Source organism: Lineus longissimus, chromosome 12 (genome assembly GCF_910592395.1).
Source record: "Lineus longissimus chromosome 12, tnLinLong1.2, whole genome shotgun sequence".
NCBI classification, from domain to species: Eukaryota; Metazoa; Nemertea; class Pilidiophora; order Heteronemertea; family Lineidae; genus Lineus; species Lineus longissimus.
Window position 1 is genome coordinate 3,900,821 of NC_088319.1, and position 288,358 is coordinate 4,189,178.

Below are 288,358 nucleotides of genomic sequence, written 5' to 3' on the forward strand. Positions count from 1 at the left end.
TGTTCATTCGTGATTTGGTTCCTTGTAAAATAATTGTCATAATATCAGTATGACAATAATGACTTGTGCTGTCCCTGGCCTGACCAGTATGGGTCCTGACAGATTTACAGTAGTCCTTCAGTTGTTGAGTGCAAAAAGAGGTACTATTATGACCCAGATTATGAAAAATCTAAGGAAGCACACAGGTCAAATGAATCACTGTCAGAATGAATATGAATAAAAGTTTCATCTTAAGCGGAATTTAATGATGTTCATTTCACATTTTCATATTAAAATGTATTTTAATGTGGACTCTGATCTCACTTTGACAGAAGATCCACCATCTTGGATCAACAAATTGGGTGAGAGAGGCCCAACTAGTTTGACCTTAAACTCGATGATACTTTCATTGTCATTCAAATAAATGTTATTTTTTGAAAAAAGATGAGTTAGACTTGTCAGAAATATCAAATTTTGAAAAATACGCTGATAATCTGTAAGTACTAGGACCCATCAACAGAATCTAAAAGCCGATCGGTGCGTCTCGAAAACCTAAATGGCCTCCACTCTTTGATCAAAATTACCCATTCATATGAAATATTTTCTATTTTCCTTTTTATCACCTCACTAAATGAATCTTAAGTATAACATAGCGCAATTTGATTGAAAAACATTAAAAAACAAACAAATGTCAAGCCATCAAATTTAGAGAATGCCCATCAACATTTTCATCAGCAGTTTTATCAACAGTTTACACCTTCCCAACGAAAGTAAACATAATTTATACCGGCATGAGAAGATCCTCAATAGACCCTGCCGTAGCTCGATCCAGCGGTCACCCGCCAATCGGTCTGTGTCAATGTTCATTGCCCCACAGATGAGACTGTTGAGCAGTAAGGATAGCGACAATTTGTAATCAATGTAGAGTCCCTGGGCGTCAACCGAATTGGGTCTGGTTAGGGTCCCGGTAACGAACAAGGTCGGTCCACTGCGTCCGGAGTGTAAATCAATGACGCTGACATTCACTAAAAACATAATGTATATTTTTGATAAAATGCTAGCTCATTGTGTCCTCACCAACTGAATTTGATCAATTACATAGGCCTACTGGCCATGTTTCGCTCCGTTTTAGGAGGAGATGACACAACTAATACCCGTGACGCAACTTATTCCTAAACTCCGAATGCTGTGAACCGGCCTCGTTACCCAATTAGGATGGCGCAATATGCTGCTCAGGGAGTCTCCCAACCGCTACCCGGAACAAACACCCCTCTGAAAAATGGAATCGCCCACAGCTGAGTATGTCAATGCAATGCATGGTGTACCATGTGGCTTTGCTACACAATGGACAAGAGAATTTGCCAACTTTTTTTCTGAATACGGGTGTCAAATGAATAATTCTTGAGGGGTGAGGAATGATTTTGTGTTCTTTTCCAATTTTCTTGCATCTGATGCCGTAAATCATTTAAGAACTCCACACAGAATGGAGGAAATTTTACCATAGCGATGTGTTCAATCCTTCCACGGAGCTGACGAGAGACGATACATTGTTGTCATATACTATAGAATGGGTAAAAAAATATGTAATTCGCGAAATGTGTATTCATTTAAATTACATTGATTATGTTTAATTTAATTGCGCTGCTTCCTTCTAAGTGTTATTTATTTATTTTTTCTGATGCAGATTTGTTATTCATTAGAGACCGTTCTTATTTTCTTATATGTTTGGCCCTCCGCCAAATCGCAGCGTTCCTGTTCCGAGGGAGCTGCCCTTGCCCGCACTGTGGAGCTGAAACTGGTAGAATGTTTCTGCTAGTCTCTGCATCCCATAGGCACACAAAAATTACAATGCCGCCCTGTCTACAGAAATCATCATGACTGTCAGTGGAGTTCAACCTTAATTTAACACTTTCACTTCCAGCGTGTTGATATATATTGCGTCAATCGTACTGCCAGAAAACAAGTATTTTGTTTTTGTTACTGCGCAGGGGCGGATCCACGATATTTCGAAAGGTGGGGTGCACTTTGAGGGCGAAGCCCGAATTGTGAGCGCCGCAGGCGCGAAGCGACGGCAGGGGTCTGGTGGGCCTCCCCCAGAAAAATGTTTAAGATAAGACTCCATATATGCGATTTCCTGGCATCTGATCTTCAAATATTAAGCACCACTTTAATTTGGGCTACAATTTTTTTACACCGTGCCGGAATTAGGGGGGGCGTGCGCCGGGTGCGCCGTGGATCCGCGCCTGCTGCATTAAAATATGCGGAGAGAAACTCTAATAGAGATAATACAATCCGGCCATGATCTTTATTCTGTCCGCAATTTCTTTATCGGCCAAAAAATGGAATAAGAAATAATTGGTGTAGATCTGAATGAAATAATATTCTGCAGTGTTCTCCATGAGAGAAACTTTTTGCCGTCCAGTTCAATTCCAGTTTTGCCACCAGGTGGCTAAAACTGAAAACACAAAGTGCTATATCTCCCTATCTGAGGGCTCAATCATCACCAAATTTTTATCAAAGGTACATATAATGACGATACATGACATTTTACTCAGGGTTTTGATTTGACCTACTTTAAAAGGTCACAGAGGTCAAATAGCGTAAATTAGCCGATGTTTCGTAACAACTGGAGTTATTGACTTGAATCTCGGTACATTATGTAGCCATGAAACCTTGCAGACATTAAATTTCGGGTGGTTCGATTCCTGGTTTGGCCACCAGATGGCCAAAATTGAAAACACTAAAACGGCTTGATTATTGACTTAAATTTGGTACCTGTGTAGTCCCATGTTATGAAACCTTGTAGACTAAATTTTGGTCCAGTTCAATGGTTTGGCCACCAGGTGGCTAAAAATAAAAACAACATGTCTATGAGGGATGTGAACACATTATGGCCATGGCAATTTCATCTTGGGAGAGTCCTTGCTGTTATCAAATCTATGGCCTGATCTTGACAGCTTACCCTCGCAAAGGTGGTGTTAGATATCATCGACCCTCACAAAAGGTGTTGAGTTCTGCAGATGCCATGGCCTGGGTACGCTTTTGTTTTATAATATTATGTCATGATTTCGTAACAATTAAATCGTCATTGTTATTCAGCTTTCCCTTCGGTATTGCAGAGGCACAGTAAGCCATGGTGACAGTACACCCAGTTTTAAAGCCATCACAAGGAACTGGTAAAACAATGCGACCTGACGGTGGTCTCTATCTCGACACAGAGAACCTTAATCAGGAGACATGCCGGGATTCACCTGCCCAGGTAGCACCGTCAGGACAGCGTCCGAACTCAAGAAGGGGGCAATGGTTACGTGCTGGCACAATCCCAAGTTTCACTTCACAATCGGGGGTGATCTATAAACCTGGAGGTGAGTGTGTTACCCTTTTCTCCTTCTCAGTTTTACTCACAAATAAGTTGTTCTTGTAGGTTCCTGATGCTTCCAACAGGGAGTGAAATTGTCAATATTGGCTGCCATTTCATTTTTGGGGTGATTTTGGAACAAGAAATTCCTGTGTGTCCCAGTCGGTCAGATGATCGTTGTGTATGTTTTGATGTTGGTGCTTTCATACATTGCTTGTGAAAATTGTCGTTGTTGGAATTATATTGACGCTTATCTCCCCATCAGAAGGGCCAGGAACTATGGCCTCATTGCAGCCATATGGCTCATCCGTTTTTGGTGCACTGAGGCCATCCCATTGGTCTCGCTTTTAAAACTGTTGTCATCATCATCAGTTGGCACTGCGCATTCCGGTACTGGGCATGAGGCAACTCCAGGTACTGGGCATGAGGCAACTCCAGGTACTGGGCATGAAGCAACTCCAGGTACTGGGCATGAAGCAACTCCAGGTACTGGGCATGAGGCAACTCCAGGTACTGGGCATGAGGCAACTCAAGGTACTGGGCATGAAGCAACTCCAGGTACTGGGCATGAGGCAACTCCAGGTACTGGGCATGAGGCAACTCCAAGTACTGGGCATGAGGCAACTCCAGGTACTGGGCATGAGGCAACTCCACGTACTTGGCATGAGGCAACTCCAGTTACTGGGCATGAGGCAACTCCAGGTACTTGGCATGAGGCAACTCCAGTTACTGGGCATGAGGTAACTCCAGGTACTTGGCATGAGGCAACTCCAGGTACTTGGCATGAGGCAACTCCAGGTACTGGGCATGAGGCAACTCCAGGTACTGGGCATGAGGCATTTTAATGGTTTTTGGTTTGACATACTTTATAAGGTCACTGAGGTCAAAGGGGGTGAGTTTGCCATTTAGCTGTGATACTGATCTATATTTCCGTACGCCTAGTACATTTGTTGTAAATGAATTGGTTTTAGCATTGCCGAATGGCTTGCAAAACAATGGCGGGTACCCTTCTGCAGTTCCACCTCTCAATGACAGACGTCAGCACTAGCATTTTACTGAAATCTTCACTTTCCTCCATTTGTGGTATGGGTTAACGATAGATATCCTCGAGGGATAGTGTTGGTTCTTATAATTACAGCCAGGTGGCAGCATTGCAAAATTGCTTGTGGGAGCAATTGTGTTCTCTCAGTCTGAGTACTGGTAACAAAGTTGCCATGCAATATACATCAGTTGACAATAACAGCGTGGAAGATTTATGAGAAAGGGTGCGACAGTGCAACTTGAGAGGTTACGGCACATCTTACTGACAATGAACATCGTGGCTGACAGTGACACCTCTCGTCCCTTCTGACCCTGGGCACCTCACTTAACTTCAGTTGCCACATTCTTTGAATGAGACATAAAACCGAGATTCCTTGTCCCTGGTGCCTATACCATGGCAAGCAAAGTACCTTATCCACTTTGACAGAACATGAAGCTTTGTGAGAGGACAACATGGTCACCAGGCCAAAAACATACAAAATAAACCTACTTGGCTTGCAACAATGAGCAAAGGCAGAGGAAGAGGTTAAAACTGCACCGCACACAAGTGATTTAAATTGCCAGATCATATGAGTGACAATAATTGCTCATTTTACGTGGTCATCGCAGGTGCCTGTGTGTGACAAAGAATTGCTGATCGCTGAAATCAATATGAATCGAAGTGATGACCGTTTTTTTGTCACATGTAGCAGCAATCATAATTGAAGGTCACAGTGATTTAAATTCTTCGTTTGCGCGGTGCTTTAGTCCAGAGTCTTGCACAACCCTTTGTGTTTTCTAGTTCTCTACTTTTCTTTTTTCCTTCAGATTTTGTGTTTGTAGCGAGCAAGCATGCTGACCAGCCATACCATGTGTGCACGGTTCAAGAGTTGAGGATGGTAAGTCAACATGGATGATCATTCTGGGACAATCATGGGAGACAGCGGTATCAGTGGTGTAGTGGTGAGGGGTTGAGCTCATGACCTGATGGTCCTGGATTCAACACCTGTTAGAACTGATTGCATTAGACATTGAGTCACCCTAGAGAATCAATTTCGCAGCTTGGTGAGAATCAGGCAGGCTTTCCTGTTTGCCCAGCTGGACTGTCCAGGTTCCCCCAGGGGCAGACAGGCAGCCTGTTTTTGACTCCCCAATGAGTATAAAAAAGTATATTTCAGCCTTGAATTCTTCCTTATTTGGGCTAAATAATGCATACAATTCTAAAATCCCAAAAAGTTAGTTTGGGGTCATCGCACATTTTTCGCGGCATTCTCTCCCATCTACATCAGAGACCATCAGCAACGACCGGCTCTGAGGAGAAGTTGGAAAACCCTGCTACTGTCATTACTGTCACTGAGATTTATGGAAGGAATAGTTTGATCCTCCTCCTGAAATGTTCAGAAGCATATACACTTTCAAAAAATGAAGAACTACAATGTATTGCCAAGTGTGCTCGAGTCAAAATGTATTAACGGACCATTATTATTGGAAGAGGCTAGAGAAGCAGGTCCAGGACAGATTGCCGCGAAAATTTATAAATAGTTTGGGAAGCTGGCTTGACATCCTGACAAATCCGGCCATCGATTACTCGATATGTGGCCTCGATATGTTTACTCCCTCAATCAGAAAGATGCGTAAGGAGTAGGCCCTGTTTGCAGGAGGATGCTGCAAGAGGATGTTATAAGTTTCCCGAACTATTTATAAATTTTCGCGGCAATCTGTCCTGGACCTGCTTCTCTAGTCTCTTCCATTATTATTTAAACACTATTTAATTTCAGACGCGGAGAGATTTCATGGTGATAATTGTGAAGTGTTTTTATCGGCCATCAGAAGTTCCAGACAGTGTTTATCAGCCATTGGTGCAGGATCGACATCATGAAAATTCCAGTAAGTGATATTTCCATACTCCTCTCAGGTGATCTTCTTCTTCTTCTTCCGTTAAGTTAACTTCCTTCATCATATTGAAGATAAATGTAACTGGTAATGTGTGTGCGCAGCGGGTAAATGGCCCAGATGTTGGTGGCCACTTATGAGCCCAGAGCTCAAGATGTTACAGAGCTCTGGGTCAGTTATTATTTAACGATGGATTTTCAGTCCAGTCTTGAATTGCTCAAGACTGGAGCTGGTCACGACCACCTCGGGCAAACTGTTCCACAACCTTATAGACGAGGGGAAGAACGAGTTCTTATAGATGTCTTTGTTTGCCCTTGGTATATGGTAGCTGCATGGATTGTTATGCCGCCCTTTGCTTGTGAGTGGTATTAGGCCGTGGTCTCTTTCGTTCATAGCTGCAAGACCGTTCCTGATTTTGTAGATCATAGCTAGCTTCTGATCCGAGCGTCTCTGTTTTAAGGTGGTCCAGTTGAGTTCCTGGAGTATCTCGCTCACGCTCGCTCTTCTTTCAAAGCGGCCTGTATCATATCTTGCCGCACGGCGCTGTACCATCTCGATATTTCTTGTGGCCTGTTGGTCATGTGATATTCAATTGGTGGCAAGAGCTCTGCACACTATCCCCGTCCTCCTTTGATATCTCCCTATCCTCCTTTGGTAGTATGGCCTCTGGACACTTTCATCATCCTCCATTGGTGGCCAGGGCTCTTTACACTTTCTCCATCCTTCTTGAGTGGGAAGGACCAAGCGACATCTTCAATATCGAATGGTTGCATAAGAGTGATGTTTCATGTTGTCTGAATTTCTAGTTATTGATAACATCTTTTATCTGAAACAAGGAAGGAAAGCTATTGAAATTGCTCTTCCAGTTACAAAAACTGTGGTGTATTAGCCCTGCAGGCAAGTGGACCATGATTGTAATGAGAAAGCCATTTCCCGGGTCAATGATCATTGACTATTTGTGACTCGCTCTACCAAAACTAGGCGCTTGTCGCATCTGAACTTGACTGGTTGATACGGACTTGTTGTTCATTTCCCTATTGCAGACCTTTTGTGAAATCTATTACAAACTGATCTGGTTACATTTCACCAAAGGTCTACAATAGGGAAATGAACAACAAGTCCGTATCAACCTGTCAAGTTCAGATGCGACAAGCGCCTAGTTTTGGTAGAGCGGGTCACATTTCATCCCTTGATCACTCTACATGGGGAAATAGCACCAAAAATGTTGGTTTATTAGTCCTTAATTCGATTTTGATGAGTTTTAGGGAGAAAATCAACAAAACACAATTTTAATAGAAAATCCACTGGAAGTGTACCTTTTAGTATTGGTGCTGCCATCTGGATTTTTAGTTGTGCAGGTTCCTCATTGAATTGGAGCTGCTGTTAGATGACTGTAATTTTCTTTTAAATTAGAAGTCAGATTGGGAGTCAGAAGAAACATGACTTTTGTAATGTTAGTTTATAAATCTCTATACTTTATCAACTATCAATTAAGTCAGTATGGCCTGATAGACATCAATCAAATAGCTCTTCTTTCATATAATCAACACCCCTTTGTAATAAGGATTAATTCACCGTCATTGTTTGTACCGGTATTCTCTTTTGAAAGGTGACTTATAATTTTTCAACAGAAATTACACACATCTTTTATGTATGAGATTCTCTTATTGATATCTATTAAATCAATTAACCCACCAAAGATGGCTATTCCATCAATTAGCTATCATCCCATTAAGAATCCCGAAGCAATTCCCAATATTTACTAATGAACCATATCAAAAGAATTCAGGTTATGTTTCAACGGATTTTTATCCGTTATAATGAAAGAAGACAAATTAATGATCAATATAAACGATAAATTTGATGTACAATGTATCAGAGGCTGTTCCATTAATGGGTTTGCCACCCACTGATATTGATTTTCCCATATCACCCTGTAGTGATTAATCTTGCTCTTTACAGTGTGTGTGGAGCAGGAAATAATCTCTCTTCATGAATAAATTACTTTCTGGGATGGTGCTGGTTTTGTTGCTGTTTAATTGAAGAAGCATTTAGAGAAAACTTAACAAGCAGTTCAATATCGGTTATTGATTTGACTTCATTTGCAGTAACTTAAACTAGAGGGGGCATTGGTCGTGTTTTTGACCATGATTTCAACTGATAAAAGGCGAAAAGTTATCTTTTACCTTTGTCAACTCCCCCCCCCCACCGCCATCGCCCGACTAGTTTTTGGGAATGAAAACCCATCATTTTGCACCAAATCACAGGTACCAAAAAATAAGGATATCAAGAGGCACCCTGCTTCCCCTCTGGGAGTGTCATGTTTAAGGCTAGCATTGGGGTTGGCCACACATCCTGGGCAGGTGTTCTCCATTATCACCTGTTTAACAGAAAGTGATCAGTGGACCAGAAAATCATACCTAATTTGCTTAGCCTAATAGGATCAGCGAAAATAGGCATCCTTTCTGCATAAAAAGCCTTAGGTCTAAGCCAACACAAAGAGAGGCCAATTATTCTGATAAATGTACAATTTGTTGACACTTGCCCATACAAAGTTTTTATTGGTGTGTACATCCTTTCAATATGTCCCCGTGTCAACATAAATGTGTGGAGGATGTTCCAACATAACTTGGACCAATGTGTTTACACTGTAGATACATGTATGCAGTTATACATGTAATGGCGATTGCTTTTGTTAGCGCAGTAACATCACAAGTTACAGTAGAACCTCTCTGAGGACACCCTTGGGACTGAAAGGTGCTGTTGTGAATAGAGGGGTGTTCTGATTAGAGAGGTCAAATTGAATGGAAACACCCAATTTGGGACCAAAACTAGTGTCCTTAATAGAGAGGTGTCCGCTGAGGGAGGTTCTACTGTGCTAGGAAATAAGAATTGTGCACTGCAGAAAATGTAGGCATGTACAGAGATGTTATCTCGATTTAAGGGACTCATGTATTTCGCACTGTTTTGATAAGCATGTGGTTAAAAATGTGAATAGAAAATTGTAAAGAAATGGTTTCACCCATTATGAGCTGGACTGTGTGTTGCATACAAGAGATAGTGTGCAGGTAGTTAGGTTCAGGTTGGGGTGAAGCAAACAGCAGACCTCTTGATCTTCTGTTGTGGTTATCACCTGCCCACACAACCCTGATCATAATAATAACACCTCTGCCTTTGTCCCAACACTCTCTTGAGCCAACAACCTCGAGGTCAATAAGACACCCGCCACCATTGGATTACCCATTCATTTATTTCTGTCACTCAGCCAATCAGAATAGCTGTTACAACTGTTTGATAGGTTTTCATCATGGCCGCCACTTCAGTAAGTACTCTCCACTGTGTTTATAAACTGTGATTCTTTTTCGTTACCGTTATTTTTCTGGCTGAAAATCGCTCAAGATCGTTAGCCCTCGGCCCCCTCGTTAGCTCCGGCGTTGACGAGCAATGCATATCCAGTCAATCGGCAGAAATTCCAATCATCGATTCCAATGGAATTTCTATGCTTTGTGTTATGTGTCTACAGACATCCATGTACAGTACCCGGTACCCAGTACTGAAGAACCATACTGAGAAATAATGTAGCAAAAATCGTTGATATGTATGATTTTTTCTCTGTGGTTGCTTTCTAAGTCCGTGGTAGGTACCATTGGATATAGTGTGTGATTTTTGTTTCTTAAATGGCCACTTCCCTGTTAGAAATTTATGGTTACTGTATTGTATGTGGCCAGTGTGCTGTAGAAACCCCAATAAGAGGACTGCATAATGGATCGTATCAGGTGCAGTGTATCCATCCTGGTGAATTGCTCTATTGATAGTGAAACGAATATATAGGGGAATGCACTGTAGGTATTTGCTGGCCATGGAAGATAGCTGTGTAAGTTGGTCCAGAGTCAAAACCCTCTTGTCCAGATTAAAAACCTAGGTCCAAATTGAAAAACCTTCCCTCTCCGCAGGAGTTCTAAACTGTTTGTATGATGCTTGTTGACAGCCATCACTCTGTAACTCTGCCGCAAATCCCCCCTTAATGGAGATGTTCGGAAATATACATCGAACATAGAAACACTTTCAATTTCTGCAGGCTGAGAATTCTCAGTATGGTCTCTGCTGTACTGCTGGAATTAGGCCTACATTCCAGTTTACTTTCATATAAACCTCGAGGCTATGTGTCAGCTGGACTTAAGGCCCATTTTGTGGTGTTGGACCAGGTTGTTGGCACGAGAGTGATATTTCTGCACATGAGACAAAGTGTTTTTGCAGATAAATCGAATTGACTTGTCATGTGGGGTGAAGGGTATTAATAAGGTTATCTAAAGATAAATTGTTGATTCATGTATTGTTTGATTATATCAGACATATGTACCAATTGAGTTGGGTAAACACTTGACTTTTCCCAGGAATTGAGAAATGAGAAAAAAGAAACATACTAGGTTAGGCCTCTTTTTCTCTTTGCTGGTTGACAGGGAATTGTACTGTGCTTTTATAACCATGCTTAAATATCTCATCTTGAAATAATTCACACAACATTGATGTGATTAAAAAATCTGAAACACAAACTCCTTTCTATGGTTCTCCTGCTTGGTTAGAAGGGAAACTTGTTTCAAATATACGTTTCTCTATAAGTTGGGAAACTGTGTGGTTCTCCAAAATGACTTCTGGGAACCTCCTTCAAAATTCCTCGATGATGATTTGAATGAGATTCATGTAAATTTAAGTGAAAAGCTAAAAGTAAACAGCAAAAACCTGACTAAGTTTGGCCACCATTTGTTTTGTGCATACAGTCCAAATCACAATTTATTGTCATCCCTAAATTCATGTCAGTGGTGCGTCATTGACGCGCTACGTGGTATGTACATGAAGGTCGTGTGAAAGTTGAGCGCAATTTCCGCAAAACATAGAGAGATAAGCGTGTCACTGCTGCGCAACTTGACGCGTAATTTGCGCGTACGTTGCGCGTCACTGACACGCAGCAGCATGGAGGTCAATTGTGATTAGGACTGTAATAGGTTTTACAAAAACGAGACAGACAGGCCAAGATTGTCTGACAAATGACAATACTGGTCAATTCTTTCAGGCTGAGAAATTAACAAATTTTGATAGGCAGTAGATGAAGTGGTCTCAGTATGATAACGTCTAACTTGTTGACCTTATTCAACGTGACACTGAACTTTCAGTCATGTTTTGATGTGGACAGCGTCCTCGATAAATGATTGATAGGTCACAGATTTATCGAAAGTTTCATATGTATTTGTTATTTCATGCTCCCCTAAAACATTGTAGCGCTCTTTCTCTTTGGATCATGATAAACCAAGTGTATGGTATCCCACTACTTTCATTTACCCTGCATCCGTGACTGTGAAATATTGAATTTAAGTCCCTCTATCATGACAATACCAGCGCCCACCTTTGTGTTACGACAATGTGTTGTGGTGATATTTGCCTGATAGGATTCACTGAGTTAAAAATAGCCGACATTTGTCATGTTTTCTAATGCTTCCTATTGACACATTTGAATGTGTGATGACCCCCTTTATCCTTTGGCATTTTGATATTGGCAGAAGAGTTGGTGATGACCTCTTGATTAAAGATACTGACAGCTTTGGGGGCGTTTTATAATTCATTTGATTTGTATTTCCTGATCAAAAAATTAAATATAGTATGTTTGTTTGAAAGGCGCAACTTTTTTCTGTAAGTAGAAAGTAATACAGTGTACTGTTGATTGCAGTAAGACCCACATCATGTTGACCCACATCATGTTCAAATGATGATACATTGATATTGTTTCTTGCCAGACTTGGGCCAATCACTTGACTAAAAACCTTTTAGATCAGACAGAAATTGCCCATATTTTAGATAGAATCAAAAATCCACTACCATTTACCAGCCTCCTGGAAATAAATTACCAATTCTAGTCGGGGAAAACAACCCTAAAGAATTAGAGTTTTCCTCTCTTAGCCAAATCTGTTGTGATTCAATACTGGTACCAAACTTGACAAATTCAGTGTGAGAGTTGACATTTCTATGATTTTTAGCACACTTTTCATTGGTACTGTGGTGTCCATCATCCATTGTCGTAAGCAGAGCATGATTGTAACCATTGGGGCTAGATTGCTGAAACTTGACATGATGGTAACTAGTATAGCTTTAAACAATACATGTATGCCCGGTAAGATATTTTGTTTCTGCAATTCGACATACTTTCTGGTCTCCAGGTGGCCAAATTGAAAATCCGTTTTTTTCTCATTTTGAAACTATTTAAACGCTTGCAGCTAGAGTGATGAAATTTTCGTGGTGAGTGTATCTTATAAGGAAACACCACTCAGGTTTTTGATTTGACGACTAGTTTTGAAGGCCACAGAGTCTAAACTCTTTCACGAACAGAAGCACGTTTTGTCATTTTGACCTAGACTCTTCAAATTTGATATCTGTTAACACTATCTATTTAACCCGTATTGGTCATCTCTGCATACTTGTAGGTCAATGTGACCTTCTTTTTGGTGTAATAAGGTAAAAGGTAATAAAATCCTGTGTGGGTCATACAACATTCGCTGTGTAATCTTCAAATGTAGGTCACACAGTGGTTGGACGATTTGACCTTGACCTAATTTCCAAGTTCACTGAGGTCAAGTTCTCTGTAAGAATCATTTCGGCAACAACATTTCTGTCGTTGATCACAGGTGAGCACATGGCCTCATGTTCCACCAAGCCAGAAATATTCTGTTGGATGACTCTTCAACTTGACTTCTATCAGTTGATAAGGGAATTGAACTCATCACTTTCAGCCTCGCGCAGCGACCGGAACTAGCAAATCACAGTGCTATGCCACTGATAACCATACTGGAAATAACTGTGTGTTTATCTCCAAGAGCCTGAACCGAATGTCTTCCAATCTACCATCATGGAGTATTGACGTGAATAATACGATAGCATGGTCTCTTTAATTCCCCATCAGTGTCGGAATAATTGCTAATCTATAAGTTATCGTGTGGAAGCCAATCCCGTATGGTTCGCAGCGCTGCTCATTTCTTCACTATACAGGGTGTATCGAGGAGTGTGTTTGTCTTTGAAACCTTAAAATCGATCTCTGAGGCCCTGAGCACTATTCTGAATGCATAACACCTGTGACCTGGAATTGGCCTGGGTTGTAGAACTTCTTTTAAAAATTTTCTTTCAGGTTCTGGTTTGTTTGGTATTAGGTCCCTAGATGCAAAACACCAGGGCTGTATTTACCCTTTTGGTCCTGTGCGGGCACAACACCACTTTTCATCCCAAAAGGGCCCAATTCTGCCCTGCCCTGCCCAAACTCTGCCCTGAACACTAAAGGTTATGCACTGTGATATTACCCCAAAAGTGCTCTTTGAGCTGACCTTTGATATCTCAGTCTCGAATAAAAATAGTTCTTGCTTTACTTGAGTTGAAAGATTCTGCTACATTCTGTCGGTCGTACTGTATTTCATGAGAAAATGGGTGAGGCATGAGAGAAAAAAATCATCAGCATGTGGTATTAATTTGACTCCTTTGCATGAGGGCTTCCTGTCATTGATGAAACTAAAATATATGAAACTGCACAATGCACCCGAGTGGATATTGAATGCATTGAACACAGTGCACTCATGGTGAAATACTGCACTCCATTTGTAATTGGCAGTAAGTGATGATATTTCATCTGCATTTATTCATATTATGGCCTATTGTGTAGGATTTTTATTCTCTCCAGCTGTTAGTTGAAGATGGCTTTTGATCATTGCAGATGTGAATTAATGTTGTGTGCACTTAAACCTATCTCTGCTCGGATCAACTGAATATTTCATGCACGGAAGTACATTGTCTTGTACAAAGCAATACTGGCTGCAAAGAGAAATTTTCATTATACAGTCCTAATCACAAATGACCTCCATCCTGCTTCGCGTCATTGATGCTCAACATACACACAAGTTGCACGTCGCAGTGACACGCTTATCTGTCTATGTTTCGCATATTTTACGCGCAACCTATGCACGGGGTAGCGTGCTAAAGACGCAAATTTAGGGATGGGAATTGTGATTAGGACTGTATAGTGTCATCAAGTATGGTATATGTCTACGGTATAATATTGATACCTTTTAATATTGGTTTCTACATGTAGATGTACAGTGGAGCCTCCCTTAGCGGACACCTCTCTATTAAGGACAACCTCTCTATTAAGGTCACTAGTTTTGGTCCTAAATTGGTCGTTTCCATTCAATTTGACCTCTCTAATCACGACACCTCTCTATTAAGGACAGCAGTAGTCAGTCCCGTGTGTATCCTTAATGTAGAGGTTCTACTGTATATCATATACCAATAATATATATTAATAATAACTACAACACACTAAACCTTTTGACACCAGAAAACATGTTTGGCCTACCAACAACATCCAAAAAACTATCCACATTGGTGAATGCATTACTAATAAATATGCCAACACCTGAACCTCTTGCATTGTATAGTAGTATACATGATAAAAAAGATACATGAAAGCTTACTAACACTACCTCAAAGAATAACATTCCTAAGTCCTGGTTTTTTTCAGGCAAACATGACAATGGGGATATTGTAAAGATGATACCTCACAGCTTGTAAATAATACTTTCACTCCATGGTATGATGCTAAAAGGGAATGTGTCAGCATAATTTCTATAGTATGGATTTTCAGGCTAACTTGTGGCAGAGCTCAAATATGCTTTTCTTTGGGGTGGGTACAGGGAGGGGCCTATTGAAGACAATATATAGAGTGAATCAATAAAAGAGTTGCAGGAGTCAGTGTATCATTTTTATTGATACACTCTGTAGTAGAAATGAGAAAACACGCTTGCAAATAATGATATAAAATTCAAAATGTAGACCTGCATCCTGAGCAATACCGTTGTGACTCATGACATTCTTAGAGATTAGAAAAATCACTGTAAGCATTTAACCCTTCGGGATCCCCAGAAATCAGCTGAGCGCTTGACCCTTGGGCCTCTTGTTTGTTATTTTCATCTCATGATTGTACACAATTGCAAGACGCCCTTTATAAATGCTGTCTGCTTATGTGTTGTCTTTGAAGGTGAAATGAAGACTAAGAATGTGCAAAACTCAAAATTGCCTTGAGTCTTGTTTTTACAAATGATATCAAATAGTTTCAAATTGAGTACATGTATACGATACAACCTCTGGTCTGATATGCATTGACCATGTCATCACGGCAATATCACTTCATGCATTAGCTATTATATTAAAACCTTGTAGGTTAAGATGATGTATAATGGCTACGATTGCTTATCCGCAGTGATCCACACATCAATATCTGGTATCCATTCCTATAATCCATTTTTGTCCGTAAGCTACTGGTAGAGTAGGCTTTTGAGTTATGTGTGCCATCCCTCTGGTTTATCACGAGTACAAGCACAGCATGAAAGACACAGTTTATCTTTCACTGCGAAAAATTCTCTTTGAAATATTTGATCCATGCGTAGTAAAGCGTTCATTGAAATAATAATTGCTGAAGACTTGAAAGGAAATATATTTTCAAACGTACAAAAAATCCTTTGAAATTATGATCTGAAAAATCGGTTGATGCGACGACTGATCCTTATTTGAAAATGCATTGTGGGTTATTCGAAAAGAAAAAAAAAGAAATCCCATTTCACAATAACAATAGAATAATTGTTGAAAAAAAATGAAAACTGGAGGAATTTCATGTTCAAGGTTATAATATTATATTGCAGTATCTACATGTATATGGCTGTAAAACTTAAAGGCCTATGCCGTTCATAAAAAATTTGAATTTGTAATCGAATTTAAAAATGTCCAGTTTGCGGAATACGTACCAACTATATAGATTTCAACATTGTCATTGTGTAGACTAATATACAAATACTATGAATACCAAGTTTAAACAAATTTTTATTCACAATAACTGCACTACAGCATGTGTATTAGTGGATTTCTATTCAACTGGACCATAAGTAATTACCAACAGCATACCCCTTTAATATAACTTTTGCTTTTTGGCTATAGCACAATGAATTTACAATCCCTAGACAAGGAAGTCAGTCATAACATGAGGTGGTACTTCTGACATTTGTCTGAGGTTTTTACCTGACAAATTTGAGACTTGATAGCCCAGTAATCCTCTCGTATCTCTAACATCCCATGAAATCTATATTCTAAATCTGACTTGAAACCCGCAGAGTGTTAACTTCTCATTTCCAGGCTGATCATGATAATAGCACTGTGTGCAGTTTATAGATGAAAAATCATCCATAATTTGTTGCCTGTCATGATGTGTGTATTCCTTCTACCAATGACTCACACAATTTGAAAAGCCCCTTGTGGACCATTAAAACTCTATACCATTCAACTTCTGCTGCATGTCATCTCACAAATATTGTTTGAGCTGTACTTAATGGTACTTCTGAACGCCGCTTTCGATAACAAATGAATAATCTTGTTTTGTGGCTCAAGGTTACAGATAGGTGAAGTTGTGGTGAAGTATTTTCTGAAGGGTACACACTCTAAAGCCCCTTGAACCTTTTGCTCTGCCTTGTGAACTTTATAGACAATTCTATCTTTTTGACCTAGTTTAGACATGTTTGAAATGTACACTAACGTCCTGAAGTCCTTAATCTTGCCTCTCTGGCCTTGAGCATGGCCCCTTTTTAAATGTGAGCGAAATCCTCTTGAAAATGGTGTGGTTAGAATACACGAGTATTGGCAAACAAGTTATGGTACTGGTTGTGGATTGAAGGTCTTAAGGACTAATATCTGTGTGATGTTACAATTGGCTTGGCTCATATTCTTCTAAAGAGTCATCCTGACAATATCAGGCCATTTCACTCGATACATACTTACTCCCTCGGAAACATGCGTAAGGAGAAGTCGTGTTGTAGGCCCTGTTTGCAAGAAGATGAGGGGTACAGTGTCTCTGTGATGCTTGTCCCGTCTACCTATCATATAGAGAAACAATGGGGACACAGGGGTACACATCCTGACAATATCAGGCCATTTCACTCGATACATACTTACTCCCTCAATGCGGAAACATGCGTAAGGAGAAGTCGTGTTGTAGGCCCTGCCCTGTTGGCACGAGGATACTAAAACATTAGGAGTGTTGTGTTTGGCAGACATTTTGTGTGTGCCGGAAGTTATCTGACCAGAAGTGTAGGCCTCCCCCAAGGTGCTGTAGCATGATTATCATGACAGGCCATCATCAGATGCTATCCTCAGTTAACAGTAGTGTAACCTGTCAGGTTCTCCTCTGTTTATTCTTGAGTTCACACAAGAGATACTGTTCAGCATATTCCCTGATTGTGTTTGTTCCACCCTTAGTAACGCGATTGCTTCTGCCTTTTATGTATAACCCCTCCGTTGATTTGCTGTCAACTCTGCATGGTATAAACCCCTACCTGGTAAGGCGATTCTGAGATCTCATCAGGTGAAAATTACCAGTTTCTTTTCCTCAAACAAATTATCTGTTGTAGTTTGCCTTTTCCTCACCAGGAGGACTTGTAGTCATCATATTCTGACATCTGTTCGGTTCTTGTTAGAAGTGCTGAGGTTCTGTGCATTAAAGAGATCCAGTCATGGCACAAAATCCTTATTTAGACCAGCTGAATGTAGTATAACTAAATTAGTGATTACCAGCAGTTCATTGACTGGAGTCCGTGATATTTTGCTGTTTACCCAGATATCCAGCTCACATAATCAACTACCTGAGGGGAACTTGAAACTGCTTAGACTTATCAATGGAAGCTCATTCCCACCTTAGGTTTTAACCAGGCTGTTCAAAACTCCCCCTTTTTATTAAGCGTTTTGTGATAGGTTTCCTTTAATGCCTCTTTATACAATTCTCTGCAGCAGTGGATGGTTTATAGAAGCAAGTGAACCTATTGTATCGATCCGTGTGTACCAAGGCCATTCACATGCTCCTCTCATTTATTGTATGTAAAAGGAAGTAGGAATTCACACGTTCAGGTTGATATTTGAAAATATCAGAGAACTGTAGTCTGATGACCAGTAGATGCCAACACACGATATACTGGGTTACTTTTTGAGTTATTCCTAATCCCAGGAGTCATCAGTCCCTCAACCCAAACCACCCCCCACCCCCACCCCATTTTGGGTTCGTCCAAGTTTTAAGAATAGTACCTGTTCAACTTCCAGTGACAGTTTCTTGAATTTCTTGTTTAAGATTTGCTGATTACGACAATAAATTATAAAATCTTGGATGAGCCTTTGGCTGTAGTGGCGATGGGGTGGAAGTGAGCTTCTGGCATCTGTGGCCACAGAGCGCACTCTTCATTCACCTGAACCGGTGCTGGTTTACTTCTTGGGAACTAAAGGTGTTAAAACAAGCTGCTGGTTTCACCTGTACATGTTGGTAATCGCCAAGTGATCTGGTAAATCCGCTTCTACTATTGCATTTTATGGTGAGACTTCCGTTCTCAAATGCCACACAGGTCGAAGCGAATACTTGACTGGTGCTGCCATCTTTGAGTTTATTGAAGAACTCTTTTCCCGCCCAAAGTTTGATTGATGACTTCCCCTTAAAGGGAACTGGAACCGCCGAGCGATTTATTCAACTTTTCGACTTTCACCGCCCGAGAAAGTAAATTTCCAACTTCCTATTCGAGTTCAGATTTGTAGCTCCGCCCCCAGTGCCCGAGCATGCGCAGTTCAATTTGTTATTATTGAGAATCATGTGAGAATCACGTGAGTCATGCGATCTTTCATTCATGAGTTTTCGTAGTAAATTCCATAGTAGTGACGTCACTCAATGATTGACAGCTAGGCGCCATGTTTCATTCATGCCTCGTTCTGATCACCCGATACGCCGGAAATGAAAACAAGGTCATACGAACTGGCTTGGCGGTTTCAGTTCCCTTTAAACCCTCTGTGAGTCTGGCTGCAGAGTATATTACAATCTTGTGTTGACCTTCATTTCTAATTTTACACTGTACATAGATAATTTGACCATCTCTCTGTTCTGATGTTTTTCACTGCAGCTAGCCTTTGATACTAGTAGATGTAGGAAACTAGTCTTAATTACTTCACCAAGGCTTAAAGGGACAACTTGGGCATGTGATTTACCTGGCCAGGAGGATAATGTGCCAACTTGACACCATGCGCCGCCACTTGTAGTACTACACTGATGCCGTTCTCTGATAACGATTTTCACCAGTGTTGGAGGGCAGTTTGGGGGTCTGGCTTGCGAATTTCAGGCAGACCTTAGGTTACACCCCGTTCTAGTGCATTGTTTATTTCAGCTCAAAGAGTTTTCATTGATCCTGTTTGGAGAAGTTGCGGCCCTGCTGGAAGCCATTTTTGCCAAAAAACAACGTATCTTATGCCCAAGTTGACCCTTTAAGCTCAAATTAACCTGTCCAAATCTTCCCAATTTTTCAGATTCTTCATACGACTTGGAAATCCAAGATCCGCTAATCCGATCGCGAGAGCTCTTCATCTCGCATTCCTGTGATACTTATCCTGCCTCCAGTATAAGGTGAGTCATCATTTGCCACAGATAACGAGTGTCCTAACGGGAAGGGTAAATTTCAGAAATGTCTGTATTTTAAAGTTTCAAATGGTTCTTCCTTTATTAAAGACATTGTCCCAACACTAATAAATTTCAAAATTGCCGTTTATAGGCACAGAATCTGTACTATCCATACCAAGTTTCTACAAAGTTGCATGCATGATAACGCAGCACTAATAGCCAAGCATTGTGTATAACTGCATTTCTATTTTCCTGGACCATCAGTTATTACAAAAGGCATTATGGCAAATTTAGTACAGTAGAACCTCTCTATTAGTATTAAGGACACCCTCGGGACTGACAAGCACTGTCCTTACTAGAGAGGTGCCCTGATTAGAGAGGTCAAATTGAATGGAAATACCCAATTTGGGACCAAAACTAGTGTCCTTAATAGAGAGGGTGTCCTTAATAGAGAGGGTGTCCTTAATAGAGAGGGTGTCCTTAATAGAGAGGGTGTCCTTAATAGAGAGGGTGTCCTTAATAGAGAGGGTGTCCTTAATAGAGAGGGTGTCCTTAATAGAGAGGGTGTCCTTAATAGAGAGGGTGTCCTTAATAGAGAGGGTGTCCTTAATAGAGAGGGTGTCCTTAATAGAGAGGGTGTCCTTAATAGAGAGGGTGTCCTTAATAGAGAGGGTGTCCTTAATAGAGAGGGTGTCCTTAATAGAGAGGTGTCCGATAAGGGAGGTTCTACTGTACCTGTCTAAAATCATTATTGGACATTTGTGCAGATAATTGATGGACACAGTGTTCTTCTCTATCAGATCAAGTTATGAAGCAATTTGGTTGTGTGCTTTATGCTTTAAAAGTGCTCAGACGACTGACTGGTCCTTTAAGGTTTTCACATGGACGGCGCCAAGGAATAAATAATCACCAAGTTTACTGGAGGACTTCAGTGGTTCACCTCATGAATATAAAATAAAGTGGAACCTCCCTTAGCGGACACCTCTCTATTAAGGACAATCTCTCTATTAAGGACAATAGTTGTAGTCTCAAAGTGGTTTCATTCAATTTGACCTCTCTAATCAGGACCCCTCTATTGAGGATAGCACTTGTCAGTCCCCAGGGTGTCCTTACAGAGAGGTTCTACTGTACACAAAATCTCACATAGACTCTTGGTCGATTAGTGTATGCACTTTGCCAGCCCAACTCCCTGAGATACAGACTCCAACCAGCTTACCAGAACATAAAATATGACTAATCAACTCGATGAACCGGCCATATCATGAAAACATGAGGCCATTAATGGCCTCGGAGGCAGTTCAGCGGCCGCTAGAGTATAATGAAGAGGAATTTGTCACAGTTTGTTGATAATATTCGAGTCGGTTGGCAGTTCGGTTGACAGTTTGGCGGAAAGATGCATTATGATGAAAATTGCCACTTGCCATTATCAAGTGCCAATGGTTGCTGTTCTATCCCGGTGTATACTGTCATTTATTATGATTATACATACAGTAGAACCTCTCTAATAAGGACACCGTCCGGACTAAGAAGTGCTGTCCCTAATAGAGAGGTGTCCTGATTAGAGAGGTCAAATTGAATGGTAACAACCAATTTGGGTCCAAAACTTGTGTCCGTTATAGAGAGGTTGTCTTAATAGAGAGGTGTCCGCTAAGGGAGGTTCTGCTGTACTTTGAATTTGAAGCAATTTTGTGATTCCTGACATTGTACATTTACATCCCCCGTAGATTGTTTTAAGTGAAGTGTTTCCTCCAATATATGTATGTTTTCAAAGGTCATTGGAAGAGTAGGAAATGTCTATTTGGCAATAAAAATTAGACTTTTCAACTTTTCAAGTCACTGATTCACAACATGACATATTGGCCAAGTGGATTTACAAGTGTGGTGGTCACATGAATGGCTACAAGGCAGATTTTCCAGGTTCAACCCTTTCCAAATGACTGGAGCTTTGCAGTGGAGATGCTGGTAGATAGTGAGCCTCACCAATAGTTGTCATTATGGCCTAAGTAACGAGCGCTAATGTACATGTATGATAGCGGATATGTTTATCGGAGATATCCGGCTGTGACAGATTGATGATTGCCCCGGTGACTTGGATGTGTTGTCGATATCTTGCAGTCATCACAAACATTGAGAATCCAAGAGGGTAGGGTTTAATTGGTTTGTCTTAAAGGGTAACTCGTGTCAAATTTCACCATATAATGTTTTAGCTGTTTTTGACTAATGACTACGTCACTTTCTCATAAATCGGTAAAGTTTTCGAATCGAAATGCACATTTTCTAGAAATTGATGGTTTTAATCCCGCCCAGACGGCTCGCTTCGATGCCGTTGAAATTGTGCTTCGCCGACGACCTTTTCGTTGATGACGTCACAACATGAACATTTTCGCGGTCGCGGTGACGTTTACATTCGATTAAAACAGCGATTTTATAATAAATCTAATCAAAAATGGAAAATTGGAACTTTACATTTGTGATCGACAATTAAAAACGGACGTATTTCCGCAAAGTTGTAAATCACATCATAGTATCACTGGTTAGGGTTAGGTTGGGTTTGACTGGTTTATTTTAACGGTTGGCTATGGTACCATCATTTTGGCTAGAACCTGAAATCCTAAAGCAATTAGAATTCCTTCAAAATGAAGTGAATGCTGATTCAAAACCTGGGAGGCTGTTCTCTGGAAAACAAAGAACAGACTCCCACCTTTAAAATTGGCATTCACTTTGTTTTGAAGGAGATTTAATTGCTTTTAGATTTCAAGTTCTAGCCAAAATGGTGGTAGCCATACACCTTTCCAGAAATGGGGTGCCGAGTGTCCGAAATAGTGATGTCATAAGGGGAAATAAGGCCTTATGGTGGAGGGTCAAAGGAGATAGTCATGGTTGACCAACACGCTTGAATGCCTTTAATGACGGACAAGGGGGAAAAAGTTAGTTCTAATGCAAGCCACCAATTTCGGGAAGCATGTAAGCCAACCCTTTGAGGGGGTGCAAGAAATGGCTTGGAGCAGACTTCAAAAAGTCTTCTCCCATGCATGAACATGGACCTGGTGGGTTTTGTCGGGACCTCATTGAGCATGTTTTCCCATTTCATTACCTATCATTCTCACTAATAGTTCACAAAGAATGTCAACCAATAGAGCATGTCATGCAGCTATACATATTGATTACGGAAGGGAAAAGCCATTTAATGTGGCTATTTGAACTGGTAATAGTAAACAGTCTTAATTGCACATGTTGGCATTATCTGATAAATGGCTGAGCAGGCTAATTCCTCGAGACCAAGCTGGTAGACCAGGAGCCCGGGAGGGGAGGGGGGGATTCAACCTAGCTGAAAAGTTAACTAATTTCTATGTGTGTCTCCAGGCTCCCTAAGGGTCACTGTCAAAGGATATGAACGTCCGCCGCTCTCGTTTTGGTGGGTGTGGTCTGGAGGAGATAAATAATTGAACCCCAAAATAGGCTCGAGTATCTCGTTTATTAACTGCACAAAACTTGTGGCAAAATGTTCAGCATATTCAGAAGAATGACCAATGGCACACATCACTACATCCACACATCGATTGGCCCAGAAAATGACATTTGCAAGATGAGTATGCTACCTTTAAGAAGGTGTCAACACTACTGAAATATTCATACTCTGTGTTAGATTGTGGCAAGTATCAAAAGCCAATTTAGACAACATGGCGTAGTACACATAAATATTATTTGTGCTTTGTGTGAGCGTAAATTGCTTGCTTATTGCTAATCCTTTTATGTACATACAAAGCCAATCGATATGGTGCATTTCTTTTGCAACGTAACCCTATATGTCTGTTGCTGAGGTTATTGTATGACAAATCTCAAAGGATGGTTGAGTTTTGTGGTGACCCACTACCAACATCATAAGCCTTGTATAATTTGAATATATATACAGCCCAATTCACAATTGACATCCCTAATTTTGCATCATTGACGTGTTACCCAGCGCGTAGGTCGCACATAATTTATGCAAAACATGGAGATAAGCGTGTCACTGGTGCGTCACGGGGATGCAACTTGGCGCGTACGTTGCACGTCACTGACGCGAAGGAGGGCAGAGGTCAATTGTGATCTGGACTGTAATATAATTTTGAAACGAAAAAGTTCAAACTGAAGCTTTTTTTTCAAGAAGCCTTGAATTTAAAAATACAGTCAGTTCCATTGATTACGTGTACCACTGCTATTTACAAATATCTTGTCCTTCATGTTATAATGATTACTGATTACGTGTTCAAATTCATTGTAGACACAATGCCTATGCATACACACCACGAGTTTTATGCTTTTTTGCGGGAAATGAAAAGAACTTGTTGAAAATAGCCTGAAGTGTGGTGCAAACAGGCAATTTAAGTGGCTGCAACCTGTGACACTTGGCAGCCACATTCCATCCAAAATACAGTCCAAATCGCTATTGACCGCCGTCCTTCTTCGCGTCATTCCCGCGCAACGTCCAGCGAATTACGTGCCAAATTGCAGTATGTATTTGGTATGTATTTTCGCAATTGGACATTTTAAAAAATCAATTACAAATTCAAATTTTTTAACACGAACAGCATAGGCCTTTAAATTTCATGCACTCAACTGAAGTGACAGTAATATGAGTTAATGGAATTTTTAAAGCTTAATCCCTGTGACCAATGTTAGGTAAGCCAGAATGCTGTTGTTGATCCGCAAGAAATTGTTGTTAACAATGTTCAACTGTATGATTTGATTATTGATTAACATGGGTACTGGTCTCTCTCTGAACAAATTGTCTGGCTCAGATATATTTTTGGCGGCTGTGAATAGGTTCAGAAAGAAGGATTTGAGCTTATATTGTGTAGTATTTATCTAAAAACAGATTATCATTTCCTTTTATGTGATGGCCAAGCCTGGTCTGGTGACTTTAAGGCCTATTGGGCCTTCATACAGGCTGCTTTAAGCTTAGGTGACATGTTATGCCTTTGGCTTTCAGTCTTGTCACAATGAACTGACCAGGCCTACAACAACTTTTACAGGTCCAGGAAAAACCAAACAATTTCCTTGGTGGCATTTCAGAATGAAACTCAAGGAAATGTCAGAATATCCATTTGATTATATGAGGCCAACAGTTTACCCGAGATTCAGTTTGCGCTGCTGCCTTGGCCATAATTTCGACATGAAACACGAAATGAATAACCTGAGTGAAATCCGGCCTGGCATAGCAATATTTGCATTTCCATGTCAACTCAAACACTGCCTTGGCTGAGCTAAATCTGCCTCAACTGAATTAATACCCCCAAGACTGCCCTTTGCTCACCATTACACAGTGCTTTTTTGTCTGAACTCGGAAAACCCCTGTGTAAATGGGCCTTTTGAACTAGTTTTCAATGTTGCATTTTTCAATCATTTTCCATTGCATTATTGTCTTGTTCAATTCAAGCAGTGAGTACTATGCAATTGCTCATCACTAGAACAAAAACGCAAGTTTTGGAAAAGACGTTTCTGAAAAAAGTAACAAAGTTTTAGATTTGCTCACCCTTATGAGATTAATCTCTGATTACATCTTTGTGCACTATGTTGTTCTGATGTATTTTCAATAGGTTAAACTGTTAATAGTGATTCGTTGATTGTGATTATCTGCCAAATGGGATAAATTAATACTTGGATCAGTGGAAAGAATTAAGCAAATACCTAACATAAGATAGGTATAAAGAAAGTTATTTGTAAGTAAGTTATATGCGGGTTGTAAGTAGGCTAGGCCTTTCGACGCAGACCTTCAAAGAAAGGCCTGGCAGACGTGGCAAGGTTAAGAGAGTGTCGAATTTTTCAGAGCAATAACTTGCATATGTGGCACTTGCATAAGAAAAGCTAGTTTGAAGGTGAGTAATGTCAATTTCTCTTAGAAAAAGCACGGTTTAGTGGGTGTCTGTTTCTTATTCAAGGTCTTTGTTTAGAACAAACTGAAGCTGTCGATCGACCCCTGTTCCCAGAGTGAAGAATAGAGCGCAAAGCTGTAAAAATAATACATGTGACCCGTCACAGCAAAACCAGGTGCATGTCACTCTGAGCTTGGCAGGTTGATAAGGACTGTTTATTCATTTCTCTATTGTCTGCCTTTTGTGAAATATGAGCACATCAATTTCTTCCATTATCTCCTGGTTTCATTTAGGCTCATCTTCTGTGCAACATGTGCTTGGTTTTGCTGTGACTGGTCACATATGGTTATTGGGCTAGAGTACTCCAGAATTATTGGTCACATTTTACAATCCCCGATCGGAAATATTGTAGTTTGATCACATTGAATTATAAAACGTTTAAACTGTGGCACTTATTTTGTCAATTGATGACCTTTTTTGGGGCATGATTGGGGATTGTAAACTCTTTCTGAATTATTTGAATAGCATTGAGTCTCTTTCCAAAAGGTTGAACCAATGACTTCACATCTGTGACTCGCTCTACCAAAACTAGGCGCTTGTCGCATCTGAACTCGACAGGTTGATACGGACTTGTTGTTCATTTCCCTATTGTAGACCTTTTGTGAAATCTATTACAAACTGATTTGGTCACATTTCACAAAAGGTCTACAATAGGGAAATGAACAACAAGTCCGTATCAACCTGTCAAGTTCAGATGCGACAAGCGCCTAGTTTTGGTAGAGCGGGTCACATCTGTGTGTCGTGCACTACACAGACGGAGATTTCATAAAGACATGTCGAGGTGATACATAGAATTAAGTTGAAACTACTCACTCCTCTATGATAAGTAATGATCCAGTCCTCATTTGTAGTTATTGCCTTCACTACTGCGTTGGCAATAATGCAAAACAGGAACTCTGACACATGGCATAGATTTTGTGTGATGATACCACTTCCACCACCGGCTGCCGATTCAATCTTGCCTTCCCTAGTGGTGCAAGTTGGAATATTGTCGACATCGCACATCTTCTGGTACAACTAGTGGGAATGGCTAATATTTATAAAGACTAGTAAATGCTTTTACTACAGTTTTCTACGGAGATGGCTAGTGTAAATGTACATGAAGTTTAAAGGGTAACTCGTGTCAAATTTCACCATATAATGTTTTAGCTGTTTTTGACAAATGACTACGTCACTTTCTCATAAATCGGTAAGGTTTTCGAATCAAAATGCACATTTTCGAGAAATTGATGGTTTAATCCCGCCCGGACGGCTCGCTTCGATGCCGTTTTCGTTGATGACATCACAACATGAACATTTTCGCAGTCGCAGTGGTTTACATTCAGCGATTTTATAATAAATCTAATCAAAAATGGAAAATTTGAGCTTTACATTTGTGATCAACAATTAAAAACGGACATATTTCCGCAAAGTTGTAAATCACATCATAGTATCACTTTAAAGTAAAAGCATTTTACTACAGTTTTCTACAGAGATGGCTAGTGTAAATGTACATGAAGTTTAAAGTAAAAGCATTTAATACTAGTCTTTTATAAATATCAGCCAATATCCTAAGCCAAACGAAGATTCACTTTGTGAGTGGCTTGTCACAAGGCTAAGGTCACATGTAAGGAAAAGAAGCACAAATGCACAGTCTCTAGATATGCAGCCTTTAAGTGAGAAATAGCATAGACATACATAGAGACTACATATCATCGACTTCAAAGCTTTACCAAGATTAATATCATTGGTGATATTCGTTGCTTGCAGGCTGAACTGTTCCAACATGGCATTCCTTTGTGAATTAACATGCTTGGTTTCCACATACTGTTGAATGTAGTGCACATGGCTGTATTGGTAGAGCTTCTAAGGTTGTTAGCCCCATTGGCAATTCATTACAAGTAAACTGCTGTAAAAACAGGTGAAGATTCACATGTTAAAGGAGTAGTTAGGTGAAAGGTGTTGGCAAACAGGTTAAATGAGCTGCAAACTAGATCTTCATCAGATTGGTACAAGGTTTACACTATGTCCCAAAAAAGTAGTAACTATTGCCACCTAATAATCAGTGCTTGAACTAATTAGTGCTCATCAGGAATATTTACATTAACCCTTTAAAGCCTGATCTTGACTTTAGTCGCCAAAGAAACACCTCTCCGTTCACCCGACCTCGACTATAGTCGGTAAAACTCACTCGGCATCCCTTCACATAGAACACCTACTACAGCTTTGTGTAACTGAGGTATTCCGAATGATAACTTTGGTTACGTACTGCGGTAGCTGAGCATGATTTTCATGTAAGGTTTTCTAGGGTGAAAATTAGAGTTCTGTGAGTATTTTGGCATCAAATGTGATGTAAACAACATTTAAGGTTTTCTAGGGTGAAAATTAGAGTTCTGTGAGTATTTTGGCATCAAATGTGATGTAAACAACATTTTCCTCCAGGAATTTGGGCTTCTTGGGGTGGTATTTCTGTGGAGACACGGGCTCCAAAGGGTGAAAGTCATGCTCCCTATGAGATTATTCAGGCCACAGTAATAGAAACAGTAGTGACACACACTGAACTGTTGGGTGGAGCTTGGAGAAAACCTTTCAACAGCATTATGGGTAGAGTGCTTGGAATCTAAAGCATCTCTGCTTAGAATTAGGAATAAGAGACACTTTGTGATGACTATATCGATTGTGGATACAAGTTTGATTACCAGGGGAGGGAGCAGTAAATGGCTTTGCGGATTAGGGGTTCTTAGATTAATGGGACACGCTCCCACAGGTCATTAGCCCTCCGTGAAGTTGTCTGCTGATAACTGATATTTGATCCGATGTGTATACTAGTCAGCATAAGTCCAATACTGTCAGAGAAGGCCTAATAAAAAGTAATGTCATTTTATAGTGTGTGCCCAATTTGGGGTTTCATTTCCTAAAAAGACAAGATATTTTGAAACTCCCAAATTCTGGTAAAAATAAAATGGACTGATGGTCACCAGATACAGCAACCCTTTCAGCAAAGCTCAATGATAATTTAGCTAGGCCATGTTTTGTTGCTACATATTTATTATTTATACCTGTATTTGGTGCTTTAGTTGAAGGACACAAAAATAGTGACATTCTTCGAGATTAGTCAAGAAATAAACCTTCACCAACAGAGCAGAAAATGCCTGTATTGAATACACTGTGCTGTTGTACATAATTTATATATTTATGTACAGACTGTTTTTTCGTAACCATGGTTACTAGCATGAAAAATTGTGTTAATAGGTCATGAAACTAAAGTCCCGGCAAACGGATGATTCTTGTTGCTGCGACCTGGAATCGTGATTGCACGCAAAATCGTCCATTTGCGGTTGTCATGCCTGTGCCAGCGACAAGAATTATAGATGATCACACCAAGTTGCGACCAACAGCATTTCCTAGCTTTGCCAAAAGATACGACATCTTTTTGTCATACATAGAAGTGATCATAATTGCAAGTTGCGGTAGCAAATATCGCTGGTTTGCACAGCGTTTTCGGTCTTTAAAAACCAAATTTCAAAGAAATTTGACCAGTATAGTTTGCAATCCAGCGCCCCAAACTATGCGAACAAAATATTTATGAATGGACTACAGTCCAAATCACAATTGTCATCCCTAAATTTGCATCGCGTGTAAGTCGGACGTAGGTTGCACGAAACATAGGATGGATGTCATTTGTGATTAGGACTGTATACTTGAATTTTTAGGTGCCACTCTCGCTCCTAGGAAATTATTCAAATGTAGCAGCCTCGAAGGGTTAAATTATATAAATGTGTTGAATAATGGCAATAAACTGGGAATTGATACATAATTTCATAATGACTATGAAATAAATGGCAATATGACACCAATCCAGCCATCACACATGTAAACTAATTATTATGGTCATAAAATGACGATGAATTATTCCGAGTTGGCTATTATTCTGTATCATAGCTTAACCCTTCTGCTTTCACGCGACTGTAGTTGATAGCTAGACCAGGAACGTTGTCCAGTCTCCCTTGTCTGAACCCGATGTAGTCAACCTTTCCTAGTCCTCAACCACAAATTCTTTAACTTTAAAGTGATTGTATGGCTCTTTGATGTAATTTGTTAGGGGATGATTTGGGGCTTCAGAGTACTGCCTGGTTGGAGTAAGGCATGGCATGTCAGGGAAAAAAACCAGCCAAAGGTATTTACTCTGACAGTGGGGCCTCATGATAGCCATGGTCAGATACCTGCGCCACGCCACCATGGCTCAGTGTTCTCCACAAGGCTATTTGTCAGGGTGGCCCACCCTACCTTGGCAGCTTAATACCACCCTACCTTGGAAGAGCCACCCTACCTTGCTCTAGAACTTGTAGATGGTTTCTATAGGGCCACCCTACCTCAAATTGCTGGCCACCCTACCTTGTGTTGCACACTGGTAAAACGTTTTGAAAAACAAGAGTATCAGCCTACTTGAGAAAACCCTGTGGAGAACACTGATGGCTGCATCTGGATGTATTAAATTAATTAAAGTTAAAAATTTTGATAAAAGCGTTTCAGGTCACCTTTAATTTTCTTTTCTAAATACCCCTTCTTTTGTGTCGTTTCAGAGGCAAGTGTACTGTTCTCCACTACCAGGATATATTTGCTGTGAAGGACTTCCAGCCCCTGCCTGATACATTCTTCTATATCTTCGGTTATAATTCAGCCACCAAAAGGCTGGCGACCACACAGGGAGAGATTCGGGTCGGGCCGAGCCATCAGGTAAGAAAAAAAATATTGATGATACTGAAAACATGAAGTGAAATGATCCCGTTTGGTACCCACTGCCCGATATTGCTATTGAGATGATAAATGATGATTACAGTGGCTGTCCATACGCTTCTTCAGTGGTCAAGGTCACCAGAGTGTCGTCTGATTGCTAGAGAGAACTGAGGTACTAACACGTTCGCTGCCGAGCCACGAATATACTTGAAACTGGTTCCTGCTCCATTGCCAAGGCACGAGTATATTCGGAGCAGTCTATGCGTTATTCCATGTATTTCAAATGACTGGCAAGGGTGAATACGCTTCCCTTCTGTAAAGCATCATGGCATATACATTGATTTTAGTGTGTTTATTATGCACTAGGTGTGCTCTAGGCTCACGGCCTACACTCGTGGTGTGGCAATGGAGCAAAACGCAAAACCTGGCAAACGCTGCAAATGGCGGTGCGCTCAAAAAATGGGGCAGCAGTGAACGTGTTAACACACCAGTAATTGTCTAAAATTCACAGTTGGGTGATAAGCTGCTGGCCATTAATTTGGCACCTTCCTCTTCAGCATCAGCTCTGTGTTTTTAAAAGCACAGAAGAGGAGTATTGCAATTTTCAATGAGAGTTTTTCGTGCCATAACATGCCAATTTGAGTTGCTGGCGATGACTACCAGCCTCGCCTTTGACCTGAGTCCATCGCAAACTGCTGTCCAATTGGATGGGCCCAAGCATAGACATCAGGTCAGGTGCAAGGAATCTTGATTTTACACCTCGTTCAAAGAATGTGAAAGTCAAAGAATGGGAAAGGATGGCAATCGAACCCACTACACTTCAGTCATGAGGCTAGGTCCTAATTAACCACTAGGCACTCCCCTCAACATGGAACCAAACTTCAGCAACCTGCGATGAGGAGCGGTGCTTACATTAGCAATGCCAATGAGATGCGGTCGCTCTCCCCCAGGCTGATCATTATAATTCCCTGCAGGCCATACCCGTAACACTCCATAACGCAATCACTCCCCAAACCCCAATATGCACAACACCTAAATCATTTTTCCGCCGCGCCCTAACGACTAAATAAGGCCATTAATCCCAGTGTGCAATTAATGACTAATAACCACGACACTGCCATTGGCATCGCAATGAACTGACAATATCAATTTAACTACAGTCGGTGTCAAATGGGGTTTATCAAGTATAACTGCAGATTTTGTATTAAAGAATACAGAAGTGTACAGAACTAATGGGTACTCTTGACCTGGTAGAATTAATGAAATAATCTTTACGGATGGTGTGTTTCCCGTGTCCTATTGACATATTAGGTTTTCGAGAAAAAAAACTTGAGGGGGGGGGCACAAAACGAACCAACGCCAACAATAAGGGTGATGAGCTGACTATTTACTAAAGGATGTACTCTCATCATCATCATCATCATCATCATCGGTTAATTGTCAAAGGTCTACCAGTGAATTTTTCACCTACTCTAAAAGCCCCAATGTGTGTAGTTCGTAGCATCTGCATGAAGAAAGTTATTGGTAAGGCATCATTTAACATTGTTCATGACTTGCTTGGACATTTGAAAATACAATGATTTCCTTTGCTAAAAAATAAATCTTCTGCAGCACTCTATAATGTATTGAGATATGGTGCATTTTAAAGATGGTTTTGGTGGCTACAGTCGGCCCTCTGCATGAGGAAAAGCGGTATCACTAATCTGTTTGATATGTACAAATGTTAGGGTGCCCAGTGATTATCTTTTTGCCCAGAAGAAGTTTGTCAAGGGGTGATGAGAGTGTGTGTAAGTGTTAGATGATCTCATTGTCATCAGTTGTTGATATTATGCTTATGGGATTAACGCCCGGATGCAGAGATGGCCAGTCGAGGTCTTATCCACAGTGCCACACATGAAATTAAAGAATGTGTACATGTAGGTCACGCTAAATCATATGCCATCGTGGTAAAAACGTGCATTTCATCACATCCAAACCAACGCATTACGTTTCCTCATCCCGGAGATACTCAACAAAATGGCCGCCCATTCCTCTGGACCGCAGACAATGATCCCCACACGCCATCCACTCAATAACTCTCCACTTATCCCATATCCTGCTCGAGAATGACCGAGTGAACGCAAGGAACCCGGGCGGGAATAGAGCCGCTCTAATTTCGTGAGATTATAGCTCGAGTCATCGGAATAACATGGAGCGAGCGTCGGCAGATTGCCCCCGCTGTGCACATCAGTGTCGATAATCAGCAACACAATGAGAGGGGAGGAATGAATACGGAAGGACTTGGCCGACTGTGTGTTTGGTCATTAGATTCCTATCAACATCACAGATCCCAGCGCTTACAGTGACTGTGATTATCAATCAACATTGACCGCCAGTTGAAACACATCTACTGAGACTCGGTGAATACAATAAATGATTATTGGTCAACATCGGGTATTATGGTAGGAAAGTGGTCTGCAAATATTAATAATCAGTGCTTTTAGAACATTTCATTTCAAGCTATGGAATGAGCTTCCAAATAGTGTTCGTGGCCAGAGTACCCTGGGTCGTTTTAAAACTGCACTAAAAACTCATATTTTTAGCTCACCTCTTAGCAGAGGTGAGCTTATCCCATACCGTGGCGTCCGTCGTCCGTCGTCGTCGTCGTCGTCGTCGTCGTCGTCGTCGTCGGCGTCGTCGTCGTCGTCGTCGGCGTCGTCGTCGTCGTCGTCGTCGTCCGTCGTCCGTTAGCAGGGCACGTTTCGTAACTGTTAGAGCTATTGAGTTGAAACTTGGTACACATGTACCCTTATGTAATGACACCTGGGAGACCAAGTTTCGGTCCGATTCGTTTCATGGTTTGGCCACCAGGGGGCCAAACGTTAAAAGTGAAAATATGCAATATCTCCCTCAATAGTAGTCGGGAAATTTTGAAAAAAATATGGTAGGTACTTCTAGCAAAGGTGCATCATATATTCTCCGGGTTTTTGATTTGACCTCCTTTTCAAGGTCACAGAGGTCAAATGGTGTAAATTGGCCGTTAGGATGTAACGATGGCACGTTTCTAAACTGCAATGACTATTGATACCAAATTTGGTACACATTTACCCCTTAGTCAGGTGATCTCAGGGACCGAAGTTTGGTCCAATATGATTCACCACTTGACCACCAGGGGGCAAAATCCAAAAACCTTAAAAATGTGATTATTCCTTAACTTCTTGCCCGATTGCCACCAATTTGATATCATGGGTACATCTAACCACCATACAGTATATGTCACACAGGTTTTTAATTTGACCTTCTTGTCAAGGTCACAGAGGTCAAATGGCGTAAATTCGCCGTCAGGCCGTAACAATGGCACGTTTCTTAACTGCAATGACTATTGATCACAAATTAAGTACACATGTACCCCTTGGTCAGGTGATCTCAGGTACCGAAGTTTGGTGCGATCTGATTTGCCGTTTGGCCTCCAGGGAGGGGGCCAAATCCTAAATTCTTCAAAATGCCATTATTCCTAGTAATGACTTGCCCGATTGGCACCAATTTTATATCATAGGTACATCTAATTCTAACAACCATTCAATGTGTCACCCGGGTCTTCTTTGATTTGACCTACTTTTCAAGGTCACAGAGGTCGAATGTACTGTAAATTGGCCATTTTGGGGAAATTGTAATTGCTTGGACCTACATCAAACCTAACACTACATGACACAAGACCATGCTCTTTATCCATCTTTCCTCCACATGAGGTGAGCACAATGGCCCTGGCCATTTCATTAAGAAATTCTTTCGAATCCTTTGCACGTTTTTTTTTTTTTTTTTTAGTAATGACTTTTATTCTATCATGTATTAGTGTTATGTTTTATTATAAATTGTAAAGCGCTTAGAAGTTTTAACAACGTTAAGCGCTATAAAAATGTTTTTAATAATAATAATAATAATAATTTCCATGGAAAGAACACAGAACAGCAGGATTATGTGTTGACACCTAATGATGATTCATTTGGGATCATTGTCATCAAATAACAATCTAGAAAAATACAACCAGTAAAGTGTGATTTGTTGGATGCGTGGGTCCTATTAGGTTTTATCAGGATCAACCTTCTAGGCCTACTTGTAATATTGCTGATCCGAGCCATTTAGTACCTCGGAAGGATTGCTATCAAACAAATTGTGCTCATCAAATATAATTTATTAAATGTGATTTGTGTGTGTGGGTTGTTCTATCAGTTCCAGTTGTCACATTATGACATTCAATCTGTTGACTGGATTCAAATTTACTGAATATTGTCTATACGGCTTCATTATTGTACACAATAGTCTAATCAGGAATTGTTCACATCAATGCCATCAGTCTTCTCAAGGGAAGTTACGAGATCAGAGGTGAACAACATCAGGCCTAAAGAAGCCATGGACAACTGTTGACAATCTCCAGTTAATTTGTAACCAGTGAACAGATTGAATGTCACAGTTTTATATTGAACGTCACAGTGCTATATTGAATGTCATAGTGTTGTATTGAATGTCATAGTGTTGTATTGAACGTCATAGTGTCGTATTGAATGTCATAGTGTTGTATTGAACGTCATAGTGTTGTATTGAACGTCATAGTGTTGTATTGAATGTCATAGTGTTATTTAACGTCATAGTGTTGCATTGAATGTCATAGTGTTGCATTGAACGTCATAGTGTTGCATTGAATATCATAGTGTTGCATTGAACGTCATAGTGTTGCATTGAACGTCATAGTGTTGTATTGAACGTCATAGCGTTATATTGTAAAAATGCCTGGATGGCTGAAAGCATTCACCATGAGCTTATCCTGTTGTCAAGTATTTCTCGCTCAGTCATAGCATGGTGTGTTTGGTGTGCCAGATCTATGGCGATGAATATTATTGACAAGATATATCTCCCTGACGCATGATTGGCAATACCGTGGTGAATGTGATACTATATGGCTGTGGTTTTCCAATTTATGTGAATGAATTTGACTGTGAGGGAGGCTATTATTTTGTATTAGTTGATGAAATATGCTGTACTTGGTTGTTGGTGCCGAGGTGGTCTGGTGATCAGCCATGCATATTCATGGGGGTTGATGAAAAAGTTGGTTTTTTTGAGAGTGGGAGTCAATTTGTAATTTGGCTGCTAAAAAATAGGCAATTGACGTCATCTTTTGCTATATGGAGCATTAATGTTGCATTTAAAAACTGTCCACTGCACACACTCTGCGATTTTAGCCATAAGATAATTATTTCAGCAAAAGTCGCTGCTGATAGTCACACTGGTCCTACGTTAACTTGGTGGATTACGTGGACTTGTCAAGGCCTTTGTCCAGCTACAGTTTGTAGGGGCCTAAAGGGTGTTATCTGTTTCCGTCCCTCATATAAAAATAAGCTGGACAAAGGCCCTGATGTGTCCATGTCAACTATCCAGTTGTTCAGCAAGTGTACATAGAACCAGTCTGATAATGCAGTGTAGTGTGTGCGCGTGGCATGAGAAAGAATCTTTACAGGTTTAATAGTGAAGTGGCTTGCCCATGGTCATCAGCATTCAGGAATACATGTTTTGATTACTAACTCATTGCAGGCTCGGCTCCCCCTGTACCAGCCCAATATCATGCCGGCCAATATGCCTGAGAAGCCGGAGCTCCTCGAGAAGATGCTCTGGCAGCCATCTTGTATCGTGGATGGGGATCTCATGATGTACCTCAGGGCAGCAAGGTAAATATTGTGTGTGCTTTAAAGAAATGTGGTCCTGAGATCATATAGATGGTGATATCTCACACCTTTCATATTTTGTTATTTCGTTGATGATTTCACAAAGTGACCGATCAGCAAATTTTTCATTTTGAGAAAACTCCACTCAAAAATTCCGTATAGTTTGAATGACTCTGTGCATTACATATGAAAGAGTATAATGGCACAAAATGCATGAATAGAGGGTAAAGCGTCATAGAATTGACATCGGCTTTGAATATCACCATGATTCATGTGTAAGTAGACATGGCCAGTACATCTCAAATAGCGCTGTTATCTCAATTTCAGGAAAATTACAGACTGGTCACTTTGTGAAATCATCGACGATTTAGGGGGCATGACCTTGTTCATACGAAAAGAAATTTTGATTGGGACATTAGAATAGCTAAGGAAACCAGTTCTTGTCAAAACATTACACAAATTAATCACACGGTTCTTGTTCAAATAGCAAAGTAACATAAACTGTTGTGTTTTGCATGAGGCGTGACTGGTCCTTTAAATCTTCAAAACATTGTGTTCAGTTGCCTTATCGCGGGCCCATGTGACAATTTTCAGTTGACATTCCAGTATTCAGTGATTCTATACACGGCTAATGGTATGTGTAAACAGAGAAATCCATTTCATGTCAACCGGAAAACAGCCTTAACAAAATCTTCTGAAAGCCCGTCATTCTGATTTGTATCAGCGGATATACCTCGCCCGCCATATGGCTGTCTTCGAGATAACGACGCGTTATAACACGCAATGTCACTTTACGCGTCTTGAGTATGTGATGTGTATCCTACGCTAGATTAAGATAGCTCCTTAATACCCGATATTAAGATGTGTACGTTACACTTTGACACCGTGAAGACGCGCCGAGCCCACTTTGATGGCTCGGTCGATATGTCATATCCGCGACAATATGAAATCAATGCGACGTCGTCTTCGTTAACTCTCGACGGATTGGCCGCATAATGAGAGATTAAATCACGCTCAATCTTGTCGTGGGACACACAATGGAAGATCGGTTGTTTCCGTGTTTAGTGGAGTAAGAGGCTGCGTGCTGGGTTGATATTATGCACAATCGTGGTAAATTAACCGTCAAGTCCATTGTGTGGCTTTGATTGTCCTTCGGTGGGAGAAACGTTATAATAGGATGGTACTGGGGCGCATAAAGACCGACAATCACATCCTATAGCATTGGCTGAGCAGGTCAATAGGCATGTCCGTGTGTTTGGCAAGAAACGATTTGGTTCTTTGATCATTTGGTCATTCTTTCTTCTGGTTACTTTGGGCTCTGTCATTCAAATTTTAAATCTGAACAAACGGGGGGGGGGGGGGGCAACTATTTTAAGATGTGAACAAGCAGGATCATTGATTTGTCTGATGACTATCATGTTCACCTCAATTGGGGACGTTGGGAAAGGCACATCAGTCTTCGCACATCCTTTGGTCTGGCAAGCACATATGACGACACATTCTGTCTTTACAATTGCTTGAAACACACCTGTGAGACAATCATGGAAAATTTAACACTTAAGCCAATTCGAGCCTCTTCACCAGCTTCTGTGTGCTGTTGTGACAAGTGAGTTTCCCAAGCCTGCAAAGATGATCACAGTTGACATGTTTCTCATTCCAGGAGTATGGCAGCATATGCTGGGATGTGCAATGGTGGGTCGACGGAAGAAGGCTTTATCGCAGCATCACTCGATGAAACAACTGCTAATGCCTTGAATACAGTAAGTTCTGAAGTAAACTGTAGACATATGTTACTAATGATGCTGATGTGCTGCTCAATAGTTGAAGCAGCAGTCTACTGCTGGTGCTGATGAGCTGCTCAATAGTTGAAGCAGCGGTCTACTGTTGGTGCTGATTTGCTGCTCAATAGTTGAAGCAGCGGTCTACTGCTGGTGCTGATTTGCTGCTCAATAGTTGAAGCAGCAGTCTGCTTCTGGTGCTGATGTGCTGCAAAATAGTTGAAGTAATTGAATCAGCAGTCTACTGCTGGTGCTGATGAGCTGCCCAATAGTTGAAGTAGCAGTCTACTGATGGCGCTGATGAGCAGCTCAATAGTTGAAGCAGCAGTCTACTGCCGGTGCTGATGAGCTGCTCAATAGTTGAAGCAGTGGTCTACTGCTGGTACTGATGAGCTGCTCTATAGTTGAAGCAGTAGCCTCCTGCCGGAGCTGATGAGCTGCTGTGTGCCTTCTGTGTCGAGGTATAAGATAAGAACTTGTGGTTGTCTACTGCTGAAGGTGAAGGACCTGAGAAAACTTAGCTTCTTGTGTCCACCTCAGCCTGAAGAGTTAAAGTTGTAAGAGAGAGCGATTTAGTGCAAGGACTGTAGCAAAGCGTATTTAATGATGAGTGAAGTGATTTGCCCAATGGTACAAATAAGTTCAATGTGCTTGCCGTCTGCTTCCAGTTACACACGAACTCGTACGACACTGGGAAGAGTCTGCAAGCCCTGGTGAGGTATCCCGTACCAAAGAGCGTTGAGAAGAAATGGAATGAAGAAGAGTCGGTAAGTAGTGATATTTTCCAGTCAATTTGGTGCAGAGGTCTACCGAGAAGGGGTTCCGGCTAAAAGTCGGTGGACCAGCTAGACGATCATTTCTCAATAATATTTTGCTCCCATCATAATCTTGATATATTCATTTTGTGTGATGCATGCAAAAGACCAGTCTACATCTATATGAGGTCATATGACTGGTAGGCTCCTGTCGTTAGGTCATGATTTCTTGATTTTTCGTTGAAAAACCATTCACTTCTTCATTGCTGAAAAGTAAGTTAGTTTAATTGCTACTGTTATCAGATCACCAGTGCATCAGTTTGCTGGAAATGATATTGTCATGCACCAGTCATAAGATATCAGGCTCAGAAAAATGTAAAAGTTTATGGCTATTGACAATAAGTAGTTCTTGGCTCTGGTATCAGATTTTGTGACAATGAACCATGTCTAATGCATTATTTGCTGGCGTAATTTTATGCAAATCACCGAGATCTCCTTTGATCCATGAGGGATCACCGTCCTGTGATCCTATTCACTATCTGTCTGAAGTTAGTGATTGGTGGACCTCAAATTAAGGCTGACTGAATCTTTGCTAATCTCAGTGAGGATTTCGACAACCATACATCTGGAATGGCTGAGAAAGGAGACAGTGTTAACGATGGGGTGTCTGGGATCTGTTGGCTGTCTTGTGATCTGTGAACTGTGTGGGAACTGTGAGCTGTCTTGGAACTGTGGGCTGTCTTGGATCTGTGAGCTGTGTGGGAACTGTGAGCTGTCTTGGAACTGTGGGCTGTCTTGGATCTGTGAGCTGTGTGGGAACTGTGAGCTGTCTTGGAACTGTGGGCTGTCTTGGATCTGTGAGCTGTCTGGAAAACTGTGAGCTGTCTGGGATCTGTGAGCTGTCTTGGATCTGTGGGCTGTCTGGGATCTGTGGCCTGTCTGGTACCTCACTTTGTAATCTAAGAGTCCTGGGTGAGAGTCACTACTATCACCAGGCTGTCTATCAAAGTTTCAAGTGAACATCTGATCTATTATTCCCGTTTGGCTGATAGCTTCGGTTCTGACTGATCAGGGTGTCACTCCCATACCCCCAAACCTCCTTGCTACTGAACATAGATTCAGATGCTGAAAAAGTTGCCAGTATTGATTGACAGATGGCTTTGTTTCTGTTTGACCAATCATTGCCTGTGATCAGGTGCGATCACATAATCTACAATGTCACCAAGGGCACTGGTGTTTGTGGGTGAAGTCACACGCACACACAAACAATATGAGTGGAGTGAAGATCAGCATGTGGTCATGGTGTTCATGATGAACTCATACCAATGTCGCCACCTGATGCTGGAAAGAAGTCCAGTATTGGTGTAGTGATATCGGTGATTGGAATATGAGCAGTACTAACATGTGTATTTTGTGTGCTCTACCCCTGGCCATCCGGAAGCTTTAGCGATTGAAAATTCTGCTCATGACCAGCAGAATTAGAAAATCAATTCCTGAGTGTTAACCCTTGATAGGTCAAGATGAGCCTGGCAGAATTGATTTGAATGCTGGTTTCAGATTTTGTCAATTTCATGTCAAGTTTTTTGTCGCAGGACCATCTTGATGGTAAATGTTGTGTAGTTGTTTCGACAGTCTCACCCTATGAATACAGGATTCTCCGCAGTGAGTTTTCTCAAGGTAGGGTGGTACACTTGATATTCAAGCAGTTTTGCCAGTGTGTAACACAAGCTTTGGTGGCCAGCAATTTAAGGTAGGGTGGCGACATAGAACCTGAAATTCTAGAACAAGGCGAGGTTTCTGCTTCCAGGGTAGGGTGGTAAACTGCCAAATTAGGCCGGGAAGCCCTCACAATTGGCCCTGTGGAGAACGCTGGAATAAATATCCTGAAAGCTATCGTTCTCTGCTGTTTGTCATGGCACACCACATAATCTCAAGTGAATAATGAAACCTTGGTGAAAAGCAATGTTTTCTTTGATGACACGAGGATGAGCGTCTCACATTTATCACTATGTGATTCTCCTATGTTCCTTAAGATCAGGCCAAGCGATTCGTATTTCTGGTTCTTGTCTTCCAGATGGTTTAGTATGTACTATTTGGCTTATTCCTGGTAAACTGTTTTGCTTATGGTATTTGCCACAATGAATTAGATGAAAGTAGCGTACCCTTTCAAAGGCATGATGACATTTGCTCATGAGATCATTTCTGTACCAAACAAGGAGACACTATGACCTTCTTTGCAAGAAGCTCATACTTTCATTTCTTCTTTGAGAGTACTCATCAGGGTTTCCACCAGAGGGGGGATGGGGGGGATTCATCCCCCCTGAAATATTTCAAGGGGGGATATCCCCCGTAACTTTTTGGTCACTAAAGTTTGTTTTACTGTCAAATGAGTAATTTTAATGATTTGATATGTAAAATAAGAGCATTTGGGAGCCAATTGTAGCGGTTTTAGGGCCAAAAAACGTCTCAGGAGGGGTCATATACCCTTTTTAGCTCACCTCTTAGCAGAGGTGAGCTTATCCCATACCGTGGCGTCCGTCGTCGTCGTCGTCGTCGTCGTCGTCGTCGTCCGTCGTCCGTTAGCAGGGCACGTTTCGTAACTGTTAGAGCTATTGAGTTGAAACTTGGTACACATGTACCCTTATGTAATGACACCTTGGAGACCAAGTTTTGGTCCGATTCGTTTTATGGTTTGGCCACCAGGGGGCCAAACGTTAAAAGTGAAAATATGCAATATCTCCCTTAATAGTAGTCGGGAAATTTTGAAAAAAATATGGTAGGTACTTCTAGCAAAGGTGCATCATATATCCTCCGGGTTTTTGATTTGACCTCCTTTTCAAGGTCACAGAGGTCAAATGGTGTAAATTGGCTGTTAGGATGTAACGATGGCACGTTTCTAAACTGCAATGACTATTGATACCAAATTTGGTACACATTTACCCCTTAGTCAGGTGATCTCAGGGACCGAAGTTGGGTCCAATATGATTCACCACTTGACCACCAGGGGGCAAAATCCAAAAACCTTAAAAATGTGATTATTCCTTAACTTCTTGCCCGATTGCCACCAATTTGATATCATGGGTACATCTAACCACCATACAGTAAATGTCACACAGGTTTTTAATTTGACCTTCTTGTCAAGGTCACAGAGGTCAAATGGCGTAAATTCGACGTCAGGCCATAACTATGGCATGTTTCTTAACTGCAATGACTATTGATCACAAATTAAGTACACATGTACCCCTTGGTCAGGTGATCTCAGGTACCGAAGTTTGGTGCGATCTGATTTGCCGTTTGGCCTCCAGGGAGGGGGCCAAATCCTAAATTCTTCAAAATGCCATTATTCCTAGTAATGACTTGCCCGATTGGCACCAATTTTATATCATAGGTACATCTAATTCTAACAACCATTTAATGTGTCACCCGGGTCTTCTTTGATTTGACCTACTTTTCAAGGTCACAGAGGTCGAATGTACTGTAAATTGGCCATTTTGGGGAAATTGTAATTGCTTGGACCTACATCAAACCTAACACTACATGACACAATACCATGCTCTTTATCCATCTTTCCTCCACATGAGGTGAGCACAATGGCCCTGGCCATTTCATTAAGAAAAAAAAACTTTTTTTTAGAAAAATTTATTTTTTTTGCTCCCCTCAAATTTAATTCTGGCGGAAACCCTGCTCATTAATTGCATGGATTTGTCTGGCGGGGGGGGGGAGCCGGCCATGTTCTTTCTTAAACAACATTTGTGAAAATACTGAAATGCTGGATGATAAAAGGAAACAATAGATACAAGACAATGATAAAAACGAAAAGGTTACTTGGTGCAAGAAGTGATTTTTTGTGAAAATATTATTTTGGCCTTAGTTCCTCAAAAATGCTGCAGTCACCTCGTGTGTCAATGCGCCATTACTAAATGATCTAATCTAAAATGATCTCCTGTCAAGAGAGGGCGGCATCAAACGCCCATTGTGCATGAACGGCGATGGAAGACAATGACAGCCGTGACAGACAAAGCATTATGGGATGGATTAGGAGACTTGTGTCGCGTTGATCGACTCGGACTCTTATCCCTGCGGCCAGATGCCAGTGGAAGAAGTTCGGCCTATCTTGACTGGATTTGCTTGTACAGCTGTGCAGTTTAATCTCCGATAAGATGCTTCGATTATTACTGACTTGAGGTGGCACAGACTCCAGTTGGTTTGACCCGACGGTCCAATGGTCACTTGTTATTCAAATTGCACAGCCATCTCTGTTTATTGGTCGCGGACAACTTTCTGAAGTCTCGGGAGGTGAAGGTGTACCCTTTGCAGGCGGTATTCGCCGGACTAATCTTCTGTTCGTTTCACTCCAAGATTGAGAGTTCATCTGTTCATTGGCGTGCAGTTCGTTCTTTGAAATTCACAGCGATTGTATGAATCTGTGTAAGAGAATCTGTGTGACATTGACAGGTCATGGTGATTAGCATACAATAGGATGGTCACATTTTAGTCAAGATTATCTTTGTTAACCCTTTGAAGCCTGACCTCGACTATAGTTGCAAAAACTCGCTCGGCATCCCTTCACAAAGAACACTCACTACAGCTTTGTGCAACTGAGGTATTCCGAATGACAACTTTGGTTACGTACTGCGGTAGCTGAGCATGATTTTCATAATGGTTTTCCAGGGTGAAAATTTGAGTTCTGTGAATATTTTGCCGTCAAATGTGATGTAAACAACATTTCACTCCGGAAACTTGGGCTTTATGGGTTGGACTTGGTATTTCGGTGGAAACTCGGGCTCCAAGGGGTTTAAGTATGGAGGGAACTTTAGAAAAATTGAATCGTTTCATGCTGTCGATTTCTGGAAATATACAGCAGGGGCAAGAGATGATATTTTGTAAAGAATAAAGTTAATGACAATATGGCGCTGAAAACATGCTCCTCGACCACAGCTGTTAATGTTTCCAAGTACATCGCACTTGATCTTGCCCCTCTGAAACATATCGGGAACATCCATATAACAACAGCGTCCACATTGTTATTTCCTGCTCGATCAACTTCGGTGACGTCCAGTTCCTTGCATTGCGAGTAACAGCACACATCGCAAAGTACAAGCATTGTGCTCAATCAAGTTTCTCATTAATTTCGAAATAAAAAAAAAGTATATTGACTTGAGGTGGCCCCTAATAGTCATGATGACACTCTACTCTTTCGATGTACGAGATCATGGCCCATAATGCCCTGCACTCAGTCAATGTATGCAGAATTGTTTCACTTGATTCCTTGGTTCTGGTTGGGTTGGAATAGCCCCCCAAGTAGGTTCCTCCTGCGACATGTTTTCAAACATCCAACTCAAACAGTACGCCATCCTACTCTCTATCTTTTGTCACTGCCGAGCACGTTGAATCAACACCAGCCCATCTGAAGTGAGTGCTTATAAGAAAGCAATGTGTTTCATAGACGGGCCTGGCTTACTGAGCAAACAAGGCAAGCGCTGCTCAAATCTTCTACAAACACTCACCAACTCGTGAGAAACGTTCCCTGCTTCAGGCAGACGGCAACACAATGCACTTTCATTGGATAAAAATCCGCTTTAAGCACCCTGTGATGAATTTCAATGGTGTGATGCGCTTCACAAGAGGTAATGATAAGTCTTGATGCAGATTTGGAAATATTTTTTACCGTTTATTTCATGAATTTGTTGACCAGTTTTTGACGAAGAGGTTTATTGAAGGGCAGAATGGGCTATGCATCTTGATTTGGGCAAAATTCATTAGAGGGTTATTTTGTGCAGTTATTGTTTTTTAACTGATGTTTGCTCAAAGCAGCTAGTATATTCATATTCTTTTTGTGTTTCGAGGAAATGTTCATGAGCATTTTACTGTTGAAAAATAACGGATGATTTGTATGATGCCTGTGATTGCCAGGACAGATGATGACATGATCCCTGTGACTGCCAAGACGGATGCTGACATGATCTTTTGATTGCTGGGACAGAAAGCTTCTCTGATATCGAGGACAGATGATGACTTACCCCTGTCATTGCCAGGACTGATGATAACATGATGTCTGTGATTTACAGGACATAATGTCTACTGCATCTCTGCAGAGTGGAACCACAGCTAATTATTTTTTCATCATTCAACCCTTCTTAAAAATGAAGACTGGTAGACCAAAACCTGATTGTAATGTAATTAAAATCATTGATGGTAATAATCATACTCATGGTCTCAGTGTTCACCACAAGGCTATTTGTCAGGGTGGCCCACCTTACCTTGGTAGCTTACCACCCTACCTTGGAAGAGCCACCCTACCTTGCTCTAGAACTTTGCAGAGGGTTCCTATAGGGCCACCCTGCCTCAGATTGCTGGCCACCCTACCTTGTGTTGCACACTGGTAAAACGTCATGCAAATCTAGGGTATCACCCTACCTTGAGAAAACCCTGTGGAGAACACTGATAGTGTCCTTTTACATCTGCTGTATAAGTGCTTATAAAACAAACTGTGTAGAGACAGTGCTGCAAAAGAATGCTGAACAGGGACAGTCTGTCTCCTCTTTTGAAAAGCTGATTAAAACCTTCTTGGAATATGCTGTACTCTAAATAGAAACAAGACATATGCCACAGTTCCTCCAGCAGCCACTATTGTCCGACCACAAGGGGTGCGTCCACCCTCTGGCAATATCATTATCTCTTGAACAAATTAGATTTGGAGGAAACGGTTGGGGACTGGAGTGCCTTAGTTATCGAGAGATGAAACGGAAGTGAGGCTCAAACTAAGCGATGATAAGCGCTGCCCCGGAACCAATGATTTAGAGGGTGCTATTTGCAGCCTGGTGGAGCCAGATACCAGAGCTTGGGTGTGAAATGGGGCGTTCGGGGCCACTTGGGTGTCAACACTCAAATATCTTGATGTTCAGGAATTGTGTTGTGGAAGTGCAAATTAAAATTGTCTTCATATCATGGGCGTTTCTGTGTGTTGAAGTGACTGTCTGTTTCTTACCAAAACTATTACTTTCTGATTCAATTAAAACTTTGGCTATTTTATTATTGAAGTTGTCCAGAGAATACTTGACACCTGATTTCATTGTAGATAAACACAAAAATTAGTGTTTCTTTGATATGAACAAAGAGCCAGATGTTTGACTGTTAAGCAATTGATATCAGAGAGCTACTGTACTGTCCAGACGTAGCATCCCTTGTCAGGACGAAAATGTAACATCAAATTTCAGAAACTAGCTATAACCCGGCACACACGCACCCTTACTTTCAGAGACATTGTAGTTTTGACTTTCGAGGATGCAATATGTTGTTTCACAATTGAGCTGCGTCTACACACCCATTGGATCTGCTTGAACCAGGGATTTTAACTACACAATTATCTCTTTCTCTAAAAGGGCACAAAACCTTTAAACCACTCCTCTAGAATATTTTAAAGCTTCTTCAGTTTCATCGTGATGCCTATCATTATTTCAGTCACCTGCAGTATTAACCATCAGGGTTTTAATAATTAGATGTTTCTTATTTCTATTTCACTTCAGAAACGATTTGTCAAAGGGCTTCGACAATATGGCAAAAATTTCTTCAAGATCCGTCGAGAACTACTCCAACATAAAGAGACGGTAAGAGCGTGTTGTTTGCCTGTCATCTTCCTGCATTATTTTGGCCGAAACTATCTTTTAGTCCGCAGATGTTGATTAGTACCTGATCTACTCACTAGATGACAGGACAAAGTGAGAAGTTCAGTCATGCCTGCCATTTTGAGCTTCATTCGACCAATCACTGTGCTTCCTTTTTGGCACAGAATATGGAAGAGGTGGCATGCATATCCTGTTTTGAAATAGTGGGCATGACTGATCTGCTCATTAGATTGTGCCATCTTATGAGCTGATCTGTTACCAATCTGGAAAATAAGGGCGTTGTCAAGTAGGCTTGTGTGGATGATGTGGCATTAAGAATTGATAAAGACTAGTGTTTATGATTTTTTGGCAGCATAGATCTAGAGCTTACACGAAGGCTTTAAATTTGTTTTGACGCGTCAAAATATCTTTCAGGAAGAGTTACATGTAGGGTTAGAAGATAACTTTGTATTGATGATAAACTCTGATTCAGGATGTCAATGTATATAAAGAGGATGAGAAAATACTTGTTTAATAGCATCTAACTTGCAACCCTGGCCACATCGATTTTGAAGAAATATGCTACGTGACCCAACCAATCAAATTAAAGGAGGTGTCGTGATGCAACGTCTGTTTAGCGACGCCTCCCAGGTCGATGCGAATAATAATATTTGTTCAAAGCTGATTCACGTAATCACTCGGGGCTATTTGCTGCTACTAAACCTGCAAAATCATTATTGGCAAAGTATATTACAATGTAAATAGCTCCAAGTAGGAAACATCCGTTTGTCGATTTAGAAATTAAATTTGCCACAACATGGCATAGCTTTGGGTGTGACCTCGGGCTATATAATTTTTCCCAATATCATCTATCTAATTTCATCTCTAGTTTGCCATAACTTCCTTTACGATATCTGTACGATCATGCATCACTGTACGTAGTCAAATGTGTCCTCAATTGAAAGGAAAATTAGCAAAAGTGGTAATCCATTTCAGTTTGAGTTGACTAATTGGTTCCCTGTGCATTTAATATATTTTAACATGACATTCATGTATCAGTTGAAACTGATAAAGAAATTAACAAGCAGTTTTTCTGATAACAATACATCATTATTTTGCTATATCGATATGTGTTTTGCATGTTTCCTAGCAAACATTGATCATGTTTTTGCCATGTTCAAGCTTTATGTCCCCGATTGCAGAATTGATGAATGTAGGATTTGTTTGGGTTGTTCATTTGTGTTTGCACAAAGTGTTTACTTGTGTGATGTGGCCTTCATACACTTGTGATATCAATTCTGTGCAACAAGGTTATTTGTACTGATGGCTGCACCTGCTACAGTTGAACCTCTGTTAGCAGACACCTCTCTATTCAAGGGACAATATAGGCAGCAGCTAGGCAGGCAAGATAAAGTTACACAAAGCCATCAATAGGGGTCTCTCACATCTCACAGTACGTTGAAATGATTCACCGTTGTATGAGAAATACATTTAGTGCTGAATCTGACATGACCCAGGGCCCTTACTGTGTATATTAGTCACCTTAAGATGGCTAAATTAGCCCCTCTGCTCCTGCCTATAATCCCCCTTTAAATGCTACAGCATACTCTCCGTTTGTCGCAATATCGAATTCTAAAAGCCGTTTACAAAAACTGATGCGACTTCCGCGAGAGGAGCAACAAAGCCGCATAACTAATCCACTCCATTATTCAAGTCGGAGGATAACACACTCCAAGTGGATGGCGTCTAAGCTTAAAGCCTCTTAAGAAACCATCACAAAAGTGCCTCAGTTGGTTGCCTGGCAACAATATTTTCTACGATCTGTATCTCAGATGATCAGTCGACCTAATCATCGCACAAAAGAGCGAGTTTTTCCGCTGTATCAAATGAAGTCATCACTGATACCGATTGATCTCTTTTAAATGAACCGCCTCCAGCGGTTGCCTGGTGACCTCATCGCCATGGCAACGTCATGATCTGGTGACTAATTTGATTGGTGAGCAGTGGAGGGGATGTCACAGCAATCTGCTCAATCAGTTATTGTACAGATCAAAGGTAACAACGTTACCCTGTTATTATGATTGCTTCCAGCAGTGGTACAAGAGAAGGTCATGTGGTGTACCTCACATCAACCAGGCAAGAAGATCTTGACTACTGGGTGTGTCAAAAACATGTCATGTTTATGTAATGACCATGATTACTTTGAGAGATGGTATGTGACCTAGCTGCCTCACATAAACCGAGGTCAGAAGATCTTGACTACTGGGTGTGTCAAAAACATGTCATGTTTATGTTATGACCATGCTTGCTTGGAGAGATGGTACAGGTAAAGGTCATGTGACCTAGCTACCTCACATGAATCGAGGTCAGAGCAGACTACTGGGTGTGTCAAAAACATGTCATGTTTATGTAATGACCATGATTGCTTGGAGAGATGGTACAGGTAAAGGTCATGTGACCTAGCTACCTCACATAAACGGAGGTCAGAAGATCTTGACTACTGGGTGTGTCAAAAACATGTCATGTTTATGTTATGACCATGATTGCTTGGAGAGGTGGTACAGGTAAAGGTCATGTGACCTAGCTACCTCACATAAATCGAGGTCAGAGCTTGACTACTGGGTGTGTCAAAAACATGTCATGTTTATGTTATGACCATGATTGCTTGGAGAGATGGTACAGGTGAAGGTCAGAAGATCTTGGCTTCTCATACTGTGTGTGTCAGAAACGTGTCTACATGTTATGGCCATGCTTGCTGGAGAGATGGTAGAGGTAAATGCCTTGTGGCCTACCTCACAATCATCAACCAAGGAGGGAAGATCTTGACAACTTTACTTTGTGTGTTCTCCTCCTCGGCGTTTGACGACAGATGTGGTTCTTGCCCTTACGTGTCATATCGGTCGCCTTATCTGATGCCTCTAGGGGCTGGAGGCTTCTGACTTTTGTCTTAGTTTGTGGTTGGATTTTCCTTCTCCTAGATGCATGGCCGTCTGAGGCTGATTGAGCAGCATCTACCAAGGTCTGTGTTCCAGAGCTTTCCGTCTCCGGGAGGAACTGCCTGCCACTGCTGATGATCTCCATCTCCTCAGAACTTGATGTGTCACAAACATTTCCTGTTAATGTCAGGACGATGGTGTCTGGATAAATTATCGAATTCAGTGCACATGGACAATTTCAATTTGAATCGAAGGGTTAAACTTCATCGGCCTTTGGACGATGTCTCTGTGGTTCTTTCTCAGGAAATAGATCAGCACGGTACATCTATAGATCAATCAATGCAAGTTCCCTGATGTGACAGTTTCATTCCGCAGATATTCCCAAGACCCAGTCGACGGTGGGCCACAACCCCTTGACAGCTGTTAAAAATTCATATTTCATTTCCACCGAGCGTCAGACTGAGTGTTGATTTCTCCTACTTTAGTGAGCATCTATCACAAGTTGAATGCTTATTCCTACGAAGCTGTCATTGTGATCAACAAATTAGTTTATATGTTGTGGATCTCCAGGGACGGGAGGCAAGTTTGGCAAATTGATTTGTGACTCATTTCAATCCAAGTCTGCCTAATATTCCAGTATGTCTTTGTATATTTTCCGTCATTGGCTCACCGTAGGGGAGTCTCTACAATACAACACTGCAGTGTCCGTCGTCCGTCATCGTCGGTGTCTGTATCCTGTTTTAAAAACAGCTACGAACTTGAAATTTGGTGCACATGACTCCCTATGTCCTGTAACCTTTGACACCAAATTTCAGTCTGATCCGCTTCTAGATTTGGCCACCAGGAGGCCAAAACTAAAAAAGATCAAAAGTGCAATATCTCGCTTATTAGTGACTTGTTTTCGATGATAATTTTATGGTAGGTACTCCAAGCAAGGATACAATTCATGTCATACCGACTTAACCAGGATGAATTCTTAACCACCAAATATCTATACGCTGAGCGCAATGGCCCCTGTCCATTTCATTTCATTTTACCAGCACTGTATTCGACCCTCATACACTGCCAATTTTACCCATTACGGGTAAGAATCTTTATGCCAGTTGGGGATATACTCGTAGATCAAGTAACTTAAAGAGTATATGTAGTCAGGAGAGTACACTTCAGACAAGCCTAAGAAAAAAACCAAATCATGGCTTTATCTTTTGATAAACTGTGCTAAACCTTTGAATATGGATTTATTTTGACAAATCGGTCGCGATGCATGCAACAGGGTCCAATTTGAGCGACACCCTCGGGGCCCTCTAATTCTTAAACGTCCCGTTTAAGAGCAGGAAGTTGTATGACTTCATATCCCTGTAAGTGCCGTGCAAATGAGCGATTGCCACACAAACAAGCGATTTTTGTCGCTGTGACCGGAAGTTAACTGCTATACTGTGTGACAAAAGATTCTTTTTTCTGCGGGCAAAACCGGTAATCACTCTTTTTGAAATTGATTACAGGTTGCTGTGATTACTGATCCTTGTCTGAAACATCTGCGATGACCACAGTAAACAAGGGTTTTTAGCTCACCTCTTAGCAGAGGTGAGCTTATCCCATACCGTGGCGTCCGTCGTCCGTCGTCGTCGTCGTCGTCGTCGTCGTCGTCGTCGTCCGTCGTCCGTTAGCAGGGCACGTTTCGTAACTGTTAGAGCTATTGAGTTGAAACTTGGTACACATGTACCCTTATGTAATGACACCTTGGAGACCAAGTTTCGGTCCGATTCGTTTCATAGTTTGGCCACCAGGGGGCCAAACGTTAAAAGTGAAAATATGCAATATCTCCCTTAATAGTAGTCGGGAAATTTTGAAAAAAATATGGTAGGTACTTCTAGCAAAGGTGCATCATATATCCTCCGGGTTTTTGATTTGACCTCCTTTTCAAGGTCACAAGAGGTCAAATGGTGTAAATTGGCCGTTAGGATGTAACGATGGCACGTTTCTAAACTGCAATGACTATTGATACCAAATTTGATACACATTCACCCCTTAGTCAGGTGATCTCAGGGACCGAAGTTTGGTCCAATATGATTCACCACTTGACCACCAGGGGGCAAAATCCAAAAACCTTAAAAATGTGATTATTCCTTAACTTCTTGCCCGATTGCCAGCAATTCGATATCATGGGTACATCTAACCACCATACAGTATATGTCACACAGGTTTTTAATTTGACCTTCTTGTCAAGGTCACAGAGGTCTAATGGCGTAAATTCGCCGTCAGGCTGTAACTATGGCACGTTTCTTAACTGCAATGACTATTGATCACAAATTAAGTACACATGTACCCCTTGGTCAGATGATCTCAGGTACTGAAGTTTGGTGCGATCTGATTTGCCGTTTGGCCTCCAGGGAGGGGGCCAAATCCTAAATTCTTCAAAATGCCATTATTCCTAGTAATGACTTGCCCGATTGGCACCAATTTTATATCATAGGTACATCTAATTCTAACAACCATTCAATGTGTCACCCGGGTCTTCTTTGATTTGACCTACTTTTCAAGGTAACAGAGGTCGAATGTACTGTAAATTGGCCATTTTGGGGAAATTGTAATTGCTTGGACCTACATCAAACCTAACACTACATGACACAATACCATGCTCTTTATCCATCTTTCCTCCACGTGAGGTGAGCACAATGGCCCTGGCCATTTCATTTTGTCGCGTGTGATCATTGTCAACTTGGGTTTGCATATATCCACCAAAATTGTACTCTGAATAGCACAAGGCCAAATTTATTAACCGGCAGTCCGTGGAGACTTTGCAGTATTGGAGCCTTGTGTGTCAAGATGCTTTTCTGGCTACTTAAATTGTTATATGGTTTACAAATAAAGTGACTTTGGTCTCATACCACTTCAGGGGTTAATGTCACAGATCCCGAGATTAGTATGCCCTAATCTTTATGTGGTACCACAGGTGATTAGAACACCTTTCTAACCCATGTCTCGAGTAAAGCTCTGTACACACTGACAACATTTTGGGAAACATGTTGGCCAACATGTTGTCCAGGTGCGATGTTATCGAAAATGTTGGCAGTGTGTACAGTTCGGAAACATTCGGAAACATTCGGTAACATGTTGGCCAAATGTTGCTCAAATGTTGTCGAAATAATACAAAATCAATTTTGTTGCCGAGATGCTAATGATGTTGTCGAGTTTTATCCAATCAGAAATAGGCTACAAATCACATGATCTACCTTAAGCCATGTGATGTAGTCAAAATGGCAGCCTCAAGCAAGGAATGGTTACTGAGTGAAGTTGAACAACTTATTGCAGTATGGGAAAGTTGTGCCTGTTTATGGGATGTAACATCCAGGGAATATAAAGACAAGAACAAAAAGAAAGCTGCTATTCTAGAAATAGCTACAAAATTTGCCCCATGCTGGTGTCTCATATAAATCCATGGTCTTGTCCACACTCTTTTCTCATCTTTACGTCTTCTTCGCCGTCTTTCAATCAGGATACGTAAAATTATGGCAGAGCCACCGACAATACATCTTCTTCTCTTGGAATCTTCCATTGTTTATGAATTTCCCTCAAAAATATTCCCTCAAAAATCCTCATTTCTCGGAAACATTCGACAACAAGTTGCCCAACATGTTGTCGAATGTTGTCATGTGTATACAGGGCCAAATTTTCGATAACATCGCACCTGGACAACATGTTGGCCAACATGTTTCCCAAAATGTTGTCAGTGTGTACAGAGCTTTAACCAACTGTTGGCTGATTTAACCTATTTGGGTATTAGCTGCATGGATTCTTGTGTAAATGGCCAATTGAGCAATTGTTAAGCCTGCAGATTATCACAAAAAGCCTGACAGTATTTAAGAATGCATTATGGTATATCCTTCTCTGTGGCAATTCGACCTCCTTAGCTGTTACTTAATGGTAAGCCCACTGTAATGCCGACAGCATCATCTGGTGGTAAAATGATTAACTAGAGCCTGTTCTGTCATTGTGTTCCAGCATGTTCTTGGTGGTGCTGGTTGTCATTTCGTTAAATTTCTTCCCACAACACCTTATGCCATTTCTCGATGTTGTCATGTTGATCTGCACTAATCATGCGATCTTTCCCAAAAGCTTTTTGAGAGAAGGATGATTGGCTTGCTGTCTACCCCATTGGACATATGAGGCAACACAAACCTGTAGACTTTAGAACACTTGGTTCCCCTGCAAAAGTAAAAAGAAGTGAGGTTGATGAATAAAATTACTCCCTCTATCTAAGAAGTCAAGTCCATCTATGAAGGCTGGCGGTCATTATTTGGCAATCGCATTAAAACGTACCACTTACTTCTTTACAGTCACTGTCAAAAGTAATTGCTTGCATCCTTTTGGGCTCTGGTGTGCAGACTGCATTCTTGGCAGATTCTGACTATTAGTGTTTTGAGCAAGACCCAAAAGGGTGTAAACATTTACTTCTGACAGCGATTGTGAACTGTAAGATCCCCGCTCTCTTGGTTTGGTTCTAACTCATAATTCATTATGCACTGCAGAAATGCTTCGATTGAGAGCCAGTGCTCTCTATTAATGGACCTGCCCACTATTGCAAAACTGGGTGATTGCTATATTTCGACACACCCTGTACATGTAAACATTGACACACCCTGTACATGTTAACATTGACACACCCTGTACATGTAAACATCGACACACCCTGTACATGTAAATATTGACACACCCTGTACATGTAAACATTGACACACCCTGTACATGTAAACATTGACACACCCTGTACATGTAAACATTGACACACCCTGTACATGTAAACATTGACACACCCTGTACATGTAAACATCGACACACCCTGTACATGTAAATATTGACACACCCTGTACATGTAAACATCGACACACCCTGTACATGTAAACATTGACACACCCTGTACATGTAAACATTGACACACCCTGTACATGTAAACATTGACACACCCTGTACATGTAAACATCGACACACCCTGTACATGTAAACATCGACACACCCTGTACCTGTAAACATCGACACACCCTGTACATGTAAATATTGACACACCCTGTACATGTAAATATTGACACACCCTGTACATGTAAACATTGACACACCCTGTACATGTAAACATTGACACACCCTGTACATGTAAACATTGACACACCCTGTACATGTAAACATTGACACACCCTGTACATGTAAACATTGACACACCCTGTACATGTAAATATTGACACACCCTGTACATGTCAACATTGACACACCCTGTACATGTCAACATTGACACACCCTGTACATGTAAGCATGCCAGTTCCAAGGATGTCTCTGATGTATCGGGATGTTTCGAGATCAATTATGATTAAAGGGACAATATAGGCAGCAGCTACATGTCGGCAGGCAAGATAAAGTTACACAAAGCCACCAATAGGGGTCTCTCAGTCACATCTCACAGTACGTCGAAAGGATTCACGATTGTACATGGAATATATTTAGTGCTGAGTCTGCATGACTAAGGCCCCTTACTTGATACTCTAGTCACTTGAAGATGGCCAAATTACCCCCTCTCTTGAATGAAATTCAGTTCTGTGTGTTCATTTCAATAAACTGGTAAAAATAATATTAGCTCCAAGTTCAATATAAATTCTGAGGTATTTTATACCGAGAGCTTTAAAGGTCTGATATTCATGGTAAATATTACTTTGGTAGAGTTCTAATAATTCTGATAAATCATGTATGGGAATTTTCTCTGCACAAAATCAATAAATTTGTGAATGATTTATCGATGAACCGAAGCCTAATATGTCACATTGCTATTGGTTAGAATACGATTCAATGAGGATTTTCACTGGATGGCTAACGGCCAGCGTCTGAGAACCTCTTGGTCAAGTATATAATAGCATTCCGCGAAGTTACTATTTATAGCTCACAAGGTCATTTGCATAAGATATTGATGACGTTTTAGTCACGTGACAGTCGGACATCGACACTTATTTCTACGCATTTGAGCTTATTCCAAAGTCAATTATCTTTGACCCTGCATTGTTTTTAGCATGAATGATACCATAGAGTCAGAGAGAGAAATATTCAGAACAATTATGTAGTATTTCCAACACTCGGATATGTGCCAGATTGAATCTAACTGCCTTAGTTCGAAAGCCTGAATCCATTACGAAACCGCATGTTTGTCCGACATTGCCTGTAATTCAGCGATGGGGAAATAGAGGGCAGCAGCTGCAGTGACGTCATTATCGCGGAATGCTATTGCAATGTGACGTCTTGTTGGTGACGTCTGCTGATGTTTTCCACTGAAACAACACTGATACTATGGTGATAACATTAAATAGATCAATTGGTTTCTTGTTGAAACTGAGAAAAACTTTGGTATGCTGTATCATAATCACTTTCGCAAAGGTTACCTAAGTATAGGCCTATTAAAATATATGGCAAGAAGAAACTACTTGAACATCTTGAGGGAGAGGGAGGGAGATTGACTGTACAGACTGCAAGAAGGAAGTGAATTGCCCATCAGCACCAAACCAACTACTTAAATATCTTGAGGGAGATGGGGGGAGATTGACTGTACAGACTGCAAGAAGGAAGTGAATTGCCCATCAGCACCAAACCCTCGTATCTGAATGAATATTCATGCTCCCGATGGGACCTATCAGAAATGTGTACTTCAATATTACAGGGAAGCCTGATAATATACAACTAAATTGCCCCTCAGTGATGACAGGGTGTTTGAACTAATTTGCCTTCTCCTTTAAATGACGCCAGATTGTTGAATAATTTGTCCTCACACAAGTTAAACCCTGTGAAGTGGTTTGTGCCAGCATAACGCACTGTTATTGTTACGCTTGTAACACTGCACACTGAATGTCTGATTGTCGTCCACAGAGCGTCTGCTATCCCCTTCCAATTAGTTCTGTATTCTACCTCTACAGAAATGCACCAATCATGTACAGGCAGACTGGCAATAATAGAATCCATTGGCAGCCATGTTGGATTGCTGTATGCAAACGTGTAGTATATAGCTCCAGTGTCGTGGATTTAGTTCTGGTGCTTTCACTGCACAGCATGTAGGAAGGAAAATTCCAATAGGAAGAGTAAGTTGCTGTAAATCTTGTACATCTGTATATTCCCCCAGTAGGTTTCTACCCAGCCGAGCAGCTGGGGTCTTTCGGCTGGTCCCCTTGTCCTGTACTGTAGACGGCATCGCTCAGATATAAACATTCAAAATGGTGGCTTATTTGGCTTTGTCTGTCATTTCGCTTGTGGGACAGACGCATTGAGTGCACTTATTTTTAGTGCAGAGTAGATTTTCCTACAAAAGTATATCTGCAGTCCCACTCCTATATTGTATTGTGATATATGTGTATCATAAATATTGTGTTCATGGCTGTAAAATCTATGTCCCAGTGTATACACTGTATAAAGTTCATGTGCAGACAGTTTATAGCCATGTATATAAATGGTTGAATGCAAGTGAAGGCAGGCGAGTGTACACAAGTATGCACTTGGGTAGCTGAGTGCTGTGTAAATTGGAATTGTGTTGAGGATCAGTCCTGAAGTAGTATTAGTTGTCAGGCCACTGGATGGTCCCCACTGTCATGGAGGAGGAGTGTAGGCCTGCTTTCCTTGCATCACTCTGAGTGACATTTATAATTGGCTAAAATGCTTTCGCTGATCTAAAAAAAACTGTGCTTTGGGCAAACTAAGTCAAAATTTTGATGAAAAAGATATGTTATGTCTGTCTAGTGTTAGTGCCTGTACAAAAGGCCTATGTTCATGTAACAGGCCTATGAAAACAGACGAGCCAAAGGTTGCTAACTGCTTCTACACAGTAATGGAGTGATACGTACTGCCAGCAGTCATGTTTTTCACAGAAATATGTGACCCACCACTACAAAATGAGTTGCATGTCGCGCCGAGCTTGACAGTTTGAGATGGACTGGTTGTTCATTTCACTGTTGTCTGCCTATTGTGAAATCTGAGAACATCAATTTCTTTTATTATTTCCTGGTGTAATTTTAGGCTCATCTTCTGTGCGACATGCGACTCAGTTTGTCTTGGCGGGTCATATCTTGTCTGATATAAAATGAGACCACATAAACACCAATAAACAGAATTGTTTCAAATGCAATGCTACTGGGACACTCTGTCACCTCTCAAGACAGCAAGACAAGAAAAACCCAATTAAATCTACTGGAGGTGTCCAATACATGTGTCATGAGAGAATGTCATGGCTGAAGTGCTGGGAAGACATGCTTGATGTGTTGTGAAACTAATCACACTGAATTCATTCAAAGTAGCACCTAATGCAATGGGAGGAGCATCAACTTCTAATTTGATGATGAAATTTTGTCATGGATTTGAGTAATATGCCATAAAATGAATCTGTTACATGAGCCAGTTTTGGTATCAGATACCATCCTGTTATACAGTAATGGAACTGATCAGATTCCTTCTAAGCTGTTTAGATAGATTTTCTGCAAACATACTGAGACCTTGCAAAATATTTTGCTTTTGATTGCGATGGAGAAATGATACTGAAAATCTTCTATAAAAAAGAGATATCTCATCTGAATGAGGTGACCTTAAAATAACAGCTGGCTGCAGTGTGAACTTCCTTGAGTGTTGGGGTCACTGCAGTGTGACCTCCCTTGGGTGTTGAGCTGGCTGCAGAGTGGACATTTTTGAGTGTTGGGGTCACTGTAGTGTGACCTCCCTTGGGTGTTGAGCTGGCTGCAGAGTGGACTTTTTTGAGTGTTGGGGTCACTGTAGTGTGACCTCCCTTGGGTGTTGGGCTGGCTGCAGAGTGGACCTCCTTGATTGTTGGGGTCACTGTAGTGTGACATCCCTTGGGTGTTGAGCTGGCTGCAGTGTGAACTTCCTTAAGAGTTGGGGTCACTGTAGTGTGACCTCCCTTGGGTGTTGAGCTGGCTGCAAAGTGGACTTCCTTGAGTGTTGGGGTCACTGTAGTGTGACCTCCCTTGGGTGTTGAGCTGGCTGCAGAGTGAACTTCCTTGAGTGTTGGGGTCACTGTAGTGTGACCTCCCTTGGGTGTTGAGCTGGCTGCAAAGTGGACTTCCTTGAGTGTTGGGGTCACTATAGTGTGACCTCCCTTGGGTGTTGAGCTGGCTGCAGTGTGAACTTCCTTGAGTGTTGGGGGTCACTGTAGTGTGACCTCCCTTTGGTGTTGAGCTGGCTACAGAGTGAACTTCCTTGAGTGTTTGGGTCACTGTAGTGTGACCTCACTTGGGTGTTGAGCTGGCTGCAGTGTGAACTTCTTTGAGTGTTGGGGTCACTGTAGTGTGACCTCCCTTGGGTGTTGAGCTGGCTGCAGAGTGGACTTCCTTGAGTGTTTGGGTCACTGTAGTGTAACCTCCCTTGGGTGTTGAGCTGGCTGCAGAGTGGACTTCCTTGAGTGTTGGGGTCACTGTAGTGTGACCTCCCTTGGGTGTTGAGCTGGCTGCAGAGTGGACTTCCTTGAGTGTTTGGGTCACTGTAGTGTGACCTCCCTTGGGTGTTGATCAATATTGTCATTTCTGGTAAAACTAAAAAGCTGCCTGATATAGGCTACTGGCACACATTGGGTGTATGCTACTGGTACTAGATTTACAACTGGGACGTTTTCCTAATTGATTGTTGCATGATGAAGATGGATTGGGCTAATATTTTACAAGGTGTAGAGCTGGTAATATTAAGTGCATACCAGAGAGCATCTTGTTGGTGACCTTGGGCAAATCACTACACTTTGAGGGAAATGTAAACCCAAATTCTTCGACCTGGGCGCCTGTACCAGGACATTGTAAATGTGTATAACCTGTGGTGATATCTTCCTCCAAGCCGAAGATGAAATAGCTGAGCAGGTATTAAAATTCAAATTCATTTATGAGGCTTTTTTGACAAATACTTGTTGAAAATGTTTCGTCATCCTGGAATTATCCAGAGATTTTAGAAGAAAACGCGGACATGGAAAGCTACTTTGGCTCAGATGCCGCAATCAGCCATTTGTTATGAAACAAAACCACAAGTGCCAGTATGAGTTATGACCGCAGTCTACAATCAGTTTTAGTGCACAGTGCCTCTGATTGCAACCCTGGTCCATCAGGTCAGACTAGTGCAGTTTGCTGGATACTACCCGTGTTCAATTAAATCAAGCTAAATATCGAACCACTCAAGCAGTTCTTTACACCTACCAATACAAACACTCCTTGTTTTTTTAAAAACAACTCGATTATTTATCAGCTGGGTTCTACATAACACTACCGTAAGACGTGTTGTGAGAAAATGGTTTGGGTTTTTCTCTGTATTTGTGGATAGCACTGGAAACAAAGTTTACAGTCATATACACTGCTGGTAAGGGTAGTTGATAAAGCTTGGAATCAGTGAAACCTTGGAACCAGTGATAAACCTTGGAATCAGTCCTAAAAATGCATAAAAACATGAAATAATGCCATTCGAACCTAACGTGGTTACGAATCAACATTTGGAGCTTATTCTTACATGATCAGATCGGAATTTTATGGTAATTTAGAAATCTGTCGCATATCCGATTCAATAGTCTATATTTTAGAACAACCCAGTTGTACCTCGCCTCCAGTGTACAGTACTGATCTCCCAAATATGGGAAGACACGCCCACCACACACCCATAATATGGACCAATAGCGCTCCTCTTATAAATACGCCACCACCACGCGGGGCCTATTTGAACTACGGATCGGTCTGTTCATACAGGGTGATACAGAGAAAATTGGGGGCCTGTCATGCATTATGCATGGATAAGGTTGACGACTATGTCTAGGCCTAATTGTCTATGATTGACTGATATTTTATAACAAACGATGAATAAAAGAAGCCCAGTCATGTATGTTTATTACCGAAGTTTGCGGATGAAAATTTCCTTCGCCGTGAGCGATTTCTTACATCTTCCAGTACGCATCGAGGGATGCAGAGATCTTTGTGACGTCACCAGTTCTAAGGGGTTTTTTTTATTCACGTGTGTGTTTGTCCTATGATCTCGTGCATCTAGTACCGAGCATAATACTTTATCGTCTATGGAATACAAAACAATCATAAAAACTAATTTTTGCTTCCATTGAAGAGAAATAAAATATTTTAACGACCACAGCGCATTGCCAATTGATGACGTCATCCTCCACATTAAAAATGTTGGCTTCTGAACTAACTGGCAAATTGCTATCAATAAAGTCAGCTGGGACGAGACTGTCAGTTGGGAGGGTATAAATCGTGGAAGGAACGCACCCAATTTCCCGCGCTATTTGCACAGTGATTCCATGGTTTACATTGAATATTCCAAGGTTTATCAGTGTTTCCAAGGTTTCACTAATTCCATACTTTATCAACTACCGCTGGTAAGGGGGAATGGGGGATGCGCAGGTAGAGGTGATGGAGGATTTCCTTCCATGATAAAATCTATGATGGAGTCCATGATCGTATCTATAATGGTACCATTTTGGCCCAGTGTATGTAATGGAATCTGTAATGATCTAGAATGGCCCATCATAGGATCTGTGATATGAAATGTGGTGTGTAGAAATCATAGATTCTATAATGGGATTCTATCACAGATCTTATGACAGGAAACGTTACATTCGTTAAACAAATTCTGGCTATGACTTATGAGAAATTGCCTCTTGGCAAATTCTAAGACACATTGTTTACAATGTTACTGCAGTGGATTCGTTTTGATCGCAGAGGTTTTAGTCAGACAACCATGGCCTCTTGGTTTGGCCAAATGTGTCCAAAACGGATTCTCGGTGAATTATGCCTAAAATATTTCCAGTTACAGGTGTTTTAGAACAGAAATTGATGACTATTGGTACTGGTTGTATCACCATGAGACAAGACTACCATAGATTTTCAAAGCCATTTCCAGTTACATGTATTTCGAATGCCCGCCATCAAATACTGCGTGGGGTTATGAATCTGAAATTAGGATATGATATACGGGTTAGTCTTGGTGTGATTTAAACTGGTACACATTGTAGTTCACCAAGGAAATTTTTTTTGGAATTGAGAAGGTTGTCATAAGTGGACAGTTTTACCCATTTCGGCCATTTTGGCTACAAGTTTGAATGATGCCCTCTATGGCCAGGGTGTCAAAATTCAAAATTAATTTTTTCATCAAATATTTTCTTTATATCTGTTGACTTGCCACAGCAAATATTTTTTCAATCCCTCTCCAAATATGCACTTGACCGTTAAAAACGTGCGTCCAATTTATAGGTCTGGAACCTCCAACCTATGAATATTCAGTGGTGGTATTTCCCATAGTGTCTCCCATAGTGCTGCACAGGTGGGGCTGCCACCTTGGTTTTTGCCTTCATTTGAGATCCACCCTTTCAGTATTTGGTGAGACAACCAATGCCTCTCTCATTTGGTATCAATCCCTTAAGCAAACAATATAACTAATGGACTGAGCAGATTTTGCCACACGAATCAAATACTGGTGATCTGACGTGAATCAAGAAATCGCCGGCGAAGCACGACATATTCCGTGCATGGCATCATAATATTCCCCCAAACAATGGACAGTTAATCCAACCGTCGGTGTACATTTCTTCACTACTCTCTATACCTGGCGGTGCTATTTGCGAACCAAGTACATTTCTGTTACAAAGTGCCACTTTTGCTTGTTAGTGGATTTTTGAATACTCTTGAATTATTCATTCTGTAAAGTATGCCTGATCAATAATTTATATGAGTCAAGTTAGTATTGTGCTAGTAGGGATAGACCAGACACACTCTCCCACTGTGTAAATTTGTATTCTGAACACCTAGGTTACAATATGTTACAGTCCATGTCACAATTGACCTGCTTCACATCAGTGATGCGCAAGTTGTGTGCCGAGTTGCGTGTCAATGACACAACAATGATGCGCTCATCTCTCTATGTTTCGTTTAAATTCCGTTCAGCCTACGCGTGACTTGTGTGCTGGCTAGCACATCAATGACGCGAATTTAGGGATCCTATTGTGATTTTGAGTCTATTTTTAAAATAGAATAAGTTTTTGTCTCATCTTGACCACTGAGGTTTTGTTGAGTACAGTGGCCAAATTTTTGAGAAGAAATATTGCCACATGAAGTACGTGAGGGTCCGGTTGTTAGAAAGCATGTTAGCTCATAACATCATGCTGTCATGTTGTTACATGTGCATTGTTGTACATGAAACAACATGTCAACATGATGTTATGAGCTGACATGCTTTCTAACAACCGGGCCCAGGCATTTAAATGGGCCCTTGGGGGACAAACATCTTGGCGCCAAAAAAAGGACGTCGGCCATTTTGTTGAAAATGATGTCATTATATGTAAATGTAAACTAAAGACGGCATGGTTTCGCCGACAGTCAAGCCCCTGCAAAAGTGGTGCACCTCCCCGCAACAGAGATTGTTGTGACGTCATACTATGTCAATGGCAGCGTCCTTGGACCGGTACGGTTTTTTTTCTGGTGGGAACGGCCAGCCGAACATAACTGTGCCCATAGTAGCCATGTGGGACCTGATATCCACTCAGAAGTTTCTGGGTTGTTTTAAATGCTGTGGTTACCATAATGAAGAGACTTGCTCTTTAAGAAAAATCACTGTATGCTAGAGAAACTATGTGATGAATTAAGTTGGGTTGCCAAAGCAACGCAAGCTTTACTCTTCTTATCACAAATGGTGTTGAACACTTTCATACAGTCTTTCTGGTGAGAGTTTCATTCCTATCAGTATTCAATTGGCTACACTCAGCAGTCGGGTTGAATTTGTATCTTACGGGAGAGAGTGCATTGCAGCGTAGAGATGAGGGCTCTTAAATGCTGCATATATTTGTACATGTATTCTCAGCAGGTTTCGTTGTTCGTCACTCGGTACAAGCCACACTGAATTCGTTGTCCATTGGCCAAGAATTGGAAAGATAAGTCTTTTTCATCCCACTGAACCAGGTGGTGCCCTTTTCCATCTGTGCAGGTCCAACAGAGGTAATTACTTGCAAATGGATTTCATATTACAGTTGGATTGGGGTCTTGGGGCTGGTCTGATAGATCCGATATCCAGTATGGCCACCAGGCGGCCATCTTGAGTTAAGTTGAAACCAATATTCAATAGCTTAAGTAGAATCCTATATTCCTCCCTCCCTCCCTCCCTCCCTCCCCCCTCCAAGACACAGCGTAGTAACTTTGTTAAAATCACTCCCTTTAACCCTTTGGAGCCCGTATTTCCACAGAAATACCACCCCAAGAAGCCCGAGTTCCTGGAGCAAAATGTTGTTTACATCACATTTGACGCCAAAATACTCACCGAACTCAAATTCTCACCCTGGGGAAACCTTATATGAAAATCATGCTCAGCTACCACAGTACGTAACCAAGTTGTCATTCGGAATACCTCAGTTGCACAAAGCTGTAGTAAGTGTTCTATGTGGAGGGATGCCGAGTGAGTTTTAATACCGACTATAGTCGAGGTCGGGTGAACGGAGAGGTTTTTTTTTTGCGACTTAAGTCGAGGTCGGCCTTCAAAGGGTTAGATAAACCTTGTTCAGATGAGATGCACATCAAGAGATGATGGGTGATATGAATAAAGACTAGGAAATGCTTTTATCTAAATCTCCATGTACATTTACACTAGGCCTTCCTGTACAAAACCGGAGTAAAAGCATTTGCTAGTCTTTATTCATATCACCCGATGTCTCGTGCTGTTTGTCTCAGACTGGTTCTTTACCATATCTTCCCTATAGTGTTTCATCCCATCAGTATCAGATATTCACCTCAGTCAGGTTGCATTCGTTCACACGTCAGTTTCCTCCTCATTTTTAACCCAGTGAATCATAATGTGAATAGGTTTTTAATTAGTTACCGTTTAGTGTTCCCCTAATTTGTGTTTTTCTTAACGAGTTTGTTGTTCTTTATTTGCGCTGTCAGTCAAAACATAATTAACTCCACTTGAACAGATACGGTAGCTGAGTGGAGATTTCTTTCCACAGGAGCAGGCACATCCAGCATATAAAACTGGAACAATCAGATATCTGAAGTAAAGATCTGAATAAGTGAAGTAAGGTATGACTGTTTCCACCTAATGCCGATCAGGCGAGCTTAAATAAACAGAGGGCAAGGCAGTGACATCTCAATGCTAACTGCGGACCTGTTCCAAGGCTAGTCTGGTGGTGTACATTTAATTGCAGCTAGTTGCACCACAAACAAATGTGACGCACTACAGCAGGTTGAGGCGGACTGGTTGTTCATTTCACTATAGTCTGCCTTTTGTGAAATCTGAGTGTATCCATTTCTTGTAGTATGTCCTGGTGTTATTTTTGGCTCATCTTCTGTGCGACATGCGACCCATTTTGCTGTGGTGGGTGACAAATTTGTATAAAAATGGAATTACATGAAGATGTTATGGAATTTAGAGATTTTTTCATTATTCGGAGCTGACGTATCAAAGACAATCAAGGGGACGTGTCTTTATTGGTCTTACCATACTATCTGTTTGCAGATTTGGATTAAGGATTAATCCAATAAAACATTGTAACCTCAGTGTTTTAGAATGTCTCACTTCTCTATGTACATGTGTGCAGTATTTCATGATATTGTTGTTCTTTGTGATTCTTTGGTTTTGAAGGCCTCCAAACAATGTCTAATAGGTTTTTCCCTGAAGTGAAAACTGCATGATCATCAAATGTATCATGTATTAATTATCTACTTCAAAGGACAATATATTGCCTATCAAATGTAACAGGTGGTATTCACTTTCATAATATGTGATATTGCCATTAGTTATTTGATATTGTATAGAAAATATCATTTGCTAATGGCCTAATACATGTAATAGGCTGCATGTGGTAAGTATATATTCCCACATAACTCCTGGGGCTATGACTGGTTGATAGTGAAGGCAGCTACAAGGTTGGTGGTAGTGAGCAATTGCTTTGCCAATACAATACTCGCGTTTGAACCGACCTGTAGTGGCATTTACACGTTATGACAGTCCTTTTCAAAAGCATTTACTATCTATCTATCTATCTATCTATCTATCTGTCCCACAGCCATGCCACCATTGGGGCGACTCTATGCAGTTGACTGCTTGGCACCATGCCCGTCTATTCTCTGATCTATCTATCTATTGGACCAATTGTACGTACACCACCACATTGCCGCGACAAATTTGTTCGGCAATCCATTGCCGGGTGAATTTGTCCCATCAAGCTTGATGGTCCAAATTCGCCCGGCTTGTTAAAAGCTCGGCTTTGTCATGGTGTACGCGCTAATGGATCGGCTATTAGCTAGTTAGATGGTTCGGCGACAGGTGGCGCTTTCTGCTTATTGTTTGTGCACCATCTGTTGCCGGATTTTGTAACTAGCTGCAGCGCTGGTGTACGCGCTTGGTGGATTTCTGATGGTGCGGCATTGGTTCCGCAGCCATGCGGCCATTGGGGCGACTCTGTGAAGTTGACGACATGGCACCATGCCCGTCTATCCTCTGTGAGGCCGATCAGGTCTCCTGTCCTTTTTCCTGTACATTCTTTGACATTGTCCATCCAAGTCCTCTTTGGTCAGCCGTGTTTTCGATTGCCTTCTACTGTGCCCTGCAGGATGATATTTGCTAGGGTTCCCTTGCATATTGTCATTTACAAAAAAGCATTGACATAAAAAAAAGCATTTACACCAATGAAAATTTAATCCGGGCTTGAAATTGCTGGGCTTACTTAACCTGATGAGGATCAGTGGGTCAGAACGTGGATTAAAAATTAGGCCGGCATCGAGCATATACCTGTAGCCCAGACAGAAATATTTGGGTTATATCATGCGAGTCTGGCTGCAAATGTCGCTGTCTGGTAACTTGGTATCATCTCAAATCGCGTGATATTCCTTCTAAATGTCTTTGGGACAAATCTATAAGTACAGGTGGTTTACGAAAATTTCCAAAAATCAGTGACGGCGTGAGGATGATCAGGTAGGTGGAACAATTAAAATGTAGTTTGAATGTTAAGGTGCAACAGTTGAAATGATAGGTGCAACAATTGAAATGTTCTTTGAATGTTTAAAAACATTTGTGAAAAACGTTTGGGTGGGACTTGAGATTTAACCAAAGCTGGAGACAGAAACTACACACAAGAACTGGGAGATGCTTTTAGTCACGATATTTTTTGAAGTTTTTTTGCACGCAGTGGGCAAGTAAGTATGGAAGGACTATGTTAACACCCGTTGAATTAAAACTTTTGTCAGCCAAAGCACTGGGCATCATGTAAATAAATCAATAAAAAACGTGTATATCGTATAAATTATATGTACATATTGTATGAAAGCATACATTATAATGCAAACTACATCACCCCAAACATTCTGATTATCTGGGAGGTCCCCTTAAGAAAAATAGTGATGGTGCTTATATTATTCCAACTGCCCTGACTATAGATCAACCCAGCATTTGGGGTAGCCTTCCTATACTCAGTGCAAGAGATATACCTTTGCAGGGTTGGTCAAGTGAAGGGGAAGATGCAGATCCTCCGAGGCTGAAGTCAATTCAGGGGTATCCATAAGGAAGCCTAAACCCTTTAGCACTGCGGCGTTTTAATATTTTTTTCCATCTGTTCCTCCAGAAAGATGTCTTGAAATTCCTAAAAATGAGCAATTTTAACATAAAAGTAGTATTACTCGTCGGTACATGGATAACTCATTGACTGAGCTGGGAGTTCGGCTTTGAACATTGGCTCAAGTAGAATGATGTTTTGATTTAGCACTTCCTCGTCTGATGTGACGCGATTGCGAACATCCACGGGCGTTTGACGGAAAAAGCTGGGGGCGACCACAGACGTTTGGAGTGCTAGAGGGTGAACCTTTTAGAAATAGAGGAATATCGCCATACACCCTTATAATAGTTCAATCAAGTTTGTGAAAACCATGATGCTTCTCCTAAACTCGTCAGTTTATCAGCTTACTAGCATCGTGAAACTCATGGTCCTATACTCCCTTTAAATGTAGCCCTGGTAAAAGATGCCTTACAAGGGGAGTGTGATCAAAGCACTTGACAAACTAAAATATCATTGTTACACTGTGTTGTTATTCTGAACTTATCATGTCACAAAGAAGGGGCCACTTGCAGACAATATTGCATCATGTGCAATTATGTCAACAGTAGGGGAGGGCTTTTCCTAGCACAATTTTCTATTGTTGTGTGTTTGATGAAATTGAGGAGCACGGTTCTTTCAGGCTAAGGTGTTACCTAATCATTTCTATTATGTTGTGATGTTTGGCTATTGGAATATCCTTAAATGGACTGAATCTCTTCAAACATTTTTCTATTGGTCTCAAACGCATTTTGAGCATGAGGAGAAATTGTCAGATTTGTTGCCCTCAATACAGTCGTCATCAGTCTTTCTTTAAAGAAGTGTAAAAAGACATCTTTAAACCCTCCTTTGAAAATGTGGTCGGTGCAGAAACTTGCATTGATAATAAAATGCAACCAGGTGTAATTGAAGCCATTGATTCTCTTCAAACACTTTTCTGTTGGTCTCAAAGGCATTTTGAGCATAAGGAGAAATTGTCAGATTTGTTGCCATCAATACTGTGGTCATGAGTCTTTTCTTAAAGAAGTGTAAAAAAAACCTCCTTTGAAAATGTGGTCGGTGCAAAGACTTGCATTGATAATAAAATGCAACCAAATGTAATTGAACCCAACTCCCTCCCCCCCCCCCTGATAAGACCGAAGGCTTTCCAAATTGGTGCCAGTTTGACAACAGCCTCCCATCTTCCACATTCAATCCTGTCACTGCAGGCACAGTTGAGCAGAAATACCCCGCACTCCTCTGTAATGTGACTCTTCCCTCGGGGCCACTCAGCTAGGGAAACTGGCAAACCGCTAGTCTGTCATCCTTGGCAACATCCATCGCCCCTAATACCTGCGAGGGACATCAAAAGATGCTAACTTGTTTTATAAAGCAGCCAGGGTTCTTGCTGTGCCTGTGGCGTTAAGGTGTTGTGAACCGAATGCATCCTGACTTGTGCCAGTATTGTTGCCGTGAACACTCTGAGGCTTGGCGCGTACCAATCAGGCATCGGCGCAACGTGGAGCGCCACCACGTTAAGCTTCGCATATGTGAAGAGAGTCATTGGAATGGTGGGGGTTTTCACGCTTAAATCGCCAGTGAAATTCTTTGCTCGAGTTCGTCATTTTCTCTGTAGTCGAACAGTTGGAGAGAGTATGCCCCTCGGCACTGAAGCTCACCATTTGAATAGAAATGGAAATTATTTCTGCATCACCACCCGTTCTTTTGAGAATCTGTTTTCCATTGATTGTCCGAGGCAGAATTGACCCAATGTGATGATGCCAGGTGCAAGGAGTTGTTTTTCTCAAAAACGAGTTGTCCTGGATTGTGCTTGCGAAATGAGATGTACAGGAAGATAGATTTTGTGAGAGTTGATGATGATGTTCAGAACTCCTGGTCTAAATCTGTCCGCTCTGGAGACAGTTGCTGTGTTGGCCAGTAAATAAATCTCTGTATGATTGTGGTGTCTCTGGTCATCCTGGTTGTCAATATATTCCAGACAGTTTGGAAAGAGGCTTGACAGTTTGGCTTGACAACTTAAGCCGTTTGTTTAAAAATGTTCAGTGTTGTCGAGGGAGTTGCAATTCAGAGAGTTTTGTTGCAACGAGGTGCGATGAGGCGCTTTAGGGTAAAATCGCTGGTCCTATTTGTCCAAGGCTAAATAAAGCCTAATTTGCCTCAGAGACACAACGATGAGAACTATAAGTAAGTCATCCTGTAGTCCATCCATCTATTCATCATGCAGTCCATCCATCTGTCCACAGGGGCAGATTTCATGACTGCTGGGACTGTTTGACTGAAACTTGGTGTGACGATGCCTTTGAGCATTACACCCAGACTTATTGTCGTTTTCACAATTTGACCAACATTCTGTACTCTAGGCGGCCATCTTGAAAACCGGTTTGTGGCATGGCGACCATCTTGAAAATCTGTTTGTGGCATTTTGAAGCCAATGGTTTTAGCTCTTGTGATGAAAGTTTTATGGTTGGTGTGTCTAATTGTTTGATTGCATTATATTGACACCCTTGTTTTTTGATGGGAACTACTTCTCAAGCTCACAAAGTTAAACATTTCAGGTATAGGTGTAAGGTTAGGTGTTAGGTGTAACATGTTACATTTTGCTGTTGTTCGATGTAGGGAGTTCTTACATGTATTTGGGGTCATGACTTCTTGGGCTTATGGTATCAACTAATATTTCTTGATTGATGCCAATTGTCACATAATTGTCTGTTTCATCATTGAATCGAAAGCTTCACTCATCAGTCCAAAGACTTTATTACTAGAAAGCCTTTCAGAAACTGCAAGAAAATGACGAAAGAATTCTCCAGCTGATACCTCAGAAAGCATTAGCCAAAAAACGAATTTTGATACTTTACTTTATTTGATGTAGTGCAACCCTAAGAATTACCAAGGATAAAGGTGTTTTTGTTTTGATATCCTGAACATTACAGGAGAACCTCTATTAAGGACACCCTCGGGACTGACATATGCTGTCCTTATTAATGGGGTGTCCTGATTACAGAGGTCAAGTTAAATGGAAACGACCAATTTGAGACCAAAACTAGTGTCCTTAATTGAGAGGTTGTTCTTAATAGAGAGGTTGTCCTTGATAGAGAGGTTGTCCTTAATAGAGAGGTTGTCCTTGATAGAGAGGTTGTCCTTAATAGAGAGGTTGTCCTTGATAGAGAGGTGTCCGCTTTGGGAGGTTCTATTGTATATCCTCAGATCCATCGAAATACATCTCCACAAATATCATCCATTCAAACATGACTGCAAAACCCACAAATACCCAAGACGGATTTTCCCGACTACAAACATCAACTTGACTATTCACATCCACCTCTATCGTATTAAATTCAGAACTCCATCTCGCCCCTACCATAGCGTGTATACCTCTATTGCAATATCGATAACAGCATGGCGTGATTCACAACAGAGTGCTATTCATCTGCTTGGTCGAGCCCTGAGCGACACAATTGCTTATAGCCCGTCTGCCCCTTTAAGAGATAGCAGTACAGAGTGTGGTTGTCCTCGTGCTTATGTGTGCGCTGTCGAAACCATCGCGATAGACTCGGATTTATAGCATGGCGATTGGCGTGCCTTCTTCGCTTGTATGGCGGCCATCTTGATGTTATCACGCGGCAGTGTTGTCATCAAGAAGTATAATTTCATAAGTATAGCATGAGTGATGTCCGCAGCACTAGAAACATTTTAGTTTAGACCCTAAAAGATACAATTTATGTGATATTTGTGACTCTTATGCAGATTATTTGCTGCCTTTGTCCACTAATAGTGGGTGGTTATGTGGTTGTGTTCACACTATTATCTGGTAGTCACTGTTTATGTTTTTATCAAGTGGTTGAAACTGGTATTAAATGACCATTGCGGCCTTTGGAAGTTGGGGGAATCCAGCATGACCAGGATTATCGAGGGTTGGCATATGCTGGAGGCTGGAGGCTAGAGAATAAAGAGCCTGATGACATTGATACCCAAACAATGGGTTGTGATGGACCGACTGTAATTTCTCTGTGAGCAGTTGCCAACTGTAATTTCTCAGGCCAACTGTAATTTCTCTGTGAGCAGTTGCCAACTGTAATGTCTCTGGCCAACTGTAATTTCTCTGTGAGCAGTTTCCAACTGTAATTTCTCTGTGAGCAGTTGCCAACTGTAATTTCTCTGGCCAACTGTAATTTCTCTGTGAGCAGTTTCCAACTGTAATTTCTCTGTGAACAGTTTCAAACTGTAATTTCTCTGTGAGCAGTTGCCAACTGTAATTTCTCTGTGAGCAGTTTCCAACTGTAATTTCCCTGTGAGCAGTTTCCAACTGTAATTTCTCTGTGAGCAGTTTCCAACTGTAATTGCTCTGTGAGCATTTGCACATTTATAGTAGTTTTTGCTGACACACATCACAACTCTCGAAAGACAAAGTAATTTGTGTGATGATGTGAAATAATGACGTTTAATTCACATTTAGTCCTAAATCTTTTCATGGTAATATTCCAAATATGCAGAAAAATGCTATGTGAATTGACTGATACAATGGAACCTCCCTTAGCAGACACCTCTCTCTTATGGACAACCTCTCTATTAAGAACACTAGTTTTGGTCCCAAATTGGTTGTTTCCCTTCAATTTGACCTCTCTAATCAGGACACCTCTCTATTAAGGACAGCACTTGTCAGTCCTGAGGGTGTCCTTCATAGAGAGGTGTCCTTCATAGAGAGGTTCTACTGTACACGCTTTTGCCACAGTGCTTCCATCTGATTTTCTGATGACAAACTACAAAATGATACAAAGGCTTATGTTTATAGGTAGATATTGTCAACAAATCATAAAAAAAGAAGAATTTGACGACCCATTAATTGCCCCGAATAACATCGATGATTGCTTTCCCTTCAAGCATCAAACTCCAACAGTTATTTTTCAGATTTTTGTCCCTTCATGAAGTCATGCCTTTCAAAGTGTCAGACACTTCTCTTATGGACCCTGTCCTTTCTCTTTGCAGACGGATCTTGTGGAGTACTACTACTACTGGAAGAAGACACCGGCCGCCACCACTGCTCGCCCACACCGGCGCCACCGCAGACAGAGTATCCTCCGTCGACAGACCGCCGCACGATCCACTACAGCGTCAAGGCCTGCTTCGTGTGAGTTCTGTAAGTATTTGGTGGAGATGATCCCATCCAAATATATTGAGGGAAGTGACTACTTGGCAAGCCCGGCTTACCAAACAGCGACTTTTTCTTGTCCTGAATGGAGAGCCGAACTCATTAATATTAAAGTAAAGTCTCCAGCTCGCCAAACAGGGTCGATTTTTTACCTGTTTGGCAAGCCCGGCTGGCCGAACAGGGTGGCTTTTTAGTGCTGTTTGGCAAGCGGCTCTCCAAACAGGACAAAAAAAGATGCCTGTTCGGCGAGCGGCTTGCCAAATAGACCCGGCCTATATTGAAATAGTTGAAATAGTGTTCTGTCAAGGCTATGCCTATTTGGCAGGATTGTCCGAAACTTTTAAGCGATGTGCGTAGCAAAGGAAATCCTAATCCGTTGCCACCAATGGGTAAGGAGGATGAGTAAGGTAGAACCTCTCTATTAAGGACACCCTCGGGACTGATAAGTGCACTGTCCTTTAAAGAGAGGTGTCCTGATTAGAGGTCAAATCGAATGGAAACAACCAATTTTGGATCAAAACTAGTGTCCTTAATAGAGAGGTTGTCCTTTATAGAGAGGTGTCCGCTAAGGGAGGTTCCACTTTAGTGGGATTTATTGCTGAACCCTCTATTTCAAAACAAAAGAAATTGGCCACGCCCCCAAAAGCATCACTGCACAATTGTCATGAACCTTGGGATCATTATGATACAGAGAAATTTTTTTCCTGATGAATAATTTATTTTTGTAACAAAGACGATGTATCTCCATGAAATAAATGGGTGAATTATTATAATTTCTCACTTTTCCTGAATTACGTTTTCATGAGGTGAACAAAATCACCCATTATTGTGTTGATCGAGTCAGTCCATGAAGTAGTCTGACATATTTGTAAAACTTCAATTCATAATTCGATACCGACATACAGTACGACCTCTTTGTTGCGGACACCCATTGGACTAGGCACTGGTGTCCTTAGTAGAGAGGTGTCCTGAATAGGATGGTTGTGCCATTATCAATCAATAGGTGGAGGTCTGTGTATGTTGTCTTTTGCAAAACTCCCTGTTTTTGATTTGGGGCGGTGAATGAAATTCAACCGTTTTAGACACGACAAAGCAAAGATTGCATCACCTCTGATAGTTTGCCCTTGCTTTGAATGAGATGACACCATGATTCATTCTCAAAGCCATGGATAGCTTTATTGTGTGGAATGATGCATACAAACAGACAAACTCGGTCCATGTCCTTTGTGAGATGGCACGTTTCGGGGATGGGGAGACGCACAAGAGATTGTTGAACATGCAATTTGGTGACAATACAACATGTCTGAGTGATATCAAAACGATGATAGAAATATCCAAGGAGTGTGGCCGTTGGGGCAGGGAAATAAAGAGGCACTCTTGACCTGAATGTGGTGGGTTCAGATCTCGTGAAGGCTCGGCTCTGCCAGCTGCAGATACTGTAGAACCTCTCTATTAAGGACACCCTCGGAACTGACAAATATTGTCCTCAATAGAGAGGTGTACTGGTTAGAGAAGTTAAATTTAATGGAAACAACCAATTTGGTACCGAAACTAGTGTCCTTAATTGAGAGGTTGTCCTTAATAGAGAGGTGTCTGCTAAGGGAGGTTCCACTGTATATGAAAGCGATGCTTCCATGGACTGAGTTGTCTGACCAGGAGATGGGTGGCAAGGTCTTATTCATTCAATAGTACATTTGTACCACAAGAGTTTGCCAATAACCTGTTAGATATTCAAAGCACCTTGGGCAAGCTCCTGCAAAAGGCAAGTTCTTTGATGCCACAGAATTCATCGAAATTTTTAACGTGCTTTTTGTGTACAATACTTGCCACAATGTAAGACTAAGATGTGCTTAGCTTTTAATCCTCGAGGTTAATAGAATAATGGAAATATCTGTTAATCGGGTGGAGATTTGTAATACTGGTAAAAACAAGGGATCAACTATCAAATCCTAAAGATACCAAGTTCTTAAGTCAAGAACAAAGATTATTAAAAAAGGTTTAAGGTCTTTAAATTTAAATTGAGCTGATAAGATTGGTCTGTTGGTGTTGGGACTATTGGAAGATATCTGGGGGGGCTGTCCCAGAATGTCGAGAGTGATACACAGCACAGATTATGTGGGGTATCACCGAGGACAGATCATGTCACAACTACATGTATACCTCTACAATCACAAGACAACCTTTCCACCAATATTTCTCCTGCAGTGTGCCAGTGTTGATATTTTTGCTTACATGAACCTGGTGGTTATCTTTCCAAAGACCGGTTTCAACTGGTGAAAATACTGTAAATAATGTGTTTAATCTTGTGAAATGACTATGCAAATCCAATAACAATAAAACTAATTCTACCCTGTAATGTATATATAGGCTAGGTCCTTTAGCATTTCTGTCATTATAGTGTTTATTTTATTTACTGTGAAAGAGACTCACAATAGTGTTAACTGTGTATACTTACAGTATGTGCACTATTTGTATAAGAACACTGTGGTTGTAATACTTGTGAAGATTATTGGTGAAATTTCATTCTCAATGCGTTGGAAGTGGATAATAATATTCATTATTGGACAAAAACTAAGCACTAATTGGATGTTTTTCATAGCAGTAAGTTCCATCGAATTCCTCGTGGTTCTGTCCTGACAATATTGTGTTTTTCTGCCGATTCTGAGTGGTACTACTTCTATATTCCGTATTGACTTGAACTTTTGTTTGATGGGGGTAATTGGTAATAATATGTGACCCGCTCTACCAAAACTAGGCGACCTAAGCACGACTTATGTGCGACCTATGCGCGACCTACGCACTGGGTAGCGCGTCAATGACGCGCCACTGACGCGAGTTAAGGGATGACAATTGTGATTTGGACTGTATGCTTTCAAATCAAAAGCCAGGAAAAACATTGGTGTCAATGTACAATGTAGAGATGCAACTTATGGAAGATTCCTTGTCTTAGAGAGGACTGTTGGTATAGGTGGGTGAGGCCCTTATCCTGATAGCGCCTGTTGTACTCATGTTTCCCATCTTGCTATCTTTTCAGTGGATCTAAGTTCAGCCAGTGAGGTATCTGACGTTGAGTCTGGTGATGACAGCGACTCCAGGGATCTGACGGGTTACGCATGTAGACACTGCTTCACCACAAGTAAGTAGGGTGAAGTGCTTTTAGGCAATAGCTATGGCGGTCAGTATCTTATACTGGCGAAATTGTTGTGACGTGGAGGATATTTTGTGGATGCTGTAGATGAGATATTCATGTTGTCTGAAAGTTGAGAATGTTACCCTCCTTACGGCAAGTTTTCTGTTGCATTTAGATCAACTTGATTGACTGCTATCTATTTTGATCAAAATGAACTGCATGGCCCTGCATATGATATGAAACTCTCTTGTATAGTGGAACCTCCCTTAGCTGACACCTCTCTATTAAGGACAACCTCTATAGAAAGGACACTAGTTTTAGTTTCAAATTGGTTGTTTCCATTCAATTTGACCTCTCTCTGTTCATGACACCTCTCTATTACGGACAACATGTGTCAGTCCGGAGGGTGCCCTCAATAGAGAGGTTCTACTGTAGTTTAGTTTTTCCGACATTTAAAACGTTATTTGAAAATTTTGTATTTCAGCTTCCAAAGATTGGCACCATGCAGGAAAGGACCGTGCATTGCTGTGTACAGAGTGTCGTCTGCACTTCAAGAAGTATGGCGAAGAACGTCCGGTAGACAAGAAAGAGCCGCCACCATTCCTGTTCAAACCGGTCGTAGAAGACGAAGCACTGGCTGGCAAGCATACCATGAGAACACGCCGAAACAGGGACTCGGTATGACATCCTTTCTAGCTAAATATTGTTATGACTAACCTCTCAACCCGACATTCTGTAAACTGTCTGAAGGGTGGTTTGGGCCTACTCTTAAAGTCAACGAAGGCTGCTGGTTGGTATACCAACCAGTGTGGTTACTAATACTACCCTGTGGCTGGTATATAGACCTGCAAGTTTGCCACCCTGCAGACTGGCATAGAGGCCTGTATGGTCGCTACCATACAGGTTCATGTATCACTATCAGCCAGTGTGGTCGCTTCCCTGCCAGCTGGTATATAGACCTGCAAGTTTGCCACCCTGCAGACTGGTATAGAGGCCTGTATTGTCGCTACCCTGCAGGTTCATGTGTCACTATCAGCCAGTGTGGTCGCTTCCCTGTCAGCTGGTATATAGACCTGCAAGTTTGCCACCCTGCAGACTGGTATAGAGGCCTGTATGGTTGCTACCCTGCAGGTTCATGTGTCACTATCAGGTTCATGTGTCACTATCAGCCAGTGTGGTCGCTTCCCTGCCAGCTGGTATATAGACCTGCAAGTTTGCCACCTTGCAGACTGGTATAGAGGCCTGTATGGTTGCTACCCTGCAGGTTCATGTATCACTATCAGCCTGCGTGTTTGCTGCCCTGCAGGCCGGTAGATTGACCTGCATAGTGGCTGCCCTACAGGCTGGTAGATTGACCTGTGTGTTTGCTGCACTGCAGGCTAGTAGATTGACCTGCATAGTGGCTGCCCTACAGGCTGGTAGATTGACCTGCATGTTTGCTGCCCTGCAGGCTGGTAGATTGACCTGTGTGTTTGCTGCCCTTCAGGCTGGTAGATTGACCTGCATAGTGGCGGTCCTTCAGGCTGGTAGATTGACCTGCATAGTGGCTGCCCTACAGGTTGGTAGATTGACCTGCAGGTTTGCTACCATGCAAGGTGTATACCTGCCTGCATGGCGGCTATGATGCAGGCTGGTACAAGGTCTGCCTTTTCACAGAGAGAATCTTAAAAGGCACAGTAAACACTGTACCCTGAAGGATAAAAAGGAGAGCTCAATCCAGTTGGCTAAGATTGTCAGTGATGTAATGGAGAAGACAGTGTTCTGTGAGGTTCCTTGAGGTACCTCGGGTCAAGTGCCAAACTCTTGGTGATCGTAACTTCGCGGCAGCTGCTCCAAAATTGTTGAACCAGCTGCTGTCTAGGCTTCGAAACATTGATACCCTCCAGACTTCCAAGTCCCTCCTTAAGGCCCACCTATTTGCAGCTGCCTTCGGGAAAGAAAGCGTTCTAGAATACCCACCTGCTGAGTAATTAGAGCGCTTTACAAATGCCAATATTGATTGATTGATTGATTGACAATACTTTGTGGCCATTGTGGTTTTTAAAGAAATTTGAGAAGAAAAATAATGAAAAAAGTAGCCGGTCTGTTGACACAAATCAATGCAGTTGACTTGAACAGCTTGATTATGGTATCTAAAGACCTGTCTAACATCTCATATGCATGTTTATAAAGATATTGCCACGACACAGTAATCTGACAATGCGACCATTATTGTTTCCAGAGTAACGGATCTAAAGGTCGAGGGAAAAAGAACTCAACTCAGGAAGAGTCGTCAGAGAATATTGATAGTCCTGCTAATAGCACTGGGTCACAGAAGGTCTCCAGTGGTCACCAGTCACCCAGCACCGTCAGCACCTGTAGTAACAGCAGTACGGAGAAGGAGGACAAGAAAAGTATTAAGGTGAGTGAGGTCACCTCTCTCTGCTCTCTGTAGATTGGTGGAAAATCTTCTAAAGCTCGACTGCAACAAGGAGGACTTCATGCGACATCTCATTCACTCTAGCTTAGAGGGTCAACTGAAAAAAATGTGGAAGGATTGACCGCAGCTTGAACTGTTTGCATTTCAAGCATCGGGTTTGAATTTGAAAATGACTGCCTCTGGAAGTGCCAGCTGAACTATTAGATAAACAATGTGTTGGGTAGTCCTGGGTATTCGTGAGGTGAAACACATCAGTCCATTAAGTTGCCAGCAGTCAGTGCAGATCATGCAGTTAAAGCCTGAACCAGATGCAGAGCTGTGGGGAATAGCCGATTAAAACACTGGATGTCTAAGTAATCCTAATGCATTTTATCCACTTTGGGAGATGCTTTAGAGAGGGTAACTTGTGCCCAGTGGGGCCGTGATGTGAAGGAACTCATGAGCTTGCACATGTGACTTGACAAGGAGTAGATGTTAGATTTCCATGCCTTTCAATTTGTGTTCTAGCAATCTCAGTATCAAACAATCAATTTGATCTTTGCGATGAGGTGGAATTTTTAGTCTATTCTCCAACTAAGTCGCCTTGCTGAACATCAAATATTCCTGTTTATAATGGGTCTGTTTCAACTTTTAGCAGGAGAAGGATGACGATGAGGACAGCCTCCCCCCTGTAGACGTCATAAAGAAACGTCGTCACAGTGATAGCGAATCAGACGATACCCCCAAGAAGAAGAAGGAGCGGTCGGAAAGTCTGTCCGATTCGATATCCGATAGTAGCAGTATATGTAACGATGAGAATCAGGTAGAAGATGGTGAAACAAATCAGGTAATATTTGTCTGCTGAGGAGGGAAGAACTGGCCTCGTTCTTACTACATCACTGCTTTTGCCTGGAGGCGGTGATTAGCCCAGATTCTTGTTGCAATAAACATGACGCACTTGAACCAAAAGGTATCGGTGTCATATCTCTATTATCTAATCAACTTTTGTTCAATTATGTTGAAAAACTAAGTTTATACCTCTCATTGTTCTCACAGATCTATTGAAATATTCGCTGCGCTTTTAAAACAGGCTGTGTTATATTTCAGGATGAGTTAATGTCCTGCTCAAGTCCAAGTCCTCCAGTCGCACCGAGTCTTACACCAGTCTCGATTCTTGCTCAGAATGACAATGCGAATCATGCTCCATGCGAGTCGCCGATTCAGATCAAACAGGAAATAGAGGAGACAGAAAAAGTAGTGCCGTTAAATTCATTGGTTGCCACGTGTGCACCACAGACTACACTGCCAATAGAGACCATACCGTCTCACCCACTAATGCAGATCGGACTGCCATATTCCCAAGCACCCCTTGGGCCAGTGCCACTATCCTCGCAATCTCAAAACGAGGCCAGATCGCCGTCGTCGACGCCCTCGTCTCAACCATCGCCGTCACCGTCTCACACATCATTGCCACCGTCATCGGCGCCTCCTCCACTAGCGCCATCTATGAATCAACCGCCATCGTCATTACCCATGCAGCTACCACCGCCATCTCAACAGCTGCCACCGCCCCCACCTCTGGTACAGCAGCCACTGATGATGCCCACATCACTAATGTCAACACCACCTCCACTTCATCCAGATCACCTCCGGGGAGATCATTTGCGGTTAGATCCACACCGGCCAGAGTATAGTCGTCCGGATTCAATGCGGATAGACCCAATGCGGCACGAACATCTCAGGCCAGACATTAGACCGGAACCAATTCGGCCAGATGCTTTAAGACCCGATCCAGTAAGACCGGATGCACTTAGGCCAGATCCTATGAGGTCAGATTTGTTAAGACCAGAACTTATCAGACCAGATCAGATCAAACAGGAACGGCAAGACACGTTAAGGCCAGGTCCTCTGCGGCCGGATGCTTTACCCATGCGCACAGACTCTTCAAGGCATGATCCTATGAGACCGGAATCTTTCCGGCCAGACTCTTTACGTGGTGATCCAATGCGCACTGATTCTATTAGGCCCGATACGATGAGGCCAGACTTACACAGACCGGATCCGACGCGGTCAGATTCACAGAGGCATGAAACAATGAGGTCAGACACTCATCGGCCTGATCAAATGAGATCGGATTCACACAGATCTGACCCAATTAGGCCGGACACTTTCAGACCAGATCCTATGAGGCTTGACGCTCTAAGATCTGATCCAATGCGAACAGAATCCATGCGCCCAGACCCAATGAGGCCAGAATCCCATAGACCGGATCAAATGCGTGGTGATCTACATAGACCGGACCAAATGCACTCAGACTCTCTGAGAGATCCTTTAAGAGACAATATAAGGCCGGACACTCTGCGACCAGATCCTATGCGACCAGAGTCTTTACGAACTGACCAACGGTCAGAATATCGGCCAGATTCATTGCGGACTGATTCAGTGCGGACGGATCAATTGAGAATGGACTCTATGCGATCGGATTCAATGCGGACTGAACCGCTTCGTGGTGAACCTTTAGGACCGGAACATCGAAATGATTGTACGCCGGATCGGGACCCGTATGAAAGTCCTCCAGTTACGCCGGAACCCTCTCGGACACCTTCACCAGGACCAGACCCCATCATAGTCAATGAGGACCATCATAAAAGTACATCAGCATTGTAAGTATTTTTCCCATAGGCAGCAAATTGATATCATAATGACAAAGGAGTAAAGTCGTGCGTACTGATTTGAATGAATACGAGTCTCTCTGAAGTGATCTTCATCATACATTTGCTCCTTTGACGCAGTGAAGATTGTTTAAAACCTCGTCAATTTGGTCCATAACGATTTCTGCTCTCAATTGGAGGGCTCCAGCAGAGAATTCTTGGCCAACTCTGGTACTGTGTTTTATCATGATGGATAATTCTGCTTAAAGGCTTATGACGTTCATTAAAAATTTTGAATTTGTAATTGAATTTAAAAATGTCCAATTGCGACAATATATACTAGATATAAATGTCAACATTGCAGTTGTGTAGACTGATATACAAATACTATGAATACCAAGTTTAAACAATTTGGTATTCACAATAACTACACTACGGCATTGTGTATTAGTGGATCTCTATTTAACTGGACCACAGGTAATTACGAACGGCGTACCCCTTTAAGTTGATTTTTTTTACCACCCTTTCAAATTTCAGATTTATTAAGATTCTAAGTCGTGGTGAATCGAATTCCTGTTCAAGATGTGATCTCATATTCCGGCCGACGCCGGATTCCAAACTTGCCCGGCGGAGAGAGGAGCGTCAGAAGCGGGCGGCCGATACGCCGGTCAAAGTCAAGGAGGAAGTAAAAGACCGGGATGAAAAATGTGCTGTAAGTAGCATATGGTCTTCTGCTCCCAAACAGTTACCACCTCAGGTGAGCCGCCATCCATCTCAGATTCATGTTATCTTTGAAATTTCTCACCAAGTGCACCGACAGATATCAACCCTGTCGGCATGAATTTGAGAAAATTTATTGATTTCTATGATGAATGCACTTTATTCGTTCAAATGTTTTGTCACAATTTGTCATCTGATGCCAAGCAATAGTTTTGAACAATTGACATTCTCATCGGAATTGCTAAAATGTCCTCATGCCAGCAATGGTGGCATGATATTCATTTACATTGTACCAAACGCAATTCTGAGGCCTTTTGAGAATTTCTTTGAAGACTTTTGTTATTGTTGGTTTTCAATGCAATGCACGATGTTCTGTATGGTTGTGGTATCTATCTCTGTTCTATGTTTCTGTGATTGTTCCTGAAGTGACGACCCAAGGGGTTCAGGCAAAAGCTCCAGCCCCCCCTCCCTCCAGTACTCTCTGCAGCAATTTCAGTGAAACAATCCCCATCTGGTGCTGATTACCGATCCTCCTGTCCCGTCCTCTGAGCTTGCTTTTCGCACAATCACTGCCTTGCCATCCTCTCTGCCGAAGCCTCTCGATGGACCAATGATACTATTGTTTGTTTTCTCGCCATCAATTAGGGAGTCAGACAGTTCCCCTATTACACATCCCCAGTAGTGTAGATAATGTCCTCGAGGGGTCTTGCCTTTCCCGATAGCAAGTCTGCCTGGTAATGAAAGAGTGTCATGGGATATACACCCTAACAAAGTGGCCCTCGATTTCGTGGAACACCAGAATCCATCCCGTTTATTCAAGGCCCGTTTATGTTTTGCTGATAAGGTCAAGGAATCGGTGAGAAGAAATGCTGTGTCTATTGGCAATGTGACCTGGGTCAGCAAGACCGAGGCATCCTTATAGGGCTTTCGCTCAGCCTCTTTGTCCTCCCCTTCCCCTTGGCTATGCCACCGTTCCCCAACCTGTGTGTGCTACTCTGATCCACTCTCTGTTTTTGAAGGAGCTGATCGAACGAAAAGTAAAAGTCACTCTCTCTAATCCATGACCAAGAAAGCAAGAGGCCACTACACCACCACTACACCAGTCGCCCAACTGAATTCGTAATAACTTTGATTTGATTTTTGCAGAGACGGGCAGAGACACCGCCACCAAACCAATCTGCTGATGCACAGATCACCAGTAGCTTTTCCAATCAACCTTCTACACCGTACGGTGACCGGCACACGCCAAGACAGGCCTACCCAGGCCATGATACGCCCGCACTCAGGCAGCTCAGTGAATATGCCAGGCCGCACGCTCTAGGTAAGTAACTGTGGATTCATCTTGGAACATGATTCAATGTACAGTAGAACCTCTCTATTAAGGACACCCATAGGACTGACAAGTGCTGTCCTTAATAGAGAGGTGTCCTGATTAGAGTGGTCAAATTGATTGGAAAGTACCAATTTGGGAACAAAACTAGTGTCCTTAATAGAGAGGTTGTCCCTAATAGAGAGGTGTCCGCTTAGGGTGTTTCCATTGAAATGAACCTGTGTAAGCAGTACACCTCTCAATTAAGGACATGATTTGTCTGTCCCAAGGGTGTCCTTTATAGAGAGGTTTTACTGTACATAGCTTCTGTATAGTGGTTGGTACATGATTAGATCATCTTGGCAGTTGCATTCAAAAAACTAGACATGAGATTCTGTTCAGGTTCATTGGCTGGAATCTGTATCCTGAGGTGCCACCCTGGAACATTTCCTGCTATTGTAAAGCTTAAAGGGTAACTCGTGTCAAATTTCACCATATAATGTTTTAGCTGTTTTAGACAAATGACTACGTCACTTTCTCATAAATTGGTAAGGTTTTCGAATCGAAATGCACATTTTCTAGAAATTGATGGTTTAATTCCGCCCGGACGGCTCGCTTCGATGCCGTTTTCGTTGATGACGTCACAACATGAACATTTTCACGGTCGCGGTGGTTTACATTCAGCGATTTTATAATAAATCTAATCAAAAATGGAAAATTTGAGCTTTACATTTGTGATCAACAATTAAAAATGGACGTATTTCCGCAAAGTTGTAAATCACGTCATAGTATCACTTTAACATTTTCACAAGCGTTTTAGTTCTGCGATTGTCGCAAATGCACCATCAACCGGGAACTCTAGAAGGGTTAAAATTTTAACTCTGGTGCGTTGACGATTAAATTCCAGCAGAAAAAGCAATACTTAGTCTATCACCAAGTGTAAATGTGCAAATTGGCTAAATTCGGGCATTAGAAAATGTCATGGTTTACAATATGAGTCAAAATGCTAAGTTAGTGAGTTGGTGAGATGACACTGTGGATACCCTACAAGAAAGAAGGAAAGCTCAGGAAACTAAGACAAACTACTCAACATGCTCACAATATACTTAGCTTTATACTTCTTCATTTTCCTTCCAGGACAAGAAATTCCACGAACATTGCCATATAGTTTGGCATCGATGCCGCCATCTATGGACCCTATGTTACAGTATCGCATGGCGAGTATGTACCCACCGGGATCCAGAGAGAGGCTGGAACTGGACTTGGAGCGCGAGAAACGGGAGCGTGATGCCAGGGAACGGGAAATTCGGGAACGGGAACTCCGGGAAATGGAGTTACGAGAAAAAATGAAGGCAGAGCTGGAGATGAAGCCCCCAGGTAAATATGGAAATATTCCTGTGGATTATGAAACAACTGATACAATGAGGACAAACAATTTCAGCTTGCTTTGTGATTTTAGGAAAAAAGGAAAAAGTTCATTTCAGAAAGTGCCTGGAAACTATGTCCCTGGATATAGAGACTCTGTAATCCGACTATTATCTGATCTCTCTTACCAGTGTATGTATCCAGAGTGCCTCGAAACTATGTCCCTGGATATAGAGACTCTGTAAGCCGACTATTATCTGATCATTCTTACCAGTGTATGTATCCAAGGACTGGTCAAAAATTATCGCAAAATATAACGAATTGATACAGAACTGAAAGATATTAGTTGTGTCACTGGACCACACGGAGGTGTAACTTCAGAAAGTGTGATTTATTCCTTATTTGAATAATAGATCTAAACGTCCAGATATTTTGATTGATGAATATTTTATCATTGCAGGTTTCGACCGACTACCTCCAACTGGCAATCCTATCGATTCTCATTGGTTAGAGTTACAGCGACGTTATGCCATGGCTGGCCAAGGTGGTCCACTAGGCCCGGGCGGGCATCCAGGTGGGCAACATATCCCCGGTGTTTATCCACCATCGAGTCTTGCCAGCGATCTCTTGGCTCGGGAGAGGGAGCGTTTAGAAAGAATGGGTAGGACAATTTTTGCCATTCACCACTGCTTTCTTTTGAGATATCACCTCAAGAATCGGAGAATCGGAATCCTAATTTCTTAGCATTATGCGGTTCCGAGGATCTTGTGCTGTTCCAGGTACCCCAATATCGTCTCTTGGCGAAAACCTGCTCCCTTGTTTTAAAGGCCCGTTTCAGTTCTCAATTTACTTAGGTATTCAGATCTGGGGCTGCTTGAGAACACATTGGTTGAAGTTTTACATAAAAATTAACATCCAGTTGGCTGAATTAAATTTTTAAAATTTTGGTTATTTTATGGCCTTGCGCTTACATTTGCTATCTCAGCCAAGCTATGGTGCTTAAATGCTATCCACAGCAGGCTGAATATTTCTAGATCCAAATGCAAACATCGGCTTATTACAAGCGTAGGCAGGTATGCAGGGAGAGACATGGGAAGAAATCGCAACTCAATAACACAAGATGCTCAGAACCAAATAATGCCCAGAGTTTGGGATGTAGATTCTCCAGGGAGAAATTGTCGGCCATTTCCAACCTTCTCATATTCTGCTATAAGGTAGAATGGGGTAATTGTAGCCCCGGTTTAATTGTCATCCCGGCCTATGATATTGATTGATATCCCCATGCATCAAACACTGCAGGGGCTACAAATAAACCAGGGCTACAATTGCCCCATTCTACTCTTTATTGATCACAGATGATATCAATGCACCAGCCATAAGTTCTGCCAGCTGGAAATTGCAGTAATATGTTCTAATGTCTGGAGTAGGCATTTGCACCAACACCTCTGTGTGATTATCCGTGGCCACCTTTGTTGAAAAGACAGCTTGAACAAGTCCTGATTAGAAACTCGCCAGAAAAAGAAACTGTGTATTGGAAAAAATATCGAAAAATCTATTGAAAAATATCTATACTGTCTTGTCTGTCTGTACCTGATGTGTGAAGAACATATTCAGACTAAAATGCAGTAATGTTCACAAAAAGAACAGCCTCACTATTTTAGTATTTCTTCACTGCTTTCAGTGAAAAATTATTGTGCATGATAATGAATTACAGTGGAACCTCTCTCTATCAAGGACACCGTTGGGACTGACAAGTGCTGTCCTTGATATAGAGGTGACCTGATTAGAGAGGTCAAATTGAACGGAATCATCCAATTTGGGACCAAAGGTGGTGTCCATAAAAGAGATTGTCCTTTTTAGAGAGGTGTCCATTAAGGGAGATGCTACTGTAGTAGAAAAATCAAGATTTTGGCCAGTTACATCCAAACTTACAAGAGGCACAGATTTTTTTGCTGTTTCTTGTGTATTATTACTAGTTTTTACAAAGTCGTTGCAAAGTGATGCTTAGTAGTTTGAGCGCAACATGGTGGTAAGATCCCACTATGAGGATGATGATGAAGATAACCACTCGGAACTTCAGTTTGCAAAGGTCATTAATGAGGCATGAAATATTAAGAAGCTTGGTCGCCCTGAGCCGCAAGGAATCTGTAATAGTGGCCCACCTCTCCGGGCCCTGGTTAGAGCCTTTGATCTGAGGCTGTTATTAGCCCGACTCGGAGAGGTGGGAAGCCCTCGAAGAGGTGGACAGCCCTCGGAGGGGTGGTTGCCAGTGCGGGAAAGATGTCTCTGGTTAAGCTTTCATCATAGAATTAAATATTTTATACCATCTCGAAGTTTTCCATGTCTGTTTGATGTTATAAGGAGGAAGAGGTTATTGGTGCTTCTTAGCTGAAAATATGTTAGTATGATGTCATTGTTTATTTTGAAATAAGGAAGAAAAGTGTGAATTGTAAAATCCTTGTAAAACTGCAAATCCTGTATTTTCATCCTTATTTGAAAATGACCTTATCATTGATTGCTGCTTGGGTTTTTTAAAGCAGAAGCAATTGACCGTTCCTGATCTTGTGCTGATTGTGTGCATGCTGCATCCTCTTTCAGGCATTCCAATGGGTCACCCTCTCATGCAGGAGAATCCATTCAGCTCTCAGGCGGAGCGCTTGTCAGCGGAGCGCCTCCAAGCCGAGCGGATGGCGCTCGCAACTGACCCCATGCTACGTTTACAGATGGCAGGTATGAGTGCGGCTGCGGCCGCGGCCCAAGCTCAAGCTCATCAACACACACACGCCCATGCTCACACCCATCTCCATCTGCATGGTCAGGACGAGAATGGCCAGCCTCGCCAGGTGGGGCCACAACCACCACCACATGGGGTACCGTTCGCGTTGTCAGGCCCACCGTTCTCCATTCCAGGTAGGTGAACGGGGGATTATTTCAACTTTAAAAGTAATGAATCTTATTGTCGTTGCAGATCCTGCACAATCTGATCAAATCGCAGACATGACAGGGAGAAATATGACTATTTATCAAATTTTTGCACAACGCTACACAAATCATTACCACCAGAACAACAATCCAAATTCTCCGTTTAAAGTGGTTGACGGGCGCCAGCTGGACCCGAGTAGTTTGGTCTACCAGTTTTCCCGTAAGTTGAGACCGTCTACGGCGGTATGTCGAATGTAGTTGTGGAGAGTGGACATCGCCCAGACAGACCCAGCGTGAAACGTGATGCAATGGTTTTGGCTCTCTTTTGGTGGGGTTAAATGACAATGTTGGAAAATCGTTTCTGAAATGGTGGCCCACCTTTATGCGGTTTCAAATCTATGAGGAAGAAATTGAAATAAGTTCCAGTCCCTTTTCATCAATTTCTTTTGGCTTGTTATGCAGCTGATAAAGTACTTTTGCTCAGGTGTGAACTTTGATAGTTCGCCTTACAAAAAATTGATGAACCTAACAGATGAGTTTAAAAGTTGCAGTTTGACTATAGGGGTTAAGGGTCATGTTCTGTTAATCATGTTAATTAGTACTGTAGTCTTATTGATGACAATGTGAAACCTTGTGGAGTTGAAAATATAAAAAAACAATGAAAAGAGTTACTTGAAAATATTTCACACGTTCATTACTGGGACTTGATGGGTAGTGCCATCTTTTGTTGAAAATTTATGTTGCGTTTTCCTTTCTATGTGATTCTTTTCGAACCCCGTTTCAAAATTTATGTGTCATGTGTGTCGTATGTGCCCCTGTCATTCAGCGATTTTTTTATCGAGAAAAAAAACAAGTTGAAAAAAATCTATTTTTTTGCCAATCAACCTGAAGATTTTGTCTGATATCTCCCTGTTGTGGGCTCAAGCAGATGTTGCATGTCAGTGGAGTTTGTTGTAGAACTTTGTGCTAGGATTTTAGATCTGTGTTCATCCAAAAAATTCTGCGCTTTGATCCGCCTGCCAGTTAAAAGTTTTATTTTCTATTAATTCTTGGATTTTGACCTCAATTTTACATGGCCATGAATTCAAATTTGACTGCTTCTGGTATTTACTGCCGCCATACAGTCCCAGTCACAATTGACATCCCTAAATTTTCATACGTTATGCGCAATGTACACAAAACTTATACACAACCTATGTGCAGGTGAATGCTTGCACCCGCTAACATGCAACTTGCGGACAGTAGGAGTACCGTTTGTTTTGCGCATGCGCATCAGGTCTTCACCGGGTATGTGCACAACTTATGCAGCACTAGAGCATAGGTTGCGCACTACTTACGCAAAACAGAGGCATGTCAATTGTGACTGGGACTGTATATTCTTCGGTAACAGTGCAAAAATGGAAGTCTGTCAAGTTGTTTTTCATTGGGCAGTTGTTGGAAATGTCTTAAACAGTTTAGGAATTTGACCAAACCCTGGCCTGGAGATGGAGCAAGTTTGGGAAGGACGACTTGTGGTTGCTTTGCTTGAGACTTGTTTACATGTTTTCCATTCCATTGCTATTTTATGCTTAATGGTATTAACCGTATTATTTAATTACCCATAATTTGGTTTTTATGCCAAGTACGAGAAAAAGAAGTGTGGTGGCAGCTTTAAATGAAATCATTATTTATCACCTTTGGCAAGTCCCAAATGTGATCAGATATTACATTTTCCCGGTTTTTGTTTTCATGTTAAGTCTTGCTTACTTTGTTTACATTGGAAAAAGTATGAAAACAACAACTTCAAAGTTGTGCTCCATTTCCAATCTTGCAAAGTCTTTTGGCAGTTTCTAGCCAGATCTCAAAAGCATTTGGCAGAATATTTTGAAATGTAGGTTTTATGAAAATGATTTTGAAGAAAAAGCCTGCTCAAAAAGCATTCTTTCATGACCGCAGAAACCTTGTTTTTCATAGCACCTCAATTGCCAACCAGAGCGTTAAAGAAACTGTAAATTTCTTATTCGTCCACTGAACAAAATCGTATTAGCAATGTGTGGCCTGGGCGGAAATTGACAAAGGTAACTGATTTATTGACCTGATAACGAGCCTACATTGCCCAACAGGGACTGGCAACGGCGTCATTAGATTAATGGTAATTTACCATCGGAGAGCCGGGTGAATCATCTTCCTTTGTTCCCGGAAGTTTGGTTTGCTTGCGGGAGATACAAGGTGCAGCACTAGTGCTGTGGCTTGAGACAGGGAAACCAGCTCAGCGAGGTTGCTTTACTCACACTCTGTTATTGTTCTGATGACCTGGTCTCTTTTGAATGCAATAATTCTGGTCGCATTATGTATCCAGTAGACATGCATAGTACAGTTTTAATGATTTACAGTCCAACTCACAATTGTCATCCCGTAAATTTGCTTCATTGGGGTGTCATTGATGCGCGTAGGTTTTTTGTAATTTACGCGAAACACGGAGAGATAAGCGCGTCACTGGTGCGTCATTGGCGCGCTACTTGGCGTGTACGTTGCACGTCACTGACGCGAAGCAGGACAGATGTTATTTGTGATTTGGACTCTGTCCATGTTTATTAAATATCAATTGTTATCACAACATTCTGCTGACGAAATGTGTTTTGGTCTTTACTAGGTTTAATCTACTGTATAAGCACCAAATTTTCGCAACTTTTTTTGGTGAAATTTGCAAATAACTGAGATTTGTGAAAATAAAAGTCACAAGCGAAATATCTTTGGATTGGAAAAACTTAATCCCGGCAAAATAAAAAAGTTGAATTTCGCAAATTATGAGGTACAAAAGGCTTGCAGTTTATGGTACCCTTGCCTGCATGAGTAGTAAATTGTGTTTTGCACAATGCAATGCTTGAAAGCATATGTAAGCCAGAGAGCTATTTTGGATCAATGCTTGAATGCATATGTAAGCCAGAGAGCTATTTTGGATCAATGCTTGAATGCATATGTAAGCCAGAGAGCTATTTTGGATCAATGCTTGAATGCATATGTAAGCCAGAGAGCTATTTTGGATCAATGCTTGAATGCATATGTAAGCCAGAGAGCTATTTTGGATCAATGCTTGAATGCATATGTAAGCCAGAGAGCTATTTTGGATCAATGCTTGAATGCATATGTAAGCCAGAGAGCTATTTTGGATCACTGACAAGAGATAATGACAGCTGACATGGCATGCAATAAAAATTGCTAGTCTGCAAGGTGAACGCAGGTTGTTGTGATAAGAACCAGTTACTGCTGTGACGTGTCATATATACAAGCCGGTTATATTTTATTGCACATCGCAGCAGTGAGAAATTTTACCGACGTTAAAGCAGACATTTTGCAGTGATTAATTGTCTCTGCAATAAACATCACTGTCGGGTGTGCTTGGTATTGATTGAGGCTAAAGAACAGTTATTTCATTCACCAAAGTTCATAGCCTCAGTACCAAACAGTGATATTTTAGGTCTCACGCTTAGCCTAATTGTGTTTCAGGAGCAGACCCCCTCGCTGCTGGCTCAGCCCTTGGACAAGCTGCTGCTGCCGCCGCTGCTGCTAACCACCCTCTAGCTCATCATCCGTACGGTCATGCTATATTAGCGAGCAGGGAGAGAGAGATGTTAGCTGCCCAACAACACGAGCTGTTGAGTCGGCAGTATGATCCAGCTTTAGCGCACCAGGTACATTTATAATCGTTAAATATGTATGACCAGTCTTCTTTTGTGTTTGCTCCGGTGATGACGTTGGGTGCCACTACAGTTGGGCACCTAATGTGGTTATTGCCCTAGTGTCTCTGTCTATAGCGGGCAAAGTTCAATAGTAATGTTTGGTTCAGTCAATCACTTTTCATAGTGTCTTTGACCTCATCCACAGCAACTGTCAGTCAATAGTTGAAATAGGCTGGGTTTTTGAAGACAGATTTATACAGTAAACTCGAGGTCAACCTGGGGAGGACTAAGCAGTGCTAGAATTCATATCCACATGTAAGCCTCAAAATAGATGGGTTAAAGAGGACATTTTTGGCCCAAAATTGTACTTCGTCAGCAAGCAGCAAGTTGGTGCCTGACAACTACTTTTTGCTGCAATAACCCATTATAATTATAGTAGAACCTCTCTATTAAGGACACCAACGGGACTGACTAGTGCTGTTCTTAATAGAGAGGTGTCCTGATTAGAGTGGTCAAATTGAATGGAAACATCCTATTTGGAACCTAAAACTAGTGTCCTTAATAGAGTGGTTGTCCTTAATAGAGAGGTTGTCCTCAATAGAGTGGTTGTCCTTAATAGAGAGGTTGTCCTTAATAGAATTGTTGTCCTTAATAGAGTGGTTGTCCTTAATAGAGAGGTGTCGGCTTAGGGAGGTTCAACAGTATAGCATATACAGTCATGTCAGATAAGGAAATCCTGGGTGTCGGGCACAGTGGAATTAATTTTGTTAAATGGTTCCAGCATGTGTGATAAATTCTGTCTTTCTCTCTTTCAGTTATCAGCTCAGGCAGCTCACCACGAGGCTATCCAGCGGCAGTTAGCGATGGAACGAGACAGATTAGCCGGTCATTCGCTGCCGCATTAGACTGGAATCATGGGATACATTAATAGCACATCCGGGAATAGCAAATTGTGGAACATTTTGCAAATGGACAAGAGGAACGATTTAATTTATGATGACTGTACATAGGGATTTTTTATGTATAAACAAACTTGGACCAAAACATTGTGGATACTATGACTCGGTATGGCATTTTGCAAGATTTGTAATTATCTTAAAGTTTTCTAGAATTGATGTCGCGCGATGTATATTCCTAGTGCTATGATCTCCTATTTGGTTTGCATAGGGCGGTGTTGTTTTGTTGAATTCGGTTCCTAAGGTGGTGTAAGTGTTTGTACGTTTCTATGACGGATCATTACGGGAGGTCAGTAATTCTAAACGGGATGGAAGTGAAAATATTCAGCGCTGTTTGTAACTCTGGATGTCAATACAATGATTTAACTCAACAGTGAGGTAATTGCCATCGAGGACAATTTCTATCAATTTTTAAAGGGTCACATTATGGTGGTGTATGGTACTAAAAAGGGGAATGCGTCCTCGGAAATTTATCATAATTTCATGAATAATATGTCTGGACGCATTTGATTTTATGCAATTATTTCCGTGGTTTTTGCCATTACATGTACATGTTACTCGGAGCGATCTAATGCAATGGAAATGTGGAGAAACAGATTCAGTTTGTGTCAGACACTGAATAATCGTACGAAAGGAGATTCTAAGAATCATTGATGAATGTGCAAGCAGGGGCGCTGGCATGATTATTTATTCTTCAAAATCTGTGCTAATTGTGCCAGTTAGCCTTGCTATTCAAGCTCAAAGGAATTGTTAACTTTGGTGATATTCAGAGTTGGCGGTTTGAACTATCATTCCCTTTAAAATTTACAATGTTAAGTGTTTGCTCCAAAAATGCAGCTATTCTTTCAAGGGATGTGAGACAATGGGTGATATGAATAAAGTCTAGCAAATGCTTTTATCTAAAACTCCATGTACATTTACACTAGGCCTTTCTGTACAAAATTGAAGTAAAAGCATTTGCTAGTCTTTATTCATATCACCCAATGTTCAGGCCAGTAATAACCATTTCTTGGCCGTCTGGTTCCAGTCCCTTGCCTATTGTTAAAGGGGAGACTATAGACAGAAGCCAGGTGGGGCAGATTAAGTTTTGTGAGGTTACCGATTGGGGTCTTACTCTCAAATACATCCGCACTATTCATGCTTAAATGAGGAATATTTGTATCTCGGACTCAAATCAGACATCGTTGAGTGGTAAATTCAGACGTAGTGCAAGAGTCATGTACCCCCCTTTTCGTCGGGGTGCAGCAACTTTCAGGACGTCTCCTCCCGAGAAGCAAATAACCACGTGTTGTTTTAACCTGGAGAAGCTGAAATGTATATTCCTTACTTAAATTTGCAAATATTTCAGCGGTGTGGGCCCACAGACCTCCTCTTTTCATTCCAAGATTACACCCTGGGGGACTCCTTTCTCAAATTTGTGGATCCACCACTGCAGTTCCCTACTCTGCATAGTAGTCACATGGATGCCAAAATATTGTACTCCTACAAGTAGCTCCTGCCTTTAGCCCCTCTATGAATATTTCACCCCTAGGTTTTTTTGGGAATACACTGTAGTTCTCATTGTGTTTCTCAATGGTAATTTTTGGATCAACTGCAGTCTTGGTAAGGGCTTTTTCACAGCCCTGGTCAGTCCTGCAAACGATCGGGTCCTGTCTTAAGCTAGAAAAATGGTCATTTCAAATTAGGTTTGTTGTAAGCTGTTGTTCAGCAGCAGGGAGGATGGGCCTGTCATCTTGTGTCGCTGTCATTCTTGGTGAAATTCTGAACCCAGTGAGAATTATGCATTTGTACGATGTTATCTAATTATTGTGCCGTGTGTAAATATTTCAGACTTTTGTATAGAACCAAAGAAAGAATCATTATCACAAGACTTATTAACGGTATTAGTTATTGAAATGAACATAATGTTTTTCTAAATATTTAATAATTACCCAAAATGTTGATGATCATTTAGGTTATGGAAATGTGCTGATTTTATTTGCCCTGATCTGGAGTACTGAGATGTCAGAGTGAGCCATATATTTGCTGTTGGGAAATTCTCTTCATGGTTTTTAGCAGTGGGTTTGATAACATATGTTAATTTTCTTTTTAGAGGGCTTTGAACAAAAATATACAGCACCGGAAGTCTGATTGGTTTAAGGAAGAGACTTGTGAGGTCAAATTGAAGACTGAAACGTGAGACTTTAGTGAAATAAAATGCAAAAAGATATAACCGCGTCATCAGTGAAATATGGGTACATTTGTATTAATGCCAACCATAGGGCACAAGGAATTTGAAAAAGTGGTCTTTTCAGCTGGTGAGGTTCGACTTTGGTCGTTGAAGGTCATCATTTTGGGGCATTATTCTGACTAAAATGTTGAATGCAGAGTGCAGATTCTGCTGCTGTGTGTATTTGAGGGTGATTTAGATCATGTGTGTATGTTATACAGGAGGCAATGGGGTAGGAGGGAAGTTCTCTTTCTGAGGGGTCCTAGAGGAGGCCTTGTCAAGGTGTGTCATCCCACAATCAAGATTACCTCAAGTTATTCTCGCCCTTACTCTGGAGGACCTGAATAGGCCCTTTGCCAGATACGCTGGTACCACCTAGGGACGGCAAAACGAACTACCTTTGCAATAGGCTTTTACGGTCAATGATGCTAGACAATGCCTCTTGAGCCATTGTCTGGCGTCTTTTACCGTGAAAATCTATTGTAAAGATGGTTTGTTTTGCCGACCCTCACAAAGGGCCTATTCGCCCCACGATTATACCAGTAGGATAAGATTTGTGTACATGTTTGTATGAATGTCTAAGATTATTTGGTTGTAGTTGGTGACGAAAAAATTCACCCCAGGTGTGGTCAGAAGTATCTCTTTCTTTCCTTACTAGTTTCATGTATTCTTTAGAAAATTGGGTCGTTTCTTGTCTGGGGAAATTGTTCAAAAGGCATATGAAAGATTGTGGAAGGACTCCTGTCATATTTTTCCTTCTCATCTACATTCTACGCAAGCCTCAGTGTAAGATATATGTAGCGACGAAAGGCAAGGTTTGCCCTTTGTTACAAAGATGGCAGCACTGTGACTTAATGAATATGGATTCGGAAGTAAAAAAGGTGCAAGTACCGCACTGCAAGTCATTGATGCTCTGGGGGTGTCATACATACAACACCCGGTGAAGGCTAAACCCTTTTCCTACTGCAGGGTTTTGGTAGTGTACCATTGCCCTGACCCGCAACCGGTAAAGACCTGCCGGCCTGGCCCCCAAATTGACTTGAGAAAAGTTCATTGTAATATAGCCAGCATTACCCTATCTTAGGGTCGGGGTCTTCATTGATGTGACTCAGTGCTGCTATCTCATTTTTCAGGTGGAACCAACCTAAAACTTACAGTTACTTTAGTGAATGATTGATGTAAATTTAGCAGTACAGAGTACTGCTGGCCACTGGTACACAGTGTATTAAGTACTTGGTACATACCCGGTGTGGTAGCGAAAGAATGGGGAATAATGTCTTGGTTAGTTCAGTGGTTATCCCCATTGGGTCGTGGTGTGTAGGAATCAATTGTGTATTAGATCTGGAAACAATGAAATCCACCTGTTTATTGTCTGCACTTTATCCTGTGTGTGATCCTGGTATAGTTTGGCCAGTTCTCTGCTGGGATTGCCCTAATCAATCCAAATGGCACTTGTTTCCCGTACTTGATCATTCCTCTCAAATACTCTCTGTCTAAATACTCCTCTCTTTCTGACTTCTAATACAAAACTAGTTCTTTAGTTCGTCTGTCTCCTTCTTGTTGACGACATCGACCCGGGGTGATATTTTCAGTAGGTTAAAGTGGCATTCTTCAGTAGATTTTAGCGACATATTTGTAAAAAATGGGATATTTATACTCTTATTCACCGTCATCACATCATGTGTCCACGGAACATCGCAATGGTATGTGCTGCCATCTTTTGTCTAGGAAGGAAAGCATGGTGTCCACCAATTCCTATGTTACCTGTCACTATCGACAGTTTACCCCATTCAATATTTTAGGCCCTCAAAATACAGCTTTCGTTTCAACATTATACTTAACTCATTCATGGTATGGTAAAAATGAAAGATGTTAATCTGAGATTGATCCTGTAATTTTCCCCTGATCCCACAATAAAAATATGATTCCTCTGGACAAAAGTGGTGGCTTTCATTGATCATAAATAAATATTGAGAAGATTAAAGTACTCTTGTCTTATTTTCTAAACTATTCATGTCTAGCATATTGAGCCATCTTGCAGGCCACAGTGGAGCGTAGGCACCGAGACGGCCGTCCAAAGAGAATTTGGATGACGTCACACACTGGCCTGGAAGAAGGACCAGTGACCTGATCCGCCTTGCAGAGGACAGAACCGTGTGGTGCCGCATCATTAACAGCTAAAGGTCGCACCAATGTCCACATGGCTGCGGGACATGATGTTGATGATATTGAGTTGAGACTGACAGCAAGATCTTGCTCTTTGGATAATGTTTTCTGATGTGCTTTTATAGGACCACAATGCAGACACAGATCCACGGCCAGGCATGCCCCAGCCCCATTCATGCAATTTTCTGCTGTCACACGAGCATTTTGACCCAAATTATGGCTGTTTTTGGCTTCTCCCCTCCCCCTTCTCTGACCTGGGTCAATGCCTCGACTCAAAGAAGTTGCACATCTTTACTCGGACTGTCCAACTCGTATAATCTGTAGGCCCTACATCATGGACCATGGACAGATCATTTCTCAATTCTGACCTTGTGCAAGTAACTTCACTTTGATTGCAATCTTTAAACCCCGAACTCTCGAGCCCTGGGTTAGAGTGAGGACTTGTCCAGATAGCCTCTAGTGCATAGTACCATAATGCATGGTATATGCACCATGAGAACCTATCACTGTTGTAGGCTACCAAAGAGCAGATGATAAGGTGACCTGTTTCCCTCGACCTTTTATACCCCAGGTGGGGGTTTAAATGAAACTCACCTGTGGCGTAGGGCCTATGCCAGAACGGATGGGCTCCAGAAAGATGATTGTTAAGCTTGCTACGATGGTCATCTTGATATGATGAGGGGACGGTGCGAAGATGAAAATACATGACGTAACAATTTGTGGATGCTGCCACATTAGAAAAGAAAATGCATTGACCACTCTGTCTTTTCAAAACTGAAGTAAAGAACATTTTTGTCTCTGTTCATTTTCGAACTGTGCAACTTTCAAGTGCAGAGGTCTGAGACCAGCAGTGTACTAACCAGCCACTATATCCGCCACCCTATGTCCACGTATACTGGACACTCAAATAAGCAAATGCAAACAAGATGTGCCTTTGGTTGAAACCGGAGAAATGGACAAAAATAGAGTCACAACGGCATCGGTCGTGTCTTTCCAGACGTTTAGATGAGTCCAGGAACACAAGACGGCGCCACTGACTGGATAATTTCCTGACATGGAATTGGTCCACATGCTGTACTTCCGACCGACAACCACGACGAAAATATTTTATTGCACATGCTCTAAATTCCGCACTTAATCTCCATTTTCACAGTAAAAAGCAATCCTGAAGGGTCCTTGATGTATTGATACGATCACTGAGTTTCCACTCCATATCTTGCAATTATGCTTTCCCTCATTTTCCACCTGAATTCCCTCCGATTCATGCTGCCAGCAGTTGGCATGCTGGGGGTTTCTCCAGCCTTCCTGACTCTCTGGGTGCCCTTCAAAGTGTTGTCAACCATCCTACCCAAGAGATTTTTTGTTCGTGTCGATGACAGCTTTTATTCCTTCTACCAGCGACTGGTTCTGTTCTATTACGAGCATTATACTGGTATTCAGGTACGTCATTTAACTCTCCGCCAGCCAGCCCCACGCGCACATACAATTTTAACTCGCACAACGTAGTGAGTGTTCAGTGTAATGGTTACGTATACACTGTATGTAAAGTGTAAACAAAATGCATATATCCATCATGTCCATCGAATCTGAAAAAATTTGTGCAGACCCATGACAATTCTGGTTCCGGTACAGTTTTGTCGCATTCCATATGGGTCGCACGTTGGCCGATCCTGCATTCATGACGCACCGCACCCACAGTTACGACATCGGACGTGAATCCCATTGTTTCCTTCCTCGTGACGCAATTATTTCATGACGTCATGAGCCATTGACCATTCACACAAGTAGATTTGTTCACTCCGGCGCCACTGAAGTGCGGGTGTGGGACATCATGTACTGTATTTAAAAATCGTCTGCTAGGACATACAGTTGTGTGAGTTCACTAGAGCTTGCTCTTTACATATTAGCCTACATGAATTATTCATTCATTATGAATTATTCATATTGAATAGACAGTATGCGAAAATAAATTTCGGCCATCTTTTCATGGCCAGCGTAAGTTTACCATGACATTAAAAGTCATGTTTTAAATCAAAACATCACGAAAAGCATTCAAAATATCATGAACATTAAAAGGCATGGACAACTTGAAGTAAATTGCTTGAATGAGCTTGTATATTTTTACTTTGATGCCATGGTAAACGAATGTTGCCTGTGAAAAGCGATGAAAAAGGTCGTTTCTGAATGGCGAAGTTTATTTTCGCAGGTTGTCCATTACCGATGGCAGTCACGAGTCACTACAGTCAGGCATCAAACACTGCAGTCCTCGGGCATATAACTTCTGCATTTGAAGACTTATATTTCACGGGATTCCCTTTTTAACATGACTGTTGTTGTTTATTTCAGCTTGTACTGTATGGTGATGCGGAGGAGATTATGAAAAAGAAGGAAAATATTGTCTACATGTCAAATCATCAATGTACAGGTAAGATAACAACTTTGATGTTATCTTGTTTTGAGAACCTGACAGAGGCAGCACCTGACTTTAATAAAGTGGCACAAAGATGAAAATAAATGAAGTGACAATGATGTCAAACCCTCGTGATGTCACTGACGTCACCTCTCGTACACTGTCACCACTGATGGGCGTAAGAATAAAAGGTGATGTCACTTCTGTCATCAGGCATCTGAGGTAGGTTGTCCAGGGTTGATGATGTCACAACTTTTTTTGCGTCGAGCTACTGAATTATAGAGGAAACTCTCTTATTTTGTTGAAGAAACATAAAAATTGGTCTTCAAAGCTGACGGTTACCAGATAAAAAAGTTAATGGGCTAACTTGACGATGTCAGAAAAGAACCGAGTTTGAGACTAGCAGTAGGCCTGGCTTGAGACTTAAATCTGGAGTGGCCGTTTTATTTTCCCCCCCGTCGCTCAGTGGAGCAAAATGGGGACATGAAAATACCGTCCGGTCATTTGTGAGCACGATATCTGGAGAAGTTAGCAATGTATCAATGCCAAATTTGGTGTGTGGGTATATACACATTATAGGCATTAGTAAGTACCCTATCGAAAATTAGGTCAGCGCATCAAAATCCAAGATGGCTGTTGCCTTGCGTCTTAAATCTTGCGAGTGTATTTGTGAACGCGATATCTAAAGAAGTCGATGACGTATTAAAGCCAAATTTGTTGGGTGGGTGTAGGGTAGAATGGGGTAATTGTAGCCCCGGTTTAATTGTAGCCCCTGCCTATGATACTGATTGATATCATAATGCATCAAACACTGCAGGGGCTACAAATAAACCGGGGCTACAAATGCCCCATTCTACCTTATATAGGCACTAGTGCGAACCCTATCGAAAAGTAGGTCACCGTGTCAAAATCTAAGATGGCTGCCACCCCAGTGTAAACACCCTTGAGGGACGGGGGACCTAGGCGTAACGATTGTTAACACCTGTCCTCCAAGTGCTACACATATTCCTGATGGTAAAATAAAAGACTACTCTTGGAATTGGGCTGTCAAGAACTATTTTGCATCTGACTCCGAGAATACTATTAGAATTGGGCTATCTGAAGAATTGTTTTGCATCTGACTCCGAGAATATCATGAACTAAAATACTTCATAAGGTAGAATGGGGCATTTGTAGCCCCCTGCAGCCCCCTGTTTGATGCATGGGGATATCAATCAATATCATGGGCAGGGGCTACAATTAAACCGGGGCTACAATTACCCCATTCTACCCTTTGTTCTCTTGTAATTTCAGTTGATTGGATTGTTGCTGATATGGTATCAGTGCGCCAGGGCAGTTTGGGACATCTCCGATATATCCTCAAAGATGGTCTACGGTATTTCCCGTTGTATGGATATTATTTTGAACAGGTAAGCTTTCGGGATACCATAGTGTTTTGGAATTTTGGATGAGCTCCCAGGGTGCATTGAGTTGTGGTTCTTATTTGCATTTTTTCCGTCCAAGTCATATAAAGTAGACTTTCAGTCTTTGGAATAGAACTTTTTCCTTTTTATCCATCAGAGTGAGGGGGTGTTGTCGAGGCAAGCGCCATCTGGCTGTCGCTCTGTCTGTCCTTCTGAACAAGCTGAACTCGTGATTTCTGTTACATTGACCAGTATTTTTGAGCATTTGACTCTGAGCCCCTTCAAGTGTGGCAACTGTCTGATCCTCTAAAATAACAGTCAAGGTATCAGTTTATATTGAATTCAAACAGTTGTGTGAAAGTGGAGCAAGAGGAACGCAGGACTTATGAACCAAGTTTAGGAAATCATTCAGATAAGTGATTTGAAATGTCTGTTGTCCTTTGCAGCATGGATCAGTGTATATCAAGAGGGCAGGTAAATTCCAAGAGGCGAGGACTGTCAAAAATTTGGAAAGATTAAAAGATATGCCAGTAAGTCAAGGGCCATTTTCCAATGCTTATAATCAAATATGTGACCCGCTCTACCAAAACTAGGCGCTTGTCGCATCTGAACTTGACAGGTTGATACGGACTTGTTGTTCATTTCCCTATTGTAGACCTTTTGTGAAATGTGACCAAATCAGTTTGTAATAGATTTCACAAAAGGTCTACAATAGGGAAATGAACAACAAGTCCGTATCAACCTGTCGAGTTCAGATGCGACAAGCGCCTAGTTTTGGTAGAGCGAGTCACATATGGTCAAAATGTGTGTTGTTGATAAAAATTTCTTAAAAAATGAATTTTAAGTTCTTATCATATAGTGTTTTATACTTTAGGCTACAACAGTCATAAATGACTTGACATTCTTTTCCCAGCCTAAATGCAGAAACCCTTTTGTGGAAACCATGAAGGGCACATAATGCTCGACACTTGGCCATTTCAGACCAGTTAAGAATATCCCAAGTTTTCTGTATGAAAAGTGCCCAGTTGCAAAGTTTTGTCAAAATGGATCAGTTTATTCTGGTGGATTGAAAGGGTCAGTTCCCTCGCAAGTATTTTGGAATACGAAAATATCTTGCACTGATATAGAGAGGGAATGCCCATCCTTAAATCAGCATATTAATAGGGATTACAAATGATTCTGCTTTACTTCAATTTTTCAAAAGACCGGGAGCAAGTGAACAATTGTTGTAGAATGGCCTAACCACAATATTTCCAGTAGCAGTTTTCTTTTATCTGTAGTTCTGGTTGGTAGTCTTCCCAGAGGGGACCAGGTACAACCCAGAAAATCCAAACGTCATCGCAAAAAGCCAAGAATTTGCTCAGAGTAGAGGTAAGATCATATTTCAATTCAAACTGATTGCTTGAGATTTTTATCAATTGGTGCCTCGTACCTAATGTGGTATGATGAATATCAAAAATAAATAAGCAAGCCTTAATATAAATATTTGGTGCAGTGGAACCTCCCTTAGCAGACACCTCTCTATTAAGGATGAACTCTTTATTAAGGACGCTTGTTTTGGTCCCAAATTTGTTGTTTCCATTCAATTTGACCTCTTATCAGGACACCTCTCTATTAAGGACAACACTTGTCAATCCCATGGATGTCCTAAATAGAGAGGCTCTACATGTATTGTGTAATGAATATCACTTTATAGTGTAGCCCACGTTTTGTCTGAATGCATCTGGTAAACTACAATAGAACCTCTATTGCAAAAATCATTTAAATATTAAGATTTCTTTCAGCACAAAGAATACAATTCACAAAACATATCAAATGTTTATACCCGTGGTAAAGATTATACTACCCCGGTATGTCTTGGAAGAGCGCACATAATAAAATCTTTACAACTGACAACAGGGAGAAAAGTTAGATATGTTTTGTGAACTGTATTCTTTATGCCAAAATAAATCTTTTTTATTTAAATAATATAATATAACTCACGGATAACTACATTGTACAATAACTTTGGGACTTGTCATATTTTTCAAGATAAGACACTGACAGTGGTGCCACTGTCGGGGAAAACCGGACAAGTGGATGCTCAAAAGTCATAACTATAGTGTACATGTTTTGTCTGAATGCATCGGGTAAACTATTTCCAATGATATGAATTATTGAAGTATCATCGAAAGTCATCAGTGTTACTGTTAATTTTAGCATGTTGTAGACTGAAAGTTTGCATAATTGAAAACTAAGTGCTTCAGCTTCAACTTGAAGTTCTTGGTATCAAAACTTGATCAAGTTCAATTAACGTCATTCAGGAGTAAATGGGTACCTAGCTGGCAGAGATGGCACACTTACTACATGTATGAATGTTAGTCCTGAGCGCTGTATGGCTGCAGCTTGGACCTGTCATACTCCCAGAGAGTAGAGTTGGAACCAAGAATGCTCAGGCCAATAGCTAGGAGTAATAATGTGAAGCACTTTGAGCGACTGAAACCAGTTGGGCCTGGTTGTTAGAAAGCATGGAGCTCATAACATCATGTTGACATGTTGTTTCATGTACATCAATGCACATGTATCAGCATGACGGCATGATGTTATGAACTAACATGCTTTCTAACAACCAGACCTTGGATTTAGTGCTATATAAGTCACATAATTATTATTATTTTATTCTGCATGAGAACATTGATTACTTGGTCTTTCAATGTGAGGGCTGTACCGAAAAAGGTATTTCTTCACACTTTCTTTCACACTGCCTTTCTTTTAGACCTTGCTGTTTTGGAGCACGTGTTGACGCCTCGGTTTAAAGCGACGTGCCTCTGTATTCAGACACTCCGGGAGGAGATCGATGCTGTTTATGATGTAACGGTGGCCTATTCAAACACAAATAGTGCTGACGGCAAGCGACGCACTGCCCCCTCTATGCCAGGTAATCTTGTTAATTCCATCTTTTCATGCAATTGAAATAATAGCCGCACGTACACCACCTGAAAATGGACCACCAATCTTGGTTCGCGAACAATGCCGCACCATCGAAAATCCACCAAGCGCGTACACCAGCGCTGCAGCTAGTTATAAAATCCGGCAACAGATGGCGCGCCAACAATAAGCAGAAAGCGCCATTTTGAAAGTGCTGCCTGTCGCCGAACCATCTAACTAGCTAATTGCCAATCCATTTGCGCGTACACCACGAAAAGCCGCGCTTTTAACAAGCCGGGCAAATTCGCCCGGCAATTTGTATCGGCAATGGAATTCGAACCAATTTGTCGGGGCAATGTGGTGGTATACGTGCAATTGGTCCACCAATATTTCGTGGTTTACGCGCAGCTTTTATGCGATATAAAATAATTGCTATGCATCGATGCACTCTCTTATTTGTGTCACTTCGTTATTCAGTATGTCATCAATTATGCTGATTCGGCAAGATTGGACAGCTGTAAGCAGTTAATCATAATAGGCATTCACAGCCAGTTTGATTTGAGGGGAAGACATTTATATGTTTGCATATATAAATAATAATAATAATGATAAGATGTCTTAATGTTTGACAGAGAATTATGGATGAAATTGTAATGCTGTTAAGTCCAAGAGGTCTGCTGTTATATGTGACCTAGTTGTTGAACTTTTAGACTCAGAATATGAACATTATGGAATCGATTAACTGACATGTCACACAGCTACCAAGTCCTGTGATCAAGGCAGTATATCGATATTCCTTGACCTTAGTGTTTATATGCCATGTCAAACAAAAGACGAATTCAAGAGAGAAATCTTGAGACAAGACCACTAATGAATATTCATAGGTTGGAGGGTCGAGGCCTATCAATTAGACGAGTGCATGTTTTTTACTCTCAAGTACATATTTGGAGAGGTATTGAAAAAATATTTGCTGTGGCAAGTCTACAGATATAAAGAAATTGTTTGGTAAAAAATAATTTTGAATTTTGACAACCTGGCCATAGTGGTTCAAATTTGGAGTGAAAATGGCCGAAATGGGTAAAAATGTCCACTTGTGTCAAACTTGTGAATTTAAAAAAAAATTTCCGTGGTCAATCACCAATTTAAATCGCACCAGTTACTCGCAAGACTAACCCATATATCATATCCGAATTTCAGTTTCACAACTCCACGCATTCTTTGATGCATCGCGGTCAAACATTGACAATTTAACTGCTAAAAGGCTTAAAAAATCAATTGTGGTCTTGTCTCTCTTTGGGTAGCTTGACTGTGTGTGATGGACTTGACCTCCATGTTTCAAGATAGGAGTCGCAACACCAGTAGCCCCGATCGGTGACAATCTGTAGTGGCAAGCCACAAGAGATACTTGAGGAGAAGTGTATTCATAACCACCTAATCTTTAGTCAGGCTTTAAACAAATGTTTGATTAGTGATATACAGTGGGTACTCGATGAACTGGTTTTGTCACCAGGTTTCCATCATTATGATATGCATTTTAGGACCACAACAGGGTTTCTTCATGAAGTAATGCCCGTGATCTAGGCCTACATGAAAGTGTTGATGTCCTAGTAGGAACCATGAACAAGTTGAAACAGACATCCCTGATTTCATGAGCCTGGATCATTGTACAATAACCACTGTGCACAACAAGGCTAAAAAGTGTGCTCATTGGCTGATATTTATAAAAGACTAGTAAATGCTTTTACTTTAAACTTCACGTACATTGACACTAGCCATCTCTGTAGAAAACTGTGGTAAAAGCATTTACTAGTCTTTATAAATATTAGCTTAGTCTGTTAGCCCTATGCTTCACTTGTTATTGTAAACTAGGCCTAGTCCCCTTCTGGGCCCCACTAATCTTGACTTAGTAAATTCTAGCAAAGACCAGTTAATTGAGTACCCACTGTATTTATATACGAATATTCTTTATTCATGAAATATTTACATCATCATCATCATCAATAAGGCGTCATGGCTCAGACTTGGGCCTTTGCCGTTTACATTTGCTGACGGCGCATGGAGTCAGCAAGAAGGATTTACAGTTTGGTTAGCAAACAATAGAAAGAAGTGAGAAAGTAGTGCAAATATCAACACAAAGGAGTGCAGTGCGATGAGTGGAACAGATATGTCTGGTGCAGAGTGTTTTAAGTCAGGTTCGCATATAACAGCCTGAACCTAGACTGGTGTGTCATGGCAGCGGTGATCGTGGATTGTGCTGTAGTGTTCGCCCGTGGGCGTGAACATCGCAATGGTTACTGACCTAGAAGCTTCCTTTGGTTGGCGTTCTTTGCTTGAAGTCGAATTTGTTCAGCGTGACACTAGTCTGCCAGGTGGTTCTTGAATGTTCAGTTAACTGTTAGAATAGTATGATAATGATCTATTATATGGATTGTTAGGCGAAGATATTTGGTAATGGCGATGAAGCAAAAATGGTAAGATATATTATGTCGAGGCGGCACCTATCGACATATGTTTGATGGCTAGTGGTGAAAGATGGTTTAGTGAGAGCAATGACTGGCTAACGGGTGTGGGTGATGGATGATGGACGGGGCCAAGGCGATGCCTTTTGGCCAGATAATGAATTTATGGTGAGTTGTTGGCTACTTGTATTTACAAGATGGATTTAAATGATGGTTGATGACCAGAGGGTGACGTCAAGGCATGGACCTATTGACGTTGTTCAGGTCTCAAAAACGCATGATATGGGGTAGTATTTACAGCGTCAATGGAATTTGATGGGTAGATGATTTGACATGATCGAGGCATATACCTGTCGACCATACTAATGGAGTGATGAGGGACATGGTTTAATAGTGTATGGTGCATGGTGAGAAGGTGCTTAAATTTTACAGCTCATAATATGAAATATCATATATTTAGCTTACACAAATTGGATTACCAGCAGTGTGTAGATCAGTTCCTCATACGTGACCCCCTTAAAATGGAGATCTGCGCAACAGCTAACCAATGCCAGTGTGGCATATCAAATCATTGATACCCTGCTCGTTCTCACCTGCATCTGGCAGCATCAGGAGATCACGTATAAGGCCTGCTGTCATTAACTCACCTTCTGTCGGTATTCCAATATCTATTAACCTCGCAGATTGCAATAGTAAATTGATGATCTTGTTACAGACTTCCTTCAAAAGGTGTCGCCACAAGTACATGTTCATGTGGCTCGTATTGACATCAAAGACATCCCCGAGGATGAGGAGAAGTTAAAGTCATGGATGATGGAGAGATACGTCTTTAAGGAACAGTGAGTTCAGTAGAATCTCTCTCAATTGGACGCCAGAGGAATCAACCAGGTTGAGGAAGTTTACGCAAAAGAGAACAATTTGAACTTCTGTTGGCGTTAGAATGGTCTAGGAGAGCTTTTCTTTGAAGTTATTCTGACTAAAATATCCCGATTGATCTTCCACACTACAGTATTAGTTTCCAGCACCAAATACCACAGGAAATGGATAATTCAAAATGACGAAATAGAATTATTAGGTTCCCGCTCTAGCAATTAGCTTTGTGTGGATTGATGCATTGTCAATGCACTGTGGGATGCTAGAGGGACCCTCTATGACGCCACTAGCATTGGGGTTGACATCATACTTTTGAGGTGACATAAAGTACTAACTCCAAAATATTCCCATGCCAGGAGTTAATTGTCAGTGTGCTGCCTGAGAATATTGAAAAACTTGTTTGTCTGCAATCAAAAAACATGAGAGTTAAAAAATCGTCAGAAAAGTAGTTTACTGGTGAAACTGGGGAAGAACAAACATGTTGAAGAAATACTGCTCTTGACAAAATAACTTGTACCAGTCTGGCGTGGCCAAGCTGATGCAATATGCTCAAATATTCTTCTTCATCTTTTAGGCTGCTGAAGCGATTTTATTCGGACGACCCTGCAGTGTCTGGGACGCTGGACGACAAAGGAGTCGTCTCTCCCTTACCTCTGAAGAATACACTTCCAGCTCTCCTGTTTTGGACTTCCTACACATCTCTACTACTAGCGACATCTAGTGGCAGAAGTTTGTACTGGAGAATCAGCGTCTTTGGTACGCTTTCGTTGCTCGGGCTGATGGCAATTCGTTCGTGAGATGACCTGAGGATGGAGAGTAGGCCAAGCATTGTCCACAACAGGATACCGTTGTTGTTCGCCAAGGTTCGGCAAGGTTTGGTAACTCAGTTATCTCAGGGTGCCCCAGCAAAGCGCTCTCCTGATCTCTCTATAATTCATGCTCAAAAATATTCTCTTGAATGACTTTTATCGAAAGTGTAGGTGCTTGTTGTAAATTTGCATTTCTCGGCTGTGTAGGTTTTTTTCTGCATGGGCAGGGAGGTAGAGTTTTTTAGGTATAGAAATTGCCAAGTATTAGTAAAACAGAACTGTGAATCTAGTTATGTGCTAAAATCAAACAAATTTGTCACTCTAGATTGGTTCTCACCAAACACTCTAGGTCATTTGGTGTAAACCCCAGGCAAATTTCCTCGAAGTTTGGCCTATATTTTAGCTCTAACGGCTAACTCTTAGCTCTTAACTCTTGTAGTGTTTTGAGATACAGCTATACCTCCAGTTGATTATCACTTCCTTAATTCCAACTATGCAATGATATCCAGGTGCTATGCATAATAAAGTAATTCTAACATACCTGGATTTAGAACGAACCGCACTTTACAGTGTAAATGCACTCTGCGCAAACGAAGCCTTGTTTTTAATTCAGCGGTTATGGTTAGGCAACCATAACCGCTTGGGTTGGTACAAAATGTGGAAGCCGTCAAAAAGATTTGAAACCACATTTTCCGTTGTTTCATTTGAGATGTTTTAGAATAGAAATTGATACCTCGCTGTCTGTATTTATTCTCTCACGAAAACCACTCGGGTGGAGCTAAACTGTTAGCATTTTAGCGGTTTTGGTGAAACAATCAGTACCTCCAGTTCGGTATCAATTCCTTAAGCAAATATTTAGACATTCCATGTATATGTATGACTTATTCAGGACACAACAACCAAGCACAGGAGGTCACAGGCGACCATAGAAATCACTTGATAATCCCTGTTGCTAGAGTGATCAAATATTTATTGTAGGTGTATCTTATAATGGTATACCACATCCAGGTTTGTGATTTGTGATTTGATGATTACAATTGTGGAGAAATTGGAAAGCCTGCTATCGCCAAGTGAAATTTAGTAAATTTGCCAAAATATAGCATCGCAAAGATTTCACTGTTTACAGTATTATAAAAGGGGAGGGTTTGCACTGTGCACTCAGTGCACTGCACAGCAGTTAGAAAGGTTGCCCTGCACCCTGCCCTTATCTATCTGGGCCACCCCTCTTTAAAAGAAATTTGTACAGAGGTTACAAAAAAACGAGTTGATCCACCCTTCTTCTTCTGTGGAGGAATGTCCTTTATTGACTTTTGGTTGGTGTGCTTGGCCCTGTTACCAAAGGTTAAGTAACCCTAAGAGCAGATAGTCAAAGGAGGGAGGACCAAGAAGCATATCAACTTATTTAATGGACTTGTTGGTGAATGAATATTAGATTCTTACGTTTTATGTTATTGTTTATTGAATGCATGTTTAGTTGTTTTGTGGGCTGGCTTTGTATGCTTGGGTGTGGTTTTACAGTTGTTACACACTATTGAACCTTTTTTAATGTTACAGGGCGTGTTCACACTCCAGGCTATTTGATTAGGGAAATTACACACTTATTTTAAAGTCGGTTTGGTCTTCAAAATGAATATGCGTTCAATGTATGTTGAAGAAAATTTTTAATTTATAGTCGTACTTCCACCTATCAAATCCCCGTGTCTTTTGGGCTTACACCTATGAATTGCCGTGACTAAATAGACCTGTGTGTCAAATCCCCGTGTCTATTAGCCCCATCGAGTTCGATGGGGCTAATCGGAGGCTAATTTAGACCTGTGTTCAACACGAGTTTTTTGATAGGTGGAATCTGAATAGACACGGCAATTGCAAGTTCTAAGATCCGGCGACAGATGGCGCGGTGTTGTTGCCTCGGTATTGCGCCCCCTCCAACGGGAAAGAAACACAGGAGAGCTCCCTACCTACAGCGCACCTGTCACTATTAACCATTATCTAACACAACTGATAGGTGTAAGTGCGCCGCGGGTTTTTTGACACACGGCGAAGACACGGGTCTTGAAAAAACACGGGGTTTTATGATAGGTGGAACTACGACTATTGTTTACGCCGTCAGGGATGTCAAATTTCTGATTAAGGTTGAATTTAGACTTTTTGGCTCACCGTAGGGGAGTCTATGTAATACCGCAGTGTCCGTCGTCCGTCGTCCGTCGTCGTATCCTATTTCAAAAACAGTGGCACGTTTCTTAACCGCAAGGGCTATGAACTTGAAACTTTGTACACAGCACCCCCTAGGTCAGGTGACCTCTGACACTGAATTTCGGTCCGATCTGATTCTCAACTTGGCCACCAGGGGGCCAAATGTCGATATATAAAAAGTGTGATATCTCGCTTATTAGTGACTTGTTTTCGATGAAACTTGTGTTGTAGGTACTCATAGCAAATATACATCTTATATCGTACGGGTTTTTAATTTGACCTACTTTTCAAGTTCACAGAGGTCATATGGCGTAAATTGGCCGTTAGAGTGTAAACTATGGCACGTTTCTTAACCACTAAAGCTATGAACTTGAAACTTAGTACATATAACCCCCTATATCACATAGCCTCTGGTCCTGAATTTCAGTTTGATCTGATTCTCAACTTTGCCACCAGGGGGCCAAAAGTGGAAATCTAAAAAGTGTTATATCTCGCTTATAAGTGAATTATTTTCGATAAAATTTTCATGGTAGGTACTCTTAGGAAGAATACATCACATATCTTACGGGTTTTCAATTTGACCTACTTTTCAAGGTCACAGAGGTCATATGGCGTAAATTGGCCGTTAGAGTGTAAACTATGGCACGTTTCTTAACCACTAAAGCTATGAACTTGAAACTTGGTATATATAACCCCCTATATCACATAGCCTCTGGTGCTGAATTTCAGTTTGATCTGATTCTCAACTTTGCCACCAGGGGGCCAAAAGTGGATATCTAAAAAGTGTGATATCTCGCTTATAAGTGACTTGTTTTCGATAAAATTTTTATGGTAGGTACTCTTAGGAAGAATACATCACATGTCTTACGGGTTTTCAATTTGACTTACTTTTCAAGGTCACAGAGGTCATATGGCGTAAATTGGCCGTTAGAGTGTAAACTATGGCACGTTTCTTAACCAGTAAAGTTATGAACTTGAAACTTGGTGCAAATAACCCCCTACATCAGATAACCTTTGATGCCGAATTTTGGCCTGATCTGATTCTTTATTCGGCCACCAGGGGGCCATAATGGAAAAAGGAAGAAGTGCAATATCTTGCTTATTTGAGTGAATTGTTTTCGATAAAATTTTTATGGCAGGGACTTCTAGCAAGGATACACCACATGTCCTACGATTTTTGGATTTGACCTCCTTTTCTAGGTCACAGAGGTCAAATGGCGTAAATTGGCCATTAGAGTGTAACTATGGCACGTTTCTTAACTGCTGAAGCTATGAACTTGAAAGTTGGTACATGTAACCCCCTACATCAGATAATCTCTGACACCGAATTTTGGCCTGATCTGATTCTTGATTTTGCCACCAGGGGGTCAAAACTGAAAAAGTAGGACGTGCAATATCTCGCTTATTAATGACTTTTTTTCAATGAATTTTTTATTGCAGGGACTCTTAGCAATCACACGATATTGATCTCGTTGATGTCATAGACAATTATTGGTTGGATCATAAACTTATATATACTGCCCTGTCTTATTACTTGACATCAATACACATCTAAAAAAAGTCTTCATGCCTGATTGTGTTCACCGTGTTCACCATATTCACCTCTAAACTAAGCATGATCCTGCCTACTAAAAGATGTATACGGTGAGCACAATGGCCCCTGGCCGTTTTTTTCATTCCTCTCACCAGATGCTGAATTTAGCATCTGAACTGGGAAAAATCTCTCTTATAACTCTGTGGATCTTTGAAATTGAACCATAAAGATGCATTTTTGTGCCGATTTAAAAAGGACAAGATTCAGACTTTTTGCCTTGGCTCATCGGCATCCTTATGAATGGTGTTTCAATTGCAAAATTCATTACCTGCTAAGCTGATATTGACTGGACCTGGGACATAGAACTGGCTGTACTGTTTCGATATGTTTATGAGCCAATGGAGGTTGGTCTTGTATACAAGTATAAAAAGATTGTACAGGTGCTGCTCAACCAGCTTAAACATGTTGACACAGTATCTTCACTTGTTCTTGCCTGATGATACTCAGGTGAGCCTGCACACTGCACCTTTAAAGGCCACGACTCCTGCTTTTATGATTGCATGACATGTACAGATCCTCAAAGAGTAGACTTAAAGCTCCGCATTAAATCAAGTTTGATCAAAATTGAAGCACCCAGTCCAGAGATAAAGCAAGATTAACTGTTTTGTTTACATGTTATGTAACAGCCTTGGTTAGGTTTCTAAGTGAAGTCAGGCGGCAAGTTTACTGACATAGATCAGACTGATGTTTGATTTCTTACTATAATGGTATAAATTTGTCTGTATTACCTTACCTTATTATAGGGTATATCGAATGTCAATGAAAAACAGACTTCATATATCAATTTTAAGAGCATTCATTGATATTTGTCCTCCCAAGTAGGGCAATAGCCTGATCTACATCACAACTTTTGCTGAACCCGCCACCTGGTTCTAACAAGCCAGTTGCTAGCCTGATTAGGTAATCAAGTTGTCAAACACATAAATGGCTATATCTTCAAAATGGATGGAGCTAATTGCATTGGGTTTTCTGTATTGTATAAAGTGTTAGGTACACTTTTGAAATCGTCTTACAGCAGAAAATGGCAAAATACCTGGAGTTATGGCCTTTAAGGTACCAATCTATTCCACAACTAGGTTTTATATCCGAGATTTCCTTCTCCAAAATTTGTTGCCTTCCAAGGCTTGGGAGGCCTGTCTCCTCCAAGCATCCTGTCCACGGGAGTAATTCCAGTAAGAGCTCTTGCTAAATGATCTTTTCAGCTGAGTCTATTGCTAAGCAGACTTTGTGTTCTGACTCTTGAATAGAAGTTGTCCCTGATATATATTCCCGATCGAAGAACAGTTGTCGTGAGATCAAGAGATTTACAGTGCATTGAATTTGGCAGAATTTATGGGACACACCAACCATTTCACTACGCCACATTATTCGATTGGCTTGGGTTTTCTGCAACATCATTTTTAGCAATGACGTCAAGCCATGCACTGGGTTGTGCTGCATGACATCATGTCATAACGGAGTCCGACTGAAATTTCAGTTTGTCTTAGTATTCGTTACTTTCCTCGAGCAGAAATCATGTAGGACTTCCTGTCAGGTGATAGGTTTTGACCAATCAGAACCCCCGTATGTGATCATCGTTCCAAACAAGTATGATAACTCTCTTATGATTGGTCAATACCTGTCAGGAAGTTACAAATTGCTGCTAGGAAAGTGGCGAATGGGTTGTCTTGCATCAGACCGCAATATCAGTCACTGTAATAAAGTGGTTAACATAAGTCGTACTTCCACCTATCATAAAACCCCGGGTCTATTTAGACACGGCAATTCATAGTTGTAAGCGCAAAAGACGCGGGGATTTGATAGGTGGAAGTACGACTATAGTGAAAGTTTATGTAAATACATTGTTATGTCCAGGAAAGTATTATCTCTTTGTATTTTATATTATACCACATGCATTGTTTATACAGCATTATGCTTGGAATAAATCAAATATAGATTGAAATCATTGTTTGATTTAGTTTTTGGTCACCTGGCTATGGCAAGCCAAAGCGGAATTTATTCAGGACCGAGTAATAAATGACGTTTATCAATCAATACTGGCCTGATAAGTAAGTTGCTCGCTCCTGGGTACCTTCAGAGTATCTCCACTACCAGTGATTCATGCTGTCAATCAATACTGAACTTATAAGTAAGTTGATCGCTCCTGGGGACCTTCAGAGTGTCTCCACTAAAATACCAGTGATTCATGCTGTTAATCAATACTGGTCTGATAAGTAAGTTAATCGCTACTGGGGACCGTCGGAGTGTCTCCACTAAAATACCAGTGATTCATGCTGTTAATCAATACTGGTCGGATAAGTAAGTTAATCGCTACTGGGGACCTTCAGAGTGTCTCCACTAAAATACCAGTGATTCATGCTGTTAATCAATACTGGTCTGATAAGTAAGTTAATCGCTACTGGGGACCTTCAGAGTGTCTCCACTTGAATACCAGTGATTCATGTCGTTTAGCAATCAATACTGGCCTGAGAAGTAAGTTGATCGCTCCTGGGGACCTTCAAGGTGTCACCTACAGAATATGAATTATTAATGCCATTAATCGATCAATACTATTGAAATAACCAAGTTAATCACTGCTGGGGACCTTCAAGGTGTCACCTACAGAATATCAGTAATCATTGACATTAATCGATCAATAATATTGAGATAATCAAGTTGGTCAGCGTGTATCCTCTAAAATGTCAGCGATTAATGCCATTGATCAATCATTACTGGTCAGATAACCTTATTGATTGATGCTGGGGACCTTCAGCAAGTATCCTCGAATATATCAGTGATTAATACCATTAATCAATCAATACTGGTCAAATGACCTTGGTGATCACTGCTATGGACCTTCAGCGAGTCTCGTCGAATAGGTCAGTTATTAATTCCATTAATCAATCAATAATGGTCAGAAAACCAATTTGATCACTGCTGCACGGGGACGGGACCTTCACCGTGGCTCCTCAAATATATCACAGATTAATGTCATTATTCAATTAACTCTGGTCAGATAACCTTGTTGATGGCTGCTGGGGATTTTCACAGTGGCGCCCCTCCTTCCTTGCAAAACATCTTTTGTCTCAGAAGGGGCCAAATATGTGTTAAAAACAGGTTCTAAGTTCTAGGAGCAATGCTCCCCCGCCCGCATCCCGCTAAGTATGGTCCGGAATATTGTTGAGGGGACTGGGCAGTTGATCAAAACTCTATTGTCTTTTTGATGCTCTTTTGATTCATCATCAGTTGCTTGAATCAATAAACACAGTTGAGATCGTCCAGCAGTAGGCCTATCCTCTAGATGTCGATAAATGTCGCCATTAATCAATATACACAAGCTAAATAAATCACAGGGACTCCCCCCAGAAAAAAATCTATAAAAGTAGGCCCACAAAACATTTAAAGCCCGTGTGAAATAATGTTGGTCAACCGCGGCCTGGAACCACGACTAGAACCTATCAACGCGCGGGTCACTTTAGGCTCTGGAGCGACGATCATCAAAGTGGTCCCCAGCAGCGATCAGAAGGGCCCCAGTAGCGATCACTCTCTCCGGATGCGCATGTTTCGCCCTAAGAACGATCAGAATGACGAAATGGACTGCATTGGAGTCTAATCTAGACATATATAGGCGATACGCAATTTTCATCTCAAAACCAATTGGAAGTGAACATGATAACATAGGCTACCGCATCTCTGGAACAAATGATTGATAGTGTTGCTAATTGCTTTCAAGCTTTTGAAAATTAAACGTATTAGATTTATATCATCAAATTGAATGAACAATCTTCACCACCAAGGTTTTTTCATCATCATAGCCATGAATCAAAATACTGAAAAACATAACTGACCGGAGCCCAAAAAAAGTATTATAAAAGTGACTCTAAGCAGGATTCGAACCCATGAAACAATTAGGGACAGAGTCCGACGCGCTATGCTCTGGGCTAAAATGGCTCTTGGAAGTAGAGGCCGACAACTTTGGTAGGTTTGATCCCGGAGTTTGATCAACCCTTTCTTAGACAATTTGCGCATGTCTCTGTCACCATTAACCATTTGCGCATGTCTTTGCAACGTCACTGCGAATTATGAAAGTGCGTGGTGCTCATTCACCCCCGATTTCTCATGTATAGCACAGGTAAAATTTGACGAAGCTCATCTGATGTAAGTTCGATGTTCATTTTTAATGTTAATCTGCAGTTTTTATTCTCTCTTGAATGTTTAGGCCCCATTATCAAGTTCTGAAGCGTCTAATTTTATTCTAACATCAAAATCAATATTGATGTCGCAGCGAAGTGTACACATAGATAGATGACCCAGCCATGTTCGAAAGTCTGTGCCATCTTGGTTTTTGGCTCACCGTGGGGGAGTGTATACAACACCACAGCGACGTCGTCCGTCGTCGTCTGTATCCTGTTTCAAAAACAGTGGCACGTTTCTTAACCGAACTTGAAACTTTGAACACGTAATCCCCCAGGTCAGGTGACCTCTGACTCTGACTTTCTGTCCAATCTGATTCTTGACTTGGCCTCCAGGGCGTCAAAAGTTAAAACCTAAAAAGTGTGATATCTCGTTTATTAGTGACTCGTTTTCGCTAAAACTTTTATTGCAGGTACTCCTAGTAAGGATACATCACATGTCTGACTGGTTTTTGCTCTGACCTAATTTTCAAGGTCACAGAGGTCAAATTGCGTATATTGGCCATTAGAGGGGATCTATGGCACGTTTCTTAACCGCTGAAGCTATGAACTTGAAATTTGTTACATATTACTCCCTAAATCAGATAACCTCTGACACCAAATTTCGGTCCGAACTGATTCTCGACTTGGCCACTACAGGGGGCCAAAAGTTATAACCTAAAAAGTGTGATATCTTTCTTGTAAGCGACTCGTTTTCACTAAAAAATTTATGGTAGCTACTCCCAGCATGAAGATATATCACATATCATACAGGTTTTTGATTTGACCTAATTTTCAAGGTTGCAGAGGTCAAATGGCGTAGGCTGTTTGAGGGTAACTATGGCACGTTTCTTAAGCGCTGAAGCTATCAACTTGAAATATAGTATACATTACTCCCTAAATCAGATAACCTCTGACACTGAATTTCGGTCCGAACTGATTCTCGATTTGGCCACCAGGGGGCCAAAAGTTAAAACCTAAAGTGTGCTTGTAAGCGACTCGTTTTCGCTAAAAATTTTATGGTAGGTACTCCTAGCATGGAGATATATCACATATCATATGGGTTTTTGATTTGACCTAATTTTCCAAGGTTGCAGAGGTCAAATGGCGTAGGCCGTTTGAAGGTAACTATGGCACGTTTCTTAACAGCTGAAGCTATGAACTTGAAATTAAGTACACATTACTCCCTAACTCAGATAACCTCTGACACCGAATTTCGGTCCGATCCGATTCTCAACTTGGTCACCAGGGGGCAAAAATAAAAAAGGTACAAAGTGCAATATCACGCTTATTAGTGACTTCTTTTCAATGATATTTTTATGGTAGGTACCCCAAGCAACGATTCATCACATGTCATACCGACTTAGGTTTGACCAATATACTAAACATGTAGCATGATTCTTAACCAGCCGGTGAGCACAATGGCCCCTGGCCGTTTCATTTAGAGAAAATCTTTAAGCACTTGGGTGCCTGTACACCATGCGACATCCTGACGGAACCATGTGGTTTAAAAATATACTCCGCGTCTCGATATTTGTCTACAAGGTAGGATCTAGGAGTATAGCAAAATCCTGAGTTCAGGTTGAAAGGTATAACCCCATTCACTTTCCGCCTGCAACTCATGCTATTCACATTCCAATACTGTATTTTCATGGCTATGTTTAAAATTACAGAGAGTTTATTTTGTACACGAAAAATTATGAATATATTTAGTGCCGAATCAAACATGACCCAGTGCCCTTACTCTGCATATTAGGCACCTTAATTGACCCCCTCACGCCTTCTTTTCAGGTCTGCTTAGATCATGACTCGTACACACTCATACACACTTATTATCTTTTCAACTGTTTCGTTGTTGATATCATCACTCAGGAATATATCCTTTATCCTTCAATCCTTCAGCACTATAACTGCACCACCCATCACTTTACTCTCCTTCCCTCCCATGCACTAAAATTGCATTCACCATGCAATAATCCCAGCCCACCCCATCCTGGCACATTAAAGAATAAAATCCTGATCGTATCGTTTGATGAAATAGTTGTTTATCAAAAGTAAAGACTTTAATTTGGGTTTAAAGAAACGACATAACACATCAAAATTTCTCTTCATCAGAAAAATTGTGGTTAAAACGCTACTAGTATTTTTGTTATAGCATTTTGCCTTTCTCTGATAAATCATTTGGTTTAAAATACGAGTGCATCTTCCTGTCGGCAAAAGAATTCAGTAGCAACTTCAGCTGAGGAAGAACATTACGTTAGCTACCTGATCCAGGAGAGGGAAAATGCATGGCAGGGTCTCGATCTTGGAGTTTGCTTGAATATGAAGCAGGCAATCTGCTTTCAGGGTAAGGTTTGAAACTTTAGTGTGCTAATTTCAAAACGGTTTTGCTTGTGCCCAGTAGAAATATACTATTAGCTAGAGCATTCTTAAGTTGAAATCTTCTTTAAAACATTTAATCGGGCAATGTGAAATTCTGCTTTTTAGCTCACCTCTTAGCAGAGGTGAGCTTATCCCATACCGTGGCGTCCGTCGTCCGTCGTCGTCGTCGTCGTCGTCGTCGTCGTCGTCGTCGTCGTCGTCCGTCGTCGTCCGTCGTCCGTTAGCAGGGCACGTTTCGTAACTGTTAGAGCTATTGAGTTGAAACTTGGTACACATGTACCCTTATGTAATGACACCTTGGAGACCAAGTTTCGGTCCGATTCGTTTCATGGTTTGGCCACCAGGGGGCCAAACGTTAAAAGTGAAAATATGCAATATCTCCCTTAATAGTAGTCGGGAAATTTTGAAAAAAATATGGTAGGTACTTCTAGCAAAGGTGCATCATATATCATCCGGGTTTTTGATTTGACCTCCTTTTCAAGGTCACAGAGGTCAAATGGTGTAAATTGGTTGTTAGGATGTAACGATGGCACGTTTCTAAACTGCAATGACTATTGATACCAAATTTGGTACACATTTACCCCTTAGTCAGGTGATCTCAGGGACCGAAGTTTGGTCCAATATGATTCACCACTTGACCACCAGGGGGCAAAGTCCAAAAACCTTAAAAATGGGATTATTCCTTAACTTCTTGCCCGATTGCCACCAATTTGATATCATGGGTACATCTAACCACCATACAGTATATGTCACACAGGTTTTTAATTTCACCTTCTTGTCAAGGTCACAGAGGTCAAATGGCGTAAATTCGCCGTCAGGCCGTAACTATGGCACGTTTCTTAACTGCAATGACTATTGATCACAAATTAAGTACACATGTACCCCTTGGTCAGGTGATCTCAGGTACCGAAGTTTGGTGCGATCTGATTTGCCGTTTGGCCTCCAGGGAGGGGGCCAAATCCTAAATTCTTCAAAAAACCCATTATTCCTAGTAATGACTTGCCCGATTGGCACTAATTTTATATCATAGGTACATCTAATTCTAACAACCATTCAATGTGTCACCCGGGTCTTCTTTGATTTGACCTACTTTTCAAGGTCACAGAGGTCGAATGTACTGTAAATTGGCCATTTTGGGGAAATTGTAATTGCTTGGACCTACATCAAACCTAACACTACATGACACAATACCATGCTCTTTATCCATCTTTCCTCCACATGAGGTGAGCACAATGGCCCTGGCCATTTCATCATTTTTTGGGCCCCAACAGGAAGGTTCCCGAGTGCAGAGCTAGATTTCTCATGTCATCTGCTTCTTCAACCCAAGGATGACCGTCAACCCCAACCAAGGACGAAGAGAGAACAGCAAGGTAGTATTCTCGATCCAGCGTCGCGGTAAGGTAAGGTGAGGTTAGATGTTAGACTTTAGCCTGGACTCAGCGTGGCCAGAAAATGGTGCATATAGTCTGCTATTGAAATTTTCAGCAGTGACTGAGATTATGGGATTTGAGTAAGATACATTTTGCTGAACCATCCAATATATTCAAGACCATCAATGAAATGGCCAGGGGCCATTGTGTTCACCGTATATATAGGGCCAAGATGCATGCTATGCTACTGCTTTCCAAATTTGTATCTTTGTATGACATGATAATATGATGGAGGGCGATATTGACTTGATTGTAGAGTATACAGATTATGGTTGGCTACTAGAAATTAACTTGAAGGGTTAATTTATGAGATTGCCGCACTGAGCTGGGAAAGGGAGAGGATGTGACTGGATGATATTGGTGAAAGGCCAAATGTGACCCATCACATCGAAACGGGTAGTAAGGCGCCAGGTCGTATTGTCTAGATTGTACACATACAGTAGAAATTGCAGAGTTATGCGACTCCAACTTAAGAATATTTCTATTAGAATACTATGTGCAAGGAAAACGATTAAGGAATAGTATACAAAAATGTCTGTTTATTGGTATAAAATACGAAATAAAAATAAAATGTCAATTCGGCAACGAACAAGTTGAGTAAAATATATGCACAGTGCAAAAATGAACATAAATGCTGCTATCGCGCTCTGCAGCAAAATTCAAAACAAAACAGTTTTTCCTTATGATGAACTGGACAAAGGATGCTTTTAACACCTTGGGTGCTGAGCGTTTTTTCTTAATTTTCGCCCGTTTGCTAAGGTTACGCCACTTTTTATCGTTTTTCAAAGAATTAATAAAAATAGAAATAATAAAGATATCTACCTGAAACTTTCTGTGTTGTTTCTTCTGTCCTTAGTCCTAATCATAGTATTGTCTGTTTGAGTGGTAGGCCTCAAAGCATTTTCCCTTGTGTAGTGGAACTTGGCACTTTTTGCAAAAATATCGAGTTTCTTTGCGTTCCCCATTGTATTCAATTCTATAGATCACATGGATCGTCTGCGAACCTAAAAATAACTCCAGCCTATTGTGTGATCTCGGTGGAACCGTAGCAGATGACATAGTGGAGGGGAGATTGCTTTCGTCATCACTGGGCGGGAGATTTGCATCTTGGCGGAGATCTCCGTCATATAGCGCCCAAGCGTATACGTGATGGGGTCACGGAGATCTCCGTCATATAGCGCCCAAGCGTATACGTGATGGGATCGCGGAGATCTCCGTCATATAGCGCCCAAGCCTATACGTGATGGGATCGCGGAGATCTCCGTCATATAGCGCCCAAGCGTATACGTGATGGGATCGCGGAGATCTCCGTCATATAGCACCGAAGGTGTTAAGAATTACTAGTATTGAACGATTACAAACTGAGAACTGGATTGTGCCCAAGAACAAGTTCAGTTCAAGATATGCATGGCACAAAAATAAAACATCAATTCAAACTGAACAGTCTCTCCTCATGATATACTGGAGAAGTGATGCCTATAACAATTAGTAGTACTAGCATATACCCATGGAGCGGGCAAAGTTGAAATGTAATATACATTAGTTAAATGGGCACGTTGATTGAGCTACATTAAATTTCTAACGTTACTGAAGTTTTATTAACGGTTAAACACGAAATTAACTGCATTTAGGGACTTATTGCTGCTATCTACATGCAACCCCCAATAGATTGATTGGAGTACGCTATTTTGCACAATGCATTGAGACCAGTGACAGCAGGTCCTGTTCCAAATACGGCCCTCACATATTAGGCATATCACCTACCCACTATAACGTCCGCTCACGACGTCATTGCGGGTCTCGTAGGATTATAAGGAAGATAACTCTCATTTGGTAAACTCTTGTATTTTACCTCTATTGCCTGAGGTGAAACTGTAAAGACATATAAGATGACAGTGTCAATACATCTCTAAACTACAACTAAAAGACAAATCTCATCAAGTCACAACCTGAAGACAGGACGTCTTGAAGACACCATACGGTGCTGCCACCTGCGAGAAACACTACGCACTATAACAATGTACACTGTACTGTGCACATGCAACACAGGATAGAAATTGGACAGGGGTTGTGCCCTTACTTGAGCCTAAAAACAAGAGGAACTTCCTCCAATTGCAAGATCTATGGTTTAACTTGTGTTAATCAATGTACTAACGGAGGTATTTAGACAATAAAGACCGAATAGATGACAAATCAGTTCGCACGAAGCAGGTGACTAAAACCCGGGAACAACACAACTGTTTATTGATACCCTGACTGCATGTTCCGGTAGGCCACTCTGCAGAATTTGCCTTATCACTCAGGTCAGTGTTTCTCGAATAGAACTAAAATAGAACAGGCTAATCATTAATCTCCCTGCTAATACCCTGCACCATGGACCAGGTTGTATAGCACTACATACGTGCTGGAAGCTAATACTGATGTGGCAGGGAGAATATGCGTGAAGTTTGTGTATGCTTTTGAGAATGAGCGGAGCTCTCCAGTCGACGTGCTCTCTGAAAAGTTGTTATTTATTCTAAAACCACGAAGATATTCTACGTATGACACCCTCAGTGACACTCTTACATATGATCCAGACCTACTTCAGCTACATATTCATTGGCTGGCATTGGTAGAATCCATTCAGTATTTATTGGAGATTGCTTTTTTTTATGTATGATGGGATACTTTTAGGACGTATATTTTCAACAAAGTTCTTTCAGTCCGGAATCTTTTTGTCCGATTGTTTGGGTGGAGGTATTCTGAAGAAATCATGTTTACGTTGGTTGCCCTTACCATTGTTGTTTCCAGAGTGTTTTTTAGGTTTACTTGTCCCTGATAGATATTTACCTCAACATTTTAAATTTTTAGCTCAGCTGACAAAGTCAGCGGAGCTAGTAGAATAGCTGTTCAAATGGTGTCCGTCCTGCAATCCATCCATCCATCCATCTAGGGACCCATCTGTGGACAAAATTGGACATTTCTGACCGGAAAGGCTGAGCCACTTCGTTAACGGTGCTAAATTAGGAGTTGCCCAAGGTGAACTCAGAAACGAAAAATCAGCGCGATCCGACCTGTATTAAGAGAATGAGGTCATTTCGCGTTTAGATTTCTTTCCCTTTTTACCTCGGTCCACAGAGCAAATATTGTTTTCAAATGTGGCTGAATATTTTTAAATATTTTTTCATTTTTTACTTTTAATGGAATTAATATAGTTTTCACGCCAGTTGGCGCTGCAGGCACATTGACTGAATTTTGGCGATTTCAAATTTGGCGGTGGCTCAACTTTTTGCAAGCAGTGCTGCTGATTGGCCAATCGATAGAAGAGATGCCACCATTTCAAAATGGCGGTAGTCGCTGCTTCAATGAAGGTGAGTGAAATTTCTCATGTTCAATCGGTTGATACTCTTTTAATCAACATGACCATGTACCTGAAATTTGTTTAGGTACTGAAAAGAGTCTATATAATTCAGATTTATCAATAGTTTTTTATAGTATTGCGGAAATTTTGTGCACAAATTAGCGAAAGTTGGTGCTCGTCTCATGTCATTTTAGAGCGAGAAATTTGTTTCCGTCGATCTCTACCAGTGAAAAATCGCTTGCATAGCTTCGATTGTTTGTGAAAATAAGTATCTGAACTTGGTTTCAAATAGTCTAGAGAGTTACCTTTGTGGTGATACATATGGTATGTGATAAATATTTGTGGAATTTGTGAAATTCGGGTTTTCAAACGTGCCGATGATGCAAGTGATCTCGCGTGAATTTTGCAAGTCCTGATAGTGATATGTCGACCGGGTGTCAAAAATCACTCGCCTAAATTCAATTCAAAGATCGAAAATAATATCTGAACTTCGTTTCAAATAGCCTACGCAATTATCATTTCGGTGATATATAATGCATGCATGTAATAATTGATTAATCTGCCTAAAACGCGCAATTAAAACGGCGAAAGATCTTGATAAACACTCTGGTGGCGGTCGCACTAAACAACGACCGGTAGGGCCCGGAGTCTGGCGGAGAAAAAAAGGTAGCGCCCGGAGGTTGAATCGGGATTTTTATGCACTTTTAACTGTATATATATGTTGTTAAGATGTATTTCTAACAGTTCTGTAACTTTGATGACCAAGCTTGCACCCAAAGTTGGTGAAATTGATGCTTGTTTATGGACTGCGCTAGCGACCGGAGAATTCGCCGTCGGTCATTTGAATGAATTACTGTCGTTTCGCTACATTGCCAGTTCGCTACAAGTCGTTTCGCTACATGTGGCGGTCGTTTCGCTACATGGTAGGTCGTTTCGCTACATGGGTGGAGCCGTTTCGCTACATGATGGGTATGGTCGTTTCGCTACATGGAGGACGTTTCGCTACATGGGTGGAGACGAGCGAGCCAACGTGAAGGCCTTGCAAAGGCCTCCAAATCTGCGTTGAAGTGCGTTTGAATGACCCCTGTCAATCAATAATAAGTACGTATACACGGATACAGACGATTGAGCGAGCCAACGCGAAGGCCTTGCAAAGGCCTCCAAATCTGCGTTGAAGTGCGTTTGAATGACCCCTGTCAATCAATAATAAGTACGTATACACGGATAGACGATTGAGCGAGCCAACGCGAAGGCCTTGCAAAGGCCTCCAAATCTGCGTTGAAGTGCGGTTGAATGACCCCTGTCAATCAATAATAAGTACGTAATTGAGCGAGCCAATGCGAATGGATGTCTATGAGGTTACTGGTCCATTCAAGTGCGAACAAACTCTCAACAACTGTTCTGTCGTTATCTCCCCGTCGCTGTAATCGTCCCATGCCTTAAAGATACGTCTTTGAAGCGCAACGTACTTCTTTCGCTGTATTCTGCGCAACTTGCCCTCAGAAACCAGCCGTACCTGAAGATGCGCAATTTGCGCTTCTGAATTCAAGAGGTTGATCAACTGGTAGAAAGGGAGACCGCTGCGTCCTCTGGCCCGTCTGTTTATCGCGTTATGCCACCCCTCGACGTCATTGTTCGTCCGTATGGGTGACATGTACACGCTCCAAGAAGTTTCATTCCAGTTCGGATTATCGAACCACGTATTCTCGATGTGCGTCACCAATTGCGACAGAGGCTGCGAGGTTGCCCTTGTTTTCATTACATCGAAAATCTCGCGTATCCTGTCGGCGGGAAGGAATGGTAGGGCCATTAACTTCTTTATGTAGTCGTGTGCACTTTTATCGTTCGCGTAGGCCGTTTGCAAGCCGAGTTCTTGGACTTTCCGCCAAATTGCTTGGGTCCAGTGGAACAGACATCCTGTGATTTTGATGCCTGGAAATACTCGGCGGAAAGCCCCCCACATGGCACTTTCAAAGTCAATAACGATGTTATCGACGCGAACCTCTCCGACAATCTCCTTCAACCTTTGCAAGATTGCTTTATAATCGCGCTTCTTTCGGCCGGACATCAATGCAAACGCGAGGGGCAACTGTTTAGTGTCTTCCCCACTCTTGACGAAGGCGTTAATAGAGAAAAGCTGTTTGAAGGGCGACCGGCAAAGTTTAAACGTGGCCTCAGCGTACCAGGTCTTTGCTTTACTCAGGAGGTGGATTTGTTCATCTGTTGCGAAGATGAAATGCCGGCGATCTCGGACATTAATGTCAGCTTTTAAAAAATTTTCAGCGACGTGGTCCTCTTGGAGCTCAAATTCTAAGTCTGTGGGATCTTGCGGGGATTCTTCTGGCGAAAGCGATTAGTTGCTCTGGTTAAGCAGCTCATTTTCGGTAGCGAAGGACATGGACCTGAGTTCACGTGCTCAAGAAGGACTTCAGTCACAATAGCGGATGCTGACTTGTACACGTTTTCGGCGGCTTTATCTTTCATGGACGCGGTTATCTTGGAGACGACTGCTGCACCTGGTTGTGCTTGATGGTTATGCGGATTTTTCCCAACAATAAATTGGTCCCCCTTTGGTGTCACCATAGCGCGACACGGATTATGCTTCGGCCGGATCGTGCATTGCCAATCAGTTGTAGTATTGTTATTACGACGGCGCATAACGTTGTACGTGTAACCGTGGCTGTCAATCAATTTGTTTCTTGACCGTTTAGTCCCGTCGTCAACGATTTGAAACGTCAATTCGAAGTCTTCCGCGGCCGGCCAAATTGAATTAGGTTCCTCAATGGATGATTCATTTATCTCCGGAATTCGTACGTCAGGTCGAACAATGTATGTCTGATCTCCGCGTGGTAAAGTCTCGTCTTCGAGCAGTGTGGAGGCATGCGTTGGCGATGGTGGAGTTATGTCCCGGAATAGGTACATACTGACGTTGGCGGTGGGGTCAGGTGAGGCGGCGGCGGAAATCTCCCGCATAGGTGGCGATGGACTTTCGCATAGTGTAGTAGAGACGTTGGCGGTGGGGTCAGGTAAGACGTCGGAAATGTCCATCATTGGTGGTGGATTTTCGCGTGGCGTAGTGACGTCCGCGGTGCCAGTGGGGTCAGGTGAATCGTCGGAAATGTCTAACATAAGTGGTGGACTTTCGCGTGGCATACTGACGTCTGTGGTGGAGTCAGGTGAGTCGGCGGAAATGTCTATCATGGGTGGTGGACTTTGGCGAAGAGGATTAGTGACGACGTCGGCGGTGGGGTCAGAGACGGCGGAAATGTCAATCGTTGGCGGTGCCGGTGGGTCAGCAGTAGTCGGACTTGATGTAATCACTTTGCGCTTGCGCTTGTTGGGCTGTTCGTCATGGACCAAGGTTGTCGTTTAGTTTGACAAGAATGTTTCGTAGTTTTACTTGCAGTAACTCAAAGATGCTAACACAAGGAGTTCTTGATGATAACTGGTTTATTTGATCGTATAGTGGTAATATGTATGGTTAGGTACTACAAAGAACATAATCTTAATCTTATAAGTATGCTGCAACTTCCTGTCTTGAAAGGGGTTGCTAATCTGTGTGGAGACAGAGAGTCTAGGAACAGAATTACCACAAGGGTCCCTTGTGGGAAACAGCCTTGGGCAATATTCGACATCCTCCGCGGCCAACAAAATGAGTTAATTACTCTGATTAAAACACGAGCTTATCCTGCTGATCCAACTACAGTCAAAACAACAATCAAGAAATTACACATAATCTAATCTAAAGCATAGAGGCAACCAAAGGTTATGAATGGAGGAAACTAAATTAGTTTGAAGTCAAAAGTCAGTGTTACTATATATAACAGTCAATGAAGCAGAAGAGCTTAGAGTCATGATGCAAGCTCGTAAGTATGCACAGTCCAAAACTAAGAACAAATGTGCACGGCCCATGCCTATGCCAATGGAAGTTAATATACACTGCAAACAGACATAAAAAGGTCTCTTGAATGTAGACGCAATATAAAACAATAAATGATAATGACTTATTTCACCTAAAGTGACGATACTAATTAAACATTATCCAAACATATGGAAGTGAATCACTTAAAAATATTTCCAAATTATACTCCAAGCAGACTAATCACTGTCAACAAACAAGTCATAAAGTCAGTTTTCAGACTGATCGCGGATTTTCATTTTCGCGATTGCAGCAGAATTGCGGATTGGCCTCGTTGGAGGCGCAGTGTTATCGGGCGAAGTGTCTTTTTTGTCATAATCCGCACAGTTTATTTCGAGAGGATAGAGATGCGCGACGGCACGATTTGATATTCCAGAGTTTGTTTTCACCTTTGCTACTCGAGTGAGGCCATCGGGGCCGGTCAGAAGATCAATCACTATACCTAGTCTCCAGTTGCGGCGCGGGTGGTCCTTGTCATACACAATGAAAACATCGCCCTTTTTGATCACATTGTTCACAGCGTTTTGCTTTTTGAGTTCATGAGCGTGGCGTTGGCGAAGTGCTGCCAGATATTCGTTCTGGAAGCGAGTTTTGAAATTCTGAATTAATTGTGAGCGGCGGAAAGCAATCTTTTCTAAATGTTCTTTACCAATGTAGTCTTTGTCAAATTGAGATTCATCTAAGTCCTGACTTGGCAAGAGTTCAATCAAGCGACCGTGCAACAAATGGTTTGGGGAGAGGATTGATAACTCCTCCAATTCTGACGCGACATACGTAAGCGGTCTGTTGTTTACAATGGCTTGGATCTCCTTGATTAAGGTCTGAAGCTCAGCAAGACAAACTAAAGATTTTCCTAAAACCTTTTTGATCGCGGTTTTGCTGGTCCCAATACAACGTTCATGGACTCCGGCCATCCAACTAGCTTGCACCGGAATGTAGCGAAATTTGATGCGTTTTTCGGCGAAATGATTTTGAGTGTCTCTATGTCGCACGATCTGATACATGCGTTTTAGTTCGGTTTCACTGCTCGTAAACGTTTTTGCATTGTCACAATAAATCACTGATGGGGTTGAATGGCTGGAACAGAATCTACGAAAAGCGCGCAGGAAAGAAGATGTGGTGATGTCTTCCACTATTTCTAGAGTTATATGTCGCGTGGCACAGCATGTGAAGAGACAGAGGTAAACTTTCTTAGTTTTTCCGTACATTTTTACTAACAAATGTCCTGTAAAGTCAATCGCTGTGGCTGAGTATGGTTTTGCTTCGTCAAGCCTGAATTTGGGTAAGGGCGGAGCATGTGGTGTTTGATACGCCCGACCTGAAACTTTACGGCAGATAACGCATCCTTTTAGGATTTTTCGCACTGCACTTCGCATCGATGTTATCCAGAACTTTGTCCTGATTTGAGCCATGGTGGCCCCAACTCCGTAGTGAAAGACAGTTCTGTGTGAATCCAGTATTATCAGGTTGGTGAGATGGCAAATTCGTGGCAATAGAATTGGCAGTTTCATCTCATGATCGTAGATTGGGTGATTTCGAACCCTCCCCGCGCAGCGCAAGATACCATCATCGGATAACACGAGACCAAGCTGATGGACTAAGGGTGGCGAGCGTTTGAGTTTTCCTTTCCCGTTTTGGAGAGATTTGAGACGGGCGATAATATCTGGATAAGCCGCAAGCTGGGCCGATTTAATCCATTGTTTCTCAGCATCATTGAGGTTTTCAGCGGTAATATCATGGGCGTTTGATCCAAACGCAGAGTTCACGTACGTGGTGACACGTAGCAGTTTTTTGTAGTCACTGAAACGTTCAATGTCAATCACTTTGGCAATTCCCTGATCTTTGTTATGGTGAAATTCATTGTCCATTTCTAGTGTCGCCGTCAGTAATGCAGTGGAGTTTTCCACTTTGAGTTGATCGACGGGCCAGTCGCTGAAATCCTTTTGTAGCCACTCTGGGCCAGTAAGCCAGTCTGATCGTGCAAGTTCAGTATATGACGATCCTCGTGATAGAATATCTGCCATGTTATCCTCCGATTTCACGTGATACCATTCATCTAACTCTGTGTTAGATCTGATCTGTTCGACGCGATTTTTTACAAATGGAGTCAATTTTTTGTCTGAATTGATCCAGTGTAGCGCTACCTGCGAATCGGTTAGGTAGAGCATAGTGATGATGGGATAGGATTCCGCGTAGGTTTCCTTCAGCCACTGTCCGTATTTCGAGCCAATGACCATTGCCTGCAGCTCGCATTTGGGTGTTGTGTATCCTGAGTTTGACACAAGCTTGTTTTTGGAGCCAAGTAGCCGAATGTTATTGTCTCGTTTCATGTATACCACACATGCTGATGCAGTTACTGGAGTTCCATCGCAGAACACCACTAGAGTAACAGGCGAATCTGACCTCATGCCAAGTCCGCGGGGTATGTTAAAGTCTGATGCTCGAGAAATAGATATCCGGATTTTGTCCCATTGTTTGACTTCCTCAGGTGTCAGTGGTTCATCCCACGATTTTTCTTTGGACCACAGTTCATTTACAAACTTTCGTGCGGGAACAATCAATGGCGAAACATAACCTAACGGGTCGAAAACAGATGACGTTTCTGAAAGGACCTGACGTTTGGTGACCAAGTCAGTTTTTGGGAAAGACTTCGGAGCTAAAGCTAGAGTGTCATTCACTGTATTCCATTTCAAACCCAAGGTTGTGACCGCCGTGGCGCTTTTTGTGGACATGTTTTCTGCTCTGGCGTGGTCAGTGAGGGCGGCTGAGTTGCTAGCCCACTGTCGGAGTAGGAAAGACCCTTCACTCATGATGTGCCTCGACCGAGCGTAATAATCCAATGCTTCAGCGTCACTGTTCACAGATGTGAGAAGATTGTCAACATAGAGTTTCTTTGCCATATCCTTGGCGATTGGATCGCTATGGTTATCTAAGTGTTCCGTTAAAACAATAGCCAATGAGAAGGGGCTTGAAACATTTCCGAATATCACTGTATTGCAGTGATACGGGATGACCTCTTTGTTGGGGTCATTGTCTTTGTACCAAAGGAACCGGACATATTTTCTTTCGCTTTCCAGCAATTTCACGGAAAGAAAAGCTCGAGCTATGTCGGCCACTAAACCAACTTTTCGCGTGCGGAAAAGTGTCAATAACTGGGGAAGATCGGTGATCATCTTAGGCCCTTCGTACAGACAAGTGTTCAATGAAGGTTGACCGCAGCTAGCATCAAATACTATCCTCAGTGGAGTGGTTTCGCTATCTTTGAGGATGTAAAAATGTGGTAGATAGTAGCAGTCTTTTTCCAGGAGGGCAGTTTCGGGGTTTTTTACTTCTTCTACCCAACCTTTCTGTATATTTTCTTTCATCACCTTACAATAGGCTGGCATCAGGTTCAGACGTTTCAATCTGGTAGCCGTCTGCAGAAGGCGTCCCCGGCTTGCATTGAGATTGTTTGGCAGTTCCGGGTGATCGGCTCTCCATGGCAAGGGTACGTGGTATTCTCCATCAATGAACTGAATACGATCAGCATAAGCCTGTTGAAAGTTTGCATCTTGTGCGTCGAATTTGAGATGTTCAAATGTCTGTGCGCTATTAGATTCCACGGTTTTGAAATCGTATGGGCATGGATACATTTCACCAGAGAAGCGATTGTCAAGATTGAAATCATAATTCAGAGTTAATGTTGTTGTACTTACAGTCGAAGGAGCTGTTGTGGATTGATGCAAGGGCCCTGATACAAAACATCCGAGATTTGAGAATTGAAGCATTGGTCCTTCTCCTTTAACCATTTTGCTTTCCAGAAAAAGGTACGCGCTGTCGCATCCAATCAAACAGTTTACTTTGAAAATGTCATCATGATAATCATCTGCAAGATTTTCACGGGCGACATAATCAAATTCAAGACATTTGTTCCATCCAGGGCGAGCAATCGGTTTGACAATTTCGTCACATATCATAACATCCATATCGACTTCTCCGTCAGATGTTGCCACTCCCACCGTTGCGATATCGTACACCTTGCGGGTGGTATGACCTCCGAATCCGTGAACAAACATCGTTTTACGGCGGTGCGCTTTGAGATCGAGTTTTCTGGCAATTTCAGTCGTTACGTATGAATGCATGCTTCCACGATCAATGAGCACTGATGCTCTGCACTTAGAATCCGCGTTTATCAAGAATATTTTCCCGGTTTCCAAAAGAATAGGGTTATCAGGTTTCGCGGAGACTAGGTTGTGTGACGATCCCTGACCAACACTCATAGCAGTTGCTTGGTCGGGGGTTACGGTTTCCGTTTGAGAATTTCCGCTAGCTGACGATAATCCATTTTCTGACAATAATCCATTTTTTGACGATAATCCATTTTTTGACGATAATCCATTTTGCGACGGTACCTCTCCTAGTCATTGTTGGTCCGCAGCAATCATGGTCGTTGTTAAAGTCACAGTTGTAGGCACCAGTCCATCATGAAGAGTTGTGTGATGCCTCGAGTTGTTGCAGGTGCGGCAGGACGGCCATTTTGGGTTTTGTTTACATTCCCCTCTGTTGTGCTTCCTGAGACATACGTAACAAAGTTTCTTTGATCGTGCCTGGGCCAGACGCTGTCCTGCATCCAGGGTGCACTGGTGTGGCCAATGTTCCCCTTCACAAAGAATGCATTTCTTGATTCGCTGACTTGAAGAGTTTGAAATCAACGACGCCGTGGTTGAAGTAGTGGGACGATGCGAGGTGTTGTCCCGAGATCTGGCATCCTGTACTTCGTGACGTTCCCCGAGATTTTCTAATTGTTCTTGGAACGCCTTCCAAAATAAATCTAAGTTAAAGTCATCTCCTTGGGCACAAGTTCCCATTTTTTCAATCATTTGCCTTGGGAGTTTTCTTTCCAAGGCTGGCACAATGAATGCTGAACACTCGTTGATATTAATTCCGAGATGCTCCAATGACCGCAGATTCCCGTTCACACCGTTGAAGAATCTCGTCAGTGCAGCGTGACTGTAGCCCGGGGCAGCCATGTCCGTTATGTTGTTGACATGTGCCCTTACAATCTTCCTTTTCTGACCAAATCGTTCCTTAAGAATCGTGATCAGGTTCGGCAGGTTCGTCCCAGATGCGTGTATTCCCCGCACCGCTTCTTGCGCCTGTCCGTTCAGCTGGCCAATGATATAATTAAACTTAGTTATATCTGAATAGTGTCCCGCCAAAATATCACATTCGATCGTGTCCCAGAAACTCGTGAATTTCGTGTAATTTCCATCGAACGTGGGAAGCTTTAATTTGGGCAGCTGGGCTGTCTTTTTGGTAGTGGCCGGGGTGCTCCCATTGTCCTCTTTTTTCTCTTCATTGGTTGAGAGCTTGGACTGGATCTGGGCTAGTGCTGTTCTCCGTTTCCTACGGATGGCCGAACTTTCGGTAATATGCTGCTTCAGCAACTCCTCTTCGTCTAACTCTGTCAGCGTCTTCTCGATCTCATTGTTTAAGTCCTCGATGGCGTGAAAGGTTCCTTTCAACTCCTCATAAAATCCTTGTATGTGGAATAAGTCCGTGGCGTCATTTGCCTCTTTTAGACAGTCCTCGAAACTGCCTTGTCTGAAGTCACGAGTCTTCATCATCTTTCGTACAGCTTCCATAGTGACCTCCATAATCCTGGTCACGGCACCAATTTGTCGTTTAGTTTGACAAGAATGTTTCGTAGTTTTACTTGCAGTAACTCAAAGATGCTAACACAAGGAGTTCTTGATGATAACTGGTTTATTTGATCGTATAGTGGTAATATGTATGGTTAGGTACTACAAAGAACATAATCTTAATCTTATAAGTATGCTGCAACTTCCTGTCTTGAAAGGGGTTGCTAATCTGTGTGGAGACAGAGAGTCTAGGAACAGAATTACCACAAGGGTCCCTTGTGGGAAACAGCCTTGGGCAATATTCGACAAAGGTTCCTTTTCGCTTGTTGTCAACTTTTAGGAGAGGCACAAAATGGCTGGGAGTCCATGTTCCGCGATTTAACGCAGCACTTCCAGAGGACCAGAGGATGTGAATGGCAGCATTCGTTCCCCTGTTCTTTGAAGTTCGCGGAACAAACGTCGTGCTAAGGCGGCGTACCGCAGGGTCCATATGACCATTCATTGGCGGATACATGGATACAATCGAGCGGCCGACCACTGAGGCGAGAGCGTGAAAACACCACGCGGAAGATTCGTTGCGTCGGAGGCAGTCAGAACAGGCGTCATCAAAACTTTGGGTGAGCGCGTCCCATACCGGATCAACATTCTGTTTGATGTAGAAATCGCGGTGAAGAATTAACTCAATGGCCGTTCTGACGCGCAGCTCGGGGGTTTTAGAGAGACTCGTATCTCCGCAGAGCGCTACTGATACCGCGTGATAGAGACAATCCCCATCACCAGGAATGCTGACAGGTAGCCTGTTTCGCACTCCCCCACTCTTCTCCAAGATACGCTGTGCGTTTGTGTCGATAGCGTGTATGTTTTCTTGGTACATAGCAGTAAAGCCTTGGGCCGGTACGGCAATCGGGCCGACATTTCGGCGCAGGAGAATTTGCTCACGTCTTGCTGCTGCCCTCAGGAGGTCAGGGGTGATGCCAATCAAAAATCTCTGAAGAGATGCGCCGAAATTATACGCGTTTGGGTCCGAGGTCCACGTAACGCACCTCGTACACCAGTACTCTAGTGGCAACTTACCTAACTCTTCGAAGATAGGTCCCGGAAGCCCTTGGCACTTAGCGTGGAACCACAACGAGCATCCCTCGCAAAAAATCACGTCCGTGATGCATTGTCGCTTGCAATCTCCACAGGGATAGGAATTTCGTTTCGGCATGCTTTCTCTTGGGCTCCACTACAGACTATGTCAATTCGATGATGCTGACAATATGCGGAATGAGAAGTTTGAGCCCTTTTTATAGTAGCATGGAGTCAATTAGTGAGGAGGGTAATCATCTCCTGAGATTTGATTGGCTTAAGTTTAATTGCCTTTACGGCATTGGATGGTCAGGTAGATAACCATGGCAACATTCAGGCAGCGGTCGGCTTTAACCAGAGGCACGCCTAATTAACCGTGAGACGTCAAGGTGGCCACATCGCCTCCATCGAAAACAAGGGTATACAGCATAAGTGTACTCTTTAAATAGAAGTAGGCCTACACTTTCCGGTGCACATATATGCCGTACCCTTGTTTTCACCTGATCGTGCAATACAATATTGAGAATAAATACTAAATAAATATGCAAAAGTTTGCAATGCCGATGTACTCAGAACATTCCTCTTGTGATTTGAGGAAATAAGCTCCATTGAGCTGTTCCTCTTTCCCTATGTGATAAAGGAGATTCTCTACTGTAACGAAGATAAGCAGTGAATGTTTGGAAGGACGATATGAATCTCTTTTTGCACCTTAAGACACAGGAAATTTAAAAAGGGGTACAACATTGAAAATTACCGTCAACTAATTTCGGCTGTTTATTCATTGAAAAGGTCGAATGGTTTGACTAAGACACCCTTTAGGCCAACTATAAAAAAAATTCGATTCTCGAGAGTCCTCGCCCTTGCAGGAAATTGGTGCCTTATAGTTTTATTTTTTATTTTGATAAAAACCCATTCAAAAGGACATGTGAGACAGAGAAACCCTATTATTGAGCAGGGATATTTGATCCTGTCTGTTATTTCCGTGGTGTTGAGGAAGTAAGGTCAATAAAACCTTCTGAATACCCAATTTGGGACGACTGTGGGTGCACAAAAGTAACCAGTTGCAAGATGTACGTGGGCTTTGAAGCCTAGGACGTGCATGTATGTTCAGGATTCGACTGGTCCCCTGTCTAACTTTCACATAGGCCATCTCGTTAAATATGCATATGTATAAATTTAGACAGGGGACCAGTCTAGTTCAGCATCAGGATAATAAAGTGCTTTTTTTCATATCATTTCGAACTTGTTTTGTAAATGTTTCCCAGTTAAGAAGAATCTTAAATAAAATGCTTCCTCCCTTGCCACATGCTCTGAAAAAAAGGACGAGAAATAATCTAATGTTATTTTTAGTTGACATTAATAGCTCAATCTGTGTATCTGTTTTTGCTTGGTTAACATGTACTATACATGACATCATCATCATCATCATCATCATCATCATAGGCGTTTTGGCCCAGAATTGGGCCTTTGCCTTTCGATTTATATTGGCGCATGGGTCGTGCAACATATTCTTCATATAGAGAAGAAACAAATAAAGAAAGAACATTTGACACTTATACAGAAAAAGACAATTTTTTACAAGAAGCCTAGTAGCTTAATAGTTTGTGTGGTCAAGACAGAGAGGGTCCTAGATACGATCGATAGGACCACGTTGACCCCACAAAGCATACATGTTTATATTTACAGTTTGGCGTGAACTCTTGTTAAGAACAGTGCACTATATAATTTTATAATTTTTTAGCCAGAGAAGTTATATTGTTATTCGGTAATAAGCTGGAACTACCGAAAGACATACCTCTTTGATGATATAGTTTTCTCTGTAACTCAGCATACTCCTTTGTTTACAGCGGACTCCCTGCTTTCTGTGACATAGCCTAACTTGTCCTGGTATATAATGGTGTCACGGGGATGTTAATGCTGGAGTCTGTTAACGAACGGACAGTAGGTTAGTTTTGGGTGCTATAAAGGACAAGTGAGTGGAGTATAGAGGTCCCGGCTGATCTGAAAAGTAATATACTGATTTCAGGCCTGGTGAAAAGGAACGTTTATATGTTTAACAGTGCAATGGGTTACATAATACATGGCATGATGATGTCATTTGGTTAGGATGACTTATGTACAGCATATTAAGTAGATTATTTATAGGTTACAAACAGCGAGACTATTGTCGGGCGCTGCAAAAATGAAGAGTTAACCATCGGGTTGGCTAAGAACTACTTTTAGATATGTAGCAAGTTATGCATACAGGTTTATGGTAAGATAAGCACGATGAACTAGTATAAGCAGCGAGGCAGGTTGCCGAGCGCTGGCATGTGATACTAGAGGAAGATGAGATGAGAATGAGACTGAGAGGGGAAGAGAGAGATGGTCAAGTTTTTATAGATGTAGGTTGAAGATTTGTTCAAGTACGTCGTCTGGGATCAAGGAAAGTAGTCTGGTTAATGTTCTCCAGTGTATTACGGCAATAAGACTATTTGGGGGCGATGGGGTGAAGGATGAATCCTGATTACGGAAAGGGTTAAACATTATCTCGAAACGACTCATGAAGACCTGTTCTGAGGGATCGAAGGGAGAGTTGTAGGTATTCTGCTGAGATGATTCGGGGTGCAGGCGGTGACGTCTGACCAGGTCCAGTATCTCGTTCGAGTTTTCTAGTCTCAGTGCCAGGAATATAATCATTAGCATGTGGTGAATCAGAGAGGCCCATCGGGAGGGGTCGTCCGCCCTCACCGGGCAGTTTGGATGCCTTATGTTCCTTGCGATGATGGTGCCACATTGAACGTTGCACTGGAAACATGCTGACGGGCCCCTAATGAACCACGGAAAGTGGATACATAGGACATGCCTTTTTAATCTGGTGGTGGTATGAGGACAGATTGGGCAGCAGCTTCCGAGAGAATTTCCCATGGTAACCAGTCTTGCCCCTTGGTCGTGGCTGTCTATGTTGACACCCGATATTATGTTTTCTCCCATGATTACATAGCGTCTGTCTTCTCCCATTTGGCTCATTTCGGGGCAATCATTATCATCATCTTCCTCCTCTTCTGGAAGCGAATTTGCTGCATTGTAAGTTGTTGGGTCTTGCTCTGCAACCTCTATCACTGGAGTCCCCCCTTGTTCTGGAGCAGTATGTAGATTTTCGTCCTCATCAGAGCTTTCTGCAGCTGTCGTTCCCTCGTCCTCTGAAGCTGTCGTTCCTTCAGGAATAGATTCGTCGTCTGACATATCTGAATAGTCCAGGCTGGAGTCCATAATGGGCTGTTTGTCCATCTGGAAATAAAGCTTGCTTAATATATGGGGAAAAGAAGGTTATGTCATAATTTTCGGTGATGTTTACGGTCTCGTTTAGAAATTGGTCCTCATTAGTACTCATAGATGTTTTTGCCTTTTTGTATCCAGTATTTGTCCAGTCTTGACTTAAAGGTGTTCAGACTTGGAGCCATAACTACTGATTCGGGCAATTCATTCCATGGTTTCACAATCCTGTTGGTAAAGAAATTGTCCCGATGCTGGTAACGTGCTCTAAGGGGAGCTAACTTGAGCTGGTGGCCTCTTAGACCGACGTTCTCCGAGTAAGGAATTTCCAGTTTGGTTATCATCTGGCCATGGGCGATCTTGTACATTGTTATTAGGTCGCCCCTCAGGCGTCTATGTTTAAGAGTTGGTAACTCGAGTATTTCTAGTCTCTGCTTGTATTCCAAGTGTCTGATGTTTTTTAGAAGCCTAGTGGCTCGCCTTTGTACCTTTTCCAGGCTGTCTTGATCGCGCTTGTAGTGTGGTGACCATACTTCCTGCGCATACTCCAGATGAGGTCTGACCAGAGATTTGTAGAGTAGTTTGAACGTGCTATAATTTAGACTTGTGTATGTTCTTTTGATAGTTGCAAGTATGGAGTTAGCTTTTTTAACTATATCGTCAATATGGTTGATGAATTTAAGTTTGTTGTCCACCGTCACCCCAAGGTCTTTTTCTGAGCTTACCTGTTGGATGTAATGCCGGTCACTGTCTTTTGTTTCTAAGGAATAATTGAAGGCGGTTTCGAATCTACCTAGCCTCATATGTTTGCATTTTGGTAAATTGAAGGCCAATTGCCACTTGCCTGACCATTTGTCTATATTCGAGAGACTCACCTGGAAATTTTCGCAATCTTCAAGGTTATTCACTGACTCAAAGGATATAGTATCGTCAGCAAACAGTTCAGTCGGGGATAGATTTTGTTCTAGCAAGTCATCAACGTATATTATAAATAAGAGCGGGCCGAGGACACTACCTTGCGGCACCCCGCTTTTTACCTGCATGGGTTCTGATAGGACGTTATTTACCTGTACAGCCTGGAGACGATCACTCAGGAAATCTCTGATCCAGCCTAAAATCGGCTGGGTTATACCATAGCTCTTTAATTTCGTGATTAGTCTTGCATGTGGTACAGAGTCGAAAGCTTTGGAATAATCCAGAAAGACAATGTCGACGCTGCTCCCAGAGTCTAGGGCTTTGACCCATGCCTCTAAGGCTTCCAGAAGATTGGTCACGCAACTCTTACCGCGGGTGAACCCATGTTGATCTTCAGAGAGCAAGTTGTTCCTCTTTAGATGGTCTAGAATGTGATCTCTTACGATCGTCTCCATAAGTTTGCAGCAGATGCATGTTAGGCTGACTGGTCTGTAGTTTGATGGACTATGTTTGTCCCCTTTCTTAAAGATCGGAATTACAATTGCCCTCTTCCAGTCGTCTGGTACTGTTGACGAGGTTAGGCATTTATTGAACAGGATCGCAAGAGGCTTCGCAATTTCTCGATGAAGGGCATTCAGAAGACTTGGATGTATCTCGTCAGGTCCATGACTCTTCGTAGTTTTTAGTTCTCGCAGTAGTTTGTCCACTTGTTTCTCTGTAACTGTGAGATTCTCCAGGGGCCATGTGATTTGTTTGTCCGGCATAGTAGGTATGTTCTGCAAGTCTTCTATAGTAAAAACGCTTGCAAAGAAGTTGTTTAGGATATCCGCACGTCCTTTGTCCTCCTCGTTGATACTGCCAGTTTCATCTTGTAGTGGTGGTATACCTTGAGGAGACTTTGTTTTTGACTTATAGTAGGACCAGAAAGCCTTTGGATTGGTTTTGCTTTCTTGTGCAATTTTCCACTCAAAGTTCCTTTTTGCCTTTCGTAGTGCTTTTGATGCTTTATTTCTCTGATTTATGTAATCTTGATAGTCTTGGCCTTCACGTGATTTCATGTACCTTCGGTATGCTCTATGTTTTGCACGGACTTTTCCAAGTGCGTGGTCGTTCATCCAGAGTGGTTTGAATCTCCTATTTCTACCCGATCTAACTCTATTTTTTGGTACATATTTGTCTCTCATGGTTATTAGCTTCTCTTTTATTTTCTGCCAGGCCTGGTTTGCATCTAGGTCAATAATCTCTTCTGCCAGTGTAAGGTCTTGTAGTTCCTGCCTCATTTTACCGTAATCTGCCTTTTGATACTGGAACTTGCATTGTGTCTTTTCGTTAGGAACTTTCTTGTTGCATGCTATCTTGAACAGAAGGATCTCATGGTCACTTTTACCAAGACCTGGCTTGTGTTCAACCTCTTCCTGGATCAGATTTCGATCGGAAACTAACACTAGGTCATCAAGAGTTGATCTTTGTCCATCTCTGTGTCTTGTTGGTTTTGTCACAACTTGGTGTGCTAGAGAGTCATGCACTCGGTCTAGGAAGTGAAAGGCAGGGTGCCTGTTTCCCACCTTAGTTGTTTCCTTTTCCCAGTTTATTTCAGGATAGTTGAAATCCCCCATTATGACGTAGTTATCTGTTTGTGATTCTAGTTTTTTCTCGAGAAGTGAATTTAATTGAGCGTTTTCAAACGGGCTACTATTTGGGCTTCTATATATGCATCCTATGTGTAAAGGTTCGTTTTGGTCTGACCGCAAAGTCCCCCATACGGATTGTTTAAAGCTGTTATCTACCCCCTTACATATTACATTTATATTTATTGATGCCATGCTGATCAGTGTACAAACTGTGGTATGAAATTCGTGTAATAAAGAAAAAATTGTAATTCGAATTGATATCATTTTTGTATGTGGGGGTGGTTATTCTAAAAGTATAAGAGCAAATACCAAAAAAGAACTGCTGGATACTAAGTTGATGTGGATGTGCCCTTATAGATATAATGTTTTCTTCCTTGTCGTGCACTGTCTTTGTATTTCTTAACAGAAACCCTAAATGCAGAAATTCAAAGGGAGACGTATGTTTCTGGTGGGGTGGCGAAGAGTGAACAATGCAATGTAGGAATAGGGCAAGGTATACGCATGCCTGATCCCATAGTGTCACTATATAAGTTGAAAACTATTGAAATGAAACAAACTTTCATTTACAATAGACTTTCATTGTGTTGGTATAGAACCAGGCTTTGAACGGGCAGTGTATATCATATGATATTACTAGCCAACATCACGGAAGTCGTGACGTTTGAGTCACGGTTTGTTCTTCGTAACTTAATCGCATGGTATGTCCATCATAAACCAGTATCAACAGGAAGTATTTAAATATTTTACTTTTCTGAATTCTTAGTTTCAAGAGAATTATTACGATGGCAGAATGTTAAAGGGACACTTATGATGTACCCTTGTTGTGGAGCACTTCTCAGATTTGCCGCTAGGGGACGAAAATCGCTCCAGAGGGCATGTGATGTAACTTTCTGGCTGTAAAATTGTTGTTTATTACCTATACATTTGATATGCATCAATGAAAATATGGAGCTTTCTGGGTGACAAAGTTAAAGTCGGCAAACTGAGGAAAACCCAATTCCAAGGGTACGGCATAAGTGTCCCTTTAAGAAGTAAATTCAAATACACAGGTATTGTAGGAAATAACATTCCTTTTAATTAGACGGGATAGCTCTTTGATCACCCAGGTGAGAAAATGATTAGTTGTCAATCAATAATACTGCTCACACCATGAAGGTGTCAATTGCAGACGGAACTGTTCTTTGATCACCCTAGTGAGAAGATAATTAGTAGAGAATCAATGCCACGAAGGTGTTAATTGCAGGAAACAACATTCCTCATAATTAGACGTCAATCAATAATACTGCTCACACCATGAAGGTGTCAATTGCAGACGGAACTGTTCTTTGATCACCCTAGTGAGAAGATAATTAGTAGAGAATCAATGCCATGAAGGTGTTAATTGCAGGAAACAACATTCCTCATAATTAGACGTCAATCAATAATACTGCTCACACCATGAAGGTGTCAATTGCAGACGGAACTGTTCTTTGATCACCCTAGTGAGAAGATAATTAGTAGAGAATCAATGCCACGAAGGTGTTAATTGCAGGAAACAACATTCCTCATAATTAGACGTCAATCAATAATACTGCTCACACCATGAAGGTGTCAATTGCAGACGGAACTGTTCTTATATATAGTAGGGTAAAAGAGAGTAAAAATAATGACTACATCCATGTAGCGAAACGACTCCACCCATGTAGCGAAACGTCCTCCATGTAGCGAAACGACCATACCCATCATGTATCGAAACGACTCCACCCATGTAGCGAAACGACCTACCATTCAGCGAAACGACCGCCACATGTAGCGAAACGACTTGTAGCGAACTGGCAATGTAGCGAAACAGCCTGATACCATTTGAATACAGGCCGACTCGGCCAAATGCCAGCTCGGCCTACCAACTCGGCCAACCAACTCGGCCTCGGCCTATACCAGCTCAGCCAGGGTTATGAGGTTTACGTTTCTCTTTTCATTTTTCAATATATCTTCTGCCTCAATGTGTTTATCTATCATTGTTCTATCTCTCGTGTGAATATGAATAAATTTAGTTAGTTCACGATGTTTCTAGAAGACTTTTTGTTTGCCCAATAAACAGAATATCCTCACGCCGCGCCGGCAGCCATATTGACCATGTGATGTGGTGGTTATTTTCAATACGGTACTTGATTGCAGGTCATGTGACTTGACGCAAATAAACGCTATCATGGATTCAATGAGTCAAGAAGAGGGCGCGGCCGGGGCTAAACTGAAGCTAAATTTGGATGCTTTTGGAAATTACACCTCTCCTTGGTTAGGGTACCGTATGTTGTCTGATTGTTCATCTATTTTTCTCCTCAACCACATTTAGTGATTAGAGTGTATAATAAAACTTAAAACTAAGATGGAGGTGATTGATGAGAATTCGGGATGACACTGACTACTGAAACCAATATGAGGCTTGCCATGCACTGATGAGATACCATGCACTAATGAGATGCGTAGGTGCGTTTTATTTTTTCAGTATATACAAAAACGAACAATTTCTTTCTTTATTGTTAGTCAAGTTTATTGGATAAGCGAGAAGGTATATATCAGCGTTAATACATATATACATTAATGAAAGTTCCGATACAGTTAGACAACTACATAAATATATACATGTATATATATAATATTTACAACAAAACAATTGTAGCATCTTAGTTGTGGTATTTTATTCAGTTTTAGAAATAAGACTATGGGCCATCATCACGAGACAAAGTAGCTGCAACATCTGTGTATGTATACACTAGGTTAAAAACTGGTTAAAAGATATAGTTATATAAAACATCACGGCAGGCTTTATGACACAAAGTCATTAAAAGATAACGTTCACAAATTCATTTGAAAAGTTCGTATCACTCGTATCATTCGCATCACTGGTAGACCGCAACATGATTAGCAATGGCATTCAAAAGCCTCTCAGGAGATCGTGTTCCGGCTTTGTATTGGTCCCAAAGATCGAGCAACTGAGCGTTATGCTCCGTGTACTTCTTCCGTTGCATGCGGAGGATCTTCCCACTTGTTAGGAGTGACGATTGTACATTGACGTAGGTTGCTTCTGTGTGGATGAGTTGAATCAGAAGATAAAAGTTTAGGTTGCCTTTCCTGGCCTTTGAATTGAGTCGATGGTGCCAACCTTCCACGTCGTTATTAGTTCTTATATTTCTGTAAAAAACGTTCCAGGTGTGAGGGGCCCATGTACCGTTTGATCGCATCCATGTATTCTCAACATAGTCCAAAAGCAGATGGAATAATAGTTGGTTCGGCACTTTTGACTTTTCTTGCCCGTTTGCCGTCTTTTCCTGTTGCCTTTATTTTCTATGGTGAAGTACACGTTTTCTTTCAGTCCTAGCAGTATATTGGTGTGGCTGGGTGTTGTTGTCGTCTCGATGATATTATGTAGTTCGCGTACATCCAGAAATCGCCCATTAAGTTTCTTCATCCCTGGTGCTGTTCGATCTTGTTGGTCTAATTTGTCTTGGTCCCCGTCTTCATTTTCGTCGGTCGTTACGGTAGATATTTCTGGGCTCCCTCGTGATAAATCTTCCTCTAAGAGCATTGAAGCGTTGAAATCATGTAGTATGTCGGCACATAGTTCTGAAACTGGACTTGATGTCATTATCTCTTGCTCCCGGCGGCGTCTCTTTGTAGGCTTTGTCGAAACTGTGGTAGCTTGGCGTCTCTTAACATTGGATTTTTTCTTGGGTGTGGTGATGTCGATGTATTCGGTTGGCTGTGGGATACCGCTCGAAACTGTCTGGCTTGAATTAGTACCAGGTGATGGGGGTCGTTTCGTCTTGATTTCGATAAGTGGAACGAAATGATTGGGGCACCACGTTCCTCGATGGTGCGCAGATGTTCGGAAGGTTGTCCACATCACGGATATTGGGGGATGGCGTTTCGTTGGCTTCTGCAGTGGCTTCAGTTCAGCGTTGAGTGTCCGTATAGCTGGATCAAGTGGGCCATTCATGGCGGGGTAGACAGAAATTATTGGTCTCTTTATAACGGTCGCCGCAGCCTCCATTGTCCAAGATGATGAGTATTTCCCATGGATGCAGTCCATAATCGCCTCCTCGTATGATGGGCTAAGGGCAAACCACTCCGTGTGGTCTTCGTGTCGTTCAAGATACTTACTTTCCCCAAATATCAATTCAATACTACACCTGTAGCGAAGTTCCTCTGCCATGCCGTCAGTCCCCGTCATTGCTGTTGCGATGGAGTTGAAAAGGCAATCTCCACTTCCTTTCACATCTACTGGAATCTTGCTCTCACACTTTCCACCAATCATCTGTATTATGGCTCGGGCACTGTCGTCTTGTTGCAGATTCCAATCACTCGCACCATATCTCACAGAAGTACCATGATCAACATCGGGGACGTCACATATGCTCAGAAACAGCATCTCTCGTTTGGCCGCATCGATGAGATTCGCCTTCAAGTCTTCACCATTCTCTGTCGCCATCTGAAGCCGCCCTAGTCCTGCATTGTAGTTGAAGCTACCATCTTTACACATGCAACCCTTGCACCAGTATCCTAGATCTGTATTCTGCAGATAATCGAAATCTTTCTTCTCGATCGACTGACAGTTCTGGTGAAACCACTGCCGGCAGCTTTGGCAGTAAACGCAACACGTATCACTTGTCGTTGTCCGGCAATCCCCGCATGGCCATGGTACTCGAGCTGCTCTGGAGTTCTTCCTTTTTGCTGGCATCTTGTCTGTCTCTTGAATCGTGGTGATGAGGTCTAGAATCGTGGTCCTCTCTGTAAAGCTGGTTCTTGGTTGAAGTCGGAAAATCTGTATTATACGCTCAGGTTCGCACCAAAGGTGAAACTGAATATCCTTAGTTTAAGGTCCCCTTTTATAGGACAAAGTTACAATAGAAGTAAACAATTAAAATGATGATTTGTTCATTTAATTGACATCAATTAGTCCGATGATCAGTTTATCTAATTAGTGTCAGTTGGTGACTTAAGTGTCTAATTAGTGCATGAGGAGCTAAGGCCTAACAATGGTATTTTAATTGTCCTCATCAATTAGACCGATGACTGCATCAGTTGTAATTTAGGCCTAATAATTGAATACAATGTATTTTTCAACTGTATATTTTCTTATGCATGTATTGACTATCATAAAAAAAGATAAGATACAACTTTAAAGTATTTTTATTATTATTATCATTTCAAAATCTTTATTTTCAGTACAAAACAAAAACATTTAAAATCATAAATATTGTTTCAAAAAAAACCATATTGACGATCTTTATATTTATAAAGTAACCTTCCTGTTGTCCGACTTGATTTGCCGACTTCACATAAGATGGTGCTTATTTTTGGTCCATTGCTCCAACACATATTGATTTATTTTGATAATTCGGCATTGGATGGAACCTACATAAAATAACCTTTCTCATTATGTATAATATGTCTATTTTCTTTTGACCAGTTTGGAGATATTTACTTAATTAGCCGTAGTGATTTTGATCGCGGCCGTGCGTATTGGGCTGTTGTCCCATCAATAAGTGGTGTCGTTTTTTTGTGAAACGAAATAATAGACCATGGGAATAAAGGTAGATTGCGCCTTAAATAATAAAAATATTTCAAATTTTCTTAAGTTTATTCCCATTACTTTTTTTGATAACAAGGAGACAAACAAACATCTCAGTGATACGATTCATTCAAGTCAATTAGTGTCACCTCTGACACAAGTCAAATTAAAGGGACAAGACTAGAAAATCAAAGATGTTCATCAATTAGTGTCATCACACCTCTGACACAAGTCAAATTAAAGGGACATGACTAGAAAATCAAAGATGTTCATCAATTAGTGTCATCACACCTCTGACACAAGTCAAATTAAAGGGACATGACTAGAAAATCAAAGATGTTCATCAATTAGTGTCATCACACCTCTGACACAAGTCAAATTAAAGGGACATGACTAGAAAATCAAAGATGTTCATCAATTAGTGTCATCACACCTCTGACACAAGTCAAATTAAAGGGACATGACTAGAAAATCAAAGATGTTCATCAATTAATGTCATCACACCCCTGACGGGCCAATTTGATAGACTGACTTGACTTAAAAATATTTTTTTTCATCAATTAATGATATACCATGTCATGACAAGAAATTAAAACATCACCACAAAGTGTCACAATAAAGTCCAAGATTTACCGAGAATGTTTACTTTATTTTGATATTCCTATACTTATTCTACTAGTTATGACAAAATCAATTAATGTATATAATTTTTCCAAAACGAAAGAAGTGGGACATGTGCTGTTAAGGTGCCAATCATACACCATTGAATCCAGTTTTTATATCCAACCAAGCTCTGGTATCCAAAATGGCGACCATGGATTCACTTGTCGGCAAATGCATCTTACAAATCCTTCCATTTCTTAGCTATCAAAAGACCAATTAGTTAGATATTTACAAGTTTGGTAGTTAATTGTGTCTTAATCACATTGCAAGCATTAAAATTAAATTTGATCCTACTTGTCGGTCATTTTGAGACACTTGTCGGTCCTTGACGGTCAATAATGTTACTTGTCGGTCATTAGTAGGTCCGGCGCTGTGCTGCAGGCTGTAAAAAAGACCAAAACGATAGCCTAGCCCTATAGGATAGGCTTAGAGTATAACTCAACAGGCCCTCATGATTCATTTGATGGACACCTTATTTGATAGTACCTCATCATTAAGTCCACTAGATCCTGTTCTGTCACATGTCGTAGACGATAGACAATTTTCAAAATGTAGTACACCACTCGCTCATCTTTAAGCCCAGCTCTCCGCTCACCACATCATGTGGGCACGGTTGGCTGTTTAGTGTTATGGTTCAGTCTGTGAGACTAATTTAAAGAGGTTACACTTTTATTTTGAATTGGAAAACAGCCCACAGGACTGACTTTTCACTGAGTAATAAGTGTGCCCTTCGAAGGTTAAGTCTCTTTTTGGATTTGCTTCCATAGATGCCTTGTTCAGGATATCATCTGACAAATGCCTGATCAAGCACAGACTGCATCCGGTGGTGTACATTTCCCCGTCTATGTGATGTCACCCTTTTTTATTCAGTCAGTGTTAATTTCTCTTCCCTTTTTACAGATTAACTGTCGTTGGTTATTGCAAGAGGAGTCGTTGGCACATTTCAAGTCCAGGAAAGCACTTGCTGTTCCCACATTCAGAGTAAGGTGTGCTTACTCGTTTTACTGCTTTCCATTCCCGGAGAGCGTTGTCAAATATCTGCCGCAAGGCAACAAATATATGCCGCAAGGCGCTTCAAATATCTGCCGAAAGGCATCAAATATCTGCCGCACCAATAAAGTTCATTTTGTTAACCAACTCTTTATCTTCTTTTCTTCACATACAAAAAAGACCATCCCAGACATTTGGCTGCATCCACTTCATCAATGTCCAGACAACAGTCGGTTCATTTGACCATTCACCTCACAAAATACACTGTAATAATTATGTACCTTGAGTCAATGTGCATGTTATTAGTTCCACCTACGCTGCATGAAGACAAGGACTGCACTCTTTGACGTCACCACACAACTCCTTGACGTCATCACACACCCCACTACTGCAACGGCAATAGAAATGACTTTACGTCATAATAGCAGGGTGACGTCAACTCAGTACTTCAGCATGCACTGATATAGCAAGAAGGTCTTTCGCACCAGCACTTCTGCGTGCTAGACGTTACAGCTTCACGTTGCCTCATAATAACGGTACCAACACACACTTGGCCCTTGCCTTCAGCTATCCATTTCAGCTGAGTGCCAGGCCCTTGGGCCTCTTGTTAACTTTTCGTTTACATGCTCTTCCGTAATTGTCTCCGAACTCTCATTCCACATCTTACAAATGATAGTCTGTCCATCTTCTTCCAGACTAATATCTCTCCTTTTCCAATTCTGGCCAGTTTTTCGTGGTGAGACCTGAAATAATTCAGTATTCTTTTATTTTTGCATTGTGGTTTTCTATTTTGGTCATCTTATCCAGCTTCATTGTCAGGTTGTTGCGCAAAAGCTGCCGGTCCGAAAATTAAAGCTTAAAATAGCTGGGGTTTCCCCGGAATCCCCATCTAAGAATAGCCTTATAACATGTGCTTCTGTTTACAAATAACTTCTGATGTTTAACATGTTATTGGAAGGGGTTTTGGGGTGTTCTTCTGGGGGGCGTTTTGGTTGGTTTCTTGAAAAATATGTATCATGTCTATAGAATAATCTAACAAAATTATTTGAAAGAAATAACACATTTTTTGTTGATTTTTAGCTCAGCTGACTAAGTCAGCCGAGCTTGTCAAATAAGTTGTTCAGTGGCGTCCGTCTGTCCATCCATCCATCCATCCATCCATCCATCCATCCGTCCATCCGTTAAACCCATGGTGCACATTTTGTAACCGTAAGACCTAGAGACTTCAATTTTGCATTTCTGGATACTTCTGGTCAAACTCTACTTTCAAAACAGAATTTGTCGCCATTCAACCTACTTCCTGCGAGCGAGAGTGCATGAAGGAAACTGGCCTATATCGGCCTAGGAGCAGCAGAATTAGTCGAAATATGCTCTAATATTAAGATAAAATTCTTGAAAATCTATTTTATTGAGAAAAAGTTCAAAATTTTAACAGGAGAGGGCGCTACCTGCCTTTTAATTATTTCTGCCGATTCAAATTCCCGCCCGATGACGTCGGCCATCAATGAAGTCTCCTATTTGCCAGTTCTCAAAACATGGCAGCTACACAACAAAAGCAGTAGCTCCAGGAATAAATCACTGTTCACTTCAGCTTCGTAATCGATTGTACCCCCACTTTATTGTGTTTTGTGTGGTGTTCCTATTCAATCAACGATGTAAGGCCTTATTATGTTGGTTTTAATTGAGAAGGTGCATTATAAGCGGCGTACGAAATACCGAAGCGGAGACAAAATGGCGGCATGTTGTTTACGCCATGTGCAATAATCTTGGAGCTCAATGACACTCAAGTACCCAATTTTCTGCTTAAAAAGGAGTCTGGTAGGCGATATTATCACTAGTTCGTTTCAGTGGTAGTCATAAGGTCTTTAGGGACTACTTTCAGAAATTAGTTCTTGAAAATTTGGCCACATTTCTGTGAAAACGAAATCGGAAGTGCATGCTCTGTTCGCGATGACATCGCCGATGTATTTTGAAGTGGAGAATTCCCACAGTATGTGCAGTGAATCGGCATGATTCTGTTCTTCTATTAAGTTTTAGTTCTACGATTCTTTCATGAGTAAAAAGTAGACATTCTAAGCAATACAATAATGTCACTCCCATAAAAATTGATTGGAAATTGAGGGAACTACGGCATTCTGTTCGGCAACTGGCAGCGCTGAAAAAATACATTGCATACTGTACAATACCAAATGGCACATTTTAAAAAGCGCTCATTGGACAACGTAGGGAATCACCAGAAATGACGTCATCGCTGGTCTAAATAGAAAACTACGGTGGCGCAGTAGAGCACAAGAAAAGGTTTAGCATTAACTTCGTCATGCAAGCTTCAGCAACAAAACGATTTCTCATGAATGATTTATTCGATCATCATCAGCTTGTTTCCCCTGATAGATAAAAAATGATTTACAATTTCCATCAAAGTTTTCTATTTTGTGTATAGTCACATGTTATTTAACTGGCAAGGAGCCAAGCAGTTTTGAATATTCGCGGGAAAATACTTCGTACTTGTAAACGAGGCTATGACAATGAGTATCCTCATTCATGGCATAAACTTCATGTTACGGTAAATATTTTCATACGATGATTTCACCCGAATTATGGTCAGGATTGAGGAATGAACAGTGGCATAATTATGTCAACCAAAAACATTGGTACCGTAGTGAACGCAAAAGGATATCAAATACCATGGAGCATGCCATTTTCATGCATAATGAACTAAACACCGGGAAGATATTAATGATGTTAACTCAGCTGAGCGCCAGGCCCTTGGGCCTCTTGTTAATCATTTATTTTCCTTATTTTTTTGGTCATTTTCAAAAAGAACCACTTGTCTCACAGCCTCACGGGGCCACAAGGCGATCTGCCCACTTTGCACCAGCTAAAAATAATCATATTTGCTTATGATTTATGCCTTGGGAGGGAATTGAACCCTCGTGCAAGGCTGTGAGACGGTCGGTCAGTCGGGGGATTGTGCATGCACACTCGGTTACTCAGTTACTTCGTCTTGGCGATTCGTTCCTGCCATAGTTGCCTCTGCTCTTCTGTCCAGTCGTTTAGGCTCTGTAGGGTCTTCTCTGGGCAGTAAACGACACCGTAATAAGTCTTGTGCCCCTCGGAAAATGGCTTGTCACACTTTTTGCACATGCGACATTGCGACTTCTTTTCGTACTTTCTCGTTGGGCTGCCTTTTCTTTTCCTCCACGCCAGAGTACTCTTACAAACTGTCGCTTGGGCGGGAGCTGTTTGAACTGGAGCTACCAATGGCTGCGAGGACTGTGGTGCAACAAAGATGACTCCACTGGCACTTGGCTTTGGCAGAATTGTGAACAGTTGTTTCTTGACTGGGCAACCTCGAACCTTTGCCGTCCCAGTGGTATTTGGCGGCAGGTCATACTGGTGTTGCTGCTCTGGGGCTACGACTGGTGGCGACTTCAACAATGGCATTGGTTCTGGCAGTTTCGTTGGCGTGGTCATCGCTGGCTTCTGCATGGTTAGGGCCTGGTTGAGAACAGTTCTCTCCTTTGCCTTGTCTCGTTAATTGTACCTGAATATAATGGAGTAAAATTTAGACAAATTTCTACCACATGCATCGCATTTGTACTTGGCCTACTCTGGTGAAGACAGTTACCATTGCTGAACTGTTGTGGTGTTTACATCAAACAGCTGTATGGCCGTCTCACTGACTACCCGCTCGTTGGACATCACCACTTCCCTGATGCTTCTGTAGTCTTTCTGCACCAAGCTCCGTGTTGTGGTGGTGATGCCGTCTCGCTGGATGTTAATTGGGTAGCGGTGGCAGAGCTTTACCATCAGGGCTTCTACGTAACGATTGGCATCAGAATTCTGGCCGACAAAGCACCTGAAATGACAACAGGAACAAAATTATTGGCAATTGATTTCCTTTTGCTTCACTGAAACAAAATTACAGTACAACCCGAAAATAAAAACAATTTAGGGCAATAACTACCTTTGGATACTCTCAACTCCAGGCACAACTGTGGACTTGGGCGACTTGTACCGTCCTCTCAATGGCTTGGTCTTGTACCTGCCAGCAAACTTGGTGGGGCCCTTGTCAAAGTCAGATAGTCGATTCCAAAGCGTGATGATTTCTGAAGCCTGGTCATCGGTGAGTGCCCTTGTTTGTGACTCGGTAGTCAAGGCGACCAAGAACTCTGCCATGTCATCGACTCTCCGAAGTCCGTCAATGGTGTCTGCACTGATAGTGATGGTCTCTTCTTTCTCTGGCTTGGGAGAGGGGGAAGTGGCTGGAACTTCAATGGCTGGTGATTGCGGAGGTGACGATGACGACGCAACATCAGCATAGGTTACTGAAAAATTAAAGTAGAAAAACATTACTGAAGGCCAATAGGACATGGCAAACTTATGGTCATTCATTTATAAATAAAACAAGAATATTGTACTTACAGGGAATACTTTCATCAACATCATGAATTTGGAGACGAGGCTTTGGAATTCGCTTGGTAGGTGTCCTGACTTTGGTCGGGGTGAACGGAATCGGGGGAAGGCTGGGATCCGTGTCCTCAAAACCTTCATCCAGGGATTCGTTTTCATCCTCCAAATGGTCTTCCTCAAATTTGTCACTGTCAGGGTCTTCATACAGGTCCTCAAGTACCTTGTTGGTTTGACTGTATAGGTACTCTATACCGATCAACTCCCCTGAAAAATAATAATGTAAATAATGAAGAAAAACATATGTGGTAGAATATGTTGGCCACTGATTAGAATAAAAATTACTTGACATACCTGTGTAATTCCGTGGTGGCACGAAATTCGGTTCAAACTCCTGTCCCAGCACTGATACACCCAACTGGTTCATTGCATGTTTCATTTTGGAGGAGTAGCTAAGAGCACCAGGGTCACCGTCTTCCAACATTGCTGCAGCTCTGTCCTGATTCCAGCGTGCGAGGCCTTCCAATAGATAGGCCTGGAAATTGGCATCATTGGCGCTGGTTCCTGAAAAATAAGCAGACATTTTTAGCTCTGAAGAAGAAGAATTTGTATTAGATATAGTAAAAAAATCATGCCATAAGTACCTGGAATGAACCTGCATGTTGATGTGCAAATGAAAGGATTCAAGGCTAGTGGATCCTCTGGCGCATCTGTAGACAGGCAATTTCACAGTGCCCTTGGACAATGTCCGTGTCTGCGTGTAGAGCTGGAACCCGTCTGGATCCTGAATGCACTCCGAGTGACGCTCTTGGCTCTCCCAGACAACCCAAATCTTGTCAGAATTCAACAAGGGAACACCCAATGTGTCATTCCCAGCCACACCAGAGAACACTGTCAAGAGCTCTTTGATCAGTCGGCCTGTCTCCTCCTTCCACCTTGTGGCCCGTCGACAGTGGAACCGGAGTTCTCTCTTGGACAGTCGCTGCCTAACTTCAGCATCACAGGGGCGTAGACCAGAGGCTTCCAGTTCCAACTTCTTGGCATGCACTAAGAGCTAGAAATATACAACAAAATTCCCATCATTCAAAGCACATTAAAACCATGATACTATGCTATACATTCAATCAAAATGTAACAAGTGTTAGGCATGCTTACATTCTAATCTTCCTCACTCCAAGCAAAAATGCATCCTGACAATCGACTCATGAAAGTTCCGTAGAGTGGGTGGGAGTCAGTGGTTACGCATTCGGCAATCCGTCGCATGAAGTGTCAGATGTCGAGTCTCACAACCAAGTCAGGCCAGGCTTTAAATATGGTGTGCGTCTTCGAGTTTTGACAGCAGTCTCTGTCCACATACAACAACTGTGGTGGGCCCACTCCTGGAATGAAAGAAGGTTTGTTTTTTTTAAAAAATGAACGAAGTACTATTTGAGTGAGATATCCTGAAAAAAGTTATGTTATTTTCCTTTAATTTAAGTACATTTTATTCATTTGTGAAAAATAAGCACACAACTCACCTGCTGTAGCATATCTGTTGACAATGCCGTCCACCATTGGTTTGAGAAATCCTCCCTCACTGGCAGTGAGGACACTGGTCAGCACCTGGCCATGCTCATTACCAACATTGTTGCACCAATTGGCAGTACCAGCAACTGCGCCAGCAAGTTTCTTCACGACCTGAAGAAATAAGAATACAAATTAGAATAAGAATGCAAGAACAACAAGTTAAAGCATGTTTATCATACACACAACAACAGAGAGTTATGAGTGAAATTCATTCTCACCTTTTTAGTAGAGTCCATCTTCAAGACACTTCCAAAGATGGAAGTGATGGCTGCCTTCAGCTCGGGAAGTCTTGACATGACATCTCTGCCATAGACGTGCAGAAACCATCTTGGGTCTGGCAAAGGGTGCCTCTTTGGTGGCGGGTCAAATCTTGGTTTCTGAATGAGGCCACTTGACTGGGCATTCACGAAGACATCCGCATCTGTCAAGTAGATGGTCCTCTTCATCCACTCTTCCCCATGCTGCTCCCTCATCTTTACGGCCATCTGGTTCGTACTATTCCCCATTCCTCTCTGGCGCAGAGCACGAACCACTCGCATGTCACAGGTGTACCGGTATGTTAGTACACAGGGGAACTGGAGCTGCTGACCGAGGGACAGTTGTTTCAACAGGGGAATACTCCAGCTGATATACCTCTTCTTACAGAAGGCACACTCGTAGTATTCAGCTCCCATATTGTATGTCCCGTCGATGTCGAAGACTTGTCGAGTCGTCCTGTACAACCCAGCACCCCTAAGTTCACGCTTGTTGCAAAGGTCATCAGGACAGACAAGACGAACCCTCCACAATCGACGGGGCATCCAGAGAAAGAATTTCTTTGCAAAATATCGATCCACTCTTGGGGGATGTGATGGCTGGCAAATTGGTTGAGGTGGATAGTACCACAGTTTTGTCGCACGGTCTGCGTCCAACTCTGGCTTTCCCGTACTGGTACTGACTTTGAAAAGGGCCTTAGAAATCCATGCATGGTCCTCTTTTGGCAGCGTCTGCTTCCATGGCTGTGGCAGGTTGATTTCTGGAAAAGAAGAATCATGATTAAACAGTGTTCTAAAAGGAAAGCCTACATCATACACATTCATAACTCTCACTATGATGTAAAATGTTCTCACCTGTGTCAGTCGAGTGCGGTTGTTTGAAAAGAGGAGCTGAACTGGTCGAACTCTCAGCCGAGAGAAGATCCTGGTCACTAATGTCGAACTTTTCTTGAATGGCGGGGTCTGATTTTTTTGTACCGGTAGCAGTAGCACTAGACCGTGGTGACGTTGATGCTGAAATTATGAAGAAAAAACAAGTCAGATCAGCTAATTCAGTGTTTGTAGGATGTGTAGGATGCACATGCTACTTAACAGTCAAGAAAAACAAACTTGAAGCACATATTTCTCAGTGTTCTCTAAATTACCTGGAATGTTCGGCTTTGCAGATGATTTCTTCCCAATAACTGTATGCTGAACTCTGACTTTAAGGGCAGCTGGAGACAACTTGCGACCCAACATCAGGGAAGAAACTGCAGTTTGTGGTGTTCTGTGTTACGATGTAGTTGGAACAGCAGCTGGCTTTTTCTTCGATAGGCGTTCCATCTTCTTGCCTCTGACGACTTCCTTTCCTTCCTTGAAAGATTCCAGGTACTCCTTGAAGGCGAACTTGTTCCTTGAAAGAGGAGATGCACTCTTCACCTCGCCGGACCTGTTCAAGTCGTCAACAATATAGGCCGCATACCCCAAACCATTCTCTAACAACCACTTAAAAGTTTGTCCCCGAAAAGCTCCAAACTGCAGGATGTACTGGCCAAGTACAGTCTGTCGGTCTCTTCTGTTGCCTCCAAGCCTGACGGTGGACTTGATTGCATTCGTGTGCACCTCCTCTGCACTGTCGGCAACGCGCTCTGTTCTCGTCTGGTTCTGTACACGGTGGGCAATCTCACTGTAGTTAAAGATCAGGGTCCCGGTACCAGAAGAGAAGCGACGAAACTTGGGATGGATAGTTGCCATACCTGCCATGCAAAATAATAGTAGTGCATTTGTAGTGTATCAATGTACAGGAGGGAGAGCAACATCATATAAACGTTATTTAAAGGCAATTCAACCAGTAAATCAACTTTTTTTACCTTTGATATCTTACTGTACATATCTGTAATGCTTAGTGTACACGAAAATACGATCCCCCATTCAAGGGAAATTTTGACAATATTACCGCCGAGTAACCATCTATCACCTACCAAAATCAAATCTATGTCACTTTTAACACAATCTCAACTTTGTCCCGAAGAAATCGGATGAAAATTAACGAAGTAAACAGTGATTTTGGACGTGAATCGACGTAAACAATATTACAAGATTCGCGGCAGCAATCCAGAAGTATTAAGGTAGCAGGAAGGGTTGGGCATTTGTGGTTTCTGAGTCTGAGGGGGTTGGTGTCTGTTGACTGTGCTTTAAGAGAGACTAGGCATGGCGCCAGTCTCTCTTAAAGCACAGTCAACAGGCATTTGGTCTCAGTATTTGGGTAAGTACAGAATCAAGGCAGCTCAGAGAGCAATGATTGAACGATGCTGTGGACAAGTCCAAGGATACTGCATCAGTCACGACCAACGTCTCATCAGAAAGCATCACCACCAGCATATTCAATGTTCAGTTCCAACCTGTACCAGTCCAATGCACGCCTGTCATGGTCAGCAGTGGTCAGCTTAGCGCGATATGGAACATTCTTCCGAAACTCAAGCGAGGGAAGTCTGCTCATTAGCATATCTCGCGCACTGCTCCTTCTTGTCAAACATCGTAGTGAAATCGTAATGGAAAACGTCTGGCTTTGCGCCAGACATTGAGACTAATAAGTGAAGAACTACTAGGTAAAGAACTTCTACTTGCACGAGACTGCTGTGATAAAATTATCATTGCAGAGACTCCGGTGACGTACACATATATTTTTTACAATCAAAAATGCCCTCAAAAGACGACATGGAATGATTATTTTATTGATATTTCCTACTATGTACCTTCCATTTATCACTTTATACAAATAGATCGGCGTTAGGTCAAATCCTTTTTTTCCTGGTGACACTATAAAGCAAAATAGTTGCAACCCCGTAAATGCGCTATAAGTCCAATAATAAGTGACGGTGACCCGTTATAAATGTTTCGTCAGCTTCGCTTTTTTGCCGCTACGTGGCGCTTTGGGCCCTTGCGTCAAGGTGCGCGTCATAGCTAAAACGCCATCTGATTGGCTCAATGTCCAATTATAAGTTGGACCAATTTTGGACCAAAGTAGGACAATAGAGCATTCCGATTGGTCAAAATGGTCCTAAATGTGGTCCTAAATTACCAGAGAAGATCAGCCTGGTCCATGTACTAGGCGTCCCTGACAATGTTTTCGGTGGGCTTTGTCTTAAAAATTTAGAAGGAAAATAAATTAACTTTCCAAATATGGAAATACTATAGGTGGCAGCTCTGTCTTTCTGTCTAAATATAGAAAGCCACATGCTTCTGTTTACAAGCTATGTTGGAGGATGTTGTTTTTTAGTTTTTTGGTAAATCATGAATGAAAAATGATTAATATTGCAGTCTAATTTCACATTTTGAAAATGTCCTTTAACAAGCTTGACACAGACTCAGTTTCAGAGGTCTGAAAAGACTCTGTTAACTTTTGTGAAGGCATTTTTACACAGAGTTATTTCTTGCTGATTTTCATTTGAATTTTACCATTTGCTTGCTACATTTCATGCTGAATTGAATGGAATCATGGGAATTGCTAGATTTCTTTCAATCCGGCAAATGAAAATGAGAACAAAATTACAAATGAAGTCAATCTGAAATCCACGAGGAGCATTTCTTTTATGCCTTGGTTAGAAATAGCAGTTTCTGATTTCATCACTTAACAAGAGCTACGAGACAAGACCACAATTGATGTTTTAAGCCTTTTAGCAGTTAAATTGTCAATGTTTGACCGCGACGCATCAAAGAACGCGTGGTGTTGTGAATCTGAAATTTAGATTATGTTATTCCGGACAGTCGGGCAAGTAAATGGTGAAAAATAAAATGGTGATTGACCACGGAAATTTTTTTTTAATCGACAAATTAGACAGACTTTGATATTTCCACTCTTTTCAGCCAACTGGCAGAAAAAACTCAAAACACGCCCCCTATTACCCAATTAGCAAAATTCGAAATTAATTTTTTCATCAAATAATTTCTTTATATCTGTAGACTTGCCACAACAAATATTTTTTCAATACCTCTCCAAATATGTACTTGAGAGTAAAAAACATGCACTCGTCTAATAGATAGGCCTGGACCCTCCAACCTATGAATATTCATTAGTGGTCTTGTCTCAATGAAGGTACATTTCAGGGGTTAACATTTTGAGATTTTTTTCAAACTAATGTACATGACATCCTACAACTCTCCAACAAAGGAAAGTCATATCTGGACATTTTTGGAGAAATGAGAGACATTTCAAAGAGTGGTACAACTGTGCCAAAGCGACGAAAGAGGACAAAATCGACAAAAAGTCATGATTTTGCACCCAACAGCACCAAATTCAAAGACCTGCCCTGGCCAGAATAAGCAAGCTATGGAGCTGAAACTTTAGGATGTGATTTAGGAATATCTTTGCTGCTTAGGGCACAACTTTCAGAATCAAGGCCTAAGTAGTTTCAAAGAAATTACAAAATGAATGGCAACACAACAAGACTTGTAAAAATGAAACCGAACTTAGACCGGGGTTAGGTTGACTCTTATTTGGGTCAAATTATGTTTTTTTCTCATTATTTTAGCTTGTTTTGACCTTAAATCATCAGCAATACAATATTCTAAATGAATTAGAGTGATTTGAGCACATTCAAATTTTTCACTATATTGACCCAAAATGTAGTGTAAATAGAGACAAGACCACAATTGATTTTTTAAGCCTTTTAGCAGTTAAATTGTCAATGTTTGACCGCGACGCATCAAAGAACGCGTGGTGTTGTGAATCTGAAATTTAGATTATGTTATTCCGGACAGTCGGGCAAGTAAATGGTGAAAAATAAAATGGTGATTGACCACGGAAATTTTTTTTTAATCGACAAATTAGACAGACTTTGATATTTCCACTCTTTTCAGCCAACTGGCAGAAAAAACTCAAAACACGCCCCCTATTACCCAATTAGCAAAATTCGAAATTAATTTTTTCATCAAATAATTTCTTTATATCTGTAGACTTGCCACAACAAATATTTTTTCAATACCTCTCCAAATATGTACTTGAGAGTAAAAAACATGTACTCGTCTAATAGATAGGCCTGGACCCTCCAACCTATGAATATTCATTAGTGGTCTTCTACACAGAGCGAGCACAGTATACGCCCATTGTGACCTTGACTTATGACCTCAAAATCAATAGGCTTCTTTGGGCCTTAACTAAACTAGTATCCTACAAACCAAGTTTGGTAAACTTACATGATCTAGAATTTGAGTTATCGCGCGGACAAGGAAAAGTTAATGGACAGACAGATGGACAGATGGACACCGAGTGCCATACCATTATACACGGGCGTATAACGTATAATAATAAAAAGCAAAGTGACTCAGGGTTCCCATTCAAAATGATAGCAAGTTTTAAGGACTTTCAAAGGCGAGATTCACATGATTTTATGAACTCTTGGGCAATATGATGAGGCAGAAATCAACAATGCATCCAAACCATTACCCAAAGAAAAGTAGCCCCGGTTCCAGAATGCGAGGAAAATATCTAAGAATAACGCGGGGGTTTTCTTTCCAGTGCCAGAAATAACTCGTTAGTAAGGGGTTTTCCCCACTATCTTTCCTGGCGCTACTGTAAAAAGTATACAGGGTGAACACAAAAATTCATTTTCAGGATGTTGCAAATAGACTGGTTTGGTTAGAATAGCAAGATTGAGGTGGGTTTTCTGCTTTTTTTTCGTTTGATTTGTTTAATTGGCATACAAATAGTTTTATTACAAATAATATTGTCCTAAAGCAGATTTTAGTGATGTTTTCTTTAAAATTTGTAGAAAACTTAATTATTTTTACCATTCAAGTCCTATTCAGCAGTGCCAAAATTAGTTCCCACTAGGATTCGAACCCAGATCCCATATCATCAAAGTGATAAGTGTGTTACCATTACACCATAGGAACAAAATGTTTTTTGTTGCACTGTTAATAGTCCTCAAAATGGTTTTGTCTTTTTTTGGTTTTTTTTGTAGTTTTTCACTTGAGTTTGTATTAACACTAGCGTGTGCAGCCAAATATATATAAGATTCTACCCACTTGACATCACTGCAATGAAGGCCTTAGCCTCCGTCTAGTGGGTAACCAGTGTTTGTAGTCTGGAATCATGTTCGGGAGATTAACTTCTTCTTCTGGGTCCGTCTTTCCTTTGCAGCGGCCAACCATTCGTCATAAGATTGTGCCGAATTCTCTGGGCAAAGCCACTGGCCGAAGTACGCCTTATGACCAGTGGTGGCATCTCTTTGTTTCCCACATTTTGAACAGATCTTGTGCATCGTCTTCTTGATGTACTGCCTGGTTGGACTTCCCTTCCTTTTTCTGTAATATTGCTGGCTACGGGACGCTTCTTGTGCAGACCTCAACTGTGGAGCGGGAGGAAAGGCTGGCACTGGTCGCACTTGTTGAGCTGGCATCTGGGGTGCTGGGATCTCTGGATGGACTGGCATAGGACACATGAAAATTTGAGGGAACTGGAACTGCGGTGTGGTGCTTGGTCTTGGTGCTATCAGGATTGGTTGAGGCAAGTTCTGGCGTGGCTGGATTGGTAGAGGCAGGATCGGTAGAGGCAGGATCGGTAGAGGCAGGGTACATGCTGGTGTGGACACAGGGTTGCTGCTGCCTTGAGCTGCTGGTGCTGGCTTCTTCCTCTTCCGAACATTGAGACGAGCCATGCCAACGGTGTTCTGCGGCAGGTCAAAATGGTGCATCTGCTGTGCTGGGGTCTCTGGGTGAGTTTGCAGGAGCTCTTTTGGTTCTGGCAGTTGGTGAGTTTCTGTGGGTGCTGGGGCTGGGATAGTGATGGCTTGTGCGAGGACTTCTTTCTCTTTCCTCTTTTCACTTCTATGGTACCTGAAATTAATACGTGCAAGGTGTCAGGTGGCAGGCATGCAGTGGATACAAGTGTACAAGTGGACAGAATTGTGCAATGGAGTGCACATCCTAAAAGGTGGACAGGCCCAGTTTTCCCATGCAAGTGATTAGTTATGCAGGCTTCTTTCCCTTTTCTCTTGAATGGTACTTGAAGTTAACACATGCAAGGTGTTAGGTGACAGGCAGTGGATACAAGTGTACAAGTGGACAGAACTGTGCAATGGAGTGCACATCTTAAAAGGCGGACAATCCCTGTTGCCATGCAAGTGATTAGTTGTGCAGGCTATTGTACACAATAACTCCATTAATTTAGAAACAAGCAAACTTACCATCTACTAAGAGTAGACGCATTTATCTCCATTAGTTGCAACCCAGTGTTGCCCATCACTCTGGGGTTGCCGATGATAACCTTTCTTATCTGTGTGTACTCTCTTGCCACCAGCGTCATTTGTTGGTTGATCTTATTGCCCTTCTTTACTGGAGATGGAAAGAGGTGACACAGCCTGATGACAATGGCTTCCATATAGCGGTTTGCATCTGGTTTCACGGCTGGCGCAGCATTCGGACCAAGGAAAGCTCTGAAAAAAAACAAGCGTACATGTAGAATTGGTAAAGTCTGGCCCAACATAGAAATATTGCTGACACATGTACCTAAAATTTTTAGGTTTTCTCTAGGTTGGCAGTGACTCAAAGTTTATTTTTTGTCTTGGTAGCACAAAATGACCCAGTTCAAAAAGTTAGTAGCACTCAATGCATTTTTCTATTACAATTTTGCAAATGCTGAAAAATTTTTAGTAGCACAGGGGGAAAACTTGGTATCATAGTGCTACCAACTGGTCTTAACTGCAAGATTTATTTACCTCTGAGTAGCCTCAGCTCCAGGTGCAACTTTGGATTTGGCCTTGAACCGACCCTGCAGTGGTTCCTTCTGGTGTCGAATAGGTATTTTTGTTGGCCGCTTGTCATATTCTTCAAGGTCATTCCACAGATGAATGACACTGTCAGCCTGTTCATTGGTCAGAGACAGCTTGTCCCGAAGGCCTATGAGAAAGCCAGCAAGGTTGTCCACTTTCCGAAATCCAGGAATATTCTTCTTGCACACCGACTCCTGAAAATGAACAGTAAACATGGTAAACATGGCATGAGGGTGTACAAATTCATTTAGATTCTGTAATCTTCTCATATTGGTAGACAATGGTGTGATCTCATCAGGTCTCATGCATTAATGAAACAGGGTTCCGCAGTGCAAAAAAGGTCTAGATCAAGAGCAATGGGAGCACTCTAAAGGCCCAAGCCTCTTCTCCCTTTAAAAAGACCCCTTTTACCTTAAAAATACTCTTATACCTTCTCATTTTTGTGTACATTTCTGATCCTCTCATGCATTTGTCATGTATGTGCATATCGTGTACATTTTGTACAGGGTAAAATCTTTCCAACATTCCGACGAAATTTTTATGACTTTTTCGCAATCTTTTGAACCCAGAGTTAGGTACTTTTGTCTAAATACCTTTTTGAACAATCGCTAGCAAACTAGATCGCGATCAGAAGAATAATTTCAGAGAAATCGTTGATTTTATTCGTAGTTGTCAGAATATCAGCTTTCAAATTGAAACCGGAAGCTACGTCATGATTTGTTTACTGTAAGAGAGCGTATGATTGGTTAGATTTTATGAAATTTTATGAATGTTCCTCTCTGATTTTATGCCAATCGTGGCTTTTCATTGGTCAACATTCATAAATATTTCATAAATATAAAACGAAAACATTGTGTGAGTCCATGCGCACTATGCCAGGTAGTCTGGGGTAGAAGATCAAGATAAAATCACAATTATTATTGCTGTATTCAACTAGTGTGGGCAAATCAGAATGCTTGGAAGGGATTAGCCACGCCAGTGACTTCTAATCTGGGACTGGCATGTGATATTATGTTGTTGGTAACTTTAGCTTAAGGTTATGGATGCACATCGTGCTACATATTTGGTGCATGGCTAAGTGTTGGGGAGTATAATAAATTCTTTTCATTTGATGTAGATATCAAGAATTAGTGTTGCTGTCAACATGTATTTGATGATGTTAATCAGCATTACAGATATGAATTCTGCTAACCTGTTTAACAGTGGCTTCTATCGTCAGTCTAGTCTTTTTGGGGGACTGGCATGGTTAGGGAAACCTGGAAAATATTTCAAACTTTCATCATGCATCATTTTATGGATCATATTACGCAACACAGATTGTAGAGTTTTTAGCTCTTGACTGACTATATTTAGTGTTTGTTGTTGATAAAGTGGATGTCAATGTGATAAACAACCTTAACTTTAATATGTGACCCGTCACAGCAAAATCAGGCGCATATCGCTCTGAGCTTGGCAGGTTGAGACGGACTGTTTGTTCATTTCTCTATTGTCTGCCTTTTGTGAAATACGAGCACACCTATTTCTTCCATTATCTCCTGGTGTCATTTAGGATCATCTTCTGTGCGACATGCGCCTGGTTTTGCTGTGACGGGTCACATATGATTCATTATTTGCCTGCTTGCTTGAGGCTATCTCACAGTGGGACTGACAAGTTCTTTAATTAAAGACGTTTACGGGCAGTAACTGACAAATTTCAGTACAAGTGGTTTACCTTTGCTTGTGTGGTCAATCATATAGCGTTTTCATTCTCATTCAGTATTCCCTTCTGTATGATCAGGAATGCATCTTTCTTGAATGACCAATGGTGTTCCATTTGTGTTGGACCAAAAAATTTGGTACAAATCAGGTTTGCCTGCCAGTATAGCTGTGACTGTGTGCATTGAGCCTCTGGCCATTGGCTGAATCAGGACTTTTACTTTAAGCGTATTCATTCTGCAAGTAGAAATGATACGGACTGGTTAAAAAGATTTCAGAATCGAATGGATTACAAGTCAGACTTAGAAACAAAATCATTTCTATAGCTTTATTTGCAAGATATACTTGATTTGACTGTGTATGTAAACACAGTTGTTTTGTACTCTCCTACTGAGGCAATCACTGGTGCAATGTTACTGGTGGGTACTTCCAATGAAATCATCTCCAACACACACCTGCGCATTCCAACTGAGAAAACACCATCGCATGACTTAGTTGATGGCCTACTTGAACCCACTTCCAGTGCTATCCGACTATTGAGAAAAGCAACTTCATCAGACAGTTTTTGTATTTCTGCAATCGATGATTCCTTATCTGTTTCAACCCGGCGCTTAAAATAGCTTTTGTTCCTCTTCTCTTTTCTGACATCTTCCCCCAATTCCTTAATATTGGCAACCAATGTCTTCTTCTCCTCCTGAACAGTTTCTAACTGACACTTTAGTTCCTTGACTTGACTCCTAAGTTCCTCGACTTCGATATCTGCGGCAGTCTCAACCATGTGTAAAGACTCCTCAAGCTCATCAATCTTATCATCTTTTCTTTGTTCTCTTTCACGTACATTTCGAGGTTTATATTTGATCTTTTCAGCATCAATACCTTCTTTCACTGACAAACAAGCTCTTTTCAAATGGCCCAAATGTTTTTCCTTCTTTTCAATTTCATGACTTAGGAGATTGGAATGTTTTGGTATTTCAAGAGACTCGCCCTCAAGTTCATCCGAAGCACTAACTTGAAAAACAAACACTGAGTTATCAAGGTCTAGCTTTTCTTTGTCCTTACGCAGTACATTCAGTTCATCACGTTTTTTCCTCAGTTGACAAACGCAAGTTTCAATTTCAGCAGAAGAGACGGTCTCTGAGATCCCTGCTACCGTCCTGATCCAACTAGTCCACACCTCGAGTTGAATCGGGCTGTTATGGCGCTCCTTACTTTTAACAAAACGGAAGATGTCGAAAATAAGTCCATTGAAAACAATGTCAGGAGACTGCAACTCATTGTTGACCAGTGAATCCTCAGTGATGTTCGCCAGTGTGGCAAACTGGCCAAGTCCAGTAGTCTTTGGCTTCTTTCCCTTCTTCTTCACCATGTTAGTTTAGGAGTCTGAAATCAAAATCAATCATTGATGGGTCAACAGTATCTCAAAGTAGAATACATATCTAAACATAGGAGTTGTACTATATTAATACCTGGTACGGTACTTAAATGCTGAAACAGAGTATAGGCCCTTAAGTAGGTTGATAGAGGTACATAGGCCCACCCTAAGATGATGTGGAATCAATTTTGCTTAGTATTTAAACTTACACTAGCTATAGAATGCTTTAGCAGTGGTTGCAAATATTGTCGATCGATATGCCACGGTCCACCATTCCAAGGAATAAATTCAAAGTTTCTGAAAACATGAACAAGTAAATTCAAATTAGATATGACCATGTTATGGGAGTCTATAGGCAGCAGCCAGGTTAAAAAGGTAGGCAAGATTAACTTATTAAGTTACCCAAAATCACCAATAGGGGTTTCTCCTATCTCACAGTAGGCCTATATCAAAAATGTTAACGCTTGCCCCAGGAATAATATTTATTGCTAAATAAAAGATGACACAGTCCTCTAATCAACTGTAACTGTGCACATTAGTCACAAGAAGACCACCAATTTGACCCCCAGCTCTTGCCTATAGTCCCCCTTTAACAACCAATTAGCATCGCCTATAGTCCCCCTTTAACAACCAATTAGCATCTATAATTGATCAATTAAATTAGCCCATTACATTGACAAGAAGGGACAAGAATGAATGAAAACAGCAAGATTTTGCACACTCAACACTAAATCTTTGCATTCCATATGAAGTATTCCTCATTATATTTTGTTTCAGCGTTAAAATGCTAAGAAATTGCCATGAAATAACAAGTTTCAAGAAAACTGACTGCCTTTTGTTTGTTTATTTATAAAAAGCCGTCTCAACCCCCTTGTCAGGAATTATAATAGCATCGCCAAACGGAGTGAACCTATCAGAGACGCGGAAATGGTCACGTGACGTCACGTCACGTCATCGGGCCGTCGCTCACAATGGTATCGCCCGTCTCATTTCCTCGTGCGTACATTTTTTCATTTCTTCTCGGGGCGCTGACATAGGCAACTTCAAAGGCCGGATTATGTATGAAGATGACTAAAAAACTTTACCTAAGGTTGATATTTATGATCTTAGACATCTTATTAAACTTACCGATAGGTTTATTTCAAGTCCGCATCACAATTTTGGGAAAAAATCGCGACTTTAACAAGCTGACGATCATATCTCTGGTAATAATTTATGCATTTGGAAAATTTGAAATTATGGGATGGCGCGGAATACCTCATCTGATTGGTTGTAAAATTCTAGAGTATTGTGACGTATCATTTCCTGGTAATCCCAAAAATAGATCGCTATATTGAATGAAATTTTGAGGCGTATTTTGTTGCGTCGCGCGTAATGTATCGCGCTGTACATCGCGATCCGACGTCATAGCGGGGTTTGTGGTATAGCTAGCTACAGCTCTTCAAATTTGTATCTTTGTATGACATGATAATGTAAGTGAGAATATGAGGGGGAGATATTGGCTTGATTGTAGAGTATAATGATTATGGTCGGATATTTTATAGAATTGGCTAGAAATATGACAAAGCTGTATATATTATTTTATGATCAGACCAATAATTGTCTATGACATCGACTATATCAATATTGTTTGATAGTGTGGTATTGGTGAAGATGAGGTCTAACTTTGAGTCATAATTTGTGGTGTTTTTTGTCATGTCAGTTCGGCAAACGTCAAAATTCGGCAGCGATGCCGTCTGAGGCAACCGTTGCCGTAAAGTGACACTTCCGGTGAAAATTGTATTTGAGTAAGTGTATTAGATTTGAACCTCCATCAGTTGGTCTGACGCCACATTTCAGTGGAGGCCATTCTGAAAATTGAGAATTTTCAAAAATGCGTGGATAGACTTACATTTCCTTGGGTAAATATTTAGATCAATACCAGCCGCCCCCTATTAATCTATAATGGAACCCCCGATCGGCAGCGCTCGGCCCCGAAGTTATCCCGAAGCTGAGGGATGCTGCGTGAGGCATCCGAGGGATGCCGTATAAAGCAACCGTTGCCGTTAACAGCAACGGGGGATTCCTCGAACGGCATCGCTGCCGAATTTTGACGTTTGCCGAACTGATGTGTTGTGTGAAATGAAAACCTTGTTTCATGTAGGTTTCTAACTTGTCGTTGTAGTCTTCAGTATTGGCTATCGACTACATGTTGAAATCTCCCATGATGATGTATCTTTCTGTTGGTTCATATGTTGAAAGGAATTCTTGTAGTCTATACACCTTTCCAGAAATGGGGCGCTGAGTGTCCGAAATAGTGATGTCATAAGGGGAAACGAGGCCTTATGGTGGAGGGACAAAGGAGATAGTCATGGTTGACCAACACACTTGAATGCCTTTGATGACGGACAAGGGGGGAAAAGTTAGTTCCAATGCAAGCCACCAATTTCGGGAAGCATGTATAGACCAGGTTTTGAATGTGCAACTTGGTGCTACATAGATTGCAATGACATGGATTACTGTGTGGGAGTTTTTAGGATGGATGCATATAGATATTGATTCAAATTCGTTGCTGGTGATAAATTGTTTCTTCATTATTTTTATATCGTTCTTGACATAAATCATGAGACCATGAGGTGGTCTTTGCATACGGCTGGCAATATTTTGGTCATTGTGTACAAGTTGGAGGTCATTGATGGAATAGTGCTCGTCAGTATCAGATCGTTGTTATCGTGTTTCAGCTGATGCAACAACTGATGCAGCAGTTATGTTTGGATCGAGCTTGATATCATTAAAGTGTACATGGACAGATCTAGCATTGTGGTAGGCAATTTTCAATAGATTTGATGGCTGAAAAGACAGGGCTGTTTGTATTATTTTATGATTTGACCAAGTCTGGTCAACTACACGCAGTGAGTAAATGTATTGGGACTTCAATTGATTGGTGAACATCAAATCTAATTCCGCATGTGGACATTTGTAAACTTTTTTCTTCTTTTTTGTGCTTGTTTCATCATTTATTTGATAGGCTGCTAACATACCATTATCCAATTGTGTAAATTGATGTTCATCCCTTTTGGATTGTTTTGGCAGACCTTTTGTGGTTGGTTCTCCAATATGTTGTTCTAATTCATATTTCTGCATCATAATGGTTTGCAAGTCATTCTGGTACATGTTGATCACTAACTTGTTCGCCTTCACTGAATCTGGATCATTAGCTAGTACTGTCTTGTCTATGTTATTGAAATTTCCAACGATAAAGAATTTATCTAATTGTTGGTATGGCAAAAGGCAAGCATGCAGATTATTTATTAGTGTTGGCCAAGTGGAATTTGGATACACATTTATGAAGAGAAGATAGAATTGTTCAGATGAGTTGGATTGTGGAGGCTGTAAGTGTAGGAGGATTGATTCAAATGTCTGTTCGATTGGTAGTTGTGTCCAAGACAGTGATGTCATTTTTTATGTGCAGCATTATTCCATGCTTTGGTCTGAAGATATTGTCTGTTGGTGGGTGATCATTACGTACAAGTTTGAAATTTGGCAAGGCATATGTTTCAGAGTGATCAGAATGTTTCAGCTGAGAATTTGCTAGTGCAATGACAGATGCTGTTGTGATAGTTTGACTTTGTTTAAGCTCACTGAAATGATCATACACTGCAGTAGCATCATTGAAGACAATGGTTAGTTGTTTTCCCTGATAGACAGGTGTGTAGCATAAAGAGAGTTTGCCTTTCTGTTTCATCAATCTCATGTACTTCATCACTTTGGATTATTGCGATATGGCATTTTCGTTGAGGTCAACGATGTACAAGTCATCGATGGATCGGACTCGACTCAAGGCAACATAATGTGAATGTTTCATTAAATTTGTTGGTGTTGTTTTAAGTACTTGGTCAGTGTTCATGTTAACCACCAGCTTTTTAAATGTGTGCGGAGTGTACAGTTCTCGCATTGCTGGGTTTCAAGGGAAATTGACTTCTCATGACGGTGTGATGCTGTCCCCATAGGAATTGACGTTTGATTGCGAATATTGGTGTCCATGATTTTTCGATGGGATCTGAGTACAGGGAGCGATTTGTTGCTCTTCTCTAGTGTCCAATCTTTGCTTCTTCAAATTGAACCCATATAATGGAATGATTTTTTACAACGTCTTTAAATTCGATATATTTTACAATGCAGGATGAGCCATTGACAATGCCGTCTTCTATTATACAAGTTATTATACGTTTCAAGTTCTTACTGCCCATTTCTCATCTCATATGCCCGAATCACAAAATTTGCAACTTCTTTGGCAAATTCGCCCTTGGTTAACATAATCTGGAGTCTCTCCTCATCGTCACTTGGTTCAACAATGTCAATTTTGCTATACAAATGTCTTCTACTGACAGCATACAAAGGGCACACACAAAGAAAGTGGACCTCACTCTCAACGCCATCGTTACACACTGGACAAGTACGCCTTTCCACTGGTAGATTTCTATATCTTCCCAGTTCAATGTTTATCGGGAATGAACCATTTCTTAGACGCGCAATGGCTGACCTCTCTCGTTTTGATAGTCTAGCTTTTACATATGGTTCTGCGCCAAACACAGTCTTCAGTGTTTTATACGTTCTTAAGCTTAGGCATTTCATTCAGTTGTTTCTGCCAGTTATCAATATACTTTGTTAGCATGACTCTTCTATATCAGAGTTAATTGTTGTTGAATATGTTAAAGAGACAGCGATGTTGAGTGTCCTTTGGAGATTTGCCGAGGCTTTATGTGTGTCTATTGTTTTTAGAATGTCGTATATCTTTTGTTTTTGTTTTTCAGAAACATTTGTTATGAGAACATCATGTGCATCTATTGTTACTTTCGTGGTGGTTGCTTTTTCGTAAATGTTACTGTTGTGTGTATCAACCAATCTATTAAGCAAGAATATGTGAGGTACATCTTCAGGATAATTTGTATCATTTGTGGTGATCATGCTTGTTTTCAATTGAGACAAGTCATTATATCCGCACTTTCGGAGAAAGTATCCGCACTTTCGGAGAAAGTTCGGATATATTGTTTTTATCAGGATTGTCCGTCCGACCGTCTGGCCGTCGGTCCGTCTGTATGTCCCACTCTTGTGACCTCTACATTCTGAACGAGTTCGCCTAGACATTTCATATTTGGTGTGCACGTGTATCGGGTGAATATCAAGGCCAAGTTCGATAATGGCTGATTTCGCACTCAAGATGGCCAACTGGCGTCCATTTTGTTGTAAAACTTGCAAATGCCTTGTGACCTCTCTTCATTCTGAACGAGTTCGCCTAGACATTTCATATTTGGTGTCCACGTGTATCGGGTGAATATCAAGGCCAAGTTCGATAATGGCTGATTTCGCACTCAAGATGGCCGACTGGTGGCCGTTTTGTTGTAAAACTTCCAAATGCCTTGTGACCTCTCTACATTCTGAACGAGTTCGCCTAGACATTTCATATTTGGTGTCCACGTGTATCGGGTGAATATCAAGACCAAGTTCGATAATGGCTGATTTCGCACTCAAGATGGCCGACTGGTGGCCATTTTGTTGTAAAACTTCCTAATCCCTTGTCACCTCTCTGCATTCTGAACGAGTTCGCCTAGACATTTCATATTCGGTGTCCACGTGTTTCGGGTGAATATCAAGACCAAGTTCGATAATGGCTGATTTCGCACTCAAGCTGGCCGACTGGTGACCATTTCGTTGTAAAACTTCCAAATCCCTTGTGACCTCTCTACATTCTGAACGAGTTCGCCTAGACATTTCCTATTTGGTGTCCACGTGTATCGGGTGAATATCAAGGCCAAGTTCGATGATGGCTGATTTCGCACTCAAGATGGCCAACTGTCTGTCATTTTGTTGTAAAACTTGCAAATGCCTTGTAACCTCTCTACATTCTGAACGAGTTCGCCTAGACATTTCATATTTGGTGTCCACGTGTATCGGGTGAATATCAAGGCCAAGTTCGATGATGGCTGATTTCGCACTCAAGATGGCCAACTGTCGGTCATTTTGTTGTAAAACTTGCAATGCCTTGTGACCTCTCTACATTCTGAACGAGTTCGCCTAGACATTTCATATTTGGTGTCCACGTGTATTGGGTGAATATCAAGGCCAAGTTCGATAATGGCTGATTTCACACTCAAGATGGCCGACTGGTGGCCATTTCGTTGTAAAACTTCCAAATGCCTTGTGACCTCTCTACATTCTGAACGAGTTCGCCTAGACATTTCATATTTGGTGTGTACGTGTATCGGGTGAATATCAAGGCCAAGTTCGCTAATGGCTGATTTCGCACTCAAGATGGCCGACTGGCAGCCATTTTGTTGTAAAACTTCCAAATCCCTTGTGACATCTCTGCATTCTGAACGAGTTCGCCTAGACATTTCATATTTGGTGTGCACGTGTATCGGGTGAATATCAAGGCCAAGTTTGATAATGGCTAATTTCGCACTCAAGATGGCCAACTGGCGGCCATTTTGTTGTAAAACTTCCAAATCCCTTGTGACCTCTCTATAATCTGAACGGGTTCGCCTAGACATTTCATGTTTGGTGTGCACATGTATCGGGTGAATATCAAGGCCAAGTTCGCTAATGGCTGATTTCGCACTCAAGATGGCCGACTGGCAGCCATTTTGTTGTAAAACTTCCAAATCCCTTGCGCCATCTCTGCATTCTGAACGAGTTCGCCTAGACACTTCATATTTAGTGTCCATGTGTATCGGGTGAATATCAAGTCCAAGTTCGATAATGGCTGATTTCGCACTCAAGCTGGCTGACTGGCGGCCATTTTGTTGTAAAACTTCCAAATCCCTTGTGACCTCTCTGCATTCTGAACGAGTTCACCTAGACATTTCGTATTTGGTGTCTACGTGTATCGGGTGAATATCAAGGCCAAGTTCGATAATGGCTGATTTCGCACTCAAGCTGGCCGACTAGCGGCCATTTTGTTGTAAAACTTCCAAATCCCTTGTGACCTCTCTACATTCTGAACGAATTCGCCTGGACAATTCACATTTGGTGTGCACGTGTATCGGATGAATATCAAGGCCAAGTTTGATAATGGCTAATTTCGCACTCAAGATGGCCGACTGGCGGCCATTTTGTTGTAAAACTTCCAAATCCCTTGTGACCTCTCTATAATCTGAACAGGTTCGCCTAGACATTTCATATTTGGTGTGCACATGTATCGGGTGAATATCAAGGCCAAGTTCGATAATGGCTGATTTCGCACTCAAGATGGCCGACTGGCGGCCATTTTGTTGTAAAACTTCCAAATCCCTTGTGACCTCTTTACATTCTGAACGAGTTCGCCTACACATTTCATATTTGGTGTCCACGTGTATTGGGTTAATTTCAAGGCCAAGTTCGATAATGGCTGATTTCGCATTCAGGATGGCCAACTGTCGGCCATTTTGTTGTAAAACTTGCAAATGCCTTGTGACCTCTCTACATTCTTAATGAGTTCGCCTGGACATTTCATATTTGGTGTGCATGTGTATCGGGTGAATATCAAGGCCAAGTTCGATAATGGCTGATTTCGCACTCAAGATGGCCGACTGGCAGCCATTTTGTTGTAAAACTTCCAAATCCCTTGTGACCTCTCTGCATTCTGAACGAGTTCGCCTAGACATTTCATATTTGGTGTCCACGTGTATCGGATGAATACTTTGGGCATATTCAGAGTGATCAGATTGTTCCAGTTGAGAATTTGCTAATGCAATGACAGGTGCTGTTGTGATAGTTTGATTTTGTTTAATCTCACTGAAATTATCATACACTGATGCAGCATCATTGAAGATAATGGTTAGTTGTTTTCCCTGATAGACAGGTGTGTAGCACAAAGAGAGTTTGCTTTTCTGTTTCATCAATCTCATGTATTTCATCACTTTGGATTATTGCGATATGGCATTTTCGTTGAGGTCAACGATGTACAAGTCATCGATGGATCGGACTCGACTCATGGCGACATAATGTGAATGTTTCATTAAATTTGTTGGTGTTGTTTTAAGTACTTGGTCAGTGTTCATGTTAACCACAAGCTTTTTAAATGTGTGCGGAGTGTACAGTTCTCGCATTGCTGGGTTTCAAGGGAAATTGACTTCTCATGACGGTGTGATGCTGTCCCCATAGGAATTGACGTTTGATTGCGAATATTGGTGTCCATGATTTTTCGATGGGATCTGAGTACAGGGAGCGATTTGTTGCTCTTCTCTAGTGTCCAATCTTTGCTTCTTCAAATTGAACCCATATAATGGAATGATTTTTTACAACGTCTTTAAATTCGATATATTTTACAATGCAGGATGAGCCATTGACAATGCCGTCTTCTATTATACAAGTTATTATACGTTTCAAGTTCTTACTGCCCATTTCTCATCTCATATGCCCGAATCACAAAATTTGCAACTTCTTTGGCAAATTCGCCCTTGGTTAACATAATCTGGAGTCTCTCCTCATCGTCACTTGGTTCAACAATGTCAATTTTGCTATACAAATGTCTTCTACTGACAGCATACAAAGGGCACACACAAAGAAAGTGGACCTCACTCTCAACGCCATCGTTACACACTGGACAAGTACGCCTTTCCACTGGTAGATTTCTATATCTTCCCAGTTCAATGTTTATCGGGAATGAACCATTTCTTAGACGCGTGTGGCCGATATTTCCGGCCAGTGGCCAAATTAGCAGGCATTCAGGCACCTGCAAGCACATAGAATTAAGGATAAGCAAGGAATAATGTTATAGTAGAGTGATAAACTCAAGGAATGGCTTTTAATGACGGAATATATTTACAATTTACAGAACACGAATATGTACATACCTGCAAGCACATAGAATTAAGGATAAGCAAGGAATAATGTTATAGTAGAGTGATAAACTCAAGGAATGGCACTGGGCCACACCAAACATTCACTTAAATAGGTATAAGTATATATATTATGTAATGATTAAAGGTATTAAAGAGCATTAATGCTGCCATCTGGAATGGGCAGCACAACTATTAAAGACATTAACCCATTCTCCTACACGCGCAATGGCTGACCTCTCTCGTTTTGATAGTCTAGCTTTTACATATGGTTCTGCGCCAAACACACACAGTCTTCAGTGTTTTATACGTTCTTAGCTTAGGCATTTCATTCAGTTGTTTCTGCCAGTTATCAATATACTTTGTTAGCATGACTCTTTTATATCAGAGTTAATTGTTGTTGAATATGTTAAAGAGACAGCGATGTTGAGTGTCCTTTGGAGATTTGCCGAGGCTTTATATGTGTCTATTGTTTTTAGAATGTCGTATATCTTTTGTTTTTGTTTTTCAGAAACATTTGTTATGAGAACATCATGTGCATCTGTTGTTACTTTCATGGTGGTTGCTTTTCGTAAATGTTACTGTTGTGTGTATCAACCAATCTATTAAGCAAGAATATGTGAGGTACATCTTCAGGATAATTTGTATCATTTGTGGTGATCATGCTTGTTTTCAATTGAGACAAGTCATTATATCCGCACTTTCGGAGAAAGTATCCGCACTTTCGGAGAAAGTTCGGATATATTGTTTTTATCAGGATTGTCCGTCCGACCGTCTGGCCGTCGGTCCGTCTGTATGTCACACTCTTGTGACCTCTACATTCTGAACGAGTTCGCCTAGACATTTCATATTTGGTGTGCATGTGTATCGGGTGAATATCAAGGCCAAGTTCGATAATGGCTGATTTCGCACTCAAGATGGCCAACTGTTGTCCATTTTGTTGTAAAACTTGCAAATGCCTTGTGACCTCTCTACATTCTGAACGAGTTCGCCTAGACATTTCATATTTGGTGTTCACGTGTATCGGGTGATTATCAAGGCCAAGTTCGATAATGGCTGATTTCGCACTCAAGATGGCCGACTGGTGGCCGTTTTGTTGTAAAACTTGCAAATGCCTTGTGACCTCTCTACATTCTGAACGAGTTCGCCTAGACATTTCATATTTGGTGTCCACGTGTATCGGGTGAATATCAAGACCAAGTTCGATAACGGCTGATTTCGCACTCAAGCTGGCCGACTGGCGTCCATTTTGTTGTAAAACTTCCAAATCCCTTGTGACCTCTCTGCATTCTGAACGAGTTCGCCTAGACATTTCATATTTGGTGTCCACGTGTATCGGGTGAATATCAAGGCCAAGTTCGATAATGGCTGATTTCGCACTCAAGATGGCCGACTGGTGACCATTTTTTTGTAAAACTTCCAAATCCCTTGTGACCTCTCTGCATTCTGAACGAGTTCGCCTAGACATTTCATATTTGGTGTCCACGTGTATCGGGTGAATATCAAGGCCAAGTTCGATAATGGCTGATTTCGCACTCAAGATGGCCGACTGGCAGCCATTTTGTTGTAAAACTTGCAAATGCCTTGTGATCCCTCTACATTCTGAACAAGTTCGCCTAGACATTTCATATTTGGTGTCCACGTGTATCGGGTGAATATTTAGGGCATATTCAGAGTGATCAGAATGTTCCAGTTGAGAATTTGCTAATGCAATGACAGATGCTGTTGTGATAGTTTGATTTTGTTTAATCTCACTGAAATTATCATACACTGATGCAGCATCATTGAAGACAATGGTGAGTTGTTTTCCTTGATAGACAGGTGTGTAGCACAAAGAGAGTTTGCTTTTCTGTTTCATCAATCTCATGTACTTCATCACTTTGGATTATTGCGATATGGCATTTTCGTTGTGGTCAACGATGTACAAGTCATCGATGGATCGGACTCGACTCATGGCGACATAATGTGAATGTTTCATTAAATTTGTTGGTGTTGTTTTAAGTACTTGGTCAGTGTTCATGTTAACCACAAGCTTTTTAAATGTGCCACCTTGTGCGGAGTGTACAGTTCTCGCATTGCTGGGTTTCAAGGGAAATTGACTTCTCATGACGGTGTGATGCTGTCCCCATAGGAATTGACGTTTGATTGCGAATATTGATGTCCATGATTTGTCGATGGGATCTGAGTACAGGGAGCGATTTGTTGCTCTTCTCTGTTACAGTCCAATCTTTGCTTCTTCAAATTGAACCCAAATAATAGAAGGATTTTTTACAACGTCTTTAAATTCGATATATTTGACATTGCAGGATGAGCCATTGACAATGCCGTCTTCTATATCAGAGTTAATTGTTGTCGAATATGTTAAAGAGACAGCGATGTTGAGTGTCCTTTGGAGATTTGCCGAGGCTTTATATATGTCTATTGTTTTTAGGATGTCGTATATCTTTTGTTTTTGTTTTTCAGAAACATTTGTTATGAGAACATCATGTGCATCGATTGTTACTTTCGTGGTGGTTGTTTTTTCGTAAATGTTACTGTTCTGTGTATCAACCAATCTATTAAGCAAGAATATGTGAGGTACATCTTCAGGATAATTTGTATCATTTGGGGTGATCATGTGTGTTTTCAATTGAGTCAAGTCATTATATCCGCACTTTCGGAGAAAATATCCGCACTTTCGGAGAAAGTTTGGATATATTGTTTTTATCAGGATTGTCCGTCCGACCGTCTGGCCATCCGTCCGTCTGTATGTCACACTCTTGTGACCTCTCTACATTCTAAACGAGTTCGCCTAGACATTTCATATTTGGTGTGCACGTGTATCGGGTGAATATCAAGGCCAAGTTCGAAAATGGCTGATTTCGCACTCAAGATGGCCAACTGTCGGCCATTTTGTTGTAAAACTTGCAAATGCCTCGTGACCTCTCTACATTCTGAACGAGTTCGTCTAGACATTTCATATTTGGTGTCCACGTGTATCGGGTGAATATCGAGGCCAAGTTCGATAATGGCTGATTGCGCACTCAAGATGGCTGACTGACAGCCATTTTGTTGTAAAGCTTCCAAATCCCTTGTGACCTCTCTGCATCCTGAATGAGTTCGCCTAGACATTTCATATTTGGTGTCCACGTGTATCAGGTGAATATCAAGGTCAAGTTCGATAATGGCTGATTTCGCACTCAAGATGGCCGACTGGCATCCATTTTGTTGTAAAACTTCCAAATACCTGTCTACATTCTGAACGAGTTCGCCTAGACATTTCATATTTGGTGTCCACGTTGTATAGTACCCCCAGGTATATGGCACGGCTTTACCCGCCGGCCATGAGGGAATTCCTTTATGGCCCAGTGGTTGGCGTGTGGGCCCCAGAGTGGAAGTTAAGCAACGTTAAGCAACGTTAAGCGCAGTCAACCTTCGGATCGGTGACCGGCGCGTACAATACACACGTGTATCGGGTGAATATCAAGGTCAAGTTTGATAACGGCTGATTTTGCATTCAAGATGGCCGACTGGCGGCCTTTTTGTTGTAAAACTTGGAAATATCTTGTGACCTCTCTACATAGACGAAGACATTTCTCGCTATAGAAATAGACTACCCAAAATAATAATAAAAGCCACTCCAATCATCACCGGTGCCTCTAGTCTTGCGTTTGTTTTCCACTTCTCAGTCTATTCAAGATGTTTGCAAATGTCATGTTGCCTTGCTGCCTCATTATCTGATTGAGTTCGTACACAACAAAGTGTTCTTGCCAAAAATTACCTGCCAAGTAGGCTTTTGGTGCATTTGAATCTTCAAACACATAACTGTCAAAACATGGTTGCAGTTGATACATATCACCAATGGCAAGAACATGTATTCCTCCAAATAGCTTCTTGTTGTCTAAAATGTCCGTTAGCCTCTGATGAATGAAGGAGAACATACCACAACCAACCATAGGTATCTTGTCAATGATAAGGACTTTTAAGTGCCTATATTTGGTTCGTAGTGTATTTCGTTTTTCTTGTACAAGGGGTATGTGGTCTGCTTTGAAATTCTTTTTGAATGGAATTCTAAAGGCTGAGTGTATTGTAGAGCCTTCGACAACATATGCTGCATATCCACTGGGGCTATTATTTGAATGCGCATATCCTCTGGATTCTGACCTTCTTCGGAACATAAGTGTCACAGCATAAATTGATATAAAACTTTAACTACTTGTGATTTACCGACTCCTGCCCCACCTGTTAGGAATGTACATAGTTGATCATCACTGGTCTTCAATCTTTGTACGTTATGTGTGAAAAAGTCTCTTTGCTTATGGTTCAAAGTCCTCAGCAAATCTTTGTATTGATCATCTGGCAATCTTTTTCCAATCAATTCAACTTCTTGAGCTGGTGGACGAACTGAAATACCGAGGTCTTGGCCAATGTCATAGGTCTTTGACGATCTGAACACTCTGGGTCGAAGAACAAGCATTCATTACTTTGAACAGTGTCCTCAATTTCATCCTGCTCCATGATATCACCTTCTTCAGCTTGGGCAAAAGCCTCTTGTAACTCGTCAATGTTATTTTCATATTGTCTCCGCTTGGCTTCAATACTTGTACTTGTGTAACAATTACGGGTATTACTAACCTCTAGCGTTTCCCAGGTGTATAATTTACCAGTTGCTGGCGTCTGAGGTCCGGGAATCTGGCCAAAGGCACTGAATAGCGTAACTTGTACGGAGTGTTTCGAAGCGGGTCTGTATGGGTTTCGTGGTCGTCGTGTTCTCCCGAGGCCGGCCGAAGTCTTTGGTAGTTGCGTCATTGACAATGTAGATGGCAGCAGCTGCTTGCTGCGGATTGTTACATTCCTCCCTGTTGTGTTTTTTTGTTCGTTCCTTTCCCACTAACTAAACTAAAGAGAAAATCGCAAGCCCGCGATGGCCAATTCTTTGGTTTTGTAATGCCACCCATATTGACAAAGTAGGAAGACCATGAAAAGTTAGATCCGGTAAAGCCGGCGGGTGTTCAGAATGGACTGCTGCAGAATGAGGGGCTCCGGTTTCTTGAGTAACACCGTTAACTTTGCCAGCACCAACTCCAAAGATGCCCAAGGGGTGGTTCCATAGGAAGGCAGGTATGGAGCGTCCGACTCAAGGACGAGGCGGTCTGCAGGAATTTCTGTGGCCACTTTTTGGAGCTCCTGGTTTCTGCATATTAAAGATGACACTCCAAAATACACATTGGGGCCACACTCATGCCAACGTTCAAATATGACCTGGGACCCCGTGAAGCAGTGGAGGTAGATCTTCCTCGCTGCCAAGCCCATCTTGAGGAGCAAGTCCATACTTGAAGGGAGGCGTACTCATCCCCTTCGCCTCTACAATGAAGCACCAATGCTTTATTGTGTTCTTCTATCAGTGGCAATATCGACTCTAAGTAAGCCAACTGTCGTTGGCAACGGAGGTTGTCATCCATGGGTGTAAGTAATATTCTCTCCCTTAAAAATATGCTTCAGAATTGTTGTTTTTACTGAATTTCACATATCTAATGACCTTTGGTTTATTTCTTTTCGTTATTTTGATACCACTCTTTGTGATGTAGGATTTTTCAACACTATAAAGTCATGGTCCTCATCTCTATTGCGTGCATGTTTGGGAGTTGTTTGGTCGTCAAGGTCGCTGGAATCATCAGAGGGGTAATCGTCTAAGTTGTCTTGAAAGAGATCATCATCTTCTTGAGTTTTTGGATATGTAATTGTGAAGCAAGCCACATTGCTAGGCAATACTGTCTAAGACAAAATGGTCTTTTAGCAGAGAGGCCAATGTTCCCTAGTGTTTGCACATCGGTTGAGTTTGGTGATAATTTCTCTAATTTTTCCCGGTCTTTTGATACAAAGGGGCATTCTTCGGGTATATTGGTATTTATGAAGACCACATCTCGTGAACAGCGTGTCATTGGCATTTGTAACACACAAGATATGCTGCTTCTTGTGCTCCCGTTTCAACAGAATTGAGAAATTTGTTTCCCATGTGGCGAACAGCTTCTCTGAGTTCCATCTTATCTGCCTTTGCTTCTTTAGATGCGGTGTCTTGAAGAGCACTCATTCCTTTTTGGGATTTACAGGTGTAGGCAATGATGTAGACTGCTACAGCATATCCATCGAGAATGAATTGAATGTCATGGTTAGCTTGCCAGGCACCAAGTAAGTGTTTCATGTATGGATTGATACGGATTTCTGAAGGGTCTCTTTTTAGAAATACCTTTGGACACTTCAAGGATGACTGGATGCTTTTCATGTACTCATCTTCAGACATTTCTAACCCTTCAAGAAATTCGTCAAACGTGAGAAGAACATCTTTTCGATCACCCATTTCATTCAATGTTTCATTGATTTTTGTGAAATTCGCCTTGTACTTTTTCAAAAGTTCTCCATCGATATCTCGATCAAGTGGTTCCAAAATTCTGGTCCTTCGCATCGGTGGCATCGGATATCCAAACCTGCACACTGGGTGTTTACCTTTTCTGCATGTCTTTGAATGTTTGTGATATTGTAATGCAAGGAATGGCTTGTCTGATTCACTGACATTCGCTGATACACTAATTACAGAATCAATGTAGCTTACAACTTCCTCTTCAGAGGCTGTTGCATAGGTTGGAGCACCTTCTATCCATAGAGCCATATGCACATGAGGAGAACCGCGATTTTGAAACTCTACTCTATAAAAGCTGTCCCTAATTTCACCACCGAGTGGGTAATGTGGACCTTTTAAAGCAATTTTCATGAACTGCTGAAATCTATGATCGAAATATCTTGCACAGGTGACAGGGTCAGCAGTAAGTAGTCGACTTCTTGTTTGCCAGTTGAACTGTTCTATTTGCTCATCAGTATATTCTACCTTGTCAATCAATTTGCCGAGTGTCTTCAGTAGTGGTGACCATCTAGTATCAGCAGCTGATAGAGACATGAATAGAGTTGGTATTCCGAGTTGTCGTATCATTGCAAAAACTTCTTTCTTCTTGTTTTCGAGGTACAGTGGTGAATTTCGTATGGTTCTGAATAAATAATAGCCTTCATCCAAACAAACCATATTATCTCGTACTGAGTTGTTGACGACAACTTTCATGTGTCATAAGTCTCAACTTTATTATATTTGGTAAACTGCAAATTAAAGAATATGTGACTCGTCACACCAAAACCAGGCGCATGTCGCACAGAAGATGAGCCTAAATGACACCAGAAGATAATGGGAGAAATTGATGTGCTCATATTTCACAAAAGGCAGACAATAGAGAAATGAACAAACAGTCCGTCTCAACCTGCCAAGCTCAGAGCGACATGCGCCTGGTTTTGCTGTGACGGATCACATATATATAATTATATAGTCAGTACAATTTTACATGTAGGACTACGATGTAGGACTCCTTGGCTCATCCCCCAAAAAGGACTTCAAATAACCTAGTTTTTGTGAATTAGACAACAATTTGTTGTCCCCAATGAGGTTCTTAAAACCAAGATACCACTCAGGCCAATCAGTGGGCTCACCGTTGATAACATTGAATTTTTGTTTTGGAAGTCCTAAATTAGGGAAGGGGCCAGCGAACACGGGTTTTTCTTCATACACAGGTTCAAAAAAATCACATTCACGGGCAGCTCCGAATTTCACATGACGCCGATCGTTCTGATCTTCTAACCATTCGTTGGTGCGACTCGAACTAGCTGATTTTACCGTACTACTATCTGACACGTCCAGTTTCTTTAGTTCGAGTTCTGTTTCGAGGGTTTTTAGCTTTCTTTCCTGGGCGATTTGACGAAGTTTTTCCTTCTCGTGGCGTTCAGAGGTTTCAAGGGCCTGCATTTGAAGCTCGTGCTCGAGCATCATTTCTGCGTGCACGACCTCGCGCTTTGATTCTGACAGTTGGCTTTCAGTTTCATCAACTGTTACCCACGAGGTTTCGTTTATACCATCATAGATTGCGTTCTGTGTTTCGGTTTCGTCATAGGCTAGAGCACTGGCCGCCTCTCTCGCTTTCAATGACGGTTTATAGACCCGCCCGTACCGACTTCTTTGTTGTTTATCGCTCATGGTTCAGGTTCAGGGTAAGGTTCACGACACGCGACTGGTTTTCTTGCCGTTCGCAAGATCAAATTGTAGATTCATGGTTCATGATTCTCGTCAGGCTGCATTCATGTTTCATCTTCGCGGTTGGATTCGGTTGAATTCGTTTACGCTGTTGACGACAACTTTCATGTTTCATAAGTCTCAACTTTATTTGGTATATTTGGTAAACGAATATGGAACCTCCAGAGCGACTAGCCGGAACAAGAATGAATAACAATAAAGAAAATCGACCGTATTTATAGGGCGGACCCAGACGCTTTCGTAGGCACCTGGCGGAACCCGTGAAATGTTTTGGTTTTAAAAAGATATCAAATCCTCAAAGATATCATCTAAAAGTCCCTGGTTCGTTCCCGGGTTTTGGCACCAAAAGATTCCCAGGCCTTGCGGTACCGGTGGAAAGAAGATATTGTAACTCTCGCTAATTCCGTAGAGGGCGTCGCGACTGTCACTGGATGGCCTTTTAGAGTTTTTGCTGCCACCACCCGTATTAAGGGAATTAATAAAATCTCACCAGTTTCTATATAGAGGCGAGAGAGTTGGGGTTCGTTAAAAGAACACAAAACACTAAACTAAACCACGTGAATAAGGACAAGGGACTAAAATATCTTGGTAATTAATATTTCATATTTCGTCTCAATTATTTAGACAAGATTCATCATTCATTATATACAAATTCATTTACAAAATGGTACAAATACCAAAGGCAATTCTATTCGATTTCTGCTAAAACGACTCGGTAAATCCAAAGAATCTTCTCAAAACCCCCTCAAACTCTGTTCCCGATTTAAATAAACCCAAACACCGCACAACGCGCTCTCACTGAAACGTACAGAGTCGGACCTCTGTTCCAGACTCCCCGCGCGACGTCATCAACCAGTTTAAATACCCCGCCGACGCTAAAACCGCACTACCTTGGCGACGTCACGTAAAAATGTACACTTACACACTGAATGTAACACAGAAAGAGAGCCTACTCTTTCACGCCCAAAATACTTGTATCATCTATCAAAAACCCTCGAAATTCTCACCCCAGGTCACAAACTGACATTACAATAAGTATCTAAACACTTCGTCAACCTAATGAAATATATTCAGATTACACCAAGAACTATTTTAAACTTCTCACACAGCGCGAGGATCAATGCGCTGAATTTACATCGACGAAATGTCAACATTGAAGATCGTGAACCAGAAACAAACCTCATATAAATTGGGAAACCGTATTCATTAAATTAAACCAGACCAGAAACAATATCTGAATATGATAAGAATTTAACCCCAAGGGTGAAAATAACTAAGAAGTACTCAAACCCCTACAATTTTGACCCGAATTTCAGTCAAAAGACAGAATGAACACTCTACCTCATTTCCATAAACAGCGGTGCGAACTGTCAAATGTTAAACCCGTAAAAACACAATGAAATTTGTACAAAGGGACAAAAATCATACACACACATATTCTTACCGGTGAAAAGACACAAACCTATAAGTTTCTATTAAAATACTTACGTTTTCTGTACGTAAAAATGCAAATATTGACACTGTTCGGAAGTTTCGCAAATCTATGACCATGGCAAAGATCCAAAAGATGAGGTCACAGGTCACGTAAATATTCAAATGAGCCATGCGCGTGAAGCACGTGCACAACGTAAATATCAACAGAGGAATTTCGCTACAACTACCCCCCACTAAGACTGTACGTCCCGGACAGTATACATTCAAAACACCCAAGATGTCACGTGACATAACCACATGTTTCTGTTTCCACGAAGACACCTACACATCCCCGAATATCGTAACCATGGTAACCATGACGCAGTGACTGCAGAGGCAATCAACTCAGATTATCCCATTGTAACATACACCGTAAAATACGAGTCACTTACACTGGAAAATTCTAAATACAGTATATACAGGTACAGCACAAATTTTTACCTAGGTAGACCAATACCTTTAAAAGAAATTCACTAGCATATATAATTTACAACAGTAACAGTAACAATCACTATAAAAACGCACCAGCCTAGGTCTAGGTCTATACATATACTTACCAATTAAATTTCCTCCTAGAGAAAACCCTTTTTACAACTATCTAGATATAAAAAATTCAAAACCCTTCAACAATGAAATATATATACAATTAGACTGTCATCAGATATAACTTACAGTTAAATATCCTCAAGTATTCTCGGTAAACCTTAAAATAATTACAATCTATACAAATTCAACAATATTCGAAATTCCACTATTCCTCCGTAGTCGTTTGGGTCCGAGCATCCCTCATATGAATATTGTCTCTGAAAACGTACGTACACTGTTCGTTGCAAATCGTTCCATCTGGGTAACTCCATGTCCTGTTTCGATGTAGAACGTAAGGTCTCTCAAACTCCTTGGACGGCTTGTCCCCTCTAGTCGGTACTAAAGGCAGTTTCTCTCCATCGCCATCTTCATGGCTATCGCTGAGGCAGCTTGCTTTCCCTAACGCCTCGGCAGGGGTAGTCTTTAGTGCGCACGAGGAATACTCCTTCTCCACAGGTCGGGACTCATCCCCCTCACCTACATTACTGGCCATGGACGATTCCAAAATCATATCGCCTGGATCTTCGAATTCCTCGCTTACCACAACGGTAAGTTTCTGGGTATTCCCGACCGAAACTCCTCTTCGAATTTTGCGAGCTCCTCTGTAGGTTCTGCCAACATATCTCTTGCCAGAGTCTGAGCTCTTCGGTGTCGCTGCTCGTGGAGCCTCAGCTCCACACGGTGAGTCTTCGGAAACTTCTGCTGGCAATACTGGCAAGATAGTTTTCCCCACTCAGGATGTTCCTCGTCTTTATGCTGCATCAGCTGCGCTCTTGTCGCAAATTTTCTTTGACATCCGAAACACTTGAACTTCGTCATCTTTATCCTTAAAATAAATAAATATATACACACATCAGTTAATGGAATTGCAATTAACTTTGAACACATTTTAAACATTGCAAACCCGTCCAATTTTAACATCCGGTCTCATGACAGAAGCTACCCATTCCCCAAATCTTTGAGGAACACTCTTGTTCCTTCCGCTTCGTCGGCCAACACCGGTGTCCTGTTCATGGACAATCGAAGATTTCTCTCCAGTATCTTTACCCAACTCTGAACTAGATTCATGACCTACTTCAATATTTTCACGGGCGTCTACCGCGCCAGCGTCCGTATCTACCCCTTGATTTTCCTCAATGATTTCCGGAGTAGTATCCTTGGATACCTCCCCCCTCCCTATAATGATGTCTCCTCCTGGAGACTCTTCTCCTGGAGTAACCTCCACCATTTCATTTATCTTCGGGCGCCAAGCTTTGAAATCACATCCCTTATAGGGCTTCAAACGGTCATAATGACAGACTATAGGACTAGCTTGAGGTGATTTCTGAAGTCTGTACACAACGTCGTCAATCTTTCCTACTACGAGAAACGGACCTTTCCAGTGACACTGAAGTTTGGGACACACCCCTTTCTTTCGTGCAGGATTATATACCCAGACTACATCACCAACAGAATACGCGGATCCGAATCTTTGTCTATCATAATATCGCTTCTGACGCTCAGAATTTTTCTTAGTTTCATTTCTCGCCATTTCATGAGCTACATGAATATTTTCTCTCAGGGTTTCTACGTAATCAATAGGCTTTACTTGATCAGCATTGTCTTCGATAGGAAAACCTGTCACTAAGTCTAGAGGTAACTCAACCTCCCTTCCCAACATCATTTTGTTCGGCGTTTGACCAGTCGTGTCATGTCTGGTTGCCCGATAAGCCATCATAGCAAAGGGAAGGCACTCTTGCCAGTCTTCTTGGCGCCTAATCGTCTTTGCTAAAATAGCCTCTATGGTCTGATTCATTCGTTCGCATTGTGAATTAGATTGAGGTCGCATCGGACTTGTCCTAGTTTTCTCTATTTCAAGCATTTCACAGACTGCCCGAAATAACTTAGACTCATAGGACGCGCCTCGGTCACTGCGAAGTTGTCTAGCACAACCGAATCTGTACAAAAACTCTCTAACAATTTTATTTGCAATAGTCTCCATTTCTTGATTAGGGATAGGATAGGCCTCAGCCCACTTAGTCCAGCTGTCCGTCACTAAGAGGATAAAACGGTTACCGTCACCCTTACTAGGAGGTAAAGGTCCTAGAACATCTGTACTAATCCGCTCTAATGTGTTTCCCACCCGATACTGTTTCAATTCAGCACGTCTTTTCTTACCCGGTCTCTTTCTCTGAGCGCAAATATCACACTGTTCAACCCAAGTGATAATATCCCTACTCATACCAGGCCACCAAAACCTTTGTTGTGCGAGAGGCAAAACTCGTTTTGCACCGAAATGCCCTGCGGTTTTAGAAGAATGCAGATCACGGAAAATATCTCGGCGGTATTCATTGGGTGGAATCATTTTCCAAACGTAAGTTTTCCCGTCGACAGATTCCCAGTTTAATCCTAATACACCTGCTTGGAACTTTAACCTATCCCATTTGGCCCAATATGCCTTAGACAAAGCGTTTTGACTGGAAACATTTTTCCAATCCGGCCTCTCATTTGAGTTCTTTTTGGCATTTAGTATCCAAGTCAACTCTTGGTCTTCAGATTGTTTCTGAGCTAACATTGTCGGGGTCCACTTGTCAGTATCTTGGCTAAATTGCACTGTTTTGCATTTCTGATAAGATCTGGAGGAGTGTTCTTTAACACTATTCGCCTCAATTTCGTGAACTGCGTCTCCTTTCAATCTGGTAGTGTCACTCAGACACCCTACGTCACTACATAGTTCAGATGATGTGCATGACTGATCCAGGGAGAAACTGTCTTTACCGTTTCTCGTCTCCGTTGGCAAAGCCATTACGTCACCTACGTCACTATTGTCAATATCTTTTGACAGAGCGGTGTCACTTTGACACCTGCGTATCTCAGTCTCATCTTCGTATCGTGACATGCATGACTGATCCAAGGGGAAATAGTCTTTACCACTCTTCATCACCTTCGGAGAAGCCATGACGTCACCTACGTCATCAACATCAACATCTTTTTGGAGAGTAGCGTCACTTTGACACTTTTGTCTCTCAGTCTTAACCTCATGTTGTGACATGCATGACTGATCCAGGGAGAAATGGTCTTTACCATTTTTCGTCTCCGTTGGCAAAGCCATGACGTCACCTACGTCATCAACATCAACATCTTTTGTGAGAGTAGTGTCACTTTGACACCTTTGTCTCTCAGTCTTAACCTCATGTTGTGACATGCATGACTGATCCAGGGAGAAATGGTCTTTACCATTTTTCGTCTCCGTTGGCAAAGCCATGACGTCACAACTTAAATCAGTCGTGTGGTCAATCTCCGTCACTTCTGTCAGCTCAACAACTCTATTAACCAGAATGTCCCCATCGTACCCCATTCTGTCACATTGTTTACAGTTTGTGCACGGGATTCTACTTAGTCCGTCAGCGTTCCCATGAAGACGGCCTGCTCGGTGTTCAATTTTATAGTTGTAGGTTTCTAACACTTCCAACCACCTAGCCACTTGACCCTCTGGTTCTTTGAAATTTTTTAAGCCATGTGAGACTAGCATGAACAGTTCTGATCGTGAAAAATCTACCGTACAAGTAATGTTTGAAATGTTTCACAAAATGTACTACGGCTAGGAGCTCCCTCCTGGTTGTACAATAGTAACGTTCAGTTTTAGACAATGACCGGCTACCATACGCAATAACCCTCTCGTGTCCATCCTGAATTTGGCTAAGGACGCCTCCTATATCAAATAGACTAGCATCTGTATCTAGTACCCATTCACCTTCTTCTCTAGGGTGTCCAAGAATTGGTGCAGACATCAGGCACCCTTTGAGAATGTCAAATGCCACTTCCTGTTCTTCAACCCATACCCATAATTCATCTTTATGCGTTAATTTGTTTAACGGCCTAGCTATGGTAGAGAACCCTCGTATGTACTTGCGATAATAGGCTAGTGTCCCCAAGAAACTACGCAACTCTGTCAAATCCTTTGGCCTCGGCCACTCTTTGACAACTCTAACTTTTTCTGGATCACATGCTACTCCATTTTCGCTTACAACGTGTCCTAGAAAATGTACACTAAGTTGAAGGAGATTACATTTCTTAGGTTTCAACTTTACATTGGCCTGTTCGAATCGTCCTAGCACAGTTCTCAAATTCTTCATTGCCTCATCAAAATCTCGTCCCCAGGTGATCACATCATCAAGATATACCAAGCAGACTTCAAATAACAAATTTGACATCATTTTGTTCATCATATAGGTGAAGGTCATCGGACTATTCACCATACCGAATGGCATAACTTTGAAGGAGTAAACATTGGTCCTATCTCGGAAACAAGAAATTTTGGATGCCCTTTCTGTAAGCTCTACTTGCCAGAATCCCGCCTGCGCGTCGAGTGCTGAAAAGTATTTCGCCCCAGCTAATGATGATAGTAAAGTTTCTTGATTAGCCATAGGTACAGCAGAAACCACAGTCTTTTTATTGACAAGTCGATAGTCCACACAGAAACGATTTGTCCCGTCGCGCTTCTTTACTAGCGTAATGGCCGCTGCCCACGGACTATCAGGACATGGCACAATGATGTCATTCTCTAGCATTGATTTTATTTCTTTGTCAATTTCTTTTTGTTTCTCTATAGGGAATCTCCTTGGAGGTACCCTAATTGGTTTTGCATCACCAACGTCTATATCATGTTTGACAATTTTAGTCCTACCCAGATCAGTCGGTGAAGTGGCGAATGCCCCCGAAAAATCGTTCAGACAACGTGCCAATTCATTACGTTGATAATCAGTTTCAAGATCCTTAGAACATCTCTCATAGAGCTCCTTTAGGTGCTCAGGTATTTCTAAAATACCGGTATCGGTCTTCTCCGATTCTTTTACTAAATTAACAGCTTTGTTCGCAGGAGGTTTCACATCCTCTCTTTCTACAATTTGAGTGCATGAATCTACGGGACACAATACTCCTAAGTACGTTCCCTTTCTTACTATTTGGGCCTGATCCCCGAAATTAGCAACCCTTATGGGGCACTCCCCATTTCTTGAGTCCACTCAAGTTTTCCCTAGTACACAAAATTCTGGAAGTCTCGTCTTCCTTGTAGGTTCAGCCACAGCCCAACCACCAGATGCGCGCTCTAGTGGCTTAGCAGGGACACCACTCAACAACACTTGGTGACCTGCCGGTAATGTAACAGTAGACGTAGCAAATATTTTACAACATCTCAACTTAGGCGCTCTATTAATTCGACATAGCACCTCAGTCTTCCCACACCATAAGACACCTCTACGCGCATCAATGGTACAACCCAGCTGTCCAAGAAAATCTAAGCCTAATATTCCATCTCCAGGGACATCAGCAATGATAACTGACCCTTCGGTCAATATATCGTCTGTCAATTCTATCACCATTTCACCTTGTCCCAATACTTTTAAAGCAGACCCCTCGACACCTTCGAGGACAGGCACCTCTGTACCTAATCTTGGCCTCATTTCTTTTTTAATAGACTGAAATTTCTCTCTGGAGAGTATGGTGACACATGATCCTGTGTCTATCAAAAATTGTTCTTCACAAAACATGTTCTTCACAAATTTTACTTGGCACATACAACCCCGAGTTGTTTTTCCCAATATTGACTTTAATAGGTGTACCATTGACGACGTCGGTCTTATGATGTGAGGCTTCCGTCTCCTTTACAACTGAGAAGCGCCCCCCTTTCCCAGTTGATTCCCGTTTCCCTGATCGGTCCTATAGTTACCGTTATCGCGCCAATTATTCCTTGCCGTATTGTCTCTTCCTCCCTGCGCCTCATTTTGACTATGTGGACAACGGCTGCTAAAATGACCAAATTCATTACATGTCCAGCACTGGATGTCCTTCAACGGTTTCTTAGGCCTACGCATGTTGTCACCAGCCTCATTGCCAGCGTAACCAGGTTGCGCACCTATTTGAAATGATTCAAGGAGTTTCGTCAGGTTTGTTATATTGCCACTCACTGATGCCAAACCCTCTTCTAGGCCCTTAAGTCTAGACTCAAATTTCTCCTGGCCTCCTCCTTTTTTACTACTAGCACTTACATGTTTGATTGCGCCCTGACTCTTGTCATTGTTTTGAAATTTCTGACGGTCATCTCTAGTAGTTGTGGCTTTCAAAGATCTAGGTAATGTCTCAACATTTCCACTTGATGACGTTTCATCAAGGTCCTCAGCCCTCACCATTTTACAGACCCCTTTAGGTCTTGGTAGACCACCGTTATTTCTACGCGACTCAATCTTTTGGAAATTTTCCATTTCTAAAGCCACCGTAATGGCTTGTTCAAGCGTGTCCGGAGCTGCCTGAAAAAGTCTGACTCTCACGTCAGAATCATCTATAGTGTCAACGAAATGTTGCCGCGCCATACGCTCAGTCCACTGTAGGCCTAGACCTGGATATGCTAAAGAGCAGAGACGTCTTATATCCTGCCCCAATTCATGTAAACTTTCATTTTTGTGGCGTCTTCTATTACGAAGTTCAGCGGTGTATAGCTCGGTTCGATTGGCTGGGCCAAAGCGTTTCTCCAAAGCCCTAGAGAGTTTCTTGAAATTTGTACGGTCCCGCCTGGGGAGATCTGCCATTACTTGTAAGGCCGGCCCGCGGAGACACACCCCCATGCCTTGAGCCTTATCTTCATCATCCCATCCATTCAGATCCGAAACCATCTCAAAATGTGCCATGAAATCAACCCAACTGGTAGACCCATTATAACATTGAGGAACTACTTCCCGCTTAGTACGACGCACTCGTGCGTGTGGGGCTCTGGCCTGGTCTCCACCAGCCAAGCGAAAATTAGGCGAATTATCCCTTGAGGACTCATTCTCTGTGGTGAACGTATCATTACCATCACCTAGCCCATTTCTTCCCTCGTTCATAATAATCACCTCGTGATCAGAGTCTGACATTACTAATTAGTCTGATATGCTTCACACTAAACGAATCTAAGGCCTAAACCTTTATCTACGGCTACTTTGATGATTTTAGTTGCACACGACTAAATCTAAACAGTAAACTCAGTGAACCGGTACTACTTCCGAACTCTAAAGTTCAGTCATAATAATCACCAACAAAATTGTGCCCGTTGAAGTCTCAATAGGTTCACTCATTTTTACTTCAATTTCAAATGATGCGTCTCTTATTTTCATTGATTGAATTGCTCTTTGAGTTTGATATTACAAAATTATCCCACCGCTGCCACCAGTTGTAACTCTCGCTAATTCCGTAGAGGGCATCGCGACTGTCACTGGATGGCCTTTTAGAGTTTTTGCTGCCACCACCCGTATTAAGGGAATTAATAAAATCTCACCAGTTTCTATATAGAGGCGAGAGAGTTGGGGTTCGTTAAAAGAACACAAAACACTAAACTAAACCACGTGAATAAGGACAAGGGACTAAAATATCTTGGTAATTAATATTTCATATTTCATCTCAATTATTTAGACAAGATTCATCATTCATTATATACAAATTCATTTACAAAATGGTACAAATACCAAAGGCAATTCTATTCGATTTCTGCTAAAACGACTCGGTAAATCCAAAGAATCTTCTCAAAACCCCCTCAAACTCTGTTCCCGATTTAAATAAACCCAAACACCGCACAACGCGCTCTCACCAAAACGTACAGAGTCGGACCTCTGTTCCAGACTCCCCGCGCGACGTCATCAACCAGTTTAAATACCCCGCCGACGCTAAAACCGCACTACCTTGGCGACGTCACGTAAAAATGTACACTTACACACTGAATGTAACACAGAAAGAGAGCCTACTCTTTCACGCCCAAAATAGTTGTATCATCTATCAAAAACCCTCGAAATTCTCACCCCAGGTCACAAACTGACATTACAATAAGTATCTAAACACTTCGTCAACCTAATGAAATATATTCAGATTACACCAAGAACTATTTTAAACTTCTCACACAGCGCGAGGATCAATGCGCTGAATTTACATCGACGAAATGTCAACATTGAAGATCGTGAACCAGAAACAAACCTCATATAAATTGGGAAACCGTATTCATTAAATTAAACCAGACCAGAAACAATATCTGAATATGATAAGAATTAAACCCCAAGGGTGAAAATAACTAAGAAGTACTCAAACCCCTACAATTTTGACCCGAATTTCAGTCAAAAGACAGAATGAACACTCTACCTCATTTCCAGAAACAGCGGTGCGAACTGTCAAATGTTAAACCCGTAAAAACACAATGAAATTTGTACAAAGGGACAAAAATCATACACACACATATTCTTACCGGTGAAAAGACACAAACCTATAAGTTTCTATTAAAATACTTACGTTTTCTGTACGTAAAAATGCAAATATTGACACTGTTCGGAAGTTTCGCAAATCTATGACCATGGCAAAGATCCAAAAGATGAGGTCACAGGTCACGTAAATATTCAAATGAGCCATGCGCGTGAAGCACGTGCACAACGTTAATATCAACAGAGGAATTTCGCTACAATATGTCAAAACCAGGACCCCTGATGAATACCAAATGTTGGTACATATATTTGGCGCTAAATCTTCCCCTTGTTGTGCAAATTATTGTCTCCGTCGTTGTGCAAAAGACAACGATAACTCTGGGTTTACCAAGCGCGCCCTCTTTACCATCGAGCGTTCGTTTTACGTTGATGATCTCTGTAAGCGCATCATGTAACACGAGACGAAAATATTCTTTATGTGATAAACTGATGTTTATTAACACCGTAAAAGACTGAAAATATACAAGATGAAAGTATCCTCGGTACAATTACATATATGAACTATTGAAAACACAGTATTAGAAACATGATGACTCAGCCTGGTTGTGATTTTAGGAGTACCAAGCACACACATATAATGCATACATGAATGCATGCAACAGTAGCTACACAGGCATCACAAAGTGTTGGATTCGTGGTAGAGCTAGCAGAGTCGGCAGAGTCCGGCATGATGGTAAAATTAGAGAAAGGAATAAAAGAAGGGAACATGTGTTTGCATTAAACGTAGAACGGGAACTGACTTATTCTTTATTGTAATATCCTGACAAGCCTTAACGGTAATCACTTGCATACTTGAATATATAATGAGCAAACATAGGTGGCAGCACCTTTACATAATTTTCCTGGAGGTACGGGGGAGGCTTCCTCTCCCTACTAGGGGGTTTCCTGATTTAAGGGATTTCACAACCTCACTCAAGGTTGGACTCTTTCAAAATGGGTGTGGCATTTTCAACACGTATGTCATCAGTTTCAGGCATAGTTTCATCTGATGATTCATCAGGTACATTCTCAACCTCATCTGCAACTGATACATTTTCGGCGGAGGGCTCTGAGCCAACATCACCGCCTCGCCCAAAGAACATGTCGTCATCCTCATACGACACTTCAGTTGATGACTCATCACTGGAACTCTCAGGAGTGGGTGTGGTGGAAACAAACTTCACCACACGATGCTTCATGACCTTTCTGTTTCTGGGAAATACACCAAGTTTGCTGGACTCGCACGATCATACCCAACAAAGATACCTTTTGTGCACCTGGGGTCCAGCTTCTTCTTGTCTTGCCTGTAAGCGTAGCATTCTGAGCCAAACACTCTCATGTGAGCCAAATTTGGCTTTCTACCCGTCAAGGCGAAATACGGGGTCTGTTCTACCCGTTTCTTGTAACACCTGTTACAAATATATGCAGCCGCCATCACTGCATATGGCCACATTTACCAAGTTTTGCTTGGATCAATAAGCATCGACCCATTTCAAATAACACCCTCCAGTAGCGTTCGGCGGTCCCATTCTGGTGCGGGGAATAAGGCACACTTTTCTCATGCCTTATTTTGTTCCTTCTGAGGAGTGATGCGAAGGCTTCACAGGTGTACTCTGTACCATTGTCACTACGCATGCATTTGACATTTCCAAGAAATGCAGAGTCAGCCAGAAATCTCTCAGTAACTTTGACTGCATCACTCTTGCTCTTCAGGAAATATACAAACACGAATCCTGAGTAGTCATCTGTGAAGACCCTCGCATACCTAAAACCCTCAGACGACTCTTGCTCAATGGGCCCAGCAAGATCTGTATGCACCATTTCTAATGGGACAGTCGCACGTGTCCTGGGGACCCTACTTCTTGTTTTACACATTTTACCCATAACACATACATCACAGTCACCAGGTCCTGATTTTACATCAATGATGTTCATGCCATCGACCAAGTCCGGAAGTTTCTGCACATCTTCAAGATTGCAGTGTCCTAAAATCTCGTGCCACGCCTTAATATCACGTGTGACACACACGGTATCTGTGATCGATGCGATTTCGTCCCTGCGGTAGTCATGCATATCAAGGTAGTATAGTCTTTCGTGTTTCTTGATATCAAAGATCGTTCCACTTTTGTGTACCAATTCCGCCCTGTCATCATGGAACAGAATCTTGGCACCTCCCCGAGTAGCGGCATCCACAGAAAAGATATCCTGTGGGTACGAGGGTATGAACAACGCGTTTCTCAACAAAACTTCGGATTTCTTCCCGGATCTGTCCATCAGTGTGACCGTAGCGTCACCTCGCTTCTTAGCCACATTATTGGACTTTGTGCCATTCGCCAACTCGATGTCGTGTCTCTCAGGCACAAATCTCGAATCAAACATCTTGAACCTTGATTCATCAGTCAGGATGTGCGTTGTCGCACCGCAATCGACCAGCAAAGCTTTGGTCAGCTGCTTTGAAGGCAAAAGAATGAAATGAGTGTTCGTTACCTTGATCATGGGCATTCCTGTCCTCCATGTCCGATACGACTTTTACCGATTCCTTAGCATTCCTTTTTAGCTCACCTCTTAGCAGAGGTGAGCTTATCCCATACCGTGGCGTCCGTCGTCCGTCGTCGTCGTCGTCGTCGTCGTCGTCGTCGTCGTCGTCGTCGTCGTCGTCGTCGTCGTCGTCGTCCGTCGTCCGTTAGCAGGGCACGTTTCGTAACTGTTAGAGCTATTGAGTTGAAACTTGGTACACATGTACCCTTATGTAATGACACCTTGGAGACCAAGTTTCGGTCCGATTCGTTTCATGGTTTGGCCACCAGGGGGCCAAACGTTAAAAGTGAAAATATGCAATATCTCCCTTAATAGTAGTCGGGAAATTTTGGAAAAAATATGGTAGGGACTTCTAGCAAAGGTGCATCATATACCATCCGGGTTTTTGATTTGACCTCCTTTTCAAAGTCACAGAGGTCAAATGGTGTAAATTGGCCATTAGGATGTAACGATGGCACGTTTCTAAACTGCAATGACTATTGATACCAAATTTGGTACACATTTACCCCTTAGTCAGGTGATCTCAGGGACCGAAGTTTGGTCCAATATGATTCACCACTTGACCACCAGGTGGCAAAATCCAAAAACCTTAAAAATGTGATTATTCCTTAACTTCTTGTCCGATTGCCACCAATTTGATATCATGGGTACATCTAACCACCATACAGTATATGTCAAACAGGTTTTTAATTTGACCTTCTTGTCAAGGTCACAGAGGTCAAATGGCGTAAATTCGCCGTCAGGCCGTAACTATGGCACGTTTCTTAACTGCAATGACTATTGATCACAAATTAAGTACACATGTACCCCTTGGTCAGGTGATAGCAGGTACCGAAGTTTTGTGCGATCTGATTTGCCGTTTGGCCTCCAGGGAGGGGGCCAAATCCTAAATTCTTCAAAATGCCATTATTTCTAGTAATGACTTGCCCGATTGGCACCAATTTTATATCATAGGTACATCTAATTCTAACAACCATTCAATGTGTCACCCGGGTCTTCTTTGATTTGACCTACTTTTCAAGGTCACATAGGTCGAATGTACTGTAAATTGGCCATTTTGGGGAAATTGTAATTGCTTGGACCTACATCAAACCTAACACTACATGACACAATACCATGCTCTTTATCCATCTTTCCTCCACATGAGGTGAGCACAATGGCCCTGGCCATTTCATCTTCTTTCTGCAGTTGCTTTCGTTATGCGACGATGACTTGCATTGCGAGCACCATTTTCCTGCCGAAAATCCGCTCTGCGCATTCGGTTTCTTGGTCGGACATTTCCGTGAAGCACAGATGTACCTCTAAATCCTTATCAAAACATAAACATTGGAATATATACCATGCATGTATTATAACCTCACTAGTTGAGGAAACTGTTAATACAGAACAGCATGTTGCTGCAGGAAATATATATGTATATGTATGTGTGTATCATATGATAAGTTCACAATCTAACAGAGACAAACGAAACCCAGCATGGTTAAGAGAATTAGGAAAGGTGAGCTCTTTAAACCCTTAAAACTCTGATGTTAACCATCATCTATTGGAAAAAAGATAATCTATAGAATCTGTAAATATTGATAATTGTACATACCATGTTTTGCCTCTAGAATTTCACATGATGCCTTAGATTTTGATAGATACAAATTGTAGGAAAAAAAGGAACAGTATTTCTCAGTGTGCTTGTCTCCAAGAAAAGGCCTAGCTCTTGTTTACATTCTGTGGTACTTGACGTCAGCTAGATAGCATGCACGAAAATAATGCTAGATATGCTCGAGCAGGGGTTGAGACTGTAGAAAGGTTGTTGAGTCCAATGGTTGCTACAATCTCATTAAGGCCCTTCACACAACCTCGGGGGCTGTTGAACTTGCAATGGAACTGATATTCCTAACTAAATCTAGTGGATTTAAGTTAACAAAGTGGGCATCCAACAACAGAAAAGTTTTGAAGACCAAAATGAAAGCGAGGCTGTTGACGACAACTTTCATGTTTCGTAAGTCTCAACTTTATTATATTTAGTAAACTGCAAATTAAAGAATATATATAATCATATAGTCAGTACAAGATCGCATAAAAAACAGGCCTGCACAAAATTATGTTAAGATCTAAGAATTTTACATGTAGGACTACGACAAATGAATGAGAGAAATTGGTGGAACAGAATATGTGATACATACCGAATATGGAACCTCCAGAGCGACTAGCGGGTACGAGAATGAATAATAATAAAACAAGCCTATCGGCGTCTGATTCACAATGTGGTTTGTGAGGAGTGTCATAGTCGTCAACAGTGTAGCTTACGTATTTCGAAGACCAGTGGAATTGGCGGCGTCAAATTATTAGTGAAATTTATAATTTACAAATTACAAATTACAAATCGTTTATTGAAACAGTGTAAAAAGTTACATTTTACATAAGATGAAAGTACAATGACCATAAGCATGATGAACTAAATAACTGGTGTGACATTGTTGTGGATTTGGTGGTGTGCAGCTGGAGGAGTGGACAATGTCACAACCAGGGTTCCTACATTATATACAGTGGAACCTCCGTTAGAAGACACCTCTCTATTAAAGACAACCTTTCCAATAAGGACACTAGTTTTGGTCCCAAATTGGTTGTTTCCATTCAATTTTGACTTCTCTAATCAGTCTTTGGGTGTTCTGAATGCTTGACACATTTCGAACATGTTTTGGTTGGAAACAACCCTACAGTCTTACACTTATGGCTGAATGAATGACAGTGCATTTTCGTGTGAGCTCGGTGACGAAATGCTGCGACACTATTCGTCACCAACATGCTTGATGGGTGGTGCCATCTGCACAAAGGACGATGAATTAAATAACTGATGTGACATTGTCGCTGCATTTGCAGGTGTCCACATCGAGGAGGAGATGATGTCACTACATGTACCAGGGTTTGTACTTTCATATACAGTGGACCTACTTTTTGTGGACACCTTTCTATTGAGGACAACCTCTTTAATAAGGACAGTAGTTTTTGGTTCCAAATTGGTTGTTTCCATTCAACTCGACTTCTCAGTTTAGGACACCTCTCTGTTAAAAACAGCACTTTTCAGTCCCTGGGGCATTTCTGGAAATTTCATGCTATAGAGCAATTGGTTCAGCTAAGTGACAAGAACAGTACTATAAGACGGTTTTAAAAAGTTGAAAATTATTTATTTAAATGACATATGAATGGTTCAGCAGTAATTGGCAGTGTGCATTATGTAATGAAATATGATTTACATAATATAACATTTTTGTGACAAATAGTACAGATGATGGATAAGTCGATACAGTGGATAGCTGTTAGAATATGCAATACATGCAATAGCATTTGTTTTTATTGAGATTTTGCGAGAACCAAGTGGTATTTTGACAAGATAATAGAAAGCCAATAACACTACAAGAACATGACTTCAATACATTGACATTGTAGTACTTGGTATACTAAAAATATTCAAAGATGGGTATCTTGAGTTAAAGTACAAGATGTATGAATGAAGGAGGCACTCGGGTAAGAAATGGTGTCGCTAATGAAAGATTAGAACAGTCCGTCTCAACCTGCCAAGCTCAGAGCGACATGCGCCTGGTTTTGCTGTGACGGGTCACATATACAAAGTTTACATAAAACAAGATTTGTATGTTTATTTAGGAGGAGTACAAAAGTTGTATATAAAATGCCGACTTCATAATGATTTATAGGACACAAAATTTGACATGACAGCATTTTATAAAATATGAATAATATATAATGAGAATAGTTTTGTAGCACCAATGATTTGAAAATACTGAATTTATTTATTGCATGAATAGAACACAAAAAACAGGATGATTACATGATTGTCACATGCGTGAAATATATTGTCATGGATGGGCATTGGGAACAAAAAGAATTGCTGTTATCAGCTGCATTGGTAGCGATTGCTTTAGCTGATTTTCAGAAACTGACAGGAATGAGAATGTTGATATTATAGTGTTGAAAAAATATTTTTATGACATACATTGCATTCAAATAACACTAAGAAGTAGACGAGTACTAATTTCGCACACTTGAAAATATATGGACATTGACTGTCACTGGTAGTGGTAGTAGAGTAATTACATGCCATCAGCAGCACTAATTCAGACAGTTTTCGCTGTGCTTCAGTAACTGACTGGAATGACTAAGTTTGATTGTGCTGAAATGATACATAATAACGTACATTGCATAAACAAAATGATTACAAGATTTGTACTGTCTTGAAATATATGGACAGGGACAGTCACTGGAAGTTTGACATGCCATCAGTTGCATTGCTCCCGACAGTTTTCACTGTGCTTCAGTAACTGACTGGAATGACTAAGTTTGATTGTTCTGTATTTGCCTCCATTTGGATTTTGTGAACAAAAGTTACTAACCTTGTGTAACTGAAGTGTCGAATTCGCCTTGGTCGAAATGATAATACAGTAAATAAATCTATTGAATGTTGCTGAAAAGAAAACATTTACTACGTTAGAAGCCATGTACATGATAACACCACCACCACCATTATCAATATCATCACAAGTCAACTGGGGAATATGTGTGATATTTGTTCAAAACTTGCGTATATGGTATTTGCAGGTCTATTGTATTGTAACATATTTTTCACTTTCAAAATTAACTTTTTTACTCGAAATTATGAATCAATACTAACCGTAAGAAGTGTATGAAATTACAGAAGGCCTTCGTCGAAAAATGTAATGTACTTGTACTCATTCGTGTCATTAAACCTGAAAGCAGCACAGCATAACAGTGAAATTACCGTGACATCAATGGATGTCAAACTAACGTAGTGACGTAAATTTGAATTCGAAGTGCACAATTTCACAATTAAGGTTTTGAACACATTGAGAACTGAAAAACTTCATACAAATGCTTTCACACCAATGATATGATTGTGGCGCTCCTGATGAGGTATCGCCCTCTGCTAAGCAGCTTTGGTCGTAACTAGGGTAAATGTTTTTTCAAGTGATATGAGCGATGCAATACCTTAGTTACCACCAGCGCCACGTAGCAGTCAATGAAGTTGTGCTGGTACCCCATTAACGTCATGCTTCAAATTTGAAGAAATTGATATTACCTTCATCAAGTATGTAATATTACACCAGGCCTTTGTCGAAAATGTAGATCTCGAAGTCTAACTGTAATGAAAGAAAACATCAATGTGACAATATGGTCTACTATGTATGAGGGGGAGAACGGGTATTTTCGGGACACTGGGATGGGCCGAAAATAACTGTCGGGATTCGGGATACGATAGACACCCTTATTTTAGCGGGATTCGAGACAAGCCGTGTTTTGCGTCACGATTCGGCTAAAATTGCGTATTGGGAAACGGGATAAGCCTTTTTTCCTAACGGGACGTCGAAACAGTTACCCCCCCTTCCCCGTTCCCACCCTCATGACATGTAGCATTGTTTGTAGGCCTATCAGTATTGTTACTCACAATCTATTTTTTTTTGTAATTGATACTGGTAGTATCAATGTGAAATATGCCACACGTTGGGAGCATGCAAGGCCTAGTACAATACACCATCATCACAATCAAATATTTCAATAATACACTGTCAACGAGAGTGAATGTTCAACCATCAATCACGTGCATTGTAGTGTACATCCCCCATCCCATGACGGCTTGCGCCCCGCTGACACGAGCACATGGCTGAGCCAATCCATCGCCTATACACTACTTTACAAAAATCGACACCTACTGAAACGTTCACTAATTATTCTCGGAAATGTACTTTATCGTTACATTAATAAATGCACATTCGAATTTCAAAACTACCACTTATTTTTGCCGTGAAACTGACCTGAGTTATCGAAACACCGTTACTGCGAAAAGAGGAAGAAGCAGGTCCGCATTTATCGAAATATTGCTAAATATAATTGTCAAAATGTCGACCAAATTACCAATTAAATCACAATAAACTTATCAAATGTTCACTCATGCCTTTGGGTGAAAAAATACTGATTTTTCAATCATTCTCAATTTTACAAATCACCAATCACAAAAAGAAATAATGATGCAATTACCCAAACTAGATGAGATTTGACCACTGGTATAATTCCGCCATCTTGGATATCGGCATCGTCACCACCACTTCAAATTCTAAAGATTTATTCAGGCCTAATATGTGTCACCTGCTGTGGTAAAATGGCTTGTTTTATCAATAAATAACAAAATATGATCTTTGTAAATAAAATCGGAGATCTTCTGGTGTGTTTTTATGTGAATTTATTACGAACTATCAATGCAGCGCAGGGCAGCCATCGTGTTCTCATGCGTAGTGGCGATGCGATAGCCATCCGCGGCACTGCTTTTCAAGATGGTGGCAATTGCCCAGTGCTAGAGGCATTAAGGAAAATTGAGAGCAGGCCCCTAATGAATGAACTCTCAACGATATCGATATATTTTCGTAATTCCAGCACAACTGTTCAACAATGAACGTCCACCGACAATCCCACTTAACGAATATTAATATCAATTCATATCATGTATCTTAAAACGCTTTTATTTCATTTTAAAAAGAGTTATCGAGTGAACGATGACCTCCTACCGTACCCTCGAAATAAACAGCCAAAATGACCACAAAAACACCTTTTTAGAAAAAAACAGCGATTTTTACGAAATAAATGTCATCAGAGACGAAACTAGACACTAATTTAGCTAGGTATGCACAGTAATAGTACCTGAAGTGATCGATTTCAAGGAGAAAATACACTGAAAACAACTTTTCAGGAACAGAAATAAGATCACATTGTGAATAAAAATCGACTGTATTTATAGGGCGGACCCAGACGCTTTCATAGGCACCTGGCGGAACCCTTCCAAGAGGGACAAAGAATTAGCTATAAATACCTTCCAGGGGCCTATGGAGGCGACCAGACACACTGATCAGCCGGTAAACATGACTGTCAACAAAAATCTCCCGCACGAAGCCAAATAAAGAGTATTACCTGGGAGTTTAGAATCTCCAACACTGAGTTATTTAACACGTCTTCGGCTGTGTTATGCTCTTCCTATGCTGGACAGCTAACCTAACTTTATGAGATATTTGCTTGATTTGTATCTTCTTCAATTTAAAGAAAAGATTTGTAATATTCCGGGAAACTCGGCGATCTACAGATCTTAATTCATATTTGCTGATGTCAATGTAGTGCACAGCTATTTTATTTTCATACCGACCATCTCCACAAAATATTGCTGGGAATGAAAGGAATTCTGCATTACTATCCTGAAATAAGCTAAGTGGTCTTTGTCCTTCTCCAGGGGCAAATATGTATTCCTGCGGTTCAGCAACTTCAGGTGTATAAAACATAGTGTCCATGTTACCAGATGTTCTTTCTGTTTCGTCAACTTCACTGAAATGATCGCTGTCATCATCATCATCATTATCATTAGTGTCATTATCGGTATCGGAGGGAATGTGATGGTCACATTGAGGTGTACTATTTTGTCTTTTCAGTTGGAGTTGGGTTGTACTAGGCACAGGTGAAGAGCCTGCAGGTACAAAATGTAGGTCTTGGATGCATGGAGAGTTTGTTTTACCAACGACAGTTCCTGTACCATCTTTATTTTCATCTTTTAATTGTGAAGTGCTAGCGAGAGACTGTGATGTTGTGGTATCAACAAATGCTGACATGTCTCCAGAGTGTTGCTGTTGTAAGGATTCTTTCCACTGAATGTTGTCATTAATATTCACGTCCTTGTAAAGTAGACCATTGTTTTTCAACCATTTCAGAGCATTGAGTACTTAAGTAGGTCTTATATTTTCAATGAATTCATTTGTCTTGTATTGCAATCGTCTTTTTAATTTTACTGGGACTGTTTCCATTTCGGATAAACTTCTAGGTAGTGATCTAACTGTTTTTGAAACATTTACTGGGACATTAATTACATTGCCTCACCATCTTCTGACCACCGACAGGAAGTTCTCTCATTTGCATAAATGGTATGCGTAATGATATTAGTCTTTCCTCTAACTGGTGCAATTCAAGCTCTGGTGGTTTCTCTTTTACTTTAAAGCCAACATTATTCGCAATCGATAACTTGGGTATTTTCCCTTTACTGACTGAAGCCCGGCAAGTCCTACAGATCCATTCTTTGTTGTCAACAGAAATATATTTACTCCTGCATCGTGCTAACAATTCTTGTTGTTTAGTTGCTACATTAGCTCTTTTAACATCAATGACAGAATCTTTGAACCAGGTTTGATGGCAACAGGTGCAAACATAAATAGGACCAATCTTTATTTTTTTATGAAATTTGTCAATGCAATTGTCGAGGATGGAACCATACTCCATTTTTTGTCGTTATGTTTTTTCATTTGCTTTAAATCTGGATTAGTGCGTTGTTTCCGTTTGGTTGGTGTTGCTTTTTGATTTTCTTTAATCCTATGATCTGGATTAGCACGAACATGTTGCATCCTGACTCTCGACTTCCTTGGCTTTGTAGTCAGGATAAGCACGAACCTGTCGCTGACTCTCGACTTCCTTGGCTTTGTAGTCAGGATTAGCACGAACCTGTCGCTGACTCTCGACTTCCTTGGCTTTGTAGTCAGGATTAGCACGAACCTGTCGCTTACTCTCGACTTCCTTGGCTTTGTATTCTGGATTGGCACGAACCTGTGGCTGACTCTCGACTTCCTTGGCTTTGTATTCTGGATTGGCACGAACCTGTCACTGACTCTCGACTTCCTTGGCTTTGTATTCTGGATTGGCACGAACCTGTCGCTTACTCTCGACTTCCTTGGCTTTGTATTCTGGATTGGCACAAACCTGTCGCTTACTCTCGACTTCCTTGGCTTTGTAGTCAGGATTAGCACGAACCTGTCGCTGACTCTTGACTTCCTTGGCTTTGTATTCTGGATTAGCACGAACCTGTCACTTACTTTTGACTTCCTTGGCTTTGTATTCTGGATGGCACGAACCTGTCGCTTACTCTCGACTTTCTTGGCTTTGTTGTCTGGATTTGTTCGTAGTTTCTGCTTGCTTTGAGTTCCTGTTTTTCTTTCTTTTATCCTATGATCTAAATTAGCACGAACATGTTGCATACTTTTGACTTCCTTGTCTTTGTAGTCTGAATTAGTACGTTTCTGACGTATGTACTCCCTCATGTTTGCTTTTTCCTTTCATATTTTTTGTTCTGATCACTAAAATATGTTGAAAGAGGATCCAACTGTACTGCTTTATTTTTCTATGGTGGTTTACATATGTTAGTTCAGTGACAATGATCTTCAACCATAACATATTTAGAACATGGTCGGTCCTATGTATAAACTTACTAATATACTATAAAATAACTTTGATCTGCAATGCTACAGCAAGAGGCCTATGGCTCATTTGGATATCGCATCAATCAATCTGAAAGTAAATAAAATAGAAAAGTTAAGGGCGCTCTTTATGTTTTGGATATCATTTGAACTGCATCCCTACAGTACTAAGGGAGCATCCATTAAGTAGGCCTACGTACATTTTACACTAGCACTAGCACTAGCAGGACGAACACAATCGAAATGTTCCAACTCGCGTGCATGACAAGAACTAGAGATAGAATCTACCTCTGGATCATTTTTACAGTTTTTGACTGACCGTGATGTAATACACATGGCAATGCACTGTGATTGGTTTAGCTTGGTTAGGCCTATTTTTTTGGATAAGGAGATAGAACCGAAACCTGATCAAAGAATGATGATGAAATGGGTTGCGCATCATCTCATATTCTGATCTTAGGCCTGCAATGCATGTGTTCTGCGCTAATTACTGATTAGCGCCATCTTAAGATTGCGCTGCGCATTCTTAGGATCGTTTAATTGCGCGGCAATCTCGAGATCGTGCAAGGGTTAGCGTGCGCTTTTGGCCGATTGCGCATTTTAGGGATGATGATACTTTTACATGTTCATATTTTTCACCTAAGTTTTTGCTACACCAACAGTCACATTACTGTCATGTGACTGTCTATGGGATGCTGAAAGTAAATTAATTCAATCCTGGCCAAAGTTGACTGTCTGTACTTGATCAATTAAAAGCATTGCTATCAGGTTGGATGGCCGTCAGCAAGCTGTGGGGGGATAACCTGAAATATAAACAGTCGACATTATTATCATTCATAATGAGAAGATAACATAAAACCTTACATGTAGGTCTAAGTGTCTCCCTTTTCAAACAAATTCCTCTTGCATGTCTTTCAAGTCCAAGGTGCAGGGCTTGGCACTTCATGACAATACAACTGAGGAACCAAATACCATTATTTGGTTGTAATCTTGCATCCGGATTTACTTAATAAATAAAGATATACATAACTAAGATTTTATTATACGTTTTATAATTATTTTATTTATAATAACATCCCATTAATATTTACATATTATATATTGATATATATGATTACACAATACAATGTATATTTACACTTACAGTCGCACAATACTGTCATGGAACTTAGGGGCTCTCAGAACCCGGTATTTCACCGTTTTTGAAAATAACATTTTCAGGAGCCTTATGCAATTCAAATTTAAAATGCGCAGTGGTTGGGAGCTTAAACCTGATTCTAAAAGTTCATTTTATTATGAACATAGTGATGATGATGATGATGATGAGTAGGGGATTCAGTCGTAGTTCATAGTTCAAAGTTCATAATTCACCACTCTCCTTTACAAACGACACACTTTCAATTTTCCGTTTTCGATTCCCCCTTCAGTCCGTAACAAACGTAATGCGACCACGTAAGGCACCTTTCGCATTCGATCATTTTTGACCCGTCGTCAATACCGCGACACTTGCAGTGAAGCGGCTCCTCGTGCGTTCCGAGAGTGGCCGTTCGGAAACTGCATTCCGAAACGAATCGATTGAAGAAGCCTCTCGTTATGCCGTCGGCTGTATCGTTTCTGACATCTTCATACGTTAGCGATACTGGGTCCTCCCCATAGGCGATCAAAACTGCGTACGCGATGGCAAATGGCCCACAGTCCTTGCCATTTTCTTGCTGCTGAACGTTGGCGAGTTCGAACGACATTTTTTCTTGATCTGATTTTACGAATTTTGCTATGTTTTGCCGCACTTTTGACGATATCTGCCCCGGTGTAACGAATCGTAGATCGTAACAACGTTGTCCTTGTGGCCGATTGCATTTGAAACCGTAATCCAATGGTTGTTACCAGCATGTACGAATTGAACGAATTTTCCGGACGGTTTCGTTGTTTTGACATGTGCGTGAAGTTGAAGTACTGTAGATTCAAGGCCCGACATAGTTGGTTCGATCTTCTTAGCGAGACGATTTGCTTCTTCCATGTGGCGGTCCGTTAACCAGTTGTGTTTGCCTACGTACAACATCGGGTGTGAGTTGGCATCGCTTTGTTGAGATCGACTTGGCTTGTCTCGCTGGCAAGATCGGCTTGGGTGGCAGTGACTGGTACACTCTTCATTCTCCCGAAAGCAGGCACATCTTTGTGTATCGCATTTTCCTCTGCAGTTGCATTTCGCTTTGGCCATCTTCCTGGGATACGCTGCTCTGGCAGCTGTTCTCAGTGACACGGTGACGTCTAACTTCGGAACAATCACGGACGAGTATGGCATTATGTCACCTCCACGATATGATCCAATATTGCCATACTCCGTGCAGAGGTGATGACGCTTAATGGACTCTCCCGTAATCTTGGTGATGACGGCGGGTAGGCGGCGTGGATTGCTGCTGGCTCTGTCTCATTTGGGGACTTCGACGGTGACGTGATCTCCGCCCTCGAATTCTGCAACCCGAATCCTTTTCCTCTTCTGAAACTTCTCCTTCATCTTCTCGGCGTTGTCTTGGTAGTTCTTCATTGCTTCCGCGCGGATGCTTCTATGTATGTCGTCGACTAGTTCGCTTCTTGGGCGTGGCACTGGCATAAGGTCACTGTCGTCACTGGTTGGAATCGTAGTTTGCAACACACACAAGACCCCAACTCCCTTGCGCGATCTCGAGATTCCGCGCATTTATAGGATCCTAAGAATGCGCAGCGCAATCTTAAGATAGCGCAGAACGTTAAAATGAACACATGCATGCATGTCATGACATGCATGATGTACATCATGCAGTACAACATGTACATGTAGGAGTGATTTCAACATGCATGAATAATGTTCGATTTTCTTTCCAAAAAGCACCATTAATAATAATCATCCGTCACTGTACTTAGCACTAGTGAATCTATAAAGATTAAATTATTGTTCATGTCCAAAATCATGCATTTTTAGCTCAGCTGACTAAGTCAGCCGAGCTTGTCAAATAAGTTGTTCAGTGGCGTCCGTCTGTCCATCCATCCATCCATCCATCCATCCATCCATCCATCCATCCATCCATCCATCCATCCATCCATCCGTCCATCCGTTAAACCCATGGTGCACATTTTGTAACCGTAAGACCTACAGACTTCAATTTTGCATTTCTGTATACTTCTGGTCAAACTCTACTTTCAAAACAAAATTTGTCCCCATTCGACCTACTTCCTGCGAGCGAGAGTGCATGAAGGAAACTGGCCTATATCGGCCTAGGAGCAGCAGAATTAGTCGAAATATGCTCTAATATTAAGATAAAATTCTTGAAAATCTATTTTATTGAGAAAAAGTTCAAAATTTTAACAGGAGAGGGCGCTACCTGCCTTTTAATTATTTCTGCCGATTCAAATTCCCGCCCGATGACGTCAGCCATCAATGAAGTCTCCTATTTGCCAGTTCTCAAAACATGGCAGCTACACAACAAAAGCAGTAGCTCCAGGAATAAATCACTGTTCACTTCAGCTTCGTAATCGATTACTCCCCCACTTTATTGTGTTTTGTGTGGTGTTCCTATTCAATCAACGATGTAAGGCCTTATTATGTTGGTTTTAATTGAGAAGGTGCATTATAAGTGGCGTACGAAATACCGAAGCGGAGACAAAATGGCGGCATGTTGTTTACGCCATGTGCAATAATCTTGGAGCTCAATGACACTCAAGTACCCAATTTTCTGCTTAAAAAGGAGTCTGGTAGGCGATATTATCACTAGTTCGTTTCAGTGGTAGTCATAAGGTCTTTAGGGACTACTTTCAGAAATTAGTTCTTGAAAATTTGGCCACATTTCTGTGAAAACGATATCGGAAGTGCATGCTCTGTCTGTTCGCGATGACATCGCCGATGTATTTTGAAGTGGAGAATTCCCACAGTATGTGCGGCATGATTCTGTTCTTCTATTAAGTTTTAGTTCTACGATTCTTTCATGAGTAAAAAGTAGACATTCTAAGCAATACAATAATGTCACTCCCATAAAAATTTATTGGAAATTGAGCGAGCTACGGCATTCTGTTCGGCAACTGGCAGCGCTGAAAAAATACATTGCATACTGTGCAATACCAAATGGCACATTTTAAAAAGCGCTCATTGGACAACGTAGGGAATCACCATAAATGACGTCATCGCTGGTCTGAATAGAAAACTACGGTGGCGCAGTAGAGCACAAGAAAAGGTTTAGCTTTAACTTCGTCATGCAAGCTTCAGCAACAAAACGATTTCTCATGAATGATTTATTTGATCATCATCAGCTTGTTTCCCCTGATAGATAAAAAAATGATTTACAATTTCCATCAAAGTTTTCTATTTTGTGTATAGTCACATGTTATTTAACTGGCAAGGAGCCAAGCAGTTTTGAATATTCACGGGAAAATACTTGTTATGAGTATCCTCATTCATGGCATAAACTTCATTTTTCGGTAAATATTTTCATACAATGATTTCACCCGAATTATGGTCAGGATTGAGGAATGAACAGTGGCATAATTATGTCAACCAAAAACATTGGTACCGTAGTGAACGCAAAAGGATATCAAATACCATGGAGCATGCCATTTTCATGCATAATGAACTAAACACCGGGAAGATATTAATGATATTAACTCAGCTGAGCGCTAGGCCCTTGGGCCTCTTGTTACTAGCTAAGAATGCCTAATTCCAGGTTTTATCACAGCAAACAACTCATCAATCTAGACATGCTGGGCAAAATAGCTGAACGGGGTTGGTTCAAAACCACAGGCATTGAGATTTTTTTTCATTCTAAATAAAGCAATTACAAAACAAATACCATGTTTCAATGATATTTTTTCCAAAGTGAATCTGGTGGTCATCACTGAGTTGAATCTGTTCAAAGTGTGAACAAACCAGAGCATAGTGTCTGAGAGGGTCGGTTCATAACATGACTCTGGAAATGGCAAAGGGCACTGGCATTGGCACTTTGTTTTTGGGCTGATTTTAAATGGCATCAATTTTACTGATTTAATTCTTTTAATCACTTATGACCATGTTTGTCAGACCAAACCTTTTAGGCCTTACACACACCGTAACTAATGTCTAGCCTACATACTGGGTCGTAAGTTATAAACGATCAACCTACACCATTGTTCACTTTTTTGCCACCTAGTGGCCAAGTTAAGAATCAAGCCGGACTGAAATTTAGTGTTAGAGATCACATGACCTAGGGCGTCATGTGTACTGAATTTCAAGTAAAAAGCTTGAGCTATTAAGACACGTGCCATGGTTACAACCTCAACGGCAAATTTACTCCATTTGACCTCTGTGACCTTGAAAAGTACGCCACATCGACCTGATTTTTTGTCAACATGTAGAGCTACGTAACAGGTGTCTACATACCAAATTTAAGGACTATAGGAGGAATAAAGACAAAACGTGCCACTATTGGTGAAATTTTAGAGTTTGACCTCTGTGACCTTGAAAAGTAGGTCAAATCAAAAACCCGTATGATATGTGATGTATCCTTGCTAGAGGTACCCACCATAAAATTTTTGTCAAAAACAAATCAGTTATAAATGAGATATTGCACATTTTAACTTTTCGGTTTTAGCCCCCTGGTGGCAAAGTCAAGAATCAGACCGGGGCAAAATTCAGTGTCAGGGTACATGAGCATGATGTATACAAAGTTTCAGGTTCATAGCACAAGCGGTTAAGAAACGTGCCACAGGATACAACGGACGACAACGACACAGAGCTATCGTATAGACTCCCCAATGGTGAGCCAAAAAGCGGTTGCAAGTCTGGGCATTGGTGCTGCCTCAGGGATGACGAAGAACGACCCTCCCAAACAACCTGAGAAGGACAGCCTCAAGGTAAGACTTTATCCTTGACTCAGCATGGCCACAACATGGTGCATATAGTCTGCTATTGAAATTTTCAGCAATGACTGAGATCATGTGATTTGAGTAAGATAATTTTTTGCTGAATTATCCAATATATTCAAGAACATCAAAAAGACGATTCCAACAACATTGAAAAGATCTAGATGAGAGACATTTCCGGTGATTTTTGAAAAGTCTTGCTTAAGATTTCATTCCAAATTGAATGTGTCATTCTTATTCTAATATCCTAAAGGTTCAACAAGCCTAGGATCACATCTGAATCACTGATATCCCCATTCCGTAGAACTTCAAAGGAGAACCCATCAAAGATCATCTCGAAAACTCTTGCCTTGATCAGGCACTGCACGAAATGGCATTGAATACTGAGTATCGCAGCCCAGGTATTTCCAAGTATAATTTGTTTATGGGCAGAGACCTGTATTCATCCACGACCGGAAGTGTGGCACAGAAAATGTGGTCTCACTGGTCAGTTTAGAACTTGTACTTTGACAGGGCCATATCAATGCGCCAGTGACGTTTTGATGGATATGGTGTACGGAAATCTCTTTTTCTCAGGCAATCGGTATTGGAATTTTTTAAAACTTTATTATGCTATTGGCAAAGGGTTCTTCTTGACACATATAAAATTTTGTGCAGATTGATTGGTCCAATGAGTACTTTTTTTACCAAAACCTATGCACAACAATGTACACGTAATGTACACATGTTTTAATAGAGGACTCTGGCCTTATAATGAGTTATCCTGACTAGTATATTTTAGGTATCCTTACAATACCCACAGCAGGATAACATTGGATCCGGAACATTCGTTTCCTGTGTTTTCCTGTGTTGTACCTCATTGGTATTTTGGATGGATTGAGCATGGGATATCCCAGTATTTGTTGGGTTTTGTTGGGAATCCCCTCAGCATAAGTCAGGATTACCATATGGTATACATGACGTGCCTCCCCGTTTTCCCTGCGAGCATAACTGAATATACTACAGATATATCATGCAGAATTACATCGTTTGCTCTCTGTATACGTGACGAATCCTCCTTGGTTTCTCCTCTCATTTGCTGTAGGATACCACATATATACTGGGGAGAGGCATGTTGGGTATTCGTGGGTTGGGGGGGGGGGGGCTTGCCCCAGGCGGGGCAGGGCAGGAAATTTTCATTCTAGGTTCGAGCGTTCTCGCTACTTCTCACAGGCAGGATTACCCGAGTGAAAGCTCAAGATTGATTTTGAGGCAATAAATTGACCTTGATGGTACACAATCCTTGAATATGTTATTGCCCAATGTTTCCGATTATACTTATTACATGTATATCATGTCTTTGACAAGAGTCACCCGATGACCATGACCAAAGGCAAAGGGCTGTCTATACACGGCGGTATTTTGGTCCGCAACTCTCACTTTTCGAAACTCTGTCGTCCAGCTTCTTAATTAGTTCGTTACATTCTGCACTCCTCTTGCCTGCGTGTGATCTTCTCCGGAGGACCTTTTCTCCCTCCAAGTCGGTTGTCTCCTCCTCCGACATGTCTTGCTGCTTGAGCTTTTTCCACACTTCCCTCTCCCTAGTGTCTGACTTCAACCTTTTCTCCCGGGCTTCGAAGAGCTGAAAGAAAAAGTCAATTTTGAATCTCCTTAGATTTAGAATAAAGTCATATCTGACTAAGGTATTCACAATCCAAACAGCAGGACAAACATCATTATTTAGGTCGACTGTGGTTTAACAAGGCTCTTTGGAGGATATGGGGTTCGGTCTAAGCTTGGCGTAAAATGTTATTACTCCAAGGTTGGAGGTAGTCTACATGGTCTAGATATCTTGGTTAAAAACTCACCCTTCTTTGCCGAGACCGCAGCAGTCGTTTCTTCTTCATCTGCTCCTGCTGATTGGATGCAGCCTCTTTCTTAGCCTTTTTCAAACTGGTATAGTAGGTGTGACAGGCAACTGCAAGAAGAATGCGATTAGGATTCAGTGACAGTCCTATACTCCTATACGGCTATACAGTCCTATACGGCTACCAGCCGCAAGATGTCGTCACGGGTCTCTAGGGCAAAGATAAACATAACGCAACTGCAACGGCTGCCAAATCAGCTGAATTAAATGTATTTTATTACACAACCACACAAACCTTGCTGAAGTAAATCATGGAAAAAATTACGTTCGGAGTTATTAGCCCCACCCCAGCCGCCTCTCCCCTCCGCTATGTGCGCCCCTGATCGCTGTAGTAAATGTACTATCTATCTCTGAACTCACCTCTTATCACGTTCACTGCTGTCCCTTCCTGCTTGTCTCCAACAAGAGCTGCTAAATGGGCTGTAACCCTTTCGTTGCACGCAGCCTTGAACCTGAAAATCACACTATAACCATTAGTACCGGTACTGCTAACTATTGTGAAACCACTAGGGTTTTTTAAACGTACCGCCCCCGAAATAACCCAATCGCCAGACACGGTCTGGAACACTCGAGTATTTTGAACGCTGCAATAGTAAGGCCTAGTGATTCTGTATTTCTGGGCGGTACGTAGAATGCAAGCTTGAATATCTAGAAGGTGTGTTATTGAGAAGAAACTAGAGTATATAATATCAGTGCACGTATACATGCAAAGAAACACTTATCATGCAAGCCGGTGTGGTTAAGTTGTGAATGACGGCACTACATAAGTCTGATAGCAACTGCATGCAGCCAGCTCTATTTGTCGCCCGATAGGCTGACCCGGGAGGCTGACGCGGACGACTGCCCAGGGGGTCTATTAACAGTAACCGTAAGACACCATTCCTTACAATGTTGCATCCAAGATGGAGATTACAAATGCACTTACCCTTCGTTGAAGTTGTATTTAAGATCATTCCCTGCGTCCTCGATATTGTATGCTGCACGTACCGCTGACTGAAATGAAAGAACAAATTATGACTGCTGATGCCCAGCTTTCTCACTCGATGAATTGGGCTTACTCTCACGTTCTGACATTGCTTTTATCAAGAGCTTAGAGGCAAGCGCGTGTGCGGAAGGTGAGCAAATTGGAATCCTATTTCCTAGAATCAAAATGACGCCCCTCCCGCCCCGCATGCATTCTTATTGCCGTGGTCACACTGGGGTTTTAACACGAATTGAATTCGAATTAAAACGTTGATACGTATTGGGGCGTCACACTCAATTCGGTTCATACCGATCTCAATCCGCTTTAACCAACACGGTTCTTAAACCGAATTGAATGCGAATCAGCTAATCCGAATCAACGAAACCGTATTGAGATTTCAAGTGTGACGCGCTTGATACGAATTAAGAATTTCGATCGCACTGCGCATGCACCCGGCGCACTTCCTCTTCCGTTAATTCTCCGCGCCAAACTTCTACAGTTCTATCATTTGTCTATCAATTCAGTCATTGTCGTGTCAAAATCATCATTATTTCATCAATATTCGATCAATTTTCACTCCATAACATGGCAAACAATCGGGGAAGTGTCTGGGCTCGGGCAGAAATCCTGCTTCTGCTGAATATATGGCGAGATGAAGACGTGGAAGGGCAGTTGCAGGGGATGCACAGGAATTTGCCTATTTACAACCGAGTTTCTGAACTGCTGGAGGTGAGGGGCGGGTTCAAACGCACCCCAGAGCAGTGTAGGAATAAGCTGAAATCTCTGAAGTCGGACTGGTCGAAAGCCAAGACAAACTTTGGGCGTTCCGGCACCTCTGGTCGGAACAACGTCAACAATGAAGAGTTTGTGATTTTGAACGATGTTTTATCTGCACGGCCGATCCATTCTCCCGTCAACATTGTCGACACCATGGTCCCCTCTGGCTCTGCAGCTGCACGTGCTGATATTACGGATAACCCTTCAGGACCAGTCGGGCAGGATCCCTATCAGGATGACCATCATTCTGATGTAGCGGAAGAGGACCTCTTTGAAACCTTTGATGATTCTGGTGAGCATACCAACCTATGGCTCTACTTGTTATGTAGGGCTTAATTCAGACATCCCGACGTGTCAGACTTCTTTCATCCTGCTTCTAGTCCTACTGAACTTTGTTCCCTAACCAGTAGTGAGTAACCCGCTGAGTGTGCAGGAGCATGATATCTAGAAGAGGTGCTCGATGTTCACCCATGCCACCCACCAAATAAGTTTGTATTTAGAGTTCGAAATAAGACTTGTGAATTAATGTTCTTTAAATTTACTTAAGATTTAAACATTTCTTTTTTAGGTTCACGAAATATGGAAGATTCTTGCGGTGGAACTGGAAGCGAGGGAAAGAAGAAAGGCACAAAGAGAGTTTGGACCGGTATGTGTTATGAAAAGTGCCTTATTTTGTATGTATACTAATGCTGATACCCTAATGTGTGGTGTCTTTGTTGAACATGCAGAAACCATTATAGTGAACATGAGAAAAAGAAAAGTGCAGTCAGATTATAAAAGGACATCAGGCTCACTGTTGTGTTCAGTTTCAAATACGGAAATGGCGCGGAGAAAAAAAAGTGTTATTACAACCATGTACAGTTCTATTTCATTCTTATCACAATTTCAGGCCGACTGTATGACGATGAGGAATCATTCATTAGCAGTGAGGGGGATGACAGACCCAGTTCAAGTATGTCAAGTTCAAGTTCAAGCGATGGGAAAAAAAGCAAGAAGACTGTTGTTGGAAGCAATACAACAAAGAAGGTTGGGGGTAAGTGTTCTGGCTACACAGGAGATGTATGTGTTTATAAGACATGAGGACAAGTGAGGGAAAACTATCGACGTATGTTATTGGTGGGCACTGTTTTATAGATTCAGAAGCATCAACTCGAAATAAAAGATGGTGAAAATCTATACTGCAATTCTATCATGAGTTGTAGTTCTTTTACACACTGGAAAAGCTGCTACCAGTTCATGTACGTTAATACATTTATTTCCTTTTCTTTGCAGGTTCGCAGTCTAAAGCCAAGTCATTGAGTGGAGGCTCCGGTATAATGAATATGGCTGCAAGTAATGTGCCAGTGAATGGTATGTATTACTTCCTAGGCTCTGAGCATGCTAGTAATGAATATTGCGAAATCTTTAAAACAACGACAGAATTGTTCAAATAATAACTGATAACAGATTGGCAACTAACACCCCCCATCAACTGGTACATGTACTTTCAACAAAGTTAAGTTTATGTTTTTGCATGGTCTTTCAGATTTCTCCAAGAAACCAGCAGCCAAAAAACCGAAGAAGTCATTGGATTTCGGTGGGATGTTGTCTGATTTTTTCCAACACCATGAGAAGGAAAGGAAGGAATTCAGGGAAGAGGAAGATAGGAAATTCCAGATACAAATGGAACAAGAGAGACTTGCAAGAAAGGAGGAGTTTGAACAAAATATGCAAATGATGCAAGCCATGATGGGCTTCATTTCTGGCAACAGCCAAGGTGAGTACTGGTAGAATTGAAGCGGTGGGTAGCAGTTCAACCTTTTGCACACAATGGACCAGGCCATTTTGACAACATCATCAGTCAGTCGTGCCGGATGGATAAGCTAGCATGACCTGTTCACCAACAAGCCAAAATACACTGGTTAGCCTTGCAAAAATAATTTCATGGTACATGTACATGTATTTTATATAGTACCGGTATGGTAAGAGTGTACGACTACAGTCTACAATGAAGGACTGTGTTGAATAATTTACATTGCTAATATGCAGTACATGTATTCACTATTTATTTTACAGCACCGAATACACAGCAGCAGATACCAGTCGCCCGATTTCAAACACCACATGCACAGGCGGTGATGCCTCGGCAGACCGCTCCAGCACAGCGCCCTACGACTCGGCCAACTTTCGCGAACCTTGGCACCAGCAGCAGCCGACAGCAGCATCAGAGCCGTAACAGTGTAGACTCGACATATGGAACACCGTCGTATGGGTACTCGCAGTCTTCTGCTGCAAGTTCTGACGTTGAGAACGGGGACATTTTTGAAACCTTGCGATCAAGCTACGATTTGCTCCATGACAGTCATGATGGCAGCAACTGAACAACACAAGGGTCTTGTTCTATTTGGGCCTGAAAAGATAATGTAATCTCTCTAGTCCCTATATTTTAGAAGTGTATGTTGTTGATGTTTTATACCGGTATATTTTTTTGACACATGATCGTCTGATTGTGAGTCTTGTAGGTTGTGCTGAAGTGAATGCCTGAAAAAATGGTATCACTGATCTCAACAAACACAATATAAAGATGTTTTTAGAATATTTTTTTACAGAGTTAAAGTTGATCTTATCAGAGGTTTAATTGTTCGTTTCGCCTATGAATGTATGTGTGCTGAAAGAAACTGTTCTTATATTTTTTATGTATGTACATGTACTAGTATAGTCGGGCATTTGTTAAAATTGAATGCATGGTGTCTGACCTCTCAATTCTCAGGTGAATGTTTTATATATTGTTTTTGACACAGGGTCTTCTGATTGTGAGTCTTGTAGGTTGTGCTGAAGTGAATGCCTGGTAAATGGTAGAGTTATGATCTACCAAACACAATATAAAGATGTTTTTAGAATAATTTTTTCATGCAATTTTGAATAGATATATTTTTTTAGTTGATCTTATCAGAGGTTTGATTGTTTATTGTTACGCCACAGACACCAAAGATTGAATGGTGAATGGCCTAGGAATGTATGCTGAATGAAACTGTTCTTGTATTTTTTTATGTATGTATGTACATGTACTAGTAGTTGAGAATTTGCTTCTTGCAGGATCTGCAGATTGAGAAATTGAATGCTTGATGTCTCATGATCTCATAATTCTCAGGTGAAAATTCCTTTGTCAAATAAAAATTATCTTTTCTATATTACTTTTTCATAATAAATATATATTTCTTGAATTGAAATTAATTTTCGTTTTTCTTTGAACAACATTGAGCAAGGATCGAGAACATCGACTCTTGTCACCTTGATTGTGAAGGCGTCCTCCGATAATAGTTCCTATGATCATGATCATAGTTCTCATCAATCGCATCTGCTGGAGGCTGAAGGCATCCATCTCTATAACAATTGCTGTTTCTTCACGAAATTGTCACAGATTCTGAAGACTGCTGCCAATCCATTAAAAGTAACAATTTGAGACCAGTTGGGACATGTCACAACTTTCTTCTTCTTGTGATGTCTTGCAAAGGACCATGCACCTTCACTGGACCCTAGTAGAGCTTGCAGTAATGTAATAATTAATGGACAGTACAGTACACATGTGAGAGCTGAAATGTCCCAAGGGTTTCTCACACTTCTCACGCTACTCTACCGAACCGTGCTTCACCATACAGTATTAGGCCAGGACACTTTCCTGTGCCTGGACAATTTTTGACAGCTGCTGCAGTAAACAGGTATAAAAGGGAATTCATTAACCTTTTCAGCATTTCTAGCTATCAAGTTGTCCAGATTTACCCCTCCACCGACATAAGTGTACATGTGCAGTAATGCTGTTCTAAAAACTCAAATCACTATCTCACTTGCTATACACTTTCTACTTTTGTCGTCTTCAATTTGGACAAGTGCTTTGCAAAGCGCTGCCAGTCTTATCTTGTCCCTGGTAGAGGGAACAGCAACATGCAGTTGCACCTCTAAACTTGGACATCCAGTCACATTGTATAGCAGCAACTTCTTTAAAATCCATGTCCAGGATTGAGAGTAAAATTACTATGCACTGTACTATTGTACATGCACTCATAGGAGTTCCGTCTGGGGGTAATTGGTAGGTGGACCTGCAGACAGAGACTTCTTCAAACACCGTGTGGTGAAACATTGCATCCTCTTGCGATTAACTACAACTCCCAATTTAACAGTCAGTCATACTTTAACATATTATAGAATCAATTTTCTGGGCAAGGTGTTTCAATCAGTTGGTTTTCAAGTTTCCCCCAGTGACAAGGAAACAATTTTACTATTTGAACAAGTCCAAATGCAAAAAGGCATTACAAAATAAGGACAAATTCAAGTTTTCTTTCTTTTTCAACGCGTTATGCCTCCCCCCCAATAAACCCCACCTTGCCAACTTGATTCTTGATACATGTAGCTCAGTGGTTTAAGAACCGAACAAGAGCATCTCGTGTTGCATTTGCTGCATTAACATTCAACTGCGTTGCATCTACAACTTGATCCTCCATTACCAATGGATCGTCATCTTCATACTCTGCTAATATAGCCCTCCAATTTGGATTGAATCTTTCATTGTGAATTTCACAGACATTGTGCAAGACACAACATGCGGTAACAATGTGGTGGACATTTTCAAGTTGAAAATCACTCTTTTTCAGCAAACATCTCCATCTGGATTTTAGGCGCCCAAAAGTGTTCTCAATTGTCATTCGAGCCCGGCTGAGTCTGTAATTGAAACGGTTTTGTGCTGCTGTCAGATGTCCCCTGTGTGCAAACGGTTTCATTAACCACGGTAACAAAGGATAGGCTGGATCTCCTATTATGAGAAGGGGTACATTGTGGTTAGCAATAACACGAGGCTGATCAGGAAGCAACTGTCCAGATATGGCCATCTTGTAAAGGCCAGAATTGGCCAGGATTTTTGCGTCATGTGCACGACCGGCAAAACCAAAGTAAATGTCAATGAATCGATAGTTGAAATCACAGGTCCCCTGCAACACCACAGAATGATAAAATTTGCGGTTATAGTAATCTGCTGGATTAATATGCGGTGCTTTGATAGGGACATGCATACCATCGATTGCGCCGACACACTGCGGGAAGCCCCAAGTCCTGTCATAGCCTTGAACAATGCCATTGAGTCTCTCGCCAGTTGGAAATTTGATGTAGATTGGCCTCAAAATTTCGCAAATTGCCCGACAAGTGTCATGCACTATAGTAGAAACAGTTGAACGACCAAGCCCAAACTTTTGCTCCAGCGATCGGTACTCCATTACCGTGGCCAATTTCCACAGGGTCACGGCCAAGCGTTCATGATGAGGAACAGGTCGTCGAAGTCGCGTATCCTGCTTCTCAATGTACGGGCTGAGTTGCTCACATATTATCTCGAAAGTACCTCGTGACATCCGGAGGTTTTCCCTCCAATCTGATGCCTCCCACAGATCACCGTGGTAAACCTCTTCCCAATAATTGCGAAGGCGACGTTTCGCCCACATTCGACGAGGGTTGGCCAGGCCATTATGCATTTCCTGGGCTGCACCAGCCATCACCAAGAACATGATGAAGTTTTGTCTCTGGTTATTCTGGCGTTGTTCAAAGCGTCTGCGGCGAACCCTGCCCAAATGATGCAACCTTCGCATCCTACGATGTTGCCTCTGTGCTGTAAACTGCAAATGCATCAACAAAATTCTCACGAATTGAAGAGAAAAACGATTATGATCCCTGTTTTCATGTCGAAGGTTTATGGCATCCATCTTGGAAAGCATGGAAAGTGACCTTTGACCGCGGGAACTAGTGCTCCGAACTAGTTAACTGATATATTTATAGATGGCGCGTCGTTAGTACGCATTGAGTGTGGCGCGTTTTAAACCGATTTGAATGCGTATTCGGGCCAGTGTGACGCGACCGTTCTGAAACTGGATTAACCAATTCGTATTCCGGAGAGCGCTCTACGGAATTCGGTTTCAATTCGCATCCAGTGTGAACACACCATATGTGCGGCGAAAATCATAGGCTTACCTTGACTGCAGCGGGGACTTTGACCCTTGACTGCGAAGTCCTTTGGTCACCACCACGTAACAGCTCTAATATGGCATCAACTTTTTTGTCAATAGCTGACACGCTGTTTTCAATTCTAGACATTCTTACTTCCACCTCTCTCACCCTCTGCCTCTGCGCGTCGAATTTCTCTTTAACCTGCAAAATGAGTGGTATGCGATTCACTAGAAAACCTGATCTGAGTAGACAGGTCCAAGTCAGGATGAACACTGCCGGGGGGGGGGGGGGGGGGATAATAATTGATTCTATGCTGGTCACATGGCAAATACAGAACACAAAAATGTATATGTACTGGGGATTCCAATAGAGTTTAAAGTGGCACATTCGACCCCTTCCCTGGATCTCATTGACACAAATCGCGAACAAATCCATTCCATATCTGACACATCAAACTTACAATATAATGGAAACACCCTCATGAGAGTAAGGGGTTCCGAGAAAGTGTTTTGACCCCCCCCCCCTTTTTACGTCAGCAGTGACCATAATCCGCTGAGAAAATCTTGATGATCCCAAAGAAGGGAAGTAACTTGGCCCTGTCTATATTGTGTGACACCCTCCCCCCCCCCCCCCCCCCCCCCCGACCACTCGCACACGCCCCCGCTCAGCACTCAGGTCAGGACTAACAACGTTACAGAGTCTGTTTCATTCCAACCCAAGTTGATCTGTACTAAATCAGATGTCAGTGCCAGAGAGACACCATTACCAGAGTATCAGTGACATTCTTATCTGCGTGATGTTGACATGTAAAAAAACTTCCAGTGACCTCTTAATCTAAACAGACTGGGGACACGGCTACATACAGTAGCCTACATTGTGTACAAAGATGCATGCAACAAAGGCCTGAGCTTTCTTCAAGCAAAAGAGTTTGTTGGTGTGTAGAATCTTTATGATACACAGGGCGCCCCAGAAAAATGTTGGATGCTAAAAAGAGACAATAGGCGAAAACGGTATAGCCTCCCCATAGTGGAAGGCGAGTCGGGAGGGGGATTAAAACCTAAGCCCCGAAAGCCTATGTATAATAATGATTGTGGTCCTGTGAAGATACATTTTTGATGCCTAACATATCATAGCAACAAGTAGCCTAATCCGCGCCCTTTAGGCCTAACCTGCCTTAGCAATAGTGTTGAGTAATAGTTTAAGAGACGAAGAAAAAGAAGAAAAACCCAACAGAACCAGGTCTCCTTAAATACAGATGAAGGATGCTCCCTTCCTCTCACCCCCTCGATCCCTGCCGCCACAGTCTTATCGGTGCCCCCAACCATATAGTGGATGTTGAACAAGAAAATGCCTACTTACCCTTTCACCAAATCTTGCCAGAGCGTCGACAACCCTTATTGTCACAGCATCGTGGAACGACGAGTCATCATCATCATTATCTATTAACGACTCGTCAATAGATTGGTTTGTTGTTGCAGTACTTCTTGGGTTGGAAGCATAAAAACGAGCCATTTTATACGAGCGAACAGTAAATTCTTAGTAGAATGGTAGACGAATGGCGCGCTATCCGTTGACACAATTACTAGAGGCCTACTGATTCAATTTCCCGCCTAAAAGAAAAGCTCCCGGATGTACGTGCGCCAACGCAGCAACTTTGATAATAAATTAGTTATAAGATGGAAACTGGTGGGAATGCAGCGCGTGGAAAGCGGCGGCAGTGGGACTGGAAATTGTGTGAATGTTGTGACCAGACCGTCCCCAAAAGTACTTATTACGACCATTTGAAGAGGAGGTAACTTCTTCAATCGCATGCGGACGAAAATGATGATCTCTCATCGGAGGATGGACAAGAGAATTTGGTAAGTCTGTTGTCTCGGACTCAATACCTTCTCAAACCTGTGCTTCAGACACAAGACCCACTCCTCTCGGGGAAATACCTAGGACTACACTTGACCATTTAAGACTTATTTTGGTGGCGGGTGGGGGGGGGGGGGGTTCAGAACAGAAAAAATGAAGTAGGCCTGTATCCCCGGTGAAAGCTAGAGGTGCTTCAGATCTGACCCATACAGTTATTTGTCTTGCCTGCAGTCGTGTATTTTACTGTAATATCATAATTTTATAATTAATGTAGCACCTTAATCACAATACATTACCCTGTGTAGCCGGTAAAGCTCACCCATCTAACATATTTTCTCATAGGAAGACGTGGCGGCCGACGACGACCAGGCGCTTAGTGGTGAAGCGTCCCAGGGGGAGGCTCCAAGTGATGAGGAACCATCAGGCATTTCTGGAGATGATTCTTCAGATGAAGAACACCTTTTAATGGCAGGTGACGAGGAGGTACGTCGAAGTTTCCTTTTGCCTCAAACCAAGTAGCCTATACCCCATGCCGCCACTTTATCCAATTTTCTTCCCTTTCTCTGCCCCCCCCCCCCCCATCATAATCTATGGTCACTAAATACCAGGATTGACGACTGAAATTGCTACATACTTTTATTGATCAGTTTATTAAAGTGCATCCAATTATTTTCAGGATGATGGAACATGGCTTCTAGACGGAGGAGAGAGACATAACGAGGAGTCAGAAGAAGACAACGCTGATGATATGGAACGCCTTGAAGAAGGGCCACCAGTAACTGAAAAACGCTGCAGAATTATTAGATTTATTTTATTTCTGATACTTCGGTGGCAATGCTTGTTCAAACTTTCAAACACAGGCCTTCTTTTGCTGATGCGTGTCCTAAAAGCTGTGTTTGGATATATAGCTGCGGCACTTCATTCAGAAGCTTTGGCTAACCTGGGAAAGGCATTACCACATACATGGTACAGCATAATGCTCTTATTGGGTATGAAGGATGACTGCTTCATAAAATATGTTGTATGCCGTAAGTGCGGTTCCATATACTCCTATGAGCAAGCAAGTGTTCGGGATGCTGCCGGTCGGCTAAAACCAGGACGGTGTTCATATGTTAAGTTCCCAAATCACAGGAATCGTAACTCAAGGAAAAAGTGTGGTACTCTATTGATGAAACGTGTGAGGTCTATTCGTCAAGACGCATACCTCAGACCCAAACTAATATACTGCTACAGAAGCATAAAAGACAGCTTGCAAGCCTTGATGACTGATTCGGATTTTCTCAAGAACTGTGAACAATGGCGTGAAAATTTTGTTTCTCCGAATAAGTGCCACACGTCTCGACGACAGGGGAAACATCATTGAGAAATTGCCGTTTCATGTTGTGGACATTGCTTGGTTCCAATCTCACCCGAATGTTGGACATTTTGGCCGGCCAGTCGAGGTCTGGCGTCGCACGCTAGAAAACACCAGCGATGATCAGTACATCATGATAGAGAATGTTGCATGCAGATGCGCCCACGCCAATTATAAGGTTGATTTTGGAGACATCCGTGAGACAGTAAAGGTCTTGGTCCCACTTCTAGGAAAAAATTAATAGTGGACATGCATTGGGCGATTTAATTACTATACTAGCTTGAGTAGGGTCGGTGCCCTTTCAGATGACTGTCCTTTGTGTTTAAATATCTGCCTAAACCTTTTTTCAATGTCATCATTTGTTGACTTACAAGCAATTCGGCTGAGATACGGCTGACATGGCCAAACAAGGTTCCATGCAACTCACATCAAGCTAGAAGAAAGGTACATGTATTCTACAAAACTCCGAGGTTACAACATGTACATGCACAGGCTCATATAGCCTAAAATCAAGGATCCTTGCCTACATTTACAGTACATGCGCTTTTATACAACACGGTCAATCAAATCTAATATCCTAGGTACCGAGGGCCGATCGGCTACATCCACTTCGGTACATTTTTGGATGATAGTTTTTAATTCTACCGCATTTGCCAGAGTTAGTCCCCTTTGTTTATGGGCTGATAGGATCTTGCGGACAAGATATCCAACAGAATAAACATCACTTGCAGTGGACGGAGTGGCTGTTCCTGCAACTACTTCAGGGGCAACCCACGGATATCGTTCTTTGTACAGGGCCTGATCTGCTATTGACATGGTCTTCTTCTGTGCCTTGCCTTTGCGGCAGCTTTTGCCAAAGTCGATGATCACTATGTTAATACTACCAGCTGTTTCCTCAATGATTACATTGTCATATTTCAAATCGTTGTGAATAAATCCACAACAGTGAATTTCATTTAGTCCCTTACACACTTGCTCTACCACTGTTTTCCAGTCAATTTCTGAAATTTGCGGTGTCTTCCCAGATAACACCGAACAAATCGTGGTAGATATGAAATCTATGCCATGGAAAGACGTAATGAGTTTATATGGAATTTCATCAAATGAAGCTCCAATCAAATAGGGCAAATGATTCGAGGCCTTAAGGTGTAGCAGTGCGGTTGCCTCCTTCAGCACTTCATGTCGTACGCGGCGATTGTCCAGACCATCGTGCTTAAAACGTTTCACGGTTACCGTCATGCCTCGGAAAGTCTCTAACGTGCATTCGCCATAAGATCCATGGCCAAGTATGGACCCAAGAGGATGCGCCGAGAGCTGTGAAGCACCAATGTACAGTGAAGGTGGCAACTGAAGAGATCTATTCATAGTTTGCATAACACATTCTAACTCCTTCACCAATCGTTCCTTTTCCAGCCTTTCCCGGCGGTACATGTTTAGGGCAGACCGCAGATTTCTTTTCAAAGAGGCATCTGCGTCACAAGCTTTGTTGTGGCCATTAATTAGCGATTCTTCCTTGCTTACTCCCTCCTTCATTCCTAGGCCGTAATACCATGTTTTTCGATCGAATCCTGTATTTCTTCTTACCCCTTGACCGCCGAATTCTCGCTGTATAAGTCTACCGAGCTCTATCTTGCTAATTATGCCAACTTCATTTTGGTGCATTTCCTGAACTGTCTTGCATGGAACTTTTGATGATCTCAGTGGAACAAATGTATCTTGTAGCCTGAAAGTAGAAATGAGGCGAGTATGCTAATGCACGATAAAAAATTAACTCTTCTGATACATCTCATGGATGTGACAAGGATGGGGAGGGGGGGGGGGGTATTGGGGTATTGGAAACAAAAATCTCCTGATTGTGTGCACTTGTGAGGGTTCATCCTCCATTCATCTATCCAGACCCCTATAATAGGCCTACTCAAAATTGTGGACAAACCTCTGTGGCTGATACTCAATAATAGTTGTTTGCATGAGCGTCCACTGCACGATATTGTATTTAACTCAGATACTGAGAAATTGCGTCATTGGGCGATTGTCATATTTTCTTCGGATCATGACGTTTTCCTCACACCAGCACCATGTGGAGGGACCTGCACCATGTGACAAAAATCTCCAAGATATATCTTGCAACCCTACATGTAGCAGCAGTAGCCTGACATGCATATGACCTACTGTATACACTGATGCCAGCTGCTGTAGACATATTAAACTGACATGACATATGCTCTACAAGCCTCACATTGCCGTATATATATATTATAAACGCCTAAAAGCTTACTATGCCACTGTCCTTTTCTGTGTTTCGGAGAGGTAGACGTGGGGTCTAGCTTTTCGACAAGTTTCCATTCTTGTAGACGGCTCCATTTGGCTCAAACCCGGAAGATGAACAACGAGAATGAAATACTGCAAAATACTGCAAGGTACTCTTGTTCTATTCCCAATCCCATAATTCCGCTTAACCGCATGACACCCACATGACAAAATACAACGAAATACCATAGTAGGATAACAGAGTTTTCTTGATTTGTCTTGTGTTAGCATAACAGAGGATATTCTGGTTAGAATACAAAAATACCGTGTTCAGGATAACGGAGTATTCTGGGTGTTGTCCCTTGTCAGAATAACAATGCATAACTGCGGAATCTAAGTTCCAGAAAAGTGGAGACATCTGGGGATTCAGTACGTGTTTATAACAGTATTATCACATTTTCTGCCTGTATTCGAGTCAATCCCAGAATTCCGCTTAACCGAATGTCATCCGCATGAGCGTATACAGCAAAATACTGCCGGGTGTTCTATGGTTCACACTTCGATGATGGCATTATTGCAGGGAGTGTGAAGCAAACGTTTGGTCACTTCAGCAGCATGACCAGCTGGTAATGAGTCAAAAGCATCACGAGATGCATAGCAAAAATATAGAAGCTCGCCCTATTATACATTTGTATATTATTTGGTAACATTATTCTGCGTGGCTTGCTGAGGATCTTAATGGACCAGACTAACAAACTCCGAATTCGTGTATTTTATTAGAGAGTTAAATTCAAATAGGCCTACAAATGATAAAATATCATAATTATTTCTTCTGCGCACTGCTAATAGAAGTGCATGGGGGACCCAGTTTTACAATGTTGAAGATTTTGAAAGCAACTTCTCTACCACGCCCTGAAACTTCGGATTGAGATGACTTGACCTTAGGAGCCTAAAGTGCTACATGTAGATACTATGTTTATCTATTTGGGTGTCAAACATTAATCGTCGGCTTCCCATTATGCCATAACGTTATGCTAGGATAGTATTCCATTAGATTTCCTCAGGCATAGCATACCATAGTTATAAATACTGAATACTGACTATGGGATACCAGGAGCACCGTAAATACCATGTAATACTGATTCAGTATAACATAATTTGGCATAACACAGTATACTAAAAGAATAACAAGGTATTTACTGAGAATGCTGATCACAGCATAACTACAAATACACAGCATTCTAACCCGTTTCGTGCAGTGAGGATACGCTGAAAAACCACCAACAAAGAAAATCACTGCATCATCATCTTAAGACTCATTGGAATACCTTTTTTGATGTTGTTGACTATATTTCCACTTACAATGTAAAGATCTAGATGAGAGAGAGGTTTCCAGCGAGTTTTGATAGTCTTGCTTAAGACTTTATTCCATTTGAACGCGTCATTTAGAGCTGTCAGAGTGGTGGACATCAACGCATGTCACCTTTGAGGTCTAACGTAGCATGCACAGTTTTAAGCAAGATATCTTGCTAGGATGTGAGATTTTTCAGCAAGTTTTAAAACATCTTGCAAAAGATTGATTGAAATGCCTCATTCTGATTCAATATTCTACAGGTTCAACTGTTCTTTTAGGTGAGAGGTTGCAAGTCTCGGCATTGTCGCTGCCTTAGGGATGACCATGAACGACCCTCCCAACCAACCTGAGCAACAGAGCCTCAAGGTAAGACTTTATCCTTGACTCTGCATGGCAACAAAATGGTGCATATAGTCTGCTATTGAAATTTTCAGGAATGACTGAGATTATGTGATTTGAGTAAGACACATTTTTTGCTGAACCATCCAATATAGTAAAGAACATCAAAAAGAGGATTCCAACAACAAAGTTAAGATCTAGAGGAGAGACAATTCCGGTGAGTTTTGAAAAGACTTGCTGAAGATTTCATTCCAAACTGAATGCCTCATTCTTATTCTAATATCTTAAAGGTTCAACAAGCCTAGGATCACATCTGAATCACTGATATCTCCATTCCATAGAACTTCAAAGGAGAACCCATCAAAGATCGTCTCGAAAACACTTGCCTTGATCAGGATATGCTGAAAAACCACCGACGAGGAAAATGACTTCATCATCATCTTCTTAGTGGAAATATAGTCAAAAACATAAAAACAAGTATTCCAATAACAATGTAGAGATCTAGATGAGAGAGAGGTTTCCAGCAAGTTTTGATAGTCTTGCTTAAGATTTTATTCCATTTGAACGGGTCATTTAGAGCTATCAGAGTGGCGGACATCAATGCCTGTCACCTTTGAGGTCTAACATTGCATGCACAGTTTTAAGCAAGATATCTTGCTAGGATGTGAGATTTTTCAGCAAGTTTTAAAACATCTTGCAAAAGATTGATTGAAATGCCTCATTCTGATTCCATATTTTACAGATTCAACTGGTCTTTTAGGTGAGAGGTTGCAAGTCTCGGCATTGTCGCTGCCTTAGGGATGACCATGAACGACCCTCCCAACCAACCTGATCAGGAGAGCCTCAAGGTAAGACTTTATCCTTGACTCCGCATGGCCACAAAATGGTGCATATAGTCTGCTATTGAAATTTTCAGTAATGACTGAGATTATCTGATTTGAGTAAGACACATTTTTGCTGAACCATCCAATACAGTAAAGAACATCAAAAAGAGGATTCCAACAACAACGTTAAGATCTAGAGGAGAGACAATTCCGGTGAGTTTTGAAAAGACTTGCTGAAGATTTCATTCCAAACCGAATGCCTCATTCTTATTCTAATATCTTAAAGGCTCAACAAGCCTAGGATCACATCTGTATCACTGATATCTTCATTCCGTAGAACTTCAAAGGAGAAACCATCAAAGATCGTCTCGAAAACACTTGCCTTAATCAGGATTCCCTGAAAAAAACCACCAACAAAGAAAATCACTGCATCATCATCTTAGTGGAAATATAGTCAACTACATGAATAAAGTATTCCAATAACAATGTAAAGATCTAGAGGAGAGAGAGGTTTCCAGCGAGTTTTGATAGTCTTGCTTAAGATTTTATTCCATTTGAACGCGTCATTTAGAGCTATCAGAGTGGCGGACATCAATGCCTGTCACCTCTGAGGTCTAACATAGTATGAATAGATGTAAGCAAGATATCTTGCTAGGATCGGAGATTTTTTAGCAAGTTTTAAGACATCTTGCAAAGAATTGATTGAAATGCCTCATTCTGATTCTATATTTTCAAGGTTCAGCTGATCTTTTAGGTGAGAGGTTGCAAGTCTCGGCATTGTCGCTGCCTTAGGGATGACCATGAAACCTCCCAACCAACCTGAGCAGGAGAGCCTCAAGGTAAGTGTGACGAATTGAAGGAATTACTAACAAGAATGACTGAGGTAGTTCCACAACTTTGTTTCTGCAAATAAAAATACATTGCAAATTTAAAGTATGCCCCTTTTTTATCATATTACACAAACAATCCCCATACTAGGAGTTAACTCATGGTCCGACAGGTGCTGCCACATTCACGAAGATGGGCAAACTGAGAAGCCAAAGAAGTCTCACAAACAGCATGACCTTCAATCATGAAAGTCCATATGTAGTTCCCAACAAAGATCTGATTCAGTACAACAGTTCACCAGCTACCAGCATGGTGCTAAAACAACGGGAAGCTTCGAATATTACTAGTACTCGTACTTGTAATATTCGAGTACTAGTAATATTCGAATATTGAGACTTCGCCCTGGAACCACACAAATACATGTAGGCCTAATGCATCAGCAGCGTACATCAATCCTGACGGTTTTCTCAACACAGCATTGCCTTCAAAAGACGCTTGGGGTTTTTAGCTCACCTCTTAGCAGAGGTGAGCTTATCCCATACCGTGGCGTCCGTCGTCCGTCGTCGTCGTCGTCGTCGTCGTCGTCGTCGTCGTCGTCGTCGTCGTCGTCGTCCGTCGTCCGTTAGCAGGGCACGTTTCGTAACTGTTAGAGCTATTGAGTTGAAACTTGGTACACATGTACCCTTATGTAATGACACCTTGGAGACCAAGTTTCGGTCGATTCGTTTCATGGTTTGGCCACCAGGGGGCCAAACGTTAAAAGTGAAAATATGCAATATCTCCCTTAATAGTAGTCGGGAAATTTTGAAAAAAATATGGTAGGTACTTCTAGCAAAGGTGCATCATATATCCTCCGGGTTTTTGATTTGACCTCCTTTTCAAGGTCACAGAGGTCAAATGGTGTAAATTGGCCGTTAGGATGTATCGATGGCACGTTTCTAAACTGCAATGACTATTGATACCAAATTTGGTACACATTTACCCCTTAGTCAGGTGATCTCAGGGACCGAAGTTTGGTCCAATTTGATTCACCACTTGACCACCAGGGGGCAAAATCCAAAAACCTTAAAAATGTGATTATTCCTTAACTTCTTGCCCGATTGCCACCAATTTGATATCATGGGTACATCTAACCACCATACAGTATATGTCACACAGGTTTTTAATTTGACCTTCTTGTCAAGGTCACAGAGGTCAAATGGCGTAAATTCGCCGTCAGGCCGTAACTATGGCACGTTTTCTTAACTGCAATGACTATTGATCAAAAATTAAGTACACATGTACCCCTTGGTCAGGTGATCTCAGGTACCGAAGTTTGGTGCGATCTGATTTGCCGTTTGGCCTCCAGGGAGGGGGCCAAATCCTAAATTCTTCAAAATGCCATTATTCCTAGTAATGACTTGCCCGATTGGCACCAATTTTATATCATAGGTACATCTAATTCTAACAACCATTCAATGTGTCACCCGGGTCTTCTTTGATTTGACCTACTTTTCAAGGTCACAGAGGTCGAATGTTATGTAAATTGGCCATTTTGGGGAAATTGTAATTGCTTGGACCTACATTAAACCTAACACTACATGACACAATATCATGCTCTTTATCCATCTTTCCTCCACATGAGGTGAGCACAATGGCCCTGGCCATTTCATTTATCAAGTGTTAACAACTCTCTGACAACCTTCCTGATCTAGGCAAGATGGATATTTATACATTTTACATTTACCTGGAGTTATTGTCACCCAGTTTCTCGTACAAAGAGACATAATTAAAGAAAACAGGTCCACGAGGACCGCTTCTGAATAAAAACAATGGCGGATGACGACGTCGTCGCGATGCGCAAAAGATGCTGGCGCGAAACGAAAGCGCAGGAAATGTAAACGACAAAGTTAAAGAGCGCCTCAAATAGCGAAATAAAATGAATTAATAATAATAACGCGAAAGATACTGCGTTTCAGAACAGTAAGACTTATCCTTGACTCCGCATGGCCACAAAATGGTGCATATAGTATGCTATTGAAATTTTCAGTAATGACTGAGATTATCTGATTTGAGTAAGACACATTTTTGCTGAACCATCCAATATAGTAAAGAACATCAAAAACAGGATTCCAACAACAACGTTAAGATCTAGAGGAGAGACAATTCCGGTGAGTTTTGAAAAGACTTGCTGAAGATTTCATTCCAAACTGAATGCCTCATTCTTATTCTAATATCTTAAAGGTTCAACAAGCCTAGGATCACATCTGAATCACTGATATCTCCATTCCGTAGAACTTCAAAGGAGAACCCATCAAAGATCGTCTCGAAAACACTTGCCTTGATCAGGATACGCTGAAAAACCACCGACGAGGAAAATCACTCCCATCATCATCTTCTTAGTGGAAATATAGTCAAAAACATAAAAACAAGTATTCCAATAACAATGTAGAGATCTAGATGAGAGAGAGATTTCCATTTGAACGCGTCATTTAGAGCTGTCAGAGTGGCGGACATCAACGCCTGTTACCTTTGAGGTCTAACATAGCATGCACAGTTTTAAGCAAGATGTCTTGCTAGGATGTGAGATTTTTCAGCAAGTTTTAAAACATCTTGCAAAAGATTGATTGAAATGCCTCATTCTGATTCCATATTTTAAAGGTTCAACTGGTTTTTCAGGTTAGAGGTTGCAAGTCTCGGCAGTGTCGCTGCCTTAGGGATGACCATGAACGACCCTCCCAACCAACCTGAGCAGGACTAGGAGAGCTTCAGGGTAAGAGTTTATCCTTGACTCAGCATGGTCACAAAATGGTGCATAGAGTCTGATATTAAAATTTTCGGTAATGACTGAGATTATGTGATTTGATTAAGACACATTTTTGCTGAACCATCCAATATATTCAAGGACATCAAAAAGAGGATTTCAACAACAATGTAAAGATCTAGAGGAGGACATTTCCGGTGAGTTTTGAAAAGTCTTCCTTAAGATTTCATTCAAAATTGAATGCGTCATTCTTTTTCTAATATGTTAAAGGTTCAACAAGCCTAGGATCACATCTGAATCACTGATATCGCCATTCCGTAGAACTTCAAAGGAGAACCCATCAAATATCGTCTCGAAAACACTTGTTTGATCAGGATACACTCAAAAACCACCGACAAAGAAAATCACTGCATCATCATCTTAGTGGAAATATAGTCAACTACATAAATAAAGTATTCCAATAACAATGTAAAGATCTAGAGGAGAGAGATTTTCAGCGAGTTTTGATAGTCTTGCTTAAGATTTTATTCCATTTGAACGCGTCATTTAGAGCTGTCAGAGTGGCGGACATCAATGCCTGTCACCTCTGAGGTCTAACATAGTATGAATAGATGTAAGCAAGATATCTTGCTAGGATCGGAGATTTTTCAGCAAGTTTTAAGACCTCTTGCAAAGAATTGATTGAAATGCCTCATTCTGATTCTATATTTTCAAGGTTCAGCTGATCTTTTAGGTGAGAGGTTGCAAGTCTCGGCATTGTCGCCACCTTGGGGATGACCATGTACCCTCCCAACCAACCTGAGCAGGAGAGCCTCAAGGTAAGACTTTATCCTTGACTCCGCATGGCCACAAAATGGTGCATATAGTCTGATATTGAAATTTTCAGTAATGACTGTGATTATCTGATTTGAGTAAGACACATTTTTGCTGAACCATCCAATATAGTAAAGAACATCAAAAAGAGGATTCCAACAACAACGTTAAGATCTAGAGGAGAGACAATTCCGGTTAGTTTTGAAAAGACTTGCTGAAGATTTCATTCCAAACTGAATGCGTCATTCTTATTCTAATAGTTTGAAGGTTCAACAAGCCTAGGATCACATCTGAATCACTGATATCTCCATTCTGTAGAACTTCAAAGGAGAACCCATAAAATATCGTCTCGAAAACACTTGCCTTGATCACGATACGCTGAAAAACTACCGACGAGGAAAATCCCTTCATCATCATCTTAGTGGAAATATAGTCCAAAACAAGTACATGTATTCCAATAACAATGTAAAGATCTAGAGGAGAGACAGATTTCCAGTGAGTTTTGATAGTCTTGCTTAAGATTTTATTCCATTTGAACGCGTCATTTAGAGCTGTCAGAGTGGCGGACATCAACGCCTAACCTCTGAGGTCTAACATAGTATGAATAGATGTAAGCAATAAATCTTGCTAGGATCGGAGAATTTTTAGCAAGTTTTAAGACCTCTTGCAAAGAATTGATTGAAATGCCTCATTCTGATTCTATATTTTCAAGGTTCAGCTGATCTTTTAGGTGAGAGGTTGCAAGTCTCGGCAGTGTAGCTGCCTTAGGGATGACCATGAACGACCCTCCCAACCAACCTGAGCAGGAGAGCCTCAAGGTAAGACTTTATCCTTGACTCCGCATGGCCACAAAATGGTGCATATAGTCTGATATTGAAATTTTCAGTAATGACTGAGATTATCTGATTTGAGTAAGACACATTTTTGCTGAACCATCCAATATAGTAAAGAACATCAAAAAGGGGATTCCAACAACAACATTAAGATCTAGAGGAGAGACAATTCCGGTGAGTTTTGAAAAGACTTGCTGAAGATTTCATTCCAAACTGAATGCCTCATTCTTATTCTAATATCTTAAAGGTTCAACAAGCCTAGGATCATATCTGAATCACTGATATCTCCATTCCGTAGAACTTCAAAGGAGAACCCATCAAAGATCGTCTCGAAAACATTTGCCTTGATCAGGATATGCTGAAAAATCACTTCATCATCATCTTAGTGGAAATATAGTCAAGAACATCAAAAAAAGTATTCCAATAACAATGTGAAGATCTAGTGGAGAGAGATTTCCAGCGAGTTTTGATTGTCTTGTTTAAGATTTTATTCCATTTGAACGCATCATTTAGAGCTGTCAGAGAGGTGCACATCAATGCCTGTCACCTCTGAGATCCCATGTTCGATTCTCGGTTGGTCCCGGTAAACTAATGTGAAAGTGTGTGACTCTTTTTGACAGCATAAGTTTCCTCCTACTTAAAATACTATCGCCTAATAAATTTTACAGAGCTTATGATGTCCTTGTTGACGCTCAGCTCTCAACTCAATATTTGAACGCGTCATTCTTATTCTAATATTTTAAAGGTTCAACAATATCTGAATCACTGTGATCCCCAGTCCATACGACCTCAAAGGAGAACCCATCAAAGATCGTCTCGAAATCACATGCCTTGATCAGGATACGCTGAAAAACCACCGATGAGGAAAATCACTTTATTATCATCATCATTGTGGAAGTGTTATAACCCTTTTGGTTCTTCAACTTATAAGGTTTGTCAAAAATCAGTGCAATACAGTCTATTTTCCATCTTAATAACATCAGCAACTGCTGAGCCAGGTAGGCAAGATTATCTTGCACGGAGTTGCCAATAGGGGCCTCTCCCATCTCACAGATCGTCAAAAAAGTGCTTTAATCCAACATGATATTGTGCCGTTACTGTGTATATAAGTCACCTGAAGATGGCCAATTAAACACCTGCTCCTGCTTAGAGTCCACCCTTACGGTATCCTCATTCCTTGTCTTATATACGGAGTCATTATCCAACTGGTCATTTTCTATTATTGTTTGTATATCAAAATATGGTGCCCACACAGAAAAACACAAAAAGAGCAGGCGCTTTATAAAAACACGGAAAAAACAAAGTACGGTGGGAGAGTCGTCTCACTTGTAGTAAAAATATGAACGTTTATCTTTCCAGAGATTGTCTAAACGGGTTTTGAAGGTGTCCAGGGTTTTTCTATTTGCAGCTCCAACTTCATATCAGAGATACATGGAATACTGTAGGAACAAACCTGATAAAAGAACTCTCCATGCTTACACCAACGTTCACATTGACACAGAGCAGGACAATCCCCTCGATGCTCTTGTTTCAGGCAAATGTTATGTAGTGCAAATATTTGTTCCAAATTGCGACTTCCACGATTCCTTCAAAAATGTGATTTACCTACATGCTTGAAGATCACCTGTATGTAACTGCGCATAATCTTGCACTGTAGTTTCAAGGGTGCAAAACACACTGGGCCAATGTAATTTAAACCTTTCAAGCCTGAATGCTCTTGGGAGCGCCTTCCTGTTCTCAGATAAACAGTGCATCAAATAAGCCACTAAAGTATGTTGATAACTTTATCATTTAATACTGTGTCATCTTCCTTTGTCCCACATAGGCATGTCTTTTATCATTTTAATTTTTTCAAATTATTGCCAACAATTTATTTTTGCATTACAATTTTTTCCTTTAGTGGTAAATGTTGGTCAATATAGCTAGATTAGAGGTGGGTTAGGCCTACAGGGTTTTGATAGCAGTACTACAGCATTAGTTTATTTCATGACTGGCAGTTAGTGCCGTCATCCGTAGTCACTTCTAGTGTAGCTGTTAGCGATATGATTGAGACTAGTGAATGTAGTAGGTGTAGGCGCAACGTAGCTAAGGTTAGGCACTCACTGGTCTTCATCTCCATTACACTTACAGGAAGATGACACACTCGGGGTAACCATGGCCAAGCTGAAATACAATCTTACCACTGGTTTTAAACTTGCTTGGACCCAGTTGTTTGCTTTAATTGGGAAAAGTTTATTATCAGATTTTAAAACTCAGGGCTCAATGAGCATAATGCATGGTTTAATGGTAATAGCAGCTCTAATTGGGCACAGGGCTTGAAAGGTTTGAAACATTCAACTGTGATAAAAAGGATGAGCAAAGGCAATTACTTTTTCTCACCCATTTTTTCTCAACCAAATATTGTTTATAAAATGTAAAATGTATGATGTAAACATTGAAGTATAAAATGTATAATGTAATAAATAAGAAAGCACCTTATTGACGTTATCTATGTTTTGAAAGGTTAAAATGAATTACAGACCCTTACTGTAAACTCACTCAGGAGCTGTCTGACCTTCAAATGGCAGCACCTGCTGGACCCGTCTTGATATTCTTTGTCCCCACTGTAAACTCACCCGGTCAGGAGCTGTCCGAACATTCAGATGCCAGCACCTTCTGGGTATATCATTGTATCGGCTGCCCCCCCCGCTGTAAACTCACCTAGGAGCTATCTGAACCTTTAATGTGGCAGCACCCATCCTAGGTGTAGGCCCCTTCTGTAAACTCACCCAGGAGTTATTCAAGCCTTCGCCTCTTGATCTTAATACCATTAGGTCCCGCGTGGTGGCGCTGAGGCTGCTGTTGCATAATTCTCAATAGACCATTTCACACTCATTACAGAGACTGGTACCGGTCACGTGTTTCAAGATAGGCAACCTCGAGTCAAGGAATACCAGCGTTCTCGGTATTGACAGTGCATGTAGGCCCTACTGTATGCACGGTTCGCTTTGGGTAAATCAACGAGGCCTCTTCGACCTTCCGCTGCGAGGCGGATAGGTTCGAGGTTGCCCGTGTCTGTGTCATACGGCATACGGCATACCATTAGTATAAATCTCACTTCTAGAAAGGAAAAAAATGAATAAGATTGTTTTTAGTGAAGTTCGGCTGTTTTATGAAAAATAAAAAAATGTATGTTCACTCGAAAATTAGCCTAATACCATAGGCCCCACGGGTGGTGCTGAAGTGGCGGCCAGCCACTCTACTCGAAAATGATAAGAATCGCGGAAAGAATCCGAATAAAAAAATGATCACAGTGAGATTCGAACCCGTGCCGCTCGCATCTTAGGCAGGACGGTGTCTTCCATCAGGCCACGTGGGGAATCTGGATGAGCTGGGGGGGGGGGTGTCTCTTTTTATTACTTCTGATCTAAGTCTTGAATACTGCTTTTCATCCAGTGTTGAAAAAAAGAATTCAGACGCAAAATGTCGCCGAACGCCATTTCGATTTGATTGGATGAAAATTGTCGTGGACAATTGTCATTTTTGAGCTTGCGTCCCCGACTCGGTCGAGGAAATAACCACTTTGTTTGGCAAAAGTCATTTCTAAAGAACACATCACAGTCCTCCCTAGCAGATACACAACATGGGGCCACGGTATGAATCCATTGGACAATTGAGGTTGGGAAGGTCCATGAATCATGATAATTTTTCTAGGTAGGCCAACACATTTTTGTCCCAGCTATTCCTTACGAAAAATATCTCATGTAGACCTCTCTGTAGAGACCATGTCACAACCAATCTGATAGCAGTAGCTGTCACAATGTCCCAGGTCTGATGGTAGTTACCAGCCGGCTTCACTCGTAGACCCTGTCACAACCAAGCTGATGACAGTAGTTGTCACAATGTCCCAGGTCTGAATAGTAGTTACCAGCCGGCTTCACTCGTCGTAGACCCTGTCACAACCAAGCTGATGACAGTAGCTGTCACAATTCTGATTTCACCATGCTAATGGTGAATTCAGATTTTACTACGGTGAATCTCAAATATCTTCTTCGTCAGGGTAGCTAGGCCTTCGTGCCTGCGGTATAGAAGAGATGGCCAGGTTGTCCCTGTCTTCACAAGCATGGTGAGATGATGGCTCAGTCTAAGGCAGTGGGCCCTGGTGTACATGTCGTCTAGAGCACAGTGAGATGTCAGGTCAGTCCAAGGCACCATGCCCAGATAACTTTCCGTCAAGCTTAGAGTAACCAGCCTATTCGAAGTGGGAGTTACTTTGCAAAAGTCATTTCGAACACGGTCATCCCTAGCAGATATACAACATCAGGGCCACGGGATATAAACCCGTAGTACATTTGAGTTTGTTGTAATGGCCCATGTATCATGACCATTTTTTCTAGGTACACAGTTTTGTCCCAGCTATGGTATAAGCTGCGGTAGTGTCATTGATAAGAAACCATGTCTTTGAGGATAGGTAAGGACATAGTCAATTGAGACAGTGGTCCACTGTTGCTGGGTGGTTAAAATATCGGGTACTATTATGTCAATAGCTCTCGAATTGCTGACTAAAAGATGGATATTATCCCCCTATTAGACTGGTGCCCAGCAAAGCACTCGAACTTTGTTGGCCTGCCCTAGGCTATGGGCCATGCATGAAATAAAAGTTGGTGTTTCGATCGTCTCTGCTCGGTGTATTTATTTATAATCATAAAACATCGCAATGTTGTTGATTGACGTTCATTCCCAATGAAAAATCTGCCCCATCCCCTTCCCCCAAGGCTTAAGCCCCTAACTGTGCATATTAGTAAAATGAATACCACCAATTTCACCCCCAGCTCCCACCTACAGTCCCCTTTAATAAACCATTTTCAGAACACCGGGAAAACCCAAGTCCACCATTTGAACTGCGCACGTGCGTTTGTTTACAATTTCATTTCCCGCGAAATCGCAAAGATCACATGACCTGCTAACACGGATTGGATATAACATTGACTCGAGTTCATGTTGAGTGAATTGCTGTTAAGTACCAGTCTCAGTAAGACTGGTGAAAGAGTCTACCCCTTCAGGAGGTGCTCGTGTGTTCATTGGTTAATAGATGGCGCAGCGCGCGGGCTCGGGTAATTAGCCTCAATGAGCCACTTCTGAGCAGTTTCAAGAGTATGGGCCGTGAAAACCGCAAAAAAAGCGGTCGTACCTCGAATAGACGTTGGGTGGCGCTTAACATGTTTTTCGGTGCGCGGTCGTGCCTCAAATATACGTCTTCACATGTTTTTGTAAGCGGTCGTCGCTCGCGCAAACTTGTCTTGCATGTTTTTGTAAAAGAGGACGTCGAAGAACGCGGTCGTATATCAAAACAGACGTTGGGTGGCGCTCGCAATTGAAGTCTTCATTCAAATGTGAACGTCTCGAGCGCCACCCAACGTCTGTTTTTATATACGACCGCGTTCTTCGTCGTCCTCTCACAAAAACATGTGAGGCAAGTTTGCGCGAGCGCCACCCAACGTCTATGTGATACGACCGTTGAACTGAACATTCTTGTGTGACATCATTTCTTGTTTGTGGTGTTATTAACTTGCATTCAACGACTTCCTCTCGTCTCGGCGTATCTGATTCCTGACCTCTTGATTAGCCATTCGAGTGTCCCTACCATTTGCTGCAGTCCCGGACAACATCTTACGGAGGACAGGAGGACACGCCCCGGCTCCATACATTTGCGACCCGTGACACCAACATATTACATATTCTATTTACAGTGGAACCTCCCTTAGCGGTCACCTCTCCATTAAGGACAACCTCTCAATTAAGGACACTAGGTTTGGTCCCAAATTGGTCATTTCCATTCAATTTAATCTCTAATCAGGACACCTCTCTATTGAGGACAGCACTTGTCAGTCCCAAGGGTGTCCTTAATAGAGAGGTTCTACTGTAGTTGTATAAATATTAACTACTTCAAATAATTTGCCATTTATATGCGAATTTGAAATTAGTTAATTTGCATTTCTAGTGGAGGTAATATTAATTTGCCAACATTGATATATGCAGGTTGTGTTCGCACGGTACATACTACATAGACAGCGTACATCCTTATAGTTGTATAGAAGCATTCGATTGAGCTACCACACATCAAGCTTTATTATTTGTAATTAGAGCACAAGGGGACAGACAACTCAATGGACTGCAATTAATGTTACAATATACAGTAGCTTGGCAATGTGATGCACAGTGAAGATAATTAAACTAATTAGGAGAGCAACAGACATTAAAATCACTCCACCATGTAATTAACTGAACTTAGTATCTAATCATGTTCATCAATTAACTTCACACCTGTTAGGTCTAATCGACTACCTACTTGACCACGGGAAGCCATTGTTTTTGTTTACAATCCGTAATTGCGAGGTGATTGGACCAAAAAGTCACCATGGCCGTGTCCGCAATTCGGAGTAGAGAGGTGTCCGCCCTACCGAGGTTTTGGTTAAAGCAAATGACTTAGAAAAAAATCGGGACTGAACGAACATGTCCGTAATGCGGAGGTGTCCGCCTGCAGAGGTGTCAGCAAGGGGAGGTTCTACTGTACATAGGAACAGTTTGCAATATCATCGCTCATTTTCAGGTAGAAAGTCGCGAACACACCGACGTCCCATGCCATATTGGCCGTTACGCGTGGTCACTTGGTCACTTGGTCACTTGGTCACGACGTAAAGGAAATGTATTGGCAGGTGGCCGTCAAAACGTCACGTCGTGACGGCACGTGAAGAACCTCTATTTGTGGCCAGTTGTGGAGCTAGGATGAGGGACCAGCCTCAGGATAGACCCGGCCCAGGCCATTTACAGATTCTTGTGCCAGCCATGTATGTTGGGTGTTACTTTATTGGCATCTTAAAAAACAAATATAAGTCTCTCTCCCGGGGTTTCTCACTGATACGCATCATTTCATTCACGCATGCATGGTTACAAATTAACAAAATGATAAATAGTCCAATTTGTACCACGTGATCCAAATGGTCCAATCGCTTTCCAACACGAAGTCCGGGTCGCTTATAACACGCATGCGTGCCAGGAATCGGTCTTCTTTGCCACGTTGAACACACTGGCACTCCAAATTTTCTCTCTTCATCAGGTTGGGATATGATGAAGATCGCTTGCCTATTACTGGCCCTTGTGGCCACAGCCCTTTCCGAAGAGATCACGGAAGTAATGGCGTCCTTGTTTTGACGAATGACAACTTCAGACAAGCTACTACTGACAACGAATTCGTCCTGGTTGAATTTTGTAAGTTTCGATTTCTCACTGAATTTGCGTCGTCAGTTATATTTTGCCACGTACCCTGACCTTTTCATTCAATTTTATCAATGTACACCATTTGCTTTTTTTCCCAGGGCATCCTCATATCATGGAGATCCTTCAGGATACCATTTCATCATCATCATCATCAATAGCGGCTTCGTGGCCCTCCTGGGTCTTTGACTCCTGTTAGTCGTCTCAAGTAAAACATATCTTTTTGGTTGGAGTACGCATGCTAGTGCGCGTAAAGTGTCCAATAAACTTATGTACATATTTACACCGTCAACACATTTAAGTCAGTTTCCATATTACATAATAGCTAGAACTAAGAACAACCATTCCATCATCAGTACGAATATATGTCCTTCGCTGCCCAGTGGCTATCTAGTCGGCTTTTGAAGCATTCGATGGATGGCGCCATGACTACCTCTTCTGACAGCTTATTCCACTCTGACACCAACCTGTTTGTGATGACTGGTTGTGAAACGGGTTGGCTCCAGCTTGAGCGGATGGCCCCGGAGGTTTCTGTTTGTGCTGTATGGTATTTCGAGCCTCGTCTCTAAATCCATGTGTTATTTTGAACAAGATAATCATGTCGCCCCTCAATCTCCTATGTCGAAGACTCGGCAACTTGAGACGTCTTAATCGCTCTTTATAAGGCAAGTTTTTTAGGTTTCTAACAAGCTTCGTTGCCCTACGCTGGCCCTTCTCTAGTTTGTCTATACAGCCTTTCTTCACCGGGCTCCATACTTCCTGTCCATACTCCAGATGAGTTCTTACAAGCGCTTTATATAGGAGGGTGAAAATACTGTGATTCATGTAGCTGAACGTCCTTTTCATAGTTCCAAGTGCTTCGTTTGCAGTCTTTACGATTTTATCAATGTGTTGTTCAAATGACAGATTCGAGTCTGCAATTATTCCTATGTTCTTCTCCATCTCGACCGATTCTAGGTAATGTGGTGAGCCATCCGGGTTCCTTAAGTGATACTGACTTTGTAGAGGCCTGTTACCCAATCTCATATGTTTACACTTGTCCAGATTGTAACTCATCTGCCATATCCCTGACCATTTTTCCAATGATCCCAAGTCTGCTTGGCATACCGCCTCCGTTTCTACTGAAATTGCAACCCCATACGCCGTTGCATCATCTGCAAACATTTGTAATTCATTTGCCACTTCGTTCGGGAGGTCATTCACGTATATCACGAAAAGAAGTGGTCCTATCACACTCCCTTGAGGGACACCACTCAGTACTGGTCTCGATGAGGACGTACATGCTGCTAGTCTTACCCTCTGCGTTCTCTCCTCTAAGAAACTCTTGATCCAGCCAATCGTGTTCGCCGAGAAGCCGTAACTCTCAAGTTTGGACAGCAGCCGTTGATGTGCCACTCTATCAAACGCTTTAGCATAATCTAGGAAGAAAATGTCAACCGAGTCCCCATCCTCAAGTCGGTTTAGCCATCGCTCCATTGACTCCAGCAAATTGGTGTTACAACCCTTCTTAGGTCTAAAGCCATGCTGTTGTTCGCAAATCAAATAGTTGATAGTTTGATGGTCCATCATTTGATCCCTCACTATACTTTCCAATATTTTGCATATCACTGAGGTTAAACTTACAGGCCTGTAGTTTGTTGTACTGTTTTTATCTCCTTTTTTTGAATATTGGTGTAATTTGAGCCTCATTCCAATCCTTAGGAACAATCATACTGTCTAAACTCTTATTGAAAAGTAATGTTAATGGCGTAGTCAGTTCGTCACGCAGTTCGTGTAGCAGCCTTGGGTGTATCCCATCTGGCCCCTGGGCTTTTGAAGTGTTTAATAGCTGCATTTTCGTGTGGACTTGCTCTGGGGTTGCTGACTCCCGGGTCATTTGAACGTTTACTGGCCGTACTGGTATCGATGGGACTTGGCTGGTGTCTTCCACAGTAAATACACTGGCGAAGAACTTGTTGAAACATTCCGTCTTTCCTGGGTCATCTTCCACTTTTTCCCCAGCTTCGTCCTTCAGAGTTGGGATCTGTTGGAACTTATTGGTTTTTTCCTTGTAGTAACCCCAGAACGCTTTAGGGTTCCTTTTGCACTCCCTGGCTATACTCTTCTCGAATTGCCTCTTTGCCTTCCTCACTTCTTTTTGCGCCTCATTCCTAATCCGATTGTAGATTAAGAAGTCTTGACCCTCGTGCGTACTCAAGTAGCGCCGATACGCTGCATGTTTCCTCCTCACCTTGGTAAGGGCAGTGTTGTTCATCCAGATAGGTGTCTTTCTGACCCCATTTCCTACTATGACCCTGGACATTGGTACGTGCAAATCTCTTAACCTGAGAATTGTCTCTTTCACCACCCTCCATGATTCTTCACAATCTAGATTAGCAATCTTGGTCGACAGGGATTCATCATGTAAGGCCCTCCTCATCACATCGTAGTCAGCTCTCTGGTAAGCATACTTTAGCGGTCTTGGCGGTTCTGGTCCGGTCGCACTAGTTTGGACTATGTCCACTACGAGGATCTCATGATGACTCTTGCCAAGGCTTGGTTCATGGGATATGCTGCTAACTGCCTCCGGTTTATTTACAAGCACCAGATCTATCAGGGTCGGCCTCTGTCCTGGTCTAAAGTGTGTTGGCTTGCTGACTAGTTGGCTCGCCAAAGTGTCCTGTATGGTCTCTAGGAATTTTGTTGCTCTGTGTTCCTGTCCTGCCCTGCTTGTCTGTAATGCCCAGTCGATCTCCGGATAGTTGAAGTCACCCATCAATACCGTGCTACCGCTTCTCTCCTCTAGGACTTCCTTAACTCCTCCGTTTAAGCTCTTGTTTTCTACCTCTGAACTATTTGGGCTCCGGTACACTACACCAATTTCCGTATGGTCGCAAGTAGGATTCTCAAGTTCGATGAGGATTCCATGTTTGAAAATATTAGTATTCTTTACATTGTAGTTTAATCCGTCTCGGACGTACACACACACACCCCTACCTATTTTCTCTAAGTTGTGTTCTGGCATCTGAAACCCCTCCAACAATATATCTTTAACTTGTAATGGGAATTTAGTGTTCTTAGGCTTTACCTCCGCAATTGCAATTATGTCCGGCTTCATGTTACAAACTACAGATTGCAGCTCTGGAATCATATTGTTTAGAGAGTCAGCGTTAGTATACAGGCATCGAATTTTCACTGTTTCAATATCCCGTTCCCTATTGTGAACACCCATGCTGGGGGTTCCTCCGAAAGGGCTGGGGTGCTTTCACTATTTTATTCCGTGTTATTCTCAAGCCTTCTTCAGCGTTAGCCTTTCTCCTCTCCAGTTCTTCCTTCAACTTTTTGTACTCATCTCTCTCCTCCCTTGAACGATCTACCGAGAAAGTTAAGTGGTCTAGACCCCCTGCTTCCTTTGTCCATCCCTTTCTATCGTGCTTTAATCTCTTGATCTCGTGCAGGAATATATCTCTTTGGTTTCTGTTCGCCAGTACAAACTTTATCAGTTTTTTTTTGACACCCAGTCTCCTTGCGGTTTTTATTATTAGCACCTCACGACGATTTGTCATCTCGACTAGTTTGGTAATTGTTCGAATATCTGCTTCCTTTATTTTCGCCTGGTCCATCTCCGGAGGCTCCTCCAATCCACCGATAATGATGTTCTGTTCTCTTTCTTCCCTTCTCCTGCTTTCCTCTTCGAACTTGATTAGCGCGCTTTTCCATTTGATGTGAAGGTTTAGTTTTTGAGAGCAGTAGTTTCTAGGTAATTATTTGATATCTGCCGGTTTAATCACTGGATAGACATAGCAAGATGGCGGCTAGCCTTCTTCCGGTTTGTGAAGATTTTCCTGATAAAAGCTTGTGGCTGACCTAGTGACCATATGGTATATACATGCCCGTTCATATCAACTTGAAAAAAGGTTTCTTCGGCTGAGCTTTCATTTTGCAGCGTAGTGTTGTAAATGCTCATGGATTGAGATGAATTTATATAGTTGGGTCATATGGATGGGCCGGTTAACCATCTGTCGATTAATATCTTTTTTGGTCGGGTTGCGCAGTATTGTATCACCAGGTTGTGGGAAGATTGTGCGTAATATTGCCACTTTTTAACGGGAATTAACGTCATGACGCAAATGGCAATAAACGCGCAGAAGGACTGGCATTACAATATTGTGCAGGCTGGGGCGACCCTAAATGATAATCTCATGCTCGTCTAGGACAAATTTGTGATGTGGTTATAGAAGTGGTAGGCTCAAAGGCAAGCATCGTTGGATTTCACCCCGTCAAATATCTAGTCCTTGGAAAGTAATCCATCAAGTGAACACCCAAACTTCTTGCCATCTGTGCAGCATGTCGCAATCACCAAAACAGGACTAAGTCACAATCACCAACCACTTAAGGGGACAATCACATTGAAAATGATGCAGTGGATGGATTCAATCCATCTATGGCCTAGATGCTAGGTCGCCATCCCTGTCACTTTCAAGAGACCTCATGTCCAGAAAGGAGGCAGAATCATGCCAAGCCATACAACTCTGCCCTCCACATCGCTTTAATACCAATCTGTACAACAATCTGAAGAAAGTTGTTGTCACCGTTGAACTTTACACCCGGCATAATTGATGTGCATGCTGCTTGCGTCTAGTGTGTTCCAGGTGTTTTCTTGTGGCATATTATGGGATCAAGCTGCCTGCCATCTGTTGATTAGATTTAGGTTTCTCCAGTTAAACGTGTGTAACAAACATCTCCCAGTCCTGAACTTATGAATACATTTGACGTGTCTGATAATACCTCAATTAGTACTGTAAAATTCAGCGTGTATCCTTTGGTAACCAAAATAATAATGCTAGTGATGAAGCCAACAGTGTCAACAAGCTGCATTGGGTGTGGAAAAATTTTCGATGTAATTCGCTGTGGTATTTTTGTGTGGATGAATACATTGTTTCTTCTGCTACAATTCATGGATGGTGATAAACTCTTTCTTCTTGCTTATCTTAACTTTCTTTCCACACTCATAAATTCAACTTCGATTGTTGTTTCAGATACCCCCTGGTGCGGCCATTGCAAAGCTTTGGCGCCAGAATATGAAAAGGCAGCTGCGATACTCAAAGAATCTGGCTCGAAAATCAAATTGGCCAAGGTTGATGCAGCCGTTCAGTCTCAACTTGCACAGCAATACAAAGTCCAGGGATACCCAACCATCAGATTTTTCAGAAGTGGAAATGATATTGAGTATTCTGGTAAGTGTTCTTGGTATGATGATTTTATGTGTTACAATCTTGAAGGGATTTGCATTTACACAGAGCTGAATCAATCAAATATGTGGCGATTGACCTATTTTGATGTACAAAGTTCACTCTCGAATCTCTCGTCCAGTTACACATTTGACCATCTCTTCCAGCTAGTGCTCTTGTCCGTCGATTATATCCATCCAGTCTGATTTGGTTTGGAAAAATCCACTCAAATACCAAAGTGTACATGTCATTCTACTCGGCAGTCTCTGATCGAGCATTGTTCAGAAATCTGAAATGTTTTGATTTAATCTGCAGGTGGTCCTACTGGCCCTGACATTGTCAACTGGTTGGAGGTGAAGACTGGCCCACCATCCAAGGATCTTGCCACTGCTGGCTAAGGAATTCCAGGAGAAACATGACATGTGATAAAATTGAATAGGCCTACCCTTGGTTCCTCCTTCTGTCGCTTTCCTAGTTGTACCTCCAAAAGATTTTGCATGGGCCAATCAAAATGATACTTCTGGCCTTTCTTGCCCTTCCTCCTAGTGGTTGGGCTGACAGCAGCTGTTGCTTTATTCACAGATTGTGCTGCTTGTTCTGGTAGAGTATCCATTTTTAAACTGTCAGATCAATCGTTGATCATGAACAAAATGGTATGATATATAGGACTATGAACTATGCCTATAACAAAATAAATATCTCCTGAAGCGTTCAACTGTGAGTGGCCTTTTGTTGGACTTGTGCAATTAGGTAAAACCAATAAAGTTTATATATATATATATAGTTTATTTATCGTACTCTTGTACATTTTACAGTATTGTGCATTGTGCGCTTACAAGAAAAGGTGCATTGAACAAGACAAGAACGTAAAAACAAAATACATGTATCAAAGTCTATTTATAAAAGAAAAATTCTCATGGATCCTCTGCCGCGGGGGGGGGGGCAAAGGTCAACTTATCATTCGCATGCTAGATGCGTAATAGCATCTGACAGCTCATCTCTATCAAAGAGGTGATAGTCACCCCTGTCTCTCATCAGTATAAGATCCCTGATCACACTGCCTATGTCATTCGTTTCGATATCACCAACTTTGTTACCCCTTCTAATAAGGTTGTCCCTATCGGTCCCTATCTTCTCACATAGTACATTGATGTTTCCCCCGACGGAGGAACTACTTCCGTAAATGACTAATTTCGCAGACAGTTCAACCAGTTCATTATTACTTCTCAGAGCAGTCTTAAAAAATTTTAAAAACCTGCTGTGCATCTGAAATTCCGGATTGATATCCCGGCATATAGTAGGCAACAAATTTGAGTGTGTCCGATACGGTAATTTGAATAGTTTCCTTATACATTTCCTCCAGGTCGTAAGCAGTCTATCCATGTGCCTAGAAGAAAAATCCCACAGTACGCTGCCGTATAAACACATGACATATGTTTTGAACAGGCGATATTTTACATCAATGTCGCAATGACCAAATGCAGAGACAAGTGCATTAGTTCGGGCAATCATGTTTCCAATAGCTTGATCAATAAGTGTCTGCTCGGCGTGGGGGCCTATGATTATGACCCAGGTGATTTGCTATACCTTCTACCTCAAGTCTGTTGTTTTGCCACCTTAAAAAAGTATCGGCTGCTTCTTTTTCAAACAATAGGAAGTGTGTTTTAATGACATTGAACAATAATCTATACTCCTCGGAATATCTATCACAAATCTTAAGCATTTCCTGCATGCCATGTCTAGTGGGGCACAATAGAACTACATCATCGGCGTACGCCAATGCCCCTACAAATTGTTGGCCAATATAACATCCGTAACTCGACTGTTTCAAGTCCAGTAGCATTTCATCCAAGTAAATGCAGAATAAAATAGGGGACATTACTCCACCCTGCTTTATACCACTTTTTTACATTAATTACCCTACTTAGAGTGTCCTTCCATTTTACTTGGACATATTGACACGTGTACAGCGTTGCCAGAAATTTCACAATCAGTGGACAACATTTCTTTTTTACTAACAAGTTGAACAGCCTGGTGTATTCAATCCTGTCGAATGCACGACTGGCATCTAATAACGTCACGTAAACATTACTTTCATGCGAGAGATAATAATCAATAACTTCTTTGAGCACAAATGTACACTGGGTGGTAGAACTCTTTTTCTTAAACCCCAATTGCAGATCAGATGTGCAAAAAACCTGAGGGCATTTTTCCATAATGATGTGGTCTAACACCTTACATAAGACACTACTTAATGCGATTCCTCTATAGTTATCAGAATCGTTAATAGACTTTCTCTTGTTCTTGGGGATAGGAATTATAATCGACCTTTTGAACGCCTCTGGTATGTAAGAATGGGACAACATGAGCGTGAAAAGCTCCGCTAGCTTCTTGTCGAGTACCTCTGTACCATGTATCAAATGGTCACTAAATAGAGTCTTCCCACCATCATGTTTTCCTTTGTTCAGTTTGAAAATTGCAGATCGAACTTCAACTGCTGAGATAGTGTGGCTAATGCACCCACATCTGTTAGTTTCACATCTAGAGTCTATGTCGTTGTCCAAGTCTTTAATTATATCACTCATCTGATCCTCGTCGTAACCAACCGATGAATATAAAGCCTCATATTTAACAGCAAACCTATCCGCGATGGATCTGTCATCCATAGCATCATCAATTCTCACCGCGTAGGTCTGTTTCTTCTTTTTTCCCCTATTGATCAACTTCCAGAAGTCGCTGTCATTCTTTTCCAGGTATGCCATTGCTATTCTATTACTCTCAGCTACCTTATTCTCCTTTTTGGAGAGTTTGACGGCATGGTGGTATCTCGCCCTAGTCGTTTTACGGATCTCGAATACGACCCCTTGCCTTTGCGACCCCCCAGCCTTCCAGATGTTGTGCCAAAGCAGCGCCCTTTCTCTGAGCTCTCTAATGTTTTCGTTCCACCCTGGAAAAGGTTTCCGACCTTTCGCCTGATTTTTTATAAAAAGGGGTTTATGATTCAAGTAACTGAAATTCATAAAACTTACTCAGAACTTTTCAACTATATTTCAAAAAGAATAGGTCATTGCATATAATCTTTGCTTTTAATCAATTTTCATTTCAGCCTGGCATTGTCTGGGAGGTAATTGTGCATCTTGGGACAAAATTATAAATGTATTTCTAACCGTCTTGAAATGGTAGGACCCATATACAATCTACCTGGAGGCAATCGAAAACAATAAACCAATGGTTCAGCTACCAAGGTTACCAAGCATACTGAGCTAAAAGGATAACAAAAACTATTTGATTGGGTCAGCTACAATTACATTATTCATCATACCAGCTTATAAACTGTTATTTCAGAAAACAATACACTTTCCTTTCTCCAGAGGGCAAAATAAATAAGAGTAAATAAAATAAACATGGGCATCGGTAATCCACTAAAAGGTTTGCATAAAATAGTTGTTCTGGCGATTAACGAATTGACAAGATGACGATAAGATAACTATGCTAGAGGTTAATTACTTTTGAAGAGGACTGTATATTTATATGGTACAAGCTATCATAAGATACCTACAATTCACACTACAGCTGGGAATGCTTCAGCCTAGAGCTGGCGGCTCCGTACTAGTTTTTTACACGATTGCGGTGTCTCTTCTCCGGCATCTGCAGCAGGCTATCCTCCGTCTCGTGTTCGATTGCAGACTTCGGTCTTCTAGCGCGGAACATCAGTAGAAGGGCGTAGTAGGTTATATATATGGTTGTCAAATTCTCTTCCCGCCAAGGGAAATATAATCGATACAAGTTTTTTCCGCTAAGGGAGATATACTAAAATGCTTCTCACAACTTACAACGTGCTACAACACAAACAGTCCGTAATATTGACTCAGGCTGACTGATGCAACCCGACCGCTAGCTAGGACTATGTAATTGACTTCGACTCTACCGGTTCTGCCCAGATGGCAACAGACTAGTCCTAACTAGCCGGCAGGTCGTAACAATAAACTAGCCAGTAATTAAGAATACTATACCGCCACGGGTATTCTATAAACGGGAAGGGACGTCAACAGCAAGGCCTCGTCCTTCTCGGTCTCAGCAGGGCGAACTCGTCCAACTTGTCAACACGGCTTCTGGCGTAAGCGGAGAGATAGTGATGGAATCACACCCACTAGCTTCTAACTCTATAACTGTCAAACAGTCACCTGAAGTCAACATACACAGATTAAAACCGTGGTTTAACAATAATCATCTTTTTGGTCCCAAAATACAACTGGGTTTCATATAATGGTATATTTCAGAAATCCGTTCGCACGGTCTATATAACAGGTTCGGATATGTCCAATAACACCAATGGACTAAATACTATACGGTTACTTGATTCATTCTAACCGAGACTCAACAACATTACTATTTTAGCCCATTCATCGAAAATAAACCTAAAATAGTGGAGTGGAAAGTTTTCAGGTCGACCTGATCTACGCGAGCCTATTTTCGAAGCACCTGGAATGCACCTTCAAATATTAATACACCCCCCTTTTAGACCCCTTCTCAAACCATGTAACTTTTATTAAATGCACAGATAGCTATACATTAGCGAGAGGAAGACGCAAACCGGTGATATGTTACAAACACAGCACGATACACACGGTCAGTGCATCGACCGTATACAAATGTACGTAAAGCGTGAAAGGCTTCACACCGGTAAACATTATGGCATTTTCCATTCTATCAGTACGGTACGGCGTAAATCAATCATAAAAACGTTACCTCCATTTTAACGCTGCTTCAAACCATTTGAACCATCTCGCTACGAACTTCTGGGCGTTGTCATCTATCGTGGGCGTACAGAACCGGCGGCGATTCTAACTCAATCGCTGACGGAGTCGAAGTTTGCGCGAGCGCCACCCAACGTCTATATGTGATACGACCGCTTACAAAAACATGTGAAGACGTCTATTTGAGGTACGACCGCGTTCTCCGACGTCCTCTTTTACAAAAACATGCAAGACAAGTTTGCGCGAGCGACGACCGCTTACAAAAACATGTGAAGACGTCTATTTGAGGCACGACCGCGCACCGAAAAACATGTAAAGCGCCACCCAACGTCTATTCGAGGTACGACCGCTTTTTTGCGGTTTTCACGGCCCATACAAGAGCATGCTGTAATTTACATGTAATTTTTAATACGTGTTTTATGCTTAGTCCTCATAAGATTCTTTTTGGAGACATATGATAATTTTTAGCCAATTTTTTAGTTGAATAGTCTCAGGCAACCAACAATATTTTTTGTAGCATTGTTTGCGTCGGTCACGAATTCTTGCACCGGCAAGGAACCTCGCCATCGCCATCTATTAACGCGAAAGTCACGTGAGGGCCTGAGCGGCGATCATCAAAGCGGTTCCCAGTAGCGATCAGAAGTGCTCCAGTAGTGATCATTCTCTCCGCATACATATGTGAATTCTGCTGAATTTGCGTCCTGCCCGCAAATACGTCCTGCCCGAAAACAATTCTGACGCATTTTGCATTCTTGGATAAAAAATGTTTCTGACCGATTTTTGGGCAGAGTATAGAATTTTTCTTTCTGTGAAGTAAATTTCAAATTGAGTCTGCTTAAAAAGGGTCCTGAACAATATTTTCTGAATTTCTGATTGCAAAACGGCTTCCTGGCATTCCGCTTTGGCATGCCATAGGCGCCACCATCGGGAAAACCGCGCATGTAGATGTTCAAAAGTCACAACCTTATCACACTAACTGATTAAATGGAATATGTACTTTAAAGGGACAACTTGGGCGTGGGATTTACCTGGCCAGGAGGATAATGATGTCACCCGGCTTGACACCATGCGCCGCCACTTGCACACCAATGCTGATCTCTGATAATGATTTTCGCCAGTGTTACGAGGCAGTTTTTGACATGGCTTGTAAATTTCAGGCAGGCCGATGGTTACACCCCGTTCTAGTGCATTGTTTATTGCAGTTCAAAGATTTTTTTGGGGACGTAGCGGTCCTGCTGGAAGCCATTTTTGTATGTAAAACCAACATATCTCATGCCCAAGTTGTCCCTTTAAGACAGACATATGATTTCTTCACTGAAGCCGTCTTGAGGACAGATCCATTCACCCCTCGTACGTAAACTGTGGTAGGCCTTTGATGCCGAGGCCGCTCACTTTGAAGACTGAACCAGTCAGCGGTTCCTTTTGGAATTCCACCTCACTTAGTGGTGTCCTGTCACTGGTTACATACACATCCTCATAATTACTTCCACCAAAACACAGGGAAGTAGTCTTCATTACTGGGAACTTGACTTCTTGAATGATTTTTCCTGAAATGAACACGTATTCTGCTTTACAAACATATCAGAATGTTGATGCAGGTCTGGGTACAAATCGCTGTACTGTAAACCTGAAAATACTCGCAGCCATATCATTTCGCGATTCAGTGAAATTGCAACTTAAAGGGGGACTATAGGCAGGAGCAGGGGGTTAAATTGACCGTCTTTAGATGACTAATAAACACCACAGTGAGGGCACTGGGTCATGTTGGATTCAGTTGGCCTAATGCATATATTCCTCGTAAGGGTGAAAAGTCATGACGTACTGTGCGATGGTAGAGACCCCTATTAGTGACTTTGTCTAACTTTATCTTGCCATCCGTTTAATTTAGTGTTTTGACAACCACACAATAGTGATTAAAAAAAATTGTGTTGTCCTGACATTCATTTTGAAAAGGCATGCAAAGATTTCCAAGTTTGAATGAGGTTTTGTGTGTTCCTGGTATGAATGAAATATGTGACTTGTTGAGGTGAACATGTGACGAGTCCTAGGTATGACTTGTCTGAGGTGGAGATTTTCTCAGGACTGCTTCTACTCCAGTGGGACACCTTGGTTTCCAACCTTCGTCAGGATTTCTCTGTGGTCAGTTCCAAGTGTATGTTCAGCCAATAACTTACATGATATTAGTCCACCGCCTGTGAAAACCAGGCAGCTTCCCACATTTTATCAGTGGTTTCCTCTTGGCTGCATGGGGAACCAAGCTTTAAACAAATAAAAGTGAATTCATCCTGGGTAATGGGTCATATTTAAATTTCCCTTCTCTCCCGATCCAGTACCAACTGTACAGAAACTATTGTCAACTGGGTGTGAAAAGAAGGAAATGGTGATTAGTTAATTAAATGTTGAGGTCAAATCTCACCTGTTTCACTGTCAACACGGATAACCTTGCCGGCATCGTAGCAGGTGATCCACAGTTTGCCGTCAGAATCTGTGGTCATTCCGTCGGGGTAACCTAATGTGTCCAGAGTCTCTGGGGCGTGCTGGAGGAAGATTCGCCGGTTGCCTGTAAAAATAAAGACTTGTCCATCAAATGAGATACTGTAAGATAGGGTGAAGTTGAGTTCTGTTCCTGTATAGGAGGTGGTTCTTGGACACATTAGAAAATGGACACAAACGTTCTCCAACTACTTGTGCACACTTTTGGATGTACAGCATACTGTAGTGCCCCTACAAGAGAATGCAGTAATTATCATAAATGCCAGGCATCCAGCCTTGAAACCCACCCACTTCTCAGAATGTAACTGAGTGTCCATGCTGATATCACAATCAAACACCCACACCCTCCGGGCTGACTGTCCACATGGAACATCCTGGTCTTCCCTTGGGACCAAGTGCTTACTGAGCATGCTTGTGTCGATATTGCAATCAAGCACCCAATCCCTTCCTGGGTTGACTGTCCAAATCGAACATCCTGGTCTTGTCTGAGGAGCAAGTACTTACTGAGTGTGCCTGTGTTGATATCACAATCAAACACCCAAACCCTCCTCGGATGACTGTCCGCATAGAACAACCTTGTCCAATCTAGGGACCACGTGATCCCATTGGAAATAGTGATCTTGTCCATGTGTGGACGGGCTTCCCTTGTGCGACTGAAGGAGTAAAGGGTACCTTTGTCTGGTTGAATTACAACACCATTTGTACCTTAAAGCAAAATGTTGATGTATCTTACAAGGTGACACAAAAAATGATTGTACACTTTTGATCGTTGATAACTCCCTACCAAATTACTTCCACATGAAGCTGAGATCGATACCTGTGATGGGTGCCAAAAAACCTGCTTGACTGCAGAGGTGTCGAAATATTTAAGTGCTTACTGCACAAATGTACAGGTAATGAGGTTGACAGGCGAAGCTGGATTTTTCTAATAACGTAGGAATGGTATTTCTCCTGTGTGAATACATTTGGGTGTATTTGCTATAGAGAAGCATTCGTGAGGGAAAACTTTTCTAATACCGTTAACTATAATAATTCTTTCCTGGAGAATGTTTGCTACCCAATGCGAGCAAAAGACCAATCCCGGTTAATTGACTTCTCTTTCCAATCACTGTCAGCAGAAGAGGATTAAAACCCATAGTTTACTTGAACCATTTAAATAACATCTTTCGGAACGTGCTCTAAATATTGATTCAACTGGCTCTCTTCTTTATGGTATGTAAGTAACCTTGCGTGTTTTCGTAGGTTTTAGGGAAAATAAAAGCCTACCAGCCCAGAGTCTTCCCATCTTGTCACATTTGCCGTCATTAAATCGTGTATCTTTTCCCTGGTCGACCTCAGCCAAGGTGGTGCAGCCGGCAGGATTGTCCCAGTCCAAATGAACAATCTTAGCTCCCTGGCTGGTGATGTAACCCCCACTCTTTCTTGGAATAATAAACGTGCAGAGCTCATCTGAAGCCAGAGAAGGGAACATTGCGATATGAAACCGAATCTGGGAAGAGTCAATGAAACAAAGGGGGTCCTGGCAGTGTACTATTATATTAGTCGAAGAGAATTATAGCTCCAGGCCTGAGCAAATGCTGAGAAGACTTTATGAATGTGATCATTGCTGGGTGTGAGTTGGACTGGGGAGATTAACTATCATCCTGAAATATACCGAAGAAAGAAACAATGAGAGAGACATTGATTCATTTCAGAGTGACATTACTGTGAATCAGGCTGTCGAGACAGAATGTTTTGTTGTGTTGGGTTGGAAAGGCGTGGCTTCGCTGCAAGATTTCTGGGGTTAGTTACACAGTTTGTTTCTTCCTTGTTTCTCTATATAATACATATGACGAGGACAGAGAAGACGACCCTGGTATCGACGATGGATATTTTTCACTGATTATTTCAACCCTGGGTATTTTCATTTTACGCCCTGGTCATACTGAATGGTAATATGCTGAACATTGAATGACCTAGCGTAATTGAACCTTCCTACCGAGCTTAACTGTCTCTGTGTGTCGTGTTTCCGAGTTCCACCTGATGATTTTGTTGTCAAAGCAGTCCATTGTTAGGAGAGACCGTGTTGACTCCTCCCAGTACGGACCTTCACCACAGGTCCGCGCCGCATTCTTGATCACCACGCTCACAGACATGGTGGAGAATAACGTCAAAGCTGAAAACAGATAAAATGAGTACAAGTACGCTCCAGACCAGATGGTCCCAGTTGTGCCAAATGCGAGTCAACGATGGAAAGTGAGTTCAAGTATACTTTTCAGACCAGATGGTTCCAGTTGTGCCAAATGCGAGTTAACGATGGAAGGGAACATGTATGGAAGGCAGAGATGCTTTTCCAAGTCGCGCCGACGAGGAAAAAGGGAGGGAATATGAAGAGAGGCGCCTTTCTGCACACATGGCTCCTCCCACTGGAAAGAGTTCTGACAGATAAAGGAATGGTTCTAGGAGTCCGATGAGTAATAGGAAGGGGAGGTATATGGAGAAGAGAGATGCCTTCTTGTCCAAATGGTTCTTGGCGTGTTAGATGAGTAAGAAGAAGGGAATGTGTATGGAGAAGAGAGATGCCTTCTTGTCTCAATGATCTCTGACGTGTCAGATGAGTAAGAAGAAGAGAATGTGTATGGAGAAGAGAGATGCCTTCTTGTCTCAATGATCTTTGGCGTGTCAGATGAGTAAGAAGAAGGGAATGTGTATGGAGAAAAGCGATGCCTTCTTTTCTCAATGGTTCTGGGTGTGTCAGATAAGTAAGAAGAAGGAGATGTGTTGTAACAATAGTCTTTGGTGTGTCGGATGAGGAAGAAGAAGGGAAAGTATTTGGAGAAGAGACGCAATCTTGTTCAAATGATTCTAGGTGAGTCAGATGAGGTAGAAGGCCGAAACGTGTACAGAAAGGAGGGATGCCTTCTTGCCCCAATGCTTTTCTTGGAGTGTCCTATGAGGAAGAGAAAGGGAATGTGAATGGAGAAGAAAGATGACTTACTGAACCATCTCAATACATGTTCCCTTCTTCTTACTCATCTGACACTTGAAGAAACCTTGGTACAAAAAAGAAAATCAATCCTCACTAGACTCCAGGGGCAGTCTCGAGGCCGGTCCACTGCGTCCGGATTGTAATCCCGACAAGCCATTTACCCTTCCCCTCCCCGTTTCCTTACATTGTTCGGATTGTGAAACACATTGATATTCATCAACGATCCCTAAAGTGTTTTTTGGTGTGTCAGATTTGTAAGTCAAGATGAAGGGAACGAACATGGAGAAGATAGGCCTTGTACATCCAGATTTCGAACACCGATTGCGTTATTCAGAGTGGTGCCGACATTTACTGAGATTGGAATGCCTCCCTATTTTGTCGGTCGTCCTCGAAGACGGAGTTGTTTTCGTCAAAGTATACCTGTGCACACAAGGCTGTGTAAATCTTCGAACCAGGGACGTTCATTAAGAGTGCAAGCAGTGACATGACAAACCAGAGTTGGATTTCAAATCAAACTCCCGAAAGGCAAGGAACCATAAAGCATGATACATAGGCCTACCTTACATTCAAGAGTAAATATCGAAAGACAAACGGTATAAAAAGAGGACAAAGCGTGTGTTTACAGATTTATATATGACCCAATTTCATATGTGTTAATACAATGTCGACTGCTCACGTGTGACAATCGCACTATTTCAGGACTATACATTTATGGTAGGATATGCGGATATTACATGTAGGTCAGATATTACAGGTCGTCCTCGTGAATACCGATATCGGGTGCCATTTTGAAGAGGCCTCTTGGGGTGCCACATATTGCATGTATTATAATTGGCTATTTATACTCCATGAACAGTGTTATTTAAATGTTATTGAATGCACAGGTCGACACAGTCATTGGCTAAAGATCTGTAAGCCACACCAGCGGGTATTTTAAATGTTTTGTAAGTCAATGTTCCAGGGCGGTATGGGAAGCAGCGCTTTGCAGATTATGCACAAGTCACAATAAAGGAGGGACCAGGGCCTACTTAGTACTGGTACCCTTTTGAGGACCTCCGAAATGTATGGTCCTACTTTTATAGTGCAGAAAGAATAGGCTACCGGTATTCATGAGGACATCTCGTATATCATTCGATATCAGAGTAATGTCAGTCCACGTATAAACCATGCAGTAAGTGCTAAGGTGTGTGTGTGGGGGGGGGGGGGGGTCGACTGAAATTTGATCCACGGGACAAGATAACTATTAGTAGAATATCTCAAAGAAAAAAAAAGAGGTGTCCGGAGTTCGAGGGGCAAACTTGGAGGCTTCCCAAGAGTGTTTATTGTTGCAAATCATCTCATCCATCTTCCATGAATATTGCATGACGATAGCATTGGTAATTAGTATGCTAGGAGCTAACGAGGCATTGTTATGCAAATTAGTTATATAACTGAAAAAATAAGACCCACATGCATAACTTCAACTTATCACCTATCATCCCTGAACGTTTCAGCACTCTCCGCCAAGCGATTACAGAGGAGTTATCTGGAAATGATTTTTTGTCACTTTATAATTACATTATTTACAATCTGTTTCCCAAGTAGGGTTTCTGCTAATAAAGTCCGCGTCTAAAATGGACCAAAGGATGACGCCAATATCAACAGAGAGTTCTTTCACAACCCTCTCCCAGAACTGCTCACGGTTCTGCGAGAAACCTACACATGCACGTACAGAAGAAGTGAACGTGCGAATCCCTATTCCGAAGTGACTATTTGGCAAGCCCGGCTTACCAAACAGCGACTTTTTCTTGTCCTGAATGGAAAGCCGAACTCATTAATATTAAAGTAAAGTCTCCAGCTCGCCAAACAGGGTAGATTTTTTAACCTGTTTGGCAAGCCCGGCTGGCCGAACAGGGTGGCTTTTTAGTGCTGTTTGGCAAGCGGCTCTCCAAACAGGACAAAAAAAGATGCCTGTTCGGCGAGCGGCTTGCCAAATAGACCCGGCCTAATCTTTATTACAATTTGAGCACTGTGCTTCAGTTCGAGTCCCAGCGGTGTTCAACTTAGCAAGCAAGGCATGGTCCGTGAGTGCGGCGACCGAAGGATGGGCAGTCTAAGGATCTAGGCCTTTTGTTTCACACTCCAGATAGAATTCGCGGTTTCTCGGTCTAAAATGGCCTCGCTAATTATTTGTGTCCAAGTTTTGCAAGCAATCAGGATAAAACGTGACAAAGCAACAATCACGTTTTTTCGTGTTGGCCCCGACTGATAGACCAAAATAGTTGGGATTGTGTTCGGTAGCTAGGTTGATTGGTGTTTTTTGCCGGTAAATTGAGCTTAGTAAGTAGGTGGATTGAATGTTAGGTAATAATACTGATTTGAGATAATGTCGACAAGATTCCTAGTGACCATTTGCAACTGAGTAAAGGTCGTGTTAGCATGGCCAGGCCTCAGCACACAACCGAGATGTTTGTAACCTACAACAGAAGCGTTCTGTTATTTCGGCATTGAACCAGGCTAAGGGACCTTGCTTTGTAACCTTTGCCTGGGAATTATGAAAATATCCAGAGATATTCAAGAAAGAGGGGTTGAGCAATTTCAAATGATAGATCTTGTTGGTGTAATCGGCAAAGCTCAATCGCAGTATCCGAACATATGGTCATTTAAAACCCCACTGAATACTGAATCTTACTGAAGCAACTCAAAAGCAAAGCCAGCACTGCAAGGAGAATGCTACATGTCGCTGACATATTTGGTAAAAAAAGTCCTACAGTGAAATAATAAAATTTCATCTGATCACTCCAGGATCAGTGCATAAGACAAGCTTGATCAGCAGGCGAACTGAAAGTTCAGATGCCTTCGCAAGTGGAACGTACAAGGGACAATCGGAAATTTGGGTGAGTGAATCCCAGATAGAAGCCTGCGGAGATATTATATTGTCTTCAGCAGTTATCTCACATCAAGGTTCTCAGAAGAGAGCACTGCAGGCATGTCGTGTCCTTTTGACTGGAGGAGAAATTGATGTGTGAAGGGCATACATGCCGAAGACGCGGTGGTTGATGCATCTGGCCAAGCCAATGTTTCCAATGTCAAAGCTGAGACACTGAGCTGTAGAGCAGAAAATGGTGTCATTTTGGATTGCATGCAATGCACCAACGATGTAATTGCTGAAAGCAAAGCAGGAGATTTATTGCAATGAACTGTTGCATATAACGATAACAAATTTAGTTTCAAACCATTCGTAAGCGCTGGCAATTTCGTAATGCAATTCATCACACAGACAGGTTTGGCTATAGAATTAATCATCCAATTAGAATTTTACAGCTGTAAGAATAAATTTAAATTTAAGATGAGTTACAGCCTTTGGCATGTTTGGGCAAACTTCTCATTATCATAACTCTTTGCATTTGTTCCATTCCTGTATACGAAAATTCAAACTTCCACATTTGTTAAGTTTTGAATATTTAATTTTTAATATTGAATGAGCCTTCTCGGCTTTCGCACCTGTACGTTTAGGCGATCGACCACGTTTAGGTCATCACATTTTGCGGTCTTTTGACGTGTACACATATGGTAGTTGCTATTGCACCGACTGTGAAATTAGTCGTTTTAACAATCAAAATAGTAATTCTTAACCATTTTAATGGTATATTTTACTACTTTTATAATTGGAACAACTAATTAATTGTTAGTTTTTTTTAACTAATTTCACAGTTGGTGCAATAGCAACTACCAGATTAGTTGTTTTTACTAATAAAGAGTGTACATGTACGCACAGTTCATGCTAAATAGTTCTCTCAGGTAGGAGGGTCCAGTTGAAAGTACTGACTCGTCTGATTTCCATAGACACAGGTACGGCAGTTGACCAGATGAGTACCTACCAAGTAGTACTTGTGAGGTAGGAGGGTCCAGTTGAAAGCACTGACTCGTCTGATTTCCATAGACACAGGTACGGCAGTTGACCAGATGAGTACCTACCAAGTAGTACTTGGCTACTGAACACAACAGTCGCACCAAATTTTCGAACTCCCATTCGACGCATTGCCGGACAGAGGACATTCTCCTGTTGAATTCTTCTTCTGCGGCACCTAAGGTTGCTCCTCTGAATGGACTCAACAGATATCTTCTAATGGGATAAGCCGAATCTCCGTAAACTGCGAATAGAAGACGGAGGCTAGAGATATCCCTATCAATGATATCTCTAGCCTCCATTTGCTCCATCAGTCCACTCAAACGAGAGCAGCGCACAGTCATGTCTACGCCCTTCTAATTAACCATAAAGATGCGCAATCAACCCGATGGGTATCACTTTCGACAGAAATTGCAATGCATGAATAAGCTGGTGTCCATTGTAACATACGCGTTGATGGCGTGTTGGACTGCATATGGGACGGACTGTGCCATCCAAAAAACATACGCAGTCCTGCAGCGGTGCACCCTTCACGTGTATTTTGTCCGTATATATTTGAAGTTGTGCAGGACCAAGCTATGGATTTTCTAGAGTCCTCAAACGATGACCATGTGCGTCGTTGAGAAGACCAACAGTCTTATTGATGATCATTGACAAGGTCGATGTAGGGCGTCCAAAAAACCGTGTACATTGCATGTGCATTCGAATATCGGACATGTCGGTTATCTATTTTCGGACATGTCGGTATCTGATTATTTTCGCCTCCGAAAATTTGGGTATTAATTTTCGGAGGTGATTGAATCGAAACTACTTTGGCCAATCCAACCTTTTGGACTTGAGTTTTACACCCACTAATCATTGAAACTCGATACCATGTCAAATTTAGATGAGCACATCACATAATTCACAATTGATGTCTTTCAGACTACCTGTCCTCACTGTGCTGGACATCAAATTTGCTGTAAAGCAAATTTCACATTTCTAGTTGCATCTTGAAATGGCTGTCGTTTACCATGTTTGCAACTGGGAGAACATCCTGACGAAACGCACTTTCGAGAAAACTGTTTAGCATAACAAAAAACCAAGACACTTGGTTAAATTTCATGCGACTATCAAATACTATAAGCTTCACGAAGTGTTTGTCTTGAGGAATGGTTGAGGAATGGTTAACGCACGGAAAGATTTATAGGAAAAGAAGTGACACCGAGGGAGTGAAAGCAAGTTTTCTAGCATATCTGATGGTCATGACATCATGTCCTGCCCTTGGCGTTTTTTGTGTCGATTTTGGAGAAAGGGTTCAGAATGACAGGCAGATATGCCCTGAGCTGATCAGGTATGAAGGGGCCTTGGCCTGTTCAATGCGCGTTCTGCTGGGGGCTGTCATGCCCCGAGGTAATGAACCGGTGATAGATCGGTGAGTCTAGAGTATATGGCAGTACTGCATTTTCTATGTAGGTCAAACTTTTGAATCCACATCGTTTTAAAATAATTAGCATATTTGCCTCTTGCTTAAATTTTGATTAAAAAATATAGCGTATCTAATTGTCGCAGCACGAAAAATGCTTTTTGATCCGGTGAACATTTTCGACTAATTTCAGTTTTCAGATCGCTGGTATATACTACATGTAGTTGTTTTCCGCCAAAGTTGCACTGCATATATATATGTTTATTTCGTACATCAAAAAGGTACATATTTTACAGTGCCATGGTGTGCAAAGTGCTGGGTGCAGTGGTTACAAGTGATTACAAGTCTATTTCGATATCAATTACATAATATTACAACGGGTGCCAACATGTGTTACATTACACATAAATATTGGATTATTTCCTCCCTTTCAATGGTTGTCAGTATGTCAACTGCATGTCTCCTTAATTTTATTAACTCTCTTATTTGCACTGCAACCTGTCTTCCTCTTTCTGTGGCCTGTAGGAAATTTTTATCACTCATTAAACCAATGGAGTTTCTGTACACCTCAATAGAACCTTCTTTATCCAAGCCGTATTTGTGACTGATGTGCTTCAGACTATTTCCCAAGCCACTGTTGCTGCCCAGTTTAAGTAGGGTAACACTCATTTGGACGTATTCATTTGACAAGGAATGTAGTGACAGGATGTATTTTAAAGTCCTCTTTTCAAGTTGTGTTAGAATGTCCGTATCATTTACTATGAGTGGGATAAGAACATTATGTGTTCTATATGGCAGGGTCATTATTTGCCTAACACATTTCCGCCATGTTATCGAGATTCTTTCGAAGGTATTCATAGAAAGATCCCATAGTTGACTTCCATAGAGTGACATGCCAAATGTTCTAAACAGCTCGTATCTATTTTCTGTATTGGCGTGTTTGAAAAAAGCCATCACCATATTCGTTTTTTTATACAATTCATTGATTGCAATATCAAATCGTTGATCTCCTAACCTGGGGCCGATAGGAATCCCCAAATGAATTTCAAAGGCACTGGATTGAATCATCGTGTTATCAAATATTACAAATTCTGGGACCTGATCTGGCCCAACACTAAACACGATAAACTTGTTTTTTTTAGCATTAAAAGTGATTTAGTGACTGATGGAATATGTCTTAGCAATTTTCAACATTAACTTCAAGGCAGTCATGGTTGGTGCAAGTAATATTACATCATCTGCATAGGCGAAAACTCCAACATAGATATTGCCCACATGACATCCTAAGCCAGATTGTCTTAGCTCTATCAACAAGGTATCCAGATATAAGTTAAATAAAGTTGGCGATAATACTCCACGCTGTTTCACTCCATTTCGTGCAATAAACGGTTCAGAAAGGTGATCTCCCCACTTAACCCGTACACTCTGATTTGTGTAACACAACGCAAGGAAGCGAGCAACAAGAGGACATAACCCTCTATCTAACAGTTTTTCAAAAAGTTTGACATAATGCACACTGTCAAATGCTTTGCTTGCATCTAAGAGGATACAGTACACAGGAGTATGTTGTTTATTTATAGTATTCTATCACTTCGTTGACAGCCATACTACAATGTGCTGTAGATAGTCCCTTCTTAAGCCCAAACTGGGCATGACTAGATGCCAAGCTTTCCTTATGTTGCTCTAGTATTACATAATCAAGTATCTTCCCTATCACACTGCTCAATGCAATACCCCTGTAATTGTCTGACGTATTGCAGGATATCCTACTATTCTTTGGAATAGGAATAACAGTGGTACTGAGGAAATCTGCCGGACAGAAGCCGTGAGTCAACATTGCGGTCAACAGCAACGAAATTTGAACACTCAAAATATTGATTCCGTGTATAAAAAAATCAGTCTGTAGACCTTGTATGCTGTCACTTTTGCCTTTGTTCAACTGTTTTATAGCTTTTCTTATATCCTGTACATTAAAGGAATGACGTATGGCACAACCTCCCGAACAGCATTCCGTCAGTACCTGACCTTCAATCTCAGCTTTTAATTTATTCATTTCTACTTCATTATAAGACACCTTATTGTAAATCTTTTTAAACTTATCTGCAAAAATACTCCCTATTTCTTCCTTTCCCGTCTTATCATCCATTACGTTTGGCATAGCTTTCATACCACCTTTCAACCTTTTCACTTCATTCCACATTTCTTTACCTTTAGATGCAAGTCTATTGGCTGATACATTATCTTGATTTCTTTTCACTTTACGAACTGCATAATGGTACTTTGCACGCGTACGACGCCTAATATCCGCAACCATTTCTGTTTTTGGTTTGCCATTCTCAATCCATAAACCATGCCAAAAATCGCCTTATTTTAAAATTCCTTTACTTCCTCATTCCATCCCGCGCGTCCATTTGGATGGTTACCTTTTTTTGGAATGCTTGATTCCCCAGCCTCAAGACAGATTTGGACAATTTTATCATGAAACCCTTCAATTTCCCTTTTATAATTTTTGCATACCCCATTTCTACATCCCAATGCCTCCCATGGAATATCCGATGCAGCAAAACGCCGCTCTAGTTCAGTCGCATACACACTGATATCAGTTTCTGTGGCTTGATCCCAGCATAATTTCTCATCATATCTAACCCCACCTTCAATATATTGTGGCATTGCTATGTCCAAACTCATGTAGATTGCCGAATGATCTGAAGGGTTGTCTGCCTTATGTTCAACACCATAGGATTTAATGACATTTCGTAGATTCTCAGTTACCAGAAAATGATCTATCAGCGACATTGACCCATTTATTTTTATTTTATAATTTATGGACAATGAATTTTACTTCTACTGATACAGTATTGCAATGTGCGCCTGCAAATAATTATTACAAATTAACGTTCAAGTTTTTTGTAAGCACTACTGGATCCACGCATCAATAAGATCCCAAGCCCGACAATACCAGATTTCTACTACCGCCTCGATGGGTCGAGCCTGAACAACCGGACATTATAGAAGGCAAAAGGGGTGGGATATCTTGTCTTCGTTTCTTCCAATTGGTCTTTAATTGTATAATGAAAATTCCGCAGTCGAGTCATGACTATTCATGACGATAACGTTGTTAACTCTTGAATAGATATCCCACCCTTTTATGGCTTTGAAAGGCCTACTATTATGCCCGGTTGTTAAGGCCCTACCCATCGAAGTGGTAGTAGAAATCGGGTATTATCGGACTTTGGATCTTATTGGTGAGTGGATCCAGTAAGTGAAATTTGGTGAAAGTACGATTTATTCATCCCACAGACAGGTTGGGCCCTAGAATAATTCATGCAATTAGAATACACAGCTGTCAGGATCGTGAAAAATAAGATGTCAGGTTGATTGACTTATTCTAATTTACCAGCTGCTAGAATCTCATCTAATATATAGCTTTTGTTGTAAAAGCACCCGGTACCAGATATTCAATTGCAGTTGAACCTGACACTGGCAATCTACGAACGTAAGTACCTAACCGTTTTACGAATTCGAGTGAAAATCTATTCCTGGCCTGGCTCGCTCAAAAATAATTTTCGCAATCTATCTTGAATTATAAGCTTACTCCGACTCATTCACATACTACAAAGACATCTCTGAAGTATCTTTCCCCGTGCAATTATGCTGGAGAAAATGTTGGAATGAGATTTCATCTCACTGTGAGACGGTGTATCAAGTCGAGACAGGAAAAAATCAGACAAAACACCTGAGGATATGTTATTTTTTGGCAGCAGACATTGAGATACATTGTATTGCAATATGGTGAGAGTCGTTTCTCAATGCAGGGGAGTTCAAGTGGTCACCACTTCGACTACCTTTGTGATTTTTTTTATTTCGTATTAATTGAAAATCTCTGTTTCAGCGTTCTAAAATGAAGAAAGCTATCGTTATCCTCCTCGTTGTTCTGATTGCTTTCCAAATGGCGGATGCGTAAGTAAAACGTTTATTTTCCTTTGGTGGAAATGCCATAGTCTTCCCGAGATACTGGGTTCACTATAAAACGAATAATTCGGACAGCATCTTCTTCTTCATGTCAATTCTAAGGTCCCAGTTTCGATACTTGGTTTGACCCAATACACTGTCGATAGATAGTGCAACTCCCTTCGACAGCGTAGGTTCCCCTCTAACTTTATTATCATCGTGCAATATTGCGTCCCGATCTTTAATCGGAATCAACTTTTTCAGTATATATTAGTAAACGATATAAAGTTTAAGGCATAACATTTCGCAGATGAATAAAGAATACAATGAACTATATAATTGGCAAAAACATTCCCGATGTGTTCATAAATGGTATTGTAATATATTGCGTACATTCGAGTCATTGTGATTCCCAGATTGCGTACCTGGGGACGGAAAAAATATGGTCCGTGAGGTAGCCGACAATCACAACCTGAGCTGGCGACGAAAATCTTACCACGTTTGGACAAAAACAAGACCTTATTTGAGTTGCCGGCCCACGCGCATGGCACATAACTAGTAGCGCCCAGGCGACGCCCACAGCCAGTGTGTTGCCTTTGGCTATCTGAGTTTGACTCAGACTGGGGTTATCTCCGTCTTCTTGTGTGATGTATGATAAAGGCCCGGCGTACACAGTTGAATTGTTCGGCATGTAGCCTTTCTATTTCCCCACCTTTTGAGCATGGCACGACCCGAAGAAGACAGTATTACAAATGAATGTATCTTCTTTCAGGCAAGGTTCAGTACCAGTAAACCAGCCTTGCTACCACACTCATCAATGCGCCCGCAAAATGAGGTGTTGTCTACGCAATGGTTACCAATGCACACCTCCGTGGTTAGGATCCGGATGTTACGAGGAGAAGATCTAGAAGCTCTATTACCTTGGCGATTAGAAACAACATCGTTAAATGTGAGAAGTAATACAGATGTAATATTTTGTTTATTTCAACATATTAAAATGGATAGTGCCTTTTTTCATTCTCCATGAAAAAACTGTTTGGACTCTGTCGAAAGTGAAATATCATGAATAAAAGCAAATGGATCGCCAGTAATCCTCTGTATGTGTCATTTATTTCTTTGTGAAGATTAGTATTAATCAATGTCTAATTTTGAAAGGTTGTGGCATTTTACTTTATTTTTAACATAATATTTGGAGATTATATATCAATTAATGCCAACTTCAAGTTAGATTGGCTTGTTGTCTTGGAAAATGATGATCATGATAATAAAAAATGGTGTTCATGATAATTGTAAGGTAAAGTGGTGCAATTATAGCCTTAGTTTGAGTAGAAATCAGCTGGTAGTGCACATACAGGCACACAAAGGCTATAACTGCCCCGGGCAATAATTAGAGGTTATCATATGAGTAGAGCCGTATCAGTCCCGGTATCATGGCCATAGGACCCGTGTCAGCCAGAAAGAAATGAAGATGCCCCTTTCTGCAGTCCGACACATATGGAGTGTTTGAATTTCTTATGAGTATTTCTTGGCCAGTACAAGGAAATCTCAAAGAGATGGAGAACAACTGAATCAATGTCACCAGATGACACAAGACAGAGAACTGAATCTTTTCCTTTAAGGCCAGGCAAAACATCCATCAACCATTTAATCTGCGCACATTCTGCTTCCCCTTCCCTCTGCTGGATACTGGTGATAGGCTGTTGTTTGACATAGCCTCTCTCTTTTGTAAAGAAAGCTCGTATTGGTATTGCGAACATGCATTTACAGAATGAAGTGCTTTTTACAATGCAGCTACAAGGAGAAATGGTTGCCTCGCTGTCAATATCCAAGATCAGATCTTCATAACATTATATGACCGAGCAATTCGAAATTACTACACCCAGAGAGTAGCTGTTCACATCTCATTCGCACTTACGCGTTGTTAACTTATGTTTGGTGGAAACGATTACATTCCTCGCTCCTACTGGATCTACTCACCAATAAGATTCCAAGCCCGACAATACCCGATTTCTACTACCGCCTCGATGGGTAGAGCCTAAACAAGTACATTTTTTATCAAAGAAAATTTCAGAAAAAAAAGTCGAACAAACACTTTCCAAAATGAATAAAAAATAGCAAAAATGTTTTCCAAAAATAGCAAAATATTCCAAATATCTCAGAATATTTGAAAAGAAAAAGATTCAGAAAAAATTATAAATTTTCGGATTTTTACCTACCTAAACATTTTTTGGATTTTTGCCGTTAGAATTTTTATCGTCAGGATTTTTACCTTCAGATTTTTACCTTCAGATTTTTACCATTAGGATTCTTACCTACATTTCTTGATTCTGTCTCTTTTCTGTTTGGACTTAGATCTATGTGCTGTAAACACCTTGGGGAGCATGCACATGTGTTTTATACACACATGTGCTTCGCTCCAGTCTATATTTGACCATATTTGAATTTCAAGAAACTTCAACTTCAAGAACTTATCTTTTTAAAACCTGTTTATATTTCCGCCATTAAGTGCATAAATTTAACATCTTTTATTCATCATTTGTCTTCACAGCACCCGGGGCATAACAACAATAGAACTCATAACCACATCGCTACATGTATAAAAAACAGGACACAATTCAATATTCACCGGGTACCATTCATAGCTTGATTAATCTTCAAAACCCGATAATCAGTATTGTTCCGTGCTGATAAGAAGTAGGGTTGTTATGGATCACCTCTCTGTTCAAGCCAATTGAAAATAATAGCAAATTACTTGGAGAGCAGGCAAGTTGAATTCAGCCTTAACCTCATGCCAAACTGACACTCGGCACTAACGACCGGCTTATTATAAACCGCGAGATGAAAAATCGCGAAATCGCGAGATGAGAAATCATTATTTTCTGCCACAAGATTGTCTGCTTCCCTGGACAATGACAAACACCATTTCTACTGCTGCTGTCTATTCTCCATTCAATGATAGAAGGACCGAAGACAATACAAAGGTATGCAACTGCATGTTCATCTAGACCACAAAGGTTTTTGCAACTTATCAAGATAAACTGTGAGTATAATACGCTTCATGTATCAAGATTATTTTCACGTTACGCCTGGCGGCACAAGTTACCATATACACATTATTGACCGATAACACAGCGGAGTCTATTTCAATGGGCCAATCAAAACAAGGATAGCTCCCTACAACAGCCTCGGTCTCATGAATGTTCGCCTTTTCAGGTTCCATATTTGCAATACATCCTGTGGCGCATGGTACTGTCACCGAGGTTGGCATCTAGCGATTTTGCGTTCCGCATCTTGCGGTTTATGATAAGTCCTAACGATCGACAGTAAAGTGTGCGAGAGGAGGATATACGACTGACTCTGGATTTTCGAGTGGTTTAAAATGGGGTAGGCTACCTTGAATTGCATGGGCAGAAAGAATGAACTGCAATGGAATTCTAATTTAGTCTTATTGATTAATTGGAAAGATGGTTTAGCATAAAATGAACAGTAGGCCTATTTGGCGCCTTTTGCTGTCTCAAGTTCAACTAAGGCATGTGGACGACTTATTGCCTAATATCAGCAATAATTTTGTTATACTGTCATCAGTATCCTAGCTGTAATATGTGTTGTGATGAGAATACTTCGAATATAATGATCAGTTTATTGCAGCATATTCTTTACCCCTGGTATAATGAGATGTATATCCCAGTTTACCAGATTCATTCGTGTCACTGTGTTATACTGAAGAATATAAAGCAATCTTATTGGAAACTAAATTTGATGGTATAACACATGATACATGATGGTATCGTACAGTGCTATAGAGGTTCTTTGCTTGACGTCACGACGTGACGTTTTGACGGCCTCCTGCCAATGCATTTCCTTTGGCATGCCAAAGCGGAATTTATTCAGGACAAATTGTTTACATCAGGACTGAATTTTTACGCCAGAATTACGCTACAAATTGCGAAATTGTACAATAATTTATCTCAGGACAAAGATTTTACAACGCCAGAATCACGCTACAATTTGCGAAATTGTACAAGAATTTATCTCAGGACAAAGATTTTACAACACCAGATAAAATATTCCTATCCATGTATTTTTTTCCCTTCAGCATAATTTATTTTCACGTTTAAAAAAAACTGTTCAGGACGAAAAATACGGCAGGACTTTTTTTCCTTCAGAATTTTTCCGACGTCAGGACGTTTTGCGGGCAGAACAAAAATTTTTCGCAGAATTCACCTGACTCCTGCCAGCGATCACGTGACTCGTGGCAGAAATTACGTGACCGCGAAAACGATGACGTCGCGCATCATCGCTACGTTTCCATTTGCCATTTCTGTGTTTTGCCAACTCGCTTTGTCCAGGTAACCTCGACCCTATCCGCCGCGCAGCGGAGGGTCGAGGACGCCTCGTTGATTTACAGTGGACGAACGATATTGCATGTTCATGCATGTTGATACTCGGCGCCCTGGTATCAATGATTTTTCACTGGGCTCCAGGTTACCGAGGAAACCCCAATTCAAATGCAATATGTACTATCCAATATGCAGTGGCTTGGCTGAGTTTGGTGGTGTTTTATCATTAAAAGTAAGTAAGTACTAGGGTTTAATGCCGATTTGATTACACATTACGGTTAAGAGAAATATGATGATACCTCTTTTGTCAAAATCAGTTTAAAAATCAGTTCATCCGCGGCGGATAGGGTCGAGGTTACCTGGACTAAGCGAATTGGTAAAACACAGAAATGGCAAATGGAAACGCAGCGATGATGCGCGACGTCATCGTATTCGCGGTCACGTGATTTCTGCCAGGAGTCACGTGATCGCTGGCAAGAGTCACGTGAATTCTGCGAGAATTTTTTGTTCTGCCCGCAAAACGTCCTAACGTCGAAAAAATTCTGAAAGAAAAAAAGTCCTGCCGTATTTTTTGTCCTGACAACTTTTTTTAAACGTGAAAATAAATTATTCTGAAGAGAACAAAAATACATGGATAGGAATATTTATTATTATTTATTTATTTCTCGTATTCTCGTACATTTCAGGAAATTGTGCATTGTGCGCTTACATGATTAGGTGCATTGAACAAGACAAATAAGAGATGTAACACTGTTGTATAATAACAATACCTGGTGTTGTAAAATCTTTGTCCTGAGATAAATTCTTGTACAATTTTGCAAATTGTAGCGTGATTCTGGCGTAAAAAATTTGTCCTGAATAAATTCCGCTTTGGCATGCCATACACGTTTGAAGGCCAGTAATATGGCAGTGCAAAACAAAACTTTCATCATGACGTTAGATGGCGCGCATGACGTAGGCCCTTCAGTTTTTATTGTCGCCGCCGAAGTGCGCGGCGGCGGCGCCACATGATGTTTTTTCGCACCATCTTCCTTCAGCTTGGCGACATTTTTCATTGGTTGTCACGATTATTTCTTTCTCAGATTTTAAGCTTAGTAGTATAGATACCGTGGCGTCCGTCGTCGTCTGTCGTCGTCGTCCGTCGTTGTCCGTTAGCGGAGCACCGACGTTTCGTCACCGCTAGGGCTAGATGGCTAAAACTAGGTGTGATGGTAGCTTTGGGTCATATGGTCACTTGAACTCGCTTGCTGCATAGTGTTGTTTGAAATAGAGTTAATGTTTTCAAGAAAATACTCGCTGATGGCTTCATCAATGTCTGATTCAGAAAACTGCAGTACGGGAACCTTCCTAAACAATGCATCCATAATGATGTCATTGTTACTCTTTAATTCAGATTCTACTTCAATTTCACGACCAGGGGCAACGGTCCAGTCATTCATGGTATCACTTAGTTCAACCTGTTTGGGAATTGAAGTGTGCGTGTTGATAGATGACACGTGCATGTATCTGGCTGCTGGGCAGTATGGATAAGCACTCATCATTTTTCTTCTTTTCTCAACGCATGCATCCATGGGGGTATTGGTTGTTGTTGTGTACTTGGGTACTTTTACTTGTAACGGTTTGTTGATTTTCGGCTTTGCTATTTTCACTTCCTCAAGAGGTCTTTCTTTACTTTTTAGCCTTTCAAATAGCTCGGTATCTTCTAATGACAAATTTGTGAGGTGCTGCTGATATCTGGCGGAATTCCTTTCAACTTTCTGCTTTTCACAACCAGATACATGCGATGGGCACCAACATGGCAGCAAGATTCTCCTTTCCTGACAGAACGAATGTGAATACATTGAAAATGCATGTATACCAAAATACTGTTGTAAATTACTCATTTGTAGTCCCAGAAAGAAGTTTCTTGGCAATCAATCCTCTGAATCAATCATGTCTGGCCAGTATTGGGATAGGGCAGCACAATGTCACCAATAGTTCTGACTTTACACTATAATGTGTACAATGTATTATGATGGGTGCCTTTTCTAAAATAAAGTAAGGTTAAATTTAAGAAATGTATATTATATTAGCCTTCATATAATTTTGTTCCAGACTGTACTGGAGAGGCGCTTGTGTTATCATCGGGTCTTTGAGCCCCTGGTTCATCTCAAGCACCTCTCTTCTATGTTTCCTATTGAGACACGTAAGGCTGACGTTACATAGGCCTCATTCGTTCACTTCCCACATGTCACGTTCCCCTTAATGCTTTCGTTCCTCACTGAATGCATGCCACAAGGCCGTGCATTCACCGAGGAACGTTAAGTAAAGCTGGAACGTGACATGTGGGAAGTGAACGAATGAGGCCTATGTAACGTCAGCCTTAAGTACATCTATCGTCCCAACCAGAGGGCAATCGACATCAACAGAACTATTCACTATTGTCTGTCCTATTCCATGGTCTTCACTACCAGGACAGTTATAACTTGGGGACACCCTCAACCGTCTTTCACAACCAAAGGACAAGACAATCAACATCAAGACGACTATTACCTTGTCTCTGAAAAGGAGACTGTCCTATTACATGGTTTTCACTACCAGGACAGTCACAACCTGGGGACGGTCTCAACCGTCTTTCACAACCTCGAGGGACACCACAATATGCGAGTATTACTATCTCTCAAGATTCATTGACTATAAAGAAAAAGAATACACACCCTGCAACACAACTGCAATTGGCACACTGGATTACCCCATCCTTTTCCATAGCCGCGTGAACATCTTGTGGTACTCTTCCTTCATTGAGGCCTTGCACCTCCCCTGGATGATGACCAAGTGTGGCTGATCACCACCACCATCCCCTTGACCTGCATATTGTTTGGCAATTTTCACATCTCTTATGTAGCCAGAATGGAACAGGCTAGTGGCTTCTCAAGATTCGACCTGTCTCCTCGTTTCTCAGTGTCATGTGTGTCAGTATCCTTTTCAAAATAGTCACATATCTTGGATATGTACATCACAGGACACTCTTACAAGGATTTAGTGTACCGTTCTGGTGTTATGTTGGAACTGGACGCATTGGTGATATAGTTGATGTTTTTTTAATCGTGCAGTGTGTGCCTCTGCGTTTATGATACGTTGGACAAGAAGGCCTTTACTTGCACTCTTCTTCCTACCATACCGACCCAATATGGCATTTAATTTGTCCTTTCAGATATCTTTCAGCTCATCTTCGGAATTCATTCTAAATGAATGTCAAGTGTCTTTTTAATGGAAAAGTCGCCAGCCTGATTTGAAACGCACCCAGTGAGCTGTGATCACTTCATCTTACTCCAAGACCAAGATATTATGGAAGATGAAGTGACACTGACTGACATCTGACTGGGTGCGTCTCAAATTAGGTGGCGACTATCCAAATGAAAACCGCTTCCTTCCTGTAAAAATTGAAATTGTGCTACTAGAAATATTCTCTGGTAACTTGAATATTCGGGGTTGTAATGGTTTTCAACGAAACAAGTCTTTTAATCTATGATTTTGACTTCAAACAAATCGAAAACCTTTTGTTTACATTGCCGATTCAGCCAGCTGACGGATCAGAGTCCGAAGAGAGTGAACGCTGCTTGGCTCAGGCCCTCACGTGACCGGGTCTCCAATCAGCACTTTGCTAGTGCGCATGCGTTGATAATGAATGGAGAGTGGCCAGGCGGTGCAGCGAAATCTTTTGATCGGTAGTTAATAAGTCGCCTGCTATGCCTTTTTTATCCATCTTATCCCAATCGAGTCCCATCCCACTCACAAACGCGTGTGCTTATGAGGAGAAGGGGAGGCGCTTAGCATGACTGGGGTAGATATCTATTTTGAGTTCTAAGCTCGGGTTCCTGTATCTACTTCGGCGATACTGGACCGATAAGTAAATTGATCGCTCCTGGGGACCTTCAGAGTGTCTCCACTTAAATACCAGTGATTCATGCCGTTTATCAATCAATTACCTGTCGGATGAGTAAGTTGATCGCTCCTGGGGACCTTAAGTAAGTCTCCACTAAAAGAATGTGAGTAATAAATGCCGTTAATCAATCAATACAGGACCGATAAATAGGTTAATCCCTCCTGGGGACCTTCAGAGTGTCTCCACTAAAATGCGACTGATTAATGCCGTTTATCAATCAATACTGGGTCGGATGAGTAAGTTGATCGCTCCTGGGGACCTTCAGAGTGTCTCCACTAAAATGCGAATAATAAATGCCGTTAATCAATCAATACTTAACTGATAAGTAAGTTGATCGCTCCTGGGGACCTTCATAGTTTCTCCACTTAAATACCAGTGATACATGCCGTTAATCAATCAATACTGGGTCGGATGAGTAAGTTGATCGCTCCTGGGGACCTTCAGAGTGTCTCCACTAAAATGCGAGTGGTTAATGCCATTATCAATCAACTCTGGTCAGATAACCTTGCTGATCGCTCCTGGGGACCTTCAGAGTGTCTCAACTTAAATACCAGTGATTCATGCCGTTTATCAATCAATACTGGTCGGATGAGTAAGTTGATCGCTGCTGGGGACCTTCAAGGTGTCACCTACAGAATATCAGTAATCATTGCCATTAATCGATCAATACCATTGATACAAACAAGTTGATCACTGCTGGGACCTTCAAGGTGTGACCTATAGAATATCAATAATTATTGCCTTTAATCGCTGCTGCTGCCACCTGTCGTAAAAGTATGACGTTGCGCGGCGCGACACGATCGCCCTTTTACGGAGGAATTTGAGTGATCATGTGACGTCAGTGAAGAACCTCTGCTGCATTGTCTGTTTTTTATAGGAAATGTAAAATTTTCCCCCCCCCCCCCCCCCCCCCCCCGTTAATGTGCATTCTGGGATTGAGTATCAATCTGTTATATTCAGTTTTATTGCATGATATGCTGCTTTAAAAGTTGTTGTTTGATGTAGAAGTAATATACTGTTAAAATACTGTCTCAGTATCACAAATGGAACTTTCTCACCGTTTCTATATTAACTCGACATATCACAACTGACCGAATTTCCGTGCCGAAATATTGCCACATGACCTATATCGGGAATTTAAATCGGCCGTTCAAGGGGCAAATATCTTGGCGCCAAAAACAGACGTCGGCCATGTAAAATCCAAAATAGACGTCCTCGTGTCGCCGACGGGTCGGGGGCATGGCGATTTAGCGGATCCTGCGGATTCTGCGGAACCTGCGGAATCTGGGCGGAATCAGCATAAAAACAGCTCGAGAATATCGATATTATGATAAATTATCCTTATAATAAATATTTGTAATATTCCATAACTGTTAAATTGTCTAAACCGCTAAGATTATCAAGCATTTCGAAAAAACCCCAACATGCATGAAAAAAATGTCTGCATTCTATTATCGGACGATTTCCACATTGGTCTCGTTAGGGAGTTTTTCCCAAATGTACGCGATGATGACGTGCCCCATTAACAGGACGTAACATCTATTTTAAAATGCGTTTCCAAAGTGAATGCATGAGGACAACCCATTTGTGTCGTATATCACTGGAAAGGCCCGATGCCCCTGATTCTGCAGGATGTTAAATCGGGTATTTTATTTCTTTAAATAAATCATAAGCGTCACATTTGCTCCTAGCTCTGTTCACCATCCCAAATGGCAATATTGCCAATTGGGCCGGACAATCACGAAAACCCCCAAATATTATACATTTTTTCCTGAATAATTCTTACAGTGACCATTCTCCCATGAAAGACAGTTGCTTACGCTACACAAAAATCCAAAAAAATCGAGGGTCAACCATTGAACTTTTGAGATATGTTGAATTTTGCATAAATCAGCGAAAAACGCACCAACTGGCACTGGACGGCATTTCAAGACGGGGCCGACGCACATCCCAAGTTCAGTGTACACATACGTCGGCAACAACAGTATAAATGCGTAGTTTTTTGTTAGCCGCCTGTTGAGTAGCGCTCTAGGTTTCAGAAACTCCAAAAAAACATATCTTTGCCAAAACAACTGCTGAATCAACACTGACATACTGTAAGGACCGAGAAATCAATGATTTTAGGAACTACGGGGGCGCGCATGAATAAAAAAAAAACTCCCTAATGAGAACATTGACCGTGATCTATAACCCAGGCCGAGTTGGTAATAAAATAATAGGCCGAGTCACACGTCATTTTCGCTCATTCGTTAATTTGTTAATATCGTGCAGAATACAATAGGGATGATGGACACTTTTTCCAGGGGACATTTTAATTTTCTACACTGGCCTTGTTGACACGTCTCTCTTTATTTTACAACATCGCAAAATCGTGCACGAGCAACATACGATTGCCTTGATGATCCATCATTAAGATATTCAAGTCACATGATGACTGATGATGTCCAGGACTCTCAGATGACAAATCAGTTTAAACAGAGAATTTACCACTCTCATGATAATAAATAAAAGATTTTTCTAAAACGTCCACCGGAGTCAATCATCCCACTCTTGATGACCAAACAGCCAGCAAGATCATGCGATGACAGGTGACAAGCCCGAGATCCTGGCAACGATCCTTAAAACACCCAAGTCCCAGGAGGCGAAACGACTAATTTTTGGGTAGAGGGACTCTCAGACACTCTCTTGATTTTAGCTTGATTACATTACATCACGGCAGCGGCCACCGTGGGGCCTTATGGTATTAGGCTAAGTTTGGGGGCGAAAATGCTGGGGGCGAAAACGTCAGGGAGCGAAACGACCGGATACCAATCCGCTGCAGACCAGATTCCGCAGAATCCGCAGAATCCGCAGGATCCGCTAAATCGCCATGCCCACGGGTCGGGTACTTGCAAAATTTACGCAGGTCACGCACCTGTATTAAACCAATAAGCACGCGGTTGTATGAAAAAAGTTCAGATTGATATCAATGCGGGTCTCACCATACCAGTTGAATGGTATTTTCCATATAGGACATAATTTTTCTTTAAATTGAGAATAAGGTGTGTTTAAAATGAAAAAAATTATGAAGTTTTAGTCCAATTGGCTTACTTATGTGGTTTTGAGGCTCCAGTCAACTCGTCGTGATGAAAATGCTGACTCGCGGGTTGAAAGCCGTCTAATCATCCCCCTAACTTCAGACCCCCCCAAACCCTGAAATTATCATGCATAACGTACAACGACAATTTCGTGGTTTGACATGCTAGGATAGGTCAATTTGGCCTTGAAAGCGTTCCTCCCGGAAAACGTCTCAGAAAAAGTTATGAGCATGTAGAAAGTACGGTTTTAAAGGGAAAACGGTTAAAAACTTTATTACAGGTACGTGGCACGCAACTCGGCGCAGTAGAGGTCGATATGACGTAACATACAATTTTGTGACGTCATACGATGTAAATGGCGGCCTCCACGGATCAGTGCGTTTGGGAGGGAATGGCTAGCAAAATGTAAATTGGCCCCGAAAATTCATATACGACCTGATTTCCGCTCAGAAGTTTCTGGTCCATTTTACTTATTACTCATTCTACTTATTCTTTAACAATAAGTAATTGTTTAGTAATAACTGTTGTTAATTTGCTTTATCACGGAAACCAGTCAGCAAAGTAAGACAGGCCACCAGGATATATGTTCGTGACATTCAGTTGAAGATAACAGGCAGAAAAATGGTAATGTTTATGATGTGCCTTGCCTCGGCGGTGTTGATTGTGTCAGGTGAGTATTGACATCATAAAACGATCGGCGCTCAACTTGAGATAATATATTCCACCTATTCTGTTTTCACTGACTTCACCACGGTCTCCTGTCAACGACAAAATAATTTTATTCTTACGCGAATTCGATCATGTATAATAATTTGTGGTAATTACTTTTGCAGTTGTTCAGGCGTGCCGACTTATCGGCGGTGAATATCAGTCCTAAAGTCTCCTCCTTTCACCGCCGATAACTCCCGCCAGGTAATCTGTCGGTCGCACCATCATAAACGGTTGGCCAATCAAATTGCTCGACACAAAGTAGTTGAATGACGGCCTGAATTGATAGTGCCAACCTCCGGATCAGTTTACTCTTCTTCTATACAGCATGCACTGTACATTTGGGTCAGGTCAGCATCCCTTGAACCCGTTACTCATTGTACATCTGGTCTTCAATTATGGCTTTCAGTAAGTGTCTCGTGCGACAACCACGAGTGAGTGTAATGTTAGTAATGTCGCGACATAGGACGCGTGGGAAAGGAATGCAGGGAGACTACCGATAAAGTAACAGCCCTTCTGACGGCCGATCATGGGCAGTTATCGGCAGTGAAGGATGTACATGTACATAGTTGAGTGATATCAAGAAATACTATTCTTGTAAAATTCAATAACCATTTTTTACTCAGTTCTTTATAACACAGCTTTTACACCGCCGCCGGCTGCTATCTGGATGATGAATGCAAACACATGGGCCGAAGATCAATCTGGTTTCGGAAATAATGCAATAGAGTATGACGTCACGTCCGCATCTGGACCAACGGGTGAAAAGGACACAGCGTTTAAATATCACGGACGAGCTACGTCCTACCTGAGTGTCAAGGGTTCGAATTCCCTTGATGTCTGTGCCGACGGATCATTTTCATTCACTGCATTTGTGAAACTACAGAAAAACACTGCTGCCATAATGGAGTATACGGAAGGTGAAGTATTTGGCTTGCATGTGTGGTTTTATCCATCGAATAACCTATATATCAACATGGTGGAACAGCTATCGGCATTCGGGACTAATATTTACACGTTTGGTGATCTTAAAATACCTCTCAACACATGGAGTTTCATTGGTGTTTCTTACGACATGGCTGCCTCCAAGCTTATTGGGCAAGTTGGCGCAAAGACGGGAGAGAAAACCACAGGCTTCATCAAACCGAACACCAATACATCTCAAATCATACTCGGCAAACGCTTGAAGCAGACCGATAGTTTCTTCCTTGGGGAGATGAGCTGCGTAATGATGTTCAATATCGGGCTATCTGTAGATGACATGAACAGAGCTAGGAAGCACTGCCTAAAGCGCGCAAACCCATACGGTAAAGTCGGAGATTACTGACTTTTGTTAGTTATCTAAGGCTCACAGAGACCTGAACTGCACTGCAATTGAAGTTGCTTTTTGCCAGAAGGTGATCAGATGGCATTTTTTGTGAATATTGACAACGGCACTGGTGTGAATACTATCAACTCATAAGTAACCTTTGCGCGAGGGGTTTGCAGGTCTCTGGCTAGAATGGCCAAGAGTCGGGTGACATGTAGTCGATTGGAAGAAAGGTTTCTGGATCAGGCTCAAGGAGGCCAAATTGTAGGGGAAGGTTGTGGCTAGAGTTGGGTTGATGGTTAGGTCAGGCTGTTATAAATATTGTTAAGAATCATTCAATATTCCCCCACAGGGCACATTGGACCATTTCGATTTAGGGACACTTGAACCCACTCGGCACACAGAACTCGGGATGCATTAGAACCCACTCGGTGAGAACGTATAAATGCATTGACCGTGTACCAATCGATATTTCCTTATTCCAGAATCGAGATTCAGGCAGTTTGCCGATGGTGATATCCCAACCGACAAGCGCCTTCAACAGTTCAATGTTGGAAGCAGGGCGACATGTGCCATGCAGTGTCAGACTGACGATGAGTGCATGTCTATATCGTACCGAACATCTGATAGGACCTGCGTTCTCTCTAACATGTCTAACGTCGACTTCTCATCAGAGAGCGTCCAAACATTGCTAGGAAGTGGTGTGACCATATATACCATCGTTTTGAATTGAAGAGCTACTTGGGAGAGTACGGCGATCTGCTGAACACAGGTTAGAAGGAAACAAGCTGTCAATCAGATCGTCTTGACGCCAGGAACTCGATTGCCGCTTATGGTGGCTAACAGTGAAGCTAGGAAAACCCATGCGGGATTCGGGAGAAACTTTCTGACCCGATGCAGAGCAGCTGCTCACTGCGCTGTGATGTTTTAATATAGTTCTTCAATGTTTCAAACCAATGTAAAGGAACGCTTCGCTTAACTCAGTACAGTTAATTTAATTAAAGTAAATATTTTAGCCTAGGAACCTTTGGGCTGTAAACTTCATGTAACACAAGGTAAATACTTTCTGGAGTGTCAGATTCTTGGTATTCATCCTTCTCATGACAATGCAAACTAACACCAGTAAAGTGTTTTCCATATCGTTCTGGACAAAGGTACTTAGTTGAACTCAGGAATGTGACCAGACCACATTTCCCAAGAGATAGTGGTATTGCACAACATTAGATCATGCTTAGGAAGGGCCTAATGCCCGCCGTTCACGATCAAATTTTTTGGTCAAATCTGTTGGTCAAACTTTTGTGTCAAATTTTCTAGTTCAGCCGCCCGTCGTGCACGATGGATTTATTTCATCAAATCTTTTCCAATATGGCTCCCGTGCAGTCAAGACTGATTGCGGCAGCTGCTGCATGTGCAGCCATAACTGCAATTGTTGCGAGCCCTATACTCTTCGATCAACACATCTACAGCATTTTGTGTCCAAACCATCTTGGTACAAGCCTGCGTTTCAACCGAGTGTGCAGGTATGGTGCGAGTTGCTTGTATAAAGTGTACCTGAATTGTTTCTTGGCGCATAATACTCATTATTATAACTATTAACTGTCTTTGTCGCTGTCCCGGCTCACAAAGGATCGGTACAGTATATGAATAGACCTACCTATTTGGACAGCTCGGATAGTGAAAGACCATGCTTTAATTGTTACTAAAAACGCCAATGCGCGTCACACCTGAAAAAAAACCCATCGAATTGATGTGTTCATTGATTGATGGCCCGATAATATTGAAATGGCTACTTTGACTCAAACGGTTAATCGTACAGAAAAAATCCAATCCCGCCGCTCACGATCCAATATTTCCGAATCGTACTAAATTAATAGGACCGGTTCTATCCACAACAATTTTTATCCTAGGAACATATTTCATCCAATTTCCGTCGTTCACGATCAAACTTTTTGGTCATATTTTTTTGGTCAAATTAAATTTGATCGTGAACGGCGGGCATTAGCAATGCTCTTTCACGGTGTCAAATAAGCAGTAGCTGCATGGTCAACTATGACACCGGCTGCTCAGGGGTGTTAGTAAAATATCGTCAGTGAGTGAAGGAAAATGGTGCGCAATGAGGCAAATTTTCCACCCTCACATCGATCAGATGCACATTACATCTCCGAGCCGGCCGAACTGCAGCTAACTCAGATCGAAAGCTCTCTCAAAACCTGTCGTGGGCTGTTCGAGTGCCTCGCCCTACTTCCTGTTTGTTCCTTAGGAGAGTTTAAACTTCCTGGAAACCTACGATGAACCACTCTCGGTTTTGGTCTACATTTTAGCTCCACCCTCGCGGTTTTGGTGAGACAACCAACACCTCCAGTTTGGTATCAATTCCTTAAACCGTTGTGTTTGATCATACATTCAAAATTAAGTTGGAATTGAAATCCTTAAAAAATGACAAAATAGTCCACACAAAACGAAGGGCCTTCAAGAGAAACTTGTTCTCGACGGCCTCAGCAAAGTGATCCAATGGTCGATACTGACTCCACAAGGTCAAGCTAAACTTGTTCTCGATAGTCTCAGCAAAGTGATCCAATGGTCGATACTGACTCCACAAGGTCAAGCTAAACTTGTTCTCGATACTCTCAGCAAAGTGATCCAATGTTCGATACTGACTCCACAAGGTCAAGCTAAACTTGTTCTCGATAGTCTCAGCAAAGTGATCCAATGGTCGATACTGACTCCACAAGGTCAAGTGAAACTTGTTCTCGATAGTCTCAGCAAAGTGATCCAATGGTCGATACTGACTCCACAAGGTCAAGCTAAACTTGTTCTCGATAGTCTCAGCAAAGTGATCCATTGGTCGATACTGACTCCACAAGGTCAAGTGAAACTTGTTCTCGACAGTCTCAGCAAAGTGATCCAATGGTCGATACTGACTCCACAAGGTCAAGCTAAACTTGTTCTCGATAGTCTCAGCAAAGTGATCCAATGGTCGATACTGACTCCACAAGGTCAAGTGAAACTTGTTCTCGATAGTCTCAGCAAAGTGATCCAATGGTCGATACTGACTCCACAAGGTCAAGCTAAACTTGTTCTCGATAGTCTCAGCAAAGTGATCCAATGGTCGATACTGACTTCACAAGGTCAAGTGAGCCAGTGGATGAGAAAAACCGCTCTTCTAGCAATGAGCATGCAGTATTGCCTGGGGTTTTGGGGCCTCTCTGTTTGTGGTTTCTATTGTGGCGATGGTATCCCCCCCCCCCCTATTACTTAACGTCTCTAGTAAAGCTGCGCAGTGGGTATGCGTGGTGTGTGATGCAGATGTAGCGAGTTGAGTAGTCCCGCTTGTATTTTCTGCTACAATTATTTCTGATAAAAGTGTTGAAGAGGAACTTCCTGATGTTCGTGTTGCATTGCTAGCCGGAGGACAACACGAGTGTCACACTATTATTTGGGTCTACTTCCGAACATGTTGACTATTGAATATGCAAGAAAATTATTGGAACCAAAACGACCTATACGGGTTTTTATTTGGTACGCTGTTATCCAGGGCAGGTTCACTTCGTTCTTGCAAGTTATTGACAGCTGAAGAATTTTGATTAGATTAAGATTAGAGTTGGACAAGTAGTCCTTATTTAAGAACAATTCAAATTTGAAAAAATTGACGCGCAAAAACTTTCTTCTAGCGGAATCTAGACCATCCCTCCTATTTACAATTCACAATAAATTTTGATTTCCGCCGGTAGAATTATATTGATGCGTCCTGTGTCGAGAGTATCCCGCGCCTTTCAGAAGAAATACACATGCTTTTTCGAAGACATGTCTTGAATGTTGTTCTCGTAAGAACTAAACAGTTAATTTAATATCGAACGTCAGCAGAACTTCCAATTTCAATAACTTTCATTTGGTTGGACAAACGCACATTTAAGAATATTAACTATCCATTGATGCTGAGGACCATTCTTCCTCTGGTTACCTCGGTACAAATCTGCAATGACTTGCGGATTCATAAAGTGTTTAAAAACTGCAAGCGGAAGTTCAATACTTAACAAACGATAAGAACATAAGGGACATTGTCATGCCAGCGGAAGCAACTAAATGTAGTGTGAGCTGTCGCAGAGCTGCATTTATAGAAAATCGTTAATTTAGTCCTTCTTCATCCTAAATTTACCATGTGTAAGCAATGAAGTAATTAAAGATGACGATTTCATCAAAGAGGGACGCAGGCTTATGAGAATTGGGGAGCACTTGGAATACCCCATCTTAAAAAACATACATTGCATAGCAGAGCAGGTTTGGACGAAGTATTGATTTCCAGCCTAAATGCATGTTTGGCTCTAACTTTGTCTCTTGCCTGAAAGTGGAGGACCCAGATCACCCATCACAGGTTATTAAAAATGCACATAATTTCAGGTTCAACAACTGAGTTTTACCTCCGTTTTGTCATCGAATTAAAGCCTTAGAAATGAGCGTTAGAATAAAGTTATGTTTTCTAAAAACAATCCAAAGGCGGAAGAGACGGCGTAGCGACCATCTGGGCGCCTTGGCTGGCCCAACACAGGGATCTACAGGAGAAGGGCAATGAAAGAATTCTCGCCTCACTGTTTCACGGGCAGAGACATGTATTCATCCACAGGCGGAAGTGTGGCACAGTCCGTACTGGACTGTGAAGCTGTGGTAAATACATGACTGTGATGGGTGAAAGTGGATTTATTCTTCAATCTTTGGGGGATTCTTAATCTACAGAGCCAGGCCATAACAGGGATATACTTTTTGATAATTAATTTAAGGAAATATTGTCTCATTGGCCAGTTTAGAACTTGTATTCTAATAGGCCTACATCAGTATGCGAGTGACGATTTGATGGCAATGTTGTACACAAATCAATTTTTCTCAGGCAATCGGTATTGGAATGTTTTTAATTTTTACTATTATTTCGATAAAAGCCTCTTCATAACACATATAAAATTTGGTGGGAATTAAAGCACCCTTGGTGTACTTTTTTCACCAACCTATGTTCATTAAAATGTACACAGAATGTAAATACACGCTGGCTAATAGAGGTCCCCGGCCTATAGTCTGCTATTGAAATTTTCAGCAGTGACTGAGATTATGGTATTTGAATAAGCCAAATTTTTGATGAACCATCCAATATATTCAAGAATATCAAAAAGAGGTTGCAAGTCTCGGCATTGTCGCTGCCTTAGGGATGACCATGAACGACCCTCCCAACCAACCTGAGCAGGAGAGCCTCAAGGTAAAACTTTATCCTTGAATTGGCATAGCCACAAAATGGTGCATATCGTCTGCTATTGAAATTTTCAGCAATGACTGAGATTATGTGATTTGAGTACGATTTATTTTTGCTGAATATCCAATATATTCAAGAACTTCAAAAGGAGGATTCCAACAACAATGTAAAGATCTAGAGAAGAGACATTTCTAGTGAGTTTTGAAAAATCTTGCTTAAGATTTTAATTCAAAATTGAATGCGTCATTCTTATTCTAATATCTTAAAGGTTCAACAAGGCTAGGATCACATCTGAATCGCTGATATCCCCTTCCGTAGGACTTCAAAGGAGAACCCATCAAAGATCGTCTCGAAAACACTTGCCTTGATCAAGATACGCTGAAAAACTAACGACGAGGAAAATCACTTCATCATCATCTTAGTGGAAATATAGTCAAGAACATCAAAAAAAGTATTCCAATAACAATGTAAAGATCTAGAGGAGAGAGATTTCCAGCGAGTTTTGATAGTCTTGCTTAAGATTTTATTCCATTTAAACGCGTCATTTAGAGCTGTCAGAGAGGTGCACATCAATGCCTGTCACCTCTGAGGTCCCGGTAAACTAATGTGAAAGAGTGGGTGACTCGTTTCGACAGTGTAAGTTTCCTCTGGGATCTCTGGTTTCCTCCTCCTTAAAATACAATCGCCCAATATTGTTTACAGAGCTAATAATGTCCTTGTTGACGCTCAGCTCTCAACTCAATATTTTAATGCGTCATTCTTATTCTAATATTTTAAAGGTTCAACAATAACTGAATCACTGTGATCCCCAGTCCATAGGACCTCAAAGGAGAACCCATCAAAGATCGTCTCGAAAACACTCGCCTTGATCAGGATACGCTGAAAAACCACCGATGAGGAAAATCACTTCATCATCATCATCATTGTGGAAGTGTTATTACCCTTTTGGTTCTTCAACTTATAAGGTTTGTCAAAAATCAGAGCAATACAGTCTATTTTCCATCTTAATTATATAAGCAACTGTTGAGCCAGGTAGGCAAGATTATCTTGCACGGAGTTGCCAATAGGGGCATCCCATCTCACAGAACGTCAAAACTATTCACGTTTGTACAAGGTATATATAAAGTGCTTTAATCAAACATGATCTTGTGCCGTTACTATGTATATAAGTCATTTCTATTTGCAGCTCCAACTTCATATCAGCCTGAGAGATACATGGAATACTGTTAGGAACAAACCTGATAAAAGAACTCTCCATGCTTACACCAACGTTCACATTGACACAGAGCAGGACAATCCCCTCGATGCTCCTGTTCAGGCAAATGTTATGTAGTGCAAATATTTGTTACAAATTGCAACTTCCACGATTCGTTCAAAAATGTGATTTACCTACATGCTTGAAGATCACCTGTATGTAACTGCGCATAATCTTGCACTGTGGCCCAGTGTGTTTTGCACCCTTGAAACTATGTATTTAAACCTTTCACGCCTGAATGCTCTTGGGAGCGCCTTCCTGTTCTCAGATAAACAGTGCATCAAATAAGCCACTAAAGTACGTAGATAACTTTATCATTTAATACTGTGTCATCTTCCTTTGTCCCACATAGGCATGTCTTTTATCATTTTAATTTTTTCAAAATTTTTCCAACAATTTATTTTTGCATTACAATTTTTTCCTTTAGAGGTAAATGTTGGTCGATATAGCTAGATTAGAGTTGGGTTTTGATAGTAGTAGTACAGCATTAGTTTATTTCATGACTGGCAGTTAGTGCCGTCATCCGTAGCCACTTCTAGTGTAGCTGTTAGCGATATGATTGAGACTAGTGAATGTAGTAGGTGTAGGCGCAAGGTAGCTAAGGTTAGGCACTCACTGGTCTTCATCTCCACTCCAGGAAGATGACACACTCGGGTAACCATGGCCAAGCTGAAATACAATCTTACCACTGGTTTTAAACTTGCTCGGACCAAGTTGTTTGCTGTAATTGGGAAAAGTTTGTTATCAGATTTTAAAACTAAGAGGCTCCCAGGATGGACAAAATATGTACAGTGGCCAGCGCTTGCTCTTTGATTTATTCTTTACTGACTGATGTTGTCAGTTTGAATTGTGTTCTGCATCTCTCCATGCACCTGGCTTTGATCCGACAGTGGCATTGGGTACGGGAGTGGGTAGGTGATATGCCTAATATGTGAGGGCCTTATTTGGAACAGGACCTGCTGTCACTGGTCTCAATGCATTGTGTAAAATAGCGTACTCCAATCAATCTATTGGGGGTTGCATGTAGATAGCAGCAATAAGTCCCTAAATGCAGTTCATTGCGTGTTTAACCTTTAATAAAACTTCAGTAACGTTAGAAATTTAATGTAGTTCAATCATCGTGCCCATTTAACTAATGTATATTACATTTCAACTTTGCCCGCTCCATGGGTATATGCTAGTGAGCATAATGCATGGTTTAATGGTAATAGAAGCTCTAATTTGGCACAGGGCTTGAAAGGTTTGAAACATTCAACTTTGATAAAACGGATGAGCAAAGGCAATTACTTTTTCTCACCCATTTTTTCTCAACCAAATATTGTTTATAAAATGTAAAATGTATGATGTAAACATTGAAGCATAAAATGTATAATGTAATAAATAAGAAAGTACCTTATTGACGTTATCTATGTTTTGAAATTTTAAAATGAATTACAGACCCTTACTGTAAACTCACTCAGGAGCTGTCTGACCTTCAAATGGCAGCACCTGCTGGACCTGTCTTGATATTCTTCGTCCCCACTGTAAACTCAACCGGTCAGGAGCTGTCCGAACATTCAGATGCCAGCACCTGCTCGATATATCATTTGTATCGGCTTCCCCCCCTCACTGTAAACGCACCTAGGAGCTGTCTGAACCTTTAATGTGGCAGCACCAGTGGGACCCATCCTAGGTGTAGGCCCCTTCTGTAAACTCACCCAGGAGCTATTCAAGCCTTCGCCTCTTGATCTTAATACCATTAGGTCCCGCGTGGTGGCGCTGAGGCTGCTGTTGCATAATTCTCAATATACCATTTCACACTCATTACAGAGACTGGTACTTAATGGCATTTCACTCGTCATGGATTAGGGGGCGTCGGCTTCCGGTATCCGGTCACTTGTTCCAAGATGGGCAACCTCGAGTCGAGGAATACCAGCGTTCTCGGTATTGACAGTGCATGTACTGTATGCATGGTTCGCTTTGGGTAAATCAACGAGGCCTCTTCGACCCTCCGCTGCGCGGCGGATAGGTTCGAATGTATGTTCACTCGAAAATTAGCCAAATACCATTAGGCCCCACGGGTGGTGCTGAAGTGGCGGCCAGCCACTCTACTCGAAAATGATAAGAATCGCGGAAAGAGTATAAATCTCACTTTTAGAAAGAAAAAAAATGAATAAGATTGTTTTTCGTGAAGTTCGGCTGTTTTATAAAAAAAAAAAAAATGTATGTTCAATCGAAAATTAGCCTAATACCATTAGGCCCCACGGGTGGTGCTGAAGTGGCGGCCAGCCACTCTACTCGAAAAAGATAAGAATCGCGGAAAGAATCAGAATAACAAAATGATCACAGTGAGATTCGAACCCATGCCGCTCGCATCTTAGGCAGGACGGTGTCTTACATCAGGCCACGTGGGGATTCTGGATGAGCTGGGGGGGGGGGGGGTCTCTTTTTATTACTTCTGATCTAAGTCTTGAATACTGCTTTTCGTCCAGTGTTGAAAAAAAGAATTCAGATGCAAAATGTCGCCGATGGAAATTTCGATTTGATTGGATGAAAATTGTCGTGGACAATTGTCATTTTTGAGCTTGCGTCCCCGACTCGGTCGACGAAATAACCACTTCGTTTGGCAAAAGTCATTTCTAAAGAACACATCACAGTCCTCCCTAGCAGATATACAACATAGAGCCACGGTATGAATTCGTTGGACAATTGAGGTTGGGAAGGTCCATGAATCATGATAATTTTTTCTAGGTAGGCCTACACATCTTTGTCCCAGCTATTCCTTACGAAAAATATATCATGTAGACCTCTCTGTAGAGCCCATGTCACAACCAATCTGATGGCAGTAGTTGTCACAATGTCCCAGGTCTGAATAGTAGTTACCAGCCGGCTTCACTCGTCGTAGACCCTGTCACAACCAAGCTGATGACAGCAGCTGTCGCAATTCTGATTTCACCATGCTAATGGTGAATTCAGATTTTACTACGGTGAATCTCGAAGATCTTTTTGGTCAGGGTAGCTAGGTATAGAAGAGATGGTCAGGTTGTCCCTGTCTTCACAAGCATGGTGAGATGATAGCTCAGTCTAAGGCAGTGGGCCTGGTGTACATGTCGTCTAGAGCACAGTGAGATGTCAGGTCAGTCCAAGGCACCATGCCCAGATAACTTTCTAATCAAGCTTAGAGTAACCAGCCTATTCGAAGTGGGAGTTACTTTGCAAAAGTCATTTCTTTCGAACACAGTCATCCCTAGCAGATATACAACATAGGGCCACGGTATATAAACCCGTAGTACATTTGAGTTTGTTGTAATGGCCCATGTATCATGACCATTTTTTCCAGGTACACATTTTTGTCCCAGCTATGGTATAAGCTGCGGTAGTGTCATTGATAAGAAACCATGTCTTTGAGGATAGGTAAGGACATAGTCAATTGAGACAGTGGTCCACTGTTGCTGGGTGGTTAAAATGTCGGGTACTATTATGTCAATAGCTCTCGAATTGCTGTCTAAAAGATGGATATTATCCCCCTATTAGACTGGTGCCCAGCAAAGCACTCGAACTTTGTTGGCCTGCCCTAGGCTATGGGCCATGCATGAAATAAAAGTTGGTGTTTCGATCGTCTCTACTCGGTGTATTTATTTATAATCATGAAACATCGCCATGTTGTTGATTGACGTTCATTCCCAATGAAAAATCTGCCCCATCCCCTTCCCCCAAGGCTTAAGCCCCTAACTGTACATATTAGTATAATGAATACCACCAATTCCACCCCCAGCTCCCACCTATAGTCCCCCTTTAAAAAACCATTTTCCGAACACCGGGAAAACCCAAGTTCGCAATTGTTCACCATTTGAACTGCGCACGTGCGTTTGTTTACAATATCATTTCCCGCGAAATCTCAAAGATTACATGACCTGCTAACACGGATTGAATATAACATTGACTCGAGCTCATGTTGAGTGAAGTACCAGTCTCTGTAAAGACTGGTGAAAGACAACCCCTTCAGGAGGTGCTCGTGTGTTCATTGGTTAATAGATGGCGCAGCGCGCGGCCTCGGGTAATTAGCCTCAATGAGCCACTTCTGAGCAGTTTCAAGAGCATGCTGTAATTTACATGTAATTTTTAATATGTGTTTTATGCTTAGTCCTCATAAGATTCTTTTTGGAGACACATGAAGATTAATTTTTAGCCAATTTTTCAGTTGAATAGTCTCAGGCAACCAACAATATTTTTTGTAGCATTGTTTGCGTCGGTCACGAATTCTTGCACCGGCAAGGAGAACATCGCCATCGCCATCTATTAACGCGAAAGTCACCTGAGGGCCTGAGCGGCGATCATCAAAGCGGTTCCCAGTAGCGATCAGAAGTGCTACAGTAGTGATCATTCTCTCCGCATACATATGTGAATTCAGCTGAATTTGCGTCCTGCCCGCAAATACGTCCTGCCCGAAAACAATTCTGACGCATTTTGCATTCTTGGATAAAAAATGTTTCTGAACGATTTTTGGGCAGAATATAGAATTTTTCTTTCTGTGAAGTAAATTTCAAATTGAGTCTGCTGTAAAAAGGGTCCTGAACAATATTTTCTGAATTTCTGATTGCAAAACGGCCTCCTGGCATTCCGCTTTGGCATGCCATAGGCGCCACCATCGGGAAAACCGCGCATGTAGATGTTCAAAAGTCACAACCTTATCACACTAACTGATTAAATGGAAAATGTACTTTAAAGGGACAACTTGGGCGTGGGATTTACCTGGTCAGGAGGATAATGACGTCACCCGGCTTGACACCATGCGCCGCCACTTGCACACCAATGCTGATCTCTGATAATGATTTTCGCCAGTGTTACGAGGCAGTTTTTGACATGGCTTGTAAATTTCAGGCAGGCCGATGGTTACACCCCGTTCTACTGCATTGTTTATTGCAGTTCAACGATTTTTTTGGGGACGTAGCGGTCCTGCTGGAAGCCATTTTTGTATGTAAAACCAACATATCTCATGCCCAAGTTGTCCCTTTAAGACAGACATATGATTTCTTCACTGAAGCCGTCTTGAGGACAGATCCATTCACCCCTCGTACGTAAACTGTGGTAGGCCTTTGATGCCGAGGCCGCTCACTTTGAAGACTGAACCAGTCAGCGGTTCCTTTTGGAATTCCACCTCACTTAGTGGTGTCCTGTCACTGGTTACATACACATCCTCATAATTACTTCCACCAAAACACAGGGAAGTAGTCTTCATTACTGGCAACTTGACTTCTTGAATGATTTTTCCTGAAATGAACACGTATTCTGCTTTACAAACTTATCAGAATGTTGATGCAGGTCTGGGTACAAATCGCTGTACTTTAAACCTGACAATACTCGCAGCCATATCATTTCGCGATTCAGTGAAATTGCAACTTAAAGGGGGACTATAGGCAGGAGCAGGGGGTTAAATTGACCGTCTTTAGATGACTAATAAACACCACAGTGAGGGCACTGGGTCATGTTGGATTCAGTAGGCCTAATGCATATATTCCTCGTAAGGGTGAAAAGTCATGACGTACTGTGCGATGGTAGAGACCCCTATTAGTGACTTTGTCTAACTTTATCTTGCCATCCATTTAATTTAGTGTTTTGACAACCACACAATAGTTATTTTTAAAAATTGCGTTGTCCTGACATTCATTTTGAAAAGGCATGCAAAGATTTCCAAGTTTAAATGAGGTTTTGTGTGTTTGAAATGAAATGAATGAAATATGTGACTTGTTGAGGTGAACATGTGACGAGTCCCAGGTATGACTTGTCTGAGGTGGAGATTTTCTCAGGACTGCTTCTACTCCAGTGGGACACCTTTGTTTCGATGAACATCCACTTTTCCACGACAAATCGATCTGTTCCGTTAAAAACTGATATTTATTGCTCAACACAAAATAATTTTACATCGTTCGTTCAGCGCTCGTTGTTGCAGACACTACTACTATAAAACCTCTGTCCTCGCCGGACGTCCTCAAGTCACAACCTAATGTCCTTCAACTCATTCTCCCCTCCCTCGATAAGCTTGCTAATCGAGTACCAATCTCAGCTTCCATCCTTGACTACTCTTAGACGCCCCCAATTGGCATGTCCAAAAACTAAATTATACTTTGCGCAACAATTAAGTATCATAATGATTCAAATATTTCAGTACACTGAGCCAATGTTAACAGAAGATCAATATTAACCCTTTAATGGTTAAAGCGGAACAAGACAATAACTTTTGATTGGCTAACCCAATCCCTCTTTGGTTAGAGCACAAATTAGACTTTATCCATCTCAGACGTTGAGTTTGCGGAGTAAATTGGCCATGTTTACCCACAGTCTTTATCAGTCCAAGAGTCCGTTTGCATGGTAACTCGCACAATATTCCTATGATGAATACTCGCACAATATTGTTGCGGCTTTAAAAATGTACTCAAACTTTCATTGAGAATAGAGGCGTCTTTATTCTGGATAAGGACCTCGTATCGTGAGGAGTATAGTACACATCGATGAGGCTGACGTAAAACACTGAAAGACACGAATAATCAACAATCAAAACCTTACAAAACTCTGTAATGTTCCAGGATCAGAACATAAAAAATAAAATACAAATGTATGCACAGATTCGTACAATCTACTACCAGTTAACAGTTTGTCCCTAAATAGTGGATGTGGCTGTTAGTGTTGTCAAAACATCATACTCAAAACACCGTGCATATCAAGATCCCGGAGTCATCTTTTACAAAAGGGTCGCCATGGGACCTGAGGCACCCAGACTCAACTTCACGAACAATATCTGTTGGCCGGACAGATTTGTCTTAGCACAAAAATACACGGGCATCCGTACAGTGTCGCCACCTAGAGGCGTCTAAAGACAACCACAAACACATGGGTGAGCAAAAGTAGTGGGACACCGCCACATAAAAGTGAC

At 41.6% G+C, this 288,358-nt stretch overlaps 9 protein-coding genes and 4 long non-coding RNA genes across 16 annotated transcripts; 7 read left to right on the forward strand and 6 right to left on the reverse strand.

Moving 5' to 3' along the window:
• The first annotated feature begins 1,309 nt into the window (after positions 1-1,309).
• On the forward strand, positions 1,310-95,169 carry LOC135497201 (arginine-glutamic acid dipeptide repeats protein-like). The gene is made up of 24 exons (XM_064786946.1): positions 1,310-1,387; positions 3,099-3,344; positions 5,186-5,256; positions 6,136-6,244; positions 9,516-9,572; positions 19,658-19,754; positions 30,226-30,379; positions 35,945-36,078; positions 37,736-37,835; positions 38,522-38,620; positions 46,135-46,215; positions 71,704-71,854; positions 74,901-75,002; positions 75,481-75,674; positions 77,218-77,397; positions 78,050-78,241; positions 78,502-80,057; positions 80,583-80,802; positions 81,912-82,086; positions 83,212-83,451; positions 83,900-84,100; positions 86,038-86,349; positions 89,848-90,032; positions 90,836-95,169. The coding sequence occupies exons 2-24, from the start codon at positions 3,113-3,115 to the stop codon at positions 90,923-90,925; spliced, it is 4,932 nt and encodes a 1,643-aa protein (XP_064643016.1). The 5' UTR covers positions 1,310-1,387; positions 3,099-3,112; the 3' UTR covers positions 90,926-95,169.
• Positions 95,170-96,441: 1,272 nt separating this feature from the next.
• Positions 96,442-111,914, forward strand: LOC135496761 (1-acyl-sn-glycerol-3-phosphate acyltransferase epsilon-like). The gene is made up of 8 exons (XM_064786246.1): positions 96,442-96,791; positions 97,698-97,776; positions 99,055-99,170; positions 99,611-99,694; positions 100,445-100,535; positions 101,920-102,081; positions 105,246-105,369; positions 105,978-111,914. Exons 1-8 carry the CDS (start codon positions 96,576-96,578, stop codon positions 106,198-106,200), a joined length of 1,095 nt encoding a protein of 364 aa, XP_064642316.1. The 5' UTR covers positions 96,442-96,575; the 3' UTR covers positions 106,201-111,914.
• Positions 111,915-125,430: 13,516 nt separating this feature from the next.
• On the reverse strand, positions 125,431-128,853 carry LOC135497202 (uncharacterized). The gene has a single exon (XM_064786947.1). It carries the CDS (start codon positions 128,851-128,853, stop codon positions 125,431-125,433), a length of 3,423 nt encoding a protein of 1,140 aa, XP_064643017.1.
• A 46,876-nt stretch (positions 128,854-175,729) lies between these two features.
• On the reverse strand, positions 175,730-176,074 carry LOC135497203 (3'-5' ssDNA/RNA exonuclease TatD-like). Its single transcript, XM_064786948.1, has one exon. The coding sequence runs from the start codon at positions 176,072-176,074 to the stop codon at positions 175,730-175,732; it is 345 nt and encodes a 114-aa protein (XP_064643018.1).
• Positions 176,075-194,858: 18,784 nt separating this feature from the next.
• LOC135496890 (uncharacterized) lies at positions 194,859-197,598 on the reverse strand. 2 transcript variants are annotated; one of them, XR_010448733.1, is made up of 5 exons: positions 197,542-197,598; positions 196,809-196,869; positions 196,383-196,458; positions 196,105-196,175; positions 194,859-195,884 (listed from the first exon to the last, which is right to left on the reverse strand). It is a non-coding gene; the product is annotated as an uncharacterized LOC135496890 (long non-coding RNA). The 2 variants fall into 2 exon arrangements; XR_010448732.1 differs by having other exon boundaries at positions 194,859-196,175.
• A 12,725-nt stretch (positions 197,599-210,323) lies between these two features.
• On the forward strand, positions 210,324-211,948 carry LOC135497206 (myb/SANT-like DNA-binding domain-containing protein 7). Its single transcript, XM_064786950.1, has 4 exons — positions 210,324-210,807; positions 211,084-211,161; positions 211,405-211,548; positions 211,788-211,948. Exons 1-4 carry the CDS (start codon positions 210,324-210,326, stop codon positions 211,946-211,948), a joined length of 867 nt encoding a protein of 288 aa, XP_064643020.1.
• A 2,715-nt stretch (positions 211,949-214,663) lies between these two features.
• LOC135497207 (uncharacterized) lies at positions 214,664-216,474 on the reverse strand. Its single transcript, XM_064786951.1, has one exon. The coding sequence runs from the start codon at positions 216,248-216,250 to the stop codon at positions 214,904-214,906; it is 1,347 nt and encodes a 448-aa protein (XP_064643021.1). The 5' UTR covers positions 216,251-216,474; the 3' UTR covers positions 214,664-214,903.
• Positions 216,475-220,236: 3,762 nt separating this feature from the next.
• LOC135497208 (probable serine/threonine-protein kinase DDB_G0267514) lies at positions 220,237-221,121 on the reverse strand. The gene has a single exon (XM_064786952.1). It carries the CDS (start codon positions 221,119-221,121, stop codon positions 220,237-220,239), a length of 885 nt encoding a protein of 294 aa, XP_064643022.1.
• Positions 221,122-223,638: 2,517 nt separating this feature from the next.
• Positions 223,639-227,808, forward strand: LOC135497086 (uncharacterized). Its single transcript, XR_010448758.1, has 4 exons — positions 223,639-223,657; positions 223,921-224,478; positions 225,191-225,293; positions 227,506-227,808. It is a non-coding gene; the product is annotated as an uncharacterized LOC135497086 (long non-coding RNA).
• Positions 227,809-228,467: 659 nt separating this feature from the next.
• LOC135497087 (uncharacterized) lies at positions 228,468-230,269 on the forward strand. Its single transcript, XR_010448759.1, has 3 exons — positions 228,468-228,843; positions 229,551-229,656; positions 229,919-230,269. It is a non-coding gene; the product is annotated as an uncharacterized LOC135497087 (long non-coding RNA).
• Positions 230,270-236,732: 6,463 nt separating this feature from the next.
• On the forward strand, positions 236,733-242,906 carry LOC135496763 (protein disulfide-isomerase-like; the record flags this gene model as incomplete). Its single annotated transcript, XM_064786249.1, has 3 exons — positions 236,733-236,919; positions 241,944-242,141; positions 242,451-242,906. Coding segments are annotated over 3 exons (468 nt in total), but the record flags the coding sequence as incomplete, so codon positions are not given.
• A 2,403-nt stretch (positions 242,907-245,309) lies between these two features.
• On the reverse strand, positions 245,310-253,137 carry LOC135497275 (regucalcin-like). 3 transcript variants are annotated; one of them, XM_064787043.1, is made up of 6 exons: positions 253,088-253,137; positions 251,364-251,540; positions 250,652-250,834; positions 249,890-250,090; positions 249,309-249,452; positions 245,310-248,439 (listed from the first exon to the last, which is right to left on the reverse strand). In XM_064787043.1, the coding sequence occupies exons 2-6, from the start codon at positions 251,518-251,520 to the stop codon at positions 248,234-248,236; spliced, it is 891 nt and encodes a 296-aa protein (XP_064643113.1). In that variant the 5' UTR covers positions 251,521-251,540; positions 253,088-253,137; the 3' UTR covers positions 245,310-248,233. The 3 variants fall into 3 exon arrangements, with proteins under 3 accessions (XP_064643113.1, XP_064643114.1, XP_064643112.1); XM_064787044.1 differs by lacking the exon at positions 253,088-253,137 and adding an exon at positions 253,014-253,024; XM_064787042.1 differs by lacking the exon at positions 253,088-253,137 and adding an exon at positions 252,913-253,020.
• A 7,936-nt stretch (positions 253,138-261,073) lies between these two features.
• On the forward strand, positions 261,074-262,689 carry LOC135497318 (uncharacterized). The gene is made up of 3 exons (XR_010448802.1): positions 261,074-261,143; positions 261,540-261,607; positions 262,371-262,689. It is a non-coding gene; the product is annotated as an uncharacterized LOC135497318 (long non-coding RNA).
• Positions 262,690-288,358: the final 25,669 nt, after the last annotated feature.

Excerpts from the sequence above, each read along its gene's own strand:
- LOC135497207 (XM_064786951.1), bottom strand. The coding sequence starts at position 216,250 with ATGCTTTCCAAGATGGATGCCATAAACCTTCGACATGAAAACAGGGAT.
- LOC135497206 (XM_064786950.1), top strand. The coding sequence starts at position 210,324 with ATGGCAAACAATCGGGGAAGTGTCTGGGCTCGGGCAGAAATCCTGCTT. Across the intron at positions 210,808-211,083 it reads TGAAACCTTTGATGATTCTG|GTTCACGAAATATGGAAGAT; the intron begins GTGAGCATACCA and ends TTTCTTTTTTAG. Across the intron at positions 211,162-211,404 it reads CACAAAGAGAGTTTGGACCG|GCCGACTGTATGACGATGAG; the intron begins GTATGTGTTATG and ends TCACAATTTCAG.
- LOC135497201 (XM_064786946.1), top strand. The coding sequence starts at position 3,113 with ATGGTGACAGTACACCCAGTTTTAAAGCCATCACAAGGAACTGGTAAA. Across the intron at positions 6,245-9,515 it reads TCGACATCATGAAAATTCCA|CCAATCAGAATAGCTGTTAC; the intron begins GTAAGTGATATT and ends TCTGTCACTCAG. Across the intron at positions 78,242-78,501 it reads AAGATGGTGAAACAAATCAG|GATGAGTTAATGTCCTGCTC; the intron begins GTAATATTTGTC and ends GTTATATTTCAG.
- LOC135496761 (XM_064786246.1), top strand. The coding sequence starts at position 96,576 with ATGCTTTCCCTCATTTTCCACCTGAATTCCCTCCGATTCATGCTGCCA. Across the intron at positions 100,536-101,919 it reads AGAATTTGCTCAGAGTAGAG|ACCTTGCTGTTTTGGAGCAC; the intron begins GTAAGATCATAT and ends CCTTTCTTTTAG. Across the intron at positions 102,082-105,245 it reads CACTGCCCCCTCTATGCCAG|ACTTCCTTCAAAAGGTGTCG; the intron begins GTAATCTTGTTA and ends ATCTTGTTACAG.
- LOC135497208 (XM_064786952.1), bottom strand. The coding sequence starts at position 221,121 with ATGTACCGCCGGGAAAGGCTGGAAAAGGAACGATTGGTGAAGGAGTTA.
- LOC135497275 (XM_064787043.1), bottom strand. The coding sequence starts at position 251,520 with ATGTCTGTGAGCGTGGTGATCAAGAATGCGGCGCGGACCTGTGGTGAA. Across the intron at positions 249,453-249,889 it reads TATCAACACAGGCACACTCA|GCAACCGGCGAATCTTCCTC; the intron begins GTAAGTACTTGC and ends TTATTTTTACAG. Across the intron at positions 248,440-249,308 it reads CCGTGTTGACAGTGAAACAG|GAAAAATCATTCAAGAAGTC; the intron begins GTGAGATTTGAC and ends TGTTCATTTCAG.
- LOC135497203 (XM_064786948.1), bottom strand. The coding sequence starts at position 176,074 with ATGGACTTGCTCCTCAAGATGGGCTTGGCAGCGAGGAAGATCTACCTC.
- LOC135497202 (XM_064786947.1), bottom strand. The coding sequence starts at position 128,853 with ATGTATCCATGCCCATACGATTTCAAAACCGTGGAATCTAATAGCGCA.